Below are 211745 nucleotides of genomic sequence, written 5' to 3'. Positions count from 1 at the left end.
GGACGGGGAGCCAATGAAGATGTTGGAGGACGGGGGTGATGTGGTCACGGGAGCGGGTGCAGGTGAGGAGGCGTGCAGCAGAGTTCTGAATGTATAGCATTTTATGGAGGACTTTGATGTGCCGTACAGGATGCTATTACAGTAATCTAAACAGGATGTGATGAATGCGTGGATAAGGGTTTCTGCGGGCAGAGAAATGTTACCCATGTTATGTTACCCAATTATGCAAACCAAATTATATAGAGAAGAACCAGGCCTGTAAAAGAGGTCAACTTAACATAACTCAAATAAACACAACAAAATGTCAGGTGCGAACTGAACAAACAGACCTGACACAATGAGACAAAAAAAAGGAACTCATATAGTGGTTGGGCCAAACCAAGTTTAACTCAAGGGGTAAACAAAATAGACACCTAATTAAATTGAATTCAAAACTAAGCCTAAATACCCCCCATGACATCAGAGCCCATGGTCTGCTCCACTCAGCTGGCCGCAGCATAAAAGTCCTTTCCACCCTTGGCCACGCCTTTTAGTCAACCAAGGAAGTACATTCCCTCATAGCCAGGTAACTCAGAGAAAAGAAACAATGATTAACATAACAGAAATGTTTTCTAATCTTACAGTGTAAAGATGTGCTTATTTTAAACAATGTAAGACTAGATACAAGAAAAATAAACTACTAGATATAACCAATTGTGTGTTTGACTGCAAATTATAAACAGTAGTGATGGTGAGATGAAGCCTCATGAGGCATCGAACCAATTTGCTCAAGTGGTTCGATGCCGAGAAGAAAGGGTTCATCTCTCGAAGCTTCATGTGCACACGAAACCACCTACTGGCCAGGTGTATAGTCACAGGCAGCTGGATCTTAACCACATAGGGCCCGATCTACTAAAGGTTTGCGTGTATAAAAACACGTGCAAACTTGATAGCGCGGGCAAAGCTGACGTACTAACCGGGAGCACCGAGGATTGCATCTTTCAAATGAGCAAAATAGTACTCACAAATCATTTAGCGTGTTTGCCTTCATGAATATGCAGAATACATGTAGATCATCAGGGCGTCCAAAATACTGGGAGGAGATGCAAATGTAACCATTTAGCACACGCAATGTGATCTATCAAACCTGAAGCAGATAGCGCACGCTGTATTTGCGTCTATATTTAGCACGTTTGAAAGGCAGGTGCAAACTGGCACAGCGTTATGCACACATGGCTGCGGTCACTGTAAAGCTCATTATAACATCGCTTTACAACATGCCCACAAAAGCTGGGCTTACAAGCATTACTAAATGTTTTAGTCAATCAAACCAAGAGAACAAAATAATAATAATAACAAAACAACACAAATTCAAAGCCGTTCAGCACCACGGATAGCAACCACATCATTCTGACACCCACTTTAACTTTTTCATATAATGAGAGCACAGTAGGCCACTGTATCAACAGCTATACAGTTTAGTAAAATTGACACAGCAGCCCACATCTTCACATACAAACAAAAAAACAACATGAAGTACTCGGCCTACTCACCACTGTTTGGACAAGCCTTAAGCTCCGCAGACTTATCCACGATGCGCTGTATGTCCATTTTCTTTGATCTGTCATTCTCAATAGATAACATGACATGTCCACTCAGTCTATTCTGTCCCATCGTGCTCATCAAGGGGTTTTTAGTTAGTTTTAACTTGGCGAATGAGCGCTCACTGAGCTGCGCCAGGCAGCTCTGCGTAACTCCTCATCTCGTGCTTGCAGCAGTGTGTTGGGGTGAATTGACTCAAACATGTTCCCATTTCCATTTAAGCTGGTGAATGTTGCTGGTTGATGATATCAGGCATTAAAAACGTTCACCCGAAAGTTGCTCCCTGGGACAGTGAGGCGACTGTCTTCATCCAAGTGACGCCTAATTTTTCTAGAGCAAGACTGGCAGACTAAGCCTCATCAAATCGCTCTCTAAACTCCATCAAAACACTGATTGACTTTTTGGAGGAGAGTAGATGCGTTTATTTCATCGGCAGATCTTGTGTTTTTTCTCACAGCATTCACCTTTTCACAGATGGCCTCCCAAATCGCGTTTCTAACGCTGAGATGTCTCTGCTGGAGTTCACCGATGAGTTTATTTCCCTCCTGCACTAAAACCTCCAACTCCATGACTTCAAACTTCATTTATCGCTAAAGGCCACTCTGTTCTCTCAAACTCTACATGGTGACAGCCGATAGCACACGCAAAATGCTCGTAAAATAGGGCGGTCCGCACCACTTTTGCACTCGTTATCATTTGCGCACGCAGTCTTAGTAGATCACCCGCAACACGCTCAGAAATATCACGTGCAAAATTATTATTTGCACACGCAAATTAGCGCTCGTTATTTGGGATCTTAGTAGATCAGGCCCATAATGTGTGATGCATTGCATTTTTGTGTCTGTTATGTGAATGACTGTGAATTACAAAAAATGTATGACCAAATCATTTCTGTACATAAATTATCATTTATGTGTATGATAAAATATTTTTGAATGTATTCTGTGTGTAAATTTTCCCAAAATGGTATTATCATATGATATGGCAGGTTGTGTAATTATATTTTTCTGTCACTTTAGGAAAATGGAATTGGCATTAGCAGGCAGAGGACAGTGAAAGTGATTGTGGAACTAGGAAGAGTGCACTGAATATGCTTGTGTTATTAGGAGTTATTAAATCAAAATGTTGCCACACAGGGGAAATCCTCCTTTTTCTTTTTTTTTTTAAAGTTACATTTTTGGGACTTTGACAACTTTTATTTATAGAGGAGAGGACAGTGCAGAAACTGGGAGAGAGTGGGGGGGAAAAGCGGTAAAAAAGCTACAAGCTGGACTCGAATCCGGGCCAAATGTTTCATCAGTGTGCAACTTAATCATTAGGCCAAGTCCGCACAAAATCTACACTAGGTGCACACCGAATTATCCAAACTCTAGTAAACTCTAGTATCCAAACTATCAAAACTCTATCCGAACTCTGAACTGACCGCAACTCTCCATCAAACACCCACATTTTGAATGGAGCCTGAGGGGTTTATATTGCTGTCAAACCTTGCAGCAAAATCTGAACCATTTGCCGAAGCAGTCACGTGGTACAGCCGGGCAGTGAGGCTTCGGACGTCATCATTTTCGGCTCCTCCCCTCAATGAAGCAAGCCTTGATAAGCGCTTCACAGAAACGCCCCCTTCATTACTCGACACACGCTTCGAAGCCTCGGCACATCTCGTAACATCACTATTAGTTAGTGTGTTTCTAATCTTACAGTGTAAAGATGTGCTTATTTTAAACAATGTAAGACTAGATACAAGAAAAATAAACTACTAAATATAACCAATTGTGTTAATTGTGTGTTTGACTGCAAATCATAAACAGGTGTTGAAACTAATGTTGGAAAAACTGAGGTGAGAGTGTGGCTGGGAAGACATTACTACCGTGTGGCTCCAGTCATTACAGTAGTAGCACTGCCCCAAACAAGAAAAGCTAAGTTCAGTTTTATTCATAACTCTCTGAATGTGGTCTTTCCAATGAAACACCAAGTGCAGTACAGAGGATGACTGAGTCTAGAAGAGAGCAGAGAGTAACCTAACAGCAAGGTGTGATGTGAACCATTTGAGACTGCTGTCTTTGGTAACAAATCACTGTTCAGGACATTAACTTCAATCCCATGGTCCATGGTGTAAAATGGCGCCCTGACACCAAAAGTATTAGCCCCAGCAGCAGCAAGGGGGAGAAAAATGTCTCCGTTTTAAGGAGGTCACCCCCTGTGCACTGCAGTGCTCCAAAAGCAGACTGAAATGTTGTGCTTATAAATAATAAAACACAACCTCTGAAAGGAAAGACTTCAGATAAATAAGAAGTTTTGGGATTCTGTAGGTCTGCGACTGCTGGGGGCAAATCCAAATTCTTTTCATTTTCTTGTTTTAGAGAGAATTCAGATCAACATGTTCAAAATAAGACAAACTCGACGCCAAGTGACAATTAAAGATTGATGACATATTTTGACCATCTGTTCCAGTTGATCTGTTTTGGGGGAGTTTAATTGTGAATCTACCTAGAGGGCATGAAGAGGTTTTCATGGGAGATATATTTTTTTCTGTCTTTCAATGGAGAAGCTTACAAACAGTAAAAATATGGTAGAAATGTCTCTCAGTATACTCCCCTTGTATCCTTAATTAATAATTCAGAGGTTTTTCATTTTTATAGACAAGCAGAATAAAGAATAGGAGCCGACAGATATTAGACTTCACTCTAACGAGAGCTGAAGAGCTGCCGTCATTTTTAGACTGGTCACTCCACTGCAGACATTGAGGCCAATTAAACCTGAAGTGACTGTTAACATCCACAAGCTCAGTATAACCTCAAAATTTGATTCCCACTGACCTGAATTGAGAGATCCCACGTCTTTTTTTTCCTCTTCTCATATATTTTCCAGTGATCATGAAGTCATTATTTTGCAGTCTGTACTCGGCAGACGTTGTTTGCTGTTCATTATAATGTGACGACAGCAAATGTTGTTCTTCATGCTGGCATGATTATTGCTCATTTTAAGAACTAAAAAGCTAACATTGAGATAAGAAGGCCAAAATAAATGACCTAACAAACATGCATCTTACGACCTTGAATTAAAGATTTACATGGAAATACTCATAAGCGTCTCATTAGATAATAATCTGACATGTTAACTAAGTCTAATGTAAAAACTGTGTTTAGAGGCGTTTTACAAAGACTCCTAATTGTGAGGCTTCTTTTCCCTTCTTCCATCAACACTGCAAATTTACAAGCCAACTTGAGAACAAAGTATCAGGTGAAACCTCACAGCACAAGAAAGACCCAAACTTATTGTCAAAACTGGAAGCATGTTTTTCTGGCTCTCAGTTCACAGTGTGCGGCCGCTAAGTTCCTTCGTAGTGTGCAAATTGTGAACGTTGTTGTCAGACTTCTTTCAGGTATTTTTCCTCTTTCTCTTTCTTGCTCTAAAATGTTTCTTTTTTGTTATTCCAATTACTCACACATCTTGAAAAAAATGAGGATAGTGCAGAGGAAAAATTGCTATTGTCCTTCAACTGCTTTGTACAGGCCAACAGTTATAGACCTTGAATTATGTTGTTCTATTCTCAGTGGTGAGCCTTTCTTAATGTATTATTGAACATTGCTGGGAAAGAAAAAGTTTTTCATGGATAAGGAGAAGTGCAGAAAAAAAATGTCTAAAGTATTTTTGTTATGCATGTTGAAATTCCATGAATATAATGCTCTGACAGGAAAAAACAGGAATCCAGTTTCTGTGGCTGTTGCAGGACTCTACTTGTTTCATCAATCAGTTCATTAAGTCAATGAAGAAAATAAATGGCTTTCCTGGTTTGGTACTAGCCAACCAAGCTTAAGCTGAGGGTGAGTCGCACAAGAATGGCAATTCATTACCAAGAATCGCAATAACTGGATACAATTAAGAATGACAAGGATCCATGTGCTTGCCTTACCAATGAACTCATCCTGCACCATAAGTGAGGCTCTGTACATTCCCAAATCTATACTTCCACATCTGCCATTCTTGTACAACCACCAGCTAGTTCAAGTCCTACCGGTAGACTACTTGAAGGTCTGTGGAAACACAGGTAAGTGTTTTTAATAGACACAAGATTTTAGAAGTTTCAGTATTTGATTTACTGATTGCAGCTAACGTGGAAAGAGAATATCATTAAAAACTTTTACACTAACAACAAAGAATAGAAATCCCCAACCAGCACTTCATCAGGTGAGGCTAATTCAGCATATTCACACAACAGCCATTTCCCATGACATCAAACAAAGGCTGAGAGGTTCAGATGCTGTATGAATGTCTTTGTACTGGGTCTTGGAGTTAAAATTGTTATTAACAGAGGGAATATGACGACTCATTACCATTACACTGGTTCCTGGCTGATTTACAAGTGAAAAGAGGGCAAATCTGAGGGGATGACAGAGTTTCTGACGGTACAACAGTATTTCTCCATTAATTAGCATCTGTTATTACAAAAAAAGCTTTTTGTTTAGCCATTTCTTAGCTTAAGTGGCAAATAGCCAGGAAATGGCAGTGTTGTACAATACTATTGGAAAGGCTAAAGTAAGCTATAGGAAGTGGCTGAATGCTAACATTAGTTGCTGTCTTTGGCAGCAAAAGGGTTAAAATATCCTTTTTTCTTTTTCTTCAGAAAGCTAAATCAAAACTTTTTTTTTGTTTTAACATTTTACAGACTTGCTCTTTAAAGTATCATTGCAGCATTTGAGCTTCCCACCCTGAGCATGTTGTCATATATGGTTAGTTTGGTCGCCTCCATTTATCATCAATGGGCCTCAGTGGAGTCGTACTTTATATCTGTCTGGTACTTTCTTTTTTCCTGACTCTCACCAGAATAATTATATCAAGAGATATTACTAACATGCTCCCAAACTTAACAGTCAACCTAAACTGTATATGTTATTAGTAGGATGGGATTAGATGTGTAAATGTCACAGCTTCAAAGCCATGAATGAGACTCCAGAAAGGACTCTAATAGAGATCCACATCTGCTGGATGAAGTTTGTTTAGTGATTGTCGTGATGCACTGACATCCTCCCCGTAACCATAATAGTTCTGTCAGCATCTCAAAGCAGATCTATTTATATGCTGATGACATTTAGTGACATTCACAGAATATTTGTTGAGATTATTTCAATGCAGCTGAATCATAAATGGTTTTATGAACAATAGGCAATAGGGATGAGCTGTGCTTGTTCTTCAGAGGTCACAGTGCTTTGGATTTGAAAATAATCAGAGTATTTAAAGCACACAGGAGGAATGTTTCTTGTTGTTTTTGGAAACATTTTGAGGAATTTTAGTGTGATAAATGGATATTTAAAGTTCATATTATCTTGTATTAGATCACATGTAGACCTGGCAGTAGGAGTGAGATGCCTGAAAGGGGACATTTTTAAAGACATTTCTAATGCAGGTGTTACATTCATGTCAATGTGGTCTTGAATATATTCAATTCAAAAGATACTACCTTAAAATTGTATGACAATAGAATACACAAGGGATACAAAGTAGTCACATTACATTATTTTTAGCTTATTCACTTAGCATGATCAGCTGTACACATTCATTTGTAATACAGAAGGTATTGTCTTTCAACTATCTGAATGCAGTGTTATCTCCCAGACATGTTTTCATATCAGTGTTGACAGGAATCTTGACACCTCAACTGCACTGTGCAAAACTGTGGCTTTTTAGTCAGTGCCGATCACAGGCCTTGCTGTATCTAGTTATTCACATGTATTCTGAAGTGGGAGGTGATAAAAAAAAAAAAAGCAAAGGCATTGAGCTTCTTTCATATCATTGTTCATTTATATTTTCTTTATTTAGACTCAAAAATCCTTTAGCAGGTGTGCAGTCTTCAGGAAGCAAACAAATCACCTCCAATTGCCCTCTTGTTTCTTTAGGCATTTTAACATCCATAGGCTAAGAAGTAGCTCTCTAATTAGAAACCACTGGTTAAATAATTAATCTACACAGCACAACAGCTCCCTGAAACTGAAGCCAAAACTATTAGAACAGGTCTGGTGAGCCACTGCAGTTTATCTCATAAGTCCCACCTCCTCCATATTAACAGTTGAAACATGAGTCAAACAAGCTTCATGTCATGGTAATTTGATCTCATCATTCTGATTTGTGTGCTAGTGTTACTTTTTTGATAAATGCAGATGCTAAAAAGATGGAGTGTAAGTCATTATATACATTTCTGTTCACAAATGGAGGCTTCTGCAGAATTCTTGAATAGATTAGCAGAGAGGAGGAACGGTGAGACAACACAACAAACACTGATCTTTGCTAAAAACACAAGTGCCCGCTTCAAATCAACACAATACTTTATTCTGTCGTTGACTGTACCAAGCTGACGGATCTTTACCATTTTATCTCTGAGTAACTGCATATGCATGCTTTGGTTTCGTAAATCGGCAAAACATTATTTCTGCGTTTCTACCTGATCACTTATGTGCATACTTAAGCTACAAAGTAGGACACAAACACAATATGTCAGCATCTGTCAAGGCAGTGTTTTGGCTTCATTTTTTTTTTTTACAATGGCAGGAGACAGAGGTGTGTCATCCATGTCATTATACCGTTGTTTCAGACCTGCCACTGCATTGCATTGTTGTTGCTAGCAGCAAAGTTGCTCAAAATTAAGCTTTCAAGCTAACCAAGCCATTTCTAATGCAAGAGACAGGTCAGTCTCGCAAAAACCTGGAAGCGATTCGCTTATCTTTGAGAGAAAATGGGGGCTTATTTTTCCTCATTTCATGCAGTGCTCAGTGGATTTTTATTGTAATACAGAATTGGTGTAAAAACACTGCCTGTTATCACCCTCAAGACTCAGGCTGGTTTGTTTGAAGCAAGAAAAACAACACTCAAAGTACTAAAAACTTAATTACTGCCATAATAAAGAGAGTGCAATGACTGTCTCATCCACAACTCATTACTACTCAAACAAAATTTAATCCAGCAGGAGGATTTCTGATTCTGTACATTTTATATTTATGTACATTTATTTCTTATAACAGTGGAAGGTAAGGGATTAAAAGTGAACCCTTATCAGCTTTGTTCTATACTGACATACTGAACAAAGCACTGGCCAACGCTGACTTATACAGTGCTTAATAATCAAGACAATTCTCTTTGCTAGGGAGGACTGTTTTTAAAGTTATCTTACCTTTGTGTTTGTAATGAAATTGTTATGAGTGGAGATTATAGAAATGAAAACTGAAAAACAGCCACACTGATATCCATAATGAAAATGCTCTACTGCCTCCGGGCGTGAGCCGTTTCTTTTTTGCTTCAGAGTGTCACAAAGAATCTGAAACTGCCATGCCTGTTTATGCTGCTTTTTTTCAAATTGGATTAAAAAAAATGTGTCACAAGTGTTTTTGACAAACCCTCTGAAATTCTAGACACAATGAGGTGTCTGACCATACCTGACACGGACACAATTAAAGCGGTTTGAAAGGCAATCTGCAGGAAGATATTAATTGGAGTGGTGGGATGTTTCACCCAGAATGTTTACTGCTCACAACAAAGACATGCACAAGAACCTGAATCATACAAGAGATAAACAATTTGATCACTGGGTAGAGATTACGCAGTAAATCGTACCAGATGTGTTTGTGTTGTACGGTGAAAGCTCTTCAACTCACTGCTGCACAGCCACCACGGAGCAAACCAGCTGGAGTGACTCATTTATTAGCAGTTTCCCTCTCGTGGGGCGGACTAACTGCAGGCCTGATGCAGAGCTGTGGTCCATCACTTCTGCTTGTCTGAGCTAACTGCAGCCTCTTGGCTCACTTAAAATAAATGCTGCTAATGTGGCAGCAATGCACCATGGAGGAAATAGTTGTAAGAACACGGGAGTACTGATGGGAGTTAGCTTCAGGCTCTGCTGCAGGAACAAACACTATCTGCATGGAAGCTTGAGCTTTGTTTTATTGCCAACCTCTCATGGTTTGATAACAGTTTGTAATGTGTGCGCATGAACTGCATTTCAACCTATTGGCTGACCTCATCCTCAATTAAAGAGATATTCCATACAATATTTAGTCTAGTTAATGCAATAAGCATGAAACCAAACAGACATTAAAAACTCACAGTGTGATGATTTTAAAATGAGATGAAGCTGTTTTTAATATAATGAGTTTATGATAGACAATAAGGGAGCAGATGACATCATTTCTTTCTTTCATTATAAATTAATTATATTTTCCTCTTAATTGTGTTTCAGTTTTTGCATCACCCCTTTCAGATAGTTATTTATTTAAAAGGTGAAAAAAAGAAAAGAAAGATAAACTAGGCCATGCCATGTGACCACAAGCAGACTGTTTTTACTAATATCTATGTATGTAATAAGATCTTATAGCTCTGTTCAAGAGTAACATGGATTTCACTGCTTGTTGTATAACTGTCACACATTGGTCATGGTCCAGAAAGTCTCCTCTGAGGTCTCTGGCTGTGTTACAAAGATGCATCACAGGAGACTTCTTGAGAAATGTGTATTCTGAAAACACACCTGCTGACTGTATCTTTCAAAGAAATTGCACTTGAACATATAAAGACATATCAGGACAATAGTCAATGGTTAGACAAGCAATACCTTCTGCTTATATGTGGGGGTATAAAAAATGTTAATAGCAGCAGATAGTGATAGATCATCTTTCTTATTTGAAAAAAAAGCTAAGTGTCTGGACTGCAGATATAAAAACAATATATTATCACAAAGCAACATTTTCCTTGCATTATGATAACATTCTTGTACACCAAAGACAGCACATATTGTTTTATACTATCTCACATGGTTAAATATTTGATTGAAGTCTGTAATGGTGACCCTGGGTCTGCAAGTTTAGATAAAGAAAATCAATAGCCCTGAGCAACAGTACAGTTTTAAGTGTACGATTATGACACCTCCTGCCAAATCAACCCACAGTGTAACCCCTCCCTTCATCCTGACCAGGCATAAACAGTGGGTGAAGATGTGTGAACAAGCAACTTTGGAATATTTGAGGGGCAAAGCTCCATAAAATGTCAAGAAACGTTCAAGAGTGATTGTGTGAAAGAGGCTTATGTCATGATCACTCATTTCAAGAATATGGCAATTTATGTTTCGGTGTAATTCTCCTGTGGGAGGCTGTTTGGATTGAAAAGATGAATGTACTTACCCCAACAAGTGACCAGCAAAGTCAGGCTTAAAGACAAATTTGTCACATGTATGGGTCCACACTGTAAACCTGGCCTTGCTCTCAGCCCTCAGTGTTCTACTTGCGACAGAGGACAGCATTAAGTGTTTGCTTGCTTTCTTCATTTTTGTTGTCCTCTCCCAAGCTCTGATTTATTTCACTGAACAGCCATTCAGAGTGATTTTTCTCTTGTTATGTTCTGCCACCTGTCAATTTAGAATTCCAAAAGGGCCTGAAGATAAGACAATGTGTTGATGTTTGCATTACATGACTTGTACCCACAAAATTCCCCCTGGATCCTTAACAGGTCTAGCTAAATGACAAAGGGAAAGAGTCTAAAGAAGCTTGGGGAAGAATTCTTAAAAATAATGTTATACAATAATGAACACACTATGTAATAAAATAAAGTACATCGTAAAAGCTACTAAACAAGCATGTACTAGTTATAAAGGTCGTAAACGACTGTATTTGAATGTCTACTGTAAGGTTAGACAAAGATATTAAAACATATTACATATTTCAAGCTTTCTAAATGGCACAATAAACAACATATGTGACTCATGAATATTAACTTCTCCTTACGTATAACTGGCATTCATATTTTCCAAACAAAAATGGCCATGAATAAGCCATTACTGTCAATAATACATAAAGTATAGGTCTATTTAGCCTATTTTTGTATTTTAATCTCTCTGCTGTTTTGAAATTCAGACACTTTCCTCCCCCACCGACCTCCCCCGCATCCAAAAAACCTATTTGAAGTTGCAACTTGCAAAGAAGCGATTCATTTTAGTCATTAAATCAAATGCGCATTATCTCGCGGTACCCAAACAACCATTAATCATCGGGCATAATCTGGACAGGTAATCTCCTCTCCCCCCTCGAACTTGCCTGTGAAAGAGATAAATAAATATATTTACAGCGCCCATTCGGGAGAGAGAAGGCATCCTTGCAAAATGATGTCATTAGCGCTGAACGATAGCTCCCACTACTGCTGTTTGCTGCTGAAAAAACAAGTCGGCGCATTCAATAAGCCGTAGCTCAAGATCAAAATCAATAATAATATTCTTGGGCAAGTGAGTCTAATGGTTGGAGAATACCATCACCTATCAGGTGCCTTCAGGCAGACCCTGCTCCTGTGTGCTAGGGCTAAGGAAATCACTCTGTCAACCTCTCTATGTTTTTTTTTTTTTTTGTAGCCACGCACAGCCAGCAGCGCAAACACAGCAGAAGTAAAGTTTGAGTCCAAATACCTCTCATTACTTTAATACAACTCACAGAAATGATTAGGAGTGAGTCCATATGACTTACTCTTTCTAGTTTCCGAGCAGATTGAAATAATCCCTTATGAAGACGCTTTAGACTTTCAAGCTCAATGAGAGTGGTGTCGGGAAGGAAGACATTCACCTGGATTTTTCTCCTCTCTTTACGTCTTTCATGGTGCCGGCTAATGAGACTGCTGTGAAAGACCAGACGCTTCAGCACAGTAGTTTAGAAAAGTGACACAAAGATACCACTGCTTATTTAAAGCTGCACAAGAACACTTAGCAACTTGGCAGCTTGGCACCATTACTTAAAGCCTGAACTTTAGAACCCTGAAGAAGTTTAACATGATGTCTGCAAACCGCTCTTCATGTGATAGCGTCTTTATTACCCAACATTACATTAACATGAACTTATTTTTTTCATTAATGAGCGTGAACACCTCATGCTGTGTCAGGAGCTTTATTAAATCTATATGTTGTCTTGATACATCATCACTTAATGAGTATTGACACAAAGCTCAATTATGAGTTTCAAATGGCTTCCCACATGAAATCACCTTTGAACCTTCCACATGTCAATGTGAAGGTTTTCATATGCTATATGATCTATCCAGCATGATAAGCTAGTCTGACTGTTTTTTTAAATCTGCAAAAACAGTTGCTTTTGATGTCATGACAGTCTCAAAAACACCAATCTCACAGATGCAGACTTGATTAGCTATCTGACAACTTCGTCAAGTCCAAGGATTGTGATATCTGTTATAGTCTTACTTGAATTCGGATATGTTGATGTGAACTATGGGAAAGTTACTGAGATTTAGAGATAGAGACAGCTGGATTATGTTTTAGTCCCATGTGCACACTATGGGCCTGATCTACTAAGATCCCAAATAACGAGCGCTAATTTGCGCAATCAGTGTTTTGATGGAGTTTATAGAGCAATTTGATGAGGCTAAGTCTGCCACTCTTGCTCTAGCTACTGGGAAGTCGATCACAGTTTGAAACAACCAGGACCAGAAATGTTAGGCGTCACTTGGATGAAGACAGTCTCCTCACTGACGCAGAGAGCAACTTTCGGGTGAACGTTTTTAATGCCTGATATCATCATCCAACTGTCCCAAAGATTCACCAGCTTAAATGGAACTGGGAACATGTTTGAGGACATGTCATATTGTACATTGAGAATGACAGATCTAAGAAAATGGACATACAGTGCATCGTGGACATGTCTGCGGAGCTTAAGGCTCGTCCAAACAGTGGTGAGTAGGCCTAGTTCATATGGATTTTTTGTTTGTATGTGAAGATGTGGGCCGCTGTGCCAATTTTACTAAACTTTATGGCTGTTGATACAGTGACCTACTGTGCTCTCATTAGTTGAAAAAGTTAAAGTGGGTGTCAGAATGATGCGGTCGCTATCCGTGGTGCTGAACGGCTTTGAATTTGCGTTGTTTTATTTTTTTATTTTTTTGTTCTCTTGGTTTGATTGCCTAAAAAATGTAGTAATGCTTGTAAGCCCCGCTGTTGCGGGCATGTTGTAAAGCGATGTTATGATGAGCTTTACAGTGACCGCAGCCATGTGTGCGTAACGCTGTGCCAGTTTGCACCTGCCTTTCAAACGTGCTAAATATAGACGCAAAAACAGCGCTCGCTATCAGGTTCAGGTTTCATAGATCACATTGCGTGTGCTAAATGATTACATTTGCATCTCCACCCCCCAGTATTTTGCGCGTCCTGATGATCTACATGTATTGTGTATATTCATGAAGGCAAACACGCTAAATGGATAGCGAGTGCTATTTTGCTCATTTGAAAGACGCAATCCTCGGTGCACCCGCTTAGTACATCTGCTTTGCGCGCTATCAAGTTTGCACGTGTTTTTATACATGCAAACCTTTAGTAGATCGCGCCCTATGAGGGCAAAGGTGCATGTAGAGTAACAATTAAACCATTTGATGACATGGAACATTTTTTTAGGGGCTTTTTACACAGAAACATTGTAGTGTTTTCACCGCTTATTTACACAGAACAGTGTTTTAGGCGACTGTAAATGCAAACTTTCTAAAACGGGTCACAGAGTGGACTCACCACTCAGCTCACTACGCAGCTCCCCTGAAAACGGTGGCGTCACGGCACTGTTCGCACATGTGTGTTTAGATCCTAATCAAATCCATGCTGGAGCAGGTGGATAATAACAACAACTGCGGAATACTCAGCTGTGTTTGTTCTGCTGGCTCTACTGAGTTTATTAATGCTTATTCAGAAAAAGTTAACAGCTTTCAAGCGTTTGTTCGCCAAAGTCTTCCGGTTAATTTGTCCTCATCACTCTGTTGAAGAACAGCTTCAAGCTTGGGAGCATGGTGTTCTTCAATGGTGTTTAATTACAAAGTTAACCACACAGAATAGAAGCACAAATGCCAACTACTAATCTGGCATGCATATTACAGCGTTTTCAGCAGTTTTTGTGTTGTCATTTAGACAGAGATATTTTTAAACTTAAAGGACAGACTAGTGCTATATTAATGGGGCCGTTCTCATTTAAACAAGGCCTAGGCTAGGACAATGTTGAAAATTGTAATTCTGATGAACACATCTAAGATTTTTGGCAAATGGAACCCGAAAATGAAAAAGTGGAGGCAGTCATCCAAAGAGTCTGGTGGAGACTGCCTGTGACATGATACAGTAGAATAAGCAGGGCTTGGCTGTTAGTGATATGAGTAGGCTGGCATTCAGGACTAGGAACCCAACACCAAACTTTCGGAAAGTGTATAGTACAGAGTGTCTGCAACTTTGACATTAGAAGTTCCTGCTATCACATCAGAATATTTTTTTACAGTAATAATACTTTAGTTACTTTAACACCAAGAAAAACGTCATCATCATACCACTCTAGTTTACAAAGATGCAAATTCCGCTATTTTTAAGTCAACCTGAATTGCCCTTCACATCTATTTTATACACAGAATGGTTCAGTAGAATTACTGTCAAAAACAACGAATTGTCAAATTACTGAAAGAAAGAACAAAACATACAGAAAACAAATAAAAGTAATAACAATTAAATGAAATGCATAATGCAGGCCCCGTAATAATGACTTAATTGCAAACATGTAAAAGTATTTTTTAAATTGGAGCTAAAAATTGTTGACAGGTGGGATTTGATTGAGGAAAGAAGGCTATTCCATTGTCAAGGGACCTTGATTGCAAAATCATCACTTCTAAGTGTGTCTGCCTTCAGCAGCTTGTAAGGTGTCAAACCAGGGGTTATTTGGGATTCTGAATTCATTGCAAACATTTATTTTGCACTGAAACCACTCCTTGGTGGAAAAAAGGCCACGCCTACTTTTACACATACATTCAAAAGTATTTGTTTATTTCAATATCTCAAATATAGTTACAAAATAATAATGTCAAAAAACAATACAGTCAAATATCTCAAGAGTCTTGGTCTTATCCAGACTCTACATCATCATGGATGGGGTTTTAGCATGCACTGCCTGTACAACTTCTGCATGCTGATATACAGTACACTTCACAAGATTCATCTTGCAACTGCATGGTTGTTGCAGCCCCCTTCACAAATACAACTTGTGAATTGGATGAGCTCCTTTAAGAGCCACTGGATCTAGTGTTGGAACTGGCTAATAACTGGAACTCCTTCAATTCATCTGTTGAATCTGCAAAGAGAGGCAGATACCATTCCCTGAAACCAATCATAAGCCTGGCAGCTTCATTTTTGGACTAGTTGCAGGCAAAACAGGGATGAGTGGCTGATCCCAGTGTAAAGAGAGTTGCAAAATCAGGAAGAGATAAAAAAATGGATTACTTTTTATGAGTCATAGAATGAGAATATGGGTTTTAATTTTGAGTGTTTTCTGCATAACTGTAGTATGAGACGTTACACTCACCTATAATTTTACTAAACAGGAACATGTGGATAAAAAATAAATTGGGGCCAAGGATGGAGCCTTGAGGGACCCCACAGGACAGGTTTTTTGAAAAAAAAAAAAAAAAAGTGGAGTGGCCCATGTGCAGGGGACATTCAGCTTTTTAATTGAAATCGAATCAATTTAATTGATCAATCAATCAGAGCAGTGCCACCAACACAAGCCGCGGTTAACTAAAGAGGAATGACACTTTTGAATGCAGCACTGAAGTCCAGTAAAATCAAGACAGCACAGTTGACTCAATTAAACAATGTTCTCATGTGGGAGACTTTTTCATGCAGAGCTTTTGCTTCTTAGAGAGGCACACGCTGTGAAATACTTCATTTATTTTGCTGTATTTCTCAGATGGGAAAAGATAATTCATTTTTAATGTATCCTGGTAATTTAGGCTGACAGGACACTTTTATTTCACTTTGAATGTTTGTGCAGTTTAAATGAAAACACTGCACATTCAGTGTTTTTAAAAGCCAAAAGACTTTAAGCAAAGTCGAGTCAGGTTGAAATTAAACTGGTCCCCAGATACACATGAAACTTAACTAAATGCATGCATTCTCACACAAAACAAAACACACACATTACATTCTATCTCACTGTCGGGGCAGCAGCCTCAGCCAGAGCATCTGTACTTCATTTTAAACCACAGAGGAGAGTCATGCTGCCCTCACATCATGGAGGGTCAGTGGCAGAAGTCTGCTGGGCTTTGAGCCTGGAGCTGAGCTGTACCCCCTTTTTCACATCTTTGTCTTCTCCTTGTTACTTTCTTTATGCTCAGAACTTGAGTGCCTCTTCCTGATAACTGCTCCCTACCTTTACATCAAATGTAATGCCCTGTCATTTCAGATCCTGCCTCTTCACAAGGAAAATAAAAAAGAAAGAAAGGTCATTATCCAAATTCTGCTTCAGAGGCAACCTTTGGTGCCACTTCTATCAAACTATTTGAGGAAACATGGCAAGTCCAAACATAACCTTTTTTTTATCTGTATTGTTTTGATTTTGTAGAGAAAATGATTTTACATAATAATACAAAGCAAGCAAAAACACAATGAAATGTTTTAAATACTGTTTTTTATTTTACATTATGCTATATTACAAGGCCAGCCCCTAATGAGTGAATCTGCTTTGCTTCAGTAGGTTTGACCTGCCCTCTCTTTGTTATTTGTCAAATAAGATGAGCTTTTGTTCAGCTAAATGCTGCTACATGGCAAAGACATGTTTTTAAAAGCAAAAAACTAATTTGCATAATCTAATAAAAGTTCAAATTTTGTATACAGAATGGCACATCTTCTCATTAAGTGTAAATACAGGGAAAGTTGTTTGCTGAATATTGTGCTAATACAAGAGTGAAAAACAGGGGAGTTTGCAACAGGGTCGTGACAGGCCCAATGACCCTTATTTTTCTTTCCTCTCTCTTACCCTACAATAACCCTGTGTTCCTGTCATTCACAACATACCCTCCCTGCTTCCCTGCACACCAGTATTCACTTTCTCGTTAACTCCTGCAGTAAACACACCAGCCTTTTCACCCCCAGTCTGCTGCTGCTGGCATGTTTCTCTGCCTGGTGCCCTTCTGTCCTTTTGTTGCTTCCTTAAAGGACAAGTTTGCCTTTTTGTTCTGCTCTTCCTGACATCTATCCCTGTTGGTTTCTGGCAGTGAGTAAAGCTGAATATTTCACTGCTGTTACAGCCTTAATGATACTTTATGATCTGTTCCACCACAGATCCTCATATGATCATATGCTTCAACAGTGTGCAGCTCTCTGTGATCACTCCTCTCTTTCATAAAAGGTTTTTTTTCCCCTTGAATTTCAAATTTGGTTCCATCAGTCTCATCCTTTTCCTGACAATAGCAATTATAATTTTGTCTGTTTAACAAAATCCAGTTAATGTCAGAGTGGTGTCTTTATGAAGTGAAAATTCATTGCAAAATCTTCAGTGAAATTAAGTTAATCCTTTAGCTTTTCATGAGTCACAGCACTGGGTCCAAGGATAGAGGATGTCTGTACAGATTGTTAAGTCCTCTAGGACTACTATAAGGCATACACTGTTGAATTTAAGCTGTTTCTCACCTGATTTCTTAGTCATATGACGTATTGAAGTCTGGTTGAATTTCAGCTCAATTGCAGGAAGAGGGCACAGGAGCCAATCACCGTCCTTCAGCTGCTCTTGGTCAGCTGAACTTCTGGTGTGTTAGACTTAAATACACAGACATTTAGAAATTTAGCATCACCCCAAACTTTTTAGAATACATACAACTACAATCTATAGTGAACCCAATCCTAAATAGCATTGTTAACTCGCCGGATGACCCCATTCCAATTGACAGAATCTTAAATATCTTAAGCAAAAAAAAGAGCATGTCAAAAATATACGCAATCTTAAACCAGTCCGACACCTCGGTGTCATTACCGAAATCAAAATGGGAGTCAAATCTCTCAATAACAACAAACCGTGACTTCTGGAATCAAATCTGTATATACACCTTCGATAAAAGCGTCAGCAAAAACTTACAACTTATCCAGTATAAAACCATCCATAGGACACACTACGCTGTGGCAAAATTACACAAAATGGGATTGTCAGAAACAGACAAATGCACCAACTGTATTCAAGATACAACAGACACATATCTCCATGCATTTTGGACCTGCACACCGGTCCGCCAATTCTGGCAACAAGTCATCGACAGATTGTCAACCATGCTCAACTGCAACATCCAGCTGTGCCCAACAACTTGCATCCTTGGCGACATATCGGAAATAACACAACATAATGAACATTCCACCATTCTCTTAACAGCCCTAATCATAACAAAGAAGACTATCCTCTTAAATTGGAAATCAAAGAGAAATCTTAACATTAAGATATGGGAGAATCTACTAATGGACCGAATATAAATAGAAAAATGTTGTGCGACAGTTAATAATACACTGGACTCCTTTGAAAGCAGCTGGCTACCAATCATCACTAAATTAACAAGCTTTAACTGACTGATCTCCAAACAACCACAAAAAAAAAAAGTAGACTGCCAAATATTTTCATGACTTCAGTTTTCCCATATACTTCTCTCCAACCTATTGACTTACACCCACATTCACAAACACATGGACACACTCTTACCAGGATTCATCACATACACATAGTCACAAACCACACACATACACGTTTATATGCTCACACCCGTACACATATACAGGTGCTTTAAAGGGGCCTGGCACGAGTGGTCGGCCCCACGCCCGGTGTGGTTGGGGCATTGGGTTTGGTTGGGCCCTTTGAGGTGTGGGTGGCTGGGGTCTGTGGTTGGGCTCGGGGCCTTTTGACGGGGGGCTGGCGGTGCCTGCCGGGTGCCTGCGCGGCCTCTGGTGCTACTGGTGGGGGAGGTGGGGGGGTTGTGGGGTCTGATCCTGGGTTCCCCCTCTGGGCGCTTCTGCGCTCTGTCCCTGTGGCTGCCTGGGGCGGGGCCTGGGGGGCCTCCTGGGTCCTGGGGGTTCGGTATGGGGGGCGGGCGGGTTGGGCGGGCGGTGTCCTGGGCTGGGGTTGGCCGGCTGGCGTGGTGGTGGGGGGGAAGGTGGTGGGGGCAGGGGAAGGGTCCATTCATTGGCCTGCCTTTCCCTTCTGGTCTCCCCTGTTGGTTTTGGCCCTCCTCTAGCCGGCTGCACCTACTCTGCCCGTGCCCGTGCAGCCTGCGGCGGGGGTTGGATTGGGGCATCACGTGGTGCTGGGTTCCCCTCCCTGGCTGTGGGCTCCCTACCTCCCTGTGGGATACTGGGGGGAATCTCGGGTCGGGTACTACGCCCTGCCGTGCGGCTGTGGACCTTGTCCACCGCAGGGTGGGGCTGGGGGGGTTGGGGACTGCTGGAGTGCCACCGTCCTAGGGCCCCCTGAAGTGGGCATGCGGCAGGCGGGCCCTGCCTCTTTTAACACACTACACTAGAACAGTTGGACAAAAAAAGACAATAGGGTTGGGAGTGCTGGATGGGTGGGTGGGTTTTATACAGGGGAGAGGGGCAGATGATGGTGCATTAGTGCACTGAGGCTCTCCCCCCCTCTCCCGCCTCCCTTCCACCCCCCCTATTTTAATGCACCACACTAGATACTGATATAGGTAAAGACATGGGGTTGGGGGTGTGGGTTGGGTGGACGGGTTTTATACGGGGGGGCAGATCGTGGTGCAGTAGTGCGCTACGGCACTCCACCATCTCTCCCGCCCCCCCTTCCACACCCCCTATTTTAATGCACCTCACCAGATACTGATATAGGTAAAGACATAGGGTTGGGGGTGTGGGTTGGGTGGGCGGGTTGTGGTGCAGTGGTTCACTACGGCTCTCCCCCCTCTCTCCCACCTCCCTTCCACCCCCCTCTATTTTAATGCACCTCACTAGATACTGATATAGGTAAAGACTAGGGGTGCAATGATACTCAAAATCCACAGTTCGGTTCGGTTCGATACGTTTTTGTCACGGTTCGATACGTTTTCGATACAGAAAAAGAGAAATTTCCATGCCTTTTTTTTTTACTTGTAGTTTATTGAAATTTCCAACATTAAAATTGCGTATCGTTCAGTTCATAGGACGTACCGAACCGTGACCACTCTATCGAACGGTTCGATACAGATACACGTATTGTTGCACCCCTAGTAAAGACATAGGGTTGGGGGGGCGGGTTTTATACGGGGGGGGGGGCGGATTGTGGTGCAGTAGTGCGCTACGGCTCTCCACCCTCTCTCCCGCCCCCCCTTCCACCCCCCCTATTTTAATCCACCTCGCTAGCAAACATACATACAAAATAAAATAAATAAAATTCAAATTATGTGACAAACACAGATCAGGTGTGGCGGGGCCTTAGTGTATGGCTCGGCCCTACTCATTGGGGGTCCATCGGGGCTGGGTGGGTGGCTGGTGTCCCTGTCACCCTCCGTCCCTCTGCTGTCCCCTCCGCTGCGGGGCCCGGTCCGCGGTCGCCCTCGGGGCCGGGTTTCCCGAGGGTTCCCTCGTGGTCCTCTTTGGGGGTTGGGGTGGCGCACTGCTGGGGGTGTGTTACTACGGCATCCATTGGGGTGTCCCTCCATGCCCCCGCAGCCTGGTCCATCGGTCGCGGGGTGCGGGTGGAGGGCGGGTGGGGGGCGTGGCTGGGGGGAGTGGTCGGGCCGGCTGGGAGGGACGGGGGGATTGGCCCTGCCCCCCCAGCCCTCCCCCCGCTCCAGCGCGCCGGTTGGCGGGCTCTGGTCCGGGTCTTGCCCGGCTGCCTGGCTGTCTGCTCCTGGTGCTGGGCCCCTTCGGCCCTGGTGGCTCCTTTGGCTCTGTCTTGGGGGGCTGTGGGGGCGGTGTTGTGGAGGTGTTCCTTTGGGGGCTGCGGGATCTCTCCCCCCTCGCCCCCCTTTCCTCCTGCTGGGTGACCTGGGGACGCCCTGGCTGCCCCGGCGGTACCTGTTTGCTTCCAGTCTGGGTCCTTGGCTTGTCCCCTGGCCTGGGTCTCCCGCGGCGCGTCGGGTCCTTCGGCCTGACTGCTCTCGCGGCCCGGATGCTGGGCTGAACCACTCGGCTGATCTGACCCAAGTGGTATCATCTGCACCAGTGGTGGTCTTGTTACACAAATAGAACACAGCACGGCGGCAACCCTCTGCGACCCAAGCTTCAGTAATGATTGTGGATACTAAGGGTTGCTTAATCATTAGTATCACCGCACAGAGTTTTTTGGCGTCATGGTGAGATGGTCCCTCTCCATCTAAGTGTCTTAGGTTTCTCTCTCCTTCTCTTTCCCTGTCCCTTTGTATATCTTTGTGTAATCTTTCTTTTACTTTCTTTTATTTATTTTTTTTGGTCCACCTAGGTGTGCACGCCCTCTTTTACAGAACATGATATTAGCTGTCAATAAAAGATAGGCCAGAGTTCTAAGAGGGATGGTGATGGTCGCATGCACACAGTCACAAGCACAGAAGAAAAATGTTTTCTTTCTTTTCTTTTGCTGCAAGAATAAATTGCATTAATATTTGACAGTTTGTGACAAACATGACACAAACCAGAAATATATATGCAGACAAGAGGAAAAGAGAAAAAAGAAGAGAAAGAAAAGAAGAAAAAAAAAAAAAAAAAAAGGAAATACACAGACATACCCATTCATCAGCCTTAACATTATTTGCAATCTAATGCAATCAAAAAAAAAAGCTCTTCCCAAAAAGTCTACTTGTACTTACTTACACACTTGCCTGTTTGTAAACGCTCTGTCCTGATTTATCACATACAATGTGAGAACATAATTCATTATTTTTATGTGTTTTAAAATGATTCACTTATGAGTTGGTATTCCACCACAACATTGTCTGAATTTCAGTGAATGTGAGGCCTAACTTTTTCAGGAAATTGATATGCTGTAAGGTACTTCATTATTTCTAGGGATAATTAATCAGCTGAAAAACTACATTTAAAAAGTATGACATCACAGTCAATACTACCCATTAAAAAGTCTGGTTGTAGCCAGGTCATGCCAGATTATTTTGCAACCCTTCTCTTATAGAGTGTCAACATATTATAGCACACAATGACAAACTAGTAATATACATGTTTATGTACAACCCAAATTCCATAAAGTTGGGATGCTGTGTAAAATGTTAATAAAAACTCAATGTTGGGTGTTTTAAATCATTTAAACTCTATATTTAATTTAAACATATAATATAGAGGGCATATAGGGACATGTTTACCATTGTGTTGCATCACCTCATCTTTTAACAACTGTGAACATTTGTGAACCCAAAGAAGGGAATAGTGGTTGATGTGTGTAAAATAATTTGTATTGATGGGCATTTGATGATAAAGGTTGACAAATGCAGGTTCATACTAATCATACATCACAGGGGCTTTTTGTCCTCGAAGGCCACTGTCGCTTCACCAACAAAAAGGATGAGCAAGGGAGTTTTTCGGTCTCAAATCCGACCGCTAGATATCACCAAATATTCCCATTTCTTCACACTAAACCTTTAAGCATTATCACTGCAAAGTTTCAGATCATTAGCTTGCTAACAGAAGCATTTGCCTCGAGGCATTGCCCTGCTGAAGAACAGCCTCTCAGGGCCATAAGTGTGGCTGTAGGCTCTTATTGTCTCATTAAATATGCAGCCATGAGCATAATTAATGTTCTCAAGTAACTTGTTTTTGTCCCTGAGGTCATCTCGGCCAACAAGAGCTTTGTGTTTTCAAAGATTTATCTAATTAAAATAAGCATGTCCATTGATAAAAGGAAGCACAAACTGAACAGAACACATAGACGTCAATCCAAAGAACTATGTTCAAATATGTGTTGAGCAATTAAAGCTTGGCATTGAACTGAAGTAAAGCCAGAAGGAAAGAGAGTCTTGAATCACTTAACAGCATTCTGTCTGGCTTGTTTACCGATCTATGGGAAGGAACTTGTCAGGGTTGATGGATTATTACAATTACCAAATCTATCAGAGTGCGTTTCGACTAAGTCTCCCACTTTAACTGAGTTTGTTTATATTTGAGACAAGCTTTGTGATAAACCAATGCATCAAAAGTTGCTTTAGAGCTCGGATTCTCAGACTGTCATAGCCTCCTCATTCATTCCAAATGCTTTCAGCCCTCAAGAAGCCTGATTTATTGTGAATTGTTTGGAGTTTTTGGAACTTGAGTGATTCAGGGAGGCTTTACTTTTTAACGTGTAGTCTCTTAAATTAAGTGTCTGCTGCTTTTTCTGCCTTTTTGTTTTTGGTTTCCAAAATCAAACTCAAGGTTCAAGATTTGAAGCCTGTCCTTCTGATTCTGACTTTATGGCTGCCGCTTTGACATCCCCTCTATTGTGTTTTCTCTTTTACGTCTCCATGCGAAGCCGCCACTCTCCCAAAGCGCTCAGACAGTGACATTGTCAGGGATCTCCAGGGATCTTAGCGGATTAGCATCATGACCTCTTGTGTGTCTTTGATTCCTTCTTTCCTCTGCTTGCATTTCCTTCCTCCTAACAGCTCCATCAATCTTTTTTCCTGTGTTCTCCCTTCCCCTCTCATCGACTCCTCTCTTCAGCCTTCCCCCTGTGCTCCCCCCCATTCCCTCACATCCTTTCCTCACTTCATTTAGAAATTTCCCATTGCCCCTATTCCCTCCTCTTGGGGAGTGGTGCTTCTCGGGAGCTTAGAAAATCCCATAAAACATTGTTTCTTATAAAATAGTAAACAGGCTTTCCATTCCTGAAGCGGCAACTGGGAGGATTTGAAAACCCAGGCTAATACCAGTCAGAGGACACTTCGTTATGGGACAGGATGTTCAAAAGACTGCTGGAGAATCATAAATCATTGAAAGAAACTTTGAGTTGACGGGGCAGATTGGTGGGAAAAAAATCAATATTATTACAAGGCAATTTGAAGAGATGCTATTTGCACCAAGAGGCAAAAACATGACGTTCTGTTAAAAGGCCCTCGGTGTTGAGCTCAGCCGTGTACTGTGGTCACATTCTGTTTAAAAGAGAATGAGAAACCAAGCTGCAGGCAAGGCTGTGAAAGTTTAAATGAAAGAAACTATTAAACTGAGTCAATATCACTTCCAGAGCTGTTTTTTTTAATAATCATTTCATTCTCCCACTTTTTCATAAACAGCATCTGTTTTTTCTCTCACTCTCTTTTCCTTTTTTTTATTCATTTAAAACTGAACTCCCATTTCTGTAAGATGAAGTCATGGGTTTGTTTTTTCTTTTCCTTTAACTACAAAATTCCCCAGCAAGGCGTAAAAGTCTCTCCATCAAAAACAGGAAAAATCAGCTATGACCACTTTGGTGCACATTTCAAATGGTTAAGCACAATGTGAATTAAAGCCACTATCACTCTCAGAGAACTCCTAGTGTACTGTATGTTAAAAAAAGGAAATATATATATTAGATAATGATCTTTAAAAGTTTCCAGTCAATCTCTTGGAAGCGATCACAGTAAGTTTTCTCTGTTACATTTTTTAGATGTCTGTTTGGACTCGCCACGTTCAGACATTACAATTTGTGACACCATTAGTTTAGCTGCTATACACTTGTTTAAAGTCTCTGCTGCAATGATAACCCGTATTTTAAAACTGGCATCATTGCTCTGTCTCAGTTGATGAAAACCTTGGCCCACTATTGTATCGCATTGTTGCGGACAACCACTGTGTCTCTCCCCCTTTCATCCTCTCGGCACTGGTTGTGAGTGATGGCTGGCCTCAGTCATGAGGGGTACACTCGATTTACAAGTCTAGACCCCAAATATGAGACGATTCCACTTTTTTAGATGTACGTCAAGGAGAAAAAAACACCTTACTCACAGGGAAAAGTTACTCTGTGACAGCAAGTTTGACTAAATTCACATTACTTATCAAAGCCTGCACTTAGTGTCTATAGCATGACATGTCTGGACTATCTTTTTGCCACTTCCAGTGACATGAGGTTGACTATTTAATAAGTTCAATGAACTGTAAGCAAGTATAGAAGACAGGATTTCTCAGATGAGCTCCAACCACATCAGCATCCATTTCAACTGCTGAGGGCCTGTGCATCTGTTTGCTGTTGGAGGTACCATTTCATATAATCTAATAATTCACTCCTCAGCTGAAATCTGGTTAATTACATTGGACACAAAACACACACTTTTCTATGGTTGTAGTGTAGCAAACATTTTGTCATGATGTAGAAATCACATCACAATGTACATCTGACCAGTCTGTCCACAAGATTAGACAAGCAATCAACTTTTGAAATGTATCTCTGATGCTGGATTGGACACTGATGGGCTTCAGCGACTGCTCTCAAGCTGATTGTTTTTAATTGCAAGATGAGTGTCAAGGGATTTGTGATACTAACATGAAGTAGCCTCTTTGCATTGACTTGAGTAATTGTTCTGTGCTTCACTTCACCAAACATAACTTAATATCCATTAGATGTAGGTTCTGAAATGAGTAAAGTTGAAAACTTTCTTCATGGGGTTGTATCTGGTAAAAGCCAAACATACTTTTTAATATTTTTAGCTACTTTATTTGAGAGGGGCATTACATAATCCCTTTATTTCGCTCCATTTGACTAAAAGCAGCATTTTTATCTGTGGTTGCTGGTTAAGGGCTGTGCAGTCTGAGGCTGTGAAAGATTTAATAGTCACATAAAGTTGCAGTAAATTGAAACATTGAGCCTTGAAACAAACACCTTAAAACATCACTGTCTCAAAGCAAAGTACACAAAGTACTCTCTACATTCATTCAATAACAGCAGTCTATGTATACAAGTTTATTAACAACAGTCAAATGTTAATTCATTTTTGGCCGCTTTGGTCATTTCAAAAAAACTTAGACTGGATTTAAGTTTTTTTTGTTTTTGTTCTTGTTTTGTTTTTTTCTTTGCCATGTTATTCCAAACTAGTTTGGTAATTTCAGGCCGAAAATTGCAGAGACAATTAAAATGATTGATGAGTGAAAGTTGCGGGGGATGTTTGACATTGTGCTAAACATGGACATTACCAGATATCGTACTGTAAAATCTTGAATATGTTGCACGGGTATAAAAGACCTTGCCAGCTACCCATGCAGTAATTGAGCTCAGCCTACAGTAGTATTGATAGTTGTGAGGTACGGACAGACCTACTGCCAAGACAAACACCACCCCCCTTCGCTAGTGTCTTGTCTTAATTTGAGGAGTTATATCAATAAAACACTCCAGACTCCAAAAGCTGTATTTACTTGATAATAAACCACTGTTATCTTTAGATGGTTTTGACCAAATGAGAGCTGACAGCTGTTAAAAAGTGGTGCCACAAGACTGACCACCTTGCTATGGACTCGGCATGCTTTATACTAAATTGAAGCAGTGCTTGCTTCTAAGAGCCCCATCTTCTGAATTATCGTTACGTAGAGTTACCGTAACACAATGGAATACCTTTCTCTGCATTTTATACTGGTAGACTGGTCGCATGCTGTGTGTATAAGACACAGCACATTTTAGATGACAAAAAAGTATTCAAAGTGCATCTTGGAGCACAACTACTAAAACATTTTAGGGGTCCCCCTGATGACTGACTGCGGTATACAGTAGGTCTGAAAGCCAGCCCCCCTCATTATGTCAGATGGAACATGGTCAAACTAGAAAACTAAAATACGTGTCAAATTAAGTTTCCTCTAACATGCTTTCTATTGTGACAGTAACTTGCACTCATGTTAATTTATGTTTAAGTGTTCTATTTTCTGAGAAGTGTAGTTTTAATTGGCTATGTGACATTAAAACGAGGGGATGTGATGTCATTATTGGCAGCTCTGTTGACAAATGCCAGCTCCTGCAGCGTTCTCCACCAGATTAGCAGAGTAGAGGATGCTGCAGGAGCCAGCATTTGTCACTCAATGAACTAATGAACACTAGCACAAGAGTCATTGAACTTCCTATAGCCGTGAGTGTCTGCTTTAAATCAATACAAGAATCTGTTCTTCTGTGGACTGTATAGACCTGAGGGATCTTTGTCATTTTATCGGTAAGTTAAATGTGTCCTTTTGTTAGTGGAAGGGGTGTGACGTCTGGTTCCACCAGCCAGATCACGCCTGTGCATGTCTTGGTTTCAAATGAGTGTATTTTGGCCTGACTTCTTACAATGGGAGGGACATGGAGGCATGCTGTCCATATTAACGTACAGTCAGTGGTCTGATCTTTATTGATTTTTTCATAAAAATTGTTTTATCATTTTGTGCCAGACGTAAAAAGGATAACTTAAATAAATTAGATTTACTGTATCCCTATTATCATAACCCAGAGACAATATTAATTGATTGATAGCTAATCTTATTTAAACCTTTAATCAGGGAGGAGTTCAATGGACATAAACACTGTATGTTTCTTTCCTGACTAGTTTCTGAACAGTGTTGTAGCTTCCACCGTTAAGTCAAACTGGCAGTGATCTCACACAGTCATTTAGATCAGCTCACAGGAAGTGCAGTGAGCTAGCGTGATGGCTCTGCACTGCCAGGATTTTGTTTTTCTATCCGCCTTTGCATATTTTTCCTCTTTCCAAATCATTTAGGAGTCCAAACAGAGGCAGGAGACGATGGAGGAGGCAGGGATGTCAGTGACAGCTCTGCGACGGAAAAAGCTCCTGTGGCGTAAACATGCCGGAGAGCCGCTCTGTCAACATGCCGGACGGGCGACAGGAAACTTCTACTCTGAAGAAGATGACTCGTACTGCCCAGGGGGGCTTTGGCAGACGGTGTACTAGAGACTAGTGAGACCCTCTGAGTCAGCAGTGTGACATCACGTTGACATCACAGCGTGATGACAGGTCTCATGAAACTGTGCCCCATGAGATCACACAAACATCCAAGCTGTCAACAGGAGCAACAGAACTATACTTTCTCAACTTTAAAGGTATTGCACTGTCAAAATGTGCTTGTATACAAGTATAAATATCCAACAGTAAACTAAAGCAAGAAAAAGCATGATACTGTATCATTTAGATGGTGATGATTTTTTTCTTTTTGCACACCCAGAATGTAAAATAGCCCAAACCAGATGCACCACAAAGTCACCTTACCAAATCTGAAGCTACCGTATGTAACATTTTTGGAGATGTGTGGAAATATGCCAAGAAACATTTGAACTCAAACAGACATTGACTTAACTTCCATACTTCTGGGATGAGAACCCTCATCATAAAAGCTGGTCTGACAAATAATGATTGATGAAAAGAAACATTAAACTTTGATTTAACCTGCCTTTAAAGACAAGGCACAGTACCAGTTTGTTTTGGACCAGATGCTGTTGGCTTTGAAGCACTAAAATGAACTGATGTAAGATACAACCAACATGTTTGAAGATGCCTTTCCATTCCTTAGTTCAGGTGTTTGCATCATGTTTGACCTGCCATTCACCGGATCAATACTGACTTTTTTTTCTTCTTCTCTGATTCAAAGTTTTTCTTCATAACAAGCCATGTTTCTGGGAAATTTTACAGTATGTCTTGTTTCATTGGTTCATTAGTCCTGATGCGGAATACTGCCTGATTTTGTTCACATTTACTTATAGTGAATTTTTGAAGCTAGATTTTTGTACTATACAAAAGGTGGAGTTGTGAAGTGGGTTTACACAGAGGTCCAACCACTGATGGGTGATTAAAATTAATCACTTTCACTGCTCATGATTCAAAGATTCAAGGAATGTTGCCTTTAAGGTTAACCCTAAATAATGCAAGTTCAAAGGCTTTCAATAACAGGTGGTGGCTCACTCATTTTTCTTACATTTAGATTGTTAGGATTAAATTTAGCAGATGCTTTATACAAAGGGATGTACATCTGAGAGTGAGAACAACAAAAGCAAGAATATTTTTCTTAATTTATAAGGGAATTATTCTGTAATTGTTTAATTGCTTGTTCACAGAGGTGGGCACAGTTAATCATTTTTTAAAACTATTAACCACTAAACCATTTGCAAAGACATTATATTTGATAACACTTAATGTGTTAATTTGTTTATAACTACAAACATTAATCCTTTAAAAATTAATGGAAGTTGAACTGGTGCCACTTAGTGACGTGGAGTTTTAAAACCTTTAACATTTTCTCTCCTCTCAGTTGTATTACATGATACAGGTATTTGTGGAAGTGAAGTCAGGTAACGCAAACATGACGATATTAAAGAAAACCAAATTTAACAGCAGACTTCTTAAGGTCAATTAAGATAGGAACTGGAGCACACTGATTAGGTTGCACTATCTAAATGTATCAGTGATCAACTTCATCTGAGTCATTGTGGACATAGAAAACAAGCAAACACATTACAAAACACTGTTGTCAACACTGGACAGGTGTAAAAAAAAAAGTGTAAATAGTTGAGAGAATTTCTGATCAGCTTGATAATTGAGCCCATGTGTGAGCTGCTATATCTCCAAATGCTACGCCTCATGCACACAGAAAAAGATACCAACTACTGCATCCATCAAGTGTTAAAAAACATGAAGAATAAGGTAAAAATAAATCCAACTTTGTCAAAAGTGTGAATTCTTGCCTCTCTGCAGAGCAGTGAGTTGATAATTTCACCACCTCAAGGACGTGTTGTTGTGTTTTTCTCAGCTCTGAACTTTAATTATGCTGCAGAACCATGGTGAGCCTGTCTGTGCATAATGCAGAGATAAAGAATAATCCATCCAAAACCTTTGACTCACAATATGTAATTTCTGCCTCAATCAAAACCATAACAAAAGATGAACTTTGATGAAGTCATGTAGTACTTCAGGATCATAGGAGTGCTTGTCTCTGTTAAATTGTTTATCAATATTTACTCTGGTTTAACCTCTACTCTTTTCCAATACATATTTTTATTTACCCATATATTTTGCAATCCTTAGACAGCTTTGGCGACAGAAACTAGCAATGAAAAATAACAGTGATGCACGAGCTCAACATACAATAGTTAAGAGTTCAACAACTTCTTTCCTCCCCTCCTCTGTCATGTCATCTGGTGGTTCCTGTGATCATTCAGGCAAGGTATTAACATGCATCCAGGGTGATCAGCTCATAAGTGCAGAGTTCAAAGTGCTCAGACTTTGTATTACCATGTGCATCTACATACGGTCTCCTGTGGCCACTTGAGGTTGGCTCTCACCTTCCCACTCTGTATGCAAATAAACGCAAAGCCCTATTTACCTTCATTAGGCTTTAAAAAACATCAAATTAAAAGAAATCACACTTGTAGCATAAAGAGGGGGGGAGCTGTGGTCATGTGGATCAAGAAGGAAAGGGGTGATAACAGAGTGAAGTGATGATGCCAAAACTGAGCATGAAGCCTGATTATCAGTGAAATATAAGAACTAAACTGCAAACAAAAGAATCTCTGCTAACAAGGAAAAACAGGCTAAGTTATAAATCGTCTCTATCCTTACCTCGCTGCATTATTATAAACAATGATGAACTGCTCATGGATCTCATGTCCATAACATATCCATAAAACGTGGTGACATAAATCATAAAGGACAGATTGTGTGGGACAGAGCATAACAAATGAAGAGACAGACTGCACTTTGACACATAAACTACATATTCATGGGCTTAGATTGACAAGAAGTAATTTTAAAATGAGCTTTTTATAAGTCACAGTTGAGAAATATTCAATCAGTTAGATAAAAGAAGCTGCTGGTCTGTTACTTTGCATGATCATTGCCGTTGGAGACTAGGCAGCACTTAATGTGGCTTAGGACACGAGTATTTATACTGCCAGACCAATGTGGACCAATGTGTCCAAGACCATCTTAATATGTGGCCTGAGTGATCGGATCTCAATTTTCTTTCAATTTTCTCTAAATTTTTTCCCCTTTTGCTACCGGCAGGCTCAGTTGGTGGATGCAGTGAGCTCCATTCTTAGGGCTGACTATTTCCTTGACAAGCTGTATGTATCATAGTGGATGTGTGTGTGTTTATATAAGTTGCCCCAGTCAGAATTAGTCATGGTTAGTAAAAACCAAACTACATGACTGACTTGAGTCATGTAGTTGAGTGTAAAATATTGAATAAATTGGTGTGCTGCATGACTGGCTTCACTTTCACTCTCACTTTTAACTTTACAACGTGCAGATTTACAAGTGGATCGCAGATATTGTCTCCCAGTGTATTTTGGGTAAAATAGTCATCAATCCCAACGTCATCATTAGTCACTTGTCAACAAAGTGCAAGCTAGGTGGAGCATTTTTACCTGATAAACCAAACATGAGTGGCAGTTTATAGAAACATAACAGTGGAGCGATATTGCGCAAAGAAAAGGAAAAAAGAGAACAAGGAAAAGCCAAGTTACAAAAACTGGACACATATTTTGTTTGACCTCCTGGAGATGAATCTGGCATTGTTGGCAGCGATTCAGGCCCGCCCGCGCTCATTCTCCAAGTCAAAACTTAATAAAAAACCACTTGAAGAGCACGGTGGGACAGGAGAGACTGAGTGGACTTGCCATGTTGTCCATAGAGAATGACAGAGCAAAAAATTGACATACAGCGCATCATGGACAGGTTCACGGAGCGCAAGGCTCGTCGTATGCCCTTCAAATAGTGGTGAGTAGGCCAAGTACTTCAAATTGATTTGGTGTTTGTAAGTGAACATGTAGGCCGCTTTGCCAATTTTGCCTAACTTTATAGCTATTGATACAGTGGCCCACTGTGCTTTCATTATTTGAAACAGTTAAAGTGGGAGTCAGAATGATGCAGTCGCTATCCGTGGTGCTGAAGTGCTGAAGTGCTTTGAATTTGTGTTGTTGGGGCCAGGTAGCCTAATGTGTTTGGTGTTCTCTTGGTTTGTTAGACTTCATGTCCGTTTGATTGGCTTAAAAATGACATAACTGTGTGTAAAAATTGTAGTCATGCTTGTAGCCTGCTGTTGCGGGTATGTGTATGTTGTAAAGCATTTTATAAGGGTCCGGTCATGTGCCCCGCCCCACTAGTGACCTGTACACTTGTGATCAGTTCACCTCGGACAGATGTTTGTAACCTTTTGCATGTGACTTCACAATGTCAGTCCGTCCCCCGCCTGACTGGCAAAAAGAACACATTATTTACTGGATGACAGTGCTAAATACATACTCTTGTCCACAAATTCCCTGCAGTGAATCTACCTGTTCAACCATTATTGTCTCCTGTTGTGCAGTGGAGAGAACAAATAGGCAAGACAAGTCTAATTTGGCCTGTATGTTGTTTTATGCTTTTTTCCACACATATATGTGCTGTAGACTTAACTCAATAAACTTTTAGATAAGTCCAATCCTTTTTGTATCCTGTTTTGGTTGAGAATGCTTCCTAACGCTGCTGCAAATTACAATGAAAGTGCTTTACTGCAAAGGCATTACAGAAAATGTTGAAAATAAGAAACATCTGAGTGCAATAGAAATTTATTTTTCTGTCCCCCAAGGTACAGCAGTTAGCTCCAGCAGACAGCACATTTAACATTACGGTTCATAAGACCACACACAAAGATCTTAGAAATGATGGAGCGTCAAGCAATCAATATTTTAAAGCAATAAACATTTTCACTTTTCAGAAAGCTCCTCCATAGAAGTTCAGCAGCTGTTAATCTTCCACTCAAGCTGCCTTGGGGATCAACTGTCAGAGCGGGCTCTTTCCTGCAGTTTTCTATATTGATGGTTGTCAACAGGTGAAATTGCATTTTAAGAATTATTATGGTTACACAACACATAAGAGAGGAGGAGATTTTTACATTGTTACAGGCAATGATTACCTTGACACAGAGCTTTGAATAAAGCCATATCTTGAGGAGAAAATGCTTACTCTTGTTGTCCTGAGTCCCAGCAACACAATACTCTTAACCCATGTAGAGCCTGGAAGCAGAGTAATCTTTGGATTCACTCGTACCACTCTTTTTCTGTACGTTGTGTCTCCTTCAAGGTCTCATCAAACGGCCTCTGACCACATGAGCCTAATCTTAACCCTGATCCTAACCCTAACCCTAATCATAACCCTAACCCTAATCACAACCCTAATCACAACCCTATCCCTAACCCTAATCACAACCCTAACCCTAACCCTAATCACAACCCTATCCCTAACCCTAATCACAACCCTAACCCTAATCACAACCCTAACCCTAATCACAACCCTAACCCTAACCCTAATCACAACCCTAACCCTAATCCTAATCACAACCCTATCCCTAATCCTAATCACAACCCTATCCCTAACCCTAATCACAACCCTAATCCTAATCCTAACTCTAACCCTAATCCTAACCCTAACCCTAATCATAATCATAACCCTAACCCTAATCACAATCCTAACCCTAACCCTAACCCTAATCCTAATCCTAACCCTAACCCTAATCACAACCCTAACCCTAACCCCAACCCTAACCCTAATCATAACCCTAATCACAACCCTAACCCTAACCCTAATCACAACCCTAACCCTAACCCTAATCACCACCCTAACCCCAACCCTAACCCTAATCACAACCCTAACCCCAACCCTAACCCTTATCACAACCCCAACCCTAACCCTAACCCTAATCATAAACCCTAGGATCAGGGTGAGAATGATTTTGTAACAGAATAAATGCACACAATTGGGCAATTATATGGCTTCTCATAAAAACACCGTACGTAAAAGGCTTTTCAACACAAACCATTCGTTTTTGCAAAGTTAAGGAAAAATATACGGCTACAAAAGATCCTAAATTAAGAGCCGTTCGGGAGTCGAAAGTGCCGGCTCTTCTTTGAGGGCCGAGTCAGAAGAGCCGGCTCTCTGATAAGAGCCCAACTTCCCATCACTAAAGCACATGCTTACTACCATTTGCACACTTAGTTGCCCTTGCAACTATTTGTATTGTAAAACGTATCAATGTAAATACTTCAGACCTGTACCATAGTGATAAACAGATAACACTTCAATTTGAATCAAGTAAATCCCACTTGTATACTTTAAAACAGAGGGTCATTTCATTCCTTGTGGACTCAACATGACAGCATTTATACTTTTCAAGTAATTGATCTTAAACGCTTTTAGAAAATTAACAGTAACAAGACTCACATATCCCTTCGAGCCACCAAATGGTATCATAACAATGGTGTATATGCTGTTTTGTAATGACACAGCACAATTTTATAATTTATTAGAAATGTATTCAAATTATTTCACGGACCCCCATGCTATGGTTCGCAGACCCCCAGGGGTCCCAGGACCCCACTTTGAGAACAACTGAGCTAGAGTACGGTAATTGAGCCAAATGTACCATAAAACATAAACAATATACCCCCGTTTTCTGTGAATGCATGATTATGAAGAGAAGGAGAAAAGATGTGAAAAAAGTTGCGCAGTGTCGCTGTCTTTTCCAGCACAGCATGCACTCAACTTTCAATGAATGGGGATGTGTTTTGTTAACAGGGTCAGGTCAAATGCAGCCATGTTGGAATAATTTTCCAGGACTATATGTGATTTTCCAGGAAATTTTACTTTTTCTCCCATTTTCCAGGTGTTTTCCAGGACGCGTGGGAACCCTGTTTCAAGTAGAAAATCTTGCAGTCCTCCAGACACAATTTTTGCCATCACAAAAAAGAGCAGTTGTGTTAACTGGCACGATGAGGCTTTAGTATTTCAGGTACATTGTACAGGCAGTCAATGGATCAGAAAATTAAGGAATCAGTGAATGGATGAAAGTGATAACACAGAGGTTTGATGAAAAAATATATATTCAGTAAAAAGTTAGCTTTGCAGGTGGCTTTAGGTGTGGTAAGGCATGGTCCAGCTACAAAACCTCAATTAAAAATGACAACTTCATCGATTTGAGCGTGTGATGAAATATGCAAGGAAATTTGTTTGCATGAACAACAACTATATAATCTGCCATGACACCAAGTAGGAACAACTTTTTGATGAAATGCTTCCTATACGTTAAAATTAGTTGATTCTCCTTCATGGTTACTAAATTTGTAACATTTTTAAAAGCTTTTCTTGTTTCTCACTGCTTAATAATACTAATTCAAATTCAGACTGAGCAGGTGCTGTTGCTGTGTTTTGTGAATCATCAAGGAAAACAGCAAACCGTCCCAAAAACAGTGACATTTTCTTTGCTTTGCTGAGTTGAACTATTAGACATCTGAGGGGGATAGGTTTCTAAACAGGGGTGAGAGAGTGAATGAGCCAGAGAAATTATAGTTTTTGTCGTCCCCAAAAGGCCCAAAAGCTCATAAGTCAGTCCAGCGTGTCAGGAGGTTCTCCGCTTTTACTGCCGGCACCACTGTCGATGTTGACAAATGGTTTTGATTTCTCAGCTCCCTAAAACCTATTACTGAAACCAAAAAAATCCTCCGTTTGAGTCTCTGAAAGTGAGTTTACATCATGGCTACAGTTAGTGAGGCTCCAACATACTGCTGGGATGATCAGCAACTCCATCATCACTGTGTCCACACTGTTTGTCTCCCTTTCTTTGTCTTTTCCTCTTTTTTTTTTTTGCCTTATTTTTTGATAAAGAAATTGAAATTGAAAGTTAATATGCACATATAATGTGTCAAAAATGCTTATAAAAGTTGCTGACGTACCGCACCAACTTTAGATAAAGAAATTGTAATTGGCCATGTTCAAATTGCAGCCTCTTACATCACACTCAGGCTTGGAAGCTTAGATGCCCTTGTAATGATGTATTACTGTGTCCCAGTATACCATGTTGTGTAAATGTAATGAATTGTAACAAACCATTTCAGTTTAAAAAATTCCTAGTTTATTCTAAAATTAGCTCTTATGTTGCTGAGTGCTATTGTTACTTTTTGAAAGCATTAAATGATGGAACTAACCAATTAGCTAACAGACAAGAACTAGTGTTAGCTTCAACTTCCTCTCTGCTGCAGTGTCAATTTCGTCAACGAAATTATGACGATAAATGTTCGTCAACATCTCATTTTTCATGACGAAAACAAGACTACAATGAGCTAAAGTGCTTCCCTGATAATAAAAACTCTGACAAAAGACGATGACGAGACGAAAACATTAGTGGGGGATTGTCGGACATTCAAAATCCATGTTTTCCCCCGCTGTGTGTCTAATCTTTAAAGATAGAAGCAATGCATTCCTGTGACAGGCTGAGTTATCATTTGAGGGGTGCAGTGTTAGCTTGGTCACTACCTGCAGCAGGTGTGCTTTGTGAACCAGCTCTCCTCACCTCCATGCATCTGTCTCAGTTTCACTGAGGATTTTCACATGCGTTAGAAACAAATACACAACCAGGGGACGTCTGTTTAATATTTGATGTTTCCTGTTGTTGCCACGACTGTAAAAAGTTCCACGTCTACAGCTTGATTTAATCCAGTTTGATGAAACATCAGACACATTTAGTAAGTTTGGATCAACTCCTCGTTGAAAGATTCAGATTCATTTTAGAGTGCCGTGAACTGACCGTTTGTCCAGTGCGCCTGCTACTGCAGGTGCATTCAAGGACCGTCGTAAATGTGCAATACAGTCCTTTCATGGCATTTTTCTGTGAATCAAGATACAGTCACAGTGTTCATATCAAGAATGTTTTCTTCTCCACTTCAATTTTTATCAAGGACAGGCTGAATTATTTAACTTAAGATAATACAAAAGTAAAAGTGTTGAGACATGTTGACGATTTTAACACTTGGTACAACCCTGATACCGATATCTGATCGACTACATGAATTATTTAAAGAGTGAAGATGTTCCGGCAAAAATCAAAGACTAAAATGTTTTGAGTTTCCGTCGACTAAAACTAGACTAAAACTATAAATGGCTGAAAAGACTAAAATGTGACTAAAGCTAACAGGCATTTTCATGTAAAGACTAAGACTAAATCTAAAATAGCCGCCAAAATGAACACTGCTCTGCTAACACTGTTAGCTAGCAAATCACGCCTCTCCATTAGTATTGTAAAAACACTGTCAAAAGGTAATATGTGCTTTCGGCCTCTCCCTGGCCAACTGTGAAACTAGGAGGGATGTGATTGAATGCTGACATTAGCTCCAGTCTGTTGGTAGTTCTGATTTGATATGATACATGGCTCAGTGACACTCTGGATGTTTACTGTCAGTTGTTCCTCCAGTTGTGAATCAGTGTGGAAATAGTGAAATGATGAAGAGTGATAAGCATCTGACTATTAACTCAAAAGATAAAGATACAGTTTTACAACACTGTTGCAGCTTTAAGCTTCCCAAGCTTCACCTTATTCTTTTTTTTTTACTACTCCTGCCTTGTGAGTATAGTGACAGACTGGTTGTAAACTTCTCCCCACACCACAAGATACGTAAAGCATCAAAATCTCTGTAGTATCCATTTCAAGGTTTTTCCTCGAAAAGAGAAAACCAGCACATTGTCCTGGTCCTCCTTGTTTTTCCCTATGTATATTTCCTCCTACGCACCAGTCTAAAGGAACCTGAAGGTGTGCATGAGCCTTTACTGGCTTATCCTATATTTTCCATTATATAAACTGCATTCTACCTGAATTATGTTTAATTTATGTATATGCATTGCAGCTTATTATCAACTCTTCCAAGCTGCATACAACACATCAAGGAATGCAAATTTTCTTCCTTTGGTTCCTACAGATGCTTTCATGTGCTTGATCCAAATGCATGTACACCATGAATACTGTTCACTTGATCTTTAGTTCCCTTTATTTGGTAAAGTTGTTCTCATCTGTGTACTTTCTTATGGTGTCATGCAAGTCATAAATACATTATTATTTTCTGTTCTGTTGTGCTGCAGGTTATCTATGCCTAATAATGAGAATAATCCATATTTTCCCAATCAGATCAACTCTAGTCCTTATATTTCCAACGTTCTCAGCTCTGTGTCCAAAGATCAGATACCTGAGTGGATTTGAGCAAGACCTCCAGCAGCTCCAAACAGCTCTGATGATGTAACATGTCAAAGGCATCACAGGTGAAAATCATGTTCTCTGAGGCAGACACAGTGTAAACTGCTAAGTGCCAGCAAAAATAAAATGAAGGCTTTTGCTACTGTGTTGAACCACATGCAGCGGCTTGTTAATTGGTTGAGCAACATGCTACTGCCAGACTGCTGCGGTAGGAGCCCTCTCTGTCTTTGTTTGCATCTGTTCATATGCAACACATCATCCACCACATCATTTGATGAGATCAGTTGATTTTTAATAGTTACTTTGAGAGACTTTTTGGTTGGCGATGCTCCACACAACCCCTGTGGACAAAGCAGTACTTCTTATCTCTGTGCTGCAGTGTTCATTTTAGCAGCTATTTTAGATTTAGTCTTAATCTTTGTCTTTAGAAGAAAATGCTTCTTAGTTTTAGTTACATTTTAGTCATTGTTTCATTTCATAATTTTAGTCAATGACTACTTAAAACATTTTCATCCAGTTTTAGTAAATTAAAATGTGATTAAATCTGAGTCAAACCATTGTCTTTCTCTCAGTTAAATCAATTAACCATTCAAATTTGGTTATATGGTTGTACAAAGTGTTCAAATCTGTAAAGCAACATGTCTCTCTCTTGACACTTTTACTGTAATATCTGGGTTCCTTTTCTTGGTTGAATAATGTTGCCTAGCCTCTCCAACTAGCTGCAATGCTGCCCATGCTGATCTACTGTGGTAAGGAAAGTGCATTACACACTGATTAAAGTGTTAATATAGTGACATTATTCTTACTCCAAGCCAAGGAACAAAACATTTTTCCTATGGCCACCATGGCTTCATTTATCTTCTTAGACTTTATCTGGCTGAACAGACATTTAGTTCATTGCGCTTTAAACTGCATCGTCATCTTTTAAGATCTAGAGATGATCAAAACTGTGAAACATCTTTCTAAACATGCTCACTGGAATATTGTCAAACTAGAATAAATGTAGGCATTGACATGAAGTTATTAGAGTTAGCGGCAGAAAAAAACCCACGAGTCAAATATCAAAGCGACAACACCCTGGCAGATGCTTGTGGCTTTGTCACTGACATACATGGGAACAAATATCACTAAAAATGAGAGAGATGCATGGAGACAGTGACAAACAGTATCTGAGGCTCATTTCCAATTCAACCAATTCAGCCTGTTACAGGAATGCATTGCTTTTATTTTGACAGATTAGAAGCACAATGTGGAAAATTTTATGGATTTCGATGTCCGACAGTCCCGTCTCAATCTCGTCTTTGTCATGGATAAAAAAAAAGGTCATTTTCAAACATTCCTCATCATAATTCTGTTAATGAAACTGCCAGTGCTGTGCTGATTGTCCTTTACATGTTCAATTCAAAAACAACTTTTTTAGCAGCAAGCTGTTCATTACATTGTCTAACACTAACTGGCATTATCTATCAGAAAATAATCTTGTAGCTGATGATCTTGTTTCTTTTATGAATTATGAAGATAGATGAGTACAAGTTTCAGTCTTGAGACAGGTATTCACTTCTCCCAGGAGCTTCAAGTCATCCAGGTTTGTTTGGGTAGGTCTGTTTTTTATGCAGTGGAATAAATCCATTCTTAAGTGCATCTATACGTAAACAGCAAAATGGAAAAGCAGCACCCAGCATTGTGTGAAGAGTTGGTTGATTCATTTAAACATGTCTCTGTGCACGTTTCAGTAAATTATAGCAGTTTAGTTTGAGCTATCTGAACTTCCTGCACATTCAAAGCAAAGAAGGAACTAAGGTACATATCTTTTCTCTTTTGAAACTAATTGGGAGGTTAGGTCTATCATCATGAGCTGGTGACAAAAGAAAGGAGTAATGTGAAAAAGTGACTGATTAACAAAGCCTCAAAGCACTTTTGTGTGTGTGAATCATTTCTCCAGTGCTCCTATTACTGTAAAATAACTGAAGCCACGATTCATTACACTAGCTGATGTTTCTAATTGTGAAGGATTCACAATTTGCAGCTTTTGTTGGAACACAGAAATCAACTTCAGGATCAATGTTGGTGTTTTTTCTTCTCTTTTTGTTAAAGTGAACATCTTTCATCACAGACAAATGTTCGTCTTTTCTGTGATCCTCCTAATGATTCCTCTCTCCTCTTTCATATTCACCTGCAATGTAATGTTATTGCAGGTTATATGAGAGTATATTTTACATAAGACTTGACATTTCAACATGAAATATTGAATATACAGATAAAAGGAAGAGGATTGGAAAAAATAATAACACTGAACTAAAACCCCAAATCCAGCAAGACATCGTCAAGTGAAATATTAAGAGGCCAGTTTGAGCCTACATTGGCGTCTCTTTAACTTTTCACCAGTTTCACTTGCAGTTTAGACCAACCAGGGTCTTTCTGCACCATTGCTGACGAAGGCTTTCCAATCTTTTTCCTCACCATTTCCAGCTTAAATGGCACACATGGATAATCAATAATAGAGTTGCAAAAACTCAAAAATCATTCTTTGATTCCTGTCTCACCTTTAGCCTCTTAAAATGCCAAGGAGGCAGACTCTCTTGGAGTGATATTGCCTGTTCAGATATTCACTTATCTGGCATATTGCATTTTATTTGAAGAGAGTAAGATTTTTCAAAAGAGGATTTAATTAGTTGCACTCTATTCATCCAGTGAGTCAAACCTGCTGTAAGGTAAGGCATTCATTACTGCATTAATGAACTGAAAACGGGTATTGGTGTTATTTTCCCACCGTTTCTACTGCACACGAACAAACACACATACGCACACAGACGACCTTTTCGTCTCTAACAGGTTGAACAGCATAGAGTAACAAATCAAAGGGAGTCTTTCAAAGTTTAGCATATTGACAGCTTCCCAGCAGGTAGAAAATTCCACTCAATAAACCATCTCAGTCCAGAACAGAAATCCATTTGGCTCAGGCTTCAACAACCTTTCAATCCATCAGCCAAAGGCAGCAACAAAAACAGAGACAGGAGGAAACATGGCAAGGAGGCATGAAAATACAACTCTCATCTGACTGAACCAAAAGGCAAAATAACATAATATATCTGGGTATATAGAGAATTTTACTGGAGTTTACCAGTGAGTATTATTAATCCATACTGTCCTCAAAGCAGCTTATTATCTTCGATCTGGAGGCAGCATTTCAACCTCATATTTATATAACTTGTTACGTAATACTGGTCAAAGTGATTTTGATGTTTGCTTAGGAGTCAGTGACACAATAAAAAAGTGCATTAACTCCAAGAAGGGACGAGATCAGAGAGTGTCAAAGACTGAACTTCAATCAAGAAGAATAGTGTTTTTTCTCTGTTGTGTCTTAAGCTTTTGATCAGCAACATAGAACGCAATACTTGAGTATCTTTCAAAACAAATAAATTACATCTGCAAAAATTGCAATGACTTTGTTAAAACTATTAAAGTCTGGAGTTATTTCTACCAATAGTCACACAAAGAAAGAGAGAAACAAAACTGCCACAACTTGCCGTAAAATTTAAATGCACTTTCAACCCTTTTTTTATTCTCATCGGCTGCTTTGCGGTTCAAAGCATGCTGGAGTACATTACGATGGCTTAAGATGCCAGACTGCCAGTGCCTCTTTCCTTGTTAGGTCCTAATCATGCTTTTAAAGAAAAGAGGGGTATACTATTCAGTTGATAAACCTTGTGGAGTGGTTTGATTGAAAAGAATTCTCACTTTAAGAAGAGACCATCAGAGTTGGATGGCACAACTATAGGTGAATTGGTCATGAGCAATGAGTCTGTACCTCACAACTATCAAAGTTCCTGTAGGCTGAGGTCAAATAACTACTGTACCGGTAGCTAGCAAGATTGCAAACCCCAGATGGTGAAGACAGTTGGCACTAGAAATAACTTCCCAACAGCACAGAAACTGGTGAAACTTAAATTACATTTATAGTTTTTTACAAATTTAAACAATTCTGTTTTAGAATAATAATTTGAATTTTTCAGTATTAAATTAACTTTCAAGTATCAACAATAACATACCTGGTAGAACTGCTTTAAATAAATCCGAATCCATAGCCTTCTTACAATTTTACAAATTCAGGATCTTATGTAGGCTTCACCACAGTGAACATCTTATAGTATTAAAAAATTGTTTTAATTCACATGTAGTTCAAATGCAGTGACAGAAATGGTCTGAACAACAAAATTAACTTTCTTTCTTTGCTACTGTTATGAATGCTATATGACCCTCAAATATTTATCTTTCTCTAACAAGACTTAACAGTTTTGCTGTTGCAAGACAAACATCTAAATACTTTAATTATTCTATTTCAAGTAACTCTTATTGTACATATACATAAATTAACAAAACATAAAAATATACAATAAAAAATCATAATAAATAGATTGTGAAATTTGTCCTCTTTTTACCTTACAGAGCTCTCAAATATTCCATGCTGATAATTATGTCCCACAAGAGTGCTTAAATAAGCAAAAATCCATACCAACATTATTCAAACATATGACTATTCCCTAAAATAGACTCTTCCTCTGCTGGGTGTGTTCGTCCCGTATGGAGTATACTCGAGCTTCCAGGTTCGGAGGGGGGTCACGGGACACAAAGGTGACCAAGAGGAGGACACCTGCCCCAGGAACATATGGGCCAATGGATTGTGATGAGATGGGATGTGACAGTTTGTACCATCCCTGGAGATACACCTGAGCACAGGTCAAGCTATAGCTGTGGAGACATCTGTGGGCAGGAGGAAAGTCCTCAGAGTCAGCTGATGCTACACACATATTTTTACAAATTCAGGTGCTGACTGAAACCAATGTACTGCAAGCGGACATTAAGTCATGTTCACTCAGGTGCTGAATATATTATCCTGGTCATTGTGGTATCTGCAAAAGCAATGTGGTACTTGTCGAGTTTTAATTAGTTCTGAAAAGAGATTATGGAAAATGAAATGCGATAGGAAATATTTAAAAGAAAACTGAAGGTCAACCTCACATGACTGCACCCTAACTGTGAAAGTCGTATTGAACTTCAAGGAGGAAAGGTCTTTGTATTTGGAAAAAAAGCAGTTTGTTTCACTCAACCAACCAAAGAATATTTACTGTCCTTGACCCAGAAAACTGCTTTTATCAAATCAAAAGCTGGTTTTCAAGCACAGACAGCTTCAACATGAAAAAAGAAACTTATCACCTTCCTAAGCCAAAGTAGAGTCAAACCAATAAGAGAAAACCGATAAATCATCCATTACACAAAGAATGATATCAGTTTTCTTTATGAGGACTAACTTAACTTTAAAACCAGACATTATGTTTGCATGTTTTACTTCTTAAAATAACAGTTTGATGGTTAAATCAAGGGGAGCCATTTAACATTTGATCATTTGTTTGTTGAAACTCTTTTTACATCCTAACATCAATCATTGAACAAAATCATTTTAAAAATGTATTTGATGTTATTTCAGGCCTGTGATAAGCATGTCAATTACTTAACTTGTACTAAAATAAATAACTGGAGAACCAACCTGATTGCCAATATTCTTCAGATACCATTATTGTGGACAGGCCCAGTCTTCCAAGTTAGCAAGCTAGCAAGAGCTTCAACATAGCAGTGAGAGAGACAGACAGAGAGAGAGAGAGAGAGAGAGAGAGAGAGAGAGAGAGAGAGAGAGACAGAGAGAGAGGTGGATGGTTAGCTACCACAAAGATGGGCTGCTCTCTTTTTTCTGACACGTTCTTGCTGACTCATCATAGCAGTTAGTAGGAGGTAGTAGAAAAGGAGGCTCACATTCCTGGGTTTTTGGCAAGCGCCAACCTCCGGTCTAAAAATATGAGTCCAATGCGGAAGTGTTAAAAACTGCAGTTCATCGAGGATCCGCTTGAGGCTGGCTCCGGCAGCACCGGAAACCACATACACACCAATTCATAGAAGCCGATCTTTACAGCAGAAATAAACATGTTTACAGCCTGGTACAAAAGACGGGTTCAGTCTGGATAGCTAATTTCTCGATCAACACACACTGTACGGGGGTGAATCTTTTTCTAACACGGCAATTTTGAAGATATTGAGATTACAAGTTTTCCAATGAGAGGCACAGCTGACTGCGGGAACAGTGTAGCTGTTGGCTGGGAGGCTCAAAGCCCGCCTCTTTACTTCACAATCACCCGACAGCAGCAATATGGCTGCTGCCGATGATTGGCCTCAAAACAGTGCTTCAGAAACAGATGGGTGACGTAACCGATACTACGCCCATATTTTATATTTTACAGTCTATGTTTTTTGGTGAGTGGCTGTAGCATTATAGCTGTAAAAGCTTAACAACTCTTGGCGGTTCCTCCAGGATTTCTTAGCTTATCTGACTTTTTGACAGGGTTAAACAAATCACAATAATCAAAAGAATCAAAACTTTAGGTTAGGGTATTCTATTGGTGGTGACATCGGCAAGTGGTGCTTCTAGAACAGCTAATGCTAATGTTGTTTAGCTTGGTGTGCTACACTCCAGCAGTACAAGGCTACTACTGTCACTTGGCAGTTGGATCATTGAAGCAAACACAACCATTAAGCAGCCAATTTTTACTATTAGAAAATGAAAAGAATAAGCAAATTTATATACAAACACTTACTTTTAACAGACTTTCGTGTCTCCTTTGCTAGCTCTCCTTCCCTCCAATTTGTACTTACAGCCACATCTCAAGTTCTTTACACTTTTGATCTGGTGTTCTCTTTGGGCCATTATGCAACATTACATTTTGAATTAAAACAACATATGCATGGTTCTGGCTAAAGCTCTTTATGTCATTTTTTGGCTGCTGTTTATACCTCAGTGTGTTATGCCACCTTAGTTTGAAATGACGGTTTTACCCTTTGGATAATAACACATCACTTTAGAAGTGCAAACACTTGGATCACAATGGGCCATCAATACACTACTATCATACATATTTACATATAATGTGCATTTGAAAAATAATTACAATATCTAACTTTATGTTAAGAGAAGGTAAATGTGTACTGGGTAGGTTGTCACAGCCGATTGGAAACCCAGCAGGATCATGAAGCAGAGGGGTCCTGCCATAACCATACATTTTCCCATTTAATATATGGCTGCTGTCTTAATAAGTTAATGATTGTATGCCATATATTGATTGAGAAATGGTTTTATTCCTTCAAAAAATTATTGCATTTCTGACATTCAAATTGTCAGTAACACTCACAAATGCATCTATAGTTATGGTTAACTCTGTAGCCTTCGTAAAATTAGTTAACTGAGCTACTAGAATCACTATTTTTCCCACTGATGATGATGAAGTAAAACAAGGTGAACAGGACCGCAGGAATCAGCACCTGATTTACTTTGTCTGCCTGACCATCGTCAGAGTCTGCGCTTTTTATTCACTGTATTTACTTCTCTTATTTTTCACATTTAGCAATAGTTAATAATCACCATATTCCATGCAGTTTTCTGTTAGATGTTTATTTCATGCACCATCTTCAGTTTTTTATATTTCTCCTTCATAGCCTCCAGTGTTTGTGTCTCAAACCTATCCAGCCTAAACTCCACTGTTGTCCTCTCTTTTCTAGTTTTTGCCACAGTAAACAAACCAAGGTCAAATTTACAGGACTTCTTTCTGCGCGTTGTTATGATTACAGTTAGTCTGCCAGAGTCTGTGACCAGAGCTGCACCCCGACGACAGTCTGTCCTCCACAGCAACATCACAGTTCAAAAGCTGGACTGCACTGATGTTTGCAGGCGACTGACCCTGCCGACTGGAAGAGCTGAACTCAACTTCCCTCTCCTCCAGTGTAGGATGACTCCTATTGCACTGAAAATCTCACACGTAAACCTCTCGACGTGGCGCTAGGGCTTGTTCATGTGTTACAAGAGCAAGGGTGTTAGACAGAGGCAGATCCGTGCTTGTAGCCTGTTTGATATGCAATAAAAAGACCTGTTACCCCACACACTACATCTCAGGATCATTAGTCGTCACGTTTGTCTGTTTCTTATTCACCCGGGCACCTCCATGTTTGTGGAAGTGAGGCATGAAGACTGTAGGAAGACAATTAGTGTAGAGGGATTTTTTTTCAGTCCTCTGTTTGTGTGGGCATGTGGGTGTGTGATGGGAGAACTGAAAGAGATCAGACTGATCGTGACTTTCACTAACTGAACCCTGTATTGCTGCGTGATGCCTGTACGTCCCTGCTTATGTAAGTGATTAAAATAATTGCAGGGTTTTCTGTTTGTTATTAGATGTGTGGGTGAAGTAAAAAGCTTGTAATTTGAACCTACGTACTTTCCCACAGCACTTTTAGAATAAATAAAGTGACAGCTTCACAAGCTCAAGCTGCGATAATACAGATGTTTATTAAAAATATAAATGTTACCTGGTTAATTCATCAACTACATTGTGGTTTCATAGTGGTCCTCTCCACATGGAGGACCTGACAATATCTGGCTCTTCAGTGGCTAAATATTACGTTATGTTCTCTGAAACAATGCTCATGAGAGCTGAAAGCTAAACAGCTGAAGGGCACTGCAGTTAGATGATAATCATGTTTGTTTTTTCACCATTATCATTCACATTCATTGGTGGCACTGCAGTGAAAACAACAGGAACACTTTTCATTTCAGTCAAAGCAGAGCAAATACCAGCAACATAACGTGACTACTGCTAGAAGACAGGCAACTCTCAAGACATGCAAACATGGACTACAAATCTCAACCTTAGGGAAGCTCTTCTGGATTTAGTTCCCAAAAGATAGACTGGTCCCTTTGTTTCATAAAGTTAGTCCCCATTGGCCTGGCAGATTGAACCAATGATAGGTGTAAAGTTTGTTCTCAAAAATGTGTGGCCTTAAAATATAATCTAAGATGCTATTTACATTTAAGATCCTAAAAACCTTGTATGTCCAGCAAATATGGTCATATATTGATGTATGAAGTAACTGCTAATTAACATACCTGAACTGATGATGTATTAAACATGTTATCATTACATGAAGTCATAGTGACATGATCATTAGATGTACAAGTTATATCTAAAAAAAAAAACTGCACCAAGTATATCCTTTCTTTAACTCTTCTCAGACATGTACAACGTTTCAGAACATTTCCAGAAATTACCAAGGTGACCTGCATGTGTAAACAATAATTAGCCAAATTTTTAACCCTTTCTTCACCTGGAATACTTCCTCCCAGTCCCCTTGCATCAGTTCAGGGTAAATGCCAGGTGTACTCATGTGAGAACACAGCAGATCATCTCCTATACAGTGTGAGCAGATAGGTGAGTGAGCAGGGTGTGTTGATGTTTATATCATGTGACTGGTGTTCTGCCTGATTTAGCTGCTTTTTGAAAAAAGCTACCATAGTGCGGATCGATAGCAGGGATGGTCAGTTTGCGCTATTTAGTAATGTTTTCAGGTCATAAACTGGGGTTAGAGTGTTGTAAGAATAAAGCGAGCATGTGTGGGTACTCTGATATGAAACTTTTACACAGGATTCCAAGAGGTGTATCTCAGGACACCAAAATTCTCTTTCAAATAATGCTCCCAGTACATAATCCCCTTTATATGACACCACTACTCTCTCCATTGGAGTAGTCTGAGCGTGTTTTGATACTCTTATACAATACAATACAATATATAATCCGTCTTTATGATTTCAAATGAAACTCTATGGACCAGCACCTACAGAGTTTATCATTACAGAGTCTTTAAAAAAAGGTAATTTCATCCATATCATACTTTTTTTCAAAATCACCATCCATTCCCTTTTTCTTTGCGATTCCTTGTCCTGCCACTTCTTGTTGGTTCAAAGGGTTTTACAAGGTTTTGCTGCTCATTCACTCATTCTCTCACACACTACTGCAGGTACTGCAACCCCATGGGGTTCTTTCCTGACAATTGTGAGCAATGTGTTGGTCAAAGACTCTTCAACAAGAGGACGCTTAGGTGCCGACCCTCTGATAAGAGAACGACCTGCTCCACCTCCTGAGCTTTAACCACCCAAACAGAACACATGAGCCAAATCACCCAGTCTAGGTTGATCCTTTTGTCTATAAAGTTTGAATGGAGGTACTCTGTAAACTCTGGAATTTGAGGATGATTTGGAATCATGTTGTCACACATACTCCTCTTAGAGTCAAATTAAACATCCATGTTCATGTTTGACGTATGTTGGCAATGCATTAAAAAGTTTTAATTCTGCCTATTGATTTCTTTCTGCAATTGCTTTTATTGGGACGTTTGGCTGCCTAAATCAATTTGAAATGATAATGTCGAATATAAATGGTTTATAAAGTCCCCACAATAGTGCTTTAGCTGTTGAGAAGAACAACATTAGAGTAGGAATTAAGACCAGACAAGTAGTGTTGGGGGGCAGAGTGTTGGTAGCTGAGGGAATTAATGCAATCAATAAGGAACCTACATGTTTAGAAAGAAGGACATGTGTGTGCACGCAGGTATGAATACAGATCAGTGGTTATTGATCCTGGTCGTCAGGTATCAAAGCCCTGCAGGTTTTCCCTTAAATGAGCTAATCAGAAATTATTAGCACTAGGGACGTCAGGTGAAACTGAAGGCCATAAAAAAAGGCTAGCAAGAGAGCATGGTGTGGTGTGTGGTGTGAGCAGAAATGACTGGGAAAGATAGATACAGAATATTCTTCAGTGTTGATTTTATAGAACTGTGGATAGGTTGTGGAGTTTTTTGTATTTTACATGACGTTTCATTGGTGTTGGTTTAGCTCAGTCTGTAGCACCTTCTCTACTGAAGCAAACCCCTTGATGCACTTTTCAAGGGTTTGACTCTTGACAGGTAACTGAGTGGTACATCCCTCACTCTCTCTCCACCCCACATCTCTTGTCTTTGGTAGGATGTCCTATAAATAAAGACAAAAGACCTGAACACTTTTTACTTGTACATTTTTGTCCTATTCCTCCTTTGGTGACTCATCAAAGTGCTACCACTCTTCACACTATACTGATTTCACACACACATCTATACACTGATGGCAGAGAATGCCATGTAAACTACCCATCAGTACTAGCAAATCCCATTCATATGCATTTAAACATCACTGGCTCTGCCACTCCAGAGCCATTTGGGCCGTCAATTGTCCCTCTTACATTTGACCTACAGCTGCCCTGCAATGGAAAGCAATGTCAAGTGAGGGATTCTGTATGATGAATGGGTGATATGATTTTGCTAATTAGAATCCTGACAGGGTGAGCAGGACTCCTGCTTATGAACAGGCTACCAACTGTCATGTTTCCTCCATGTATGGTATCTTGGTTATTCCATGTGTTCATTTGTAGTCTTTTACCTTGTGTTTCATGCCGTCTTTCCTTGTATTATCCTCTGTGTTGGGGATGAGTTATCCTTGTATCCCCCTTGTTCTTTATTAGTGTTTCATGTCTTGTGTTGAATTCCTTATGTCAATCAATCAATCAATCTTTATTTGTATAGTGCCAAATCACAACAAACGTTATCTCAAGACACTTTTACAAACATAGGAGGTCTAGACCACTCTATGTCAAATTATGAACAGAGACCCAACTTCAAGACAGGGTAAGACTCAGTCTGACCCCACCTTAATCCATCAAGAGCATTGCACATCGCAGTATTTAGCTAGTTACAGTGGTGAGGAAAAACTTCCTTTTAACAGGCAGAAACCTCAGGCAGAACCAGACTCATGTTAGACAGCCATCATGCCTCGACCGAGTTGGGTCTGGAGAGACAGATAGAGGGGAGTAAGAGAGAGAGGTGATAGTGATGAGACGAGTGGTAGAAGCTGTTGCCGCTGGAGTCCAGCATGTCCGTATCAGCTGGAGTCCAGATCCTCCGCAGCAGGACCACGTCTACGGCAGCTCAGAGGAATCTACGAGACAATGGAGCTTGGGGACTCCAGAAAGGTCTATGGTTAGTAATTTTAATGGGACAGGCAGAGTTAAAGTAAGTGATGAAGGGGTTGGGGGGAAGGGGGTGAGCTAGGATCCCAGTGTGTCAGTGTGCCAGTTCCCCCGGCAGTCTAGGCCTATAGCAGCATGACAAAAGCTGGTCCAAGCCTGAGCCAGCTCTAACTATAAGCTTTTATCAAAAGGAAAGTTTTAAGCCTACTCTTAAAAGTGGAGAGGGTGCCTGCCTCCCGGACCCTGACTGGTAGATGATTCCAAAGGAGAGGGGCCTGATAACTGAAGGTTCTACCTCCCACACTACTTTTAGAGATTTTAGGTACAACTAGCAAGCCTGCATGTTGGGAACCGTGTGTGTGTGTTTTAACTTGTGTTTCTAGTTTACTCTATTGTGTTTCCTGTTTTATTTTGTGGTTCTTGCCTCCTGTGTGTCTGGTTGAGTTTTGGGTTTCCCTCCAGTTTTGATTGCACCCTGATTATTTCCACCTGTGTCTCGTGTCACACCTGTGTTAGATTACCCTCTGTCTATTTCGTCTCTGTGTTTCCTTCTTTTGTTGTCACTTAATTGTGAGTCTTCCCTGCATTCACCAGTATTTTCGAGGGTTTCTTGTTGATTTTTGTTGTAAGTTTTGTTTTATTTCTGTTTTGATTTATTAGATCCTTTTTTGTTTAAGTCTGCATTTTAGGATCCCCTTCTTTGTTTTTGCTTCAGACCATGACACCAATTAAAGTCATAAACAGAATGACACAAAGTACCACTGAGCCTAATGCATTGGATACTTGTAATAACATGTTCCTGTGATGTTAAGAATGAGAATGAAAACTTGTTTGTGCCACAGTGTCAACAGGCAGTGGTGAATAATGCCGTATTTACTATGAGGCGTGTGATCAAGTTGTCCCTTGTGTTGCTTTTGCTTTTAAGAATAAATTAACTACCCTTGATAAGGGTCTGCCCCTTACTGTAACAAGAGCTGTCAGTCTATTCCCCATCAGATGTATGGTGGGATTTTGGTAGAGGATTTTTAACCTAGCAATGATCTGAAGACTTCAGTACAAGTGACCTCATACCAAGGAGATATCAGCACCCAGTTCAAGATTTCCTCACATTTCCAAAGGGATATAACTTTGTGTGTTATATATCATATTTTTTCTTCTGAAAATAACCAGAAAGTTTTCAGATAACTATAAAAAATAAATTGAATACATCCTTTTCAAAAGCCTGACCCTGCTCACAGAGCCCACAGCCTTCAGGCATACAACGCAGACTAATGGGGGGCCTCGTATAAAAGTAGTTCTATACATCTCAACAGCAGCATGATAGACACTCACTCATCTTCCCGTCTATCATTTGGCTCTTTAGAGTGGAAATAATAGCCAAAATAAGTAGCAGAGAGGTGTGAAATGAGTCGTTTTCTTCATCATCCTGGAAATGAAAAGCAGCCACAGCTATATTTAGCTCTGAAGTCTCAAAAGTACTGTAAGCTGTGCATCAGCTAGGGCATCAGCTAGGGCATCATTACAAAATATAATTCATAAACAGTCATCTTAATCAGTCCTGCAGTATTTACAGTGTTACTTATTTTCCAAGTCATGGAGGTACTACAGTCTTTTCCCTAGTATTTATAGCCTCGAGTATTCAACCAATTCAAATGGATGGCAGTTTTGTTGAGTTAAAGCAGATGGTCCCTTTGATAGCACCACAAAATCCAGGGCAACAAATCTTAACATGTCTGTATACTTGAATATAGTGGCATTAATATTGGACACCATATTCCTTTCTTATTACTAATGGTAAATATACCAATTCCCAATTTCAGCTCAGTGTGAGAGCTGAAATTGAGATGTGACACTGGTTATGTTTGCTCATTTGTCGTATTATTATGAAGAATGATAAAATAAGCTCTTCACCTTCACTTAAACTTATAGATCTGTAGCTCAAGCTGGGTGGCTGACGGCTACATTTTGCAGCAGTCTGTAGACCCATTTTTCTTGAAGCTAATTAGTACATCACTAAGAACTCCCTGAAATGCAGTAATAATTACAATATGAAAAAAAACACAACATTTTCTGTAGAAGTGCCATGTATTCATGCTCAGCATGCTAACATCTGGCCAATTAGATGGAAACCTCGATTGGGAATGCATTCACACCATTTGGCCGATCCCGTTTCATCTATCTACAATATAAAAATGTACATACGGATACAGATACCACCACTTTAAGATTATACCACATGGCTGTTATCAGTTGTTTTTTTTGCTCTCAGAAAGCTTCAGACAAGACAAACGGCATTGTTTACACTGTGATATGGTTGTAATTGGAGACGTCATAACTACAGTTTTTAATTCTAATTCATTTTACTATGTACTCTTTTTTTAAGGGAAACTACTTAGGTTTAAAATGTATGCTTAGGCATTTTTTTGTGAATAAATTATGTACAAAAGTAACATTAAGTATGAAAAATGCTCCTTATATCACGTCACAACTCTTTAATGGATTTCTGTGTCCATTATGACTAAGGACAGTATTTAATTTTGCATGGAAGGCACTTCATATTTTTAAAGCACCCCACATGACCACAATGTAATGTGTTTTCAAGATTTCATGGTCTTTTCACCAGGTTCTGCATCAACAGGGTTGTTCAAATATTTGCACCTGATGAAAACTGAGCACGCTCTTCTGTGATTTTAAGTTATTTTGCTTTTAAAGAAAACAGTAACAGCCTGGTGCCTTGTTTCCCAGGATGCACTGCCTCTGTGAGACCAATGAACACTCAAACAGAAGTCACTGAGGCCCTTAGGCTGGAGATATTCTCGCTCTTGATTACGCATTTGCATGTGCATGATGGTTGCCCGTATGCCCTGCGTCTGTTTGGAACGTTGGATGTTCACATCCTCAAAATTATCGGGAAACACAGTAGGGGCAGTGTAAGGGGAGAGGGGATGTGACAAGGACAACACAGCAGCAGAGACAACAAAGGCAGAAAGTTTTGAAGACAAGCTGACAGACCAAGTCTACAATTTTACACATCTGCATGATGTGTCGTTGTCATGTCTCTGCAACAAACATAAATGTCAAAATAGCTGTCGAGAGACAAATTCAGTCTCTGCAAAACTAAATGGAAACAAGTCTAGAACTCTCCTTTCCCCCTACTTTAAGTCTTATGTCCTATTTTTTCTTCTGTGGTTTCTTTTTTAAGTTTTGTTCAATCTTTTTTATATTTCACATGCACCCACACAGAGGTTCAGAGCCGGACAAATCACAGCAGGAGCACCAAACTTTCAGATCTTCGACTTCAACATCTAAAACATGATACCATGCAGCACACGCTGATGTTTTCCATTTGGACGTTGTGGCTATGAGGATGCGTCCTGACAGTATGAGATGTCAGCTACATGTAGCGGTGCAGAGATGTGCAGCTCAGCATTATCCTTCTCAAACTGCAGGATATTTCTGAGCATGACTGTTGGAGCTCTGCCACAGTGATTCTTCCATTGCAGCAAAATCACCACTGTCCATCGAAGCATAAAAGAGGAAAAAAAACAACATGGTGCCTGTGTTTTCTATAGGTCCACTACGTCAGAGCCCATGTAGACACCTTATAGGTGTAACAGCTCTCAGAGAGAACAAACAAATGTCTATACAAAAAACAAACATTTAGCTGCTGAAGAATTAAACCTTGTTATCACTGTGTTGTTGGCATGGTGACTTCAGCAGCAGCTATTTTTATATCTGCAAAAACGAATTACATTCTCAACATATTTTTCAGCTGAGGGTAAATGTATTTAATCATCTTACCACAGCAGCAAACATCAGGGGTCCTAAAAAAGGCTTGGACATCAAAATATTGTAATGAAAATGATTTAATCCATAATGACCCTTTTATCTGTAAGTAATATTTTACCCCTCAGATTGTAGAGAGTTCCCTGAATTTTGCCTCAGGCATGAGAGATAGCAAAGTGCTTATTTCTTTGACAGATTGTCTTAATTCAGACATTTTAAATATATGTAGATCAAACATGTAATAACTTTAAGAGATGCTATAAAATAATAACTCAACACCAGTATTTATTCAATCAGGTTCTTTAAAATACTTAATAAATTATTGGTGTTTGTGATGAGTTCATTCATCCAAGTGTCTTTTGGTTGTTAGTTTAAATTCTACACATATTGGTTTTTTTTGCGAAATTAGAGATACCACGAATAAAATGCTGACAGTCCCATAAGAGTAGTGGATTTTGGTTACATGTAGTCACAAATTTTCTCTGCTCATATCTTATTCAACATTTTTAATAAAGATAAGTCCAATAAAGCCATATTTTAACCATGTAATAGAATAGTTTAATTGTCAAAGACTACCAAGCTCTTGAAGACCAGATTAAAGATTTGAAAAAGTAAAAGGTAGTTTAGTCTTATGAGAAGACAATGGGTCAGTGTGAATAAATAGTTCTGTGATGTTGAAGCTATTTAGTAGAAAAATGTGCTATGTGTGACTATCTTTGTCCAGATGAGAAATGTGATTGAGCCTTTTGAACACTGTTGAAAGCTCTTTACATTTGTAGTATTCTTTGGAATTACAAACTGGGCTTTTATTCAGGACTACTTGAAAAATTATAAGAGGCTTCCATCAGCTGGTTCTGGTCTGTATGAAGAGTCTGCCATGTTGCTGTTTTTTTTTTTTTTTCATTTTTTGGTCCATGCCATGTCATGAATGAACTGTTAATACCAGAAAAAGGACAACATAATGATCCTTTGGTGACAAAACTTCAGAAATATGTGCAAGCCCATAGGAAAGAGAGTAGAGATTGAGATTGTTGCTTATCAGCATGAGACCTGCTGTAAAGAACAAAATCAATGCTAATGTGCAACACCTGGAACATGGAATCTGGTCTCTTGGGTGAAGATTTTGTCTTAGTTTCACATTATCTGTCTGCACATTCTCTCTCTGGGCAGTCTTTGTGGCACCTGATACTAGAGTGTCAAAAAAAAAAAAAAGAAACAACAGAAAAAATAGCCCAATCCAGAATAAGAGTAAAAAACTTCAGTTCAAGATCAACGGTTTAGCTCAGCTCATAAATTGCTCGATGTGCTATAGTGACAGAGCAGGAGCCCAGGTTCAAATCTAACTCCTGGCTTTTTGCCACATGTCATCCCACATTCTCTCTTCCCAAGAATCCCGATCAGGTCTCATGCTTCAATGTCTGTTCTTAAAGCAGAAGAACAGCCTAGAAAAAAAAAAAGTTTTGGTTCCTGTAGCTTATTTTTATGACACATTGGTTTTGATTACATTAAGTTTAAGATTTATGCCTGTGTTTACATAAATAAGTGCATTCTAATTTGACTGACAGGTGAGTGGGTTGTAGCTATGATCCAGGAGGCTGAATGTTGATTGAAAGTTAGGTTGAGTCAGCATTTTGGCATCCGCCATGAAGACCTATGATGACAGCAGTTTTTTTATGTTCTGTAAGACATATAGTGGTAAAGTGATGTGCTCTTAAAAATAAAAAAGGTAAATGCTCTGCATTCACAATTTAGGGAAGGTAAGCTCATTCATGTTGACGCAATGTTTTAAGAGGACAAAAGTCAAAGCACACGCAGATCTACTTTTATGTTGTTAGTTCTTCTTGCTATACAAGTGGAGCTATTTCTAACTACTTGAACGCTTCATAAGATTCATTCAATCAATCTATAGCATTTGCTCAATATTTCAAAAAATATCATGATATTTTGCAAAGCAACATAGCCATTGAATGTAGCTGTGAAAAAATCATCACTGAGTAAAAGCATTATTTCACACAAAATGAATGGGTTTAGGTTTCTTTTCAACACATCTGCAAATTCAGCTGAAATGTATTTGCCATCGATAAAATAATCCGCTGTCTTTGACACATGTGGGCGTCTCTTATTGTTCACCATCATCTCCCAGCCCTTTTTATCCCAGTCACGTTTTTTCTAATCTTCAGATTGCAGACATATGGATGTAAACACACCACAGCTACACCTCATCATCATCATCATCACCATCACCATCATCATCATCATGTCATTTAGACAAACACCAAAACACCTACACATACGCATCATTATAGCACGACAGCAGTTAACCTACACATATTCAATCACACATCATCACCTGATAGATAATTAGACTTATCCCCCCTCTCCCACCATTACACCCACAGTTTGTTTATGTTAAATAGACTCTATGTGTGAGGTTGCTTGTGCGTTGTGCCCTAATTAGTGTTTGAGTACCGGTCTCGTTTTGTCATTTCAGCCTTATCTTTACAAGTCCTTCCCCCACATCACTTTCTCTTACCTCTTCTTTGTTATCTCTTTGGAAAAAGTCCCTCTCCTGGAGAGTAATCAAAAAAAGAATAAGTATTTTTCTTTGACTGCTAATCACTTCTCGTGTATTTTGTCACATGATTTACATTTTCTCTCACCCATCCTTGAATAACACTTTTGATGGCATGTGTTTTCGTTTTTTTTTTGTATTTCTGCTTTAAAGGTGGGAAATTAAACGTTAGGCCCAGGGTATGCTGCTTAGATAAAACTTGATGTAGTGTATTTTGCTTCCAAAGTCCTAGTCATTAAGAGTGTTTTGTTTGTTCTTTCAGAGATGGTTGTCATTTGATAGGTTTCTGTCACATGGAGAGTGAGTGTGGCAAACCACAACAAACAAGCAACATTGCCACATGGAAGGAAGTCACCTCAAAACACCTTTGCGGCTTAAAATGACAATTTAGTTGCAGAACAAAACACTTTAACGTGTTTTTCATGCTCAAAAAAGTAACCCTTATATCCATCATAAACAAAAAATATGCAAACAGAAACCACAACTTTGTTTATGTTCTGTTGTCACCCGTATTAATTCTAAGGAAGTGTTTTTTAAGAATAAAATTTGGTGATGATGATGAAATTGATTATATGCATCAAACTCCTGCATCAATCTTTACATCCATGCCTCTGAACAAAGTTTTGCTCAACTGAAACAACTTTCAGTTTTACATTCATAGTTTTTGGTGTAGACTTTTGTTCAGGGATATATACTTAGTTGTTTGCAACTCCTTTCTTGGCCACTGCAAGTTGCTATTCTCCTATATCCCCTCTCATGTTCAAACAACTTCTGTTCTTCAAACCTACTGCTGTGTGTTTTACACTGTAGCAAATCACTTGCTGATGTTGCAATTTTTTTCCCTTTACATTTCCTGCTCAAAAGATGCTTAGCTGTATCTGAAGTCAGCACGGTGTCCTTTCCATTACAAAGCAGGGGAAGAAGGAGCAGGGTCTGTAAGGACAGGTCTCTGGAGTGGACACACAGCCTTCCTGTAGAGATGACAGATCGCTTTGGCTCAACACTCCCCCCATGTAGCAGCTACTCACTTTGATGTTATGTTTATGTCTGTGCAAAAGAGCAGAAAGGAGAAAAAAAGACTGTGTTTGCACATTCGTCAGAAAGGAACAGGAGTAAAAGTGGCACAAGGGCAAGGCTTTAAATTTGTTGTCTTGCATTTTATGGGCAACAATTCCTTCCTTGACGTATAAGCATGACATTTAATCTGACATTTAATCAGTAACCCTTAGCCTCAACCTAACATGAGCTAAATTCGAACAGGAGCTGGCAACCTGTTGAGCTATAAATGGGGACTGACCTAAAACAACTCTAATTTTCTGTAGACATTGCATTCCCATAAAGTTTATTCAAGAACGGACATCAGCAGTTTCTTCTTGTGCTCACAGTCACAAGCAGCATAATATGTATTCATTCTATTCATCAAATTGTGACTTCAACTAACAGACTGAGGGGACTAAGGAGGCGGGATGAACATGCAGAGATTCCAGATGCAGTGGTGAGATGATTTCAAATACTGGGAGCTGGATTCTTTCATGACAGAGGGATAGTGTTATCTACTGCTTTACTGACATCTAGTGGTGACTAGTATGAACTACAGGTAGGTTCAGTATAATACCAATTACTTTATCTAACTGAAGCTATTTTTGCCAGTACCTGACACAAACAAGAGTCCCACTTGTAATATAAGTTGGGCATCACCATGGAAACAGTGCAGTGCACTGTACAGATACACTTGGCCACTTAATCAATTTTGGCAGAAGAACTAAGCAAGCTTATTCAAGCTCAAACCCTGTCTCTTCTATATGAAAACACATTTACATGTGAAGGAAGATCTGGAATATTCTTGCTGAAGTAGGCCATAAATTGAAAAAATCTCAGACATAATGATACCGCAGAACTCCTTGTGGTATATTTTAAAAGCTTGCTGTACATATTGTGTTTGTTGTTATAACATTTGTAGTTTCATACTGAACAAGAATGACTATCTAAGGACAATGAAGTTGTATTGAATTTGCTTATAATAGTTTGTTGTTGCTTTTTGGCACGATTGTCTGTTTAAAGGAGGATTGAACCCATTCACACATGCTTCCTTGTAGTACCATGAGGAAACGTTCCATAAATGTTCACTCTTATGCAGATGACACTCAGTTATACTTATCAGTGAAGGTAGAAGAAACCAACCAGTGTACTTAACTAGAAGCAGTCTTAAAGATATAAAGGCCTGGATGACCAGAAATGTTTTACTGCTAAACTCAGAATAAATGGAAGTCTGTGTTGTTGGCCCAACAAATAACGATCTACTTTTTCTAATAATACAACTGCCTCTCTGCTCGGAATCTGGGAGTCCTATTTGTGCAGGGTTTGTCCTTCAAATCCCACATTCAGCAAATTTCAAGGATAGCCTTTTTTCACTTAAGCAATATCACAAAAATTAGACACATTCTGTCTCAGAGCGATGCAGAAAAACTAGTCCATGCATGTGTGACCTCCAGGTTTGATTACTGAAATTACATTTTATCATGCTGCCCTAATAGATCTCAATAGACTCTTCAGCTGGTCCAAAATGCTGCAGCCAGAGTACCGACTGGTTACAGACACACACAGGGAACCACTATCTAGTGGTCAGTTGTGCAACCAAGTGCTTCAAACGATGTCATCCCAAAGACTGCAAAGACTTTAATTTGAGATATAGGAACATTTTAATAACTCCCAATTTCAACCTCACCTCTCATGACCTCATCAAACTTTGGATGGATGGGGATATTTCCCGCTTGTGGGGAGAAATTTTTTAAATTTTTAAATTATAATCATAATAATTTCTAAATTCTTACCATTAAGAGGGTCTATCCCCAGATAACGAATATCAATTTGACAACAGGTACTGGCATTTCAAAAAGCTTTTCTTAATCTGGTCCCTATATATAAACAGAGTTAAGGTGGGTTTAGCTTTAGCCAAATCCCTTGCTGTGAGGAACAAAAGTATCAATAATGAGAAAAATGTTGAAAATTTTAAGAAGCTTAAGTCCAAATATTTGTCACAGGATACTTGTGATGTTTGGGATTAGTGTCCATGACTGTGTCCTCACATACTGCCGGAAGAACTGATCAAAAGACGACAACAGCAGGCTGAGGAAGGCTTATTAGAGAAGTCAGTGCAATTACAGAGTGTAATCTGTAGCCACTGAATGAAAGTCTTGGCAAGTTTGTGCCAAAATGAGGAGCCACTTTAAGACCTGGAGCTGCTTGTAAAAAAATGTCTTCACTGCCCCCAACAGGGTTGATAGTAAAACAGTCAAAGCGTTACTTTATACAGCTGTGTATTTTACATGATTTGTGTCCTTTCCCCTCATCTGTTGACATTAACTAAGCAGGTGAACCAAGTGACTGTCCTGTTGAGCACAGTCTTTGAACACTGGTGAAAACTCAGTCATGACATCAGAGGTAGGTTATTGGTATTGATCACTGTGAATGCTGCATTGCTTGTCGTTTTCGGCTGTAAGATAATCACACATTGCAAGATCAGTAAAGAAATTCTAACACTCATGCATCATGATCAAGCAATGATAACCACTGCAGTTATCAAAGCATGTTTGGGATGGGGTTTCCCTTAGCAAACAGCAGGGATCAGAGGATTAACATGCCTCCCACTGTCTGTGGTCATCTCTGTGTCTCTCTCGTGCTGCGGATTAGATTTATCTACAAGGTAATCAGGGATTTACCTTCGTCTGGCAGGACTACAACTCCCATAGTTACACACGGGATATATCAACAGTACACAGCCCCATACAGTTCACTGTGGTATTGATTTAAAGACTTAAAACAAACAGAGAGGGAGGCAGGAGAGATAAGGCAGACAAAAACTGGATTCCCAGTGGAACATTTTGTCGAAATAATTCTCTTATCGCTGCAGAAAAAATTCTGAACCCACCTGAATGAATTTTTTTTGCTCTGACCTCCTATCTGTTCTCAATAACAGGTGCTCCGGGTGGATTTCATTCAAAAGAGGATGAAGATACAAATATCCAGGTATACATTAAGGTAAATCTAGTGAAACATTTTCCAGATAGTGATCAATAAAAGGTATCAGTGAAAGGGACATGTTGCTGCAGTGAAAGAAGAAGGCTGCAGCTGAGGACACCAAGGTCCTTGGCAATAGTAACGGGAAGATGATAGGCTGCTAAAGAAGATGAAACACGTATTTTAACGTTAGACATTTAAAGGTAGGGTGGGTACTTTTTCAATGAAATCATATGTTTTATCTTTAACGTGACTTTTTTAAAGTGCAAATTCATCAGGCTGAAAGAGGCTTCGAACAGGAGTGAGTTCCGACTTTTTTTTGCCTGGGTTGGCTCAACTGGGGCACTTATTTATGCAGGGGTGGCACACATGTACAAATGTATGGTATTTATTTTCCTTCTCTTTCTTCACTCATCATGTCTACTTAAAGTAAAGTATTTAAAGAAGTTATATTTCTGTATATTTTTTAACTCAAAATGATAAACACCACTGAGCCTCCTTGCCAACAGCTACAGTGTTCCTGCTAGTAAATCACGTCAGCTGTGCCTCTCATAATGGAAATCTTATAATCTTAATATCTTCAATACTGACACGTTACGAAAAAATTCACCCCCCATACAGTGTGTGCTGATAGAGAAACAAGCTATTCAGACTTGACTCATTTTTTGTACCAGGCTGTAAACATGTTTATTTCTGCAGTAAAGATCAACTTTTTGAATTGGTGTGTATATGGTTTCTGGTACTTCCAGAGCCAGCCTCAAGCTGACACTCGAGAAACTGCAGTTTTTATTACTTCTGCATTGGCTTCAGTTATAGCGGCTGGAGGTTGCCGCTTGGTTGCAACGCAGCCTGCATGAGCCAATATGTAAACTTTTATGAGAAATATTGTCATTACTTTAAAAACAGTATTAACACTTTGGGACAGTTTTGCATGCAGAGGTAAGGGTTAAGATAAGGGTCAGGGTAAGGTTGTTCTCTGTGACTGAGGCCCAATTATCTAAAGCTTGATTAAAAGAGGAAGTCTTTTGAAAGTGGGAAGTATGAAATAAAAAAGAACTAAGATCTATGTATCACTTATCACACTATATTGTAGAATCTAAACAATAGATATATATATATATATATAATACAGTACGTCTGACAACATGAGAGATCAGTGACTGCAGTAAAATTAAACTGTCTCACGTGTTGCAAAAATTCATGCACCCTTCTTGAACCATGTGATGCTTATTTCAGTCTGTCAGAGTTCTGAATGATATATTATTAACATTTTGAAAGCCTTCTTTTTTTTTTACAGCCCTGCAGAGTTGAATCAATCAAAACTGACTCTGACCTGCTGACATTAAATAAAATGTTATATTGAGAAACAAATGGGCTCATCTAAACTGGTTGTCTTTTGACTTTGGAAATTAATTCACAGGAAAGAAATTCACACTGAAAAAAAGCCTTGATCCAGAGACACACTGTACCCAAGCAGGTAGCAGATTTAAGACACTGAAATATAAAATGTGTGAAAGGAAGTCCATTTAACATTATTTCCACATAATTTCACAAGCTGCTCTACAGAACAAAGTGTTTCCAAAAAAGCCTTGAGATGATTAAAAACGGTGATATTTCAGTGATTTATCCATTATTCTCTCTCTCCTTGGATAAAATAAAAAAAATCAGCGGCTTGGTTTAACTGTCCGTGCAGCTATAAGGCCTCACTAAACCACACGTTCATAAATAATGTCATAAACATTTATGTCACATGTGCAGTATTAATACATCTGCACTGACCCTGTTATTTATTGTGGGCTGTGTCGTTATATGTCTCTCCATAAATGTGTCGTTCTGAGAATTCAGCGTTGCGCTGTTTAAAGTAACACTGCAAATCAAAGGAAACCTTCATTTATCTTGACCTTTATATCTGTGTTGTACTCATTGAAACTGAACACATCTGATCATTCCCAGTTCACTTAAACATTTCATAGAATGCTTTTCTATTTCAGTATAAAGGGGTTAGTAATAGTCTTTTAAATGCTCACTCTGACCACCAGGTGTCACTTCATCTCCTTAAAGCTGTCTGTTTTACTCCCCTCTTTCTTATGAGAGCAGACTGCCCATTACAGTGATAAAGAACAGAAATAACTACTGAAATTTGAATAAAACATCTGATTTCTTTCCTAACCATTCACTGGGCTTTTTAATTTGTCAGCATTAGTTTTTTCTTCCAATGAAGAATTTTATCTGAGAACCAGTCTGTCTCATGTTGTCGATCGCACATCCCAGAGTATCATCCCAGCTGGGTTTACCTATTTGTGCCGTTCCAATAAACACATAATTGAGCTTGGTGCATAATGTGCCTTTAATAAGGATTTCTCATTAACATTTTTATTTTGAAGTTTGTTTATTGTTTTTCATTTACATGAAAGCAAAGTCATACAGTAGAAAGTGTGTTTTTCACCAAAAAGTATTCTTATTACTCATGATTTAATGACATAAAATTTTAACCAGTTAAGGCAAGTTTTCTTTTTTATACAAATGCTGACATGACAGAAGGCAAAGTTAGATGCAGTTCAAAAAGTGATAGAGTAGCACTTATGAAGATACCTTTCAAAATTATTCACTGTTTGGCTTAGATGTGAATGTAAACACAAGGGTTGGCTAATAACTAAGGTAAAAAATATATATAAGGTAGTGTAAGTGTAGTTTTGTGTTGCTTTGATATTTTCTATGTAACATTTCTATTTCAGATGTTGGAATTCTTATTCAGTTTTTTGGCTTTTGAATTTTTTTTGTAAATTTTTGGCATTTAAGTGCTTAAAAGGAGACCCTAACACACATAGCGAAAACCCTTTGCTCCTTTCACCATGTCTGAACTTCTTTATCAGACACAAACTTTCCATGAGGGTCTGTAGCTCCAGCAGGCAGCAGAGACAAGTAGACTGGAGTAATAGCCCCCTCCTCTGGTGACTTGGGTGCTTTTGGGCCTGCCATGTCAGTGCGTACCCAACCTGGACAACAGGCATTCAGCAAGATCTGGAAAAATAAAAGGTAAACACAACAAAATTGAGTTATAACAGAGAGGCTTTCATTGAAACACAATTATTAAACGTGTTATTTTCATATATCACTGATTACCCCGTCAGCTGGTCTGTCCTTGGACAGCTGTCGAGCCAGAATCATGGACAGAGTCTGAAGATAAAAGTAAAAGCAGGCATATGTATAATTGATGTTTCTATTAAAGATGCTGTATATGAAAAGGAGACTTTGATCAGAGTTTTTGAAAACCTTTCGTTTGTGATTATTAAGAAAAAGACAAACAACTTCTTGACCTGTACTGATTCACACTCTTCAGACAGACTAATGGGTCATACCGTCAGCCCAGTTTTGGACACTCCGTACGCCGTGTCAGGCCAGCCGCCCTTCTTGTGCTCGCCCTTCTGGGTCTCATCAACAAATTTCTGCATCAGCCCTGACAGCTCCTCCTCAGTGATGTCCTCACTGCGGAAACGCTGCTGCAGAGCCGGGCTGCACTGGTTCAAAGCCCGGACACTGACGAAGCTGGAGACGTTCACCACACGGCCTAAAATACACACATACGCGCACAAGCACTACCTTTGGTTAGATCAGAATCCAGTGAGTTATAACATATGAATCGTCACCCAGTAAATTGAACCAACAAGTCATTTAAAAAAAAAAAAAGGTTTTCTGAATCCAGCCCAAACAAACTCAAAAATTGTAACACTGTAACAAATACGGCTGTAGTCTGGCAAATTCTGATTCCATACCTCCAGTTTTGATCAATGGCAGGAAGTGAGTCAACATGTCTCTGGTAGCAAAGTAGTTGGTCTTGAGGGTCACCTCGGCCTGGACATTGAATGGAGTTGTGTCTGCATCTGAAGAGAGCACACAAGAGAGAGATAACTACATGTCATGTTACATTCAATTCACACTACTGTCTATCAATGCTGCATTTCATTTCCATTAAGGAACGAGAAATAACACAATAAACTCCCTGTGGTGCATTTCAGTACATTTAAAAAGTTTCTTTTACACAATAATCTCCACTTATTTGGTGAGCAGTAGATGCATCAAGTCATTTGCTTGTTGTCAGAGTTTAAGCTAACACAACTTGTGTTAGTCTTTATTGTTCCAAACAGTTAAAGCTGAAGAGAGGACCTTTTCAAGACTAAAGACACTAATGGAGGTTAGTTTTTTTTTATATTCCCCAAAGGCAACCTGACATTTGATAAAAAATATTCATAAATGTAAAAAAAGAAAAGAAAAACATTGCTCTAAAACTTAATCAAAAACAGAAATAAAAAACCTATTTTTTTTTTCAGCAAAAATTATGTTTGTAACCAAAACTATGATAGAACAAAACTAACTAAAGCCACAAAAACTCTTACTATAAATATAATTTTTATTGTAAGTCAAATTACAACTCAATATTATTTGTTTGCCAGTAATGATACAAGAACCATGCTGCTTTTTTAGTTTCAGTCTTACTAAATATTTCAACATTTTTTACATTGAAGTGTAGTTTCAGTGGTTTCAGTGTTATAAAACACTTAACTTACTTTTAAATGCAATCCCAGCATTATTAACGAGGATATCCACTCCTCCATACTTGTCTTTAAAGTAAGTAGCTGCAGTCTTGATGCTGTTCAGATCGTTGATGTCGAGCTGGTGAAAGTTTGCCTTGAGACCTTCTGAGGCCAGAGACTGCACAGCTTCCTGACCACGACCACTGCAGAGACAGAAAAGAAAAGTTCAACCTTCATTTAACTTTGAGTTTAATCCCATTAGAAACTCACCAGTAGAAGATACTGGCTTTGAGTGTTTCTTTGATTTACAAATCTTCAGTCATTGCTTCCTCTCACAAATGTGGAGAGGCATCATCAGAGTTATGATTTTAAAGGCCCTTACTCTGCATCAAGCTTGTGGTACTTTGTGCTGGGACTATACATGAAAACAAAATCACAAAGGACTGCAACTCCTATTATTTTCTCATGTTTTTTAATACTGTAAAAAAAGGAATAATAATAATATTAAAAGGTATTAATAAAAATAAAAAAAAAACATGCAAAATCAGATTAAATGCAGCATCAAGTCATACAAGCACAATAGGTAGATAAGACAAACAGAGGATCTTTGTCAGTGACGTTTAAGTCAAACTGGGACATGATGTTGCAAGATGTTATGGTCCACCTGTGTCCAGCTGAGATACCTACACATCTCTGGCAGTGACGTAAACCTCTCCTTGATACTGCTTGCAGAGGGCTTGAACTATGGAAAGACCAATGCCCTTGTTACTGCCTGTTACCACTGCAACCTTGGAAGACATGTCTGTCAAAACACAAGGAGAGATATCAGATAATATTACATACTCATGCATAGCTACAAACTTGACAGAAACTTGATTTGAACAAGCGTAAAAGGTAAAAATTAATGTTTACAATATAATAAATAGTCAAGTAATCTGGCAGGTCTTTAGGATTGGTAAAAAAAATTACTATTTTCCTGCTGAGTCATGGTGACAATTATTCAGAGAGAAGAGTTATGGTTATCCTAAAGTTTGTGCAAAGATCTGCTACGGTGAAATTAAAAGTCAAACGAGCATTGATGACATAAACAAACAATTTTAATCTGTTATCAATCATTTCAAGTGGAAATCTCATGTCTCACATTTTATATTATAATAAAGTAAAATAGCTTTAGAGAGTTGAATTGTTACAAATACCCATGGGGTCAACTTAAAACTAAGCGAAGAAGCCCACCACAAAAAAAGAAAATGAAGATTAAAAATGCACAGTCATGTTATCGGCACAACAATGAACTGTTATGAACTTTACCCCTGATTTAATCTTCCTTCATGTTCGATGTAAACTGGTTTTACGAGAATATTTACAGCTATGGGACTGAACAAACCCCACACACCCCGAAGTTCAAGGCATATGCATGTAACGAGTTTAATGGTCTATTTAATCATGCATTGAGTTATAATCATCGTTATAATAGAGGAACTTTTGCCTGGTTTCACATCACTGTTTTTTTTGCGTTATATAACCCCGTTTGGCTAAAAAGTGGATATTTCAGATAGCAGAGTGAGCCCATATTCATTCAAATGTCGATGCAAAATAGACATTTCACGATGAAATACAAAGCTACTCTTTGACTAGGATGAGAAAGAGAGGTTACTTACTTGTAGCTGATTCCGTAGCGCTGAGTGGACCTGTAATGTTGTGGTTGTGGCTGCAATGAGTGTAGAACTGCTCAGGGAAATGGGAGGAAAGAGGGAAAAGGCTGGCTGTGTTCTGCGCATGACCAATGCGCATACCCGGAAAAACAGGGTAACCACGTGGGTTGGAGGGCTATGGACTGCAGCGGGTGATCAAGATTCATTTCAAATGAGAGTTATATCAAGTTATTGTATGTGGACACGTCATGTATGTATTAGTATTTTAACTTCGCTGATAAATACATGACTGTGTTTTTATAGGGCACGCTGTATGGTGGAAATGTTTCGGTTAAGCTGCATGTAGTGTTAAAAAGGGTTTGATTGTTATACTTCTATTATAAGAACAAGTACTTGCACACTTTGATGACTTACTCCGAAATTTTGATTCTGTCATATTTTTTGTTATTTAATGGTTCAGTAGATATACACTGAAAACAAACAATTGTAAAGGTTGTGTAGAAATTGTGCAATGATATTTCAGTCTATTGGATAACACATGTCAGACTCCAGTTCGTAGCACTTTTATTTACTGTTTTGCCTTACATTGAGGAATGTCTCACTCACATATAAACAATGTTACAATGTCACAATGTCATTTAGCAGACGCTTTTATCCAAAGCGACGTACATGCAAGAACAAGAACAACACAAGCAAAGACCTAGACAAGAGGAAACACGATCAGTAAGAGTAATAAAGTGCTTCAAGTCAATTCGGGTGCAGGTACTGCCAAGCAGTGTAAAGGCAATGCACAAAAGTAATTACGTTTTTTTTTTTTGTTTTTTTTTTTTGTAATAAAATAAGGAACATCTACTATGAAACAACCAAATAATTTAAGACCTTCCATTATCATCATCAACAATTAACCTCACCACAATAATGACCAAAGTACCAAGTGCTGGGTCACTCAAGAGCTGAACACAGATTCTCAGAGTAGAGCAGGACAGTGCGAGTCAACTGTAGCTGGACGACATGATCTGCCACTGGGGACAACAGTGGAGAACAGTCTAGCTCAGTGCATAGTGCTTCCTAAAGAGCTGGGTCTTTAGCTGTCTTATGAAAGTAGAGAGAGACTCTGTAGATTGAATGGTGTTGGTCAATTCATTCTACCATTTAGGGGCAACAGAAGAGAAGAGTCAAGCTAGTGATTTTGAGGCCTTATGTGCTGGAAGCACTGGGCGCTTTTCAGAGGCTCAGCGTAGCGGGCGAGAAGGACAGTAGACCTGGATGAAGGGTTCCAGGTAAACTGGAGCAGTTTTACACTTACCAATAAAGTTATCCTGCCAAATAGCCATTCAAGTGAATCAATCTTTTTCCATAAGATTTCCCCCTCAAAGTGATCTCATGTCCTTGGGCAAAAAGCACAAACTATCTATCTAATCTAAGAAATCTGAGGAGGGGATAGAAAGTATGATTATTTTTAAATAAACTAGAATCCATCTTTTATCTATCATGGTTATTATGTTAGTTATTTTGTAGCCAGTGGTAAGAATATAAGCTAAGTTAGGAAATACATTTTAGCTTTCATCATAGGTTCAGGACTGTTGGTCATTTAAATATGTGTTCTGTTTGCTTACCATAAGGTGTCACAGGTTGAGTTGGGGTCATGAGGGTTGGATGCCATCGATCTGGACGAACAGCGAGGAAGAGAAGGTGGAAACAGCAAAGCAATGTTAAGTCAGGTAGAAGCTTAATTCACAGTTTTATTGTTACTGATTGAACACAAGCAAGTATTTATTTTGTTTCTCCCATCACCAGTCATATTTGTCTCCCGTCTCTTCAGTGTCTCTGTGTCATCAGCCGCAGTATGTGAGACTCATGAAGTTTCTTCACAAACAAGGTTTCACGTCAACACTTCTTCAGCCTGCACTCTTCACAGGTACGGCTCTATCTATCATACTCAACCCAAGGGCTTATTAGTCTGATCGGCTACAGTATTTAGACTTCTGAACTGAACAGAAGCATTGAGATGAAATTTTGAGATTGAGAAAAGTCTATATGATATCTACATTGTGTATAACCGAAATTAGTAACAGTGTCCCATGATTGATTGATGAAGCAGCAAGTCTGCTCTTCTCGTCCCTTTCCCTTGAGAGCAGCCATTGGCTGTAATGGGAAAATGATCAGCCTATCACTGCACTCACTGGATAAAAATAACAATCAAATAGATAGATTGAAGGACAGACTTTAAAGTTTGTTTGTGTCTGTTTTGTTCACTCTTAATCCAGGCACAGGCAGAGGACTACAAGCTCTCAAGACAATAAAGGTAAGTCTGTTAACATACAACAGTGTATCTAATTGAATTAAGCAGTTACACCTTATGTGTGCATTTTCTAACATGTAGCCCCTTACTCTGACAATTCTCTATTAGCGCGTGTTCTTAAGACTCTGTATGTGCATGCATTTGTGTATAATTTGGACTATATGTGAATGGCATGTCTTCTTCTTCTTTCCATCTCCTCTTTTTCCTTCTCCTCCTTCTTCCTCTTCTTTCTCACCCACTGAATAGTATAGTAACTCTGTAAATAGAGGTCAATGCATCTGTAACTTCCTGCATCAAAAAGCCAAAACATTTTTTACCTAAAGGTGATTAAAAATCTGTAAACTTTAGTCCTTGATTTCTGTAATAGTTTATCTGGTGTTTTGTAATTTTTTTTCTTATATCCTATTTTTTCTTGTCAGTTTTCAAGTTTTAAAATCTGACTCTTTGTCGGTCTCTGTTCTCCTTTCAGGCTGATCAGCTGATAATTTCTCTGCCAGAGTCGTGTCTCCTGACAACTGCAACTGTCCTGAACAGCTACCTTGGACACTACATCAAGAGGTAAACCCATAAATATTTTCACTTACAAGTGAATCAACATTAAATATGATAATACAAAATAAACATATAAAAAATAAGAATACAGATGTGGACATAGTTACAAACCATAAAACCTAGTTGCATAATAAGAAAAGCATGCATACAGACATACAGTGCCTTACAAAGGTAATATTTCATAATTTTTGTCCATGTAGTTGGAAGCCCCGCCTCTCTCCTCTTCTTGCACTTTGTGTCTTCTTGGTGTGTGAGCGGCATCGAGGAGAGTCTTCAGATTGGTTCCCCTACATCAACGTGCTCCCTACTTCTTACACCTGCCCCACCTACTTCACAGATGATGTCATGGCTGTTCTGCCTGCCAGCATTAGGAGGAAGGCTTTAGATCAGAGGGAGGCTGTGCGAGAAATTCACTCCTTAAATCTGGAATTTTTCAAGTGAGTCCAGCACAAAAAAAAGTAATGAATATGAAAATGGATCCCTTCAGTCTTTAATGCGTGTTTTTAACAATATGCATAACATCCCAAGTTATCTGTTCTATGTTCAGATCTCTGCAGCCTGTTCTTTCTCTGCCTGCTGAGGAGGTGCTGACATATGAAGCATTGAGGTACATATACTTTGCTCACACATACACATATCTTAAATTTGTATACGATATGTTTCAGTCTTTCCATAATTTTGACAGGTCTGCAAACATTTGTCAGTTACAAATTTAGTCAAATACAAGAAAGGGAGTTTGTTTTGGTAAAAAAAAACATCTAAAAGCAGTAGAATTTGAATAAATACATTGGAACATTGTCTGTCTGGTTATTGACCTATTGAATCCCTTTCCTCCAGGTGGGCGTGGTGTAGTGTCAACACACGCTCCGTCTTCATGTCCCACCCATCCAACAACTTCTTGTCTGGACAGGATGTTTATGCTTTAGCTCCGTTTCTGGACCTGCTAAACCATCGCCCTGATGTGCAGGTCAACTTTTACACATCAATACTTTAACTAACTGTAAAGTCACATGGTAGATCTTGTTACTGAGTCAAATAGAACTGATTGGTCAGTTTGTAAGATGAAAAGCTGATAATAACCTTTTGCAAATGTCTTCCAATTTTTTATTTGTCTGCAGGTAAAAGCAAGTTTCAATGACTTGACAAGATGTTACGACATCAGGAGTGTTTCTGGAACACTTTGCTATCAGCAGGCCTTCATTAACTATGGTTCCCACGATAACCAGCGTCTAATGCTGGAGTATGGATTTGTCGCATCAGAAAACCCTCACAGTGTGGTCTATGTGGATACAGGTAACCGATAAGCTACATGAAACAGGAAAATATGTTTTACTTAAGCGGGAACCTCAGGTGTTGAGTGCCTTAGTTTTCAGCTGGTCACCTCATTCCATTTTGAAGATTTTAAGACTAAGAGTTATACATTGATATGTATAGTTAAGGGTGTGGCTGAGGTGTGGACACAATGTAGCTTTGACAGAAAGCTTATGGCTCACCTCAGCTCTACTTCTTTTGTTCTAGTTTTACTGCAAGTCACTTTGAGTCTGCATTTCCAATATGGCAACTCCCATTGCTTCACCAATGAGTGACGTCACTGAGGCTATGTCTATGTTTTATACAGTTTATGGTTTTACCTGAGAAGAAGCTCTGGATTTACAGAAATGCAATATTTATACATTTCTGGGTTTTATAGTTGTTTGGAGTTTTTCGTGATACAATTTAGGCTGTATGATAACTTAACTTTCTGCCCAGGGACCAAAGATGTAAATTAGCTCCCTTAGCTAACTCAGGCTCAACAGTTGTGTTGTGCATGGTCCCTGTCAAATAAACTAATAAACTAAACTAAACAATATTGTGAAATAACCAATCATGTTGTACAAATCAAGTACAGTTTAAAAACATTTGATTTGTTTGATTTAATTAAAAAGTGTTTGATTTTCAGCACATATACTGGAGTTGACAGTATTTTTAAAATCATCAAACAGCATACCATCAGATTTTTAGAGCTACTTTTACTCGACAGTTGTTTTTAAATGTTGTTTTATGTGATTATTTTCCCTCAGATCTCCTCTGTAAGGTTCTAAAGGGTGACAGAAGTTTGGATCAGAAGATCAAGTTTCTCAGGGACAACAATTTCCTCCAGTAAGATGATCACTTCCCTTTAACCAGTGTTCTTACTATTATATGGTTGATCTTTAACCCTGGATATCACTGTATTAGATTATATTTTTTTTATTGCTGCATAAAAACAAGCTAAGTTTTAAAGATATCTTATTGTCATTGTATACATACTTTGAAATTTTTGTTGGTGACAATCAGCTTATCAGCCATAAGCATGATATAAACACAATCAGGCTGATAGAAGATAAAGGATCATTTGTTAAATCATGTTATTGTTCATATAAACAGACTTAGCAGTTTGATCCTGCGCTTACTTTAAATGTCACATTCAGTTTGACATCTGGATTGACCCCAGAGTTAAATTAAACTTAACTAAATCTAAACTTTAATGCATAAAGTCACTCCAGCTTTTTTCCTCGTCTTTCTCCCTGTCAGTAATCTCACAGTGTCTAGTGAGGGGCCCAGCTGGAGGCTGATGACGGCCCTCAGACTGCTGTCTCTGCCACAAACACTGTAGTAAGACCACACACACACACACAAACACACATTTATTCATGAATGAAAATGTGTATTTAAAGGAAGCTCCACCTTCCTTTTCTGCTCTTTAATTTGCATACGAGTCCCCAGAGTTGGTCGTTGTTTAAAGTGCAAAGGTTCAGGTGGTTGATCAGATGTGTGTGTGTGTTTCTGTAGTCACCAGTGGAGGGCAGTGTTGCTTGGCCAGGCGGTGAGTGAAGAGAGAGAGGAGTGCAGCGTGCAGACAGCGAGGACTCTCTCACAGTGTCTGCTACAAGACACACACACAGCTCTGGATAAGGTATGTGTAAGTGAGCATTCCCTCACTTTTCCAGAGATGCATGACATGACCTGTTTTTTTTTCACCCTGTGCGTCCAGATCTCCCTCCTCCTCCAGCAGTGTGACCAGTTGACCAGGGAGCAGCTGGAGGTGGTCCAGGCTCTGCGACAGGAAGAGAAGTGCATCCTGGGAAGCTGTCTTGGAACACTAGATGGCACGCAGGGACAAAGAGATGGCCTGTTGCCATGCCAACCAAATGCCAACACTGTGAGCTGACATCTGATTGGTGCCTGTCATTTGCTGAAAGCGAGGTCACTGGCTGAATGGGTGGTGCTGGACAGTCACTGTTTCTGTGCTGTGTGTCAACCAGTATGGCTGACATGAACAGCACAAACAGATCTGTCTGTAATGACTGACACACCAGAGGTATTAACCTTTTTACTTTTAGTTTAAAAGGAACAGTATGTACAGTACAGGCACAATAATATTAGATATTTTTAAATAAAGAAACAGTTAATAAGTTAAATAAAAAAAAATCATCTTTAATGACCTACTTTCACCAGGGTAGAAACTGAAATATTAAAGTAAATAGTGGATACAGCCACATTTCATTTTAAGACACATCACATAATTATGAGAACTGAAAACAGACGGGAGCTGTACAGAGTTCATTATTTGAAAAAAAATGTTTATGATCAATATACATCAAGTCTTTTATTTTAATTGTCTCTATTTCTTTTTTATTATCACTGTAGTTTTCTGAGGTCCTATTTTCAAATGTTTTGTTTTGTTGATAAGTATCTTGGACAATTTCTGTTTCCTGTTAATAGGGTAAGAATTTTTTTCTTTTTTTTTTTTTTTGACAATTGAACAACATATCTTCTATGAGTTGTATTGCTTCTCATGTTGAGAGTTGCATTTAAAAGTTATGTCATTAAATGGGCAATAAAAACAATTAACAGAAGTTAAAGCCAAAGATGTTTACATCAGTTTTATCAGTTCCTGTTTATAGGTGGATGCCTTTGATGCAAAAGTCAATATTTTCTAAGACAATTGATACCCTCAAAAAATCCCGACAGTCCTCAGAAAAATGTATCTCCATTGGAACAAATAAATAAGGCTTTTGATACCTGTATACAATTTCAAAACTTACAAGAGAAGTAAAAGGCTGTTTTTTAAAAACCATAATCCTGTAGCTTGAATTTTAGTCAGTCAAGTAAGCAGGAGACTCCAACTGAGAGTGTTAACATGAATGTATATTTCTATCGGTGTTAGCTCACAGAGGTGATGGTAATAACAGCCTGTGCTTTGGGTTATGCATGCTGTTACTTTAAGGTTCCTACAGAAAAACAAGTAAATGATTTTATGTTTTTTTTTATTGTTCACTTGTAATCAAAAACAGTGATCTTCAGAGAAGGGTGAGTCTGGTGAATAGTTTGTCGTCTTACAGATCAGACGTGTTTAGGTCAGAGTTGAACAACAGCCTTTTTCTTCTGGTGACGCTGGACAGTTTCCATGGCAACTGTGGCTTCATAGAGAGGAACTGCCTCCTCGGGCTGAGGTCTGGATGGACAGATTGAAACCAAACAGATCCAGTCAATTACCTTACATGACACTGTGGGCTGTAACTCTTATTTTTACGCCTGCAGTTACAGTGGAAACACTGTTTTTTAGGATAAGAAGAACTATTTGCAGGACTCTTACAAAGTTTTAAAAATGCTTGGATTTATCTGTTATGTTTTCAAGATAAGAAATATGCTTAATTTGAAGATGGTCCATAAAAATGCTGGATTTCAGTTATCTAAATCATAATTTGAAAGTTAATTTTAATCTGAAACAGCTGTATGAGCTTGTATTTGGAACTAATATATAAAGCTAGAAGAGGGAGGGATATGACATACACAGAATGACAATGAGAACCCAGTTTACCTGTAGTTTCCTACATATGATATATTTAAAGCTTCAATTAAGAGATCTTATGGATAAATGAAAAAGGCTTTACATCATACCAGCGAGCTAGCTCATGTTGACCACCCTGCTTTTAAAGTAACACTAAGGCTATTAAAAATGTCAAATTTTTAGTTTATACTGTATTCTGTAAGAAATACTGAAACTTACATTTATTCAGTTTAATTTCCTAAACTCTACACATCTACACATGGATGCACAGGGACTCCTACCCACTGTTGATGCCTCACTGACTGTCTCTTGTGTGATGTTTGAGTTACCTGAGTACTCCAGCTGACATCTTTTCCACAATGTCCTTCAAAATATCTGAAACCAGGCTGTTAAGGACGAATTGAGTGCATGTGATTGTTCATATATTTTACATTTCACACTGCAGGGACAGGATACGGAGGTATCTTCCTTGCTGAGCCGATGAAGCTGTCCAGACTTCATGGTTCAAGAAAGTCAGAGAGGCGGATTTTAAAAACAGTAATCTGCAATCTGGAGGATCCAACTGTACCAGAATACAAAAAAAGAACACAATAGTGAAAACACTGCCAAGTGAGCGTACTGTACTAAACCCCTGTAGCACGCTTGTGGTGCAGATATGAGACGGCAACAATGACAGAGCTTCAGTTATTGTTTAGTGATGTATGCAGGCCCTTACTCCCGATGTGGACAACAAAGCATATGTTTATTCCTGATTGAGCTATCTAAGAGACACATGGTAGTGTAAATTGCTTGTAATTAGAAACATTGAAACAAATGTCTTAAAAAGTTATAACACAAGCCTTAATTAACGTTGGTTATTATGTGTCAGCCCTGTGATTGACTGGTGACCTGCCCAGGATGTGCCTATTCTTGCATCATTTATTTAATCAGTGTATGATGCAGCTAATATTTCTGACACTGTCTCACCTGCAGGTCTTTGTGGGATGTTACCCAGTGCCCCCCCACTCCCAGCACAGTGATGATGTCATGTTTATGTGGGAGGAGTTTCATGTCCTCTGAAGACTCCTCCTCTTGGAGACGCACTGCAGACAAACATACAGTGAAATGTTGTGATGTCAAATTACAGGCAACATAGTTGTTATTTTATTAACAGACAGACAGTAGCAATCATAAATGTTCATCAGTGTTAGTGTTACAAATACATCACAGAATCAGACACAGGAAATGTGTTTACCTCCAGAGTCCACAACTATATCCACTCCAAGTCCTCCTGTCTCCTCCAAAACCACTGACAGCAGGTCCGAGGAATCCTTATACAATGGAATGACCTTGGCTTTACACACAAAGACAAAGTCACATGAGTCAATCTGATAAATAATTAATACAACTATGAAAAATCTACTCATGAGTAAACATCTTAACACCAGTTACAACTTCACTCCAATCTGCATTACATACAGAAGCTCATTGGACAGTGGTTGCAGTTTCAAGATTGACCACATGGGGGCAGCATGTGCTAGATCAGGGGTTTTACAACTACATGAAATACTTCATGTATTTAGGAGGGTCTTATTTTGGTTTTATGAGTACGCCAAGACTAATTTTGCAAATTGTTTACAAGAACAAAAGATTTTACTGGAACAGACTCATCCAAGCTGCTGGGAGGCAATGAAACAAAGAGCAATAACTCAATGTTCATACTTATTAATCCTAGAGCTCTTCACTTCGGGAATGAGAAGGCAAGCAGAGAGGCAAGTGTGTAAATTAGTTAGAAAGATGGAAAGCAAAGACCTCACCTACTAAAGGGTCCTGAACACCTAAGGGAAAGCGTAGCAGGAGAGAAAAGAAAAGGAAAGAGGGAGGAATAAGGAAAAGAGGCAAGGGTGGAAAGCGGATCAAGAGCATGAAACTACTGAAGTATATAGGTACTGTGGGTGATTTTCAAAAAGCTTGTGAGAGCAGACAACACACATCCCAACTTGGGCTTGTACATACCTACACTTGGACGAAGCTGCTCCAAGAATGTGTGTGTCTGTGGGGTGTGTGATGTTGTCAGAACCTTTACGCCATGGTAACAAGCCAGCTGGATGCACATGAGACCGAAAGACTAAGGAAGGAGAGAAGACAGGAACATTACAGGTGCATGCAGACAACTGAAACACTGTCTTTATTTGATTGTTTTAAAAGTACAGAACAAAAAGAAGCTTATGATTTGAACATACGCTGGCTCCGTCCATGACCAGGAGTGTGTGTCCAGCTGCCATGCGCGCATGTGTGTGTAGAGCAGTGTAAGCACAGAGGCCGTCACGCAGAGCTCCCGCCACACATACAGAGCTGAGCTTCTCTGGCTTCTGAACTGCAGGATAGCAACACAAATACACATTCATGCATGTTTATTGGATGTGTTTGCAAATGTCTTTTGTGAGAGCAGACTGACACTTGGAGAAATTTGGAGAAAGACAGGAAAGACAATTCCAGGGGGCAAACTCCTGCTTTCTTCAAATGATTTACCAACTACCTACTAGGATATGATGTCTCATTCTCTGTATTATTTTGCAACGATTAAAAAGAAGTCAGACACTGCAAAATGAATGCACTTAAGATGCTTTTACACTCTGCTGCTCATTTCAAACTGTCAGTGCCTCTTTTTATCATCAGTGTTTCAGGTGTATCAGATGAAGATGAAAGGCATAGAGCAAACAGTCCGGTCAGAAACCTGCTGTGCCGGCTGTCCTTTAAGGCACAGTGGAGAACAGTTTGATCTTTTCAGATGTGACCTAGAATGACTTTTTCTCAAACTGATATATCACCCATACAAAATACAGTAACATTTATAAAATCAAAGGAATTTGGGGAGGTATATGCAACAGTGATTCACCAGAAAACATTAACCCAGAATTTCTGTTTGAAAATAATGACTTGACATATGTTTGAGTGTGTGTTTCTGTGTTACCTAATAAATGTTCATCTATGTCAATGCTGTCACAGAGTCCAGAGCAGGGAGAGTCGAGAGGCAGCATCCCTGGAGAGAGGAGGTTGATTTAAGACAGTTCTCAAGAGATTAACAGTGCATCATGTTTTATGACAACAGGCAATGTAGACATCATGAATACTGCTGTTATCACATAAATAAATCTTTAAAATTTCATATTCTAAAAACTCATTGTAAAACTATTTATCGTGCCAAGACAGTTTTTAAAATTCAAATAGGGTTTGACAATCTAACATAGCTCTACAAATTTAAGTTAATTTGTTAAGACATGATAGATTGGAATCCCGTTATCCCTTGATTTCTTCTTGCAATAATACACAAAGGCAATAAAGGTACTGCTGATACATTATGTCAATGAAAGGAATCAACTTTTTCTGCAGACACTGTTTAATTTTACTTTAATAAAACCTGCATATAACGGCACATTTAAATTTGGAAAATTGGGCTTGAATCAGATCAATTCATACAATCATTACCATCTAATCTCACTATATTGTGTCTCTTCGGATGAAAGTGCTATGTTTTCTCTGTTTTTTATGTGTCACTGACCCATCTTGTGACATTTCAGTTTGATGTTTGTGCATCTTAATCAAAATGTACCGTAAATAATTATGATGACAAAAACAGTTTGAACAACAAAGGAACACTAAATAAGATTTAAATGACTTAAAAAGTTCTCACCTATGACCTCATCATCAGGTTGGAAGAAGGAAACCTTGTCACCCACTGCAGGAAAAAACAGACAGACAATTTAGACTGGTGTCGAGTAAAATCTAAATATATCTTTTTTATTTCCAACAATCATAAATCAACACTGAAAACTGTGTTTAAAACCTTGCAGGACGACTCCTGCCACCTCCCTGCCAACAGGAATCAAATCTCTCTGAATCCCCACGTCACTGAGAAGCTGGAGCAGTAGAGAAAAGTGAGTCATCAGTGGTCACTGCAGTCAAACAATGAGCTAATGTATTCCACAAAACTTAAATAATTATATAATTGGTATAAAACAATAGGATTATATTGCATTTATGAAACTATATGTATAGGTAACCAATGCTGTACATGACTTGATGCTTTACCAAATGAGTCTTCAATATTAGCAACAAAAGACGGCATCATTTTTGTCTGTGACTGCAGTTAACTGTTCTGTTGAATTATTTTCTAGTCTGGTATCAGTTATATCTATATCAGTTTGGATTTGTAGTACCTTGAGATCCAGTGGGCTGAGTCCACAAGCTTTTACTTGAACCCTGACTTGATGGCTGCCTAAAGCCTCAGGAAGACTCTGGAGAGAAACAAACAGGACACAAACCATTACTTATAGAGAAAAGGGTTTTACATTAGTTCATTTTAACTAGGTAGACACAGACAGTTTAACATAACCCACACAGACTAAAACAAACAAGAAAAAAATGTACAAATAAAGATGCACAAAATGATGGATGCACTTGAAGCCTGAAGTCAGTCAACAACAATTCAGCACAATTGTTCCTCTAATCAGTATTTAATACAGTGACTACCAAACACTTCATTTTCTTATGTGTCCAAAGAAGGCTTCAAATTGAAACCAGCTTTTTTTATTTATATAGTTCTTTAGATGGGGACAATGCAAATTACATAGCACAGTTTATGCCTGTTTCAAACAGTTGCAGATTCCTTGTTTCCACCTCCTGTCCCTAGTTAGGCTTTTAGTATATTAAAAGAACAAAGAAAGATATCAATAATACAAAAGATATCATGCATACAATAACAACTGTGGTAAAAAAAATAAAAGAAGACCAGAAGGTAGATTTGAAGTTGTCGAGATCAGGAACAAATGTCTTTTGTGTTCCATACAAAGATGTCAGCAGATGGAGACAGAGTTTTAAACTTGAAGAGTAGTCTGCCTTTGATTTTTATAATTAATGGTATTAAAATGCAGCTCACTTCAGAAAGTCAACATCCATGTTTTCAGCCAGTGAAGACACAAACTCACCGTTTCCTGAATGACGAACTTGGGCTCAGCATCATTAACACCAGCTCTGCAGTACAAACCTTTCATACTGGTGTACCTTTAATTTATGCTGGGACACAGCTTAAATATCGCCCAATTTAAGAGGCTTTGTAGTTATCCTGATTATGCACTTGTCATTCAGTTTCTCTTGCAGAAGAAGCGTTGTGTTGTAGCCTTCTAGCTTGAATCAGCTGACCTGTTCTTCTTCGCTGTTTACAAATCTGGCTTCTGGAATTGTAGTTTTCCCAACACCCCCCTCTACTGGATATTATCGCTCACCATATCATACAGTACAAATAAAAGTTCCAATGCTAAGAAAACTAACCTTTATAAAAAATAATTAAGTGGAACTTTAATGTGAAGCAGCTTCACTCACCCTTGAGTTACAATCACGCTTTCCCAAATAGCACATCTATGTTTCATCTTCAGCAAACTTCCCCTCGTCAGCTCAGTTTATTATGCCACTTTAATGTTTTCAGATGTCATGTGCAATACATCTTATCCCTCTCGAACACTTAGGTCAACAGTTACACAGTAATAGTTGCACACTTACAGTTTGAATGTATAAGTCTAAGTATAACTTTTAAATAGGTCTATTCTTTTATCATTGTTTACCTATTAAGGCGCTTAATCCTATAGATATTTGGTAATCTTTCATTTAAAATAGTGGCATAACTCAATATATATCACTATTTCGATTTTATGCAGAGAAACATACCGTGTTTGATTAAATGAAACATTTTTCTATTCATAATAAGTCTCATATGTTTCTCTGTCAAGTGGCATGTCGTGTGCATCCTTAGACTGGTGGTCTTAATCTAAATCTTTATTATAATCATAGAATTAATCAATATGGCTGTAAAATTGGGAATTTAAAATGTTATCTTTTTAAAGTGACCTTTTTTCTAGATGATAATACAGCTTTACTCTGGTAGCTACATCTCTGATTTTAATAGTACTAGGCTAGTGTATCATTTTATCTTGGAAAAGTGAATCTCCCCTAAACTTTAAGATATTCCTTGATAAATTGGCACAATTTTTACCCCTAGAGAAACTGACAACAGAAAGACCAAACAGAGGACACATTTTTCAAGACCTCTGGTGTTTGCTCCTCTCCAGCCTTGGGGAAGGTTTCTAGAGGAAACATAAGGAGGATATGGATATGGTGGTATAGATATGCATTGGTCTGTGGACTCATAGTGCTATGTTGCTGTCTTTGTCTTGTCAAATGTTGTTGTGAAGGTCTGTACATGCTGCCTCACTTCAGAAAAAATAAGGAAAGAAGGAAAAACAAAAACATTTTGTGTGTTATTTTAATTTTCTATCAGCTTGCTTTTATTTTATTTATTTAAAGAGCACTTGTTTTTATGTGTTGCTTGTCCTGTTTGCTTTTGTTTAAATGGTTATTCAATTGTCTTTTTGTTTCATTTGTTCGTTTGTTATGTTGTATATATGTATAATGGAAAAGATAAATAAAAATAATAATAATAATACAAAATAGTACCAGGCTGATAGAGATGCACTTTGTCTAGTAATTATATTAGTCACTATTGAGAGTGTTTATAAGATTCACTTTATTGTCATTTCCTTTCGTATTTGCATACATAGTGACATGAAATACTGTGTCTCACTATGGGAGAGGAGTAGAGGCACAAGAGAAATAAAAAAAAAAAATAAGGTCAAAACTTTTTTTAATTATTATTTTTATGAGAAAAAAGTCAGAATTCTGAGATTAGAGATCAAAGTCAGAATCAGAATTCTGACTTTTTTCTCAGAATTCTGACTTTTTTCTCATGATAATTATATATATTTTTTTTAAATTGACCTTATTATTTTTTTTCCCAGTGGCCCTAATCCTCTTCCGTAGTCTCACCAACTCGACACTGCAAAATAAAAACACACTAAAGACAGACTAAAACATTTAACATTTCGTTTGTTTCTCAGCCGGTGAGGTGCACCTCGCAGTATCCCTGTCATATCTGCAAACGAAAGGATTGCAAGTTCTCGCGAGGTTGCACTGATGATATTAAAAATATCCCCAAGTATCGCGATATCACAGCAGCGTTACCCCATTTTCCAGCTGTCCCTCAGTCGGTCGGGATTTCAGATCCACGGGAGAGTCGCCGGAAAGGGCTTTGGTGATAAAACAGCACCGTTGGGGGAGAATATATAACATTTCATGCTAATATAAGCACGTAACGAGCTTCTTTATCCAGCATTTCAGGATGGAAACTGAACTATGAGGTAAGAGCAGAGTGTAGTATGTGTGGTGTGAAAGAATGTCCCTGAGCGGGCTGACGTTAGCTTCTCATTGGTTAGCGTGCCTGCTAGCTGCTTTGATATATATTAACCAAGCGGCTTGGTGCTCATCGCTGTGATGGAACCATGAAGCTTTCTTGAATCAGCCTGTGAGTATGCTTTTAGCCTGCGGAATATGTGTCTAATAGTGGTTCGTGTAAGAAGAGCAGGGCGGGTTGAAACTGTAAGAGGATGCAATCCAGCAGCTAGTATGAGTTAGCCAGTATGCTAATGTTAAATCACTGCATCTGCCTGTGACCTGATGGTAACATTGACGGGTGGTGCTTGTGGTTAACCTTGCCTGGCTGGTAGAGGGGGATATGATAAAGTTTGATGAAAGTGTAGAGGGTTGACAGCGACTCTCAGGTTAGGGATCTCTTGATAAGCCTGGCGTTTGCTCACATTAATCCTGATGTTAGTCACAGCTGCTTCATCTAACATCATCTCTCCAGTCACAACAAACTTAGTAAATGCTCCACACCCAAAAGTGCTTGAGGTTGTTGAGAAACTGCATATCTGCAAGTTCTGGGAAATATTGCAGGAAGTGATGATGATTAATTGGCAAACAGTTCTGTCCTTTCCAGGGAGGAAGGCGCACTTCTCCTGTATTGGTGGGGGGGATGCTTAACTTTCTCGTTTTGAGGTTTTGAATGACCGGACTTGCCAGGCTCCATCAGAGAGGGCTAGTTCCCATGGTAACGTCGATGCTGAAAGGCCCAGTGAGTTTGTTTGTCAGTGAAAGCAGTAAATGTTGTCTACCATACACAAGACATCTTTGAATCAGCAGTATAATTTAGGGATGCACCGAAATGAAAATTCTTGGCCGATACCGAAAATGAGGAAATCAAGGCGGAAAACTGAAAACCAAAACACCGAAAGAAATTATCATGCCAATTATTAGTAGGGACCATAGACTGTATAAATAATGGACGTAGTATCCGTGACGTCACCCATCTGTTCCTGAGCGCTGTTTTGAAGCCAGTCGACGGCGGCAGCCATATTGGAAATGCGGAACTCAACCAGGCAGAGTGCGCTGTAAACATGATTATTAATGTAGCAAAAGATCATATATTTTTAAATTGGTGTCTATGTGGTTTCCGGCGTTTCTGCAGCCAGCCTCAAGCGGACTCTCAATGAACTGCAGGTTATAACACTTCTGCATGGGCTTCATAGTTTGAGACCGGAGGTTGCCGCTTGATTGCAACACTTGCTCCAATCAGGAACAAGTTATGAATCACCTGATTCACTCAGCACTCTTCACTCAGTTTAGTTGAAGCTAGTTTGTATAGCAGTTTGAACACACTGGGACAGAAATGTCAAAAATGTTACAACTGTCCCCGGTCTCCCATACCACTGCATTTATGGCTCTGACTGTGTGCTAACCTCACTAAAATCAAGGATCTCATTGAACATATCAGACAACGAGGGTGCATGCCCCTCATCTTGTTCAGAGAGACGAGTCCTTTTTTTCTGCGCTCAGTTCTCCTTCCTGCGCCGTGCGCTTCTCTGTCTCCAAGCGGGTTCTCCGCATCCATCGTGGCCTGGATCATTTCTTGTGCGCGCTGATTTATTATAAGTACAGTCGCAATGAAGTGCAGAGGATCCGAATAGATCTCAGTGAAACGTGTGCTGACAGACTCTAAGAGTGTACTTTTCATTGTTTTCACTCTGTGGTCCGTCTCAACCTCTTTGCTTAGAAGACGCTTTAGTGCTGCAATTAAAGGAATAACGGATGCACACATGTTGGCCCTTATCTAGACAAGCGCGTACTGGCCGTGGTTTTTGCTTGTGTCATCACAACATTCTGTTTCGGCTGTGTTGTTTCAGTGATAAAAGTAGTTCGGCCGAAAACCAAAAATGCACTTCTCGGGCCATTTTCGGTGGGCAAATTATCGGTGCATCCCTAGATGTTCCACTTGCATGTAAAACAAAGCTGCTGTTTTCATCAGTCTGGCAAACTGTTGGGTACGGTCAAAGGGTCTCTTTAGATACAGACTTTAGAGTAAGAGATGCCCATAGTGTGTTCATCAGTGAGAGCAGTCAGTAAAAGCAGCAGGCAGTGTCTACTTTAGAATCCACCTGGAAGTCTGTGTGTTTGGATGACTAAAATTTAAAAAATTAAAGTCTTGAGTAAAATACAATTCAATTTCAGTTGTGTTGAAAATTTTAGACTCACATTTCTTTCTGCTTTTGGGCTCACTCTTCAGAAACACAAAGGGTAACTCATGTAATGACTCAGAAGTTGAACATTTGATTAAATGATGATAAGAGAATACATGTGAATGCTACATGTAAAATATCATGTTTAGTAAAGGGGTTTGTACTCAAATTGTAATCCTGCTGAAGATGCTTTCTCAGAGATGGACTCAAAACAGGCCTATTGTGGTGCTTTTGGTGTAGTGGCCCCATGTAAGGAGGCTATGGTCCTCATTGCAGCGGTTAATGTTTCAACTGCTAGCCACGAACACTTGATGTGTGACTTTGTTCATCTCTTCAGCTGACCAATCCACTTAGGACAAAACTGCCCGGAACAATAACCACTTTACTTGAGAACTTGGCTCAATATGAAAATGGCATACGTATTTCACATTTCAACTCAAGCTTGGCTCACTGGATGATCTCAAGGAAAACCAGCAAGTCATCTGGAGAGAAGCAGATGCCAGATAAAGCTGACCTGGAGAACTTCCATACTGCCATTTCAAGGTGGTTCCACCTATTTCACGTCCTGTCTGCAATGTGAAACACAGATGCGAAATGTGGGTTAAGGTCATTCCACTTATGATCCTCCCTAGCAGGTAGTATCACAGGTGAAATGGGCGGAAGATGGTTGCAATAGGCATTTTTTTCCATCGCAGGAACTTTACCGCGGAACTAGGGACTTTACCCCTGAACTACGTTTGTTTCGACCGGAGGAACCAGGGTCTAAATTTAGTTCAGGAGCAGATAATCTCCCCCCTGAAAAGCCCCTGCTTGGGGGGGTAGTACTTTTCAAAGGTCCTGGGACTTTTGGCTGAACGTAACAGTGTTTGTTGAGTTTGCACAGTTGTTGAAACACAGAGGGAGTTCCTGGGAATGTATACTATACTATACTATAGTTTAGTTTTTTATTAAGATTTCAAAATATTTAATATAATTTTTTTTCTCCGTACATCACTAGCCTGATTTGCACAATCTACCCGGGACTTCAGCCTGCAGTCGAAACGCTGACAACAATGGGGGCACAGGAACCTTTGAGCTCCGGAAAAGTAGTTCTGGGGGCTAAAAGACCCCCAAACTCTTGGTCGAAATGCCCCTAATGTGTAACAGCTGAGCCGGCAGGGTGGAACAGTGCTCTGTGTGTGCATGTGGAGCTCCCACTGTGTGTTTACATGCCATGCCTTTTGCACTTCCACAGTGCCGTAATTGGATGTGAAATCACTCACTGGGACACCAATATGATGCTGTTGCAGGGTTCCGTGTGTAAGTGCAAAGGCGTAGCGATGGCAAAACTTCATTATGTTGCTGTTTTGGAATTGCATTGTGTAAGAGGCTGGAGAGTCACACCTAGTCAGGTGTTGGAGCATCCATCTGAAGGACTTTTGCAGACTTCGAAGGCCAAGCTCTGTTCAGGGTGAGGCTGCTGTGTTCAGCACTCCTTCTCTGGTGACCAGTTATCCTCGGGATCCAGCTGTGGGGCTCCAAGTCTACAAAACCCAATGTCACTGTCTAAGTAGGATGAATGCAGCCCAGTCCACTAAGCCTCTGCAAACAAAAGAGAGGGCTCGTGATGAAATTCTGCAGAAATGGGACAGAGGCCCTGACAGAAGCCTTGACAGCAGCTCCTGTAAGGAAACAGAAGACGGAAACGGAGAAGCATCTGTAAAAATAAGAAATGCCCTACAGTGAGATTTCAAAGGGCAGCGAAAGAAAGCAGGCATACACTCTCCAGTAAGAAAGAGGAGGAGGAGGAAGAGAAAGATCATCCCAGATACAGGGGAGAAAGACATAGAGTGACTAAGCACTTCTGAAGGGGGTCCATCTACTTTGAAACAAGTCAGACCACATGAAGAAGACCTTAAAGTAACGGAGTGATGCCAGAACCTCAGGCAGCTCACCAAGAGATAACAAGAGGAAGAGGAAGAAAAGGTTGGCCAAAACTATAACTAAGATCTAGAATGACGAGAGGAAGCAGCATATGCAATCTTTGGAGAGAATAAGGACTCCTTGTTGAAGTGAAGTGAAGTGGTTTGGTCAAGAAGGCCTGCGCTGGAGTTGTGTCCTCCCCCCTTTTCCCACCTCAAACTTCCTCAAATTAAACAGCAATAAGACTGAACTTATTTTAATTGGCACAAAATCCACATTAAACAGACTCCATGACTTCTCTATCCCCATCGATAACTCATCCATCTCCCCCTCCCCTCAGTTTACGAGTCTGGGTGTCATCCTCGACAGCACCCTCTCCTTCACCTCCCATCAACCACGTCACCTAGTCCGCCTACTTCCATCTACGTAATATTAACCGTCTCCGTCCCTCACTCACTCCCCACTCCACTGCCATTCTTGTTCACAGCCTCGTCACCTCCCGTTTGGACTATTGCAACTCCCTTCTGTTTGGCCTCCCACACAAACCGTCAAAACTACAACTGGGTCAGAATTCAGCCGCCTGTATCAGCACCGCCTCCATCCACCACATCACACCCATCCTACAATAGCTCCACTGGCTCCCCATCACATACCGGATCAACTACAAAATCCTTCTCCTCACCTTCAAATCCATACACAACCTTGCCCCTCCATATCTCTCTGACCTCCTACATACTGCCACACCCAATCCTCCTCCTCCACCCACCTCACTGTCCCCCCTGCTCGCCTTGTTACCAAGGCTCTGCTCCCCAGCTCTGGAACTCTCTCCCACCTGACCTCTGTAATACTGACGCACTCCCACATTTTAAATCCAAACTCAAAACTCATCCGTTTCAACTGGCTTACTCCATCTGACCACAACTCCAGTGTCCATTCACTTAAAACTTTTTAAATTGTATTTTATTACTGTTTGTTATTTGAACTCTGTTTGTTTTAATACTGTAAGGTGACCTTGAGTGTCAAGAAAGGCTTCTATAAATGAAATGCATTATTATTATTATAAAGAGATGTCCATGTAAAGGCCACTTTGGTCATCCATGCCAGTAACAATGATCAGGGACTGATATTTGCTAAGAAACTCGATGAAGCTCCATGTAGAGTTTCCTTTGATGACATGTGGATATTCCTGCATTAATAAGCAGCAGGTGTGGAGACACAGACATCCATGGAAGATCAACAATTAGGCATATGCTTGAGGACGGGTGTGGCCAACACTGAACATGTCGCCAGAGATTCTATGACCAGACAGTATTTATTCAGATGGAGTGCAGTTCACAGAAAAAGGAAGCTAAATCTTTGTGACCAACATCCACTGTGCCTGAAGAACCTCTCTGCAGAATGTGAAAGCAAAATGTTCATGTTTGTTTGTCTGTGTCAGCTCAGGACACAGTGACTACCCTTTAATAACACTGTGAAATATTAATCTAAAACTACCTGTCCCTCTGTTTCTTCATCATCAGCAGTTTTATTTGACCTTGCAGTGTCATGTTTTAGTTATGAGTTTGGTTTCCTATTAGTTCGTGCTGCATTAGCTAACTATGGAGACTGGCAAGCGTGTCATTACAGAGCAATGAGGGGATGGTGTGATACAGGAGGAGCTGATGGAGAGACTGCAGTAGTAATCCTGTGTGTGTGTGTGTGTGTGTGTGTGTGTGTGTTTGTGTGTGTGTGTGTGTGTGTGTGTGTGTGTGCTGGGTGCATGGCAGCTCTCAGGCCTCACCCTTTGACATCAGTGTGATAAGAATGTGTTGCAAGAAGGAGAAGCAGAGCTCAGGGTCAGTGTGTGTGAAGAGTCAGTGTTCCTTTAGTGTGTGAGCGAGGAAGGCAGGAGTTTGTGCAGTCAGTGTGTGTTTGAAGCAGAAGGTGTGTGTCAATGCAAATGTGTTTTTGCGTGTGGGAGTGTGTAAGTGTGAGAACGCTAATGAGAAGAGACTGCAGTTATTAACACGGTCATAATCATTGTTGTTCAAGCATCCACAAAACATGCAGTCAACAAATAAAAGAATCAAGTCTCTGTCATCCCACACAAATGTTCAAGTTCAACCCTTTAAACCGGTCAATATGTACCAGTAATCATCTGTAAACTACCTTACTGATTAATTGGCTCATTGTTTCATGCCCTTCATCTGGAATCGGGTGTTTGAAAGTTGAATGTTGTGTGCATCTCTGGGTCAATTTGAATGTTTGGTGTTGCCTTTTCTTCTTCCTGTAGCTAACTTAACACAACTACTTTAATGTCATGTTGACACAGTAAGGGGACGTTGGGCGTGGCTGCTAGCAGATCATTCTCCACTGCAACACTGTGAAAGCAAAAGACCTCTAGAGAGGGAATTGATAAATAAAAAGATTAAAAGAACCAGAAGAGCTCTTACATTTACTTTTAGGAAGAATAATTGTGGTAGAAGTGTTTTATTTAAGAGTTTTATCCCAACATGTATCTGTTTCTTTAGAATCATGTTAGAACCAAAGAGATTTTAAATGATTCAAAAATAAGATCTCCATCAGTTTTCATTTTTTAAAACATTTTTATTTCCATGCTTTGCTTTGCAGTGACGGGATTCTCCTTACATCTCACCATTACATCACATATGGTTGATCTAACCTCCATTCGATGATTTTCTAAGTGGTATTTCAAGTTGTTGCTTACCCTTGTACTGACAATACCAATAAAACCCAATTATCATCTTTAGGAAAGCTTTCTCACAATACACATGAATAGGGAATCCTTCAGCTTGTTTGTTGCCACAAATTCACAGAAAATCTGTTTATTTTGTGTTAAAAGGTTGAACAGGTTGTTTTAAGATGAGAAAATAAAGTTGTCCTGAAACAGCTGAAAGAGGTAATCGTTCTTAGATTAATTGGGAGATTATTCCAGTCGACTAGGGCAGATCGACCTCAGGAGGCTGAGAGTGGAAGCAGTGAAATTAACTGAGCTTTGTGCTCCTATAGGTGATACTTTGTTTTCAGACAAGAAAATGTTTGGTTTATTGACATATCTGGAAGTGCAAGGTCCAGTTTAAACAACACAAATACACACAGAATATCTCACATTTATGCAAGTAACCCAGGGTGAAAATGCCCTTACCATTTGATCTGATCGCACCCTACAAGTATGACGTCTCATCAACAGTTCGATGGGTTCGTTAGCCGCTCTATTCTTACAAAACTTTCAAATGTTCAGCCCCCTCTTCATTTACTTAATAAGATAAGAGAGAGAAGATAAGATACTCCTCTATTCATCCCACAATGGGGACATTCATGGAGTTACAGCAGCAAAGAAGAAGGTGTACAGTACAAGAATTCCAACAAGAATATATATAGAAAAAAAATGTCCATCAGAGACGACAGCTTGGCCATAATTCTCCTGTCAGCCACCACCTCCACAGGGTCCAGGACTGAGCTGGCCTTCTTTACCAGTGTGTTCAGTCTGTTTCCAGGGAAACTTACTAGGGGTGTAACGATTCATCCACTACATCGATGTATCGATTTATATTCCTATGATCCTATGATACTACATCGATCTGTGCTCGGCGAGTTTGCTGTCCGGACGGCATAAATCAATCTAACATCGTTTTATAAGGTAATAAATTGATTGTATAGATACTAGAATTACGCATTGGATTTCAGCACGGCAGACTTTATATGGATGTGTTTTTTTTGTTCTTTTAATGATAAAGACGTTAAGGGTTACTCGATTCAGGCTGCCTGTCTGTGACGTCATCGCCACTCGCCAGCAGACAACAAAACATAGCATGGCGGATGGCAGAGGAGAAGCAGGCGAGCGAGAAATGATCAAGCCACCACTGCGGTCCAGCGTGTGTAAACACTTTGGCTTTTGCAAAGATGGAGATGTTCTAAATAAGTCGCTCACTGTTTGTAGGATATGTAAAGGCGCCATGGGATTTCACCCAACGCAGGTCGTCCATGCACTTCTTGCAGCATTCCCGCTGCAGCAACAGCAGCAGCAGCGCAAAGGTAACATGAGCTCTGCAGAAGCCTCAGGCCTCGCCAGCACGTTTAGTCAGAGTCTGGGCCAAAAACATCACAGAAACAACATGAATCTAGGACTGTCCAGTATGAAGGTATTTATTTCACAGTCTCACTGGTTGAATTTTTGGCTTAAAAGTTACTGAATTGATTTCAAGTCACTGGATCATTTTGGATCGGATCGTTCTAAATGAACCAATATCGCCCTTTGATCGTATTGGCAACCACGTATCATGATATGAATCGAATCATTGTTAAAAAGAATCGTTACACCCCTTAAACTTACAGTTGATCCCAAATCAGCCATTCTCACCTTTTCACTACAAGAAATGTCCTTAAATGAATGCAGTATCTAGAGAAACAGTGTGTAATCACCACCTGAGACAAAAACAGAAGGGTGCTTGAGGGAAATCAGTGGCACCCAAAAACATAACTTGTAGGAATATTATTCTGGTATGTATGGCTCAAATCAAAGTAAGGATGTTCATTAATTTAGAGATAGAATATTCTCCTCATGCACCTTACATTGTGACAGGTGAACAGAGAATGGGTTGTTGTCAAAGTGAGAAAGGCAAGGGTATGATGAAGGGGTCAGCATGTAAATGAGGGGGAGGGAGAAAGAGAAAAGAGAGTCTGAACCCTAATCTGTAACATGTTCAGAAGCTGCCCTCAGAGTGTGTTTGTGTGAGGGGCTTAAACTGGCATCTGCCACTAGCCTTGATAGCAGACCAACACTCCAGTCACATCCCAGTGTTCCAATTATATGGACTAATCCCACCAACACAATACAGGAACGAAGAGAGGAAGAGGACAAGGTACAGAGTTACTGAGGATGAAGAAGTTAACATGATGGTTTCAACAAACCACTTAAGGTTTGCGGTAAGTGATGTTTCACTGAATTGAAGTTTTTTTTTTAGCTGGATTTATCATTTATTCCAACTTCTCTGTCTGCTCAAAGACATCTGTGTTGTAAGCGGTGGTAGATGCACCATTTGAGAGCTGAATGCGTCCAAATACAAGGACTGCATGTGGAGCCATGATATCAGCATACTCCAAATGTCTTAACTGGAATATACTACTTTCTAAATGAGGACTACATCAGGCTTCTGTGATAAATGAAAAGATGAAAGTGAAAGGCTAAATCATGACTTTGTAAATTCTGTTGCTATTCTCGCCGTGTGTTTTCTTTGGTCTGAGGTATTTTGGTAAACTGTTGATCCTTAACAAATGTCACTTTGATTCACAAGCAGCTTATTTACTGGCTGGAGCTTTGGCAACCTGACATGATCTCACTGGAGTTTGGCAGCATGACAAGTTGTAGTCCTGCTCTGCTGTATACAATCTTCACCTTAGGATAAGACTGCACTCTCTGCTTCGTTCAGCTCCTTGTTTGTTATGCCTAGCATGACTACAGGCCTGTTCTTTTGGTGGTAACTCTTAAGGCTGTACCAAACTCAGAGCTTTGTCAGTCAGACTGGATTTGGCTGTTCAATACTTTTCTATTTGCTCTTAAACCGGGCGTCTACGACAGCCTGCAGAGTCTGGAGTTTTATGTTTGAGACGCATCAGTTTTCAGCAGTCGGGGTTAATATAATGTCAGCTTTGCTTGCAGACACCAAACAGTGCCAGTTAGCATTGGAACACTGATTGAAGTTTTTCTAGATGAGCACACTTTTTTTACTGACTTGGTCTGCCCATCCCAGAGAACAGGTGACTTTGCAGATACTTCAGCTCTCAGGGAACAGAACGATCATTTTTAAACCTGTGTTTTGTAGTAAACAGCATGACAAGCAATGCCCTTGCACTGCTCTGTGTACAGTGACACAGCAAGGAAGCACACCAGGGTCCTCTTGATTTATGACGCAAATAGTTGACTTTACGGGATAGCGCTAATTATTTTTCTGTAGCCAGGTCAAACCACGTTCTCAGGAGACTAAAGTCTCTTACACACTGACATTCCTAGCCAGGGTATTTACGCCTGTTCGACCTCTTCTGCAATGTGTAACGCATGGAGACATAATAGTGGGGCAGTCTCTCCACCTCTGACCCTCCCAAGGAAGTGGTAACAGTGGCGGAATGGGAGCTAACAGTGGTGGTGTGTAGCGTCGGAGCCGGCAGGGCAGGATCGTGTCTGAGTACATGTACATGTGGCGCTCTGTAGCTGTGCCTCTCGGCGTGATGTGTCAGCACTAAAGGTGCATTTCGACCAAGAGTTCCGGGGTCTTTCAGCCCCAAGAACTACTTAACCCTGAACTATGAGGTTCTGTGCCCCCCATTGTTGTCTGCGTTTCGACTGCGGGGCCGAAGCCCCAGGTAGATTGTGCAAATCAGGCCAGTGACATATGGAGGAAATAAAAAGTAAAGGCACTACACCACCAGACCAGTAGGGGGCAGTAAAACAAAGACGAAGGCCATTCATCACAGATGACACCACAGAAGCAGACGGGCAGACAGGTATCACAACAGTTGGCATGTTAGCGTGGAAGACACTCCACTCGCGCTGTTTTAGATGGTGCTATATTTCATCACAGATGGATTCACTGAATCAACACGTGAGAGGAGATAAGTGCGAGTAGCAAAGACGTTTCAACACGGCTTTAAAATCCTTTTTAACTCAAAAAGCCTTGGCAGAGATCGCCAGTGTTTTGGTTTAAACCGCAACCCTATTTACTGCTGACTTTCAGACGGATGCATCCCTCTTAAAAGTCTTTAGACGATCATTAAATACCTATCTGATGAGGATATTGACTCTTAAAACTCCCTCTGTATTTCAACAGCTGTGTAAACTCCACAAACTCTGTTACTGAAGGTCTCCAGTTTGCAGGGACACTTTTAAAACCACAGACACATTCGCAGTGGGCTCAGAGAAGACTACTGTTACCAGCTGCTAAATCAAGGGAATCACAGCTTCTTCTTTTGAAAAGTACACACACATGCAAAAAGATAGAACAAATTAAAGAAAGAGAAATCAAGTGAATCACAGATGTGTGAGATGTTATTGTGGACGACAGGCGGAATAAAAACACTGCGTTTAATCTACCAATCAGACACGTTCAGCATTACAGGCCCTGCCCCCCAAAAGCCCCGGGACCTTTGAAAAGTACTACCCCCCTAGCAGGGGCTTTTTAGGGGGGAGATTATCAACCCCTGAACTACTTTTTCGCCCTGGGTCCGTCGGTCGAAACGCACGTAGTTCCTGGGTAAAGTTCCTCTGGTCGAAAAACGCCTAGTGGTGGTGGAACTTTGCTCTGTCGCTGTTGCAGAGTTGCAATGTGTAGAAGTCGAGGCTCTTGTGTTGGGAGTATCCATCAGATCAGCCTATCTGTGAAAAATGTGACACAAAAGGAAGACTCCTCCACTGGGTTATTTGATGAAATTATACAAACAAAAGTTGGTAGTTGTTGTGCAGCAGTATAACGGTTAAACCAGGCGGAGCGTCTACTGTAGTCATTGAACTGCCTCAGTGTTTTCTCAGTGGCAGCCATGAAAGTGTGTCTGACTGTGTGCGAGTGTGTTTGTGTAGGGTGGGCTTTGTTCGTCTGACCTAGTTAAGCTGGTTACTTTGTCCTCCCGCTCTGATGATAATGAAGTGGGCGCGCACACACACACACACACACACACACACACACACACACACACACACACACACACACACGCTATTGCACCCTTCAATAGGCCAAGGACAGCTCCCAACTGAAGAAATGTTAACAGTGATAAGGTCCAAGCAATGCATGGGTGACTGTAATTAAGAATACGAATGAAGATAAGGATTTTGATGATTTGAACTCCATCACCTTCATCAGACTCACCGTCATTACATGAAGTTTGAGGCTCTGGTCTCAGAAGTGAATTTGTACCAGAAATAAAACTATCATTTCACAACAAGAAGCAATAAACTTTGTGGTTTGAGTGAGCTGACCCTTCAACTTGTGTTCTTCTAATCACTCTGCAAGAGAACCAAAATTCTGTTTCCATCACACTGGGAAAAGGGAGACATCAACCCACACATGCACTCACACACCCTCACTAAGTCCTTGTCTGTCGCAATGTGTGTCAGATTATTATTGTGGGTTGTCTGTTGGCCAAAGAGATACAGAGGAGGGAGGCAGGTCTGGGTCTGATTAACATACCTCAACTAGGAGGACAGGGGTTCGTTACACACATAGATGGATGTGTTATTGTGAGTATGTAGGGCACTGCAGATTAAACAAAGGTCAGACATAAACCTTGATTATTACATGTTGAGCCCCTACAGACATTATAATCTCTGATCACTATATGTTCTTAATCACAAGGGTGAAAAATATTTACATTCTGACCGATAAGGACCTCTGAATTTCAATTAGTGCAGCTACATTTTTGAGTTTGAAATTTTTTTTGAAGATCCTGAGACATTTTGTGACATCCAACATCTTTAAAACCACTTCTTTTCTGGTGCCTTTTCCAATTTATTTAGCCTGAATAAAAACTGTCTATACAAAGACACCAGTGGAGCCTTTTTTGTCTTCTGCTGACACAAGAAGAAAACCTGGTGTACACTGTGGTCAGCTCCCAAGTGGGAATGTGTGTAAATGAGTGAGTGTGAAGCAAAGTGGGGTTGAAAACAGGCAAGTATGCTCAGGCAGGCTGCCCTGCATAAATAAATGTCTGCTGCCCTGTTGACATGCACCAGCATGGCTGGCATGGCCCGGTCCCCTGTGGGCTGGCACCACTCTGCAGCAGCAGGCTGACACAAAGTGCATTTGGTATTTAAAAACCTCTTTTATCCCTTATTAAGAATGACTGTGTTTGTATTGTTTTTGTTTGTTTGTGTGTGTGTGTGCGTGTGTGTGTGTGTGTGCGTGTGTGTGTCTCCTTTAACCTTTAAAATGGAGCTCATTGGGCTGGAGACAAAAAAGACATTTCACAACTTTGTAACCAAGGACATCAGAGATTCTCATTTCTTTGTTCCCTGTATTAGCACCTTCAGCAGGTGACACCTTATCTGGTCCTGTTTAGTATGCTGATTATCTTCTAGTTGTAATACTGACCGTGATGACAGAAGCCATGAAGGCATTATTGTGGGTCACCAGTGAAATATTCTAATGTGAAGAGAATTACTAAATAATTTGTTGCATTGTTGCATTATTGAGCAGTGAATGGTGGGGTGAGGTGCGCCAGAGTTTGATAATGTAATTCTTCAATTCTTCTCTGTTTCAGGTATTGTGTAGTGCAGAAGACTGAGTGAACCATGGCCCAGTTCCCCACCACATTCACAGGTCAGTGTGTGTGTGTGTGTGTGTGTGTGTGTGTGTGTGTGTGTGTGTGTGTGTGTGCGTGTGTGTGTGTGTGTGTGTGTGTGTGTGTGTGTGTGTGTGTGTGTGTGTGTGTGTGTGTGTGTGTTGCTTCCCTAAGAAATACAAATGTGTGTTATTTTTTTGGCCTCAGAGTTGATGAATAAGAGTCCTGTGAGTAGGTGGAGAGAGACAACAGGAAGACTCTAGACGAGTCAGTTTTCTTCCCAAATCAGATCTATAAGACAGACTGCCTGTATGGTTATTTACAAGTAATCATATCAGATCTGTGTGTCCAGACATTAACAGCCTATCTGCATGGGTTGCTGTGGTAACAATGTAGGCGTCAGTAACTACGTAAGCTAGTGATTGCTGCTGTCTAACACAGTAACATGAGAAATGGAGATCTATCATCAGACTCTTAAGTCACAGAGCAGACCTCCTCCATTGCACCACACAGACTCGCCTGCTCAGATGTACCAACCTGTTTTTGGATTTGACTTTTTTCTTTTTTGTTCTGTTACAATTTACAAGAGACATCAAAATCTGGTTTGAGTCTGCAGAACAGGCTGAGACATCTTTAGAAATGCAATCTGAAACACATTCAGTCCAATTTGTAGGAAATCGTCTTCTTATGTAAATGTCTGTTTTCCAAATGTTCAAAGAACTCTCTGGTTCTGGGCTGGCAGTCTAAATAAGACCAAGAGCCTGCACCACAATTTATTGATCTAATCGTCAACACATAAAACAGTTTCAGGGGAGATGCAGAATGAAGCCATGTAACAACAAGGTATACCATTGTAACAACAACCTTGCAGCATATGAGTGTTAGTCCCTCTGTAATCTTCAGGTAACCAAATGACAAAGACAGTTGACTTATTTGGACGTATGAGAAGTTGCAGCAGCCGTAGAAGAAAGCTATTGGCTGCAGTTAGAGAGATACTACAGGCAGGCGGACAGATCTCCCATCAGCAGGGTGATGAACAGATGGAACGCCAAGCAGTCACTCCAAAATGCTGTAAAAATATTTATTTATCAAACTATTAATAGATTAGAAGCATTTTGATGGAATATGTGCCTCTGTAAATGTGAACCAGTAAAACTAGCCTCAATCTTAACTGTTGAAAAATGAAGCCAGTGTGGAAGAGCAAAAACTGCAGTTCTTGGAGTTTCCACTTGAGCTAGCTGCAAAAGTCCAAGAAGTTTCAGTTAAGAACCATGTCGAATGCCTATTTTTTAAGTCTAAGAGTTATATTTTTGCATGATAAGGGGCGTGGCCAAGTGGGTGCGATGAAACGGTTTGCAGAGATGCTTTGCTGTAGAAACTTTTTCGTTTCTACATTGATCGAAAGTTAGGTGAGTGATGTTGAGACTGAGGTCTAAATTCCCCCAGATCCGTCTCCTGTCCGTCTCCGGTCCGTCTCCAATCCGTGTCCAATCCGTCTCCGATCCGTCTCCGATCCGTCTCCGATCCGCCACGGCACAGGATCTGATAGGTTTCTATTCTAGTCGATGTGTTGACCCCCACTAGATCCGCTCTGTTGCGTTCCAGCTGTGTCTCTGATCCGGCAGGTCAGAACGCAACTGATCAGATACACAAGACTTCTATTTTTGCCGGATGCCAGAGCCCGCATCAATTCAGCACAGAGCAGATGGAGCGGGACAGGAAGTCAGGCACCAAAACAAAATAAAAACCCTGTTAATTTTCAAAATAAAACACTTTGTGTAATCGTTAGATCGTTTTTAACTTAACTACGACAAAAAAATGTCATTTCGAGCGGAGCCAGGCCTGGAGTCAACAGGTCAGAGGTTTTCAGAGGCCGATAAAGACAACATGGATGAAGAGAGGAAGAGGAGAATCCTCAATTCATCGATTGCCATGGGAGAACCTCGGTCACATGACTCCGGCGGTCCTGCTCCGTGCTGCGTTCTGAAAACACAAACGGTGGGTGTTGACGGACCAGAGAGCACGGAGCCGGACCGCAGTGGATCGGAGACGGACCGGACACGGATCTGGTGGAAGTCCAGTGTGAGAGTTATCTCTCTTCTGCTAGAAAAAAAGAAGCTAACTCTCCTTGAAGTTCTTGATAATTCGATAGACGGTTGACTGAGGTGCAATCTTACTCGCTGCTATAAACTTCCCTGTTAGGCCCTTTTTGTGCAATGCAATGATGGCTGCACGTGTTTCCTTGCAGGTAACCATGGCTAACAGATGAGGAACAATGGTGTCATGCACCATCTTCCTTTTAAAGTGTCCAAGACATCAATCAGTATACGGCACTGTCAATGTGTAGTATTAGACAGGTATATAGAAAATGCCTGGACAATAACTCTAGCAAAAAAATAGCTATTTTAATCTAAAAAAAACTGTCAACTCGTTCAGGTTTAATGTGACTTTCACAGAACTTTAAGCAACAGAACAATTATTGCTACACACTTCAGGATAAGCATTGTCTCTAATAAGAGATGACAATGGAAGGAGAATAGAGAGAAGAGGAAATGGCATTCTGCCTGTATTAGTAACTGTTCTTCTACTTTAAAATGAGTCAGCATGATTTACTGACATTGCCAGTAAATGGCGAAAGATGGAGTAAAAGGGAAGCAATCTGTCACTGTTTAAATGCTGATACATGTTGATGTGAATCTTGTTTAATTAGTCAAGAAAAAAACAAGAAGTGGAGGTAAGGCCTTAGAAAGTAAAACAGACTGAGAGACCATTACTATCTGTCTGGTTTGGTAGTACTCACTGTTATGACAGCTTGGACTAAGTTTTATCACCATCTTCTTGAATAAGATGATCATTTAAATGACAATGATGGATAACATTATTTATGATTATAGCTAACATACGATTTATAAAGTTGACTGTATAAATGTGATACTGGCTATGGATATGTGGAACCCCTTTGTCAAAACCAAAACAAAGAAGTTCTTTAGATTTCAGATTGAACCCCTAAAAAAATCCTACTAGAAAAGAGAGTGTGATACAGCCAAGGTTGATATTCTGTTCAAATTCAAGAGTAGTTTCAGGCTTTACAGGTATCAATCAAGTCGTACAGGTTCTCAAAATAAACTGCTCTGTATTTACTGTCTTATTCTGTCCTTCACGTCTGCCCAAACCTCAGCTGAAGTCTGTGAAAGAAAGACACAAAATCTTCTGCATAGACTACTCTCCTCCACTTTCTAAGGCCTGTAAATCTATTCAGCTCATAGACTGACAGCCCCTTTTGTTATTTTTTCATTTGCTCATCACTCTCCCAGTTGACAGTCTTTCTCAAGAGTCGCTTAATAGGAATCTTCAGACAGGAACTGAAACTCATGACTAACACATTCTTTTCATGCCTCCTCTTTGTCTTCCACAGTTTGTGTCCAGCATTGTCTCAGCCTTCTGGTTTGGTTTGTAATCTCTGGCTGTGTGTGTTTGTTTCTCTTGCGGGTTAGGTCCAGATGTTTTTCTGATCTCAGTGGATGAGAGAGCCAAACATGATCAGCAGTTTCACAGTCTTTCTCCCACTGCCGGGGGTTACATCACAGGTAACAGTCTTTCTCCCTCTTTGTGTCCCTGATCTACACGGCACACAAACCCTTATAGTATAGGGGTAAGGTTAAACAAGGACATAAACAATGGCAGTATTGATTAAAATACTCGGTGCTTGGATCTGTGGCACAGAAAAACAGCATTACAATTAGATAAGATAAAACGTTTACAATTTCAGGTCATTTGGTTTTCTCTATATTATTTTTATCAGGCCCTCTTTTAGGATTGTTAATCATCTTATTTTCTATGTTTCTGTCAAGGCGACCAAGCCAGGAACTTCTTCCTTCAATCAGGATTGCCCCCTCCCATCCTGGCCCAAATCTGGTGAGTCACACAGTCAGGAAGTGACTTCTAGCTCATTCACTAATTACATTACACAATAATGAAGTTGAATTCTGTACATGCTAGCGTTGTAATGTTAACTTCTCCCCTCTCTCTGTCAAAGGGCCTTGGCTGATATGAACAGTGATGGCCGTATGGACATCCACGAGTTCTCCATCGCCATGAAACTCATAAAACTGAAACTCCAGGGTCACCCTCTGCCCCCCTCGCTTCCTCCCAGTATGAAACAACCCCCACTGCCTTTACCCCCACCGACTGGCTTTGGTAAGACACCACAGGAACAAACACGCAATGATTAGTGTGTGTGAGATTGTTATGTTTGTGGCAGCATGCACTCTGTTTAGATTTTTTAAGCAAAATAAAAACAAAGACTTTCAACTCATTGCAGTTTCAGGTTGTGGGGGTGACAGTTTCCTTTTTGCCTGGTTTTAATACCTTGTTATAGTTGTACACTGCTGCCGTGCTGATGAAACACTGCACAGAGTTTACCATATAGATGTTATCTTATGTTTTCAGTTAACATGTTGTCTGCTTCTCCTCAAGGTTTCTTCATTTCTTCTTGGCCCTGAAAAGGTGTTAGTAAAAATTCAGTGTTCTGTTAAAACTCTGAAGGAGAATTATTTTCACGGGGTCATTTAGGGTGATGTTTGCTCACTCTCTTTCAGTCTATTACACCTCCAAAACTAGTCAATAAAAGTCTTATACAAACACAGTTTGGAGCCAAAAAGCTCCTCTTCTTCATTGCACACCATGTCTCAAATGCCTCATTAACTTGTACTAATATATGATGGCTAATCTTCCACTGGAGATATTATTTTAAGGGAGTATTATCTGATCTGTGTCTCAGGCATCATGCAGCATGCCGGTGTGTAAAAAAAGAGAACACCTCACATAATAATAATGTCTGCGTTGTTTATCTCTCTGTCTGCAGGCATGCCCCCCATGGCTTCCATCACAGCTCCTCTTTCAGGCGTGCCTCCGCTCCCCCTCCCACCTCTCCCTGTAGGGGTGTCTCCCCCGCTGGTCTCATCGGCCCCGCCTCCCCTCCCCCAGCCCATCGCCAATGGAGCTCCTCCCACAGGCATCATGCAGCCCATCTCAGGCTTCTCCCACACAGGTAGAATACTGTTAACTGCGCATCAGGGGAAGCGGGTGTATTGAAATGTTTGCTTTGTGTCTTTAGCTCTTGTGGGCGCGAGCAAAGGTCTCCTTTCTCAGCTTCTGTTTACTCATAATAAAACATTAATAGTTACATTGTAGACAGTCAGGTGCTGGGATTCTGTCTGTATGAATTGCAGTGCTAAATCCTACTGCAATGCATGTAAAGCTTTGACTTTGTTTTTTACAAACTGAACATAATATTATAACAAAAGAAGAATGTTATGATATGGCATGAAATAAGGGCTGCACCATGGTGCAGTGGTAAGTGCTGTTGCCTCACGACTGGGGCCTGCTCTCCTTCTCTCCAGGCAGCCTGGCTTCCTTCCACAGTCCAAAGACACACACTCAGCTTAATTGACCACTCCAAATTGTCTGTAGGTGTTAGTGTCTGGCTGTCTGTGTATATGTTGGCCCTGTGATAGGTTAGTCAGCTGTCCAGGGTGTACCCTACCTGTCGCCTATTAACATTTTGGATAGGCTCCAGCCCCCCCCCCCCGACCCTGAATGGGATATGCAGTATACCCAGTGGATGGATGGACATGAAATGAAACACTTAACAAAATGTATACACTTCTTGAAGTTAGGCTTAAGAAGTTTACTACATAACTTCAGCCTCATACCAAATGTCTTCTTTTGTGTCTTTCAGCTCCCTCTGTCAACAAGTCATCTTCATTTAATCGTTCCAGTATCAAGCTGCAGAAGGGGTCTTCCTTTGAAGCTGCTAGGTAGGCCACATAACCAGAAATGTCTGCAGTATTTTATCTGATAACGATCTACTAGAATGAGAAAATGTGTGGTTAAAAAAGTTTTTTGACATATTCTGTAGTTTCTCTTAGCTCGCAATGACCAGCTCTTCTACTTTAAACCAACTGAATTGTTTATATAGTCTCTTATTACAAGCTGATTCAAAGTTTGGCTGTACACTCAAACTTGCCAAAGAGCTTAGGAACATTTTAAATGTGCATTCTACATTTTATGTGCTTATTTTTTTCTGGGGAAGCATCTTTTCACATCAATTTATTTTCAAAATCTGGTCCTAGTGCTCTGCCCCCCCCTGACTGGGCCGTTCCTCAGTCCTCCCGCCTGAAGTATAGACAGCTTTTCAACTCTCATGACAAAATGATGAGCGGACACCTCACAGGTACCCTCCACACACAACCAAATGTCATTCACTGCACACAGTAAATGCACCTGCTGATCATTCATCCTCTTCATTTGATACGTGACTGTGATGCAGGTCCTCAGGCTCGTACTATTCTGATGCAGTCCAGTCTTCCTCAGGGCCAGCTGGCCACGATATGGTCAGTGCAAAGAAATCAACCTCTAAACTTCTATAAAGATAAGAGTGCATACTGAGCATTTCTCCTTAATTAATACAATTTCTTCTTTTCTGTCCCTCCTGTAGGAGTCTATCAGATATTGACCAGGATGGAAAGCTGACCGCGGAGGAGTTCATCTTAGCCATGCACCTCATAGATATGGCCATGTCAGGGTTACCGTTACCACCTGTCTTACCCCCAGATTACCTCCCACCCACCTTCAGGTACTAAATACTCTCTTAACTGACTCAATCAAATCAACATGCTAGTTTTGTGAGTAGTTACGCATTAGTTTTAATAAGTACTCTTGTCCTGCACTTGCATAAAAGCTGTGAACTTCAATAGAATGAATGAAATGGATTTGTGAGTCTGATAAGGATAGTAGTGGTGTGTGTATTAGTAATGGGTGTGTTTTTGTCTTGAAGGCGGGTACGAAGTGACAGTGTTCAGTCAGACCAGAAGAGCGTTCAAGATGAGCTGGAGGAGGAGACAGAGTGCAGCCAGGACAAGAAACTACCAGGTGATTGGTCTTGTTACTAAAATAACTCTGGATTGTTTACTATCTATTTACACTTCAATTTGAGTACAACAAGTCGTAGATTAACAAATTAAACAACACCAAAACACAAATGACATGAATCAAAGCAGAGCAGTGTGTGTCTGAGGGTACAAGGCAACACTTTTGCCATTTTCTTCCTCGTTACAACTCTAAAAGAGTTGAACTATAGACATTCTTTATGTAAAGGCTTTTTGTATCATCCCAGTGACATTTGAGGATAAGAAAAGGGAGAACTTTGAACGAGGAAACCTGGAGTTGGAGAAGAGACGCCAGGCTCTGCAGGAGCAGCAGAGGAAAGAGCAGGAGAGGCTGGCTGCACTGGAGAGGGAGGAGCTGGAGAGAAAGGTACATCGGTGTCTTTGTTCACACTATTTGCATTGAAAATATGAATTAATCATGTTTTATGGCTCTTCCATAAGCTGATAACATATTTGCATTTATAATAGCCACCTTGCTCCACTGCAAAAGTCTTTAAAATGAATCAGTATGTTTATAAAATATTAAAACCGCGTCGAAACAAGGAGTACATGAAAATGAGTGAGCCGTTACGAACACCAGAGCTGTTTTCCCTGCTTGCTCATGTCATCGTGGTTTTGTTTCAGGAGCGTGAGCGTATGGAGCAGGAGAGGAAACGACAACATGAATTGGAAAAACAACTGGAGAAGCAGAGAGAGTTTGAGAGGATGAAAGAAGAGGAGAGACGCAAGGAGATAGAGAGGAGAGAGGTATGAAGGAAAGAGACGAGGAGGAGGAAATATGATTACCCGGTGTGTTTTCTTAATTGAAGAGTCGTGGTTGAGCTGCTGCAGACTAATTACAACCTCTGCAGACACTAAGAGGCCTTTGACTGCACACCAACAGCCCTCTCTAAATCAAACAGTAAAGAGCCAAATTGACCGGACTGTGTAGTGTGTACTCAAGTGTGTAATATATGAACAGAATACATACATATCATCTTGAAAACTAAGGTTTCCTCATAGTATATCTGTGTGTTTCGTCCATTCAGGCTGCCAAGCGTGAATTGGAGCGTCAGCGTCAGCTCGAGTGGGAGCGTCAACGTCGCCAGGAGCTCCTGACTCAAAGAAACCGAGAGCAGGAGAGTATAGTGCTGCTCAAAGCCAGGAAGAAGACCCTTGAGTTTGAACTCGAGGCTCTGGTAATCAAACATACACCCCACAACTAAACATGCCGTGTACACAGAGGAGAAAAAAGAGGGCAGTGTTTTTCAATCTATGGGGTAACATTTCGAAGAAGTGACGACATGGCAATTATTTAGAGTCATAGCAGGTTTTTCAAACATCAAAAGGAGGAACAATCTCATGATGTTCAACCCCATCACTGTGTTAAACTTCTTGACTCTCAGAACAAGTCAGTTTGAGTGATGATTGTGGGCTTTAAATATCCTTCAAGAGCTTGATTGATTTTTGCCAACAGGAAGAACAAAACAGCTGTCGACTATAACTCTCTTTAACTTAATATTTTGTACATCTGCAGTAATGTAATAGTATTTTCATTCCCATTATTTCTCTCCCAATCTCTAGAATGATAAGAAGTCTCAGTTAGAGGGCAAATTGAAGGATGTCCGGTTTCGTCTATCGGCTCAGCGACGAGAGGTGGAGCAGACCAATCAGACAAGAGAAACTCGAATTGCAGAAATCACCCTCCTGCAACAGCAGCTGCAGGTACCAAAAGCACAAATAAACCATCATCGGCACTTCTTAGAGTTTGTCGAATTTGCTTGATCGAGGATCTTGATTATGTATTTTCTACTTCATGTTTGTCTGCAGGACTCCCAGCAGTGGTTGGGGAGGCTGATCCCTGATAAACAGAGTCTCAACGATCAGCTGAAACAGGTTCAACAGAACAGTCTGCATCGTGAGTTCTGCTTCTACCTAACTACATCATCTCGTGCATATTCTTACCATGATGTTTAAGAGTGTCTTGACTGGAATTGTAGGGTCACTTGACTTTTATCTCAAGACCTGTGCCTTAATACACCGCTCAGTGGAATTAATCAAGCCTAGTTGATCAATTAGGGATTTCTTTTGTCACCCCCCAGAAAGAAGTCCTGTTAATTCAACAAAGTTGTTGAATCAGTATTGTGTGAATTATAGATTACCTTAATCAGTAGCCCTGTCATAAGCAGGATAATGAGCTGTAAGCAGGTCATTATAGCTGAAGCAAACCTCGACAGAGTGTCAAGCCTGGGTCTTTGCTCTCCAGGAATAATCCCCCACATATGTTTAACCCTTGTTCCATAGCTAATGACTGTCTTGTAGAATGGGGATAAATTAAATTACAAATGTGTTGTTGTCACGCTGGATACAGCAAAAAAAAATAATTCTGGCTCCTGTTAAGTTATTACTTCGTAAAAACACCTACACCAGTTCTCAGGTCTTTTACAAGCACAGGTCCAGACTTACTGTTTGAGCTACAGCAGTGTAATGCAACCTCTCTCATACTCTCTTCTTTGTGTGTATGTGTGTGTGTGTGTGTGTGTGTGTGTGTGTGTGTGTGTGTGTGTGTGTGTGTGTGTGTGTGTGTGTGTGTGTGTGTGTGTGTGTGTGTGTGTGTGTTCAGGTGATAGCCTGTCATCTCTGCAGAAGGCTGTGGAGCAGAAGGAGTCCAGCAGACAGCAGCTCAGAGAACAGTTAGATGCTGTGGAGAGGGAAACAAGGGCAAAACTGCTGGAAATAGACGCTTTCAATACCCAGCTCAAGGTAAAAAGCAAGTTGGCCAACATGTTATTACAGGACACGAGCCAAAGGGCAGGTCTTATACTATAATGCTAATACTAACAGTAGTATTTCCTAATCAACTCAACTATAAATTAACTTCATATCAAGGCACAGATAGTCTGATTACATTTAGATACCAGAGATTCATGCAAACAAGGTACTGCACCTCAGGTGTCTATGAATATGTCTTCCATGCGCTTATCCCAAGTCCACAGTTGTTTTTCATTTAAAGATAGTAAATGCTTTCTTTCAAGTCTTCAAAGTCTAAGACAAACTCTCAATGAGCGACCCATTCCATCAGATTGTGTTTTCACTATTTACGTCTCACGTTTAGTGGCCCTCGACATAGACAGAAAAATTCCATAAAACAACTCATTAACATTAACTAACACTTACATTTTTATGTTCATGTAGCATGAAAATGGAGTACTGGCATGTTGTAATCAGTTCCATGATGTTAATTTCTTTTAGGTTTGGTACAGTGCTGTAGTACTTCAGTGACTCAGATAAATATATTTAACTCATGAACTGTCTGACTTACCCACTAACTGATTAGATGTTTGTCTACGCTAAAAACACTGGATTGTTTTTGTGACTTTAGCTTGATATACTGTTCTGACCTGCTCCTCATCCTCACACTAGCCCCACGTCCACTGAGGTGTTTAAATTTGTCATATTTACATCTGTCCTCTGTATCTGTGTTTGTATTAACGTTTTGTGCTGTTGATTACTGTGCTTTGAAGAGAGCTAGCTGTGCACAGGAACACTGCGTAGTGTCCTCGACGGCTGCTTCATATTGCTTTCACAACGCAGCGATTTATACAGCTGAGAGAGGAAGATGGAGGGGAGAGTCAGAGCACAGCAGTCTGTTTATGTTTGCTGGACCACCTATTGTCCCTGTTTTCTTTTTCTCATTTCCTAATTGTTTCCCAGGAACACTGAGTCAGGTCAAAGTGAGGAGAATAGGCTCAACGAGGAGGAGAAAATGAGAAAGAAGAGGGGGAAGGGAGGATAGCAGAGACAACACAGACCTCAATAAATAGATTTTCTGATGGCTAATTGAATGAAGCTGGTTCTCAGTATTTTCCTGTGTAGTAAACATAACACAGTGGTGTAAGGAAGTGATGCAAAGCATATGAGAAACAAACACAGCCAGAAATGTTGGATACCGGTTTTCTCATGTCTCGGTGGATGTGATTCTTTTCCCAACAAAGCCATATACCACTGAGATGTAAACAATATGTGACAATACTGCCCTACGCCTTCCTTTCTACACCACTTCCTCTCTCTCTCCCGTCACACTGCTGTTTCCCTCTGTCCCCCCTCTCATCCTCGATGCTTGCTGTCCTTCTCCTGCCTCTTCATCACCCTGTATTTCTTGCCTTAATTTTTCTTCTTATTCTTTGTAAATCAACATAATGAACCCTTCCTTCTATATTTTCTACTCCTTTATTTATCTCCTACACTGGCCTTTTGCTCCCTTGCCCATGCCAGTCTCTGTGTGAGTTCTATGCCAACCACTGTGCCAGGATAGAAGCCCTTCGACGCCAGCTTCAGGAGGAACAGAGGGGGAGACAGGTAGAGCACACTGCCACTACTGGACTGGGGTGGTACTGCAGCAGGGATATTCTCTTAAATATAAAATAATACCAAATCATCTGTTGAATACACCGCCTTTTATGGCAGACCTGGAGCACAGAGCAGATATTTCTCATAGCATATGGACCTGCACTGATCCACACAGCAGACTTTATTAGACAGGAACAAAAGTCAAACATAGAGCACCCTCCTGTCAAACTACTAACTATGTTAGAAAGGCTTTACTGTCTAACACATGCAAACCAGACTATGCCTGGTTTGATGCTCCCTAGGCAGCTTGATATATTGCAGCCGGTTGAAGCTTGAATGCAATCATATAAGTATGGCTACTGAAAGCACTCACTTACTCACATACTGATTCTGGTGTGACTATTTTTTTAAACTCACCCCTGACAAGGAAGCATACAACTCTCAGTAATTCAAAGCATTTGTAACATATTAAAAACAGGAAGAAAGTAGGAAATACAATTACAAGAGAGAGATATTTATACCTAAAATACATATTTGTTAGGTTAATTTCTTAGAGGATTAATCAAACCCTTTTCGAAGTATAGAACAATTGTGTCAGTATTGCCAGTATCCTAAAACTGGAGCGTCAGCCAATATCCATTGAACACATAAAGTAGGAAAAATGGCGTGAGGTAACTTTGAAAATGTCACAGAATGAAATATTCTCAGCACTGTCTGCAGTCAAACGTGGCAAGGAGTCTCATTCGAGCAGATAACAATCTATACTAGAATTAAATGAAAATGCATCATAGTGTTAATATTCAAATGAGCTATGTTTCAGGATGTAGAGTACCTCTGTATTCTTATAAGCCTGCAAAAATAGTGCACAGGCCTTGTTGCCTAACACTGTTTTTATTTCATCTGAAAAACCACCACATTGGTTATTTGCATATTTTTCCTCTATGAAATTTACATTAACATCAGTCTAAAAAAAGGCTTTATCAATCTACTGAAACTCTTATTGAACACCTTTTAAAAAGCTTTACTGTCAGCGTCTTTTTCAGTGAAGATACTGTAGTCTAGTTAAAGAAGCTTTTCAAGCTCTTTGCAATTTGCCCTAACCCTAACCCTAACTAAGCTGACCGCAGGGCCGATGCCAACTTCACCCTGTTTTTTTAACACTGGCTCCTCTTACAGTTGTTCATTACTCATCACAGTGACTCATGAGAGCCTCTCCTGGCATGAGTCAGTGTCTTATTGTGTTCCCCCTTCTTTATTTATTTATTTATCTTAGGTTACATTTTTCACTAAGAGAGTATTGCCAAGCTTGAATCAGGGATTAAAATGTACGTTCAGGCTCTTGAAAAGCAATTTTAAATGAATTAAGATTTTAATGTATATATGTCAATTATTTCAGAAGAGTTGCTCTTTAGTTTGTTTTAAAAGTTAAATATGTTAAAAGAATATAGTGTAAGAACGTGCACAAAATAATCAAACCAGCCCAACTCAAAATAAGACAAAAATTTAAAAAGTTTTGGTTGTAAATTATTAGCTTGATTCAAACAGTGCATAAAAATGAAAGATGGTTTAGGCAAGGCCCCTCCAAGAGGTCTTAAAGTGTCCAGTTTTGCCATCTCTTTACTTCAAGAGTTCAGAATAGCTTGCTGCAATAAAAACATTTGTACATACATGACCTGTCTGGGAGTGTGTGTCTGTGTCTAAAGAATGGTTGATCATCAGTGTGTGTCTGTATATACTGTGTATATGTGTGTTTCAGTGCCAGGAGCAGGGACAGCTACAGGAGTGTGTGTCAGCCGTCAGGGTGTGTCTGGCTCGGCTAGACTACGTTATACAGGTCTACACACCAACCCAGTCTCCCCACTCTCCCCTTCCTCTCTCTTATTTGATCTCCTTTTAGTCTTCTGTACCTTCTTTCCTTTTCTTCTCCCATGACTCTAAATCTTTTCTTCCTTCTCTTTCTCAAATCACCCTCTCTTTGTTTTTCTCTTTCCCTCTTTTAGTCCCTCAGCTAAGCTGGTGTTAACTCACTACTTAGCCAGCTGGGTAACTGTGCTCCCATAGTTAGTGCTGTATCTAGTTGTTATTCTATGCTAGCAGTCTTGCTAGTTTAGCGGGTGTACTTTATGCTGTTGCTATGCCAGGCTACTTTACTAAAATACAGTGCCGTAGTGTACCGCTGCTTCGTGTATGCTGTACCAGGAGATGTTTCAGCCAGACAAATAGAAGCTAGCTGACATTTAGCAGGCTGTATGAGTTTGGAAGCTCTATCTTATGTGGTTGAATGTGTGCGTGTGTGTGTGTGTCTACTCTGTGAGTGAAGGAGTGTATGCATGGCCTGCTGTGTTGTCTCATGTCCTCCACTTCCTGTTTCAGGTAATTTGGATTCCACTCTCTCCAGAGTTGTAGTTTCTTCTCCTCCGTCATCCCTCCTCTCTGATTGGTTTGCTTGTTTCTGACGGTTACTTCACGTTGGTTGTTTGGCTGAAACACAACAGCTGCCTTGTGTTGTTATAGTAACAGAGTGTGTTCTAATGGCACAGCTGGTTGTCATGACTACACAGAACTGCCACCACTGCATCCACAAACTCCCCCTACATCATTCCCCCCCCCCCCTTTTTTGTTCATATCTAACCCCTCCCTCAAGCATACTGTGCCTTGTGTAAGCTCCGCCCCACTGTCATAGCTGGAGTCCTGTACCTTGGGCTGGATCGCTGCTAACCTCCAGCATTGTAAAAAGCCCCCCCTCTAGTAAAATCCCCTCTCATCAGACATCTGTTAATCTGACAGACTGAAAAATAAATTACATTCAGAGAGTTTTGCTTTTCAAATCAATCCCTTTAACTTGACCGTATCAGGTTCACGTCATCTGCAAAACATGCCAAGATCAAGCGGCAACCTCCGGTCTAAAAATATGAGTCCAATGTGGAAGTGCTAAAATCTGCAGTTCATCAAGGATCCGCTTGAGGCTGGCCTTAGAAGTACCGGAAACCACATACATACAAATTCAAAAAAGCTGACCTTTACAGCAGAAATAAACATGTTTACAGCCTGGAACAAAAAACAAGTGTAGTCTGGATAGCTAATTTCTCAATCGGCACACACTATAGGGGGAATGACATTTTTTTTCTAATACAACAACTTCAAAGATATTGAGATTACAAGTCTTCCAATGAGAGGTACAGCTGACTTGCGTGACAGGCAGGAACACTGAAGCTGTTGGCTAGGAGGCTCAAAGCCCGCCTCTTTACGTCACTATCGCTCGACAGCAGCAATATGGCTGCCACTGCCAATTGGCCTCAAAACGGCGCTTCAGAACAGATGGGTGACGTCACGGATACTACGTCCATATTTTATACAGTCTCTGGCCAAGATGAGCATTTCAGTCACATTTATATATCACATTGCTTGCTAGCACTACCAAAACACAAGTACAGAATGGGATGTGTTCTTTCATGATTTGAAAGTGTAATACTGTGCAAAGGCAAGTTCACCGAGCAGCGGATTTCTGTTTAACAAATATAGGAACATTATAAGTAATCCACAGTCACAGCACTGTCGGAGAAACACATGCTGCATGGAACTATATATTTTCCGCCATGGTACTGGCAGGTGAGAAGAACAAAGGAGTAGTGACTGAACACAGTTTGATAGATCATAAACAAGAGTCACTTAAAAATTAGCATGGGCTGTCCCACTTACCCAGTCACAATACCAGGAGTTTCCTCCAGTAAAAATGTGGAGGCCAAAATAGATCCCCTGAGATCCTGAAACATAGCTGCAAGACATAATGTAGAAAACAAATCTACTTATCATTGACCTAGAAGTCAGTGAGAGAGTCATTCCTCTTATCTTTGTGCCCAAATTTCACTGCTGCCCCCTGTTTCACCCCAGTTCAGTTGTTGGCACTTACACATCTCTAATTTAGTGTACCAACCACTATTAGACATAAGAAGAGGAAACCATCTCCCCTTTCATTAATGTCTGTAGTAAGATCCCTTACTAAGATCCCTCAGGTCAGTACAGTCTACAGCAGACCAGGTTCTGTAGTCAGTTTAAAGACAGACACTCATGTAAAGTTCAACGACTTGTGTGTTAATGTTTGTTGCATTACCTCTTGCTGTCCTTCCTCTCTTTTGTTAATCTGGTGAACACAGCTTTGAATTGGTCAACAGAGCCGTCAGTCATTGTGCTGTACTTCTTTAAACAGGAATCGGGTCAAAAATTGGCCTGACCATCTTATAGTGTGTACCCTGCTGTACTTGTTCTGATGTCAGTAAGTAAAAGAAGCTCCAAATGTTTTGGCTTCACTTTTAGGGAGCTGCCAGGTCCATCTTCTCAAACAGTTAATGGAACAGTGCCATAATTTCTTGCTTTCTATAAAAGGGTTGTTTAATCCGTAACCATCACATATTAAATGTCATGATCACACAGAAAGGATATGTTTCCTGTTTCCTATTTTAATGTGGTCAGAGCGCTTCAGGACAGATAGGATCTTATGCTCAATCATTTCCTGCAGAGCATCAACTAAGAGTCCTGTCCCTCCTCAAGAGCAACAAGCTGTTGTCAGCCCTGTAGGGAGTGACATCCAGTTAATTGACATGGTTATTGGCAGGTATGTCTCATCACCTCAGTGACACAGCTAAAGGGGCGGAGCTTGCCTTGATCACCTGACTAATACATATCGCTGCTACTGCTGCTGCTGCTGTTGTTGTTGTTCTTGTTCTTGTTTGATGTTGATGGCAAACCCGTAGCAACCAGCCCTCTGGTCCCACTTCCTCCTCACCACTGTTCCGTCCTGTATCCCATGATGCCTTGCAGGAGCTGAGAGAGATCCACAGCCGGCAGCAGAGACAGAAGCAAAAGGACATGGAAGGAGACACGCTCTCACTGACACACACACACTCTCACATGCACACACCCATCGAGAGAAAGTCTGCTGAACTGCAGGAGAGCAGGTATGAACGAAATGAAGAGAACTGTCGAAGACTTTAATCAATTCCAAGCTGCTACAGTAAGACAGGACATCTTTGTAGTATAACATAATCATCTGATGTACTTCTCTTCCTCTCATCTGGCAGGTTGTCATCAGATGAAGGTGTGGCCTGGAGGGACGAAACAGCAGGCTCTGCCCCCAGACTCCCTAGCCCTGCCTCCATCTCTGCACCCCATGCCTGGCTGAACCGAGTGACTCAGGAAGAGGAGGAGAGGAAGAGGAGAGGGCTGGAGGAGGAGGAAGAAGGACTGAAGGGAGCAGGATCATCAGATGAGAAGGAGGATGAGGGGAGAGGAAAGAAGGACATGCAAGAGAAACTGAACAAGTTGTTCAGCCAGCCGCCCGACCCCTGGGCTTCATCAGGTTTGTATGACCGTTGAAGTTTTAGAAATGCATGAAAAGAATCACATATGACAAAATGAGACCACAATACCGGGAAAGCAGCCATTGGGATTTTTTTTTATCAACAAATCAATTCATTAATTATCTGTTTAAGCTTTATGAACACATTTGGAGCCAAGTGTCATGGGAGTTGCTCATACGGTTAGGAAAAATTCATGCCTACATTCAAGGGTCTGGACATAAGGCTCAAGTCAAATTTTCCTGTGTACTTTCAGTGGAAAAGGTTCCAGTACCCGGTCTGTTTGAGCAGAAGGTGGCAGTCACCGCCTTTGACCAGCAGCAGCAGCCAGTGAAGGTGGTCTACTACAGAGCTTGTATCCCTTTGATGCTCGCAGCCATGATGAGATCAGTATCGCTCCTGGAGATGTGATCATGGTACGTAGCGTTTGCACACACTTGAAACAAAAACATTTATATCAAATCAGCGTGGTAGAACAACATGGAAACACTGGATGATAATGGTGGACTATTAGCATCCAACTTTACCTCAAATAAGTCAGTGACTGCCGCTTTTATATATCAAGTGTGTTTTTATTAAAGCCATCTGTGTATATGTATGTCTGTTTTTTTCTTGGACTCTACCCTCTCTCCGGTGCGTTGGTGTGTATGAGTGTGCGTTGTGTGTATTAACTGTCTCCTCTCTCCTCTGCTGTGCAAACTGAAGGTGAAGGGGGAATGGGTAAGTTCTTGCCCCAGCCTAGTGTTGTGCCTTCACCAATCCCAAGCCAGCACCCCCCATGTGAAGTCTTGCTGTCATTGGTTCATCTCATGTCATTGCCGTGCCATTCATTACCAGTGAATGAATGTCTTTGGATCAGTCATTGTTATCACACGTGCTCACTTTGTGTTACTTGTATTGTTTTTACAGAGAAAATTGGAAGTTTGAGATGTGTTTAACTATCAGAGCGTTAGGCACAGAGGAATAATAAGCCTACCTTACCTCAGGCTACAGCCACACATAATGAGGTTACCTTTCTTAAGCATAGCTTTAAATGTGTTTACACCAAACACTTGAACTACACCAGAGTTGTCCAACTGACCCCTTTAAGTGGGAATATTTACAAAATCCGATGACCCTGTTGAGTGAAAACTCTGGGACTTTTGGAGAGATTGTACTCATGTTGACTTCTTAATCAGATCTTTTCACTCGGTATTTCCTTCTCGGAACTCAGTAACATTATCCTAACATTAGAGAGAGAACAAACATCAGAGTCAGAATCTTGACTCCCAGCAGTTAACCCAAGTTTAATAACTTATTTTGCTGGGCTTGTTGTCTTTGCTTACAACTGTTGTACTTTTAAGTTCCTCAGTTTTAAAGCTGCCTCTTTGCATCCAAGCAACTTTACAGTAGATGTTTTGCTTCCTGCTTGCACTGGCACGCATAGGTGTATATGATCAGGCATTTTCAGGCCTGCTATCATGATTGGATATTACTTTTGAAACTTGGCTGAAGTGCCGCTTTGAGCAGAGATGTTTTATTTTGAAGTATCACATTAGTTTGGATGCAGCCTCAGGCTGATTTGGGGATTAACATAAAATGTGTTTTTCTTACAGTCATTGTTTTCTCCAAATGAAACATCATGAATAGGAGGAGACAGCCAGCTGGTGTTTTTTTTCTTTTTTTTTTTTCTTTTTAATAAAACATTACAAACCACAAACCACAAACCATCCACATCCCACGCTCCGCAGCCTTTTAACACATTTAATGTTCAAAAATGAAATAAAAAAGGTTTTAAAGAAAGCAGTAATGGACAGCAACTTTGTTGACAAGTGAAAAGTAAAATATGGAAAAAGGATTTGAAGTGAAGGTAAAGCAGCAGAGTACACATGACTTAATTTATAGAGTTAGAGGTCTTTGTGCATAGAATAGTAAATAGAGGCTAGCAAGTAGACCAAAAAAAAATTGTTTTAAAATAAGATGTTTAAAGTTAAGTTAAAATGATACTGTGTTAACCCAATCATCTGCTAATCTGTTAATCCTGCTTCCTGGATTTCAGCTCTGAACATTTGCTGCTGCTGTTGTAGCGATTGTTGTTCCCTCCACTGCTCTGTTCTGCCATAAGTCTAAAAACACACTCTCATTTCTCTGTCAGTTTGCGTCGTCAGTGTGCTTATGCTTCAACCCTCTTTAACCCTGCTTCTCTGCTCTCACAGGTGGATGAATCTCAAACAGGGGAACCTGGCTGGCTGGGAGGAGAGCTCAGGGGGCGAACTGGTTGGTTTCCTGCCAATTATGCTGAACGGATACCTGACAGCGAAGCGCCAATCAGCCTGCGTTCGTCAGCCTCAGCCACACCCACGACAGCCCAGCAGCCAATGAGCACGCCTCCCCCAGCTCCTGGACAAAACACCTCCTCTGCGTCCTCCACCAACAGCAACTGGGCTGATTTTAGCACCACGTAAGTCTTGCTGGTGTACTTCAGTGGTCCAATTAGAGACAACCATTTTACAACCTTATACATATCTATATTTAGATCAGTCAACATAGTAAAAAGTAAAAAGATTTGCAAAGGTATAATCAAAAACAATTCACCTGTGCAGTCGATTGATTTATTTGCACCCCACTTCCTATGTCACCTTTTAAATCTTGTATAATCTCTATTTTAATGCACACTATTTTAAACTAAATATCTGTTGTATTCTTAATATTTTGTGTGTGTTCTGTATTTTCAGATGGCCCTCCAACACAGCAAGTCAGTCAGAGAGCGAAGGGTGGGACGCATGGCCAACCTCGTCAGCAAGTCAGAACCCCTCCCTCAGCGTTCCCTCAGCACAGCTACGACAACGCTCTGCCTTCACACCTGCTACCATGACAGCAGGCTCCTCCCCCTCTCCTGTGCTTGGACAGGTACAGACATAAGGCTTCTTATATAGATGGTTGATTATTTTTCCTTAAACTTGATCCCAAGGTTGGCTCTATATGGAAACCTTGTCCTTGCTTACCATCCTCTTTTAAAGAAGATAATCAATGAAGAAAATCAAAGTTGCTGATTTGTTCATATGGAGACATCTGATGAAAGAATGCAATGGACTGCTCCTCTGTCTTTCAGGGGGAGAAGGTAGAGGGTCTGCAGGCTCAGGGCTTTGTATCCATGGAGAGCAAAGAAGGACAACCACCTCAACTTCAACAAAAACGGGTAAATGATCCCTGTTCTTTACCGATACACACTGTAATCTCTGGACTGTTGTGTTTTCATCAGTCAGTCTACACCTTTTTTTTGTGCATATAACTTAAAGTTGTGTTGTTTCGTTTCATACAGATAATAACAGTGTTGGAGCAGCAGGACATGTGGTGGTTAGGTGAGCTGCAGACTGGACAGAGAGGCTGGTTCCCCAAAAGTTACGTCAAGCTCATCTCTGCCACCATGGGGGCCCCTGTTAGTGTCGCATCACGCAGCAAAAACACAAGGTAGGTTAAATGTAACATCCAAAGTAATTGAGTATGTAAATCCTGAGTTTTTTAGGTTATTTCTCTCCAACGAGAAATGCTTTAACCTCAAAGAGTATATAAAGATCTTGACACCTGCTTAGGTTTTGCTGCATCCGTCAACTTTTCTCATTACATATTAAACTTAAACAGTGCTTGTTCTTTGTCTCTTCCAGTGAGTCTGGAGGAACTGACAGCCCACCCAATGGGAAACGCCCCTCCCCCCTCCCAACAAAACCCTCAGATTCTGGAGAAGGTAAGACACACAAACATGTGATCGCAGTTTAACTTTGTAAAGGTTGAGCAGGTAACTCTTATTCAACATGTCAGTTTGCGTCTGCACAGAGTATGTGGCCATGTACACCTATGAGAGCAGCGAACAAGGGGACCTCAGTTTCCAGCAAGGAGATGTTGTTGTGGTGACCAGGAAAGAAGGGGATTGGTGGACAGGCATGGTTGGGGGAAAGACAGGAGTCTTCCTTCCAATTATGTCAAACCTCGAGACTCAGTCTCAGAGGTGAGATTAAGTTGGAGCAGACCCATGGATGTGTCTTTTTAGGTTATTACCCACTGATGGATGTATGGATTGTTTACTTAAACTCTTTCTCTGTTTTAGTCTTTGGGACCATCAGGGAAGACAGGCAGCCTGGGAAAGAAGCCAGGTAATATTCACTTACTCCGTAAGGCTGATTATTACATCTGTAGCAATGTCTGCACTTCTGTATTTTTTAGTCCCAGACCATTACCCTTATTCTGTCAAAATAATTCACTTCATGAAACCAGGTTTGAACACCTTGCAAAATTAAGCAATCAGAAACTGAAACTTAAAGATTTACTAAAATACTATACTCCAAAAGACTGCAGATTCTAGGAGCAGAATAAACATTTAGTACATCATCTCCTGTCTGTCTCTCAACAGAGATCGCTCAGGTGATTGCCCCTACAGCGCTACAGGAGCAGAGCAGCTGACATTAGCTCCAGGACAGCTCATCCTCATCAGAAAAAAGAACCCAGGGGGCTGGTGGGAGGGTGAGCTACAGGTAAACAAGCATAAACTAGAGGATGAAAGTACATTCACTTCTCTTTTAATATATTTTTGAAGGGCATTTTCAACTAGATAGTCTTTATTTCTGATAGTTATATAAAGTTTGATGGATGGATAATGTGGACATGTGCTGACTCCAGTTTGCATGATATGTCATGACTGGTCCAGGCCCGTGGGGAAAAAGCGCCAAATAGGTTGGTTTCCAGCCAACTACGTGAAGCTGCTCAGTCCGAGCACCAGCAGACTACGCCAACAGAGCCCACCCCTCCGAAACTGGCTCCTCCCAGCACAGGTACACTCACATTCACACAGGTAGAAATAGAAGACTATCAATAAATGCAAGTTTGAGCTGGCTTTCATGTCCAGAACCTTTTGTTTATGCTCTCTCAGACCTCCAAGTAAGAAGTCATCATAAAACAGCAAAATCTAGCAATTTCCACAGGATACATGAACTCATATTGTGGGGAAGCAGATTTCTACTTTATATTTGCTAAACTATTAAACCTTACTATTTAAACCTTGATTTACTTTAGCTACAGGAGGCACCAAGCCTTTATTTGAAGCAGACTTTTATTGTGAAACACACTAATTACTCCATAGGACCTTTATGGAATTTGCTGCCCCCATTCTGCAAAATATTCTTCAGCTCAGGCATTAACCACAAGCGACCTGGCTGTTTTATCTGGAGAAAATGCATTGTATACATTCAATTTTTAATACCATGTTTTAAAAATAAATGAATAAATAAATACATAATATCAGTTAATTTGATATATTACTTGATTGAATGTTGATGGTCCTGTTATTTTGTCTCTCTCTGGTGGTGAAGCCTGTGTGTCAGGTGATCGGCATGTACGACTACGTGCCCAAAACGACGACGAGCTGGCCTTCCAGAAAGGTCAGGTGATCACAGTGCTCAACAAGGACGACTGTGATTGGTGGAAAGGAGAGCTCAATGGGAGGGAGGGTCGTTTCCTAGCAACTACGTCAAACTTACCACAGATACCGATCCAAGCACGCAGTGTGAGTACTCACAAACGCCTCACAAACACACTCAATCTTCACAAGATGACAGAACACAGTTTCTAAAATTAACATATTACATATTCTCAATGTGAATACAACTTATGTAACACTCACAGACACACACACACACACACCCACAGTGAAACTCTCTCTCTCTCCGCACATACACATACACACACACACACACACACCCCAGAGCCAGTGTGTGTGGGAGATGCTGTCCCTCTCTGTGTTTGACCCTGGATTGGTTTGACCTTTGACCTTTCACTTGACACTCCTTTGGGCCTCTTTGATACCTCCAGTCATGCAACACCTCTGGGTGGTGTTTGTGTGTGTGTCTGTATGATGTGTATGTTCATGCATGCATGTGTGTGTGTGTGTGTGTGTGTGTATATTTGCGCACATTATTTCAAATGTGGTTCCCTCTTTTTCCTGCATGTTCCCCTTCAGCATGATCCACCATAGACTTAGAGTGTGTAGAGCTGAGCAAAAGAAAACAAGCAGCAAGTCTGGACTCCTCACTGATCCACATCGAGCCAGGCAAAATGTGTGTGGTAACAAAAGCACACATTTTTAAATGCAGACAAATGGGGTTGATGACTGGCACATATTAATGTTAGTATTTGTATACCTTCAGCAGAGTCAAGTCATAAAATACAGAACATTAATTGTCGCTTATGATTATTCAAAGTGAATTCTACGATTAGAGATCTTGTGAATGTACAAAGAGTTTGATGGTGTGTGAAGATGAAATAAACACAAATGGAGGACAATTTGCCGGTAAAAAAATAAGAATATTAGGAAATGTAAAACATTTTCAAATCCCCTCAGTTTGAAAGTGATAGATGTTTAAACGTTACTATTAAAAGAAAACATTATATCATTTGTGTAGAACTTTTTGGTGTAATGATAGAAACATGTGCAGGTATCTTTCCTTCAGTGGCAATTAGGCAATAATAGTGTCAATAATCATTAAGTTATTATAAACGAACAGAATTAAAAAGTGGTTTCTCCTTATTGAAGCAACACATGTCTAAGCCCTAAGCAAGATGTGTGTATCAGGGCTGTGTTAGCCAAGAATTTGAGGATACAGTATGATACATATCCTCACATGTGGGTTCCCTAACCTCCATCAAACTTTTTTTAATGTAAGCCCATTAATAAAGATGAAAATAGTGTATTTAATCCAATTTGAAATATCACAGTCCCTGTAGCATTCAGCTGTCAAAGCACTGCTGTTGTTGCAGTTGTATCAAAGTATTAACAGTAGTATTTACAAATAAACTATTTGCGTATAAAGTATTAATAGTATTGATTTCTCGTTGTGAAGAAAGAAATGTCACCATTATACTCAAGTGTCGGAGTATTGCTTACACTCTCAGTGGGTATTTTTTTCATGCAATTAAATTAAATTAAAATGTTTTAAAGAATCTGCCGCTGTCTGAACAAGCCAGTGTAATGTAAGAAAACAGACTTTAAGTCTTTTACGCTCTGTTTCTTCTGTGGGTATTTTAGTGTTGAACATGGCAAGTCAGATACAGATGAACTCTTTAATAAAAAGCTGCATTCAGATTTGATTTTATAAATCCATAATGAATTAAAGTTTAGATTCCAGTTGCTTTTTAAGATAAGATAATCCTTTATTCGTCCCACAACTGGGAAATTCAAGTGCTACAGCAGCAAAGTAGATTGTGCAAAACAGTATAAAGCAAACAAGAGCATATGAAATAGCAATTATTAAAAAGTTATTAGCACTTAAAATAAAGAAGTAAAAATAGCATGTCGTACGATGTATATATACAACTAAATAAGTAAATTTACAAATATTTACAAAACCAATGATGCAGTGAAAAATGATGCAGTTTATAGTAGCACAATACATTAATATAGTATTGTATGTATACTGGCCAAAAGGAAACAAAGAATTTAAATATTAAAGGTGTTTGTTGTCACATATTTCAGACGTATCAGAGCACTTTCAAGTTTCATTTTTAACAATAAAAAAACGTGTTTGGTTTTATATAATTTATTTACATATTTTAAAGCAAAATGATAATTATAATATTAATAGTCTTAATAATGGCTAAATTTTGTAATTTGGTAAACATGACTAACAATAAGCTCGATCACACTGCCTGCTGTTGCTTGCTCTACATCCTCTACTTCTATGCTAGGTTAGACCACACCTCCACACTCTCTGTCTTGCTGCACGCTCCACCTACCTAGCACCCGATTGGTTGTTGTTGTTGTTGTTTTGTTTAGTTGTTTTTGTTGATGTTGTTGTTGTCGTCCTCTCTCTAGGATCATATCATTACCCAGAACCCCCCTCTCCTCAAAGCCCTCAAAGAGACCCACTAGGCCACTCAACCAATGGGACAGCAGCAAGAGGTCACATGACCCGGAAATGGCGACTCTCCACCAATAGAAGCCAGAGAAAGACAGACAGACAGAAAGACAGACTGTAACGTTTAAACGCCCAGTGGTGGCGAGAACTCTGTCTATGCATGGCTCTGACTCTCCAAACAGCACTGTTCAACAGGAGGAGATCAATAGTCAGGGTTCTCCTTTTCTTCTCCTTCTGTTTCTTCTCTTTTCTTTCTATCAGTCAGAAAGGTCGTTAGCTAGGGAGGAAAGGAAGAAAGGAGGAGGTTGAAGGAGAGCAAAAGAGGAGACGAGACTATTGAGCTCCTTTCTCCCAGATTGGACTGATGAACATGTTTTGACTGGATCACAGTGAAACACACACACATACACACAAAGACACCACAAACACACACAGCCCTATGTTAGCGTGGTGAAAGTGGATAGTGGGTCATTTTGTGGCTTATGGGAGATTCTGTCATTAGAATCAGTAGCTCAGCTCATCCCCGCTACTTCCTGTTATTATTCTAATTTTTTTTTTTTTAACCTGGTTCCCATTGGTTCAGCAGCTTCATTCACCTGTCAGTCAAAAGCGCTGGCTCCACCCCTCCCCCCCCCCCCCCCCCCCCCCACTAACCTACTCCCCACCCACAGCTTCACAGAAAAGACCCACTATCTGCTGGAGGACGAGTCTCAAAGTTAAAGTCTCCTCTCCTCTCTTCACCTCTCCTCTCCTCAATGCCAAAGATTCCTCCTCACTTTCTCTTTTCCTCTTCCTCTTCTCCTCCCCTTCAAAGGAGATGAATTAACGGAGAGGAGAGGAGGGGTTATTGAGATGCGTCCCAGAGCAGTTCAGAGCTAAGTTTCAACCCAGGGTGACGCTCCCTTCTATGTTTTTACAGTTTAGTTCCCTCCACCTTTCTTTGCTAGGAAAGGAAACAAGGAGGCATAAAAGTGAGCGATCAGCTGGGATTGGGATTCAGCCTGTCGCTCAGGGCTAAAAATAAAAAGCCATGCTGTTTATGCTTAGCTTACAAGCTAACCAAATTATAACATACACACACAATGCAACATGGTACAGAGAGCTTGGAGTATGCACATGACCTTAAACAGTGTGAACAAATTGCACAGACACACAAACACACACATATATTGTATATGTATATCTCACAATCAGACACAGTAATAGTGTTTTTATCGGTAGTAGTTTAACATTCTGAATATGTATTAACTTTCAATGATCTGTTTTATGTTCGGTTGTTATTTTTGTTTACATGTGTATTGTTTTGTGTGTTGCTATGATGAGATATTGTCATACTTTTGAGGGCTAAAACCAGGATGACAGATATTGACATACCACATGGACAGTTTGGTACTAAACATGTAGTGGTGAAATTATCTTTTCAAGGGAGAAAAGAAAAGTCTTCAAAATGTTTCAATTATTCCACTATATAGATTATAACTTTCTTGGGGAGAGTTAAATGAGAAAAACAGTAAAACTTTCATGCCTGTCATTTAAATATGAGACGGTTGGTTAGCTTAGCCTAGCATTAAATTGGAAGCACTTGATGGAAATGGCTAACCCAAAAAAATGACTTAAAGGCCTTTAAATCTTGCAAATAACTCCCTATACAACAACAAATGGTAGATGTTACATTTGTGGTTGTGCACATTGTTATTTTGCCGTTGCATCAAACTACAGTTTTCATGATAAAGTAAGCTGATCAACTTCTGGCTGTAGCTTTATAATTAGCAAAGATATATTATAATAGTATTTACTTTGTCATCTCAGGAATCATGAGAAAAAAAGGTTAGTACATTTACCGTCTTACAGACCGTTTCTTTGAGTAGCTTTTATGTTTTTAGTTTTATTGTCATTGTCAAATGTGTGAGTCATTCCTGCCCCAAGGATAGCTTTAATAATAGACATTTAGTACGTTTGGGTCAAATAAGAAAACTCAGAGTGCTTGTGTCTGTCAATTAAAATCTCTAGAGTAGGGAGGCAATTAGATGTGTGGTTGCACTGGGAAAATGCTAGTCTGGCTCTGTTCAGAGCTTAAACACACCCTGAACACCTTTAAAGCTAGCACATAATGTACATTTTTTTCTTCCCTCTTGTTTTTTCCAGCTTATCAAATTGTACTCAAGTTTTAAATGTGTTGGTGGTATTAACTTTCTAAACCATAAGAAAACATTTAAAAGGAAATAAACAGATTTCCCTTAATGACAAATTGCTCCTCTAAAAACCTCCGGAGTTTGAAATTAGGACTCAGTTTCACACGGTAGTGATGTTTTAGCTGTATTTTTAGCTTTACCTCCTAAAATGTGCCACACTGTGATGCAACTTTGGAGAGTAGATTTAGCTTGTGGCCAAAAGAAACCCAGATTTCAAGATTTTCTTCTCCCTGCACTTCAGATTGACCATCAGAGCATGAAAAAATAATTTCACCCCTACATAATGTAAAGTTACAGTGACCTGTAGCTCGCTTTATAGGACCCTACTGGGTTTGTAGCTGCAGTGTTCAAACTATCAGTGAAACACATCATGAACTGAAGGATCCAAGTAAATGGACCATATTTTGTTCAGAGTCCGTTGAATCACATATTTTTTCATGTCATATAACTGTTCTCCAGGTCTGTCTTCAGAAACAAAAGAAATGGCGTGTCGAGAAACACTTTTGAATTCCTTACATCACTGGCTCTGCTTGTTATATACACACCCAAGTTGAATTTTTAAACGTGTCTACGACACAACTTTGTTCCAATATTCACATGACAAACATTTTCTTTTAATGTCATGCTTACGTGGGAAGCTCAAATGTTGTTGCACTGTTTTCACTTCTGTGTTCAAGATTAATCAAAAAAACATTTCATGTTAATATAACATCTTTATTATACGCTACTGTAAGACAACAGCTAACGTAAGCATTCAAACACTTTCTCACAAACATTAGTTACAACAGGGAATAAGTGCTTGGCTAAATCTATGTAAGCTAGCTTACAGCAAAACATTAGAAAGCATTGGTTCAAGGCGCTCGTTAGCTGTTATGACTTAGCTAGCATTAGCTTTTCATAGAATACAGTTAGAAAGATGTAAACTCCTAGCTAACAGTAATTGAAGTTAGTTAACAGTAATATGAGCTAGCTAACCGTAATGTTGCAAAAAGTTGGTTCAAGACTGTTATTAGTGGCTAAGCTGTCTGTGCCTATTTAGTTAAAAAAAAAGTGTTGTTTGATTATCATTCAAATAATTTCTGACAGATGTTTTATACTTTATATTACATGAGATGTGAATTCATAGCCAACAGTAATGCAAGCTAGCTAATAGTAACCTAGCCAAAAGTTAGCTCCACCACTAGGCTTTAGGAAAATAAGTGTTCCTGGTGAGTTATCAAACCTTTTCTACCTGTAAAAATAGTCAAATACTCCTCCAGATATTCACCATACAATAACTTTATAGTTGTTAACCGATCAAGAGGTCAAATTCTTATTTTTTCAATGTGAGGTTCCTATTCTTTGTGGTTGGCAAACTTGGATTGCTTCAGTATGACCTTACAGCAGCATGTAAGCTAGTAGCCAAGCATGACATCAGAGGAAAATGACTGCCTTGTGAATATGATTAACTTTCAACACCAACAAAACTGCCCTCCATTCGTTCCCATAGCAACAGACTAGTATTATCATGGTTGCCATATCAGATTGTGTTTTTTTTTGTTTATCCAGATGACAGTATTGTGATATTAATGTTTACCCTCAGAAACACAAACAATGATTAAAATAATTATTGAAACTAAGCAACTTTTTATACAACAAGCAATAGAGTTGTTACTATTATGATGGTAATTATGATAATTATGATAATTATTAATGTGCTTGGATCCCATTGGCTCCTCAAATGTGTCAGTATTGGAGGTGAAGGTCTCGATTGGTTGGTGAGTAGAACACCATTGGTTTTTTAACAAACTGAGGCTGGAGGCCCTGATTTTGGTCACTGGTCAGCTTGTTGAAGGTCCCCATGGGACTCAAATACAGGCCGGTTTTTAAACAGCGTCTGTCAGTTTGTTAACTGATGGTTGAAACTTCTCACACTCAGAGTATTTTAAGTTAGAACCAAGACCAGTCTAGACCAGAGCCATACTCCAAACCAGCTGGATCAATAGTCTACAACCTAAGCCTAGCCTGTTAAGACTTTCTAACCCTTTCATCTGCAGCAGGTCTTGCCTGTTACCATAAGTTTGAAATATTTGGGCACCCAAACTGTTGCTTTCAAAGAAAACAAGAAACTCTGAACATATACAGTATCTCTTTCATGGCTTTTAACAGAAAGTACCTACTCTCTCCTCTCTGCTCTGAAGCATGGCTCTGCTCCAGTCTGGTTTGGTAAAAGAAAAAAAAAAAAGAAGCTCTGTATGACCTTTAGTTAATCTAATGAATGGTAATGGTTGGTGCTTCATATGATTATAAATTGCAACTCTAATGAATGGACGAATGGATTAACAGCCAGGCCAAATGTAACCACACTGCACTTGGTGTCAATGCATGCATGAATGAGTGAGTGCGTGTGTGTGTGAGTGAGTGAGTTAAATGGACATGAATGGTCAGATGGATAGACAAAGGAATGAAAAGGATACTTGAATGAATGAATGGATGAATGAAATGTACAGAATGTTAGCATAGCTTTGGTAGTAAAAATGTCCTGAGGTTTTTATTGGTGGAGATTTTGATGAAGCGGTGAATCTGACCTCGTCCTGATGATTAAACGCTCTGAGACAGACTGCAGTGGACTTGCCTCATTACTGTCTCCCACATACTCTCTCTCTCACTCACACACACTCACACTGTTCCTCAGATTTCATTGTTTAAGGTGTCCTAAAGAAGCTACCTGTTAAACTGGCATTTGTAAGGAAATAATTTAATTTTAAGCTCATGGGCCTGTTTGCTGTAACAGTTTAAAAAACATTTCATGCACTTAATTAAATTAGGAATGCAGCTCCTATGTTTTGCTCTCTGATTGTTTTGCATTGAAATAACAGATGAGTGCCAAACAATCCTTGACAATGTGTGACAACACTTGAATTTCTTCCATTATGACCAGCACAAGGTACAGTGTTGTTATGATGTGATTAATCTAGGTCACTTATAACAATGTAAACAAACCGAGAGAGAGAAAGAAGTCTTCAGTTTTTTCAAAAATGTTAAAGTTCTTTTAGCATGAAAAATCACTCTATATATGGACACACAATCAAATGGCTATTTCTAATGTTAAAGTGGCGGTTTGATTTGATAAAACCTTTAGAAATAATCAATTTCTGCAGCTTTTTTAAGCTGACTGCTGCTATCAATTTCTAAGAAAACACCAAGCACCAGTAATAACATCACTGCAGAAGAGGTCAAATACATCTTTTTTTAATTGGAGGGTTGAACTACAGTTTTAAACCTTGAAACTGTTGGTCACTAAAACCAAAATACAGGTAAATATCAGGTCAGTTTGTAAACCATCTCTACCGTTGCTCCCAACTTTGAATAATTTAAGGAAAAAAAACCAGATATTTTAAACACAAAGTGAAACATTCAAATTCAAACCCCACTGTAAGTGATTGTTAAATGGAGCAACTCCTGAAAGCTGTTTCAAACAGGCAACGTGAGCATAGATTTCACACTTGATATGCATCATTCTTACATTCACCTGACAAAAATATCAGTCCAAGTTGGTGGTTTATTTAAGCTGAACGATTTCCCATCTTCCCCTTTGCATTGTCATTTCCACTGCTGCCCTGCACCAGTTCAGCGCTTCTTTCAGCCCCAGCATCCACCTTCAGGCTCCAGCCAGGAGGTTAAAGATATCATTTCATCACTCCTTAAATTTCTGCATGTGAAATAAATCCCTGAGGAGTGATGAGGTCAGAGCTTTGAAGTGAAACACAAAGTGCTGCAGTAAAAACTTGAAATCATTACAGACATAAGCTGTCTGGCTGAAGTGCCATTGCCAGTGCAGTTAAAATAGATGCCATGAGGAAGCTTGCTTGCTTATTTTATTTATTTTATTTATTAATTGAAAGGGACAGTGCCAGAGTTAGCCATAAGGCTAATTGTCATCTGTAGTCCCCAGCAGGTCATTGCAAAGCTTCTAACAATAGATGGGTAAACATAAAAAGAACCAGTCAAAAGTATTAATATAAATTGAATTTTGAAAGATATAATGAAGATACATTTTCTTAGAAAAAAACCTGACACACTCAAACACTCACAGCAAACATCCCACCTTTTTTTCCACTGCCTGTTTGTTGATCTCAGGTATGTATTTGATATTTCATTACTACAGGTGTGAAGGTTTTTATTTAACTCCTTCCCCATGTCAGTATGTTTGATTGACAGCTGTGCATTTCTGTGTGTGTGATGTTTGTATTTCAGGGTGTGCTGACCTCCACCTGCTTGACATGCTGAGTCCCATGGAGAGGAAGAGGCAGGGATACATTCATGAGCTGATTGTCACTGAGGAGAACTACGTCAATGACCTGCAGCTTGTCACAGAGGTGAAAACACTTACAGTGATAACTTACACTATACAGTGGATGACACTACATGTACCAGGCTAAGAGTTTAAAAGGTGTGGATACCATCATTTTCAGTACAAGCTAGGTTTAAAGTAGAAAAAGCATCTTCAAGTAAAATTTTGAAAATATAAATGTTTTGATACCTGAGTTTTCCGTATTATTGGAAAAAAATGTGGTAACGTTTTCCTGTATGTGTTTAGATCTTCCACAAGCCTCTGCTGGAGTGTGAGCTGCTGACAGAGAAGGAGGTGGCCATGATATTCGTCAACTGGAAGGAGCTCATCATGTGCAACATCAAACTGCTCAAGTAAATAAAAACACTAAACACACACTAATACCACCAAACAAGTGTTGAAATTAACATTTTTTGATGTATAGGTTATTTGCCTGATATCCAGTGAGAACGTGCAGTAACCGTAGAGTATCTATCTCACTGACGTCCTCAATGTGATGTTACTTATCACATTTGATGACTTCCCAAACAATGTTTTGAACCAGGCAAGAACCTGAAAAATAAATAATAATAATAATAATAATAATAATAATAATAATAATAATAATAATAATAATAATAATAATAATAAATAAAAAGCTTTATCTTGTACTATAATGTTACAAACCTTTCAAAATTCAGAAAGAAAATATGTGTGAATTTGGTTAGATGGCTGTTGACGTTTGCTGAACCATGCTGTAAATATGGCACAAAAAATGTCTGAATTAAGGCTTGGCTACATATGATGAAAATTATTACTAATTAATAATATAGAAAAAATATTACTAATTAATAATATAGATAGATAATATAGATAGATAATTAATAATATAGATAGATAACCAAAGAAGTACGATTTAACCAAGATGCACCTCTTGGCTTAGAAATTATTCAAATGCAGAAATAACAAAAACTGCAATTCCTGGATGGCCACTTGAGGCTCACTCCAAAAGTGAGTCAATACCCATTAGGCTCCATGTTAAAATGCCCAAACATCTAACATAGTGCGTTACACAAAGACTTTAGTAATAGCAGCTAATCATTATTATAGCACTATAACACACACAGGTAAACTGTAGGTATGTCATCATGTGAAAACTTTTGCATCTGGTTTGATTTGCAAATGAAGATGAGTCATACACGGTCATTAACTTTCATTTGAATTTTGAAGATAACATCATGTTGAAAGTAGCTTGACCATGTTCAGCTGCTTGCACACCTGTAGTTGTAAAATAAACGCATCAATTTTCTCACTGCCTGATCTGAAACAGAGCTGTGAGGTGTTGTTAAAAGTGACATAAAAGTCAGTGAGGTTTGGTATTTATACTTAAGTGAGGTATAGATCATATAGACCATATGTACTGGATCTTACCCTTTGTGATACAGCAGACCATCCATCTCATCACACACTCCTCTTCTCCCACAGGGCTCTGAGGGTGAGGAAGAAGATGTCAGGTGATCGGATGCCTGTGAAGATGATTGGTGACATCCTGACCAACCAGCTGCCTCACATGCAGCCATATATCAGGTGCTGTTCACTGTCTTTTAATGTCACCAGTAATCAGACAGCGATTACGTTGCTGTGTGATGGCTGTTTTTTTTAGCAGCCTGAGTTTGATGTCAGTGTTTTCTGATCATTTTTGTGTTCAGATTCTGTTCATGTCAGCTGAACGGAGCCACGCTGATTCAGCAGAAAACAGACGACAACCCTGAGATCAAAGACTTCCTGAAGGTACACACATCCCCCACACTTATGTGTTACCTCGCAGCATTTTTATCTTCAACTCACAATCCTGTGACCTACAAATACAACAAGACCATCAGCAGGTTGATTACTTCAACATTGTCGCTTTTAATGTCTGTTAGCGCTGTCATCAGGTTGGTGTTGATGAAAATATTTACAGCACACAGACCAGAAGTGCAATTATCTACATTTTCCACATTAAAGATTCACAGTTAATGATATATAATACAGTTAAAAGACAAAGGAGATACTCTTTGGTCAGAAAATACTACCTACCCATGTACAAGACTAAAAAAGCAATGAGATGAGACTTACACTGAAAGTTCCCCACAGACACTTTAAGGTAGGGCGAGGTGGGTCTCTTTAAAATCACAAGTAAACTATAAATTAAAAAATGGAAAGTCTGATCTATCAGTTTGAAAATGTTCTCTTGACTTCTCTCTGTTTCAGAGGTTAGCTATGGATCCCAGGTGTAAGGGGATGCCTCTGTCCAGCTTCCTGCTCAAGCCCATGCAGAGAGTCACTCGCTACCCACTCATCATCAAGAACGTTCGTACCACACATCTTGCCTAGTCTCCCTGACAAGTTTCTAGGACTATAAAGCACCTCAACAGGGAAGATGTACACTTAATTCTGCATTTTTTTCTACCTTTCTACCTTTGATTATAGATCTTAGAAAACACTCCAGAGTCTCATCCAGACCACAGCCACCTGAAAGCTGCTCTGGAGAAAGCTGAGGAGCTGTGCTCACAGGTGAAGATCTCACATTCTTTTCATGTGACGTGTTCTTTTCAAACTTAAAATTATGTTACTGACAGGTTCAGCAAAGTAACTCATTAACATGCTCACATCAACCAAACACATCCAACAACAAACTGACTTCATGTGTGTTTCCAGGTGAATGAGGGCGTCAGAGAAAAGGAGAACTCAGACCGTCTGGAGTGGATTCAGGCTCACGTCCAGTGTGAAGGCCTGTCTGAGGTAACTGCTGCGACCCCCCCACACACTAACACACACCATACACACACGCACTCATCTCAGCTTCAGTCATCTTTCATACAAACAAAAAGTTTTCACATAGCAAACACACATGCACCTATCAGAACACAACCAACAAGCTCTCCAGTCATTGTTTGCTTTGTGAACAATCACTATAGTAACTAAGTTCATCTTTTATAACATGTCTCTGTTTTCAGCCGATTAAAAACAACCTGCAAGCAAAAAATTGATTTCTTAGAATTTACTTTCTCAATATCTCCTTTTACATGTCTCTGATGCCACCTGTGGTGATAAGTTGTAATTGCATGCATGTTTTAAGGCTATATGATAAGCATTTAGTCACAGGGTTAGCACAGACATAAGAAAATCTCTGCTAGAAATAGTTATGTTACTAACTATAAGTTTATTCAAGTTTTTTTACTCTGATATATTTGAGGCGCCGTTTGTAAAGTTGTGCACACTGAAAATAACAGCAACATTTCTCAGTATTGTCTCTGAGCATTGTGAAACCACTTTGTGGCCCTCTGTAAATGTTTTAAAGGCAGTTTTGGATGCCAGTAAGAGATTTCACAACGCTCAGAGACAGAACTGACCCAGTCTAAGGTGTACGGACTAGCTAAGTTGCTATTGCTAAGTCTGTATCGCTTTACAAAGCTTTTTTTTTGGTATTTCCAATAGGCAGCAGCATGAATTTGTATATCAGTTAAACATTTAGGACTGCAGAGCAACATTTAACATTTAAATTCATATTTAATATTTAGATTTATGTTTAACATTTAGATTAACATTTATATTTAACATTTATATTTATATTTTGAATTTGGATTTAACAGTGATTTTAACTTAATATATTTTTCAAAACAAAAATAGATGTGAAGAAGATCACAAATATTCCTCTAAATGTGATTAAAAAAGTGACGTTTAAAAATTCACTCTACTTTTTGTTGACGTTTTGGAGCTAAATGTGGAAAAATGTTGCTGTTATTTTTGGTGTGCACAACTTTACAAGTGGCGCCCCATAGATACATGCTCTTGATGTCTAATAAATAAAAAAAACATCTTTAAGATGATAAGAACAGAGACATTGAATTAGCAAAACAGTAATTTATTATAAATGTTGGTCAGACCAAATAATCCATAATCCAGATGTCATTTTGTGTTTTGGATCCTCATTATTATGTTTGACATGTCATGGCTTGAATTGCTTATCTGTCCATGGATAAATAAATATACATAAATATATTTCCCTCTCTGTCCTCCAGCAACTGGTGTTTAACTCAGTCACAAACTGTCTGGGTCCCAGGAAGTTTCTCCACAGCGGAAAGTTATTTAAAGCCAAGAGCAGCAAGGAGCTCTACGGCTTCCTGTTCAATGATTTCTTGCTGCTGACACAGGTGAGCCTGACCTCCCTCTGTCTGACCCCATCACTTTCAGTGCTGGAAGTAAATTAGAGAGGTTTTTTGGTACATGCATTTTCATTTCATGCTACTTTCTATTTCTATGTTGCTGCATTTCAAAGAGAAATATTGTACTTTTACTCTAATACATTGATACGGCAGATATATTCAGTCGTTATTTGTCTGTGTCCCTCTCACAGGTTACCAAACCTCTGGGCTCTTCAGGTTCAGACAAAGTCTTCTCCTCAAAAACACACCTGCAGTACCGCATGTACAAAACGGTAAGATTACAGACTTTCCTCCGCTGTTTCAACACGGTCAGATAAGTGAAGTACCTTTTTCCTTTTTGCAGAAAATTACAATGTTTTTGAAATTTGTACTTTGAGAAAAATGCACATATTGGCACTTTATTTGCAGTATAGTAGAGTTGTATCTTAATTATATCTTCCTCCCTCATAATAATGAGCTTTCTTGTCTCCTTCAGCCAATTTTCCTGAACGAAGTGTTAGTGAAGCTGCCGACAGACCCGTCAGGAGATGAACCTCTCTTCCACATTTCTCACATAGACAGAGTTTACACACTCAGAGCTGAGAGCATCAATGAAAGGTAATATATATCGACATGTAATACTTAATGTAAGGGGTGTACTGTGTGCTCAGATTGTTGGATTAAGTAAAAGTAGTGATGCCACATAGTGAAAATGAACTGTTATTATTTTGTAAAACTGTTCTATCTGTTCTGCTCTTATTTCCTATGAAATGTACTGGACTTTTTTCATAACATTAAAAAATTAGTGCATTTTCTTTGTGCGTGTTTTCATGCAGGACAGCTTGGGTTCAGAAAATTAAGGCAGCTTCAGAACTCTTTATTGAGACAGAGAAGAAGAAGAGAGAGAAGGCATATCTAGGTATCTTTACTTTTCTTTCCTCCATCCTGAATGTTTTTAAATAATGTTTAAAAACAACAAAATCAAAAGACATGATCGGTGACAAAAACTGTAACTTTGTCTCAGTACGATCTCAGAGGGCTACAGGTATTGGCAGACTGATGGTCAACATTGTGGAGGGAATCGAGCTCAAACCCTGTCGCTCACATGGTATGTACACACTCCTGTTACTGAAGTTTGAAAATAGAGAATAGGATGTTTTGCCATGGTATTTTGCCATATGTCAAAGTAAACAAAGATTGTAACAAAGATTCATATATAAAAAATGTCTGGCCACAATTTATGCACCACGCAAGGTGTCAAATCCTTCATCTGTGAGTTTAGGTAAGGCTAAAATGATTAGTTAGTGATCTATTTGAAGATGACCTTTTAATATCTTTTAACTTCTTCTGTGTCTGAAAAAGTGTGTTTGCTGTTTTTTCTTTAAGAGAATAGTCCGACAGAAGCAGTTTAGATAACGACATGTTTGTCTATATTTGCAGGAAAAAGTAACCCATACTGTGAGGTAACCATGGGTTCACAGTGCCATATCACTAAAACATTACAGGTAAGACTTTGGTGACCAGCTGTGTATGTAATTGCTATGAGACAACAATGCTATGGTTCAGATTTTTTTAAAGAACACTGACATAACTTGACATGTAAAAATAGATGACGACTCTCCTTCAGCTGTTCAGTTTAGGGTTAAATGAATAAAAGAGATTGTCTGCTTCATTGAGAAAAATCTATTTGTATTGCAAAAAATATCTGTGTATCAATAACTGACCTTAGTATGTTTACCAGATCACTTACTTTCCTCTTTTCCCCTCTGTGTTGTCCCTGTGAAGGACACTTTGAATCCAAAGTGGAACTCCAATTGTCAGTTTTTTATAAAGGACCTGGAACAGGACGTCCTCTGTGTCACTGTGTTTGAGCGAGACCAGTTCTCACCTGACGGTCAGTATCAAACATCTCCAACAGGGAAAATCCTCATATTTACACCCCCCCCCCCCCCCCCACACACACACACACACTCTCTCAACGAGCTCTTTTTCCCTCCAGATTTCCTGGGCAGGACGGAGATCCGGTTGGCTGAAATAAAGAAGGACCAGGGCTCTAAAGGACCAATCACAAAGCGGTTGCTGCTCCACGAGGTCCCCACGGGAGAGATTGTGGTCAGACTGGACCTCCAGCTGTTTGAAGAACCATAAAATCTGGACGAGGCCATACTGGACTGGGTTTGCCCCAAAGGACCTAAAAGATATGGTTTGAACATGACAACTGGGTTGGACTTGACTGGACTGGACTGGATCGGATTAACTCAGTATGGGCCAGTTTGGTTTCTTAGTGCTTTCATGCTTTTAGATTTAGAATGGATAGTGCAATCAACAGGTAAAGCCTTATTTTAGGCTTTATTTTTATGAAGTAGCTGAGTGCCCAAGCAACAGACCCCCAAAATTACATTTTGGTTGGATTATTGTTATTTGGGAATTTGTACCACTGTTAAGTAAGAAATTCAGATGCAGCTAACAGTCGAACTCGCCATGAAATTTGGCTAAAATACAGTTGGGCACATTTTCTCAGTAGACTGAATGTTCATAGTAACATGCTGTCTTTCGCTCCTTTAACTGTCTTATTTACTATTTGGAGGATATGTGGAGTACGATTAAATCCACATGCTAGTCAGTTATTTAACAGCGCTGTAGTACCAACACAGACAGAAGGGGGCAGTATGACGTATTTCCCTTCTTTCAAACAAAGCTATCTTGAACTACTTTCTCCAGTGGAAATAGGGAATTCACAGTATATTTTCCGTGTACATATCATTTTTGAATTATTAAATGCTGTGTGAACCCTCATTTCTACAGGTTCTGATGAATCAAAAGTAGGCCATATTTGAGGCTAAAAGTGTCTTATAAAGAATATGGTCTTAAAATATGTAGCAGTCTCTATTTTGATGAAATGGAAAATAGAAACAACGAAAACACTCTTAAACAAGCATTTCTTATGGTCGACTTCACTGTGCTAACAGGTTAGCTAGCTCATGAGCAATTATCTTGTAGTACCAAGGAATCAAAATACAAATCCTGTCTCCATTCCAGTCCGGTCCAGTCTACATCCCACCTCCTTCATCATGGCCCAGATCAGTGTTTTAGTCCACTCTGGTCCAGTTCAATCATCATTAGTCCTCTTGGAGGTCAGAGCCGGGTCTTTAGCGTTTCCTCTTCCTCTGCTTCACCAGACAGTCTCACAGACACTCCAGTGACAATCCCAGCCCTCCTTGTTCATCCCAACAAACCCAAAACCCTGGATGTGTGTAAAAAAAAGTGTGTGTGTGTGTGTGTGTGTGTGTGAGGGCAAGACAGAGAGCTGGTGCGAATGACTGTATGTGGATGTGTCAAGGTGGACAGGCTAATTAAAGGTACTGTTTCCTTTATTTTTTATGTCAAGTCTTACAAAAGTCTCTGTCAGAGTCTTAAAGTCAAGCGTTGAGGTACTGTGCACCTAAAGGGGCTTTTGAATCTTTGCTCTGTTTGGGCCTTCACTGCACACTTGTCACATTATCTCAGAGAGTGCTAAATATGTACAGATGAGAAATGCTAATGATGCTAATATGCTGAAGATAAAGAAAGTGTTTACTCCAATATATGACAAGTGTCCAGTGTAGAGAAATTACAGACCTGTCAGGATGCCCCTTTCAGATGTATCAATAATAATAAAAATGCTGATAATGACATGGCTGAAACCAAGGCAACCAGGGAACAGGTGTGACAGCTAATTTTAATACTGTAAGAGGAATGTCTTATTTTATATGATTTTTTGGGGATGTTGGACACTGATCGGGTTGTAGTTTTAGGTGATTTTAGCCACACATCTAACCTCTGTTGTCATGTTGCTGCTGTGCAGAGCGGTCACCGTGGTCGTCACTATGCAGGGAACAACAACCCTGAAAAAATCTGAGGGTCCAAAGCTGGATAGAGACCCTCAAACATGCTAAGTAATGCATACATGTATTAACCAGAGACAGACTTTAGTACATTTCCACACTCTAACCCTGAGGTAGCTCAGTGTCAAAAGCACTTTTCAAAACTACACTGTCGCTTAGAGGCGAGCAAGTCACAACTCATCAGATGTTTGGCCATTTTGAATACTCATGGCAGGATACTTGATTGAACATTTAAAACAAACATTTTACATTTTTAGCTGATGTTATTCTTGAAATAACTTCAATAAATGATCCTCTTATTTCAGCAATTTTCCCCTGAACCCAGGCACTTTAATCTGAGGGAGCCAGACAGAAATATATCATGCTGTTTTTTTAAACTTATTTTCTGCCAAGGATTTATCTACAGTTGGCAGCTGAGGATAAGCAAGTATTTCTAATGTCTATGGATTAAATCAAAATAAACATGCTCACTGATGTGTGCACCTTAGACTCTGAGTGGGCGCTGGAGGTGCAGAGGTTTGAGACTGGGTTAGTGAGATACATTTGTGGCTTGTTTTAGCCTTTTTGATTTGTGGACAGTAGGGAAAATGTAGAACATCACAAGTTAAACCGTTAAAAGTGAGAATTTGCATCACAAAATAATAAAAACTGCAGATGGTTATAACAAGTGTTACATTTTCTAAAAACCCTGAGGAAAAAAGCTAAAACACTGATTAAAGTTAGCTATGATTATAGCATTCTGAGGTCTTGACAGTAGCAGCCTCCCATTGGTCAAAATATTTTATGTTTTCAAACCATTAAAATATTTGTGATGCTGCAGTTTTTGGATTTGTAAAGAAAGAAGATTATTTTTAAAAATGCTAAAGTTCTGTTTTAGCTTTTATAGCTGCTGTTGACTTCTGGTGCCTTTACATTAAGGCTAGCTTTGTTAAGTTGTGCTAAACGCTGATATTTTGTTTACATATATATATGTTTTCTTGCACTGCTCTTTTTTTCAGCATATCATTAATGGGATTTCTTTCTTACAAACTCAGGAGTTACTTTGAAGGCAGCATTGATCTTCTTTCCACACCTGAGTATTCAAAATGACCACTGCATTTATCAGTTGGACAGATAACGCTGCCAGTCTGGCGGCAGAATTGCAGATATGCTTGCTAATATAAATTGGCAGGTTAGTGAAAAATAGTTATTTTAATTTGTTGCCAAGGTTACCACCACAGGGATAACCAATAGTTACCTTAGTGACCAGCCACTGTCCAATAAGACGTCAGAGAGGCTCAGCCAGGTGCAGCAGCTTGACTGTGGAGGAAGGTGTGAATGAATGTTTGTGTCTCTCAAGACTGAAGCTGATGATGAAGAAGATAATAATGAATGATAATGATGAATTTGTCTTAGATCCCCATACTGTTTTCCAGCTCCGCCTCCACGCTGTACTGAAACTAACCTAATCCAGTTTAAACCCGTTCTCACTGTTCCAGGTTGTGTATAATACTACTGCTATCTGAGAGTTAATATATGAGCGCTACTGGGGCGTTAGAGACAGCCTGCTGTTAATTATCACTGTAGAAGATGATGTACGTTGTTGTCTTTCAATGTTCAGAATAAATTTCTGTTGGACCAAGACTGCAGCTGTTGTCTGTTTCAAGCATGGATTGTGTTTTTAAAGTGCACCACCACTCTTTTTCAGTGACATGTTAACCATTTAGTTTGGCCAGAAGAGACCAGAGGTTTGATACTGAAGATGTCTAGTTTGGCGACTCAAACTGGCCCACAGGAAACATAGAGGGCAGCTACTGGTACCCACCTGTCTTCATAGCACAACCCCTCAATAAAGCACAAGTTAAGGCCTCAATATACAGTAGGCTATATGACCAATTCACTTTTTGACAAGATCCACACTAACCCATGCCATCCTGAATGAAAGACAATATCTAAAACCATGTTGCTGTCAAATTTAGCAGTTAAACATTAGGGTCTGATTTGTATTTGGAACCAGCCTGAAGTGGCCATTCAAGGAACTGCTGCATTTTCACTTCATCATTTATTCATTTTTAGAAAGTGGTTTCCTGTGGGAAAATCTGATGTTTTGATTTTTTTTCCCCAGCTTTTTAAAATCTTAAAAAAACATCCAGTCTAAGAAGAAAACAACAATCCTTCAGCTACAATTGAGACTAATGCAATCTAACAAAATTATTTTTTAATAGCCAGATTCCCACTGTTTAGCAGAAGCTTATCCCTACTTTTTTCTGTTTCAAAGTTATGTAGTATATATTAGTACAGCAAAAGACAACTAATACAATTAATCTTCCTCTCTTTACATCATCCACCCTGTCTCTATTCTGCCAGAGACACAGCCAACCAGTGTCACATTGGGTTGACATGGTATGTGACCTGCAGCAGCACACAGCTAAAAAGAGGCTCACAGAGGCTGCACTGAGCCTGGACTGCTCGAGTTTCACAGATAAATGTCACAGCAGTCTGAATGGTTTTATATCATACTCTTACAGTTCAAACTGAGAACAGTGTTTCCTATGACAATGTCATATCCACATTTTGAACTAAAGTGTGAAGGGGGTGTGACTTCAGCTCTGTGTTGTGTTTTGCAATAGTGTTTTGCACATGCACAGAAAGGGGGCGTTGTCTATAACAACCCTGCGTCAAGAGAGACACATTTAGCCACCATTACGCCGGAATTTCGGTAGATACTTTCAAAGTAAAGACCTCTTGAGTTAAGTGTCGTGAAAGTTAAAAGTCAACTTCTTCACTTCAATAATTATCGGTCAATTTTAGCAGAGTAGATGACATCTCTACCTTGGGGGCAGGGTTGGTGAACATATAGGTCGGTTGTACACAGCTATTAATGATCTGAATCACTCAAATCACATGTATCCAGATTTATAAATAATCCGGGTGATAAAACACATTAACACATTTATTGATTATACCTTAACCTTACCTTTCATTTACCACCACGTAAATGCAAATTACCCTACATAACCCCAGTACAAAAATTATTTCGTTTCAAACTGAAAACTTTCATTCATTAAAGCTTGTCAAAAAAATATGGTGAAGGGGTAACCAACCAACCACCCGCTGCTAAACTTATGCACTCAATGATTTTTCTCATTTATCTTATTGTGTCACAAGCTGGTCTCAAGCTGGAGCAACCACTCTAAAACCATTATACACCCTCTACAAACAATCACTGAAAACTCTGGATAAAAAAACAAGGAACTACCACCACTGTAACATCATTAAGAAATATAACTTAATGACCTTTGACAGTTTTCTTTGTTATGCAGATATGTGTCTGATGTATAAACTAATTCATGATCAGGCCCCACCACCACTTCAACAATGTGTGTTACTCTGCAGGAACAATCTTAGGGAGACCAGGGCATCAGCAAGAGGAGACTGTTCAGCTAAACTTAGGAAAAACTGCATTTGGACAATCTGCATTTTCAGTCAGAGCAGGAGGAAAATGGAACTCGATCCTGACCCACATTATACTGTACAAGCCTCAGTGTTTTTAAAAGTACACTGAAATTATGGCTCACGAAAAACAATCATGTGATCACTGAGTTAATCCTCTGAATGCATCAAACTAGAGACAATGAAATGTACTTTTAATGTGTTATTAGTGATGGACTGTTGTTGAGTATGTATTGTTTTAAATGCTAGTGTGTTTTTTTATCATTTGTATTGTACATTCTTTTACATCTTCCTGCCCAGGGACCACAGATGAAAATTAGCTTATAGCTAACTTCTGTCAAATAAACTAATAATAAATAAAACAAGAATATGAATTACCTTCACTGTTTCTAATCATCAATACAATTATTAATATTCTTCTAATTTCAAAATGTTATGGAAGCTCTGAGTGGACATTGGCCATATATTTCATTTAGACATATTAATAGTATATTATCACGAGATAAGGAGATAAATTGACCATACTTGTCCCAAGATAACAAGAACAAGTTAATGTTATTATCCACTGAAATGCACATTATGGTGTTGTCATTGCCCGGGCTTTTATTTTGATAGCCCTTACCGGATACGTGCTCTTCTTCTGCTGTTGTTTGCGGTTGTATTTGGAGGATTTGACTCGGATAGCTTAATTTAATTGTAATGCTTTTATACAAATGGGAACCCTCTGTTAAATGCAATAAATAAGGTGTATTTGGATAGAAAACAATGCACATCAAATGGTAAGGTGTTTAATCGATGCAGGTGGACCATAGACTGAAGAGGTGGACACAAGGAGAGTGTCCGTTTAATCGCCTTGTTTACCACGTTTAACTTAATAGTAATTCCGCAATCTGTGCATTTTATCGCCTCATTAAATATCCATCGGTGTGTCCAGAAGTATAAACAGAGAGTAATACTGCAATGGTGGAGGACAGGGAGACTCAGGACATTCAGTACTTTCCAGCAACGACCTGTCATTCCTCCTCAACTCTACCAAAGACTTTCAGCTAGCTCACAGTTTCTTATCTTATATGTTTTTTTATTTAAACAATCATGGCTGCTGCTTTGTTCAGGAAAGGAACAGGATTATATGTGAGGGTAAGTCAACTCATTGTCAATGTTAAGGTAAAAGTCCAATACCTATAATCTGATCCTCACTGTGCAATGTTTAAGTACTTTACCTTCGTTTTGTGTTACATTGTTACTTTACTAAATAGTTTTGATATTTGTGATATATTTGAAAAGCTTTAGTTACAGTTGTACTTCATAAATAAAACAATAACACACAGAAAGCATGTGTAAGTAGCCCTCTTGAAAGGATCACGATTAAGTACAATCCTATATGAATGGCACAGAATTGAATCACAGATCTCGCACTTATATGAAGTGTTTCCAGGCACACAGAACCACTGTGTTAACACTTTCAGGGTTCCCACGCGTCCTGGAAAACCTGGAAAACAGTTGACCAGTTTTCCAGTACTGGAAAAGACCTGGAAAATGGGAGAAAAAGTAAAATAGTCCTGGAAAATTATTCCAACATGGCTGCGTTTGACCTGACCCTATTAACAAAGCACATCCCCATTCATTGAAAGTTGAGTGCACGCTGTGCTGGAAAAGACAGCGACACTGCGCAACTTTTTTCACATCTTTTCTCCTTCACTTCATAATCATGCATTCACAGAAAACGGGGGTATATTGTTTATGTTTTATGGTACATTTGGCTCAATCACCTTACTCTAACTCAGTTGTTCTCAAAGTGGGGTCCTGGGAGCCCTGGGGGTCTGCGAACCATAGGGTGGGGGTCCGTGAAATAATTTGAATACATTTCTAGTAAATCATAAAATTGTGCTGTGTCATTACAAAACAACATACACCATTGTTATGATACCATTTGGTGGCTCGAAGGGATATGTGAGTCTTGCTCCTGTTAATTTTCTGAAAGCGTTTAAGATCAATTACTTGAAAAGTATAAATGCTGTCATGTTGAGTCCACAAGGAATGAAATGACCCTCTGTTTTAAAGTATACAAGTGGTATTTACTTGATTCAAATTGAAGTGTTATCTGTTTATCACTATGGTACAGGTCTGAAGTATTTACATTGATACGTTTTACAATACAAATAGTTCCAAGGGCAACTAAGAGTGCAAATGGTAGTAAGCATGTGCTTTAGTGATGGGAAGTTGGGCTCTTTTCAGAGAGCCGGCTCTTTTGACTCGGCTCCCGAACGGCTCTTAGTTTAAGATCTTTTGTAGCCGTATATTTTTCCTTAACGTTGCAAAAACTAATGGTTTGTGTGTTGAAAACCCTTTTACATACAGTGTTTTTATGAGAAGACTTATAATTGCCCAATTGTGTGCATTTATTCTGTTACAAAATCATTCTCACCCTGATCCTAGGGTTATGATTAGGGTTAGGGTTGTGATTAGGGTTGGGGTTGGGGTTAGGGTTAGGGTTGTGATTAGGGTTAGGGTTAGGGTTAGGGTTGGGGTTAGGGTTAGGGTTGTGATTAGGGTTAGGGTTAGGATTGTGATTAGGGTTAGGGTTATGATTATGATTATCATTAGGGTTATGATTAGGGTTAGGATTAGGGTAAGGATTGGGGTTAGGGTTAGGATTAGGGTTAGGGTTAGGGTTAGGGTAAGGATTGGGGTTAGGGTTAGGATTGTGATTAGGGTTAGGGTTAGGATTGTGATTAGGGTTAGGTTTAGGATTAGGGTTATGGTTAGGATTAGGGTTAGGATTAGGGTTAGGGTTAGGATTGTGATTAGGGTTAGGGTTATGATTAGGGTTGTGATTAGGGTTGGGGTTAGGGTTAGGATTAGGGTTGTGATTAGGGTTAGGGTTGGGGTTAGGGTTAGGGTTATGATTAGGGTTGTGATTAGGGTTAGGGTTGGGGTTAGGGTTAGGATTGTGATTAGGGTTAGGGTTAGGATTAGGGTTGTGATTAGGGTTAGGGTTGGGGTTAGGGTTGTGATTAGGGTTGGGGTTGGGGTTAGGGTTAGGATTAGGGTTGTGATTAGGGTTAGGGTTGGGGTTAGGGTTGGGGTTATGATTAGGGTTAGGATTGTGATTAGGGTTAGGGTTAGGGATAGGATTAGGGTTAGGATTAGGGTTAGGATTAGGATTAGGGTTAGGATTGTGATTAGGGTTAGGGTTAGGGTTAGGATTAGGGTTAGGATTAGGGTTAGGGTTAGGATTGTGATTAGGGTTAGGGTTAGGGTTAGGGTTAGGGTTAGGATTAGGGTTAGGGTTAGGATTAGGGTTAGGATTAGGGTTAGGATTAGGATTAGGGTTAGGATTAGGGTTAGGGTTAGGATTAGGATTAGGGTTAGGATTAGGGTTAGGGTTAGGATTGTGATTAGGGTTAGGGTTAGGGTTAGGGTTAGGATTAGGGTTAGGGTTAGGATTAGGGTTAGGATTAGGGTTAGGATTAGGATTAGGGTTAGGGTTAGGGTTAGGGTTAGGATTAGGGTTAGGGTTAGGATTAGGGTTAGGATTAGGATTAGGGTTAGGGTTCGGGTTAGGATTAGGGTTAGGGTTAGGATTAGGGTTAGGATTAGGGTTAGGATTAGGATTAGGGTTAGGGTTCGGGTTAGGGTTAGGATTGTGATTAGGGTTAGGGTTAGGGTTAGGATTAGGGTTAGGGTTAGGATTAGGATTAGGGTTAGGATTAGGATTAGGATTAGGGTTAGGATTGGGGTTAGGATTAGGGTTAGGGTTAGGATTAGGGTTAGGGTTAGGTTTGGGATTAGGGTTAGGTTTAGGATTAGGGTTAGGGTTAGGATTAGGGTTAGGATTAGGGTTAGGATTAGGATTAGGGTTAGGATTAGGGTTAGGGTTAGGATTAGGATTAGGGTTAGGATTAGGGTTAGGGTTAGGATTGTGATTAGGGTTAGGGTTAGGGTTAGGGTTAGGATTAGGGTTAGGGTTAGGATTAGGGTTAGGATTAGGGTTAGGATTAGGATTAGGGTTAGGATTAGGGTTAGGGTTAGGGTTAGGATTAGGGTTAGGATTAGGGTTAGGATTAGGGTTAGGGTTAGGATTGTGATTAGGGTTAGGATTAGGGTTCGGGTTAGGGTTAGGATTGTGATTAGGGTTAGGGTTAGGGTTAGGATTAGGGTTAGAGTTAGGATTAGGGTTAGGATTAGGGTTAGGATTAGGATTAGGGTTAGGATTAGGGTTAGGATTAGGGTTAGGGTTAGGATTAGGGTTAGGGTTAGGATTGGGATTAGGGTTAGGGTTAGGTTTAGAACCAGAACTAAATTTAATCATACAGAACCAGAACCAAACTCATGCAAACAGAACCAGAATCAAACTCAACCAGAACCGAACCAGAACCGAACCAGACCCGAACCAGAACCAGAACCTGAACCAGAACCGAACCAGAACCGAACCAGAACCGTACCAGAACTAAACCAGAACCGAACCGCAACCGCAACCGAACCAGAACCGATCCAGACTTGAACCAGAACCAAACCAGAACCGAACCAGAACTGTACCAGAAATGAACCAGAACCGACCTAGAACCGAACCGAACCAGAACCATACCAGAACCGAACCAGAACCATACCAGAACCGTACCAGAACCGTACCAGAACCGAAACAGAACCGAACCAGACTTGAGCCAGAACAGAACTGAACCAGAACCATACCAGAACAGAACCAGAACCAGAACCGAACCAGAACAGAACTCAAGCAAACTGAACCAAAACCAGAACCAAACTCAAGCAAACAGAACCAGAACCAAACTCGAACTATCAGAACCAGAACCAGAACCAAACTCAGGCAAACAGAACCAGGACCAAACTCGAGCAATCAGAACCAGAACTAGAACCAAACTCAAGTAAACATTATTAATGTCCTCAGGTTGGCATTGAGAAAAATCAGATGCCTCAGTTTGGATGGGCTGATCCGATTTCTCCCCCCAGTGAGTATTTGCCCTGTCTTCAAGAAGAGCTCTCTCTGAAGGAACAGATGAAGCCAGGATACACAGCCTCCCCTCCATCACCTGTATCCTATATCCTCACATATGATTGGCCGCATTGCCGCCATGCTGACCAATCAAAACAAAGTTCTGCTGTGAGCAGAGCTGGGGCTGAGCACTGTGAGAGCTGAGCAGCAAAAGGAAAAAACTGGGAGCCGGCTCTCTCTTGATGCGAGCCGGCTCTTCTGATTCACTATAAAGCATCGGCTCACAGAGCTTTTGATTATGTAACATCACTAATGTGCTTACAATTATGAGGGGTCCATGGACAATTTTCTCCCCTGTAAGGGGTCCCTGGCTCCAAAAAGTTTGAGAACCCCTGCTCTAGCTAGTAGGAGTGCAAACTCCCGATAGTGAAAACAAACGGAACAAAAAGAGCGACACAGCTGCACAGAAACTCCACGTTGTAGACATCCCTGATCATAATAGACATCGCCATGCAGGAAGACAGTTTACGTTTTTTTTAAATCTCTGAGAGATCTTCAAGTACAGAATGCGTCTTTACACCGGTGCGATTTTTTCAGAGTTTACGGTAACTCAAATAAAAAAAACGTAACATTTGCTTTGTTTTATATGGACCACATAGCAGGATGAATATCATGATTAAGCAGGTATATTTTCAGTTTGATTTGAGTTGAGAAACATTTGTGGCCATTTTTGTCATTCAGTTCTATTTAAGTCATTAATGCACTGATCCTCTGATCATTATTATTATTTAATTATTTCAGTAAGGCAGCTTCCAGATTCCTTTGCAGGCTCTTTTGTTTTTTTTCTTAGCTCATTTTATATTTTTTGAGAAAAGAGAAAGCTGAGATGAGAGTTGCCCATCATTGTTACTTGGTTGCACTAATAAAGTGAAGTGCTGTACATCTGTGGTTGCATTATTCTATTATCAATTTGCCATAATTTTTAAGAATGTAAGAGATGATTTCATTGATAGCCATAGACTACATGTCTTTCAATGTAGACTTCCACTGAGAGGAACATATCAGACTATTTAGGAACTAAATTAGGAACTAAATTTAGACGGCCATACCAGCTTGATCATCAATGAAAATGTCCTGGAAAACGATCTCTGGAAAAGAGTGGGAACCCAGATTTTTTTCAATGGGACAATATAATAGCCCGACTGATTGACATGGACCAAGACAGATGGAGAGTTTTACTTTTCAGGATCAAAACAACCCTATTATCGGGTGCTTGTGCCACCCGATTCAGTGACTTTATTTCCCCCCCTGGGCCATATGACCACATGACTTCCAGGTGACCCACTGGCTTTTGTGAGATGATGACATTTTTACATATCAGACTTTTAGTGGTGACACAATTTCAGTCATTCTAGTGACGAAAGCAATTATTTTAATACAAAAGTATACTGTTATTGGTCCCATAATTACAGTTATTCTAGTGTATAAGCACACAAATTCAAATGCAACATTGTGTTCTAGTCATTCATTTAATTTTGTCTTATTCCTCTCAATTAAAATCAGCACTTTCTATTATTTTCCATCCGACCCATGGCTGCTGGATAACATTAGCCCCATACGACTGACACATACACACTACACTACAGGGTCAGTAAACTCAGTCATGCTGTATTGACCTGTGGTGGGTCAATTTTTAACCCATTGTGCAAACTGTGGTAATGCCACTTTTTTACACTGTAGTGTGGAGTAAAAGTGTGTTGAATAAAGGTGTGTTGAATTTCTAAAAGTATTCAGGATTCTCTTCTGCACCCCATAACTTGATTTTATGTGTTTGTTTGTGTGTCCAGTTTATTCACAGAGAGTTGTGCAGACTTGTGTGGAGGCCGCAGACTGCTCGGTTCAGCACCAAAGCAACAGACGGAAAACAACCACGCAGAACACACATCAGTAAGGCAAACGCACTTTGATCTGGTCTTCATTTCACTCATGTTTCTCCTCCTAATCACACCATTCTCACTTTCATCTGACAGAAAAAGCCAAGCCTCAACCAGCTCTGGATGTCGCCAAACTCCTGGAGCAGCTTTACTCCCAGCGCAGGCCGGGCACAGCGACCTCCGTCGGTAAAGGTCAGCAGCACATTCAGGGAGTCAGAATAAAGCAAGTCACACATGAGGAGGATTTGAGTATAAATCTACCACCCCTTTTTACTGAAATAAATGAAGAGGTACTTGTTTTTGTTTCATGTTGGGCTTTGTATTGGCTTGGTGTTAATATGGAGAAAATTATAGAAATAATGCTGATGCGAGATGAGGTCATGTAAATGCCACGGACTGACATGCAGTTGCAAGTGTCACATGATCCCTAGTTTAAGGGAAGGATAGTTATTTTCTTGCTACTGCCTTTACATCCTCTTGTTCTCATCTTCCTCTTATTTTCCTCACTCAGCTCGACTTGTCAAAGCCTCTTCCACACCTCTGTCATCCGTCACTGCTGCTCCAGTGGGACCACCAAAAGATCCAGTAGAAGCCAAAGCAGAAGCTTCAGCTGAAGAAGCACAAACCAAAAACACAGACTCAGGAGTGACTGATGTCTCACACACTGCCAAAGAAGTGCCCTTAGTAGAGACTTTTGTAGAATCACCAGCAGAAACCAGCCATTTACCTGCGGAAACACTTGAAACAAACGCAGCTGTTGACAGCCCAGCAGAGCCTATGATAAAAACCCCACAAGATGTAGCAGCTGAAACCAAAAGCACGGACACAGTGGTTGACATTTCACATGCTGAAACATTAGAAACTTCAGTAGAACCCACAGTGGCTATAGAAGTAGATTCTCCAGCTCAAGAAATACTAAATGACAGCACAGACTCAGGTCCTTTAATCCTCTCAAACTCTGCTGTAGAAGAACCCTTAACAGAAACAGTAGAATCATCAGATAAGGCCGGCACCTCTCCTCAGGAAACATTAGAGAATAGAGCTGCTGTTGCTGAAGGTTCAGTAGAAACCACACTAGAGACTGTAGCAGATACCACAGCTCAAGCTGTTCAAACCAGCAGCACAGAGCCCAGTCCTTCAAACCTCCTGCACGCGGCTGCAGAAGCCTTAAAAAGAACAACACTAGAACCAGCATTAGAAACAAGTATCTGTCCTCAGGAAACAATAGACGGGGGTGCTGTTGAGCCAAAAGTTGATGCAGCAGAAGATTCTCCAGATCAGTTAGTACAAACAGCAGCAGACTCAGGTCCTGTTAGCATCTCACACACTGCTGAAGAAGAAACAATAATAGAACCAACAGTAGAGGCCAGTACCTGTGCTCTGGAAGCAGTAGAGACTAAACTGGATGTTGCAGAAGAAGAAGTAGAAACTGCAACGGGGGTTGCTGCTGAGCCAAAAGTTAATGCAGCAGAAGATTCTCCAGAACAGTTAGTACAAACAGCAGCAGACTCAGGTCCTGTTAGCATCTCACACGCTGCTGAAGAAGAAACAATAATAGAACCAACAGTAGAGGCCAGCACCTGTGCTCTGGAAGCAGTAGAGACTAAACTGGATGTTGCAGAAAAAGAAGTAGAAACTACAATAGAAACTCTAGCAGATACAGCAACCAGCAAAGACTTGGAAGTGATTAACACCACAGAGGAACCTTCAGCAGAGAATGTAATAGAAACGATAGTAGAGGCCAGCACATGTTCTCCAGAGAGTGGAGCTGCTCTTTCTGAAAGTGCAGCTGAGCCTACATCAGACACTACAGTTGCTGACAGCCTCTCACATGTCACTTTACTCCAAAATGCACAAGAATTTGCACCCCTCTCTTTGGACAACAAAGTAGAGTCCACACAAGAATCATCATCAGTAAATGTCCCTGTAGCAGAAGAGGTGATCAATTCTGAACAAATGACTCTGGAGTCCGTAACACTTCATGGAGTTCAGGTTGAAGTACAGTCTTTAGAAAGTGAAGAGCTCTTCCAAACAAACAGTTGTCTTGATGAGAAAGTAGAACAAGAACTCCAGGAGCTGCTGGTACAGACGGGGAGTGGAGCTGAAAGCAGAGCTGCAGCTGAAACAGAAAACCCAAGGGATGATGAGAGCAAACACTTAAGTGAAGTTCTCTCAAAATGGAACTCGCTGTCTGACGATCTGCAAGAGTTGGAAGGAGAAAGTGGTACCTTAGTGAAAGAGCTGCTCTGGCATGTTCCTGCAGTGATTTCCAAAACTCCTGATTTGGTCTCTGGTCCACCTGCAGGAGCAAACAGAGACTCTTTGCACACAGAGGAGAAGGAAACTGAAGCAGAGGCCATGACGCTGGAATCAATAACTCTAGCTAATGTGAAAGCTGAAGTAAGAGTTCTTGAACCAGACGATCTTCTAGAAACAAGGAATGAACTTGAGAAAAAGGCTGAGGTACTTGCAAAGGAGGAGAAGATGGAAGTGACTACGAAGATAGAGGAAGAAGAGGATGCTGTTTTTGATAGCACAACTGAGGCTGAGCTTTTATCACTAGATTCTATCGCTGAAGCAACTGAAGCAATAGAAGCTGAGACATCCATTATCTTAGAGGCCATGTTTGGTTCTGAGCAAGGATCAAGGCAGCCACCTGAAAATGTACTCGATGACCCGAAACAGGCTAAAGCGATCAGCCAGGAAGCAGAAAAAGACTCAACAGAGCGGGAAAAGAGTATCGTGGAGGCCATGACTCTCGAGTCTGTGACTTTGGCTGAAGTCGAGGCGTCATTGGGAAGTCTGGAGAGTGACTTTCTGAGTGAAACTTCAAATTATCTGGAGACAGAAGCTGAAGCTCTTGCCAAAGAGGAAAAGATGGAGGTTAAAGATGAGATGGTGTCTGAAGAGGCAACTGAGGCTCTGAACATTGAGTCTCTGTCTCTGCCTGAAGGTGAAGGTCTGTCTGAAGCTCTGCAGGTGGATGAACTGATGGAGGAGCTGCTCTTTTCTGTTCCTGGGCCGATAAAAGGTGTAACTGAAGGCCTGATTGAGCCGGAGGCTGCAGGAGCAAATATAGTGGATGGTAAGTTTGACTCCAATCATTGAAGAAACACCAAGGGAATGACACCACTCTCAAGTTTATGTATTAAGTATTTAGCTGTGTCCTGAGGCAATGAGCTTAGCTTAGCATAAAGGCTGGGGGCAATGGAAAACAGCTAGTAGAGCTCTGGCCAAAAATCAAGGCTATGCCCACTAGAAGTTCCAATGCACACATATTAACTAGTTGCTGTTTTCCTAGCTCTCGACAGAAAGCTAACAAGTGTTTATGTTTTATCATCTTGTTTTGTTGGTGAAGCGCTAGATGCTCTTTAAAGTAAAATCAGCTCTTCAGCCCTTGTCCTGCAGACACTTATTTGTCATGTTTCTGGGGTTGTTTCCACAGCATCTGTTGCCACTGGGTCAGTATGTGTTGAAACGCTGGCTGAGATGAAGGATGACTTTTCAGCTCCTCCAACTGAGATGCTACAGGCACAGGAAATGGAGGAGGTCGAGGAGGTGGAGGGAGCACGGACGGAAGGCTTGGAGAATGTTGTTGAAGCAGGGACACAAACAGGTATGCATATAGTTATGGGTCGTATCTGACAATGACAATTGTTTACTTGTGCCCTCAGTTTGGCCATTGTCCTTTTGTAAAGAGCTGGGTTGACCAGATCTGAAGGAAAACAGTTAATAGTTTCAGGTGAAGCAAAAGGCCTGAGGTCACAGCTTCATCATAACACTGTCTCTGCCTAATGTGACGCTTTTAAAGCACTGTGTCTTTGCAGCTTCAAAAACATGCTCTCCTTGAAGGTAGTCGTAGCTGAGGCTTACCTGTTCATACAAAAACTTGTATTTTGTTTTTGGCATGTTTTTGAGAGAATTGGAGACTTCCCTTTTCAAATGTTTCAGTATCCTTCCTGAACCCAATTATTTCCTTAATAGACTGATCTGCTATGACTAAAATCTTTCTTTTACCATCTGTAGTTCCTTTTATTGATACATCACATATGACTGATATTCAGAGCATTCCCTTTAAAATGTGTTGATATTGAGGTTGGAATTCAAAAGCTTTGTTTTTATGTTTGTCAGATTTAGATCCAGTACAGAGACTCTTCCTGGAGAAGATCAGAGAATACAGCAACATGCGCAAGTATGTAGCAACTGGAGGTTCAGTTTCTTATAGTTTAAGTCTCAGAAAGTCAGGGATTGTCACAACATAGTGGAAGAAACTTTCACCCCTATAGTTATAATTTGGAAAAAAAACAAAACAGTGTATCATCAGATACAGGAAGAAAACTCAAGACTTGAATTGACTGAAGGGCTTTTTTAATTCCCCCCATGTTCCTTGTCCCCTTCTCTAAGGCTGAATGGAGGACTGCTTGAGGCAGAGCCTGATTACAAAAAAAACCTGTCAGAGGAGGCAGCAAAGCTCCAGAGACTGTATGGAGGAGGAGACCTGGACAGCTTCCCTGAGTTCAGCTTTACTGGTGAGAGCGAAGAGAGAGCTCTCATGACTTCATACGTGACCTGATGATACATGATACATAACTCAAAAATACAAACAAGTTTTACCGTCACTTTGCAACTTAGTTGCTGTTATAGATATGAATGTAGAATCAAATCGTGAGTACAGGTAAGTATATGCAGTTGTTTTAAAATGTTAGGTGATAATCTACATGGTAGTGCTCTTTGTTGTGCATTATACCTTATTAAACTTTCAAATCCTCTATTTAAGTGTATTTTCCTACTGAAAATGTCTTGTTGAGGACATATTTGAATCCAAAATACTCCCTTATAATCATGTCCCTATACATGATTATAAGGGAGTATTTTGGATCCTTTCCAAAATGTACTTATTTTATGAATATATAATGATTTTATTTGATTTTAGGACAATATAGTGATTCCACCAAATGCCTAAAAACTAACTGGTTTGTTAGAAAATAAAATAATTAGGAAATTAACTCTCCTATAGATCCAAGCCAGCCTGTCCCCACAAAGCTCCTCTAGTCTGGAGCTAGTTGCAGTCAGTGAGTTTTGGATTGGTTAAAATCTCCATGGCAACAGAATCAGATTGATGGTTTTGCTTGAAGAGTAATGCAATATGTAGTTTTTCATCAAGAATGTGAAAACAAAACAATGTTTGAAGTCATCCCTATGATGCATTGCTTCAATAACCTTGTTTGTGTATTACATTATGGATGGTAATCCAATTACTCATGGAGATTTTAATTGTATTTTTACCCCAGGAACACGATGTTCCAGCTCTACAGCACTACAGCCAATTAATATTCTTTACTGAATTCCTATGAAAATGTATAGTGTGAAAAGGAATTGTATTTTTTCTCAACTATTCAGGGAATGATTTCTGCTGTCTTATTTTTAGAGCCAGAAACGGACCAGGACTCCAAATGATCCATGATGCCTACCATCTACAGTTTTTGCCCTTCTGTAACCTCTTCTCCTTTGGCCTTTTCTCTGTGACTTCCTCCTCCAATCCCCCTCCTTTTACCATATGGAGCAGAAAAGAGACGAGGCATTAGAGGTTTGCTTGGGTGATCCGTTATGAAAATAAGGGGAAAAGTATTACTGGCTACGTATCTAAACTATGCAATAATAAAGAAATACATTTATTTTATTAAAGTAGCACTTTAAAAGAATTATGTCTTGTGTTTTGTGATGCATGTTTGGATGTCTGTAATAAAGATTGAAGTGTTACATTGAGTAATCAATGCCTACATGAACAGCAGGTGGAGCTGTCATTTCAACATCTCTCTATTTGGCTGCATTTGTCTCTGTCTACTGCTTTCTGTCTCTGTGGCAAACACTCTCCTTTCTGTTATCTTACCTGAATTTTCAGGCTGTGTGTGCCCATATAAACACTCTAAATGAGCTGCTGCTTGTGTAGTGTGACAAAAGCAGTCTTTGCCAAGTCAAATCCCCTCTCAGTCACGACTCTGTAATACAGATGGTGAGTCACAACCAGACACACATACAAGCCAATCAGGGCCGGCCCGTGGCATAGGCAGTATAGACAAATGATAGGGGAGCCGGCCGCACATAGGGGGCGCCGCTTGCAGGCTAAATGAGTGAGGAACAAAATCTGAAGATAATTGGAAAAATATTATTATTTTATCTAATAAAATTTGGGGTTAAATTGCAGTGTAATACCAGTATACATTTAAAAGCTTGTGATTCACTTTAGGTTTTAGAAAAAATGGTTTCCAAATCAGTTTCTGAAGTCTTTAAGTGTTCATGATTTACTTGTTTTTGTTTTGTTTTTGTTTTCACTTTGGAAGCTGGTAGCTTAATTAGATAGAAAATGTAGGCTAGTCTTTAATAAGCACTTTGCTTCTGGCTTTTCAGTTATCACTTAATACATGATTGTGAAAATTACTATATCAGATAAGATATACTTTATTGGTCCCCCATTGGGGGAAATTCTTTTGTTACAGCAGCTTACAACACGGGACAGGGGAATACAACACTGTACTAACATAGTTAAAAAATATAATAACAATAATAATAGCAATGACAAAGGTAAAATATACTATAATAAAATATAATAAAATAAAGTAAAATGAAATAAAATATGGCACTATTACAGATGTATACACAATATGTACACTTCAATCTGATAATAGATAAGGTAAGTTATTGCACGATAAAAAAATGCACCAGATTACTTAAAATGACTGAATAAATTCTACTACTATTACATTACGTATTTTTGAAAATAAATTTCAAGCTAAATATCAGTGATCTTAACATTTTAATAATATTATTTTAGAGGTCATTTTAAAATAAAGAAAAAACAGCGAAAATGTTTTTTCATTTGAATTTCATTTCGGCGGGGATTTGAAATGATAAAGAGAAATATTAACTCATCCCTACATACTCTGGCTTTGTAATTTGGAGTGGTTAAAATGGAGAAAAGATCACAATAGAAGAAATCTGTTCATCATTCACGTTTATTCAATAATTCCAGCTGTGTTGATAAGGATCAGGATCAGGATGCGCTAAATGGCCCTTTGGTGACGTCATCCGGTTTTAGTCGGTCACTCAGATTGCCTGCGTAGAAAACCGGCGCGCGCGAGAGAGAGTCTGGTCTGCATGTGTGTTTGTCCTTCAGTGTGTGAGTGCAGCTGCACGCGACCCCTGGTAGTCTGGACACAGCTCGTGACACAGTTTGTTTCGTTTTAGCCTTAATAACGAAAACACCTGCGACATCATTGACGGTCGTTCCCACACCGATCCCAGCTGTTTTTGTGTGTCTGACCGAACGCGCTCTCTCCCCCCCCCCCTATCACACACCTTCGCTGCACATCATCATCATCATCATCATCCTCCGCTACAACCACAACACGCGCTCGCACACCGCCATCCCGCTGGTTAAGCTAGCTAGCTCATGTATCTTCCGATCACCTGATCTGTTCGGCTCGTTCTGTTTTAAACGGTGTGTTTCCGTAGTGTTATGTGTGAGCGTGATTGTCGCTGAAGTAACGGATTATCTGCATCCCTCCTCGGCTGACCGGGAGCCGCCATGGAGTGCCGTGTTCTGTCCATACAGAGCCATGTAGTCCGGGGATATGTGGGCAACAAGAGCGCCTCTTTCCCATTACAGGTAAATACAACCTGCATGCACCCGTTATCGGACAACGTGCGCCGCGGCACCCTTTATCGGACACGATTCATTCTGACATGCTTGGTTCCCCTTGACCCAGAATATTTGACAGACACTTTACATCAACGTGATATATTGTCTTATAAATACCGATTAAAGACGTGTTTTTGTGTGAATTGCAATGAATCCTTGCTGACGGAAATTGGCCATCCACCTCAATCGCCCCTGAAGAGTTAATGTTTGACCGTGGTTAGTTGTATTTTACACGATATTGGACAAATTGAATCAATATATGACTGCAATGCTGTGAAAGCCCGAACTGAAAAGGACTGTCAAAAAAATATTCAGCAATAGACGAGATGAGAGGTGGCGAAAGAGCATGTCCTTATTCATTCACCCAGCCCCACTAACCATTTTCTCTTGAATATCGACAACATCATAGATGTTTTCTATTGCCGATTACATTCAACCATTGTCATTAAATAACGCTTGAAATGGCAGTAGAACTGCAAATCTGATTGGGAAATCGTGGCACGACACCTGTCATTGCAAGGATGTCCGATAATGGATCAAGGCGTCTTTTACTGTTTATCGTCCCTCTCGATCAAACCTATACCTCGACACAACATACAGATTTATACCTCGCCTGTTGTGTGATTTATAACTTCATTGTGGATGTTTTTTTAGATCACCAGATGTGGCAAAGTTAGATCTGATAAAGGACCTCCTGGTGATAATCAAATGACCCCTGATGGATACTGAGAATATTTGAAGAGTTCATTTGCAAAAACAGATAACTCCGTTTTTGTAAATTTTCCAAAAACATGTCTTTTTGATATAGATTTCTAATAAAGTTGCATTTTCAATATATCTCTGATTGGTAAAGACATTCTGACTTAGTCAAATCCACCCAACCTCAGTTGATTGATCATACCAAAAGCTAGGATTGGAAAAAATATGTTTATTTTGAAAAAAAAATTTTTTTTTCAAAAGTGAGTTAACTGTTAATTCAAATGAACTATTCATTTCCTATCTGGTATAAAAGAGACTTTCAGTGAAAGATTGATGCACGTGCCCTGGAGGTGGGTCATTGAGAGTAAAGCTACATCACACTGTTGGGTTGCAAAAGTTGGCTAATGATAATCTCAAGGGTCAGAGGGAAATGTACACCCATAACTCAGCCTGTTTAAACAGTCACCACCTCATAGTAGGAGCCTCAGGTTGCCTTCATCTGCTCACAGCTGCTCTAAAGACAGACACACTGCTGTAATGGTCATCATGTGCAAGGCAACATGCAGATGGACACACATCCAGCTTCCTGCAGTGATAACCCTCAAGTCAGTCCTACAGGGGGACGAGTCATCGATACAGCCATTTGCTGCTTTGAGTTTTCTGTTAAACTTGCAAACAGGAGGAAATGGTTATCACACATGATTTCTTCTTTTAACACAAGCATGGTCAGATTGTGTCTGAATAATTCCATGCATGTACATTTTGTTCAAAATAATCATTTCCAATAAACAACAGCTCTCTGGAGAGTTGAACATGATCCAAGCAGTTAATGTTGTCTTAAAGAGCAGTGTGTAGAGTACTGCTTTTGGAAACTGAAGATATTTTTAAAGGAGGTTTTCCCTCCAAGCAAATTTCCTTGATTAATTGTGGCCGGTGGCTTTCTTGCAGTTTGCATCCATAGACTCACAAAATCACACTCAATCACGATCAGGGCTACAACTTATAATCGTTTTTCGTGTTGGCTGGTCTGTCAAAAAATGTGCAACACTTCATTGACCTTAACAACACAGTGGTTTTGTAAGGCATTTAAATATGAAGAACTGTTGAGCACAGCTGTTAAGTCGCTCCACATGTGTCTTGTTCCTCAGCCTAATGGAAGGAACAAATGGCCTTTTGTTGACTCATTCCCTACATTAGCAGTAATACGACAATATTAAGGGTCATAGAGCCCTTACCTAAAGGCTGAGTTTACTAAATGCTTTAACTACCAGAGCAGGGAGCCTAAAAACAGCAAGTGTGTTCAGAACAAGCCGTCGCTTTATTATCATGTGGAAGGACGAGGGGTTATAAGCCCCTCCCAGGCTTGAAAGTGATACTTATTTTCTTTTATGTTCCCTAATGTTGACTATAGGATGAAAACAGTGATTGCTGCAGGTCTATAATTGCCACGTAATGGTGATGATGCTGGTTATACTTTCATATTTTCCACCAGCAGCAGTGTGGCAGTCAGTAACGTTGATGAAGCTGAAAAGGCCCACAGTGCATGCCCCATCATCCTGAAAGACAGTCACTTGTTGTGAGAAGTGCTGTGTCTATTTTTAGCCTGCTGGGCCCCTGGATGTGTTTTGCGGTTATCCTAATGGCTGCTGGGCTTCGATGCATGTCACCAGGATTCAGTGCGGCCATTAATGTTCAAGTTGTACGGCTGATTAAGGCTCGCTTGTATCAGGCTAGTGTTCGAATAGTGTTTACAATGTAGATTAGACTAGGCAATGAGTGCTACAGCTTAAAGGAAGCATGCCATTGTTAAGTTTACTGCCAGCATTACAAAGTGTTGCCATTGATGTATGTGGGTCTTAAAACAATAGTATAGCTGGTGTGTATAGTGATGTGTATCTGTAACAGTGTAGTAGAGAAGTTGAAATTTCATTGATCTGGCGGGAAATAAGGCATTTATTTTACAATTTTATTATAGAAAATCCATATTCTTTTTACTTTTGCTCTGAAAAAAAGATTATAGGTCTTGTGGCTGTGGGGGACCTGTGCCGTTGATTTGGAAATGGAAATGTCGACTAGCTGAAGCAAGAGAACACTCAAAAAACTTGTGCTTGTTAACATCTGGATAATAGAGCATTATAGCGTTATTGCAGTCACCATTAACACTGGCTACAGCCATGGCTATCAGTGGGGGGCTGCTTTACCGCTTATATGATTTAACTAACTGGTTTAATTAACCTGGCATGCACATCCCTAATTTGGACCAAGTAAAGCATCTGGATGGATTGCCCTTACACCTTCCCTCCTGTGCAAACTCTGCTTGTGCACTTGTTGCCCATTAGTGGAGTCATCTATGAGTTAATAGTTGCAGTTAGTGATAACTTTAATGTCCTCTCTCTGGACTTTTCCTCATAGTCATTGGCTGTTTTGAAACGCCTTATATACTAGAAGTACGTACTAATTTGGCCAAAATTCAGTATGTAGTATGTAGTACGTGAACAAGAGCAAAATCTGCAGTATGCCAAAACTCCCCGGATGTCTACTGATGAGGCAAATTTCATAGTATGCATCGGACCAGTCTCTCACGCATACTGTTTCCCACAATGCACAGTGCTCATTCCGCTTTTTCTTTTTTCTTCTTTTTTGATGGGGAGAAATCAGTTTTTAGGTGCTGTGAAAACTATTAAATTCCATATAAACCACTTCCTAACTTTTTAAATCATTAGATAATGCTAAAGAAGCAGTTTCTCTATCAGCTTGGCTGGTGTTTACTTCGCTTTTCGAAACCGTGAATCCAGTGATGTCTGGCTCAGCATCCTGCATAACAGATCGAACAGAACAGTCATACTGCATACTAAATTCAAACCCAGTATGTAGCAGGCCATTCAAAACAGCCATAGACTGAAAATAATGGACAAAGCCACAGTGATGTCTCCCACTGGTTTCTCAACTGCAGATATAAAACAGTGTTCTCATCACCGCTGTCCAGTTGTAGGGCAGAAGGGTTGTTTGAGAGCGACGTGTCACTGATAAGGATTTTTTACAGCACCAGTTTTAGAAAGTATACACTAGATTACTTTCAAGGAAAGTGATTTTTTGGGAGATTAAAGTATTACAGTGAGTTTGTGAATAATCCCCACAGATGCTGGTGAAAAACATCACAGTATTGTTAATTCACATTCATAAACAGAGAACCCACAGGTCAACTGAGAAGCTGCTCTCTCAGTCTGAGTCATGACCATTACTCAGTCTGTGTATTAGATAAGAGATATCATGATGATGATGATGAAATCAGTAAGCGTGCAGGGCATCCCTCGCCCTATGCTGACTGGACAACTAATCTAAGGCCGTGTAAGGAAACAGGGCTGTGATTGGCCAGTAGAGGGTTCCTCCTGGTGATATGATTGGATGTGGAGATAAGCTGCTTTATGGTTTGACTGCCTGGCCTCAGCTTTAAATGTGAACCCCATACATTAGTAGTTAGTGATATTACCTCCAAAATGCAGACGCAATGGGACCTAATCCCCCCCCTCAAAACAACTTTTTAAAATTTATTTTTTTATACACAAAATGAAAAAGACTACTCGGCCAGAGACTGATAGTTATCTCACATTGTGTTTGCAAGGGTACAGCATTTTTTCCCAGTACACTTAAGGTAGTTGACATTTGCCAACTTGCTTTAGATGCTCATGTACTGAAAGTGATTTTAATTAGCTTTTTAATGGAGAAAACTTGTTATTATTAATGCTCCATCCCTAAAAGAAAGAACCCACAAGTAGTAATAAGGTAGTGATGGTGCTGTTACTTACCATGATATTGCAGCACCACAGTGTTTCCCTAAGAGTGATGGTGTACATGTGGAAGTGGCAGCAGGAATAGGCATGTCTTAGGAAATACATTGTCGTACCTATATTTGTTTTAGTTATGTATTAGCATGTGGTTATTTCATTTATTAGCTTCTCTTTGTTCTCCAACTCAGTCATTGTTCACACATGGTGTCTATCTGATAACCCTGCTTCCCTTCAGTTCTCCAAACACAAACACACCAGCCCTCCTAACACACACAGTGACAACACCTTCCTCTCCTCTTGACAATTATTATAAGCAAAACATATCTAACCTAGATAATGCATCTCATATTTGGAAATGTTACTCTCGTTATTCCATTATTACAACAGCTGTGCTGACATAATATATCACAACAATCTAATACTGATTGTAGAGTAATGTCGCCTATGGAGCATGTGTGAAACACCAGTCACAACTCATCTCTGAACTCAACTCAACTTTATTAATATAGCACCTTTCATACATAAAAACATGCAGCCCAAAGTGCTTTACAGAATAACAGAGAGACAGAAAACAACAGCAATGGTAAAATGATAAAAGGCATGATTATAAATAAAATACTTAAAAATAAAATCAATACAGTAAAATTACTAAAATAAGATATGTTGGAAAGTTGAAAATTAGGTTGCATTGACAAGATCAGATGAATAAAATAAATACATAATTAAATAAGATAAATATATGTTTAAAGCAATGTTTTCAAGTAATAATGGTTAAAATAAAACAAAAATAATAATGCAGTCCAGGGCTAAAAATAAATTACTCCAAATTAAAAGCTAGATTAAAAAGGTAAGTCTTAAATTTACTTTTAAAAACACCCAGAGAGCTCGCCGTTTTAATGTCCAGAGGCAGAGAGTTCCATTCACGACACAGAGGACGAGAGCAAACAGAGATTGTCTGCTTGTTTATCAATCAGTCATGGACAATCTTATATGCATAAAAAAAATCCAAATTATTCAGCAAATAGTGCCTGGTAGGCCGCCAAGGTGTGGTCTATGAGTGGAAAACACTGCTGCACTAATAACAAGCCAACTGCATGACTGCAAACACAATCCATTGTAACTTTGTGAATATTTTAACTTTCAACCTAAATGTAAAGGAAACAGCGAGTTTAGTCAAGGAAGTATGCAAAAAAATCAGTTCCAAGTAGCTCAAAAAGTCAAAAATAGCTGTTAAAGGTACGAACGCCTTACATCATCTGCTGTAGGATGTATTCTGATGTATGACCAGATGCTTGAAAACAAACAAAACTCCTGTCAAGAATGTCCGCAGCACTTTGTGTTAGCACGCTCAAACACTGAAGTATGTGTTCAGTGTTTACCAGAACATTGAGGTCTGCTTAACCCCCACCACGCTGACATTAGCATTTAGCATGCTGATGCCTCAGAGAGCAGTTGGAATCCAGTGTTTGCTCTTAGTTTGTAAGTCCAACATTTTTTTTTCATTTATTGATTGGGCTGCAGTATCATACAACAGCTATTTTGGCAATATTTGCACATATAAGTTAAAGTTTAATGCTATCATACATCCTCTTATTTGTAGGTTGATGTGGGACAAAATAGGCACTATAAATGTTATTAATATGCAGTGTAACTCAGTATTCAGAGGCTTTCCCAAAGCTGAGGGACTCTGCCAGCTTAGTCATGATGCAGTAAACATGCACAGTGTTTGTTTGACTCAGATGGAATCAGCGCGTCTACTGTGACACATGCTAATTAAAGAAACTCATCATTTGTCAGTTGTGAAAGGGCTTCTTATTTGGGAATTTACCAAAAGTGTTTCCCCCAAGACGGAAAAACTGTTTGCTCCCTATAATGTCTTTAATTTCCTCTTCTTAGTGTCTGATGATGCTTTCCATTCAGCAGCATTGTAAACAGTCTATCTGTGTCACTGACTTCAGGCTTATGAATAGGAGCGAGAAAGGATGTGACCCAAATAAACACTTCTTAGCCTCATGTACATCAGTAGGTCATAAATACTCCATTTTACATTAACAGTGGGTTTGAATCCTGCCAAGCCATAGGGACATGTTGTGTTAGGTTGTTCGGGAAATGTTTCTGAAATCAGTCGAACACATTCGTAACCAAGACTGGAACAACGCACAGGAATAGATCCCTGAGATAGATCCTGGGAATAGGTTATTAGGAGTGCATCAAACACAAATCTCACAATGTTTCACAGATCAGATCATTCTTTGGATTGGTCAAAAAGCCAAAACCTCAATAGAGCATAATAAAGCATTTTAAACACAACAATACTCAGTGCATCTCCATGCATTTGAAGAATGAAACATCATTGTCTTCACTATAAACATATTGCCGTAACACCAGTTATTAATATCAGCATTTGTTATCTACATCAACATTTTCAGAAACAAAACAATAAACCTTTGCTGTAAAAGTGTGCTGTAATGCTCAAAAAATCAATTTTATATCTTGTGTGTCTAACTCCTCACATATGCACACTGTTCATTTAGCAGATGTGTGTGTATCTTTGCACTGGCTGATCCTGCAGCAGGAGCAAGTGTATGGGGACCGTGTCTTTTTGGACCGGACACAGCACTCTGTACAGGAGTTTGTGTAATATGGCTTAGTTATAGCTACAGACTAAAGCAGGCTGTGGGATAATGTTACTAATGTTAATCAACTAGTTGTCCCACACAACCACTGTCACGAGTAAAACAAAGGTGAGAGGAGAATATAAATTGAACTATATGCCAGTGCAACGGTTTTAAAGAATATATGATACTGTGTTGCGGATATGCAGACTCAGTTTCATTGCAAATCAGCCTTTTTGTCAAAAGATGGTTAGTATGAAGTACATGAAGTAGAAAATGAAGTCTAATTTATATATAACTCCCACAAAGAAGGACTTACTGTAACATTGCGGGATCAGACCTCATTAGCTGCTCCCAGATAACAAGCATTAAGTGTTCCGCATATTACCATTATTATATTGGTACAACAAAAACTTCATTATCTGCATACAAAAATATTTGCATTTTGTTGCAAGCTAACCATAGACTGTATAACTAATGGGCTTAGTATCCGTGACGTCACCCATCTTTTCCTGAGCGCTGTTTTGAAAGCAAATCGTCAGCGGGTTCCATATTGGAAATGCTGAACTCAACCTAACTGCTGTCAATCTAGTGTGAGGTAAAGAGGCGGGCTTTGAGCCTCCTCGCCAACAGCTACAGTGTTCCTGCCGTCAATCAAGTCAGTCATGTCCTTCAATGGGCAAAGAGCGTAATCTTAACATCTTCTGAACTGTCTCGTTATTAAAAAAATTCACCCCCTGTACAGTGTGTGCTGATAGAGAAATTAGGTACTTAGACCTAAACCCGTTTTTTGAACCAGGCTGTAAACATGTTTATTTATGCTGCCAAGATTCTCTTTTTTGAATGGGTGTGTATGTGGTTTCTGTTGTTTCTGCAGCAGCCTCTCGATGAATTGCAGTTTATAACACTTCCGCATGGGCTTCATATTCTGAGGCCCGAGGTTGCCAATGGATACAAAGTTGTGAAAATGACAAAACATGATACAATTCCTCAACTGCGCATCTTTTCATGTGTTTTTTTATCCTCTATTTAAAGAGTGGATGCCCTAATTGAGATAAAGAAATGACTTCCCTGAAGAAGTTCTAACTAAGTTAACATTCTACTTAGATGACTGTCTTTTCAGTCATTAGTGTCATGAAATTCATTGCGGTAATCATTATCTCCAGGCGGTTCAATCATGGCCGCTCTCAGTTGTCATACAAGATGAATTAAAAGTTTCCTGAGAGAAAGAAAATTCTTGATGAGTTGATAAGCCAAAACACTTTGCATCCTCTATTTCCCTCCCTCTGTTTGCTAGCAGATTACAGCCATTTTTAAATCACAGCCCTCTGATTAGCACCCTCCTTTTGCCAACCCTCATTTCTCTGATAGATTATCACCACTGCTTTATCTCAAAAGAAGTGTATCCGTAGAAATAGTGTCATGTTCTGCATTCCTGACACCCACTGAGAGCTCAGCGTGTTCCCAGAGTGCCTCATGCTGATGATACAAATACAGTATTTCAGGAAACATATGCTGCACTTGAGAGAGATTCCATTAGTCAGACAGCAATAGCTGTAGCGTTGACAAGCATTTCCAAGGTCACAGCTAATATCTACACCGCCTCACTCCTTTGAAGGCAGACTCTTGTATCTCAAAGTTACAGTCAATTGAAAAGAACAAAGAACCCATTCACTGTGCTGATTCTTTCTTCAGCCCAATTAAATCAAGTCATTCAGATAACGACTGACTGCGCACGTGGATGGTCACATGTCCCTCTCCCTCTCTGGTAATCACAAAAATAAATAACCCATGTAAGAAAGACAAAGTGAGGGGGATGATTTCTTTTCCTTTGCAGTTCCAGATTTTTGCAGGATTCAGCTAAAAACTGGCATGATGTTTATCTCCACTCACAGATGACAGCAGGGGTGAAATAAGGTCATGGAGGATATTGCTTCATTTCAGTTAGCACCATTTATAGTGTTGAACAACACACCTGTGTAATGTGATAAACTTAAAGAATGGATAGTGGATATTTCAGATGATAAAACACTGACAATTTATGCTTCTGGGCTATCAACGTACAACAGATACATGCTTTAAACTGCATGCATTGGGGGCGCTGGTTTAGCTTAGTAGTTAAATTGTGCGCCTCTTGTAAAGAGTTTACAGTCCTTGAACTGGGCGGCCCAGACAAGCAGCTTTTACCACATCATTACCCACCCTCTGTTGTGTGTTTTCCTCCTCTATCCACTGTCCTATCTGTCAATCAATACATGCATAAAAGCCCCAAATAACCTTGAAATGAAAAAAGCTGAGTGTTGTTGGATGCATTACCAACGAGGTGAAGAACCTGTGTGAGCTTTTAGCATCTGAATTGTAAGGACTGTGGGAGGCTATAGGGAAGAGAACTGCACAGGTGAAGGAAATCAATGCAAAGCCAGTTTGTTTTTAGTCAGACAAAATAATGATCGAGCTGGTCACTGGATCAGGGCAGACACAGGAAATAATAAATTAATTTGACATAGATCTGGTTTTTTAGACCATTTGCAAATGGGCCTTAGCTACCAATAGCTGCTGAAATGAGTTTATTGGTATCTGTATGTTAACTAGTTGTAATAAAAGGTGCAGCTTGTTTCTGTGTCCCTCAATAGCAGGGGTTCCCAAAGTGTGGGTTGGGACCCCCCTGGGGGGTCGTGAGACACCAATGGGGGGGTCGCAAGATGTCTTCAGAATGTTTTATTTTTTTTAAGTAATCAACATTTTGTAATTTTAGCAATTATTGTAAAAATATAGAAAAAACAATTACATTAGACATAAAACCCTGCAAATAGGCACATTTAATTAGTTTTCTGCCTTTCTTTGTTGCCAGATGACTCCTAAAGTTAGGGTCAGGGTTAGCTAACAGTTCATTAACAAAGGATCAGCAACAGCAGGTTAATTCACAGCAGCACAGGAAACACAGTCACATGTGCATGTAGGTTAACTCATTTTGAAGTATCAAGCAACATTTAACCACTTCAAGGGACAGTGTGGGTCACAAGTCTTTGGCACCTTTATTTTGGGGGTCACAGGCTGAAAAGTTTGGGAACCCCTGCTCAAGAGGACCCAAAATATTTGATTTCAGTTTTAATGCCAACACAAGTAGAGACCTTGTTATAGATTTGTCTCAGCAAGATGAAGTAAGTAAGTAGTTTAAGTTGGTACATAATGTCCAGTCTTTGTAGCTACAGGATTATGATGTGCATTTGCAACACCTCATATATTTCCTCTCTGTCCTCTGTGTCCAGGTTTAGGGTTTGAGGTGGGACTCCATCAACTCTGTCCAATTCTCCAAACCACAAGGTAAACTGACAAAGTGCACATTTCTTTGTAAGCTAATGTGTGTCTGTGGGTGTTTCTGTGTGTGTGTGTGGGGGTGGGTATGAGTCAGTCAGTCAGTGCCTCTAGTGTCGTGATTGAGGTGTTAGTGAGTCTCAGAGGAATGGTTGTTGTCGAGGCAGTGGCAGCACTGAGCCTGACGAGTCGACAGCTGAGCGTTGCCAAGTTTTTTGGGAGGTCATTGACTGCACTGGCTGCCACCAGAGCATCAAACACAGAAGCACCTGTAGGGGAAAACTCCATTCACAGTATTACTGGCTTACTGTCTCAATTAATCCTGGGACATTTAAGCCAGATGCTGCTGTTGGTGGATTGATTAAAGTAGTAGAAAAGTTATAAATGATAACAGCTTAGAGGGAACTAATGATTTTACACAGTACATCAAGATCAGTTCTTATGTATAGGAGGAGCCCACAGAGACTGCTTTGTGAAGTTTACATGGCTCCAGAGGAACATTTGAAGACATAGGTTTGGACAAAAAACAAACAAAGATGAGACAAAGCACAGTGTCTAATAAAGGATAAAACAATATGATTGTACACATAGTTGATGTTCGTATACTTTAATAATGCTATTTAATCATATCTACAAAACAAACAACATGACAATAACTTATGAAGTCATACCTGCAACAGCAGTCATCTATTTGAAAACAACTGCATTACTTCACTTTTCTCCTGATTGGCACTGCAGGGTGTCTCTGAAATCACACAGTGTCACAGACCCTGTAACATTTTTGATCTAATATCCATTCCCTTTTATGAGTAATCTAGCCGCCTGTTTTCCTCTCACTGGTCTGTAATAAATGTTCTCAGGTGGCTCATGTTATTCATGTAAACTGAAACTTGAAGAATGACTCAGCTGAGTGCTGTGAAAACAAAACATAGTCCAGCTGTTACTTGTTACTTCTCAGTGAATATAAACGAAATCTACACTCAGAGATCCTCAGTGTTATACTGTATATCGATCAATTTGTATATCTTATTTGTTAAAACAATCCACATGTAAGGTTAAGAATATGATATATGCAAAAAATGAAAAAATGAAAAAAGATATATATATTGCTGTACGAACTGAGGAAACTGTCATGATATCTCAATGAGGAAAATAAGATGTTTAAAACTCACCAAAATAAAATAAATTAATAAGATCAAGAAAAAGATTTAAACCAACCTAAGATACCACACTAAAAGTATATACAGCAAAGTAAGACAATAAAATATTAAATGCTGAGAGGTATTCTGTAAAAAGCCCTAAAATGATTACATGTAATTAAAAGCTAAATAAAAATAATAATAATCAACAATAAATTAAAGAAATAATAAAAATAACTGAATAAATATTTTATATGTGTCTATAATAATTTAAAATAAGACAGTATATACTTTAAAAGTTACTACAATTGTAACTAGATAATAGATAAATAAAGTGAGCTAGAACAAAGGAAAGTGGAACTTAAGTTGTGCTGTTTGTGGTTAATTTTACTGTCTGCTTCTTCGATGTCTCAACTCAACTCAACTTATTTATATAGCACCTTTCAACATGCAGCCCAAAGTGCTTCACAAAATAACAGAGACAACAACAGCAATGGTAAAATTATATTATTATTATAAATAAATACTTAAAAATAAGATAAAATGAAATCAACACAGCAAAATTAATAAAATGAGTAAGAGTGGAAAGAACAGTTAAAAATAGGGTAGCGTTGACAAGATCAGATAAATACAGGGAATACAAAAGATAAATAAATAAATAAATAAGATAAATAAATGTTAAAGCAATGATTAAATAATAATAATTCAGTCCAGGGCTAAAAATAAATGACTCCAAATTAAAAGCTAGATTAAAAGGTGTGTTTGAAGAGTTCATTTAGTCATTATGCACCACATATCTGGAACACACTCCCTGAAAGCTGTAGGTCTGCTCCAACTCTCACCTCTTTTAAATCAAAGATTAAGACTTTTTATTTGCCACTGCCTTCCTATATTAGCTTCTTTTAACTCACTTTAAATTAAATTTTTAATGTAATTTTTAATATATTTCTAATTTTCCTTTTCTTTTCTGTTTTATTTATATTGTCATTTTAATTATGTTCTTTTATGCTTGTCTAATGTCTCAAATGCTTTTAATGTTTTAATGTAAAGCACATGAGTTAACCTCGTGTATGAAATGCGCTATACAAATAAAGCTGCCTTGCCTTGCCTTGCCTTCATTTGCAAAAACAGTTAACTCACTTTTGAAATTTTCTTTTTTTTTTTAAACATATTTTTTTCTAATCCTAGCTTTTGGTATGATCAATCAACTGAGGTTGGGTGGCTTGACTAAGTCAAAATGTCTTTACTAATCAGAGATATCTTGAAAATGTAACTTTATTAGGAATCTATATCAAAAAGAAATATGTTTTTTGAAAATTTATAAAACTGAGTTATCTGTTTTTGCAAATGAACTCTTAAGCCTTCAGAGATCTGCTCTCCTGTTTTAAATCTTTATAACTGGTTTGTCAGAGAAGCTGTAGCCGTGTTACTAACACAAAGAATATTGACAGAAATTCAATCACATTTTAAAAATTAGAATACAACTTAAAATACGGATATCCAAGTTAAGGTAACCAATAAGCTAAAACATCTCTACCTTTGATAGTATACCGATAGTTGAAGTCATTCTCATTTCATATTCCTAAATATGAATATTTCCTTCTCTCTTTTTTATCTTACAACTAGTGACTTTCTTTGGATTTGGGGTTAAAATATAGGCCTCACCTTAGACTTGAATTAACTTTGGGAGGGCATTTTCACAAGTACCTGACAAGTTACAGACCAAACAGTAAAAGTACTAATCTAGAAAATAATCATCAGATGTAAACGTTGACTTCGCCCCCTCATGTCATGGTTAACTAGTTACATTATACTAGTCTATATATTATTATCCCTGACTGGGTTGCATTACGTTTCCAGCTATTAAAAGAGCAGCGGACCATTTTACTTATGATGCTGTTTGCTTTCTACAATCAGGAACAGGCTGTTAAAGCAGCCGGATGAGACATAATGTCTGTTGTGTTGTAGTTGTTGTTGAGATGGATGGTGTTCATCTTGAAAGTAGTGAAAGTAATGTGTTGCAATGTTACAGAGTCAGACTGATGTGAAGACTAATTGTAGGTGTACTGTAGGATAAGTGTTGCTGTGTGGGCGAGCTTGGAACTCGTCTGTAGCAGCATCAGATGCTCAGTTGAATAAAAATGCAGTAATTAACATCATATGTAAGACAAATAGCACCTGACTGTCTCTTGGTGGCAGAAAAAGTTCTGCTGCTGTTTTATTTTTTTATAAACTCTGTATTTAATTGTTTCAGTTTGCTGGTTTTTCGTTGATGTAGGAATAAATGTATTTAACCTGTTTTGCTTTGTGTGGAGATGTAGTTTGCCTGATCCTATGTAAATTAAGTGAATTAAATATTCACTTCAGGTTCAGTTTAAAAGACAGTATTATTTTCTCTCTGTTTACTGTAGCATTAAATTCTTCCTCAGGACAGAATCAGGTTATTTGAAGTTGATTAGTATCCCATTACTTACGTAGCTAGGCTTCATATTCATCCAAGTACATCTGTCTTCAGTTATTGATAGTAGGGTAAGGAGGCTTTTTTGCAAGAGGTTAACTGGCTGGAGGATACAGATGGGACTATTTTTTTTTAAATTGACAGTATGTGTGTATAGGAAAATGTTACCAGTTTCATTCTTCATCTGATCCTAAGTCTGGTTTTCAAAATAAAGTTAAGAAAGTTTTTTCAGTTTTCATGAGAAGCTCTGTGCTAAAAAATGCAAGAAGGTTGTTTTGGCAGGGGCATTCTGTTTTGTTAATGTAAAGGACTCCCTGTTTTAGATTAATGTTCTCAGGGGTTTGTGAAGTTATCATGTGCCAAAACACAAATGTGTGGCTTTTGATGATATTTTTGCAAAATGGTAAAACTCTGCGAAGCTCTCTCAGCTGTAATCATTTAAACTTATTTGTATTGATAGACCGATATGTTTTTTTCAGGGCTGATTATTAGTTGTCAAGGAGGCCGATAACCGATATTTGGAGCCAATATTCATTTGCAGTAAAATGGAAAATATTGTCGTCAAAATTTTGAATAATACAAACTCCAACACTTAACTTCATTTAAATGTCTTTAAGCATATGTTTATTAAACAGCTTTTCAGATTTGCAACATCTTAAAGGTTTTTTTTTATCTTTGTTTTAAAATTCTAACAAAAAGTGCAGCAAGCTCCCAGGCTCAGCAGCATGTCTTATAAAGTTCAATGAAAACTTAAATAAATAAATAGCTCCCTAAAGTTTTCTGCGGTAAATAAAGTTTTCAAATTTCAATAGAACTGAAATGTTAATCTTTCATTTAACTTTGTTTTAAAGGGATATTTCAGTTTTTTTGAGTGGGGTTGTATTTTTTTTTTAATAACTAGTAGTTGTAGCGGCCACAACAGATGCTGCTCAGCTTGTCCCCAGTGATGAGAAACTGCAGGGGGAAATGAGCCAAAATTACCAAGTTTTAAATTGATCTCTTATCGGCTGTCAGATTTTAAAAAACAAAACGTTGATGCCGACGTGCGTCAAAATGCTGAATATCGGCGCCGATAATCGGCACGGTCGATAATCGGTCTATCCCTACTTCTGTGACTAGGATCATCAGGTAAAGACTAAACAAACACTGCACATGGTTCAGCACTTTGCTTTAGCTCCCTGCATCAGCACACCCTCAATCCTATTGAAACTAATATGAAGGATATGTATTTTTTTAAACGGGGCCTAGACAGGATTCCCATGTCTTTTCCAGCCGGAGCTAAATTCATTATGAGTACCATCAGAGACCAGTTAGATTAGGATAAGACTGGCTATTCTGATGATAGATTTTAATGCTCACACTGTCATAATTGCCTCATGACAGAGCAGACAGTGATTCACCTGAGGATGATGTGAAGATATCTACAGTGCTTTTGTGGGGTTTTTTTCAATGACCTCACAGGAGGACACCTGAAAAAAGAAGCACATGTTTGGTGAGATCTTCTGCATTGAAAAACATTTGCATTTCTTGGAGGCAAGAATGGGATTTGGTGTGACATATTGAAGAAGACGTTTGCATCTGAGAGAAAGAGAGTGCGGCTGGGGAGAGGGACAGACAAGGTGAACCAAAGGGAGGGAGACAGGATATTTTTGAATGAGAGAGACAGACAGAGGATGATTGAAAGAAAGACGCAGAGAGAGAGAGAGAGAGAGAGAGAGAGAGGAAGAGAGAGAGAGAGAGAGAGAGAGAGAGAGAGGGAGGAGAGAGAGGAGGAGAGGGAGGAGAGAGAGGAGAGAGAGGAGAGAGAGGAGGAGAGGGAGGAGAGAGAGAGGAGGAGAGGAGGGAGAGGAGGGAGGAGAGAGGAGAGGAGACGGAGAGGAGAGAGGAAGAAGAGGAGATGAGAGGGAGAGGGAAGGAGGAGAGAGAGAGTGAAAGAGAGTGAAGAGAGTGAAAGAGAGAGAGAGAGAGAGAGAGAGAGAGAGTGAATGAAGAGAGAGAGAGAGAGAGAGAGAGAGAGAGAGAGAGAGAGACGGGACGCAGCGGTAAACAGCAGCAGGCGCTGTGAATTGCGACAGCAGCAAATGATGACGACAAGAGCAGCTCTAATCTGTAGGCCTGCCTTCATCCTCCCTCACACACACACACACACACACACACACACTCACAGCATTCTGACTGCTCATCTCTCTTTCTTAGCCCCTTTGGCTTTCTCTCGGCTTGTTGCTTAGCAACCAGAGCCCCCCGCCACGTGACCTGGCTGTGACTCACCTGAAGCTGCGACATCATCGGCCTGCAGCAAACATGACATACGCAGACACACGTGCACCAACGCACGCTTTAGATTTGCATTTGTGGCACATCCATATAGGAACACTACGTACTTAACACATAGACACACACCCAGATCTACAAATACACACATAATACACACACACAAACTCAGCACACCTCCTCACATGATGTTGTAGGAGTCTTTTGATAGGGGTCATTGTTCCCCCACCTCTCTGTCAATGACTGACCAGACACTGTGGCTACCTGCTGCTCTGAGACCTGCTGTTCTGTGTGTGTGTGTGTGTGTGTGTGTGTGTGTGTGTGTGTGTGTGTGTGTGTGTGTGTGTGTGTGTTTGTATGTTTGTATGTGTGTGTGTGTACTTCCTGAGAATCTTGAAGCCTGTTTTCTTTGGTTTGAGTCACAGTGCAAAGACTTTACTTCTCTGTTCTTAGTTCATTAAGTTCAAAAGACTCACTTACAAAAAGTCACATGATAGACTAACAAGATGCTTCTGTGTTAGCTGGCAGAGATGTGTCGAAATCAGTAACTTTGTACAAGAGCAATTGATGTCATGACTCGGTTTGTTTTCTTACTTTAAGAAACTGTTCTACAGCTGCCTCAGTCTTGTGCAGCTTTAGGTGTCACATGTTTCTCACAAACTCTACACTTTATGAGTGGTAGTACACGCTACTGGTACCTGAAGACTAAGGTTAGAAGTGGTGGATCTGAGTCACAAGTACCCAAGTTAAAGTTATAAAAGCTTTATTTTAGGATAGTCTGATACCATACACTTATCTTAAAGTTGGGGTTTGTAGTCAGATTTAGTTATACTTTTTGTTATACTAGTTAAAATTATCTTTATGTCCCGATGGCAATCAATACATAATGTGTTCCTAAAAAAGAGCGAAAAAAAAGCTGTTATCTACAGCCTGAGTGAAATCTGTGGAAAAAACAACCAGTCCCCGACTTTAGGGTCCAATTTATGAAACCAATCAAATCCCGTCCTGTCGTTCTACCCGCCTCCTGGGCATACATTTCCCCAGCATGCACTCCCCGTCCCCTGCCTCTGCTTCCCCTGCCTCTATTTACTGCTCCTCTCGCTCGACCTCGGGCCTGTCCCCTCTGAACCAATGAGGTGCTTTGCTCAGGACTGTACTTCAGAAAATGTAGATGTATTATATGTATTATAACTTTTCTCCTGATATCGTGTCACCGGTACAACTGGATAATGCTAGCATGACAGTTGTGAGTTCTAACAATAGCCATATTTGTTTGTGTTTCTTAACTTTCACTGTGATAATGTTTTGGTGTTTTCTTACCGCTGAGTGAGACATGAGTTGACTTGGTGCAAAACAGTAACAGTGTGCTGAGGACTGTTTTTGAATCAGCCACGATCATATGGTCATGAATCAGCGGCGTTCATGCATGTAAGCAAGGGCGTCATTTTGGAGGAGCTCCGAGGGGAAGGGGTTAGATGGAGTCCTGAGAAGATGCTACATTCAAATTCATGCTAGTTTCCATGACTACCAACCCTAGCTTAATATTTGTGAATTGATTTATTGTCAAGGTCTTGTTAAAAAAAAATAATGTGCAATAAAAAGTCATACTGTAAGATGCCCTTTGTTGTTTTCTTACACAACAAACAAATGTTTTATTAGCAAATGTATTGTTTGTATCCCTGTAAGCTTTACAATGTTTCTAATGCGTTACCTTTCTCATAAATCATCTACAAGTCCCTTTTTTCTAGCTGTCAACTTCCATATTTACTCCTAGTTGATCTCACAACCTGTTATGTCTGACGATGATGGAGGATAGGATAAAGAACTGTACTACAGTGAATTGCTTTCCGCCTCTTATGCTCCCCATTCAAACGCTTAGGACATCAACAATAATGTTACATGCTCCAGGATTCTCTATTTATCAGCCCAGTCTATTAATAGCAATGTGCTTTAAGCCCTTTCATCTTGTCATCATGCATTTCCGCCATAATACCATGGTATATTATCGCCACCTGTAGATCATATGTGAAATCATGTGAAACCATTGGTGGGATTTTATACTGTGTCATCGCAGCTGGTGTTTTTGTACATCACTGATCATGTGCACAAGAAAATCAATCGAGGCTCCACACTGCCACTAGAGGTTGAATTCTTATAGTAAAGAGGAGGTTAGAGAAAATGTACTCAAAAGATCAAACTCTAAATACGCTGGCATAAAACCTCCTCTTATGGATGTTGTGTTATTACATGTAATAACATTAGAATTTGATGGTATTGTCTGCAAGGGATACTTTTATGTTTTAGTAGTTTGAGTCAACTTTGACTGCTACAAATGCTACTTTGAATTAACCAACATCATATTTAATCAATCTATTATTTGCTCTGTTTATAAAAAATACTATTAATAAGCAGCTACTTTTAACTTTTTTCTCAATCCTTGATAATTTAATAGTAATTAATGATCAGTCTATGTGTGTCTCTGGTGTTGAATGTCGACGTATTTGGTGAGTGTGTGGTGGTCTCTTGATGTTGAAGAGAGTTGCCAAATGTATTAGTCAGTTATTTCTGTAACTCCTCTTGTCTCCTGGCTGCAGGTTACTCTCATTGGAAAGGCCAGGTGTTGACAGCAGATGAGCTCCATGTGCTTTATGAAGGAATCAAACTGAACAACGTACACCAGTATGACTATGTTTTAACAGGTGAATACACATCAGCAGCACAAGGTCAAGATTTACCTTCGGGTGATGTTTTAGCATTCAGATGTTTCAACCAAAGTAATTGTTATAATTTTTTATCATGCATTCATTTTCCTCTGCACTCCCATTTCCAGGGAGTGCATTGCTGCATTATTTATAAATACATTTTAGTACTTTTTTGTGATTCTAAGCACACCTGAGAGTCCATTATCCACATTACTTTGGTCACACATCATGCAGAGGCAGAGCACCTTCAGAACACTGCTTCAATGGACAGATTAATAATGCAAAACTACAGATAAACACTCAAAAAAAAAGAAAACTGATGAAGTTTTGAAAATATAAAATATGTTTTGGGGTTTGTGTATGTGTGTTTTGTTCAGGGTATACCAGAGATACATCTTTCTTGGAGATGGTAGTGGACATTGTTCAGGAGCTAAAGAGAGCCAACCCTAACCTGGTGTACGGTAAGAACCACTCTTTATACCAAAGATACATTTTTTGAGGAAAGTCACAGCCACAAGAACACTCAAAAGGAAACATAACTAGAACGTGAACCGAATCATTAAATTTAGAATAAACTACAGCCGTGATGTTGACCCCTTCAGAGAGTAACTGGATGTAGAGAATTAGCAGCATGATTTGAGCATGATGTTGTTCAGGCTGAGTTTATGTGGTTACTGCTATTCAGTGCACTGAGGCTACTTGTTACTCTTGAGTGATAAACAATGATCCAGTAACACAGGATTCAAATCATACGGTCTTTTAATTGACCAACCTTTCTAACCTTTTAATTTACCTTTAATTACTGATCAACCCAGATATGCTTTTTTATAAAAACGTGACCAATAGTGAACATTAATACTGAGACGGCTCAGTTTAGTCCTCTCTAATCTTCGTACTGGCACTGAGATTGTGAAGCTAGCTGTGAAATACTCTGCTCCACATAAGTAGAACAATCTGCAGAAGCTTTTTAAATTAAACAAGCTAATCCCCTTTAATCAGTTTAAATCTCTTTTGACTGACACAGAGCAGCGAGAATGCATGTGCTTTCTCTGAATAGACCATGACCCCTTTGTTGATTTCATTGGCCTGCTTGTTGTATTACTCAGGGTTTTGTGTACCTCTGATGTTCCATGTGAACTGTAACCAGTACAGCTCCTTTCATTAATCTGTCTCTTTAACTGCCTCTCTCATGCTTCATTATGTTCAGTGATCGCTAATGGGGATGTTCTGAAATGACTCATTCCCTAGTCGTTTAAACAATTTAAATTCTGACTAATCAACTAGTCTAAAAGTAAGAAAACATTGAGCAAAATTTATATAACAAGGCTAGACAGGAAATCACAGTCTGCGGGTACACAATGTCAAATTGTTTCTTTCTAGATCAAAATACTATGGGATATCATCTGCCATCTGCGCTTGTTTGCATCCAGGTAGTTGAGTAATACAGCATAGTGGCAGTAGCCACTGTTGGTGGCTGATGGCTGCACTACAGCTTAGACAACATAACTGGCATTTCGGTCCTGCATTAATAGAATTATTAATATTTTGTTTAACTGATTAGTAAATCAAGATGTCAATTAGTGAGGTTGAAGATGTTTTATTGACTAATCGCACACATCCCTAATCACTAACTTTTATCAGCTGTCTCGGATACAAAAGGTCTATTTATTTGATATCCAGTGCTTGAATGAAAACAGCTGCTGGAATAAGCCTTGTTCAGTATCTAGAAAAATGCTATATACGTCCTATCAATTATTATAAGTTGCCCTCCTCAATTTTGTCTCTTTAAATTCCCTCTTTCACATTACCTATGGTCAAATGATCCATTGCAAACATATTGTAAAGCATAAGAATATGAACTAGTGGAGCTTTAGGGCAAGTAAAACGCTTATCAAGCCAGTGGTGAAATGACAGATCATGTGGCTCTCTGAAATATACTACTCTCATTAAGTGGGACATTTATGTATGTATAAATGTATAAGAAATTTAGACAAGGACATGGTCTAATGTTTGCACAGGCAAACTCTCAGAACGTCGCCCTCCTTCTTTCCATTCAGAAAGATTTCATTTGATGTTGTACAAACCAGTCTCACCAAAATCAAGGCACTTGCTGTTAGACTTGCTGGAACATAGTAAGAAGAAAAGATTCCTGTCACTGTTAAAAATGATTAAAAAAGGGAACAAATGGAGGAAATGCATTATATATTCTTCTCTAGCAAGGTACTGTTTCTTGTGGATGGAGCAGGCTTTCCTACAGTATACTTCTCTATGTGTGTCTCAATGTCTTTGATGGTGCAGAAATTGCAGGTAATCACGTCATGATGAAAGGATATGATTCACCTTTCCGGTGGTCCTGTTTCCCCCTAATCAGCTGTTCCATTCATAGAGAAGAGAGAAATAGCACAGCTTTGACAGAGAAAGAGAGCAGGGACTAACATTAAGAACCTCTCACTGTAAACATGTCAGAGGCTGAGTGCACTCGGGCGTTGTGAGACTTATGAGATCTTAATAATTTGCACAATTCTCCCGACAGGTTCAACACCTGACAAGTACTCCGACATTGTCTTAAGGTCTCGTTTCCTTCAATGTTTGATCTACTGTTTCCTGATTTAAAACAACATTTTGTCATTGCTTAACAGACAGATAACAGGCACTGTTATTGACATACACATTACTCCAAATGGTTTGTCTGACACTGTTAAGTGCTGTAGATAAAAGCGCTATATAAACATCGCCTGTAACATTTTAGCCTCTTTAAGCTAAATGTTTTGGCTTTACGACTCACATATGTGTGCTGTTTTTTTTAAGTCACCTGCTTACAATAACCTCATATGCAAGAGACGAGCAGGCAGATGCTTTCAGTGTAGACGCTGATAAACCTACTGTCACTGCCTGGTGTATTGTTATGGGCATGTAAGGTTAACTATTTGTTGAACACAGTGGAGCTTTTAGCTGTCAAATAGCTTGATATCTTCTGTAGGAAAGCAAAGAAAAGCAATAACTAGATTGAAGTTGCTGGTAAACGTTTATACGGTGATAACATTGCAGTGCTGTGGCCATAATGCCCCTTAGTTTGTTGTTGTTTTGGGTCTCATTTATACGTTTAGTGTACACACAAATCAGAGCCTTAAAAGTTATTTTCTACTTTACAATCAAAAGCTGTTATCTCCCTGGGGCGCTGGTGGCCTAGCGGTCTAAGCGCCCCACATACAGAGGCTACAGTCCTCGTCAGAGGAATCGCCGGCTCGATTCCCGGCAGGTCGACCATTTCCTGCATATCTTCCTCCACTGTCTACTCCCCACATTTCCTGTCTCTCTTCAGCTGTCCTATAAAATAAAGGCAAAAAGGCCAAAATCTAACTTAAAATTAAAAAAAAAAAAAAAAGTGTTATCTTAAAAAAACAAGATGTGAAAATGAGGGCTGCAACGACATAATTGATTACATTGACTACATATTATTATTGTTACGGCCCGGTGCATGTTGTCTCTTTTCTGTTCCTGTTTATACTAGCGTTCATTCTGAGTTGTAAAAATCTGTCCAATTTTTGTCTGTTTTGAAGCAGATTACTATTCATTTAATAAGATACTTATATTGAAGCAGTAAGAAATCAGTGATAATTTGTTTAACTTACTGCACTGTACTTGAGTCAAATAATCGTGACTAATCAAAATAATAATCGATAGTTGCAGCCCTAGTGAAAATGTGCATACCTTTATGCAGACTGTGGCCCATGGGTGTGAACATTTTGAAGGCAGAGGAAAATTATGATGCAGATATTGAGGTGTTTAATTGAGCCAGGTTCTATAATGATCATATAACACATTTAAATATCCCCTAGTATCAAACATTCATTATAGATACACTAATTATGAACATTCAAACCAGCTGTAGTATTTATACCTTTGCAGGTCTTGAGCTATAGCTATTCCAGAAGCACCTTCTAATTATAGAAGATTACAATCACATCTTGAGTCACAGTCTGCTCAACATTTGATTAGGGCTGTCTCCATATGCTCACTTTTATAAGTCTAAATATGCATATGTACGCTTTGAGTGTAGAGCCTACAATGAAAGACTCGAGTTATGTAAGATGCACTTGTGATGACCTTTAGACCCCTTGTTGCAGACAAACGTTTGACATTTTCTGGAGGTCTTCAGGACACTCAGGCCTTGATATTTTCAGGAACTCGCCTTTCACACATGCACTTCACAGCAGGAGGTAATCTGTGCCAACTACATACACTCTGTTTGGTTTAGGTGAGAGAGGTGTCTTCATAACTGGTGACTGTGTCTGCGTCAGTGTCACTAAAACATTTACAAGGACGTTTCCATGGTACAGATACAACAGCAGAAAATTTAAAAAAGGAAACTGAGGATAGCTGTAAAAAGCAGCAATAAAGAAATAAAACTCTGCTCAACGTGAACGTCATCACCCTGCCCTCTCGTTTGTGTTAGATGTACCAGATTGCTACCTGCTGTGTTTACTCATCAGCTCACCTAGACTTCTTGTAGACTTCTTACCAGGAAACTGGAATAGAAAAGTTCAGATATAGTGCAAAATTAGGCAGTTAGCACTCACACATTCAGCCCACCCAGACAATGTCAGGACATCAGTAGGAGGGAGAAGCATGGGAGAAGGGACCAACAGGTTTCCATACTTTTGAAGACAATAAAGACTTCTCTAGTCAGTGTCTCTGCCTCTTGTTAATGCAGTTTTTGTGTCTTGTGAAGGTTTTCAGAGCTTCACTTCTGAGACGTCTGAGACTGAATGTGTTTTTGTCATTTCAGTTTGTGACCCCGTCCTCGGTGACCATGGATCTATGGTGAGATTAATGGCAGCTTTATTCTCTGTGTACTGCTTGTGTTGCTGCTTATTTCTGTTATTATAATATGATAATATATACAGTATTATATAAGAACTTTAAACACAGTTTCTCTATGCCTTAAATGTGTGTTACAGAATTGCACTGTTCATCCTTGTGTTTGTTTATTGAGTGTGTGTGTGTGTGTGTGTGTGTGTGTGTGTGTGTGTGTGTGTGTGTGTGTGTGTGTGTGTGTGTGTGTGTGAGTGTTTGTTACAGGGCTAATTTCTCTGACAGATGGATTATTGTGATCTGACTGAACCATGTATATGCTGTGATTCACTGTGTGTGCAGACAGGCGCTTTTTCAGGGATTAAGATCATACTCTGTCTGTTAGAGCTCATCATTTAAAACCATGAAAACAAAAATCAGCTAAAGGTTAAAATTAATAAGCTTATTAGTTTATGTGTGATTAGTTTATAAGCTCTGTTTGTGTGTGTGTCCTTGGGTTATGGGGGTCTAACTTGTGCGTCTCCTTCCACAGTACGTTCCTCAGAATCTTTACCCGGTCTATAAAAACAAGGTGGTTCCTGTTGCTGATATTATTACTCCTAACCAGTTTGAGGCTGAGTGAGTATGACAAGTGTTTGTTTCATACTGTATTTGCACATTTGTATTTATATGATAATACTTACCAAAACATGTCTGTGATTTTCAGCACATTGAGAAAAAGCTTACCTTCACAGTTGATTTACTAACAGTGTGTACCTGTTAGAGTAGCAGAGCATAATCTTTATGTAATGCCACTCAGGCTGTTACCTAACCTCTTTCTGTCATACATTTTAAAAAGAATAAACTTAAAATAGATGCCAGCTCCACTCTTACCTGTCTTGTTTGGCACCTTTTAACAGATTCTTACACAGATTGGTATGTAGATTTTAAATACTGTGTGAAAATGTTTCATACATCATCTTGTTAAAACCTTACGATAAAAATCAAGGTGATATTTGTTTGAGTGTAGAGCTACATATAGTCAAAATATAAATATACTGAATGCATTAATACATTCTCACAATTGAAAAGTGTGATCTTGGGGCGCTGGTGGCCTCACGGTCTAAGTGCCCCACATACAGAGGCCATAGTCCTGCATGTCTCCCCCCTCTCTGCTCCCTACATTTCCTGTCTCTCTTCAGCTGTCCTATCATAAAGGCACAAAAGCCCGAAAATATAACTTTAATAAAAAAAGAAAAAAGAAAAGTGTGATCTTGAACTAAATAGTCAAACCAGAATTCTGAGGATCTCTGCAGCAAAGCCACCAACATGTGTTTGCTCTGATGGAGCTACAAGTATATGCAGCAGGGTGAAAGGGTTGATTTCAGTGTCTCTGGTGTGAGTTTTTGAAGATATCAACATCTATTGTTAAATTGAAATTAATTTTAAATTATCCTCTTTGAAGAACATTCAGATTAAGAAGTCTTTTCTGGCTTTGTTTATGCTTGAATAGACTTGATGGCTGCATTTATGAAAAACATTAATATTTAGCATCAGTGAGAGGGATGACTATGTCAGCTCATTTTCTCTTCAGCTAACTGTCAAGTTGCTCCACCTAGTGGTGATTTTTTATATCGCTAAAAGAGAGATAGAGCTAATTTGGTTGCACTTGTGTATTCTACTGAGCAGTAAGAAAAGAGTCAATGATCCAGTATTTCAATAACAAGCCTTTATTTGAATGTTGTTTGGACTCTGGAATGGGAACTTCCTTGTTGTTCTGTTCAGTAGTGTCATTTTCTGTTTCTGTAACAAGAAAGTTAGTAATGGTTACTTGTTTGCTTTTTTTTTTAGATTATTGACGGGGAAGAATATCACCACAGAGAAAGACGCTGTAGAGGTAATGGCTCACTAACTGTTCAATCCTTCTTAATTTTCATAATTTCCCTAAAAAACTGTATTTTTGAGCTTTAGAGAAAGTTCAAAATAGTCATAGAGCTGCAGTGAGTGTTATGGTTTTTTTAAGCTAATGTTAAACGTCTAAGATTCCAGTTATATCAGTGTTATATTTTCTGGCTTCTTAACTCTAAAATTAAACTGAGTACAAAAGAGAACACGTGATCATGCCATTTGTGACTGTCATTTTGCAACATTACTGACACTAAATAGACCAAACAGCTCATCAAACAATCATGTGAGACTTTTTGTTAATAAATGTAGACATATTGCATTTCTTTGTACTAACTGTAATATAAGTAAATGTCCCTGTATCTCACTCACTGCTTGTTTGCAGGTTATGGACCTTCTTCATGCTATGGGTCCTGACACAGTGGTCATCACCTCCTCTGATCTGCCCTCCAGACTTGGAGACCGCTTCCTGGTGTCATTAGGCAGCCAGCGCCATGGTAGGCTGCGGTTAACTTAGTGTTCGTGAAAATGATTTGAAAGACCAAACAACCAAAGTGAACTCTTTTGTGTCTTCGATGTTCAGTTCGTCCCGATGGAAGCAGGACGACGGAGAGAGTCCGAATAGAAGTGCCCAAAGTGGATGCCGTCTTTGTAGGAACTGGAGATTTATTTGCTGCTATGCTGCTAGCGTGGACACACCATTACCCTAATGACCTAAAGGTAAAAACACACCACTGCTTGCGTTACACTTTGGTTTCTGTGAGGCCCAGATCACACTTCAGATGAATGAAACATATGAGCCCGTATAACTCAAATACAGCAAATTCTAAAGTTGTTATGATTTCTCTTGAAACATTTGAAAACCTCAGGAAAGGGAAAGACTTCATGAAGTTATTGCAGCCTACAAATAGAAAAGATGAAACATTTTACTCTGACAGATTTCAGACTAAGGACAGCAGCCTGTACAACAAAAATTATGTTGGGCACTTTTCTGCACACAGTCAGTGCTTTTATCGTCTAAGAGAATTCAGAGCATGCCTGAAAACCACAAGGTGCTCCAGAGTCAGACAAAGCTTAGAACATTGACTACTAACACTACTTCTGATCAGTAGAGCCTAATGAACATGTGATTCTAGTTTCAAATTTTAATTTGATTTAATGTAATTCTATTGACACATTAAACATGCTCAAGCTTATTATTTTTTTAAACCTAACTTAATTGTGTTGTTTAAAAAAGAGCTCAGGCTCATTTTAAGGAAGAACACAAACCCTACTGCTGTGAAGTAAACATCATGATGGGTTTACTCTTGTGTTTTACAGATGGCCTGTGAGAAGACTTTTTCAGTGATGCACCATGTCATCCAGAGGACCATTGCTTATGCTCATGGTAAGAAGAGTAGGCTTGATATAACACCCAAAGCTCTGACTTTGATTAAATGTAACAAATTAGAGCAGTGTTTCAGAAAAAAATACCACAAACAGATCAAAAAGAGAGCCAAATTCAAATGTCTGATTCATCTGAATCATCAGCAAGATAGCTTGTTGGTTATGGATAAAGTACCTAGAAAAATCCAAAAGGGTTGAAGTTGTCATGTGTGACAACCTCCACGTTGATTGAGTACAACAAGGTTGAGTGTTCATGTCTTAATGTCTTAAAACAACTGAATCTGTATTTGTCTCTGTTTTTTCACCTGCCCCTGCCCCTCTCTCTCTTTCTGTCTTTATCTCAGAGTTAGCAGGTCCTGGTCGGAGGCCCAGTCCACCCCAGCTGGAGCTGAGGATGGTTCAAAGTAAAGCGGACATAGAAGACCCTGCTATAGTTACGGAGGCCACTGTCATATCCTAACATAACGGAGCCATAAGACTCATACTAACCCATAAATCTCTCAAATCCTGTATCTCGGTAAATCTCTCATCAATGTAAACCTTGACTGTCATCTCCAAACTTCAACACCTCATCATCCAGACTCCTCAAACTCCTTTAGTATTGTAACCCCCTTTAGTCCCGTCACCCTTTACCTCTTTAAGTCCTCAGTGTCCTGACCCTGTGAACCTTTTACCTGTAACTCCTAAAACCTTTTACCCAAACCAGAGCCATGGATAGACAGAACATTTAGTTAGGTTTGACTGTGGCAGTGGCATTGTTTCCTCTTGTCTGACAAGCAATTTTGAAAGTTGTAGAGTCTGTTATATTTTTTACTATAAGATCCATGAGCATATGATATATAATAAATAAGGGTAATAGAAAAAGGCAGATAGAAGGAGGATTATTGGGGTTTTGGGAAACTAGCTGAGTTTTGAACCCACAATTGAACATTTTAATATAAAATCAACTGAATACGAATCACCTTCTTACCCGTGCAGGATCATCGCGATCAGCGCACATAAAAAATATATAGAAAAAAGAACCACTATGTAGTGAGGCTGTCAAAATGTTAGACTCTTCAGTGCTTATTAAATACCACGTTTTAATGTGATCTCCATTATTTTTAAATTTGATTGTACTGAAAGTACTGAAGCTCAAGAAACAGGTCTAGGGCCTTACTTTTAGCCTAAAGCTCACAAGAGCAAAAAAAAGAGAGAGAGCAGCAGTGGTGGAGTTTCCTATAGAGAAAGCGAGAGGGAATGCTGCTTATGAAATTAAAGAAGACAAACAGAAAAATAAGATGTTGTTTTTAAAAATAAATCACCACAGCTACACACAACACAACTGCACGATGACTGTCGCTATAAATGTCCAAATTAAGAGCGTTAAAAAATACAAAGATATAGCACAATTTCTGCAGGGAGCTACTCCTCCCATCAAATATTTGGTAAATCAGAGGAATTGTTTTGTTTTGGTTATACAAATGGTACGTCAAATGTTGGCCTTTGTTTAGTGACTTTTTCTGCAGAAGTGCTGTGTGGCAGATTAGGATTCAAATAGGATAAAACAACCACATTTTGGGTGCCCAGTGGTTCAACTGTTGTTGCTTTGGTAAACAGATATTAATTTGACTTTTAATAGTATCTTATCTAATTTCAGTATCCTGGAATTGTGATACTCACCGGTGTAGTGAAGCCCACCGTTAAACAATTCTGTATCAATGCAGAGAGGGAAGAAACTGAATCTTCAAAGATGGCAAAAAACAGATTTTCGAAGCATTACTATTGTTTTCTTTTTTACAAGTAATAAATATTCAGCACACTTGATTAGAGGTGTTTTCTGAAGTTGGGATAGCTCATATCAGACAATCACACTCTACAGCCATAAAATTGGCTCCAGTTGGCTTTATATCTTTTTAAACAGTAAAGTGCTGATTCATTTTGACACAGTTGCACTCTTAACGATGGCCCTACGCATCATTTGCCAAGTAGCATGATTGCAGCGCTGACACTGCTGGTACTGTAAGACTGTAGCACTGTTTATCTATGGCTCTGCCCACCAGTATTTCAACCCCCTCCCCGTCTTACAGCAGTGATGTAATGGTGACCAAGTCAAACCCCCGAGACCCCCTGAAAATAAAACAAAGGAAAAAAAAACGCACAATGTATAGTTGATGTATAGATGTTGTACTATAACTGTATTGGACCATCTGTATGATATCTTCTATCTGATCTGTCTGTTGGATCATTGTGTTGATGCTACTGTACTATAGACCACACGCACTACAATATCACTTAAAACAGAGACTTCTGGGCTGCATCTGGCACTCCTGGAGGCTCTACTAGCTCCAGTCTGTGTCACTTTGTTAGTATTAGGTCAGTGTTTAATAGTCATAGTATGTAGTTGAACCTTATTCATCACAAAACAAAGATAACTTAGCAACCTGAGCTGTCGGAGCTGCCAAGGTAGATTTAACTTGTGCTAGAACAACCAGAAAAATTGGCTACCTGAGTGCCAGAACCAGCCCACATCATGCCGGACGGTTCCCGGCCCAGCTCTGGCCCAGAACCCTGTATCAGAAAGATGTGCCACTGAATTTACTGGAGGCCTCAAGAGGTTGTTAAAGGAGACCTGACACTTCTCCAACGTCCCTTTGCAGCTCTGTAAACATTTACCATGGGAGTGTCTTTTTGAATCACTTCACACTCCACTGAAATCACAACAAGTATGAATTCTTAAATGAAAAGACTTTTGCCTTATTAGCAAAGCAAGAAATGAGTGAACTGATGTTAAGTCTCTCAATAACATTCAGTTTTTTTATTGCTTAATTTGTTTTTATCAAACATTTTTAATGTTGATTTTCACTATGAAAATAATTCATCTAGAGTGCTAACCACTTATTCCCTAAGCACAAGAAGAGTGTATCATCCGCGATTAGTCGTAAAGGAAAAAAAAAAAACTATATTCAGATAACAAAAGATCAAATCCATAAATTCAAGAACAAAATTTGATATTATTTTACTTGGTAATGTTAAAATCCATCAGTCCACTTTTTGAATGTTCATGTTTATGTATCCAAAAAGTTAGATTGCTAGCTACACAACTAGCTAATGAAACTTGCTACTTCAAAGCAGTCATTTGAACTACTTTGAGGTTTCTGGCTTATTCTACTATGCCAGTCAACATTTTTCACTAACTCTGTTTCCACCATGGCGTTAAGGTTACATTGTGAGGCATTGGAATATTCAGTGTCCTCAGTGGAGTGTGAAAGGCAGAAGGCAAAAGATGACCTGTAACAGTGGATCATGAGCTGGATTCAAACCAGTGATGTGTTAACATGGCACGTGCCTTAGCCTGTAGAGATATCAGTATCAACAAGAGAGATATTATTAGATTATTTTTGTCCCGCCTTTTTCTTACAGATTTGAATGTGTAACAACTGATTGATAACAAGTCAACAAACTTCACTAAACAACAACTACGTTTTGGAAGATCCAAACTAAATATTTGGAGGCTTTAAAAAATATTTGAATCCAGATTGTTTCAGTGTCACAACTGATCTCGATGTAAGGTTCTGGGCAGGCCAGTGTAATTCTGTACTGCTGTTGTTTCTCTATGGACTGTACTGTGATACTGCCTTAGGACCTCACACTTCAACACCATAACACCACTCACTGAGGGAGAGGAGGGGTGGAAGGAAACATGACATGTCTTAAATGTGCAGGTACTTTTTCCAAGTATTGCTCCACAGTGCACTGAGGTGGAAGAAATAAGATTGCATATGCTTAACTTCTCTGTTAAAAGCTATTAAATAGTTTTACATTTTAAGTAATATGATTTCATTATTCTATGAATTCAAAAAATTGTTTTAGAAATGAAAGAAAATTATACCATCCCAGTTTCTCTGAAAATGTTTCTTCCTGACGTAGGATTTAACACGTGACGGTTTTGTGAGGATTTAAGATAGAAAAAAGCAACAAATGTCATATTTTCAAATCTGGAACTAGCAAATCTTGATCTGTTTAGCTCTGTAAATTCTTTAGACAAATAATCAAAGTTATGTCTGTTTTTGAATTGTATTTTTCTCACTCTACCCTGCGCCTTTTGTAGATTAGACTTGAAGGTAATGTGGAAACACCTCTCGGGCTAATGGGAAAAAAATGCAGTCTCATTTTAAAAATTGCAGAGTTGATTTTTGTACTGGTATAACTGTATTTTGCCACTGTAGCACTGATTGTCATATCAATAACAGACTGCCGTGTCTGTGTGCTTGGCCAACCAGCTTTATGCTCTGCTATGATCAACATGTGCACTTTCCAATCCTCTGCTTCCTGCTAACAAACCAGTCCGCTGTGTTATTGGGTCAAAAATGTGTCTGTATCTGTTTGTGTGTTTCTGTGTGTTGTGTGTGGGAGAGTGTGTGTATATGTGTATGTGTATATAATTGTCCTTTATGGTCACAGGGTTATGTGTGTATGTGTGCGCATGTGAGAGGAGGAGGAGGATAAAAGAAAAGACAGGAATAGTGCACATGAGAAGAGGAGGGGAGGTATGTTCAAGAGGACAATCACAGTTTTCCCTCTCATCTACTTAAAAAATAGACAATTGTTTTTTGTTCTGGACTTATCTGAAGGGGAACTGAACCATACACAATGTTTCCTTGATGCCTCATGTCCCCTCTGTCTCTTCCTCCCCCTCTGGCCATCCCACATGCAAATCCTGCAGTGCCGGTTGTTGTGTCTGTAGCGATCAGTTTTAAAACTTAAGCCTTGCTCTGTGTGTGTGTGTGTGTGTGTGTGTGTGTGTGTGTGTGTGTGTGTGTGTGTGTGTGAGTGTGCATTAGATAAACTTGTGCCTCCACTCACCCCCTGGCTTTACTACACCATCACTCCTGTCCCTGCTTTTCCTGTTTCGGATCTCAACTTGTCTCTTCCTCCATTTGCTTGCTTTGTCTTTTGTGTCACAACCAAACCTCCCTGATAAAAGATAATATTGTTATCTGCCCTGCTCCTCAAGCTGTCACAAACTCGTAATCCTTTCCAACTGCTGCTCACTAGTTCAGTTAAAACCATCCGATTATATCTGAATTGAAGAGCACCAGCTCTTTGTTAACTTGATGAAATGCCATCCCAAAGTCTACTGCAAGTTCCAAGTAACTGTTGCTAGTTTCTAATGACTAAACTTGCACCATTACAGCTTCAGAAATATTGTGGTTAGTTATCCGTAAATTGGATGTGTGATGTGTTTTAATCATGGACTGTGGGCGTAACCCGTTGGTTTCTGAACTGACATTGACGCCCAAAAAAAGGTGGTGGCCATATTGGAAATTCAGACTCCAGCTGCTTTACAGCTAGTCTTCAGTTGATCCTCCAGGCAAACAGCTAGAGTGCACCCACCTGTCAGTCAACGTACACACACCCTATTTACACCAAATCATGCTTAACTCTTATTCTTAATATGTTTAGAACAGACAAGTTTTACTAAATTTCACCCTGTCCACAGCTCACAAATACAGAAATGAGACCAAATTGGGTTTTTTTTTTGTCTAATTTACTAGTAAACATGACTGCAACAAATAAGGCACCAAAAAGTTTGTTTGTTTGCAGGTGCTTCCTAAAGATATTTTGATCATATCACTTTGTTAGCTCTGTCTGAATTCATCAGGCCCTTCACCTCTTGTCTTTTCTTATTCAGACAGTAACAAGAGACCCAGCATTCCCATGTGCTTGCTTCTTACCATTCACCACGCTTTCACCCCTCATATCTTCTCTTCCTCTCTGTACCCGTTGATGACAAGACCCATTTCCTCCTCTCATCCCTGTCCGTTTGGTTACAAAATGGCTGCCACTCAAAACTGAAATGGTCCAACTGCCTATGTCCGACAGTGTTCCCCTCCTCTCCTCCGAATCAAGAGTTTCATCTCTGCCATCTTGTTTTTTCTATGTTCTTGGTGGCCAAAACAAAACGAGGAAATGTAATAATCATTGTTTGGTAACTGTTTTTAGTGCTATGTTTTTGGAGCGTTACGAGTATTTTCTAACATGTTACAATAAAAGATTGTAGTGTACAAATTCACATTTATAAAATATATATAGATATATATGAGAAATGTATGTTCTAATGCAATAAAGAGAGATTAAGAATTATGACAGAGAGCTCCATCTGATTATTTTGATCTATATTTTCTATTTGGTTATTTCTGTGTTGGTTTGTCCTTACCCTGAAATAAAATTCACCCAGAAATAATTCAGTTCATTCATTTTAAAAACATTTATCATCATCATAGTCCTTAGTTTCTATTTTGTAGCATTTTTCCTTTTAGTTCATGAATTTAACTTTGAAGAAAAAAAGCAGAACAGTAAATCAGGTTTTTTTCCCCCCTTAAAAAAACATGTAGCTATTTACTACTTAGCTGTGGATAGGCTGTAAGCCCTGCATTATTTATTTTATTATTTTTTAAGTAAAAGTGTTTGCATCAAATTTATTACACCCAAGTAAAAAAACATACAAGTTAATTTGATCATTATTCGGAGGTTCTGTTGACCTATACCTTGGAGAAATGGCGAATTAATTCATATAAGGAAAATCATGTGTTGATCATTAATAGGTATGATTTGATCTGAGATATTCAGCTTCAATTGAGTGATACACCTGTCAACCCATCTTATGCATGTTGGCACAATACATTGATCTCAGAAAGACAATGTGTTTGTGTTAAATGTTAGAAAGCTTAATTTGTCTATTTTTTCCCCTGTTTTTGAAATTGTATCAATTTAACCAATATTTAGAACCAATTGTACCTTGCCTGCTTCTACATCAGGGGTTCTCAAAGTGAGGGTTGGGACCCCCTGGGGGATCGCCAGACACTAATTTTTTTTTTTTTTTTTTTTTTAAGTAATCTAAAATTTCGTATATTGCAATTACTGTAAATACATTTTTAAAAAGTAATTCATTTAGAAATAAAATCAATATACATATGTTTTTTCTGCCTTTCTTTAGATGACTCCTAAGTTTAGGGTTAGTTTACAGTTAATTAAGAAAAGCATCAGTAGCAGTAGGTTAATTCATAACAGCACAGGAAACACAGCCACATGTACATCAGGTAGACTACTTATCTGTAGACCAGCTAAAGTATGAAGCTACATCACTTAGAGCAGGGGTTCCCAAAGTGTGGGTCGGGACCTCCTTGAGGTTCGCGAGACACAAATTGGGGGTCGTGAAATGTCTTCCAGAATGTTTTTTTTTTTTTTAGAGTTATCTAAAAATAGTACATTTTACCCATTATAGTAAAAATATGGACAAAAACAGTAGCTAAACCTGAAATAAAGCCTTGAAAACAGAAAATGTAATGAGTTTTCTGCCTTTCTTTTTGCCAGATGACTCCTAAGTTTAGGGTTAGTGAACAGTTAATTATCAAAAGCATCAGTAGCAGCAGGTTCATTCATAACAGCACAGGTAACACAGACACATGCTCATATGGGTATAGGCTCATTTTCTGCAGACCAGCTAAATGAAGCCACATTAAATCCCTTTGAGGGACAGTGGGGGGCTGAAAAGTTTGGGAACCAGGGTCCCAAACTTTTCAGCCCGCGACCCCTGATATATAAGTGCCAAAGATTTGCAGCCCCCAAAATATAGGTGCCAAAGACTCGCAGCCCCCAAAACATAGGTGCCAAAGACTCGCAGCCCCCAAAATATAGGTGCCAAAGACTCGCAGCCCCCAAAACATAGGTGCCAAAGACTCGCAGCCCCCAAAATATAGGTGCCAAAGACTCGCAGCCCCCAAAATATAGGTGTCAAAGACTCGCAGCCCCCAAAATATAGGTGTCAAAGACTCGCAGCCCCCAAAACATTGGTGCCAAAGACTCGCAGCCCCCAAAATATAGGTGCAAAAGACTTGCAGCCCCCAAAACATAGGTGCCAAAGATGCGCAGCCCCCAAAATATAGGTGCCAAAGACTCGCAGCCCCCAAAATATTGGTGCCAAAGACTCGCAGCCCCCAAAACATAGGTGCCAAAGACTCGCAGCCCCCAAATTATAGGTGTCAAAGACTCGCAGCCCCCAAAATATAGGTGTGAAAGACTTGCAGCCCCCAAAACATAGGTGCCAAAGACTCGCAGCCCCCAAAATATAGGTGCAAAAGACTTGCAGCCCCCAAAACATAGGTGCCAAAGATGCGCAGCCCCCAAAATATAGGTGCCAAAGACTCGCAGCCCCCAAAACATAGGTGCCAAAGATGCGCAGCCCCCAAAATATAGGTGCCAAAGACTTCCAACCCCCACTGTTCCTCAAAATTATTTAATGTGGCTTCATTTAGCTGGTCTGCAGAAAATTTGCCTACCTATATGAGCACATGGCTGTGTTTCCTGTGCCTTTATGAATTAACCTGCTGCTACTGATACTTTTGAATGTTCACTAACCCTAAAGTGTCATCTGGCAAAAAGAAAGGCAGACCACTCATTACATTTTCTATTTTCTACATTCTGGTAGACATCTCACGACCCCTAATTTAGTAACCCCTGTAAATTTACATGATAGCAGTCTGAGCATCACTTTGTTTATATTCTCCTTGTAAAATGGCCCCAGCGGGATTCCGTAGCCGCGAAGCCTCTGTTTTGTTGACATTTTTTCTCCATCAGCTGACTGCCATAAGTTAGCTGACCGGTTTATTGGCAGCTCAACACAAACAAACCCTGTACATGTCATTATTCTTTTTAGCGCTGCCTTCGGGCCACACACAGTCTATTTTTAGACCTTCAGCAGCTCTTGATAAGGTTTATTTTCTAACCAGCCGTCACTGGAGAGAGAGAGCTGAACTGACCTCACAGCCAATGTTTGCTAGCTCGTAGCCTGCACAGCTAACTTCAGCGAATAGTAAGCTAACACGCCGAATAAGCTGATGTAAGGTGAAACCATGGAGGGGATTCTGTATAAATGGACGAATTACATGACAGGTGAGTCGTGTGTCAATCGGTCTGACTGTCTAACAGCTGATTAAGCTAACTGACCAGCCGAAGACACTCTCTTATTAATACATTATATTGTTTTAGTTAGCTAACAGGGATGATTGTAAGACATCTTCTACTACATGTCAGATGTAAACGCAACTATAAGCTAATATTAGGAGAAGAAGGATGATACTTAATGTGCTCACCGTACGGGTGCTGCAGCTGAATAGTTACTGTGTTCATTCTGTCTATTTACTTGGTCACAGTTTAGTCCTTATCAGTTCTGTCAGTCATTACCAGAAGCTCAACTATGCTATCAACATTGGACAGGTGCAGCATCCTTTCACAAATGTTTGTTTCAAATTATATTTAACATGCTATTTGCTATTATAATTATACAGTGTGTTCTTTAACAATTTAGATTAGATTAGGTTTATTTTGGTCTGCATCAACAACCACTAGATAGATAGATAGATAAATAGATAGACAGATGGATAGATCTTTATTTGTCCTTCATAATGATATTTGTTGTCACCGTCTGTACAAAAAATACATATAAAACACAAATAAACAATTAACATCCAGCCAGCCTCACAACAATGGTGCACATCATCCCACATATAAACACACCGGACACATTACATGGGCATTGTATGTTTATATATTTTGTTAGTCAATACTTCCCTCCACAACATAGGAGCCATGTAAAAAACACAAATAATAGCAAAAACAAAACAATCACATATACACACACACACATATCAATATGCACATGTATACGTACACATACACATGCATACACAAGTAAATTCATGCATACATATGAACATGCATACACATCCACATATGTTTTAGTCAATCACATGCTGACCAAAAAAGGTGTAGGCTGAAGCCAAGGCTTATCCTGCCTACCCTTTGAGATATCTTATAGGCAATCTTGTGCAAGTAATTATGTTATTTTTTTAAACATTTCATTCAGAAACAAACTTACAAAAAATAATCTCAAAACATTTCAATCTCAACAAGCAGCAATTCAGAAATCTTAGTGAAATCTAATTTGGATTAACAGTTTATACTTATTTATTTATCTGTTTATTTTTAAGCATTTTTTAAACACACAAAGCGAGTTACACATCTCTAATTCCTCATCACAACTGTTCAGAAAGTTTACCCCTCTAACAGATACACACCTCCGTTTTGTATTTGTCCTTGTCTTTGTTTTTTAAAAAGACATGTTCCTCTTAAGTCATACCTGCTTTCTCTGATTTCAAACAACCTCTGAAGTAAATTATGTTTTGCTTTGTACATTACCTGACATTGACAGCACACAGACACAAATAGACAGCCACATTTTATATTGTAAAAAGGGAAAGGGATTGTAGTGGCATTTGACTTCAATGATGGCAGAGCAGCATCTGTAAATAATAGTGATACAGGACAAAATACACAGCGCGTATCACTCCCAGCATAAACAGTCATCTGTGAACGGGATGAGAGTCATGTGAACAGGCTGCTCTTTGAAAAATCCCCTAATTTTATTGTACAAGGAAGTACAGCAAAAGATAATAAATCATTCCTACTATAAAGTTAAACAGCTGTGATGAATGAAGACAAACTGCAACAAATGATACAAGTTTGAGTCACAAGATATAGTAGACTAAATAGGCCTAAAACTGCATAATGAATGAAAATATAAACCAAATTTAGAAAAAAATGCAGTTTTTGACTGTTAACATGTGAGAAGAAAGCATCACCATTAAGTAGTACTGTTGGACCACGTATATACTCTGGCTGTGTAAATTAAATATAATGATGATGATGTTGATGATGATGATGATGATGATGATGATGATGATGATGATGAAGATAAATATATTTGTAAACTGCAGACAACAAATTGTAATTTTCATGATTTATTGATTTCATTTGTTAGTTATTTTGTGAAAAATGTGATATGAAAATCTAGGTCCAAATTAATCAGTTTACATCTCATTCTTTACATATTATAAAAGTTCTTATTATTCACAGGAAATTTCAAGCAGCGTCTTATTGTTTGAAAATAATATTGATATAGTTATTAAAAGTTGTTATTTTTTCTTAATTGAATCAGTTTTTGTTGTTATTATTGTTTTATTTTTTTATCCAAAGCACTTGTCACTTTATTTTAAAATACACTAGGCTATAAAGTGTGTTAGCATAACATTTTCTTCTTGCGATGTGAAAGACACTTTTGTGGGGCAGCTGTGGCTCAGTGGTAGTGTCAGCTGTCTCTCAATTGGAAGGTCAGGGGTTCACCCTTAGGTTCTGCTGTCCACATGTGAATGGAATTAGTCAGAAAAACTGAAGGGCTCGACATAGTAGCCTCTGTCATCAGTGAATGAATGTGGTGTGAATGGGATTAATGTGACATGTAATGTAAAAGCCCTTTGAGTGGGCAGGAGACTAGAGAAAGCGTGCTTTGTGATGTGCTATAAATAACACAGTCCATTTTGTGGGAGAAATTGGAGAAAAAAGAAAATAACTCCTGATAACGCTCTGTTGAATTCTTTCTTTTCTGGATAATCATTGATGCATTTGTTTAGATTTTCAAGGCAAAACAAAGTATTCACATTTTAAAGCTGCAAAACTGTAATTCTAAGCTCACTTTTTGTGATTGATGGGACAATAATTGAAATATCTTAGTTTTGGATGGTAACTCAAGCAGTTTGTAGGTTGCACCTTTAGTAGAAAGCTGTGAGCATATTTAAATACATTTGTGATTAAAGGTAAAAAATTGTGACCATTTTGTTCTTTTGAACTTTAAAACTCCAACTAAAGACACGTACATGTTAGACAGATTCTGACTTTGTCCTCTGTCCTCAGGTTGGCAGCCACGCTGGTTTGTCTTAGAGAACGGGGTCATCTCATACTATGACTGTGAGGATGATGTAGGTAAAGGAAGCAAAGGATCCATCAAGATGTCTGTGTGTGATATTAAAGGTAAGAGCACTGTTCTAAATGCCTCACCTGTCATATTTGTGTGTTGTACTATAATTTTAAACAATTTTAAAATGGCATATTTCAGTTCATCCGACAGATCTAACTCGTCTGGAGTTGATAATCCCTGGTGAGCAGCATTTCTACGTACGAGCAGTGAACGCTGCGGAGAGACAGAGGTGGCTGGTGGCTTTAGGCTCGTCGAAAGCTGGAACACTGGACAGCCACAAACACAAAGGTACACAGTTTTAATTTTAATTTTTTTTGTCTGCTTTACACATACAGCCCATTGTACACAATCTGTATACAGCCCATGAATTGATAAAAACAAACATGGTGATTAACTCAGCATTATGTTAACAAGCAGATAGTCTTTTATTTAGAAAAATCAAAAATCTGCCTGGTGAGCATCTCACTAAAGAGTTGAGATTTATTTCAACATAATGTCAGACATTTTGTTAATGTTCATGTGTGTTTTTGTGTGCATGTGTCACCAGGTCCTGACTGTCTAAAGACAAAGATGTCTGAACTTCGTCTGTACTGTGACCTCCTCGTCCAACAGGTCCAAACAATCCAATCACAGCACACCGCAGAAACAGAGGCCCCGCCCACTTCGGAGGTATCTTATTTTCCCCAACAATATCATTTTGTCACAGTTTTTTAATCCTTTCACAAAGTTGTATACAACTTTGAGCTTGTTTTTTTGTAAATATTTTTTACAGTTGGGTCTGTACCATTGCTCGTCATTGTCAGCAACATAAGTAATTTCTTGGTTTTGAATTTGGCCTAGAGCTGGCTCAAAATATTGCATTTGGTGTTAAATCTGGCTCAAAATGTAACAAACTCTCTTGTCTCATGCTTCAACCTTTTAAAAAGTTCATTGAGAATTGGGCCATCATGTTTTTTTAAGCAGACAAGTGAACGTCTCTGACAACACAACCTCCTTTGATAAACTGCTGGAGATATGACATAATTATAGATAAAGACTCAATCAGATGATCTGCTGTGTGTTTGTGAAGCAGTTACAGATAAACATTATTCTCTGTATCTCCAGGCCTCTCTGCTCAGTGCAACCTGTGCAACTTTCATCAGGACTCTGGAGGAGTGTATGAGTCTGGCGAACCAAAGTTTGACCCCTGACCTCCGCCCTCCGGAAAGGGTAATAACACTTCTTCTTGCAAATTATATTGCAAAATATTCAGTCTGGTGAAGGGAAACATACACACCAACATTTTCTGATTGTAGAGCTGCAGGGATTAGATCATTAATTGATCAATTGAGTACAAGTAAACTAATTTCCATCTCTACTTTAGTAAATCAATAAATTAGGTATTTACCAATCAAACATTTAGCTTTTCAAATGTTTGAGCTTGCTGCTTTTCTTTCCCATTTCTCATAATTAACACACAGTTTTGGGGTTTTTGACTGTCTGATGGTTAAAAGAAAGAAACCAAAGATGTTAATTGATCATTCAGAGACCTGACGTTATTGCAGGCCTGACCTAGTATTGTAACAAAAAGTTACTTCTGCTTGAACCATTTCAGTCGAGTGAACTGCACTTCACGGTTCTACGCCAAAATCATTTTCAAGTTTTGGAATTTAACCAAATACATTTAATCCAGTACTGTTCTTCTTTATGAGGTCCAGAATATACGAATGGTGGAGTTCAGTAATGTACTTCCTTTCTGCTGCATTTAATATCTAAAGTTAGCTCCACTATCATCAGTATCAACTTTAGTGATACACTAATGAATGCCTCAGTAATTGAAATCAGTCATAAAAACTCCATCATCCATAATGAGTCCTTTTTTGTGGAACGTGAGGTAAATGGTAAATGGAATTGTACTTATATAGTGCTTTTCTAGTCTTTCTGACCACTCTGAGGTATGTCTTAGTGCTTACATATAGCATATAACAGTACCTTCAATTTCTTAATCCTCCTGTTATGTTCGTTTCTCTGGAGCAGCAATAATATTCCTGGGTCAATTTGAGCCGGGGCATATTCAATTATCCAAAAGTGTCAGAACCCCAAAAAATCCCAATACACATTTTTTTAAATCAAATTTTTAACTCCATTACTAACCATTTAAATCAAGATTTAGTCAATTGGTGTTCTTTAATTCTCACAGATCATGGTTCAATGAGGATAACTCACTCGTTTTTCATTTAAATTAATTGGAAAGCCCTAAATATAAATACAATAGTTTTACATGACATCATGACATTTTTTTTTATGAAGTGATGTTGATAAATTAACACGACACCTCCTCTGTCACAAGCTGCCCAGATTTTTATGCTGCATTTAGCTGGTTTGGAAGGCAAATATTGCCTAAAATAGACTTTTAAAGGGTCAATTTGACCCGCAACATAAAAGGTGGGTTAAAGAATTTTCAATGTGTGACTTACAATGTGGTGCTGATACTTTGAGTAGCTGGTTTGCAAAACGTCTGACGACGCTGTTAGGTTCATAATACACATCAAAATTAAAAATGGTCTGATATATTCTAACAAAAGGCAGTAATATATTTAGGATTGCTGCATCTACATTTCCTTTCCTTTGTTCCTGGTGGTGACTACACACAGCTATTCATCGTATGAAAAAAAATCTCCTCACAGATCTAAAAATATCCTGAGTTATTCAATCTCAGTAAACACAGAGCTTTAATTTGGCTCCAGCGACATTAGAGTTTTATTGTTATTACTTTCTATTAGTTTTCTCATACTGCTCTGCACATTATGTTACGCTCTGATTACCATCAATCACCTGACGCCTGCAGGCTGAGACGGGGATGGGGAACTCTGCATGAAAACAATCCCAACAATCCCAATACCAAATCAAATTAACCAGATGTGCATTGTATAATGATACGAGGAAATAAATCAGACGTCTGTGAATGACTTGAAGTGGAAATGACATTGTGCTCTCCTTGTGAAGTGGCAGACACAAAGTCATTTTGTGCTAACAAATGTTATTGAATCATCATGCAGATATTAGTGACAAATGATCTGTTTGTAACATTTTGACCTTCTTTCTTTCAGAGCAATTTTTTTCACAGAGCATATACATGCAAACACTTAGTCAGAAAGGTGCAGGACTTTAGACATTTAAATATATTGTCACATTAACACCTTTGTTGTGTCCCTCTGTTGTTTTCACACACACATACACACACACACACACACACACACAGATGAAGAGGTCAATCAGTCACCCTGGAACGTACAGCTTTGACAGGTGAGCCTTCCTGTGAGTCAGTGTTATATGTGTCCAAGCCCATGTGAAGCAGTTTGAGTTGTTGTGTTTGAAATGTGCAATGCAAATAATTGCCTGCCTGCCTCATAACAGTGTGCTGCCACTGCTTATTAGCAGTAATAACTTTATTGTGTGGCAGAGAGGTAGCCCATAGTGCCCGACAAAACAAGACAAACAATCTAAGGCGCCTGCAAAAAATCTAATCAAGCAAATAAAAACAGAATAACAGATTAAGAGTAACCAACCGTACTTTAAGTAAAACAGCTATTTATTAACAACATTTTTATATATCTTTTTTATATAAACAAGAGTAAATAAAACAGAAGGACCACCCTAAAGTTAGAGCCAGATTAAATTAATATATATCTGCATTATAGTACTTCTGTTCAACCTGATTAATTTTGTCTTCAGATCAGCTTCCAACTGACATTTTCTCCATTTAAAAAGTCCAAATTTTATACCTGCTGATGTGATGCATGGCTAATAGTAGTAATAAGTAGTAGCAGTATTCATTAAGGACACCAGGTGGCAGCATTGCTAACTCTTAAACACATTTGACTTCACTGAATTATTCGATGAGCCTCAACAAATGGGATCACATTTGACAACATGAATAGGTTAAATTGTCCTTTACTATTTTAAAACAATTTTAATGGTATGAATGAGGGATTGGATTTACTGTGCAACTCTTTGTAATTAATTTTCTATGATGTGAAGGGAGCAATCTCTCACTACTGACCTTTAAATATTTTTTTATCTGAAATTTGGAACAATGGGTCAATCTGTTGATGATCCAAAAGACAATCTACAGCATATCAATTAAAACAGGGGCTACCTATTTTATTCAGAACTAATTATAAAAAGAATTGTAATATACAAAGGCGTATGTGTGGCCATGTGTATAATGTATTATATAAACAGGAAGATGCAAATTAATATTTAAATTTGTATAAAAATCAAAACATTTTTTCCAATAATCAACTGTATTTGGAAACTAGCCTCTCTTTCCGAAGGTAGAAATAAACCTTTTGATGGGATAAATATTCAAAGAAGCAGCAGAAAGACTGACTCAAATGTCAACACATTTATTTTCCCCTCCACAGGTCAGGTGTGCTCAAAGAGTACTTGAGCACAGGTCAGAGGTCAACTCAGCGCAGGAACCGAACGTGCTCCGACAGCTCTGTGTATGATTCTGAACGTAAGACATGCTGAATTTGACTTTTTTATGAAAAATACAAGGGTACATGGAATCATAATCACAGTAACATGAGGGTTGAGTAAAAGACCAATGACCCTGAGCTAGCGTTTTTCTCATGTTTGCTGAAAGAACACTGTATGGGTTATTATATAAATTAGTACCACATTAGTTCAGGAACTTTACAGTTACAGTCATATATAGTTCCTTTGTAAGACATTATAGGAGACTACTGCTGAAATTACTTAAGTGTTATATGTAAAAAAATTTCAAAAAAAAAAGGGAGTGGAAAAGTGCTTTAGTATTGATAGATACATGACTGACTAACACGTCAGTCATGTATGTATCAATGGGAGAATAACTGATTTTGTTTTTGAGAATTTCTATCTGAAAACTTTCTACAAATCATGAATGTTAAAAGATTCCACTGATAAATTAGTGCAACAATTGTATCTTTTATTATTCAGAAAACTATTTACTGTGTATCTAGATGAGCTTTTGTTCTAGGATGAAATCCAAAATTAAGCGATTACAGGCATTTCAGCAAATTTTGGATGAATTAAACAACCTTAATTTTTTGTAGCCAGTGTTTTGTCAGTTTCATCAGCTTCCATCATGATTCCATCTTGGACACGTGGTCCCTTTAAATAATATTTTGAAACATGTAATTTATGCTGATTAAATGATCCTGATATAACAGAAAGATTTTTGCTTTTTAAATGTGTTTAAAATCTACATGAACTAAGTATAAGTAACCCAAAACCATGCTTAGGTTTTTAATTTTATGATACTACATTTTTCTGATTGCCTGTCTTTCCTCTGGGTCAATATTTGATAAATAAAATATCAGATAGGTCTGCAAAATATGTCTTGTAATAGTGTTCACTACCCAGCAGTATTTATAGTTAATTTAAGCTCAGTCTTAGATGTAAATATTAAAAGATGCTTATGCTTAATAAATCAGTAAGAAAACACTCTGTTAGTATGCAGTGTATTTTTACTTTAGATACTCTGAGTACCTTATGCTGATGATACCTTGAGTCAAGATTGCAGCACTTTTTTTAACTTTGTAATGTCACACCCCAGCATCCTACCTTCACTTCTTCTCCTTTACCTGTATGATGCATCCTGAGTAACATAAACTAACTTGTGAAACTCAATATGTGGGTGTGTGTGTGTTCCAGGTGTGCTCCCCGGGCTCAATGGGGACTCGTCCTCCATCCCTGAAGAGAGAGGAGGGAGCAGTGTGAGCCCAAAGACCACCCCCACTGACACAGACACTGACCTGTCTATCTGAAGACTCTACGTCCATCCCAACCTGCTGGACTCACACAGAACATCTCAAAGATGGATATCGGACAGGGACTGCATACGGTCGAGATATTGATGATATCTTCATGAAACTGGGGATGAGTTCCATATTTGACCTCGTTCAGGACCGTCCATTCATGTGCTTTTTCTCTAAAGTCATCGGACTGCCAAATGTGCACTTTGGAGTCATAATTATTGTTCCTTTAGTCTCAACACACTGGAGAGAGAGAGAAAGAGAGAGAGTGAGAAGACTGCAGTAAAGATAGATCTGTCAGCTTGGAAACTGTGAGTGTAAAATTTATGACACTTCAACCAACTGAGAGGACAAGATGCATTTGTGTCATCTTCCTTGTTACCAGGAGGCCACATTCCCACTATGGACATAATCCAGGAGACAAAATGAGACTGGCTTTCTCAGTGGCAACTAAATGAGGACTGTGTTTGCAGTAGGCAGCTCCATGGTGCAGTATGTATATGAGTAACTGTGAATCTTTTGGACTGTTTGGATGTTGGGGTTGATTGTTCACTGCTTTTATCTGACCTGAAAGTGAGAACATTTTAATTGTGGATGTTTTCGAAGTCAAAGAAATCCTTTAACTTTAAAGGAAAAGTATCTTCTCACAGTATTTTCTGCCTTTTCCACTCAGTCAGAATCTTTTTTTCTGTTCTTTAACTTGCCAAGCATCAGCCACATTCTTCTGTCATGCCTCTGTAGTTGTGCTTACCTGCTAAAAGCCTCTGGCTTCTGTCTTAGGGCTCAGCAGCGAGGTTTGATGGTGCAGAGTGTAGCTCAGGATGAAACAGGACTAGTACTGATCACCTGAGGCCAGTTTTCTCACACACAAACAGGGAGCTGAGGAGTTTGGGTTTTGAGATGCCAAAGATTGCACGAATGTAATGATGTACATTAAATGTGCCATCTGTCTTGTTCCAGCAAAGTTTCTTCCCAACAGTCCAGCTGGTCATGCTTGTCCTCGCGTCAGTTTTACCTGCGGCTCTTTGCTTGAGGAGTTTGCACCTTCTCCTTGTGATTGTTCTGCCGGCTTGTTTAGCTTCTTGCACTTAAAAAGAAAAGACTCAGATCAGGTGATTTGAGTCCCAGAGACCAGACAGCTCCAGGCAGCCTATCCATTTGTTTTTTTTGACATAGCGAGATTTTCTATGGATTGACTTAAGAAATTCTGCAAGGAAAACAAACTTGAAATGAATGTGTGCAGATCAAGCCTAATTTGGAGGTTGTTTGAAATGTTACTGCAACCTGATTTCTACAGATACATCTCGATCTTCGTTCTCTAGAAGCTCAAACAGAATTTCTAAGAGTCTTTCAGGTTACTAACAACACATACAAGATGTCCAGCCATAGCTAAGGACATTCCATGCTGCAGCTACCATATAAGTAACAGTTCTGGACCATGACTTAATAATACTAATGAATGCCAACAGCGTTACAACAGCATCTGCTGCAGACAGGTTGGTGGAATCTGGACACACAAATCCAATCTAATCAATTACAAGTAACAGTGCAAACTGTTTGTCTTCAACATCTGATTTATCAGAGAAAATCAGATGTGCCTGCACTCCAGGAAAAGTCAGAGTTGTAGAAAGGTGTGAATGTTTGTGAGTTACTGCCTTTGAATGTTTGTATTTCTTGAGCTTTTTTGTAACTATTCCCAGCCAAACATGAAGTTCAAAAGACTTAAATACAGTGGCCTTGAGGGCTCAACACACAGCAAACACGGATAGCCAAAACACAAACAAAAGTTGAGTATCACATTCATGCATTTTTTTTATGTATGCTGCATTTGTGTTTATTTAATATGCATGTTTCCTTTGATTGATGATGTTCTCCGTTTGCACATGCTCTCTGTAGTTTCAGTGTGTGGAGATCTCAGGGCCACAATGACAAAGTGGACAGATGAGGTTTGAAGTGGAAATGTGGGTTCAGATGATGCCTTTTGCACACATGGCTGTGAGTACATTTGTTGTATGCATCTTCTGCGCTGCCAAAGCAAACAACTTAACCTTTTAGTGCTATTTCTTAAACTTCCTTCACTGTTACGTAGCCTCTGAGGTGAAATCATTAGCATTATCTGCTAATTTAAAGACATGGGATAATGTTATTTTTCAAAGGTTGTTATTCGACAAATCAAGCTTCTGGTAAAAGGGGGGACCAAGTGGAGAGAGACAATGAGCCCTTTTATGGTTTTATTGATTAGCTAGCTACATAATTCAGATGTTATTATCACAATCATAGCTACACATCTACCTTAAGGAAGTATTTAACTTGCAGTAACATTTGCCAATCACAAGCTAAGGGTTAGCCAGCTAGCTGTAACTTAATTGTGCTCTATGGGTCTTGTATTAGTTAAATCTTAATGTTGTCCATGTCTGTCATGTAATTTTTTAATGCCTAGCTAGCCAAGAAACAGGTGACTCTGGATGCATGAGCTTACATTATCCAGTCCACAGGTGATTTTTACTCCTTTAGCTAGCTAGCCATTTTTTAGCTAGAAAGTTCTCTTAAGCCAATAAAATCAAATGAATGACCCTTACCATATGTCCAGCCAGAGGTGACATTGGTATCTTGTCCACAACAGTTTTACTAGACAAAGATTATTGTGCTTTGGGTTGAACTTTGTGTGTGTGTGTGTGTGTGTGTGTGTGTGTGTGTGTGTGTGTGTGTGTGTGTGTGTGTGTGTGTGTTTGCCTGCCTGCCTGCCTGCCTGCCTGCCTGCCTGCCTGCCTGCCTGTCTGCCCACTGTTGTCGCGCTCAGACCCCATTTTTTAAGCATCAACATTAGCTAGCGGTGCACAATGTTGGTGCTGACTCAACATAAAACATGTAACTCTTTACACTGTAGTTTTGTGCCATGCTTTGCCATTTGGGCATGTGCCAAAGACGTCATGAACACAAAGTCAATATTCCTGAATACGTGTGAAAGATGTCATCTGAACATGAAGTAAACAAGCTTCTCATTCCGGGAAGCAGATTACGTGTTGTGGTTGAAGACGAGACAGTACGCATGACGACATCGATTTTGATCATTTTTTGTATAGACAGGGATGTACTTTGGTGTGCTTCAGAAGAAAAAACATCCACCTGTAGGAACAACAATTGAAGAGGAACATTCACTCCTTCTCAAAAACACACATTCACCCAAAAGACCCTTTTATTTGAACCTGTGTCATCAAATTAGTGAATCACAGTTGCTGTTTCTTTAACTTCTTAAAAGGAAGCAGATTTTTTAAATGTTAAATTTCTCTACTTTTCAAGTATTTTCACATTCAGACAGTTATAATACAACATTAATGAAGTATACTGCACCAAACACATTTGGAAACCCTTCCCCAACAGAAAGTGTACGTGTGGTTGATTTGCACTTTAGCGTGACTTTTAAATGTTGTTTTTGTTGGTACTCTGAATTAAAGGAAACAGTGATAAAGGTACTGTGGCCAATAACAGAAGTGATGATTGTAAAACTGATGTTAAGAAAAAAAATGTTTTAAGTCAGTGTCTTATTTTTTTATAGGATGTTCTGTAACAGCCTTATGTGTAACAGTGAGAGTATGTAAACGCACAAAACTTCTTATTCTTGTATTTCTTTAATCAAAATGTGTGTTCAGGATTTGTTGAAAACACTCTGACACTGTTTGAAATTTTTTCCTTTCACTTTTTGTTAATACTGTGGCAAAATGTTTCTCCAGAGGCTGCTGGTCACTGTCAGGACAACAACAAAGAGTTCAGTCTGTAATCACACTTTATTTCCACTTTCGTGTCAGCTCAATGTTCGGCTTCTTCTGTCGAATAACTTGTGATTGTGTTCTCACGTTAAACAGCATAGCAGTGCTTTAATTATCCTTTAAATAACACATGTCATGTTCAGACTTGTTAATTGGATGAAGTGGATTGATTGGTCAAAAACAAATACACTGGTAAACAAAAATTTGAAATACTGTAACATACACATTCTTTTTCAGCATATTTTTGTCATAAAATGCAAATTTTTAAATGTGTGAATGTATTGGCCTTCAACGTTTATTTTGGTGAATACTTGCTTTGTTGCTGATAAATTATTTAAACATTGAAACCACACTAGTATTTCAGAAACTAAACCATAATCTACATCAAATAATCTGTATAGATTTTGCAGAGATTAACAAAACAACAAGCAAACGGTTGAGTTTGGGGGTACTGGTAGTGAGATTTTGAAACCTGTGCACATGGTTTGGCTAGTTCTCTCCCTGTTCCTGACATGTATGCTAGGCTAAGCTAAAAAACGGACTCTATAACTCCATATTTAAAGTTTGGACGTGAGAGTCAAAAGCAGAACTACTCATCCTAGAAGGTTTAAGTCTACTTTATATCGTGGAGCAGGAAAGACAGCTGAACTAAGCTGCTGGTTTATGACTGAATTATATTTTCTTCAATAAAGTTTTTTTGATTGACAGCCAGTTCAGTTTTGGACAAACTGGCGCAGAGATTTTTCATGCCTTAAGTGTCTCTGCACAGTAACATGTGGCTGTATCTGACTTTTTCATGTCTAAATAAAACATATTTTAAACTGAAGGGAACTCTAGGGTCTTGTTTTGTGTGTGTTTTTTGTGTGTTTTATGTGCGTAAGGGATTTGTACTACACATGCACAACCTGTCAGGATTGTGTAAGCAAGATGAATAAATCAAGCAGCACTAAAACCAGAGAGAGTTATTTCAGTTGGTTGGAGTTTGTGGAGCGGCCTGGAGGATGATCCCGCTGTGTGTTTACAGAGGGTGTGTGTGAGTGTGTGTCTTATCTGTACCTTGGTGTCTTTTTTTCCTTCTGTCATTGTCAATGTTGGAATCAATGTGACCCTCTGTGTACTCTAAAAACAACATGATAGACACGTTCGCTCACAAGGGTGGGAACACTCATTTACATGAACAAATTCAGGTGAGAGAGCGAGAAGTTGACACAACCTGACAGCCAAGCTGCGACCTGGACCTGAGGAAGAGACAGTGGAGAAAGGGGTAAGTGCATGTTCTTTAGATCTTTACTGAAGTTGCAATTTCAGGTTTGGGTACTTCACTTATTTCTTTTCATGCATCTTCATACTAAACAATCCTAATGTTTTATGAACCAAGTTGCTAAGTCTGTATTAGTTACACATTTCTTTACAGAGCTGATATTTGACTACACTTAAATGTCCCCGCTGTGGGACGAATAAGGATTATCTTATCTTATCTAAGGGATAAAACCTCATATCTCTAAAACTACAGCTTTTCAGGAAATTTGAAAAACCTGTGATTTTTAAATACCAAAACAACAGGATCAGTCACAAGCTAGTTTTAATGCTTTTCATTGTCTGCATTTTGCAATGTCCACCCACAGGCACCAAGGGTGACCAAAAACATTCATTTTTGGAAAAACTAAATAATGAAAAATGGAGATAGCTGGTTTCTGCCAGACAACATTTTTTGGCATAAGGTTTTTCTCACAATGTCTCACTTTTTTCACACTTAAACAAAGAAGGATCTGAATTAACTAATTATGTAAAGTGATGATCATAATAGTATAACAGCAAATTCCTTCTAATAGTTACCTTGTAAACTAAATTATGTTAGCATCACAGTCAAGAGTACATCTTGTCTGCTTTATCATAACTCTAAGTGTAGTTAAATAATATGCAGTAACATTATGTAATGTATTTAAAGCAGGACTTATGTAATGTGTTTTTACTGTGTAGTATAGGAACTTCTTTGCTCATACAAGACCTGACCTGAATTCAATACACTAGGCAAGACAAGTTTATTTATAGAGCACATTTCAGTAACAAAGCAATTCAAAGTGCCTGACAGAAGACATGAAAACATCATGACAAAGGGCAAAAGAAACATGCTGAAGCGGACATTTAGAAAATAATGAAGATAAGTCGTTAAAAATCAAAACAACAAAATCTAAAAAGGCTCAAATATAATGAGAACGTTTTAAAATAAAGGCATAAACGTTAAAGTGCAGTGTATATCAAAATTATTTGTTAAAACTGATTTGATAAAATGTAAGGGCTGAGCTTTCAGACTGCTGTTACCAGTATGATTTAAATGTTCAATGGTAACTAAACATTATTTTTTAAGCATGACATTTCTGAGGTGGTATATATTAATTTCATAAAAAATCAGCTGATGCCCTTACCAATTTAGTGAATATATTACTAATAAGAGCTCTTCAAACCTGCAGTAAGCTGAGGACATGGCTGCCCAGCATGGAGATTGTAACAGCTTATACAGATTATAGAGGTACTATTGGTACAAACATGGTACTTACCTCCTGGCAGACAGTCCTAGTCTTTTGTGATCATACCATCTGTTTTTTCTTGCCGATAGGATTTTGTTGGAGTTCGGCATGAATGCAGCTATCGAGGTGGAACAGCTGGAACGATTGAGTGCAGGAGACGATCCATCGCCTCAGGGACTTCAGTCACACTCCGGAGGCTCCTCAGATGACCCAAATCCTGACAGTCCAAAACAAACAAAGGTACATGTTTAAACTGGTCAGCTTAGCTGGAGGGGCCTGTGGTGCATAGCGGACAAACTCATAAGATTGCTGTTAGGGGAAACTTACCATGGTATAGGAGGGGACCCATGGTGCCCATTGTGTACAGAGACAGCAACATTAAGGCATATCCTGTCAGGTTGTGAGGTTAGTTTGTTCCAAGTATACATGGCATCATAACGAGGTGTTGAAAAGCTTAGCGGCAGGGATTGAAAGTAGGAGACGACAGATGAGTTCAGTGTTTGCACTTTAGAGTGACTGCTCACTTTTCTGTCATCTTTAGTACTCAAGTCAATCTCATTCTGAGAGAGGAGTCTTGTGAGAGGTTTGTTTAAAGGTCTACTCTGTGGGATGTGGTATGACATTTGGTTGAACAAAGGCAGGGATTTTTCTGTTACCCAGTCCTCGTGAAACAAGATCACCCCCCTCATGATATCACAGGGTCAAATTTAAAAACTATAAACATTGTTTTGTTAACTTAGAATAGCTGCTTTTTAGGTTTAGGGGAGCTTCACTAACTGTCAGTAAAAAACGTTAAAAGGTGTTTTGTTGTTTTGTTGTTTAACCTCGTGCCTCTGTAGACGTTTGGTTTTAAAATAGCTTCAAACTATTTACTCTGCTCTCAAAAGATTGTTTGAAGTCACCAAAACCAACTTCACTTGTTTTTTTTAAAGCAAATTTGTATCTTTTAACATTTAGCAGGCCATTTGTCAGAACTTAAAAAAAAAATTTAAATAAGCATTTTACAATCAGTCATCATTTTTCTATACTTGATGATCACTCAAGTCAAATACGTCAAAAATTGTAGAGTTTAAATTAATTTGATGCAAAAACTGTTTTGTGTTTTGCTGTTTAATGATTTGATGCAGCTCTGCACGTGGTAAAAGCTTAAGTCAAGGACAGAGTAAATAAGGCATGAATACTGTGTAGGATGATTCACTCTTTTATGTGATATCATGTCATTATTTTTCCAGTAAGAGGAAGCACAAACTATGTGCACTTCTAGTCACCAAATTGTTAAAAGTTGAGATGGTTGAAAGGTGAGGTCATGCTCTAGCTACCAAGATAGTCCAACGCCAAGAGTGACACTACTCAGAAATGTAATTTCCTGTGACACTGACACAGAACACAGCTGGACTGATCCACTAGGTAGCTTCACATCATAACTATGCTGGGCTTTGAGCTTGATGCAAGTTTGAAGCTTCAACTTTCGGCTCTCACATGAACCTAAACTCTGATGCAACGATTTCAGTAAAACTAACCTGTTCAACATTGGTTTGTTCAAGACCAACAACATATAGCCTGACAAACTCAGCAGTGACAGTGTTTGGTGAAATATGTTTCCAATGCACAAAAACATATTTTGGGGAATATTTCCATTTGTTTTCATTCAGACAATGTGCAATAGCAAATCTCTTATTGAAACCAACCTACAGTTGGACTAAGGTTTTACATTTCCTCCTTTCTGTCCAGCTCAAACCAAGACCTGTGTTCCCACACCTGACTCGCTGTTCTTCTTGTTACAACCACAAGAAGAGATGCAGGAGAGATTCAGATGGTGAATCCAGCTCCTCAGCCGAAGACTCTGGACCCGACTGGGAGTCTGATGCAGAGTCTAGCTCTAGCAGCAGCAGCAGCAGCAGCAGCAGCAGCTCCAGGAAGGCTTCATCTGTAATACCCGAGCCTCCTGAGCCGGTGGAAACTGCTGAACCTGAATCTGAGGGGAAGGATGGTGATGTGCAAGAGCAGACAGGAGAGACGTTGGACAGCCAGGAAGAAAACAGTGAAAAAAAGTCCTGGACTCGAAGAGCGCCACTTGTCAAATCCTACTCTCTACCCTGTTCCTTTCCTCCTCATCTGGTCCCTTACTCCCGCCTGCCCCGCCCTCAGACAATCATCTCCACCCTCCATCTGCAGGTATTAACGAAGAAACAAAACGAACACCCTTTCTACATCCCCCAACAACGCTTTTATGAGCCAGCGAATACAGACCTTTACAGAGAGGGGCGAGGAATCAGAAACCCACCGTATCCACGGGTTTCTGAGATGCACCCTAGCGGGATACTATGGCAACAGAGGTCACTTCCATCATTACAGCAACCTCAGCTGCCGTACCCACAACAACAACAACCAACACCTCAGCTGTCATATCAACACCAGCAACAACAACCTCAACACTGTAATCCTCTCCCAGCTCAGGGTCAAATGATACAACCTTCTCCACACACACTACCTGTGTTACACCCCCAACCACTCAACTCGGCTCCACAAACCCCAAGTGCACCACACACACATGTGCATGCTCTCCCAGCACAATCATGCTGGCACTGTTCCCACATGCAATTTCCTTACACATACTAGAGTCATTACAGAAGTTTAATGGAAATTTAGACAGCCTGCAGTGTTTGATAGCATTTATATATGTGAAAAACACATCATAGAATAAGAAGATGTAAACATGTGTCATGAGTTGATGTTAGTTTTGTTTATTTCCATGTGTTTGATGCCTTCGCTCCTTCTCGTGATTATTCTGTATTAGTTATCCTTTGTCTGCCTTGTGTGATCCATGTCCCTTGTTGTATTGTCTTGTTTCTTAGTCTTGTCTTGTGTTTCCTGTTTTATTTTGTAGTTCTCTATCCCTGTGTTTCCAGTTTAGTTTTACTTCCTGCCTTTGTGTATTTCCCTCCTTTTTTGATCAACCTGATTTGTTTCACCTGTGTTCCACACCTGTGACAATTACTCTGTGTATTTAGTTCTTCTATACAGAGAACTCCCCAGATTTTCCTGTATACAGACCTTATTCAACTTTTGAGAAAACATGTTGGGCTGTTTACTTTTCCACTCCCAAGGAGCTGACCTCATTAGCTTTTACTCTGTGCTTGATATTGTATTCAGCTAGTATTCAACTCATTAACTTAATTATAAAAGTAATCATATCGCTCATATTCTGGTGCAAGAAAAAGTCAGTTTGGGAAAGTGAAGGTATCGAAGTAAAATCAGGAACATGTACAATATATTAAGCTAACTAAGAGTTAACTGTACTAGCTAACATAACACCTATTCTTTCTTGAAATGATAAAGCAGGGTCAGATCAGAAAAAAAAAGAACTATTCATACACTTTAACAACACCCAATTATATTAAAAATAAAACTCTACTGTGCTAAAAATGTTATAAAGTAAAGGTTTTAGTAAAATGAACAACATGTAATAAGCCAACGTGCTTCATCCCATACAGTAGAAGACCGTTAGCTGCACTTGCTATTTGAACACTGGTTGTTTTCAGATATTGGCAGCAAAAGTATTCATATAAAGTAACTTTTTCAGTCTCAGTGGAATACAAATACCACAATGCAAAAACACTGGAGAATGTAAAAGTCCTGCACTGAAAACTCCCATATCAAATTAAGAAAAGTACAAGTTGCTATTTCTTACATCTTTAGCGGTGATTTCCATCTGTTACTTTATCTTACACTAACTAATGTATCACTGTATCTGTGTGGACACTGCAGTGTATATTTGCCTACCTTGCATCATCCTCAGTTGTTTAAATAAACCGTCACTGTCATCATACAGTGTTTTATATGCTTTGGACAGTTTAAGGACAGGCTGTCCATTTTGTCTCACTAGCAAAACGAATCAGCTTTGTTCTGAAACAAAGCTGCTGATACTCATTTAGACTGGAGGTGGGGGATCACAACCAAGTCCCATTGAAAAATTATATTTATATTATTACTAAACAAACAGCTTAGAGAAGCTTTAACAACTTTACATCAAAATCCTCAGAAGAGACAATCACACAACTGATATGGAAAATGCAGGTGATTACTCTGGAGCACAGGGCAGTATTTTCTGTTTCAACTTCACAGGCCAGAGATGGACAGTCTCCAAGTGCATGAAAAAAATCACAAGAGGCTCTTTGTATGATGTGTGTGTGGTTTGTTTCTACCTATAGAAGCCACTAAGACTCTCCAGATGTCCCCACAGAGTCAAAGTGTTTCCACTACAACTGCCAACACACACACACACACACACACACACACACACACACACACACACACACACACACACACACACACACAGAGAGAGAGAGAGAGAGAGAGAGAGAGAGAGAGAGAGAGAGAGAGAGAGAGAGAGAGAGAGAGAGAGAGAGGTAAGTGGTGGCAGAAGATGCAGGTTTCTGAGTTGGAGGTTAAAAATACAAACAGACTCAGGAGACAGAGACACTGATGGGATTGTAGTAATAGTGTACCTTTTCTCTCTTAGCCTACTTTTGATTTCACATCAAAAAGTCTTGACAAAAGTCTGCTTTTCACCTCATCTGTAGATTCTCATTAGGATTTTTCCTGCACTCAAACATCCGGAAAGCCAGCTTTCCAGTGTTACCTCCACTGAACATACATTTCAAGAGAAATAAAGTTTGTTATTGGGAATAATTTAATGGAAACTTTCTATAGTTGTTTGGTTCATGTGAGCTCCACTAAATAAACATAATGGAATTACTGTGTCTGTATTCATTGCAAATATTTGTGAAGAACCCTGCTATAGAAAACCACATGGGACTAATGTACACATGGACAAAGGCATCTATGGAGATAAACTTTAGTCATCTTTGGAAAAGCCAAACAAGACTAAACATTGTATGTTGCTCTGACACTGTTCAAAATGTAGTGTACATATACTATCACACTGAAAGCTTTCTGTCTAAAGGAGGAGATTTTAAGACTGCCCCCCGTTGCAAACGCATGAGTAAAAGTATCGTAAAATGCTCAAAGATTGCTGTGGTGGATAAACAGTCTCCAGCAAATAGTTGGTCAGTTGAAAAATGACTGGACTGACATGCACTCCCATATAATGCCACTGTGGAAAAATCACTTGAATGGTTTGAGGGCACAGCATGTTGTTGAAACTTTTAAATACGGCTGGTCGAAAAACATGTCAGTAATTTAGAGGCCTGACGTTAAAGTACATTTATTACAGATTTAAAAGAAAGTGTTGAATTGTTATACCATCCAAATTAAAACACAAACTTATAAGATGTATTATGTTATGAACATATAGCATTTATTAAAGTGTTGAATAAGTTGTGTCATGATTTCCTCTTTGGTTTACAAAGCCAATAAGGTACATGTAATTACTATCAGTCTGATACATAGGGTTGCAAAATTGGCACTTAATAGGGAACTTAAATATAGTTGGGGAAAATATATTTTAGCATAATCCTGACTAAAACAACCAGATTTCATGCAAGTACAGTTGAATATCTATGCAGAGCCATCCTCAATAAGGCTGGACAGTGACACTGAAGAGTAACAGTCGGAGTTGGATGTTAAGGAAGTGGACATGGAGGAAGTTGATGAAACCCAGGAAGAGCCTATTGCCTGAAAGGGTTTAGCAATAATGCAGAGGCTAGGCTTGAGAAGCTTGAGGGCAGAAGCTTTTTATTTGCATGTTGCCATGGGACTTTTTTGGAGGGAGAGCGGCTCTTTTCATTTAACATTTTGAATGGGACTTTGCTGGGATTTATTTTTGTTAATGTTTGAATGGGTTGAGTTGGGGGGGATGAGTAATACTTAATTCAACATTCATATTTTGTTCTTCAATGAAATAATTGATTGTTCAATAAAATGTTTAACACTTGATAAAGTTCTACTTACAAATAAATCTGTTTTAATTGTATTATTTTGGATGGATGTCTGCTTATAACAAAACAAATATTTATGCTTGGATATGATACCTTTCCATTAAATTCCCAGTTAATTCCCATTAATTCCCTACTGATACTTAAAAAATAAGCTGTAATAATTCACTTTTTATTAAAGCAGTTATCAAAGTTATGTAATTAAAATCATTTGGATTGTTCTGTGTTTCAATCAATGGACATAGCCATAAATAACTTGTGCTTAGATGACCTAATCCATCCACTTTTCATTTTCTATACTGAAAGTCCAAATACCTTAACGTGGTTTGTTTAGTGTTAGCACATTATATCCCTGATCCAATTTGCTAATCCACGCTCATAGATTCCCACGTCATTATGTGCATCATTTCTCTCGTATGACCCTTACAGGCTCTTAAATCCCACAGTAAACACTGAAAACGCTTTGAACATAGTAATGAAACACAGGTTAGTTTGGGAACATTGTGAACACTGACATCACCTTTTCCTAATTTATTTCTGGGAATATGGGTTTCATAAACCCTCAGGGACTTGGTCCTTTTCATTAAAATGGCACAAGTAGAGTAGGTTTTATATATGCTGGTCTCAGCATTTATAGATTCAATACATTCACTATGCTACTTTTTGGCCAATAAAAAATACGGACGTGAAGGCTTCATGGGTTGTAAAGGCTTTAAGAGCCACAATGCTGGCAGTGTGGACGAGACTTTGTAACAACATGTTGGGAGGTAAAATTAAGAGGAAATTAAATAGTTACCAGATGATATTCAATCTCCCAACATACGATTCAAAAATACCATATTTGTTTTCAAACAAAAGGCTTTGTGGATTGTAATATTGATTTGTCAGCACACAACTTTGATTCATGACTAAACTTTCCCATCAAACACTTACATGAGGTTGAGATTGTTTTTACTTTTTAGTGACATTTAAGACCCGTATTGGATGTATTAGATATCCATTTTACCAGAAGCACAAATCTTATTCACTTATTTATTTATGGTCATCCTCTGAGCTTTCATCAAGCAACAATACTGTCATGGGGATTTTAGTCAAATCTCTCAACAACCATTTAATGGGTTGCCATTCAATTTGAAAAACATATTCAACCTTTCGACCAAACTGCTTTTAGTATAGTATTATTTGAACACATAGATAATCTGTGTCTACATAAACATTAACTATGTTGTCCCTGAACTCCACTAGCATGTCTTCTGATGAGATGGCAGAGTTTCAGGCCTTACTATCATCCTTGGCAGAGGTTACTGATGTAGTCACCAAGTTCAGTGGACCAACTCTTTACCCTTGCAGGGATGCTGAGGGCTCATGAGAGTTTACTTATCTGGCGAACATGTGTTTCATCGACTTGGAAAAAGGCCTGGAACAATTTCCATTTTTGTATTTTAACTGAAAATGTTGCTGGGAGCTGCTGGGAGCAGCTTTTGATTTGTGCCTATATTGGCACCTCCTGTGGACAAAAAATATGTATCTCATCTCTTTGCCTATATTCTCTTTTACATGCCAAGGCAACATTTTATGACAAAATCTTATCCTGCCTTCTTTTAACAGTCAAATAAATTGCTCTTGGAGTGTATTTTCTGTTTAAAACATAAAAAAGGATGTTTTTTCAGCATGCTTCAATCACATGGTCTGACATCCACCTCCTTGCAGTAGTTTCAGGCATTAATAACTACAATCTAAAATGTCATATTGTGTTGCTGATAGTCCTGTTCGCCTTCATAAAGAGGAATCACAATTATTTTCAGTCTGTCATAACCAATTAAAAACTCCACACAGGAGCTTAAACATGCTAACATGCTGGACTAAGATGAAGAAAACTATATATAAATGTTTATACATTACAAATGTATGTATAAATGTAAAATGTTCTATATTCTATATGTCTTATTGATGTAAAAAATACAAGTTTTATAATTTTCGTATTAAGATTTTTTCATATATGGTTGTTGTTAAAACGTTGCATCTATTAGAGTGGTCATTGGATCTGACTGTCAAGTGAGGGTGAAAATTTAAAGGAATGTGTAAATATAGTCTCACTTTATTCTGAAAATTTTAATTGTTTTTTTTATGATACAACCAGATTACACTGTATCAAATTAAATAAATATAAGAACATTTAACTAACAAGAATTTGCTCATTCTGGAAAAAGTCCTGTTTATTTTATAAATATTGTGAACATATCAAACATTAAATATGTTTGGAATGTGTTTCAAGCATCACCTTTTTATTTGAATGACAACATCATAAATAAAGTTGATTTTTTGACTTTCTCTTATTTTTAGCATGAGGTTTTTGCTATTTCTCTATCCTTCATAATTCTATATTTACATACAAATGTGTTTCAATACATGTTTTGGTTTTTGGTTGCCTATGATTAATGAGTCAATTTTTAGTGAAGACTGTGCATGGAAATATATAATGTGTAGTTTGGAGTATAATTTGGTCCAAGATGGTTTTACAGGTTCCCATATTCTTTCAAGCAAACAGTGGCTGCTAGCAGTGTAGTCAAAGCTGTAAAATGTTACTTAACAGGAATCAGACAGGTGTTTGCACTTTGTGTGATTATTACTGTGCAAAATAAAATCACTAATCACAGAAGAATGACTCCTTTAAACATGTATGACATCATTGCACTTCTTCATCCT

General features: G+C 39.3%; 7 protein-coding genes and 2 long non-coding RNA genes across 20 annotated transcripts; 6 read left to right on the top strand and 3 right to left on the bottom strand.

The window, feature by feature from the left end:
* Window positions 1-5393: 5393 nt before the first annotated feature.
* On the top strand, window positions 5394-29946 carry LOC117811703. 4 transcript variants are annotated; one of them, XR_004631051.1, is made up of 2 exons: window positions 5394-5629; window positions 27982-29946. It is a non-coding gene; the product is annotated as an uncharacterized LOC117811703 (long non-coding RNA). The 4 variants fall into 4 exon arrangements; XR_004631053.1 differs by lacking the exon at window positions 5394-5629 and adding an exon at window positions 25431-25502; XR_004631054.1 differs by lacking the exon at window positions 5394-5629 and adding an exon at window positions 27391-27438.
* Window positions 29947-42697: 12751 nt separating this feature from the next.
* Window positions 42698-44964, bottom strand: LOC117811949. Of its 2 annotated transcripts, none has more exons than XR_004631091.1 (3): window positions 44911-44964; window positions 43812-43884; window positions 42698-43027 (listed from the first exon to the last, which is right to left on the bottom strand). It is a non-coding gene; the product is annotated as an uncharacterized LOC117811949 (long non-coding RNA). The 2 variants fall into 2 exon arrangements; XR_004631090.1 differs by lacking the exon at window positions 44911-44964 and adding an exon at window positions 44075-44182.
* A 17933-nt stretch (window positions 44965-62897) lies between these two features.
* Window positions 62898-66906, bottom strand: cbr1 (carbonyl reductase 1). The gene is made up of 7 exons (XM_034681697.1): window positions 66759-66906; window positions 65788-65902; window positions 65134-65303; window positions 64342-64449; window positions 63928-64136; window positions 63692-63745; window positions 62898-63589 (listed from the first exon to the last, which is right to left on the bottom strand). The coding sequence occupies exons 1-7, from the start codon at window positions 66889-66891 to the stop codon at window positions 63416-63418; spliced, it is 963 nt and encodes a 320-aa protein (XP_034537588.1). The 5' UTR covers window positions 66892-66906; the 3' UTR covers window positions 62898-63415.
* setd4 (SET domain containing 4) lies at window positions 66852-73672 on the top strand. Of its 3 annotated transcripts, none has more exons than XM_034681695.1 (13): window positions 66852-66943; window positions 68375-68473; window positions 68575-68670; window positions 69020-69057; window positions 69524-69612; window positions 69807-70043; window positions 70154-70213; window positions 70444-70573; window positions 70725-70899; window positions 71667-71745; window positions 72160-72240; window positions 72418-72541; window positions 72620-73672. In XM_034681695.1, exons 2-13 carry the CDS (start codon window positions 68398-68400, stop codon window positions 72794-72796), a joined length of 1362 nt encoding a protein of 453 aa, XP_034537586.1. In that variant the 5' UTR covers window positions 66852-66943; window positions 68375-68397; the 3' UTR covers window positions 72797-73672. The 3 variants fall into 3 exon arrangements, with proteins under 3 accessions (XP_034537586.1, XP_034537584.1, XP_034537585.1); XM_034681693.1 differs by having other exon boundaries at window positions 66875-67002; XM_034681694.1 differs by having other exon boundaries at window positions 66876-66985.
* cryzl1 (crystallin, zeta (quinone reductase)-like 1) lies at window positions 73347-79629 on the bottom strand. The gene is made up of 12 exons (XM_034681696.1): window positions 79387-79629; window positions 78619-78696; window positions 78246-78318; window positions 78093-78137; window positions 77373-77441; window positions 76642-76775; window positions 76415-76526; window positions 75654-75752; window positions 75386-75501; window positions 74876-74981; window positions 74749-74794; window positions 73347-74083 (listed from the first exon to the last, which is right to left on the bottom strand). Exons 1-12 carry the CDS (start codon window positions 79450-79452, stop codon window positions 73987-73989), a joined length of 1041 nt encoding a protein of 346 aa, XP_034537587.1. The 5' UTR covers window positions 79453-79629; the 3' UTR covers window positions 73347-73986.
* A 1849-nt stretch (window positions 79630-81478) lies between these two features.
* itsn1 (intersectin 1 (SH3 domain protein)) lies at window positions 81479-135745 on the top strand. Its single transcript, XM_034681851.1, is given in 53 exon segments — window positions 81479-81648; window positions 95011-95069; window positions 98526-98618; window positions 98883-98946; window positions 99068-99228; window positions 99896-100081; window positions 100772-100850; window positions 101166-101266; window positions 101363-101426; window positions 101531-101668; window positions 101870-101964; window positions 102209-102348; window positions 102606-102728; window positions 103010-103159; window positions 103545-103685; window positions 103791-103878; window positions 104584-104723; window positions 106236-106319; window positions 111129-111265; window positions 111389-111666; window positions 111921-112013; window positions 112016-112080; window positions 113860-114104; window positions 114379-114553; window positions 114756-114785; window positions 114787-114841; window positions 114964-115114; window positions 115309-115388; window positions 115478-115606; window positions 115609-115649; window positions 115749-115794; window positions 116052-116066; window positions 116069-116177; window positions 116352-116416; window positions 116419-116489; window positions 117007-117037; window positions 117040-117144; window positions 117147-117200; window positions 125976-126097; window positions 126319-126425; window positions 127537-127638; window positions 127761-127842; window positions 128305-128403; window positions 128524-128607; window positions 128752-128835; window positions 130116-130247; window positions 130451-130531; window positions 130735-130856; window positions 131075-131157; window positions 131263-131346; window positions 131679-131743; window positions 132024-132132; window positions 132238-135745. Coding segments are annotated over 52 exon segments (5355 nt in total). The 5' UTR covers window positions 81479-81648; window positions 95011-95041; the 3' UTR covers window positions 132387-135745.
* A 2445-nt stretch (window positions 135746-138190) lies between these two features.
* LOC117811516 lies at window positions 138191-150199 on the top strand. 5 transcript variants are annotated; one of them, XM_034681846.1, is made up of 9 exons: window positions 138197-138691; window positions 144353-144452; window positions 144536-144631; window positions 144951-145720; window positions 145928-147524; window positions 147885-148055; window positions 148571-148631; window positions 148844-148968; window positions 149868-150199. In XM_034681846.1, the coding sequence occupies exons 1-9, from the start codon at window positions 138647-138649 to the stop codon at window positions 149894-149896; spliced, it is 2994 nt and encodes a 997-aa protein (XP_034537737.1). In that variant the 5' UTR covers window positions 138197-138646; the 3' UTR covers window positions 149897-150199. The 5 variants fall into 5 exon arrangements, with proteins under 5 accessions (XP_034537735.1, XP_034537739.1, XP_034537737.1 ...); XM_034681847.1 differs by having other exon boundaries at window positions 144951-145861; window positions 146069-147524; XM_034681844.1 differs by having other exon boundaries at window positions 138191-138691; window positions 144951-147524.
* Window positions 150200-167628: 17429 nt separating this feature from the next.
* On the top strand, window positions 167629-185336 carry pdxkb (pyridoxal (pyridoxine, vitamin B6) kinase b). 2 transcript variants are annotated; one of them, XM_034681850.1, is made up of 10 exons: window positions 167629-167644; window positions 171018-171122; window positions 171503-171586; window positions 175915-175949; window positions 176473-176558; window positions 177771-177816; window positions 178210-178321; window positions 178408-178544; window positions 179145-179211; window positions 179555-185336. In XM_034681850.1, the coding sequence occupies exons 1-10, from the start codon at window positions 167638-167640 to the stop codon at window positions 179668-179670; spliced, it is 795 nt and encodes a 264-aa protein (XP_034537741.1). In that variant the 5' UTR covers window positions 167629-167637; the 3' UTR covers window positions 179671-185336. The 2 variants fall into 2 exon arrangements, with proteins under 2 accessions (XP_034537741.1, XP_034537740.1); XM_034681849.1 differs by lacking the exon at window positions 167629-167644 and adding an exon at window positions 168198-168261.
* A 2441-nt stretch (window positions 185337-187777) lies between these two features.
* On the top strand, window positions 187778-201440 carry plekha3 (pleckstrin homology domain containing, family A (phosphoinositide binding specific) member 3). Its single transcript, XM_034682760.1, has 8 exons — window positions 187778-188144; window positions 191001-191117; window positions 191203-191352; window positions 191612-191733; window positions 192169-192273; window positions 194306-194349; window positions 195471-195565; window positions 196747-201440. The coding sequence occupies exons 1-8, from the start codon at window positions 188105-188107 to the stop codon at window positions 196857-196859; spliced, it is 786 nt and encodes a 261-aa protein (XP_034538651.1). The 5' UTR covers window positions 187778-188104; the 3' UTR covers window positions 196860-201440.
* The last annotated feature ends 10305 nt before the right edge of the window (window positions 201441-211745 follow it).

This window comes from Notolabrus celidotus, chromosome 4, assembly GCF_009762535.1.
Source record: "Notolabrus celidotus isolate fNotCel1 chromosome 4, fNotCel1.pri, whole genome shotgun sequence".
Classification (NCBI taxonomy): domain Eukaryota; kingdom Metazoa; phylum Chordata; class Actinopteri; order Labriformes; family Labridae; genus Notolabrus; species Notolabrus celidotus.
Note: the sequence above shows the minus strand (reverse complement) of the source record. Positions and strands in the feature narration are given on the sequence as shown.

What these genes read in the sequence shown, in the direction of transcription:
- cbr1 (XM_034681697.1), bottom strand. Translation starts at nt 66,891, where the DNA reads ATGCGCATTGGTCATGCGCAGAACACAGCCAGCCTTTTCCCTCTTTCC. An exon ending in TGTCCAAAACTGGGCTGACG is followed by an intron (nt 63,746 to 63,927) that starts GTATGACCCATT and finishes TTTTATCTTCAG; the next exon opens with ACTCTGTCCATGATTCTGGC. An exon ending in AGGACAGACCAGCTGACGGG is followed by an intron (nt 63,590 to 63,691) that starts GTAATCAGTGAT and finishes TTATTTTTCCAG; the next exon opens with ATCTTGCTGAATGCCTGTTG.
- setd4 (XM_034681695.1), top strand. Translation starts at nt 68,398, where the DNA reads ATGAGGGTTGGATGCCATCGATCTGGACGAACAGCGAGGAAGAGAAGG. An exon ending in GCAAAGCAATGTTAAGTCAG is followed by an intron (nt 68,474 to 68,574) that starts GTAGAAGCTTAA and finishes CCGTCTCTTCAG; the next exon opens with TGTCTCTGTGTCATCAGCCG. An exon ending in TTAAATCTGGAATTTTTCAA is followed by an intron (nt 70,044 to 70,153) that starts GTGAGTCCAGCA and finishes TTCTATGTTCAG; the next exon opens with ATCTCTGCAGCCTGTTCTTT.
- cryzl1 (XM_034681696.1), bottom strand. Translation starts at nt 79,452, where the DNA reads ATGAAAGGTTTGTACTGCAGAGCTGGTGTTAATGATGCTGAGCCCAAG. An exon ending in TATAGTTGTGGACTCTGGAG is followed by an intron (nt 75,502 to 75,653) that starts GTAAACACATTT and finishes GTTTGTCTGCAG; the next exon opens with TGCGTCTCCAAGAGGAGGAG. An exon ending in ATGTCAGCTGGAGTACTCAG is followed by an intron (nt 74,084 to 74,748) that starts GTAACTCAAACA and finishes CTGTCCATCCAG; the next exon opens with ACCTCAGCCCGAGGAGGCAG.
- LOC117811516 (XM_034681844.1), top strand. Translation starts at nt 138,647, where the DNA reads ATGGCTGCTGCTTTGTTCAGGAAAGGAACAGGATTATATGTGAGG. An exon ending in GAACAGGATTATATGTGAGG is followed by an intron (nt 138,692 to 144,352) that starts GTAAGTCAACTC and finishes TTGTGTGTCCAG; the next exon opens with TTTATTCACAGAGAGTTGTG. An exon ending in AGCGACCTCCGTCGGTAAAG is followed by an intron (nt 144,632 to 144,950) that starts GTCAGCAGCACA and finishes TTCCTCACTCAG; the next exon opens with CTCGACTTGTCAAAGCCTCT.
- pdxkb (XM_034681849.1), top strand. Translation starts at nt 168,234, where the DNA reads ATGATGACGACAAGAGCAGCTCTAATCT. An exon ending in CAGAGAAAGACGCTGTAGAG is followed by an intron (nt 177,817 to 178,209) that starts GTAATGGCTCAC and finishes GCTTGTTTGCAG; the next exon opens with GTTATGGACCTTCTTCATGC. An exon ending in ATTACCCTAATGACCTAAAG is followed by an intron (nt 178,545 to 179,144) that starts GTAAAAACACAC and finishes TGTGTTTTACAG; the next exon opens with ATGGCCTGTGAGAAGACTTT.
- plekha3 (XM_034682760.1), top strand. Translation starts at nt 188,105, where the DNA reads ATGGAGGGGATTCTGTATAAATGGACGAATTACATGACAG. An exon ending in GTCTGTGTGTGATATTAAAG is followed by an intron (nt 191,118 to 191,202) that starts GTAAGAGCACTG and finishes GGCATATTTCAG; the next exon opens with TTCATCCGACAGATCTAACT. An exon ending in ACCTCCGCCCTCCGGAAAGG is followed by an intron (nt 192,274 to 194,305) that starts GTAATAACACTT and finishes ACACACACACAG; the next exon opens with ATGAAGAGGTCAATCAGTCA.